Below are 257,442 nucleotides of genomic sequence, written 5' to 3' on the forward strand. Positions count from 1 at the left end.
AGCGCTCAAAAAGAAAAATTATTATTGTGGAAGGGCCATTTCACCACCTCCATCAACTCCAACTCTTTGTATCCTTCAATAGATGCTGCTCCAATGATTCTAGCCCACACCGATTCCGAGCAATCATTTCTGTTAGCTCAGCATAATTAGGGTGCATTTACAGGGAGGAAAATGGTGAGGAATTTGGTGTGAAATTTCAGCGCTGAAAAAAAGCCTCCCATTGACTTCAATGGGCTTTTTATCTACTAGCAGAAAATGGAACCCAATGAATTCAATAGGAGGCTTTTTTTTCAGCGCTGAAATTTCACACCAAATTTCTCATTTTTTTCCTCTGTGTGAATGCACTCTTAGGCTCTCTGCTATCAGATGGGTGGTCTTTGTGTATCTGTTATAGCCAGTGACTCCCCATCTGACAGTAGAGAGTAAGATTGTGCTGAAAGTAACACAAATTAATACCCAGTAATAGTAAGGGCTAGAGAAGAAATTCCATCTTTGCCAGAATCAGGAGAGCCTATTGAAGGATGCAAGAGTGTTGGTGGAAGCGGTGAAAGATTCTCTTTAATGATATGCACTTTGTATATCATTTAGAAATTCCACAAACAAATCTACTGCATGTTTTCTTAAAGGGGTTGTTCAAGAAATGGACAAACCATGGAGGAAGTGTAAAATGAAAAAAAAAAAAGCCTACCTGTCCCTGGTATTCCAATGTCTCTGGAGATGACGTCACTCACGTATGCAGGACTTCCAGCGATGATGACGTGGCACAAGACCAAATTGAAAGTGGCAGTAGACAAAGGAGAGTTGTGGGGAGGAAAGTATGATTTTTTTTTTTTAATTTATATTACAACTTCCCCGTTGTAAAATCTCACTGGTACTACCTCTCAACTACCTTTATTATGCAGGTTTTGTCATATAACAATGATTGCTTTTGTTTTTACCCCACATAATTTTCTTGATGGGTCACTGTGAAATGGAGTAAGCCAATAGCATTCATATTTTAATACACATAAGCCACTCCTTCGAATAAATGACTGAACTCATTATGCATCCATGCACATCGATGGGTATAAAAGTATTTAGGTCACACCACGGCACATAAAAATATTGTAAATCACCGTCAAAAAGCCAAAGGCCCATGAATTTTACATCTATGATTTCTATTTTATTATACACCTCCTATTGTATTATACACATGTTCAGAAGGAGATGCATTTTTGCCATTTAACATTCTATTTCTGTCAAGCCGCAAATTTAACCTTATCAGTTTCAATGGGGTTTATGTATTTTCAAACCATCATACCTTGTGCATGATGACAAACAACGGTTCCACTTCTTGTGTATATACACATTCATGGTCGTAAGTGTTAACACCCCTGAACTTTTTTCCATAAAATGAAGTATTTCTCCCAGAAAATTTGTGTAATTACACGTTTGGTTATACACGTTTAATTCCTTTTTTGTGTGTATTGGAACAACACAAACAAACTGAGTAAAAAAAATTCAAATTGAACATAATTTCACATAAAACTCCAAAATATAGCAAATTAAATTGTAGCCACCTTTTCTAAATTGTGGGTAAATAACTTTGTTCCAAGAATGTAATGCTTGTTCAAACTCATCTATGGCAAGTAACAGGTGTGGGCAATATAACAATTATACCTAGAACCAGATTTAAAAAAAAAAGGAGAGAATCTGACTCAAGCTTTGCATTGTGTGTCTTTGTGTGCAAGCATGGTGAACAGAAAGGAGAAGAGAACTGTTTGAGGACTTGAGAACCAAAAAAAATATCAGCAATCTCAAGGTTACAAGTCCATCTCCAGAGATCTTGATGTTCCTATGTCCATGATGAGCAACATAATCAAGAAGTTTACTACTCTTGGCGCTGTATCTAATCTCCTTGGACGTGTACGAAAGAGAAAAGGTTGCAACACAGGATAGTCCAGAGGGTGGATAAGAGGCCCCAATCAAGTTCCAAAGAAATTCAAGCTGTCCTGCAAGCTAAGGGCTCGTTCACACGGCTGAAAACTTTTCCACCGTGTGGTCTTTTGGCGTGGCCAGCTGCGATGGGATGCCGATTCAGAGCATCGGCATTTCATTGCGGCATCCTGCTCTTGATTAGACCTGAATGGGCCTAAACAGGAGCGTGTCTCAAGCTGCAGATGCCGTGGCTAACGCAACCGTGGAATCCCCAGCAAGATAGGTCATGGCACTTCTTTTTTCCGCTACTAGGTAGCAGAAAAAAAAAAGTTCTTGAAGTTAATGAGAGCCATTTTTGCAGGTGGATTTTGAGGCGGATTCTGCGTCAAATAACTCTATGTGAACATACCATTAGGGAGCATAAGTGTCATCACAAACTATCTGTTTGAATGAAATGTAGCGCTATGGTAGAAGACCCTGGGGGTCCCCACTGCTGACACAGGAAAGACATAGAAAAGCTAGACTTCAGTTGGCCAAAATGTGAGTCAAAATCCTTTTGTGAAAATGTCTTGTGGAAAGATGAGACCAAAATGGAGCTTTTTGGTTAATCACGTCAGTCTACTGTTTACCGAAAACTGAATGAGACCTACAAAGTAAAGAACAAAGAACAGTCAAATATGATGTAGGTTCAAAAATGTTTTGAGGTTGTTTTGCTGTCTCTGGCACTAGTGTCATGACTGTGTTCAAGGCATCATGAAATCTGAAGATTACCAAAGGATTTTGGGTCACAATGTAGTTTCAGAAAGCTGGGCTTGCATCCTAGGCCATGGGTCTTCCAGAAGGACAATGACCCCAAACATACTTTAAAATGCATGCAGAAATGGATGGAAACAAAGCCCTGAAGATTTCTGAAATAGCCAGCAATGAGTCCGGATCTAAATCCCATTGAATACATATGGAGAGCTCTTAAAATTGCTGTTGGGAGAAGGGGCCTTCAAATATGAGCATTTGTAAAAGAAGAGTGATCCAAAATCCCAGTTGAGAGGCATGAGAAGCTTGTTGATGGTTATAGAAAGTGGTTTCATTTTTTTTTAGGGTGTCCAACCAAATATTAATTTGTGGGTGCAAGTAATTTTGTCCGGCCCCTTTTTGAAATCTTGTGTGAAATTATTAAATTTTGGCTTTTTTTTCTTTTTTTGTGTTGTTCCAATACACACACAGGAAATAAACATGTATAACAAAACATGCGTAATTGCAATAATTTTCTCTGAGAGATATTTACATTTCTGAAAAAATGTCAGGGGTGCCAATACTTACGACCATGACCGTCTAATAATAATGTTTAGATATAGTATTAGATAAAGACTTTCCAATTCAAGTCAGTGTTGGATTTATTAGTATTTCCGTTACAAAAAGAACAGTTCTAAAGTTTCACAAAAACTAGACTACAGAAATCTACAGAAATTGATTGTTTCAAATACAGAGTGAAGTGTGACATCATTTTTAAGGACAGCGGAGTAGCAGGGTTATGGTAGTGTTTGTATTCACAACCTCTGTCACATTTTCTACCATGACATTCCCATATGACAAGTATCCAGAAGATTTTTATGTAGAAAAAGTTTGACCTGTCAAGATATTAGAGATTATCTGCTGGTGGGAAAGTAAAAGCAAATGTTTTGACCTAACTAATGTTCTGGTCTACATGCTATGATGTACATATCCTGGTAGAATGCTCTCTATAGTGTAATCACCCTAGTAGTCTGCATGCCAAACTTTAAATGTAGTGTCTGCACTATGTAGCACCCTGTACCACTCCAGGCCTGGACCCGGTTGCCCTGCGACTGCAATTGTTACACCCCTGTGACTAGAGATTTGGAATCAAATTCTAAAAGAATTTACAAAAAAATGCAAACACGTCTTGAGCTATGCTAACTAAGCGGTCATCATTTCTTCCTGATGACCCTTTTTAAAGGAATAGTCTGGGATTTAAAGTTAAAATATCTAATATTGCAGCCTGGTCACTTGAAAGGGGAGGAACTATATCAGACATAGTCCATGGACAATAGTGGCAATGTTTCTGGAAGATTACTTTGCCCAAAATTCAGTTTTGTTATCATATTTTTTTTCTTATATACTGTAGAATCATTGAGCCCTACATCCTGCTTATTTACATTGTATACCACATTTTTTTATAGGTTCCTCTCTTTGTTCTAGCTTGCTAACAATGCCATGTGTTTAACTTCCTGCAATGACATGATTTCTGGTAGTGCAGGTGCTTGCATAGTTCTATAAATCTACAATTCGTCATTACTTCTTCTAGGGGGGTGTTGCCTAATTTTTTCTGTCTTCTTGTATTGTTGTTTTTTTTTTTTTTTTACATCCTACTCACTTGTCCACTTTGATTAAAAATACAACTACCATAATGACGAAAAGCTAAAAGTATACTCAATAATACACTGTGTACCAATAAGTATTTGGACACCCATGGAAATGAAGATACAGTATCTGCGGTCGTGATGTACGTCACGCCTTCTGCTGTTAAATAGGAAACAGCATTGGCATTAGTCGCATTCAAGATGCCACGAAGTGCAGAGTTGTCCAATTTTGAGAAAGGGGTAATTGTTGGGTACCACAGAAATGGTCGATCTTTAAGGGACATAGCAAGTGAACTGAATTACTCAAAATCTACAGTGGCCTATTATGAAGTGATTACGAAGTGAAAGGTGAACAGTGATTGTCGGAATGTTCCCCCAGTCCCTGAACCCAAATCCATCTTTCCCAAATTTTTCAGACTCGGGGAACCCCTGGAAAAAAATGTTCTGAAGTGGCCCCCAGACACCTAAAAATGGTCCAATGTGGCCCCCAGACACCTATTAATTCAATATCCCCTAATGACCTCCAGGCAAATGGTAGTGCCCTCCCAATGGTCGCCATCAAGAAAACAGTAATATCCCCCAGTGACCCCCACACCATTGTGATATATAATAATAAAAAAAAACACCCATCCTTATTACCCTGAGAACTCTGCTGCTTTCGTCCACAGCTCGATGCATTGGGTCTTCCCCCATCATCGCTAGGAGGTATCTCAACTACATCAGCATCTATGAATGGCAGTGTAGTTGAGAGACATGCTTCTATTTCCCCTCTGGATTGCTGGAGGTGTCATGGGCATTCAAAATCAGCTGTCACACAACCCCTTTTCTCATAAATGTGAATAAGCCTTAAGATAGTCCCTTTAGGCTGGAGCTATACAGTGGTTTTTGCACACAGTCAGCTTTTTAGCAGTATATAATACTGCTGGTGCCAGAGGACCAGTGGCGTAACTAAGGGGTAGCACCAGGGTACCGGGGTATAATAATTGGAGGTCCAGGTGAGGTAAGGTAACATAAAAAAAACTGTTACTTACCTCTCTGGGCAGGTTCGGGCCTTCTTCTGTGACTCTCCCTGATGTCACATGACCGAGGCCTGCGTCTCGGGTCACGTGACGTCCTGGACATCATTGAAGATGGCCGACACCACCAAGGACAGCAGCAGAGCTGGGGATAGCTAAGTAACATTGTTTTTTATGTTGGTATCCCCCTTCGGTCTCCGATTATTATACTCTGGGGTCTGAAAAGACTCCAAAGTATAATAATTGTTCGTGAGTGTCCACAGTGGGGCATAATAGTGTGTGTAGGGGCCACTATGGGGCATAATACTGTGTGTATGGATCACTATGGGCATAATACTGTGTGGAGTGGCCACCATGGGACATAATAGTGTGCGCAGGGGCCACTATGGGGCATAATAGAGAACACAGGAATGCAGGGGAGAGGGGGGTTGTTGGTCAGGGTCTTCGGAGGGTGTCGGTCAGGGGGGTGGGGGCCATGTCAAAAGTTCACCATGGGGCCCCGCCGTTCCTAGTTATGCCACTGCAGAGGACGTGAAAGTACTGTATTATACCCATCTTGTACTGGATGTCTGTATCTGCCAGTTGCCCACTTTTGTCAAACTCTTTTGTCATACTTGGCAAACATACTGTAAACTAAACTGCTAGAATGGTTTATTTTAAAGCCACCAAAAAAACAAAACAATCATGAAAACTGGACTGCTAAAAAACAATAATTGGTTAAAAAAGGAAGCTGAAATGTACCACTTCCATAGTATACACCTATACTTTAAATAGTAGCAGGAGGACAATATTTATGTCTACAGCAACTTTGGAGCAGACTTCTGTATAATGTTTACTTGTGCAGTATAAATGTAGCTAAGCCTTCTGGAAATTGCTAACTTTGTGCTTTCAAGGCAGTATTTTTACTTAGTAAATAGCAAGTACACACCCAGGAAGACAGGAAAGCAAAGATAAATCTTTTGTGGTTACCGTAGTACATTGCAGGAATATACTGTATATTTAAAACCACTTCAGAATTTGATGTAAACCTGTGACCAGTTCTGTGGGTCCTAGCAGCTACCTGTCACTTTGCACTGGAAGTGCTGGTGTAGTGTTTTGATGTATATTTCTAATCTATGTGAACAGGGACCTAACTACCAGTAGTGGATGTAGCGCAGGTTATCAACTACTGCCATAAGATATTTCTATACATGTACTATGAGTGTCAGACTGTCGCCAAAGTGAAATTTTTCTTCATTAGTAGTTTGTTGCCTAGCTCTTGCCTGATTCTTACCTTACTTTTATCTCTGTGAGCCAGGATATTTAGACCCCAGGCAGCAGAAAGATGCTGCAAGATGACTAGTGAATGGGGCTTCTAAAGTGTGATTGAGAAGATGGGGCCCAGGAAGAAAGGATACTGGTTGGTCTGATTCTGCACTTACATGTCATCTCATCCACCCTGTGCGTCTACAGTATATAAACATGATCTGGATAGCTTCTTAAATAATCTATACAATATATTATAGTGAAGCATAACCTGGTTGAGATTCTCTGTGGTTAGTATTTATATAAGTGTAGTGTCATGGTGAGCTGGGGGCCCACCTGGCACCTGTCATACAGTTATTAGATAGAAATTGGAGAAAGATCTGAGACAGATAGATGTGGGATAGATAAATAGATTTTACCTTCCAACTCTCTTGGATTCAAAGAACAGTCCTGGATTTCAGGTGCTGCCCCAGTTGGTAGGAGGTATGTCCAGGTATCAATAATATAATAGATAATGATAGATAGATAGATAGATAGATAGATATGATAGAAAGATAGATAGAAAGATAGATAGATAGATAGATAGATAGATAGATAGATAGATAGATAGATATGGGATAAAGATAGATAGATAGATAGATAGATAGATATGATAGATAGATAGATAAGATAGATAGATATGATAGATAGATAGATTAGATAGATATGATAGATAAGATAGATAAGATAGATATGATAGATAGATATGATAGAAAGATAGATATGGGATAATGATAGATAGATATGGGATAATGATAGATAGATAGATAGATAGATAGATAGATAGATAGATAGATAGATAGGATAGAAAGATAGATAGATATGGGATAATGATAGATAGAGATAGATAGATAGATAGATAGATAGATAGATAGATAGATAGATAGATAGCTATGGGATAGGTAAGTAGCTAATGGATACATAAGATAGATATGAGCTATTTGGACAGCTAGAGATCCATAATGTCATAAGAATATACACAACACAGAGAACAGCAGACAGAAGTTATATTCCTGAAGTCACAATGAAAAGCAGAAGCCATTGTAAATCACGTGATAAGATAGAAGGCTCTGGTTAACACTTTCTTTGCCAATAGGTGTAACAACCTGTAGGCTGAGTGCTACACCCACAGAATGGAGTGCAATGAGGCCAGCAGATACGGCAGCTTCCCATTGTACATAGCAGAACCCCGTGCACAGTCTGTATGAAGCAGCCGTGTGCGGATATGTGTAATATCGCTGCTCCTCACACTCGGAAATAAGTTCTGGCCGTCTGTGAATGGCGCTCATCCTGTTGACAGCCGTGGGCGCACAATGAAGTGACAGCAGCGGCAGGCTGGAGCTGATAGTGGCAGCTGACCGTCCTGATAGCTGTCTGTCTCCCTCCCCCAGCACCGGGCAGGGTGGCAGCGAGCGGAATACGGAAGTGTGGAGTGACAGCTCGCAGGGAATGAAGAAACACGCCGCGCCAATAGTGCGACAATTACTGGACGGATAGCATGGCGTCGCTGTCCAGCGCAGAACGGAGAGCCTTCGCTAACAAGCTCAACAGGTCAGTACATTGTATACAGTCAGTACATTGTTATACGGTCAGTACATTGCTATACGGTCAGTCCATTGCTATACGGTCAGTACATTGCTATACGGTCAGTCCATTGTTATACGGTTCTTATGCAGTCCACATGCCGAAGTTGAGGAATAGTTGTGAGGTGTTGCAGCTTGTACACACATGTACTCCATACATCACTGTGCGTCTATAGCTGCCGGCAAGGTTTTTCTGACTAGTCCAGAGTCGCATCGCACAGCTGTAGCTACTGCAGTGTATGCCACATCTGTACACAGGGGCCATGTCCTGGGATCACTGCTTCCACTTCATGTATGAGGCAGAGAAGGTTCACTACTTATTTCTGCCATCATTCTCCATTAGACCTTCATTGTAAGCCAGCCAGAGATACACAAGTTGTCAGGAGGGCAGATGTAGCTCATAGGATTGTCCCATCATGGCTACATGGCTACATGTCCTACCGTATTACTGCATAGGGAAGAAATATGGGGGATCATTGGCTGTATAAAGCAACCCCCATCTCAGACACGTGGCCAAGATCACTGCAAACAAAAGAAAGAAATCTTCTGATCTGCCATCCATGGTAACATTCTTTCCATGATCAATTGTAGCCGGATTATTGACAGATAAATCTACACGGTTTAATGCACATTTACGGCTATTACGTGTACAATTTTGGCTACATTTCAATAGGAATGAATCAGTGGTAATATTGATCACTGAATAAAATGACTGGTTCATCCAGAGGTTATATGAATATAACAAGACTGTCAGGACTATAGAAATGCCAGAACTAGTGTGGAAATTGTGCATTCAGATGGTAAGAGTCTGTTCACATGGATAGTAGATCTCACATATATTCACAAGAGGATCAGCCACTATGCTGAAGACCAAAATAACCAGGAAATGACTATAAGAATATTAAAGAAATTCAATGAAGGGAACAAGTCTACATGTTTCTAATACTTGTATATGACAGTGACAGTAAATGTTTAGGATATGACTTTGTACGCCTTCTACTTAAGACATTTACGGCAAACAACATAAAAACGATTTTACCATTTTGGTGTGTTTCTCAATTTTCCTCTGAGGTAATGCGTTGTGGTAAAAAAACACAAGAAGATTGTGAAAGTTCTTATATGTTGTAATACCCACATTTACTTCTACACTGTATTTCCTGGCGTTACTTTTCAGATATCATGTCTGACTTTTTCTTATACTGTAGTTTTAGTTTAATTCGTCATTCGAGCTTTTGCTACATTACGGGTAGATCTGGAATTGATGTGGGTGGCAGGTGCGAAATCCACTGTTAATCTGCAGCAAAATCTTCATGTCACACATGCAGATTTTGCAAAATGATTTAATTTCCAGGACTCTAATATATTAAAAATGTGTATTTAACATTGTATCATTATGTTTGCTTGGTACTCCTATCTTAGGTAGGGTTCACACTACCGGTGATGTCCGCACAGAAGGTGTCCGTTTAAAAAAAACAAAAAAAAAAAAAAAACGACTCCTATCATAATGGACACAAATGGACAGTAACTGATGGCTATCAGTTACTGTCCGTTGTCCTTAGACCTCAAAGTTAAAAAAAAACGGACATGGTTGTAAACGGACTCCTAAGGACACAAACGGACACTAAAGCACAACAGATAAAATCCCATTGAAATTAATGGAAATTGTAACACACACAGCTAGTGTCCGTTGCTAAAATCTTGAACGGACAGTAGCTATGGACACTGCTATCAGACACCAATGGTAGTGTGAACGCCCCCATAGGCCGGGGCCCCACATTGCGAAAACGCTGCGTTTTACAGTACCTGCAAAGTGGATGGGATTCTGGCTAATAAATATCTGCAGTAGAAAAATATCTGCAGTAGAAAAGACTCGTTTTAAAAAAAACATTGCATTTTTGAAATTGCAGCATGTCAATTATACCTGTGGAAACACTGGTGTTTCCCGTATAGGTATAGTAGTCTTGTGAAAAATGGTACGGAAAAAAACTTGATACATTTCTTCCGTTTTTTGTTTTTTTTCTTTTCTTTGCTGCGGCTCGCTATTAGATATGTTTGTTATACTCACAGGATATCTCATAAATGTCTGATAGGAGATGTGGGCCCAACCTCTAGACATCCGCCTACCATAAATGTCTAAGATGAAGCTATCCATTTGACAGAACTATGACTTCCAACACTGTACTATACACAAGGCAGGGCTGGAAGCAGATAAGGCTGAGTTCAGACAGAGTATTTTGGATTGGAATTTGACGCAGAGGCCGTCTCAGGTTCGGGGGGGGGGGGGGGGGTTCGCGCGACTGGATGCTGTGCAATGCACCGTCATCCAGTCGCGGCACTTCGGTCCGGATTAGGCCCAAATGAATGGGCCTAGTCGGGAGTGTCTTCAGGCGGATTTGCAAGTCACAATGCGCCTGAAGAATGAGCATGTCCATTATTTTTTCTTGGAGCCTAAACAATCGGCTCCCAGAAAAAAGAAACGACCGGCTCCCGTTGAATTCAATGGGAGCCATCTTTTCGGTCAGGATTTTGAGGCGGATACGGTCTCAAAATCCTGACCAAAATAACCCGTGTGAACTCAGCCTAACAGTAGTCAGTCCCTGTATAGTAGCCGCTACTGCAGTTCTGCTTCTATTGATGGCAGTGGGCGCTGAGCTGCAGTACAAGCGGCCATACACTATAAAGGGTATGAATCCAACTACTACTTATGTATAGTATGGGCATTGGAAGAGGCCCCCTACATTTGATTGGCGCACAAGTTGACCGTCGGTTATTCACCAATTAGGTATTTATGGCCTTTCCAAAGGATAGACGTTAAAATCCTACAACCCAGACAACCCCTTTAAAACTAAATACATTTACATCTTGTCCGTAAGTGTTGGCACCCCTGAAATTTTTACGGAAAATTAAGTATTTCTGCCAGAAAAAGATTGCAACTACATGTTTTGTTATACACATGTTAATTTCCTTTGTGTATATTGCAACAACACAAAAAAACTGAGAAAAAAGCCAAAAATTATATAATTAAATGGGCTGCACAAAATTACTGGCAACCTCAGCTTAAAGGGGTTGTCCAGGATAAAATCAGAATTCACCCCTAAACTAAACCCCCTGCCTAATTTCTAACTCACTTTTATTAAAAAAAAAAAAAAAAAATCTATAATTGCCCATATATCTGGGGCAATCATGTGACCACCCCAAGGACACTTTCTCATAATCTGGTGAAGTTCCGTTTCACTGCTTCCAAAATGGAACAACATCAGTACTCCCCTGCCCCCCTCAACCCCATCAATACTTACGTGTTTTCCTGTCCGGGAACGGCTTCCCCCCTCTTCCTTTCTGCAAGCACGTTGTTGCAGTCTGCAGGTGCCTGCAACACGTGCACATCTCTACTGCGCAGGCGTCACAGAAACTTCCGGTCTGTGCATACACTAGTGGCCAAAATTGTGGACACGTTTGTGAATTGAGATATTTCTATGGTTTTGCTATGTCTTTAATGTTTTTTAGTCTATGCTTGTTTACTGTTATGTTTACTGTGTGGAGGGTTATAAACTTTAAAGATATCGGAAGAATTTCTTGAGTTTCGTGTCTTTTTGGACAGGTATGTGAATTTCTTCATTTTAGCCATACATTAATGATTAGATATTGCTAAATATTTAGTTTGTTATGCTGTTTTAAATAAAGTTTTATATCCATATTGATTAATTGTTACAACAGCTGAGCTCCCAGCGTGTTCTTGACGTCTAAAATTCAATGAAAACAATGCACCGTGTCCACAATTTTGGGCACTAGTGTAGGATAGGAGAATGGAAGGAAAGCGTCTCCAGCCTGTGCACAGTGAAGGAGAATGGAGTAGCCATTTCCCAGAGAGGAAGATAGGTACGTATGATGCGATGAGGGGCTGAGTTAGTGAGTTAGTTAGTAGTGGATTGTGTGGCTTATATAGGGAGACGGGGGGGGGGGGGGAGGAGTGAGAGAGGAGGTAGTGTGGAAGATACACAGGAAGCCACACCTGGTAAACAAATGCAGAGAATGCCAGGAGCTCCCACAGACACCCAGAAATCACCATGGGTGTACTTATAAATCCATTACTAGCACTAACCGAACTTTTTTTTTTAAAAAAAGATTTTTTTGCCCAGATATTTGGTTTCTTTCAATAACTGAAATCAGTTGCTTCCTATAACCATCAACAAGCTTCTTACACCTCTCAACTGAAATTTTAGACCACTCTTCTTTTGCAAACTGCTTCAGGTGTCTCATATTTGAAGGTGCCTTCTCCCAAGAGATATTTTAAGATGTCTCCGCGGGTGTTTAATGGGATTTATATCCAGACTCATTACTGACCACTTCAGAATTCTCCAGGGCTTTCCCATCCATTTCTGGGTGCTTTTTGAAGTATGTTTGGGGTCATTGTCATTGCGACGGTAAATCCTTTGGTGATCTTCAGATTTCATGATGTCTTGTACATAGTCAAGGCCCCCAGTACAACCTCAAGACATCTTTGAACCTCCACCATATTTGTCTGTTGGCACTGTTCTTTTCTTTGTAGGCCTCATTCTATTTTTGGTAAACAGTAGAATGATGTGCTTTATTAAAAAGCTCTATCTTGGTCTCATCTATCCACAGGACATTTTCCCAGAAGGATTTTGGCTAAGGGTCTATGGGGTCCGTGTGCTTTTATTGCACTTGCATTTGTATTTGGTATTCCGTTCGGGGGAAGGGTGGGGGGGTCCCCATGCGGACTCCCCCAGACGGAATCCAAACGCTGATGTGAACGAGGCCTTACTCGCATACATTTTGGCAAACTACATTCTAGATTTTTTATGTCTGTGTGTCAACAGTGGGCAGTGGCGTAACTAGGAATGGCAGGGCCTTGTGGTGAACTTTTGACATGCCCCCCCCCCCTTCCTGACCACTCTATTATGCCCCATAGTGGCCCCTGCACACAGTATTATGTCCCACAGCGGCCCCTGCACACAGTATTATGTCCCACAGCGGCCCCTTTATACAGTATTATTCCCCATTACCACTGCCAGCATAGGTAAGCAAATAGGGCCCGTTACTGGCTGGAGTAACTCCCGGAATAAAGACCTGAGCGGCTCCCATTGATTTCAATGGGAGCTGTCTTTTTGGTCAGGATTTTGAGGCGGATATGGCCTCAAAATTCTGACCAAAAAACTCTGTGTAAACTTACCCTTAGACAGCTCTCTTCTCCTGTTTCTTTCTTCCATGCTTAGTGTAGCACACACAGTCACACAACGCAAAGATTGAGTCAATTTCTCTCCGTTTCAGGTGTGATTTTTATATTGCCCACACACACATGTGACTTGTCACAGATGAGTATGAATGAGCATTACATGCTTGAAACAAAGTTATATTCCTACAATTTTGAAAAGGTGTAAACAATTTTGTCCAGCCCATTTTTGAAGTTTAGTGTGAAATTATATTCAACTAGCTGGTACCCGCGACTTCGTCTGCGGTGATTGTAGAAGTGGGTATATACAGGCGGGGGTAAGGTTTTCGTACTGTGTATATGGTATGGGATATGAAATGTAAGTTTGTATCTTGTTTTTGCTGTAATTCTGAGAATACGTGAGACTTTTGTGTTGAAGCTAATTTGTATTTGAGCTGCTATACGGTGTTGTGAGAAACTTTACATAGTGACTTTGGGACAGAAGTATTTGAAGTTAACCCTTTCCCGCCGATGGCATTTTTTGATTTTCGTTTTTGACTCCCCTCCTTCTAAACCCCATAACTTTTTTATTTCTCCGCTCCCAGAGCCATATGAGGTCTTAATTTTTCCTGGGACAAATTTTTCTTCATGATGCCACCATTATTTATTCTATATAAAGTACTGGGAAGCAGGGAAAAAATTCAGAATGGGGTGGATTTGAAGAAAAAATGCATTTCTGCGACTTTCTTACGGGCTTTGGTTTTACGGCGTTCACTGTGCAAGCAAAATGACATGTCCCTTGTATTCTGTGCTTCGTTACGATTCCGGGGATACCAAATTTATATGGTTTTATTTACATTTTGACCCCTTAAAAAAAATCCAAAACTGTGTTAAAAAATTATTTGTTGAAAAGTCGCCATATTCCAACAGCCGTAACTTTTTTATACTTGCGTGTACGGGGATGTATAGGGCGTCTTTTTTTGCGGGAACGGGTGTACTTAGTAGTTCTACCATTTTTGGGAAATGTTATTGCTTTGATCACTTTTTATTCAAATTTTTAGCAGAATCAAAACAGTGAAAAAATGGCAGTTTGGCACTTTTGACCATTTTTCCCGCTACGGCGTTTACTGAACAGGAAAAATATTTGTATAACTTTGTATAGCGGGCGATTTAGGACGCGCGGATACCTAACATGTATGTATTTCACAGTTTTTAACTACTTTTATATGTGTTCTAGGGAAAGGGGGGTGATTTGAATTTTTAATCCTTTTTATTTATTTTTTTTATATTTTTTTTTACTTTTTTTAAACTTTTTTTTTTGCATTTATTAGACCGCCTAGGGGTATTGACATGGGTGGGCGGTGTCGCGGATTGTCAGAGTGGAGGGGGCAAACATGGCTGCTTCGGAGCGTTAAAGAGCGCCTCCTAGAGAATCGTTAAGGTGAGGGGCAAAGTGGTAAAGTATATGTATATGAGATTGTGTGGGGTTAGGGGCTAGGCTGTAGAGGGCAATATAAATTTTGTGGCTTGCTATGGTCCAAAGTGTGTGAGATTGCAGAGATGGTGGTGTGAGTTTGGGTTTTGTGGGGGTCCTGGCACAAACGTATGTGCGCTATTGTGACGAAAAGTAGCCTATTGTTTAATCGAGTGTAATAACTATGTTTGGGGAAAATTTCAGCCAAATCGGTGGAGCGGTTTTTGCGTGATTGACCGCCAAACATCCGAACATCCAAAGGGTCCTGGGAAAAACGCATGTGCGCTATTGTGACGAAAAGTAGCCTATTGCGCAATCGAGTGTAGGGACTATGTTTGTGGAAAATTTCAGCCAAATCGGTGGAGCGGTTTTTGCGTGATTGACCGCCAAACATCCGAACATCCAAAGGGTCCTGGGAAAAACGTATGTGCGCTATTGTGACGAAAAGTAGCCTATTGCGCAATCGAGTGTAGGGACTATGTTTGTGGAAAATTTCAGCCAAATCGGGGTCCAAAGTGTGTGAGATTGCAGAGATAGTGGTGTGAGTTTGGGTTTTGTGGGGGTCCTGGGAAAAACGTATGTGCGCTATTGTGACAAAAAGTAGCCTATTGTTTAATCGGGTGTATTAACTATGTTTGTGGAAAATTTCAGCCAAATCGGTGGAGCGGTTTTTCCGTGATTGAGGAACAAACATCCGAACATGCAAACATCCAAACACACAAACCCACATTCCCCCTACGCCAAACAGCAGCACAAGATGGGGTATTCCTGCCCATGTGTGCTGTTAGGACAGGTGGAACTTTTAATTAGCTAACAGTTTTTCCCCCTATAAGAGGCCAGAGCGACCTCCTCCCCCCTGTGTTTTTTTCTGTCCTGTGCGACTGGACAGGTGGAGGAGGCTGTGGCCTCCTCTATGGTTTAGAATAAGGTGTCTTAGATCCTTTCTTCTCTTTCCCTTCTTTCTGAGTGAAAGATCTAGGTTTATACTGCAGTCTTTTGTCTTACCTGCCTTGTGCAGGTTACTGACTTTTTCAGCTGCAGTTCATTTACTGCCCTGCAGTAAGGTAAGCCGTGTCCTCTTTCAGCTTTCCCTCTGTGTTCACTGCAGAGACTAAAAGCACTAATTTCTATTTGCTATGGGCACTCTGTCAACTTCACAATATCGAAGTCGATTCACCGCCATTATGGTAAGATCCAACCAAATTTTTGTATTTCTTGCGGTTTTTCAATGTGCATTTAATTCCTAAGCGGGGACTATATGCTGTGAACCTAAAAGAAGGGTTCATATACCTATGTACTATCATTACTTATTAGGTGCATATTTGCTTATTGCTCACTTGATGGTGGATGCTCTAAGGCAATTTGTTGTAAGGTTATGCATGTCTGCACTGCTGTCAGTACGGGGTCCTCCAGCTAGGAGCTGTTGTCATCTCCTGGGTGAAGGAGTACATGCAGATTTCTGGTAAGGTTCCCTCTCCCAGTTTTCATAAGAGGTCTTACTTAGAAATAGAAGCCCTAGTGGCTCAAGCTGTAGGGTTACAGACTTGTATGCCTGAATCCACAGTATCCTGGGTTCAATCCCAGTTGCACTTTGCATTTGTGGGTACTATTCCGTTATCGGGCCAGCAGCAGCGCATTTCAGCACCAGCTTTCGGGACAGCAGTTCAGTTCAGCAGCGGGAATTACAATGACATCCGAGGACTGCTGGCCCGATGCTTGTGCCCAGTAGCCAGTACATCAATGACCCCCCCTCCATCTCCTCCTCCTTCCAGTGCTGCCCCCCAGCTCTCCTTACATCTACCCCGTACCCTCTCCCCGCCACATGACTAAGCCGATGCTGGCCCGATGATAGAGGCCGTGCTTGTGTGTAGTAGGCAGTACATCGATCGATGCCCTCATCCTCCTCTTCCTTCCAGTGCTGCCCCCCAGCTCTTCTTACATCTGCCCCGTACCCTCTCCCTGTAATAGGCCTCACCGTAAATCTTGAGCAATGAATGCTACTAGATAGCCGCCGGACGCTGCAGAAAGTTTGTCCCTCCGGCTCGCTGTAGCTCACCGTTCCTATAGTCGGCGTGTTTCTTGTCAGGGCCTGGATTGAGCCCCGGTGTCTTTCCTTTCGGTCTCGGTACTAGCGCTGAGGTGAGGCCTAGTCGTGTGGCGGGGAGAGGGTACGGGGAAGATGTAAGGAGAGCTGGGGGGCAGCACTGGCAGGAGGAGAAGGATGGGGGAGGGGGGTCATCGATGTACTGGTTACTGGGCACAAGCATCGGGCCAGCAGTCCTCGGATGTCATTGTAATTCCCGCTGCTGAACTGCTGTCCCGAAAGCTGCTGCTGAACTGCGCTGCTGCTGGCCCGATAACGGAATAGTACCCATTTGTGATATAAAAAAAAAAAAAAAAAAAAAAAAAAGTTAATAAGGTACTTGTGGTTCTCATGGTCCATTCACATGGAGAAAGTCTCTAAACTTCATGCTGGACTCTGTCTGCTTGAAAATCTCCCTCCTCTAGGTGGGAAAAGATCATATCAGCAGTGCATTATTTATAGGTAATACAGCGGGTTTCCATCCTAACTGCCAAAGGTTACTGGATCTTATGTCAGGGTCTGCAGTTGCAGTCCCTTGGGCCATATAGCGCATGCGGCCTGCAGAAGGTAAGTCTGAGGCCTGGAATCACAACCCGTGGGGCCTGGAGGGGCTTCATTTTAAGGGCTGGATGTCCATGTCCAGATAGTCTGGACCCTGTTGACCACAGAGACAGCCCTCTCCGGTAGAGAGCGCATCTACAGGAGATTCCCATACGGGCAATGAGGAATTGGATGGAGGAGGCTGTGTCATCCAGCTGACAAAAAACTCAGCAGTCTGGGTCAAGCCAATTTAGTTATTCCTCAAAATTTGTCTTTCATCCAGGTGGTGTTCCATCTTAAGGACGGGATGTCCATGGTCCAGCTAGCGCTGGACCCTGTTGACTATAAACGCCCCTCTCTCACTAGTGGGGCGAATCTAGAGAAAAGTTCCATAGGAATAAAGTGGAATTGGATGAAGAGTTCATGGTCCAGTTTACCTGGACCCTGTTGCCCACTGATGCATCCCTCTCTGGTGGAGAGTGTCCACGGTCCAGCTAAGGCTGGAACCTGTTGACTACCTATGTCTCCCTCTCTGGTGGAGAGCACATCCAGATAAGCGTTCCATAGGAGGAACATGAAATTGAATGTAGAGTCCACGGTCCAATTTACCTGGACCCTGTTGCCCACTGATGCATCCCTCTCTGGTGGAGAGTGTCCACGGTCCAGCTAAGGCCGGACCCTGTTGACTACCTATGTCTCCCTCTCTGGTGGAGAGCACATCTAGAGAAGCATTCCATAGGAGGAACATGAAATTGAATGTAGAGTCCACGGTCCAGTTTACCTGGACCCTGTTGACCACTGATGCATCCCTCTCTGGTGGAGAGTGGCCATGGTCCATCTAACGCCAGACCCTGTTGACTACCTATGCCTCCCTCTCTGAGGAGAGCACATCTAGATCGGCTGGGTAGGCTATTTGGTCTCATCATATGTCCGCCTGATCACGGCTTATCCAAGATCCATCGGTCCTTCAACTTGTTCAAGCCAGACAAATACGTAAGGACCCTCCCTCTCCAGGGCATCAAGCAACTTTATCTAGACAGCTCTCCCATTCGGCAAATCCTTGGCCCCCCACACCTTCACAAAGGTAGTGGCCCCGGTCGTAGCCGCCCTGCGCCTCCAAGGGATCTTATTGTCCCATAACTAGACGAATGGCTCCTAAAAGCCCGGTCAAAGGAGGTGCTTGCCACACAGTTGGAATCCACTGTGGCTTTCCTAAATGAGCTGGGCTGGCTAATAAACTGGCAGAAGTCGGTAGTGGTTCCATCTACCCCGATTCAATTTCTGGGTTTATCTTGGATTCTCTCAGCATGATGATCTCCCTGCCTCCTCCTTGGAAGGAGAAGATTGGTCAAGCGGCTCATCACCTATCCACAACCCGGAAGGTTACTATCAGGACCGCCATGAAGGTCCTAGGTCTCATGTCCGCAGCCATCAAGGCAGTTCTGTGGGCCCTATGGCACATGCGCCCCTTACAGTGCGAGATCCTGAGAGTCGGGAACCACAGTCCTTCGGGGCTACAGAAGCCTATCCAGTTATCCATCAGAACCCGTCGATCACTGGCTTGGTGGTCCCAGCTCAGAGACGGGAAATCCACGGTCCAGACATCCTGGACCCTGTTGACCACAGATGCCTCCCTCACAAGATGGGGAGTGCTTCTGGGGGAGACCCCAGTACATGGGACCTGGAACCAGCTTAGAGAAGGCTCATTTGTCCAACTGGCGAGAGCTCACTGCGGTGCACCGTGTGCTTCTAATGTTTGCACCCCACCTGCAAGGGAAAGCTGTGAGAGTGAAACAGACAACTTAACAGCAGTCCGATATATCAGCAAACAAGGGGGGAACCAGATCCCCCTCGCTTCTGCAGGTGACAAATCTAATATTCTCCTGGTGGAGAGGAATCTTTCACAACTATCAGCGGTTCATATTCAAGGTGGGCTGAACATCCTTGCGGATCAGCTAAGCAGAGGCCTGGTGATGACAGGCGAATGGTCCCTAAATCCGGACATCTTTCATCATCTCACTGAGATGTGGGGTCTCCCCGAGGTGGACCTGATGGCCACCCAGTACAACGCCAAAGTGACAAGGTTTTGCTCCCTCTACCGGGAAGACAATCCTTTGACAATCCTGTCAATACCTTGGAGGTTCAAACTGGCATACGTTTTTCCTCCTATTCTGATGATTCCGAAGGTATTGGCGAAACTCAGGCAGGACCAGACTTCGGCAATAGTGATCATGCCGTTCTGGCCAAAAAAGGGCATGGTTTACCCACCTCATCCTAATGAGTCAAGGGACCTACTGGAGGCTTCCACAAGTCCAAAACCTGGTAATTCTGAACTGACAGCTCTGCCAGGACCTGGACAGGTTCAACCTCATGGCCTGGAGGTTGACCGCATCGTATACGGAGATAGACGATTATCCCAGGCCGTTCTAAGAACGTTGGCCCATTCAAGAGCGGATTCAACTAACAGGAGTTACCAAAGGATCTCGGATAGGCAGCTTAATAACTCTGCTATCGAATCGGTCTTGGAGTTCCTACAGAGTGACCTGGATAAGGGGCTAACTCCAGCTACCCTGAAGGTTCATGTTTCAGCACTTTCCGCTCTTCTAGGGACCTGGTTATAACAAGATCCTCTATTAAAGTAATTCCTTAAAGGGGCCTCTAGGCTCCGCCCTCAGATGCGGCCCCCTGTCCCGCAATGGGACTTGGCTGCGGTTCTTCAGGGGCTTTGTTCTCCCCCGTTTGAACTCTTAACAGAAGTGGACTGGAGATATCTCTCCTACAAGGTAACCTTCTTGTTGGCAATTACCTCTGCCAAAAGGATTGGAGAATTACAAGCTTTGGCTGCCTCGGAGCCATTCATTACCTTTTTCCCTGATAGGGTTCAACTTGGGTTCATCCAGGGATTTTGTCCTAGGGTCGCATATATCTGCGCATATATTTGGATTGTACAGCTTCCTTTCGAAGAACCTGCTCATCAATACCTACGGCCGTAACAAAGGTGTTAAAGCCACCCTGTCAAGATTGATCAGGGAGGCCATCGCTTGCTCTCTTCGCGCTCAAGACCTACCAGTACCGGAATTGGACCAACTTCCCGGTCAGAGAGACGCTCGCTCTCCTTAGAGCAGATATGTTCCGCTGCTTCCTGGAGTTTTCATCTGATGTTCGCCAGACACTGCAGATTGGACTGGCGCAGCTCAGAGGCCACAGCCTTCGGACATTCTGTCTTGGCATCTGCTTGCCAAGATCTCCCACCCTAGTTGGGATTTTACTTGCTAGATCCCCATCTTGTGCTGCTGTTTGGCGTAGGGGGAATGGAAGATTATAAAGATAATCTGTTTTCCCTTAGCCCAAACAGCAGCACAAGGCTCCCTCCCATTGTTTATGGTAATGTTTGTATTGTTATATTGCCTTTTATACTTTTTGACTAACACAGGGGGGAGGAGGTCGCTCTGGCCTCTTATAGGAGGAAAAACTGTTAGCTAATTAAAAGTTCCACCTGTCCTAACAGCACACAGGGGCAGGAATACCCCATCTTGTGCTGCTGTTTGGGCTAAGGGAAAACAGATTATCTTTATAATCTTCCAAACTCACAAACTTTCACATTTATAATATTAATAGGATTTACCACTTTTTCTCTGCTTTTTTTTTGGGTTGTACCAATTGACACAAAATAAATAAACGTGTATAATAAATCATGTAATTGCAATACTTTTCTAGGAGAAATAATTTATTTTCTTGAAAATTTTCAGGTTAGCCACAGTTAAAGGGTACGTGAATTTTCATAAAAAGTTTTTTTAGGCAGAAAGCATCAACATTTTTAATTAAAGTTCATTACTAGAGATGAGCGAACAGTGTTCTATCGAACACATGTTCGATCGGATATCAGGGTGTTCGCCATGTTCGAATCGAATCGAACACCACGTGGTAAAGTGCGCCAAAATTCGATTCCCCTCCCACCTTCCCTGGCGCCTTTTTTGCACCAATAACAGCGCAGGGGAGGTGGGACAGGAACTACGACACCGGGGGCATTGAAAAAAATTGGAAAAAGTCATTGGCTGCCGAAATCAGGTGACCTCCATTTTAGACGAATAGTGGATTTCAAATCCGGGTCATATGAGAATGTGAACTTTGTGACTATGAGACAGGGATAGCTGTACAGGCAGGGATAGCTAGGGATAACCTTTATTTAGGGGGGAATGTTATTAAAAATAACTTTTTGGGGCTCTATCGGGTGTGTAATTGTGATTTTTGTGAGATAAACTTTTTCCCATAGGGATGCATTGGCCAGCGCTGATTGGCCGAATTCCGTACTCTGGCCAATCAGTGCTGGCCAATGCATTCTATTAGCTTGATGAAGCAGAGTGTGCACAAGGGTTCAAGCGCACCCTCGGCTCTGATGTAGGAGAGCCGAGGGTGCACTTGAACCCTTGTGCACCCTCAGCTCTGCTACATCAGAGCCGAGGGTGCGCTTGAACCCTTGTGCACACTCTGCTTCATCAAGCTAATAGAATGCATTGGCCAGCGCTGATTGGCCAATGTATTCTATTAGCCTGATGAAGTAGAGCTGAATGTGTGTGCTAAGCACACACATTCAGCTCTACTTCATCGGGCTAATAGAATGCATTGGCCAGCGCTGATTGGCCAGAGTACGGAACTCGACCAATCAGCGCTGGCTCTGCTGGAGGAGGCGGAGTCTAAGATCGCTCCACACCAGTCTCCATTCAGGTCCGACCTTAGACTCCGCCTCCTCCGGCAGAGCCAGCGCTGATTGGCCGAAGGCTGGCCAATGCATTCCTATGCGAATGCAGACTTAGCAGTGCTGAGTCAGTTTTGCTCAACTACACATCTGATGCACACTCGGCACTGCTACATCAGATGTAGCAATCTGATGTAGCAGAGCCGAGGGTGCACTAGAACCCCTGTGCAAACTCAGTTCACGCTAATAGAATGCATTGGCCAGCGCTGATTGGCCAATGCATTCTATTAGCCCGATGAAGTAGAGCTGAATGTGTGTGCTAAGCACACACATTCAGCACTGCTTCATCACGCCAATACAATGCATTAGCCAGTGCTGATTGGCCAGAGTACGGAATTCGGCCAATCAGCGCTGGCTCTGCTGGAGGAGGCGGAGTCTAATGTCGGACCTGAATGGAGACTGGTGTGGAGCGATCTTAGACTCCGCCTCCTCCAGCAGAGCCAGCGCTGATTGGTCGAGTTCCGTACTCTGGCCAATCAGCGCTGGCCAATGCATTCTATTAGCCCGATGAAGTAGAGCTGAATGTGTGTGCTTAGCACACACATTCAGCTCTACTTCATCAGGCTAATAGAATACATTGGCCAATCAGCGCTGGCCAATGCATTCTATTAGCTTGATGAAGCAGAGTGTGCACAAGGGTTCAAGCGCACCCTCGGCTCTGATGTAGCAGAGCTGAGGGTGCACAAGGGTTCAAGTGCACCCTCGGCTCTCCTACATCAGAGCCGAGGGTGCGCTTAAAACCCTTGTGCAGCCTCAGCTCTGCTACATCAGAGCCGAGGGTGCGCTTGAACCCTTGTGCACACTCTGCTTCATCAAGCTAATAGAATGCATTGGCCAGCGCTGATTGGCCGAATTCCGTACTCTGGCCAATCAGCGCTGGCTCTGCTGGAGGAGGCGGAGTCTAAGATCGCTCCACACCAGTCTCCATTCAGGTCCGACCTTAGACTCCGCCTCCTCCAGCAGAGCCAGCGCTGATTGGCCGAATTCCGTACTCTGGCCAATCAGCACTGGCTAATGCATTGTATTGGCGTGATGAAGCAGTGCTGAATGTGTGTGCTTAGCACACACATTCAGCTCTACTTCATCGGGCTAATAGAATGCATTGGCCAATCAGCGCTGGCCAATGCATTCTATTAGCGTGAACTGAGTTTGCACAGGGGTTCTAGTGCACCCTCGGCTCTGCTACATCAGATTGCTACATCTGATGTAGCAGTGCCGAGTGTGCATCAGATGTGTAGTTGAGCAAAACTGACTCAGCACTGCTAAGTCTGCATTCGCATAGGAATGCATTGGCCAGCCTTCGGCCAATCAGCGCTGGCTCTGCCGGAGGAGGCGGAGTCTAAGGTCGGACCTGAATGGAGACTGGTGTGGAGCGATCTTAGACTCCGCCTCCTCCAGCAGAGCCAGCGCTGATTGGCCGAATTCCGTACTCTGGCCAATCAGCACTGGCTAATGCATTGTATTGGCGTGATGAAGCAGTGCTGAATGTGTGTGCTTAGCACACACATTCAGCTCTACTTCATCGGGCTAATAGAATGCATTGGCCAGCGCTGATTGGCCAGAGTACGGAATTCGGCCAATCAGCACTGGCTAATGCATTGTATTGGCGTGATGAAGCAGTGCTGAATGAGTGTGCTTAGCACACACATTCAGCTCTACTTCATCGGGCTAATAGAATGCATTGGCCAATCAGCGCTGGCCAATGCATTCTATTAGCGTGAACTGAGTTTGCACAGGGGTTCTAGTGCACCCTCGGCTCTGCTACATCAGATTGCTACATCTGATGTAGCAGTGCCGAGTGTGCATCAGATGTGTAGTTGAGCAAAACTGACTCAGCACTGCTAAGTCTGCATTCGCATAGGAATGCATTGGCCAGCCTTCGGCCAATCAGCGCTGGCTCTGCCGGAGGAGGCGGAGTCTAAGGTCGGACCTGAATGGAGACTGGTGTGGAGCTATCTTAGACTCCGCCTCCTCCAGCAGAGCCAGCGCTGATTGGTCGAGTTCCGTACTCTGGCCAATCAGCACTGGCCAATGCATTTCTATGGGGAAAAGTTAGCTTGCGAAAATCGCAAACTGACAGGGATTTCCATGAAATAAAGTGACTTTTATGCCCCCAGACATGCTTCCCCTGCTGTCCCAGTGTCATTCCAGGGTGTTGGTATCATTTCCTGGGGTGTCATAGTGGACTTGGTGACCCTCCAGACACGAATTTGGGTTTCCCCCTTAACGAGTTTATGTTCCCCATAGACTATAATGGGGTTCGAAACCCATTCGAACACTCGAACAGTGAGCGGCTGTTCGAATCGAATTTCGAACCTCGAACATTTAGTGTTCGCTCATCTCTATTCATTACATTTTGGTCCAGAATCACATGCTCTATTAAATGAGACTAAGTGATCAGGAAAGTTAGTTTAAGTTTCAGGTGGTTATCCCACTGTGTTCTCTACCCTGTCTTCCAAGCCTAAGGCTAAGGCCCCACGTTGCGGAAACACAGTTTTTTTTGTTGTTGCAGATTTTGCTGCATTTTTATGAGCAAAAACCAATAATGGCTGTAATAGGAATGGGAAATGTATAGGAAGCTCTTATACTTCTCCCATTTGCTCAATCCACTCCTGGGTTTGGCTCAAAAAACGCAGCAAAATCTTCAAGAAAAAAAGGTGCATTTCCGCAACGTGGGGCTTCAGCCTAAATGTCCATTTACATAACATTTTTTTATATTCCAGATCTTTCTCTGCATTGTACCTTCCATTATGAAGCCACAATACAGATGTGAACGTAACCATACCCAGACTAATAATAATATTACAATGACAGTAGTCAAAATGGGATGCTCTTTCCTGACCTTTCTATCCGTGTATACTGAACATCTGCCTGCTGATCCTGATCCATCAGATTTTCATAGGCCTTTTTCAGCATATTCTCCTGTTTTAGTTAATGTTTACCTGTGAATGTTCATTTGTACTGTAAACACCACAATGTAAATGTATTCAAAGTGCCATCAATGTGAATCATATGAGGGCTTCTTCCAGCACTGATTTACTATTACCTACTGCATAAGATGCAGTAAACTAATGGTCTAAAACATAACTTTTATATACATATTAAAATACAATCAATCTAATACCAACAATGAGAGAATATGAACACCATAGAAATATGTCAAACAGTACACTTAAAGAGGACCTTTCAATTCCTTGGGCACATGCAGTGTAATACACTTTTCTGTGCCCCCGCTGAAGAGCTATCGGTGCCATTACTGTAGCTCTTCAGTGTAAGAAGGGCGTTTCTGACAGTCTGTGAGGAATACCCCTCCTGACAGTAGCATCTATTGCGCTGTACTGTGAGAGGGAGTTTTCCTTACCGCCCAGCCATGACGCTGAGCCGTGAGGAACGCCTCTCCTACTCCTGATAGTACTCGTCCATAGACGAGGACTGGGTGGCGTTCCTCTCCATTCAGCGTCATCGCTGGATCTAAGACTAAATTAAAAATTGTAAAGTTAAATCTAAGGGCTCGTTCACATCTGCGCCCGGTCTCCGTTCTGCAGGTTTCCGTTTCCTGCACAAAACAGAGTCAGGAGACGGAAACCTGCAGGACTCTTTCATACCCATTCATTTGAATGGGTTTGAAAGATGTCCGGCTGTGAGCGGCAGTGAGCATTTTATGCTCTCCGCCGCGAAACTGTTTTTTTTAATGCAGTACTCTGTGTCCGGTTTAAAAAAACTGGTTTCGCGGCAGAGAGCATAAAACGCTCACCACCGCTCACGGCCGGACCCGCTCTGACAGGTTTCTGTCTTCTGGCATGCAGAAGACAGAAACCACAGAACGGAGACCCAAACGCTAGTGTGAACCTAGTGTAAGTCTGAGTTGAAGATACTAATCTTTGATGTAAGTATTGCCACTTTTTTGTTGTTTTCAAATACATTTTTATTGAAATTTCAAAAAGAAAACATGAATAAAAAGTTCAATGAAAAAACAGGCAGAGCAAAACAAAGTACATGTCAATACAGCCAGTGAATCAAACGTGTAAGTAGAGACGTATCGTATGACGCCTCAATAACAGCATAAATTACATAATAACAAAGGGGGATAGGAAGGAAGGGACCAACCAATAAAAAAACGTGAGATGTGTAATGATACAGTAAAAATAGACACTTTACTATGGAGAGAGTGTGAGTGGTTGTGTGACATGAGTTCAGAGGATCATAGTGATTTTATTAGGGGTAAGGAAGTGGGTTATGAGACAGCCAAGAGGACCATTGGGAATTAAAAGAATCAAGTTTCCTTCGCTGACAAGCAATCAGATGCTCTTGAATACAATTAGAAGAGATAACAGATATGAGTTCTGCAATGGATGAAATAGTAGAGGACTTCCAATGGCAAGCTATGAGTAACTGGGCTGCATGGAGAAAGCGACAGGTAAGTCCCTAAAGGGATGAGAGATCTCATAGATCCCGAGTAATAGGAGAGCGAAGGGGGCGCTGCTCCAATCCGATACACCAAAGCATCTCGTGAAGTCAGACTCCCACTTCAAGAGAGGAGGGTCAATTGATAGTCATCAGCTGCTAAGGCAATTGGGCTTTGTAGGAAATCTAGAATGGCTGGGATAGAGGAGGTGATAGCAGATTTAGTTAACAGAAAGTCTCTGATTTGGATATAGTTGAAAGCCTCCCGCAAAGGAAGTAGAGCAAAGGATAAAATTGAATTATATTGAAATAAGTCAGAAATGCAAAGCGTTACTCCATCTATCCATGTTGTTAAAGAGGTATTGGGAATGTGATGCAACAAAGCCTAAATTGAAATGGCCATGTATACCCTGCGTAGAGAAGAGTGATGGGAGAAGCACCCCACACATGAGGCTACATGAGAGATCTGAACCGATGGGGATACTATTGGTGAAGACAGAGCTGAGTCAGGAGGATATAGCAAAAGAGCTCTCATGTTGGGGGTGAAGGGTTACACGAGCCTCCAGTACTGGTCAGGGTTTATCATGGGAGTAATTCCACCAGTGTTTCAAATGATATAGATTGAAAACTAAATGGCAATGGTAAAGGTTAGGAAGGCCCATACCACCATGACAAGGAAGCCTTGTCATTGTAGAGAAAGATACGTGGTTTCATCTGTTTCCAAAATTAGACATTAGCAGAGATAATGTATTAGATATGTCCTTGATGTACTGTATGCTGGGACATCCACATTTTACAGCAAATTGTGTTAAAGTGCAAAAAGTGAAAAAAAAAATATTGACTTGCTCTTTTGCAGAAGTGCATATCATTGGCCAGCAGTGCTGTTCTATTTCTGCCACTCTACGTTGCAGCTGATCAGCTGTCAAGAGTGCAGTGTTGCAGTTTATATACTGCAAGTATTTATTTCTTTATGTAGATTGTGAGCCGCATATAGGGCTCACAATGTACATTTTTTTTCCTATCAGTATGTTATCCAATGTCATCCATTTGATAATGCGCAAGTATATTATCCTTGGGGGAATGTGCCTTAAATAATCAGGGGTATGTGGTGATTGGTGTGTAAAGATGCAGGATGCTCGCTGACCCTTGGTTCACATCTCCGTTTGGTAATTAGTTCAGGGAGTCCGCATGGGGACCTCCCGAACGGACTACCGAACGCATTGACAAATGGTGTGCAGTGAAAGCACATGGACCCCATACACTATAATGGGGTCCGTGTGCTTGCCACGAGACCTCCACACGAGTAATGCGGACAAGAAAGTAGATTGTGAAGTAATTTCCTGGCTACATGTTCCCTGCGGAGATCTCGCGGCAAGCACACAGACCCCATTATAGTCTATGGGGATCCGTGTTCTTTTACTGCACATCGCTTGCAAATGCGTTCGGTAGTCCATTCGGGGGGTTCCCCATGCGGATTACCCTGAATGGATTATCAATGCAGATGTGAACAAGGCCTGAGGGTCATGCAGTGTGAGCAGGAAGCTGACAGCCGGGGTTCCCGCTGGAGGGGCACATCTGTAATGCGACTGTTGCATGCTATTGTATAATTCGTTTCAGACTGGATTGTATCACACGTGCAGTTTTAAGTAACATTTGCATTGTGACTTTATTAGTATATTTCTTGACTAATAGTAAAATAGTAATAATAATCTGGGTTCTTTATGTGCATGTTTTGACCTATGTAAAATCGACGAAGATATTTGAGAATCAATAAATATCTAAATAGCTTGAATTGACGCTTCCTTGAAACATGAATCTTCTGTTAGAAAATAGTTCTATTATGTTCAGTTCATGTCTGCCTGTAAGTTATTTCCTATTGACTTAGTTACATAGTTGTCATGACAGCACAGGCACAGACACGAGTGTAAAAGCTTCACACCCTCTGACCACATTAGCAGAGTTATATTTCACATGATAGATTTAGGAAGAAATTAGCTTTACGTGTTCCTTATAATATCATACTAGCTGCATTGGTGTAAACCAACTTATTTTACCATCAAGCATCTATTGTGGTTGTGTGCTTTAGTGTATTAACTACCGTATTTTACGGACTATAAGGCGCACTGGACTATAAGCCGCATTGCCCATGAGCGCCTTATAGTCCGTCTCGGCTCATATATAAGGCGCACCGGACTATAAGCCGCAGTCCGGTGCGCATTATATGTTATTGAAAGCGGCGGCAGGCAGACTTTGCCAGCGGCCGCTTAACTCCCCGCGTGCCAGCCGCTTCTATTGGAAGCGCTCGGCAGGCGAGGAGGGGCTCTATCAGCATGTTAGATTAAACTACCCCCCCCCCCCCCCCCCCCGTTTTAAAATAAAAGCCTGAAACAGAATGTGAAACTTACCGAGCGGTGCAGGGTGGGCGGGCATTCAGGCCTCCTCTTCCTCCGATGTTCCGTCCTCCTCCGGCGCTCGCAAGCTGATAATGGCCAGGGCACATGCGCAGTAGGAAGCATTATGATATTGCGCATGCACCCCGGCCATTATCAGCGAGCGCCGGAGGAGAAGGACGGAACATCGGAGGAAGAGGAGGCCTGAATGCCCGCCCTGCACCGCTGGGTAAGTTTCACGTTCTGTTTCAGGCCGGCGTGACAGCAGGGCTGCCGGACACTTCCCATTCATTTCTATGGGAGCCGGCATGCGAGCGATCCCCATAGAAATGAATGGACTGCTTTTTTCCATTCATTTCTATAGGGAGCGCTCGCATGCCGGCTCCCATAGAAATGAATAGGAAGTGTCCGGCAGCCCTGCTGTAACACCGGCGTGTACGGCTGTGATACACGCCGGCGTTCCATAGTGTGAATGCACCCTTACGGTGCCTTTTATGTATGTATGGAAGCGGCACGCAGTCTTTGCCGCCGCTTCCATCCATATATAAGCCGCACCGGACTATAAGCCGCACTTACGATTTCTGAGGAAATCGTAGGTTTTTATGTGCGCCTTATAGTCCGGAAAATACGGTAGCATTGCCTAGAACTCCAGCTAGTTAAGAGGTAGTTTTTAGTTCTTAAGCAGGGTTCACACTAGCGTCGGTGTCTGACAGCTAGTGTCCGATGCTAATGTCCGCAGAAGATTTTAGCATCAGACACTAGCTGCGTCCGTTACAATTTGCATGATTTTAAATCGGACGTCATGTAGTGTCCTTTAGTGTCCGTGGTTGTCAAGTGTCCATTTACAAAGATGTCCGATTTTTCAAGCGGACAGCTAAATCCTAAATCCTACATGTAGGATTTAGCTGTCTGCTTGAAAAATCGGACATCTTTGTAAACGGACACTTAAAGGGGTATTCCCACCTCACATACTCATCAGTCTTTACTGCTGTAAAATCTTCATTCTTCCTGGTTTCTTGCATCATTTGGTGGGCGGGGTTTCACATGCAACCTGCCGTTTAGCTCCGCCCCCAAATACGTGTATAGCTCCGCCCACCCATATTGGACTATGAAGTACAGGCAGCAGCAACTCCATTCTGTGTTACATACAGAGGCTGCCTGTCTCTGCCATAATGAACCCAATTGAATTAGCTAGCCTGATAACTGGGAGAACAGAAGAAATGAAAGCAGATCCTCTCCCCTATCTCATAGCAGGAAGCTAGGTCACGTGGTGTAGACACAGGAATAGCTAGATACACAGGCTGGCTCCCGTGCACTTAGCCCCTCCTCCCTCCCCCCTCAGAGCAGCAGATACATCACTTGACTCATGAGCAGCTAAGTCACAGCTGTGGTCACAAAGAATTGAATAAAGTAAGATAGTGGACAAACAAAGCAGTTTTGCTGAAGCAATGTATTTAGGAAAAGTCTTACATCCACATTAACAAGCAGTATAGATAGGATCCTTGTGATGGGACAACCCCTTTAAGGACACCCACGGACACTAAAGGACACTACATGATGTCCCATTTAAAATCATGCAAATTGTAACGGACGCAGCTAGTGTCTGATGCTAAAATCTTGGGCGGACATTAGCATCGGACTCTAGCTGTCGGACACCGATGCTAGTGTGAACGCTCCCTTAGTATTTGGAACATTCTTTCTTCATCTGATTTGGGATACCTATTTCATGTACTCATACCGTCTTTAAAAAGATTTCATGCTTTACTGAGAATTTTTCATCTATGGGATTAACTTTGATGGAAGATTGTAGCATAAATGCCGTGGCACGGTGTTTTACAGTACTTGCAAAGTGGTTGGGATTCTGTCTAATCCCATCCACACAGTGCAGAAAAAATTTGCAGCAGAAATGTAGTGATTTCAAAAACGTTCCTGATTTTGTAAATCGCAGTATGTCAATTACACCTACGGAAATGCTGGTAGGTATAATAAAAGCAGAAGATCTGCAAAGGAAAACTCTACGGACTTTCTGTAAATAGGGCTGAGGGAAAAACTGTAATGTGCTCCTGCCATGTTTTTTCCAGCAGCCAAAATGCTACGCAGGGTCTTAGCCTTAAAGGGGATTTCCAGGGCTAAAATGAATTTTCATATCACTGACCTGCGGATCCATCATCAGTATATGAACTGTCGAGATCTGACACTCGGACCATGCACATATTATCTGTTCTATCAGCTGGGCAGCATGTGTAACACTGCTCCTTTTCAAGGGAATGGGGTTGCTGTGTCACTCCTATTACTTGAGTAGGAACGGTGCTGCACATAGATCACATACTGATGACCTATCTTATCATCAGTATGAGAATTCGATTTGGGCTGCAATCTCTTCATAAATATCCCATTCCCTATGCCAGTCAGGCCGTTTATTAAGATTGGCATATAATACGCCAGGCTTAATAAATTTGTCCCAGTATGTTTATCTCTTTAAGAACCACTTGTAGGTTTGCCTAAAAAGTGGATCAGACACTGCACCAGACTCACCCAATCACAACATACACCAAATGACATAATCATAGCTTGTCGGAACAGAGCATTGAAAGTTTTTGGTTGCAGGGGAATTCCATTTCATGAATTTGGTACATCATTAGCGTAAGCCATCACATCACAGAGTTGATTTTTTTTTTTCCCAGTACGATGTTCACCATATGGGAAGAATAATTTTATAAGTTGGTAGACTATATGTTTTTGGACACAGAGATACCCAATGTGTATGTGTTTCACTTTAATTAAGTACTTTTATATGTGGTGTAGGTAAAAAAGAGTGATTTGAATGTTTTTTTTCTGTAACCGTAATTTGTAGACCTCCTGCGGGGGTCGTGAATCCCAGAGGGCCTGATCTCTAATACAATGCATTGCAAAATCAAAGCAGTTACTTTACAGGCTCCATAGAGCAGCCTGTATTAGATCTTACATAATTACAAGCCTGGGAGCTTTCAATAGGCTCCTGCCTGTCACATGAGTAAATCAACACTCTCAGGTCGCCGGGAGTTGGTGAGAAACGAGAGAATGGCGGTGCCCATGCTCCGCTGGGAAAATAGTGCCTCGGTCAGCTTTGACCAAGGCTCCGTTGGGGGCGGGGAGGGGGGGTAATGCCCACAATCAGTCATTTCTATTGGCAGTATATATTGGCGTGCATTAGTTTTTCTATGAAGTGCTAAGCTACAGTATATATATTAAAGTAATGCTCGTAGACAAGGGAGAGCTATACATGAAGTGGAGGTACTTCAGACATAGAACTGCACAAGTGAAGTATTTAAAAACTCTTCCTTCATGTCTTTAAGGTATTCTTCAGCAGAAGTGCGGAAAAATGTCACACTTCACAGCACTGGGTTTTTGCATCAGAGAAGCCTCAGTACACCCAACACATCTACTCTCCAGCTAGTAAGTATTGTGATTTACATTTCCTCACTATTTAGATACCGGTACTTAAAGGGATCCAAATCATTAGAATCCCTTTTTTTTCTAACTAACACATAGGAATAGCCTTAAGAAAGGCTATTATTCTCCTACCTTTAGATGTCTTCTCCGTGCCGCCGTTCGGTAGATATTTCGTTTTCCATCTTTATGCAAATAAGTTCTCTCGCAGCACTGGTGGCAGACCCCAGTGCTCAAACAGCTCAAGAGCTCGCGTAAGTGGCCACAAAAAACTGGCCGCACGCAGGTTCAGTCGGCTCTGCCCTAGCCTACTGGCAGAGCTGACTGCGCATGCGTAGAAGATTGAAAGCCAGGTCGAACATGACGTGTAGAGGCCGGTTCCTGAAGAAGATGGAGACAGCACTGGAGAGTTCTCTCGTAGCATTGGGGACTGCCCCCAGTGCTGCGAGAGAACTCAGTTGCATAAAGACGGAAAACGGAATATCTACCGAACGGTGGTGCGGAGACATATAAAGGTAGGAGAAGAATCCTTTCTTAAGGTTTTTCCTACGTGTTAGTTAGAAAAAAAGGGATTCTAATGATAGGATCCCTTTAAGTTTGATATTCTATTTACATGTTGTACTCAACAGGTAATATAATGAAACAAAATAAATATTATATTGCGTATTATATTAATTACATACTGCTGGCATAATGGGGTAGACTATGGTCCTATGCACAAGATGGATCCACAATTGTGTATGAAAGTATTGACCCATACATTTCACATCTGTAGTTGAGTGTCCAGGCTGCAGTGAAGAGCAGGTCCTATACCTGTCTATGCTTGCAGTTCTGTCAATCCATCTTCAATGTATGGGTCAGTGAAAATCATAGATATGTGTGCATGAGGCCTAATACTGTCTGATTTAGACAGTGCAAACTTAGACTAGACATCAAGCATCAAAAATGTTTTACATGCCTAGACTACTGTAGCTTCTTCCTCTGCGGCTTCAACACTCCTTCACTCCTCCTATATCCTCAGTCTACCTTTCAACATCTACATTTCCACTACCTTGACTAACATGTTTTTTTCTCTGCTAATATTTTTATTTTTTAGCTATAGTCAAAGTTATTCCAAAAGAGTGACAATGACATACAAGACCGTCCACAACCTGTCTGTTATGTCAGTGATTGGATTAATATCTCTATAGCTCTCCCCACATGTTAATTTCCCAAGGTCTCCTGTCCGCATCTTTGCTGCTCCCTATATCATTTCTAAGATTTCTACCATGTATCTCCTATATCCTTGCTGCCGCAATACATCAGATTATCTACCACAATCCAGACTTTTGAAAATAGCCTGACAAGCTAGCACCCTACAACAACACTATTTCTACAACTCAGCTATATAAGCAGTTTCTAACTTGTCGATTGTAATTCCTCAATAGGCTCAACTTTTTCCTTTTGTACCTGTCTGTCACCCAGTAACATTATGTTACTTGGTTGTTTGTATTGTTTGTTTATGTTAGTTATTTATTGCTCCTCGATTTTCCCGGTGACACATGGGCGCTGCCATTTTGAGGATGAAACGAGATCTACGAACGGGAGTGCTTTGTTCCTATGAAATTTTTTTTTTTCAAAGTTTGGGATTATTTTTGAGGCGTTAAAACATACAAAAACTATACAGATGACCTATCATTTTGGCTACAGAGTGAATTATGTAAAAACGAAGCCCATGAGAAAGTCACACAAATGCAAATTTTATCTATTTTTTTTTTTCAGCTTCCTAGTACATTGTACGAAATATTAAATAGTATCCTTACGAAGTACATTTTGACGGTTTGATGGGATCTAACTCTGCATACATGGACAGCAAGCCTTTTTTGTTATGCACTGTAGGCAGGGCCGCCATCAGGAATTTTGGAGCCCCATACAGCCTAAGTGTCTGGGCCCCCCCCCCCCACGACCGCCATTTTAAAACTACTTTATTTTGCGACATACCAACTCTGTATTACATTTCCCTTTATTTAGCAGCATTACAAGGCTTAATCAGATTCTATTTGCAGTTACAATCTGCTACGTGTGACAGCGCCTATAGAGAGCCAACACCATCTATAAGAGCCCTCTTAATAAATCCTCAGGGCTTGTTCATGTTGCGTTTTTGGCCTCCCTTGCCGGGCTATGTTGGTAACCAGTCAGAATCAGCTGTCAACTTATCCCTGCATGAAGAACTGGCCATTAAAAAAAAGGGGGGCCTGCAGTTCTCCGTGCAGGGATAAGTGGGTAGCTGATTGTGACCAGTTACCAACGTATCCCGGCAAGGGAGGCCAAAAACGCAATGTGAACACTCCTTTAAAGTGAAAGTCCCACTCCCAAACAGGCTGCTATGCTAGTAGCATAGCAGCCTACATCATTATTAATACAAAGCACACATACCTTTGGAGGTATTGTGTGCCTTGTAGTTCTCCAGCTAAAAACTTATATATTATATATTATTGCCCCAGTTCCCTCTCCGCAGTACCGCACACCTGATGCCCCAACAATCCCCCCCCCCCCCCCCCGTCCACCTTCTAACATCTTTCCACTGCCCCCTGTACCCATACCTCCCAACTTTTGAAGAACCAAAAGAGGGACGAAATGTGCGGCGCGCTCTGCGTGCCGCAGCAATTTAGCCCCGCCCACTTTTATGTTGACTCCGCCCATTCTCATTAATTTTTCATGTGCCCGCACACAGTATATTCCTCCTACAGTCACCCGTAAATTACATGTCCCCCCTCTATCTCTCCCCCAGCTTCATATAGACCCTTCATCTGCCCCCAGTTTCATGTCCCCCCTCCATCTCTGCCCCCAGTTTCATGTCCCCTCCATGTCTGTCTCCAGATTCATGTCCCCCCCATCTCTGCCCCCAAATTCATGTCTCCCCCATCTCTGCCCCAGATTCATGTCCTCTCCATCTCTGCCCCCAGATTCATGTCCTCTCCATCTCTGCCCCCAGATTCATGTCTCCACATCTCTGTCCCCAGATTCATGTCCTCTCCATCTCTGCCCCCAGATTCATGTCCCCCCACCTCTGCCCCCAGATTCATGTCCCCCATCTCTGCCCCCAGATTCATGTCTCCACATCTCTGCCTCCAGTGTCATGCCATCCTCTCCATCTCTGCCCCCAGTGTCATGCCGTCCTCTCCATCTCTGCCCCCAGTGTCATGCCGTCCTCTCCATCTCTGCCCCCAGTGTCATGCCGTCCTCTCCATCTCTGCCCCCAGTGTCATGCCGTCCTCTCCATCTCTGCCCCCAGTGTCATGCCGTCCTCTCCATCTCTGCCCCCAGTGTCATGCCGTCCTCTCCATCTCTGCCCCCAGTGTCATGCCGTCCTCTCCATCTCTGCCCCCAGTGTCATGCCGTCCTCTCCATCTCTGCCCCCAGTGTCATGCCGTCCTCTCCATCTCTGCCCCCAGTGTCATGCCGTCCTCTCCATCTCTGCCCCCAGTGTCATGCCGTCCTCTCCATCTCTGCCCCCAGTGTCATGCCGTCCTCTCCATCTCTGCCCCCAGTGTCATGCCGTCCTCTCCATCTCTGCCCCCAGTGTCATGCCGTCCTCTCCATCTCTGCCCCCAGTGTCATGCCGTCCTCTCCTTCATCTGCCCCCAGTTTCACGTTCCACCTCAGTATGCATTACACGTACCTTCTTCCATGTTCTCACGCTGCTCTCCGCGCGCCTCTCTCCCTCACTGGCGCACAGTTGTAGACACGATGTGACGTCATCACATCGCGTCTACACAGCCAGTAGGCGGCGTTCAGCGGCGAAGAAAGGAGCTGACACAGGTCAGCTCCTCGCTTCGCTGCTGCGCGCCTCTCTCGCTGACACATATGCAGCTGAAGCGAGGAGCTGACACAGGTCAGCTCCTCGCTTCGCCACTGCGCGCCTCTCTCGCTTCAGCCGCGTATGTGTTCAACTCAGATCTGCGTCCTCTGGACGCAGATCTGAGTTGAAATCGGACATACCGTATAATGACTGCTGCAGGCGCCAGGGGTCGCACATGGTGGCGGTCCAAAACTGGGCCCCCCCCCCCCATTTTTCAATTTGGCCGGGCCCCTGACGCCAGTAGCAGTAATACTGGCCTATCGGCGGCCCTGACTGTAGGAGACATTGCCCATACCAGTAATAGCTGGACGATTATGACCTAAATTTACTTGGATTACAATTAATGGAGATTATTTAGGTCATGCCCCTTTTACAGTACGAGTATGTGTTGAGTGGTTTCGTTCGGACCAAACATGGCCAAATCAGAAGTGCTATTATACTGCTATTCCTTTTCGGAGGCCATGGGAAGGTGATAAAACATAAAATCCAGTGTTACTCGCAACTCCTGGGCCCTGGTGTGATGCCCTGCTGTCTTCGGTGATTTTGACTGGGTATCAGGGAGAAGCCCAATCACAGGCCTCCGCAGTCACATTGGTCATGCAGTGTTGTTATGCTTGCTTCTTTGTGTTACAATGCCACGTGACCAGCTGAGGCCCTGAAATAGTTAAAATGCGCTGAAGACATCAGAAAGTCACACCGGTGCCCAGGATAGGTGAGTAACACTGTTTTTTTTAATGTTTGATCACCTTCCTAAAGCCTCAATTTATTATGTTTTGGGTTCTGAATAAACCCCAGAGTATAATAGCAGTTTCAATTTGGACGTGTTTGGTGTGAATGAAACTGCAAATGGAACCTTGCAAACATTGTAACGACGGTCCCGAAATAACCGTGGATAGCATACATCGTACTAGAGACTGCCTCATTCACAGTGGCTCATAATAAATGAACATCACTCCAGTTAGCATCTACTAGGCAGTTACTACACTGAACAGCAGGTGGCGGCAGAGGAGAGTGGTCTGGAGAATGGATGTGCTGCATGCAGGTGGTTGTACAGGTGTAGTATATACAGTCCTATGAAAAAGTTTGGGCACCCCTATTAATCTTAATCATTTTTAGTTCTAAATATTTTGGTATTTGCAACAGCCATTTCAGTTTGATATATCTAATAACTGATGGACACCGTAATATTTCAGGATTGAAATGAGGTTTATTGTACTAACAGAAAATGTGCAATATGCATTAAACCAAAATTTGACCGGTGCAAAAGTATGGGCACCTCAACAGAAAAGTGACATTAATATTTAGTAGATCCTCCTTTTGCAAAGATAACAGCCTCTAGTCGCTTCCTGTAGCTTTTAATCAGTTCCTGGATCCTGGATAAAGGTATTTTGGACAAACAATTCAAGTTCAGTTAAGTTAGATGGTCGCCGAGCATGGACAGCCCGCTTCAAATCATCCCACAGATGTTCAATGATATTCAGGTCTGGGGACTGGGATGGCCATTCCAGAACATTGTAATTGTTCCTCTGCATGAATGCCTGAGGATTTGGAGCGGTGTTTTGGATCATTGTCTTGCTGAAATATCCATCCCCGGCGTAACTTCAACTTTGTCACTGATTCTTGAACATTATTCTCAAGAATCTGCTGATACTGAGTGGAATCCATGCGACCCTCAACTTTAACAAGATTCCCGGTGCCGGCATTGGCCACACAGCCCCAAAGCATGATGGAACCTCCACCAAATTTTACAGTGGGTAGCATGTGTTTTTCTTGGAATGCTGTTTCTTTTTGGACGCCATGCATAACGCCTTTTTTTATAACCAAACAACTCAATTTTTGTTTCCAAAATGAAGCTGCCTTGTCCAAATGTGCTTTTTCATACCTCAGGCAACTCTATTTGTGGCGTACGTGCAGAAACGGCTTCTTTCTCATCACTCTCCCATACAGCTTCTCCTTGTGCAAAGTGCGCTGTATAGTTGACCGATGCACAGTGACACCATCTGCAGCAAGATGATGCTGCAGCTCTTTGGAGGTGGTCTGTGGATTGTCCTTGACTGTTCTCACCATTCTTCTTCTCTGCCTTTCTGATATTTTTCTTGGCCTGCCACTTCTGGGCTTAACAAGAACTGTCCCTGTGGTCTTCCATTTCCTTACTATGTTCCTCACAGTGGAAACTGACAGGTTAAATCTCTGAGACAACGTTTTGTATCCTTCCCCTGAACAACTATGTTGAACAATCTTTGTTTTCAGATCATTTGAGAGCGGGCTGTCCATGTTCGGCGACCATCAAACTTAACTGAACTTGAATTGTTTTGTAGAAAGAAATGGTCCAAAATACCTTCATCCAGGATCCAGGAACTGATTAAAAGCTACAGGAAGCGACTAGAGGCTGTTATCTTTGCAAAAGGAGGATGTACTAAATATTAATGTCACTTTTCTGTTGAGGTGCCCATATTTTTGCACCGGTCAAATTTTGGTTTAATGCATATTGCGCATTTTCAATCCTGAAATATTACAGTGTCCATCAGTTATTAGATATATCAAACTGAAATGGCTGCTGCAAACACCAAAATATTTAGAACTAAAAATGATTAAGATTAATAGGGGTGCCCAAACTTTTTCATAGGACTGTATGAATGTATTGCTGATAAAGAAATGTTGAGTGTGTTTCTAGGGGTAGTGGAGAATATTCTGCTGTGGTGAGAAGGCAGAATATTTGCTCAGATGGCAATGAAAGAGCACATAGGGCAGTGGAAGACTTTGTGTTACTAGGAATGTTCTAGGGAGAGAAGGTAGAAATATTAGTTATTGTGGTATAAGATGGTACAGAGTGTGATTTCACAGGGGTCAGAGACATCATAAAAGAGATATTGTCTTTGTGGGCAATATCAATGACTTATTCCCTTCAAGGCCCAAGAATGAGTGGAGATATCACCAATAGGGAATTGGTGGGTTGGTGACATCCCAATATAATTTGAACATGAGAACCTGCAGCTGCCAGGGGTGATGGGTTCCCAAAGCTGGCGAGTATTAAAATAAATAAATAAATAAAATAATAATGTTTATTATGTTAAAGAAATATAAAAAGTGTATGTAATTGGTATTTCTCAACTGTAACTACCAGCACTATAAAAGTAATGCATAATTTAGCCCTCACTAAAAAAACAAATATATGGTTTTATTCCCTCCTCTACTATAGAATAAAAGGTTTTCAATACATTATATGTACCACTGAATGGTTTGACTAACACAAATAATCTTGAAATAATCTTGCCTCATCCTCAAATAACTGTAGTACATCAACACATCAACATAAAAACTAAAGGTTATGACTGCAGAGATGCAGCGAAGAAATAACTAACAGCCTAAAAATATCTACATCCTAATGGCTGAAAATACTTGTTGAGGAAATTAAAAGAATATAAACTGTATGACAACAAAACAACACTACAAAAAATAATGACGATAAAAACATATAATAGACTATTCGTGAAGACAGTCCACTCTAGAGTCCATTCAGTTTCCCCAGGGCATCCACAACCTCTGTTTCGAAAGGGTTCTGCATAGCATATAAGCTATGCAAAAAAAAGAGGTACATGGTCTATTGGCATAGTATAAATAACATATAGATGTCATATATCGTCATAGAGCATACATGGACCAAAAGTCAGCAAGGACACAAGATAAGTCTCCGGAACAGCATACAGAGACCTTCAATAATAAGTATAACTGAGGTTTTGGGCAGTTAATATGGCTCGTAGGCACTGCCTGTACTAATTACAGTCTCAGAAGAACTCTGGATGGCATTTCCGGGGTACTTACCCAAGAAACCTAAACCCTCTCAAATTTAGAAGAGGCATTACACTTTGTATATACCACTTGTTCTAATCTAGTGATGGAGTTAATCTTGTTGCATAGCATAGGGAGTTGCTATGAAATTCCATGCATGACATAGTATATTGGATATGCTAGTGAATTCGGGAGTATGCTCTATTTTATCATCTAAAAAGCCAAGAATTCTAGGACCTAGGTATAATGAAATATTGTAAACTTTACTAATTATCCTTTGAACAATCAGCCAATAAGTTCCCAAACTTGTACATTCCCATAGCATATGCATAAGGTGGGCTATTGCATGTCCACAATGTGGGCAGTTGGAGTCTGACCTAGGACCCCATTTATGCAACAGGGCTGGGGCCTTGTATATTCTTGTATTAGGAGTGGCTGGGAGTATACACTGTCTAGCAATAAGTATTTGGACACCTGTGGTAGAATAGAAAACAACATTTATTCATATTCAATAGTTGGTAGAGCCTCCACGAGCGGCAATTACAGCCTCAACCCTCCGGGGCATGCTTTCCACAAGTCCTTGTATGATGGCTAGTGCTATTGTATTCCATTCGGCTTGGAGAAGACAGGTAAGTTCATTCACTGATGGCTGCTGCACCCCTCGATAGGGTTCAAGTCGGGGCTCTGGGCAGGCCAGTCCAGTCAGTTAACCTGATTGTCACTGTACCAAGTGTCAGGGTCTGGGGTTGCTAGGTGGGGTGGCATAGACACACAAGTCCAGTTTCTTTAGTCCAAAACAAAGGTAGAGTTTTATTTTGACTCAAAAATATAGTGCAGCAACAAAAAGAAACAATACAAAAATAAATACCTGCCCGGCTAGGCTCTAACTAAACATAGAATAGGTTACCTCACCTAGAATAACAGAAATCAAAAGCCAGTAGAATCATTCAGGACACAGCTCCAAAAATATGACCTCTTTCTTTGGCTCTCCAGCCAAGCTCTGCCCCAAAGTCTGCTGCTGGAGATGACTTCTTAAGCCTCCCTTGATGAGCAGACTCTCTGCAGCTGAGTCGCTGCCAGAACATCCCCAAAGTGTGGACTGGAGGAGGGTGGAATGACAGGTCCCACTACCAACCTACCTGCCATTCCTAAAAATCCAGCCCAGTAACCGGAACTCTGAAATAACCCTCAGCAGACAATAGTTATCTGCTGAGAAACATTCTTTCTGGAGTTTTCTCATCTCACCCACCTTAGTAGTCTGAGTGAGATGTATACCCCCTCCATTATCTGACCAGCCATCGGCTTACACAAGCTATGGTAGACCTCGCTATATGACAGCTGGCGTTGTCATCCTGGAGGTAACATTGGTCCGACCCATAGAACCGCCATAATGTAGGAAGCACACTGTTATCTAAAATAGTGCAATAGGCGTCATTGTTGAGTTTACCATGCACTGGGACTAAGGCGTGACATACATGACGACCGCAGATATCTTCATTTGCATGGGTGTCCAAATACTTATCGGTAGTGTATTTGCGCCTTACTAAGTGACAGCATAAGGGTCAGGTCGAAAATTTCACTCCACTGATCATCTGTCAGGGTTCCAACATCTGCCTCCCATTTGGATTTTACATGCAGGGGGAATTTGCAATGCTGGTTCCTAAGGCATCTCTACTATAAAGGCCATTGTACGGATTCTCTCACTGTCCCAAAGGCTAACGTTTACTAAGTTAAACTAGGGTCATGCTAGATGTAGATAGTGAGGCCCTCTATATTCATCAGTGCTTTCCCTCTATACTACATTTTTTTAGGAGCTGCAGTGTGGGGCAATGGCGACAATCACTCACCGTTCTATGACCCTCCAATGACAAGAACGGGATCCTCCAGTGGGTTCCCTCCACAACCAAGCCACGCAACTTCCCCATATCCACTTCCTGATTCCAGTCCTTAAATTGTAATGTAATACAGTCACAGGTTGGGTATGCCAACGCCCTGCCGCCCCATTCAGTATTTACATCGTGTGGCCACTATGTGCAATGTAAACTGGCAGGGGTTCATGGCACTTGCACAAGAACTCTGATTCCTTCAAACAAATGATCAGTAGGGGTCCTAGCTGTTGGACTATCTATGATAGACCTATACGTAGGTAATTAAAGGCAAGAAATTGCCTATAAAGGGGTTATCCACCAAATTGATGGCCTATCATTAACATTAGATGACCCACAAGATAGGTTATCAGTAGTTGATCGATCTGTGGGGTTCCAACACCTAGACCCCTCACAGATCAGGTGTTTCAGCAGAGTTTCAGCTGTGATTCACAATGTTTGGCCATAGCCAAAGAGGTTTTTCATGTTCAGTTTTTTGATGTAGGCTTTGCTGTTTTTTTTCTTTTCAAAAGTTTTATTCATTTTTGAATGACAAAAGCAAACAAGCATAGACTTGCAAAAGAAACAATAAAAACAATTATATGTAAACAATACAAACCACTGGCCACCTGTAGAAATGTCCAAGGCAGCAAAATAGAATTCACTGCAATTTTTTGACCCAAACCTAGGAGTGAATTTAGCAGAAGGAAGAAGTATAAGGAAATCCTATATATATTTCCCATTCCTGTTGAAGCTTAGCTTTGGTTTAAAAAAACATCAAAAGCAGCTTTTCTGCAACATGGGGCCTCAGCCTAGAAAAGGAACCCATTGAAGTCATGGGGCATGATCTGAAATAGAGTGGGAGAGATAAGACACTTTGGAAACATAGGGTAGTAGAGATCTTCCCAGCAACCCCAAGTGAATACAGGACATAGAATTGTAAGAAAAGGAAAAGCAAGAGTAACCCCTAGCCCCAGGTTGCACAAACCTCCAGGCATCCATTAGACCCAACCCCTCCGCAAACTGCTGAAGGGAAGAAGGACACCGGAACTCCGGACGGGCCACCATAAAATCTACCAGAGGCTGCAGAAAGCCACACCGAAAGGGTGGTGGAACATAGACACCACCCACTATAAGCGGTGCTCCATACATCATTGCATGTAAAATTCCATTTCCCCCAGCCCCGTCTATGCTAATTCCCAGCAACTTAAAAATTAAATGTGCATCAAATGAAGATGGAAACCCCCCCTGGCATTGGAGGAGAAAGTGGAGTGATAGGCCCGGCGTACGCAGAACTTACGTAACCAGTGGAGCCTCCCGCCCTCCAGGTGCATCTCCTGCAAACAGACCACGTCAAATTGATCAGATCTCAAATAACACAGAACTAGGGACCTCTTCACACTGTCATTCAGGGACAGCCATATTTGATGGGTATATATACCTAGTGCAACAATATGAGTGTGCCTGATGTATTCAATTTCTCTGTTTCATGAATTAAATGATTATTGAATCTTAAAGGTGATGGGGTAACAATAAGAAATGATGTCTGGAATGAGTGAGCTTTGTTTCACACTACTTCCCAGAGCGGTATATATCAAGTGCATATGAAGGCAACGTGAATGTGCTTAAAATTCAGCCTTCCATCATCTGTATCACAGGGAGCTGTGCAAAAATGTACGTGTGAAGAAGTATGTCAGTGTAGTCACTTCCTTATACTGGTATACTGCGGCGACAAGCTTGTTTCCTTTCTCTGCTAGCTTGCGGTATTTTTTCAATATGAGTCAAACATCACTGTTTTCATCACTGTACTCTGATCAGTTTCCTCCAGCAGCCATTTTGAAGGACACCTGGAGTAAGTTTGTTTCCACATGAATTGCTTCGCAGAGCAGTATGTTGTCATGTCGGGCACTTAGTAAGGGCTGCTTTATGCAATTGTCTTTCTGGTAAATTGTGTTTGTGTATATTACTGATACTGACACATATTTGAGACTCATTTCTTCAAGTGTGTGTTTTCTGTGAGCTATTTCTCATGTGTTTGTTGCATCATCAGTTTAAGATCATTTTCACATTTGTGTTACTTTATGCATAAGTACAGGCTTAAATAGAGGTAAAAGGGCGCACACAGAAATTGGGCAACTGTAACATTATATTGTATTATTCCCAGAGAGAAAGCAAATATAAATACTGTGGGGTCAGGTTCTTTTTGAAGTTTTTGCAAGACCTACTAAGAATCCAGTTAACCTCAAGTTAGCCATACACATTAGATTTTTGACAACCAGCTGTAAATATACCTTGTACGTTTGCGATGGCCAATGGATGAAGATTGAATTGTAATTTAATGTGAGTGAACACTTGTCATAATGAGTAAAGCACAGGAGCAGAGTGAATAGAAATCTTATATCCCTACCTATAATAATGTGAGTTATCCAACTGTTGTGACAACATAAAATACATTTCTGCTACGCTATTTCAGACCTCTAAGCTATATCCAATATTTGGGGGGATGGAAGAAAATGTCTCTGAGGCTGAAGCCCCACGTTGCAAAAACGCAGCATTCGTGCCACAGCAGAAACGCGTGGCAAAAATTACTGCATTTTACAGTACCAAAGTGGCTAATCTCATCCACACATTTGAGAAAAAAATCTGCAGCAGAAAAGCTGTGTTTTCCAAAAACATCTGTGTTTTTGAAAATCACAGCATGTCAATTACACCTGCGGCAATGCTGATGTTTTCCCTATAGGTATAATAAGGACAGAAAGTCCGCAAAGGAAAACTCAACAAAAAGGCAATGAAAAACACTGCGGAAGAAAGTAATGCGTTTCTACTGCATATTTTTCCACAGCATTTATTTGCTGTGTTTCGCTACGTAAGACCTGAAAAGACATTATTCAAACTATTATAGGCAGTGTTCACTTGGTGCATAAATGAAACATGCAGTATTCATACGCCTCCATTTACCTGTTACCTGTAATTTTGTGCGCGTGATTTTGCAGCCACAAAATTATGCGCGTTATACGACCGTAACGACCCATTGTAATGAATGGGATCTGTTTTGAGCCCTCACATTCTGACACGTGTATACGTGCCAGAATGCTCGCCTGTAAACTCCGTGTAAACTGGCCCTTATTCATGTTATGGTGAATAATTTCTTGGTCTCTCTTTTATTTCTACAGCCTCCATTTTACGACGCAGTGGATCCAGTAGATTTTGAAAACTACCTAATGACACACATTACCAGTCAAAATCATGAGCTTCTTCAAGAGCTTGGTGATTTTCCCGAAGATGATCTGGACCTTGTATATAAACCCAAAGACTGTAGAACACTTCAGCCTTCTGTACCTGAAGAAGGGTATGTACTCATCTGGTGGGACCGCTCGTGGAAAAAGGAAATGATCAGCTCCCATTGATTTCAGTGGGAGGTGGTTTTTTGAGCCGGATTTTGATGCAGATTCCGCATCAAAATCCTGACCAAAAAACTCCTGTGTGAACCCGGCCTTAAGTGTGAGTTGACCATTTTTCTCCCAGGTCAGTTGATTTCACAAGTCTTTTTAATATTTATTTTTCTAGGGCTGAGCTGGATCAACATGTCAGAGATTGCATTCAGATATATCTACGAGACTGGTTGATTGTGAACAGAAAGTAAGTACAGTATATACAGTGAAATTATACTCTAGTCATAATTTTCTCCTTGCCTATATCGAAATGGCTGCTAACTGAGAATTTTAGACTTGTGCGAACTACTAACCGATGTTTTTGTTTAAGGAATTCCACCTCCAATAAGGAATTCCACCTCCAATTCAGCTTCCAATTCAGCATAATAAATCTTCCTCCCATTGTTTTCAACAGGAGGTGGCAGTGGAAGCTGTAAAAAATAGTGTCCTGCTCTGATATAGTCACAAAACGAAAGCTGATCTGTTCCATTTTATCTGTGGCTAATCTGCTTCGGCTTTCGACCAAGGGATACATAGGACAAAATTTGGCGAGGAAGTGGGCACCTCAAATTCCTCTTATCTTTCTGCCATATGGATAACCCCTTAATGGGCCCTCTTTCTATTAGCCAGAGCGAAGAGATGTTGCTAGGAAATATTATCCTTACTTCATTGGGGCAAAGCAGCAATAACAGACACAGCCCATCCACAAGAATGGCACTATTTCTTTAAAAAACACACACATCGCTTTTACATCTGTATATTGTTCAGTGTGTATGAAAATAGTGTATATTAATCGACCAAAAAAAGTAACATACTCAGATAGAAATCGAATTGCTACAAACCACTGCATGCAGGTATGTCTTAGACTTGGTTCACACATCAGTATGCCATCCGTCCGTTTGAATTCAGTTTGAGACTTTAAAACGGATTGATGCACATACTGATTGTATACTGACACCTTTTTATACTGATAGCAAACGCTGTCCATCCCCTAGAGGACAGATAAGGGAGCGTTCACACTACCATCGGTGTCCGACAGCTAGTGTCTGCTGCTAATGTCCGTCCCAAATCTTTTGCATTCATTTAAATGGACATCGGGTGCGTTCTTTTACACTCCGTGCCTGTCCTTAACTGTCCATTCCCAAAGGTGTCCGACTTTTCAAGCGGACAGCAAAAACCTACATGTCGGGTTTTGCTGTCCGCTTGAAAAGTCGGACATCTTTGGGAACGGACTGTTAAGGACAGGCACGGACTGTAAAAGAACGCACCCGATGTCCATTAAAATCAATACAAAATGTCACGGACACAGCTAGTGTCCGCTTCTAATATCCGCACAAGATTTTGAATGAACATTAGGATCAGACACTAGCTGTTGGACACCGATGGTAGTGTGAACGTCCCCTAAGGGGATTAAAAGTAGAAAATTGTAAACAGAGTAGAGATAAGGACACTTATTATATGAGATAAGGACACTTATTGTATGTCCTTATCTCTACTCTGTTTACAATGCTACTTTTAATTCCCTTATCTGTCCTCTAGGGGATGGACATTGTTTGCTATCAGCATAAAAAGGTGTCAGTATACAATCAGTATGTGTATCAGTCCGTTTTTGGTCTCAAACTGAATTCAAACAGACGGATGACATACTGATGTGTGAACCAAGCATTAGACAGATATGTACGGTAAATGATTAGAGATGTAGTCTGATTAGACATTGGTTATATAACACAACTTCCACTTGAATCGATCAATTCACGAACTTTGTTCTCCAAAAAAGGCATAAAATGTAACTTTTATTAATATATTATTAAAATATTAACCCCGGGTATAAAAATGACATAATGAACTCACTATAAACCCTATACCCTATTGAGTTAGAATTACTGGATATTAATCCTAAGAGGTGAAAATTATTGTCCTATTCATTTTCCCGCTTGTTCACCCAGAAAATTTTTTTTTTCCATAATTTGAATTGTATCCAACTCCTTATATCAAAGGTAATAGGGTATATATTTTACCAAACTGGGAAAGATGGTGTGTTCCCAAATTTAGCAAACAATAGACTAGTGTCTTTACTAATATCTAAAAGAAAGACAATTTAGATGCAATGCTGCCCATATATGGTAGAAATGGATTTTAGTATGGCTAAATTAATAGCCCCTACTCCTTTGTAAACCCATTCCTCCAAATAAGTATTTTGTCAATATAATAGCTGATAACAGCTGCTAGCAGAGGTCCTATAAAGAGATAACTCCCTAGGTCCCTATTCACATGTAACAGTCTTGTCTCAACGCGTTTCTCTCCTATACTGAGGAGTTCATCAGGAGACTAAATAACTACTAGAGTCCACAGACCCACTATTTCGTCTACAGACATACAGGTATACCGCGCCTCCCAATATGCTCTCACAAGACACGGCACCCTCGTATATTTTTTAAGAGCATAATAGTTCACTTCCTCAATGTTAAAGATGGGCAGTTAAAACCGCCGTTCCCCGTGCCTTGATGGTAGGCACAGGTACAGAGATGAAAGCTGAAGGCAAATCAACATTGTACATCCCTTTATACCCGGGACGTAAGGGTCTACTCACCCAGCCTTTCGCGCGCATCGCTCCAGAGTGGGGGCGTGTCTCCCGGAATTCCCGCGAGAGCCGCTCCCACCCTCCGATTGGACTGTAAGCGCGAGGCTCGGTTGTTATGGTGACGGTGACGCTACTAGCTCACCGTTCATGGTCGGAGAGTGTTATTCTTTCAGGACATCCAAAGTCAGGTAAGTATCGATATGGTATTTCCCTTATCGCATCCTCTGCACTCAAAATCGATAGTTTGCAGCAATTCACAGCTAACCCGATTAAAGTATATACATATTTCGCAGAAATGCGTTTTTTTCTCCAAAAACCGCACCATGTGAATCCATACTAAGATATTAATAATAAAGGTGCGTTTTTCACACAAAATGTGATACAACAGCATGCAGCATGGTTCTATAATTATAGATATCCTTTTAATTAGAGCCATAACCTATAGATGTATAAATATGTAGAGAAAAATATATTTTTTATTCATTAGGACCTGTTGACTGTCCAAACTAACCATCAATATATATAAAAATGCCATCCCTAAGGTACCTAGCCCAGAAATACCATTCCCTGACTATCCATATACACAATGATCTACCTTCTAGAAGTCCCTCTCAAACCCAATCATATTTGAATCCAAACCGTCAATTTAAGTCATGTTTCACAAAACTCCTATCTCTAACCCCTAATGGTTTGGTATGGTGGTCAAAAACTTTTTAGCGCAATATCGGTAAACGATCTGATTGCACGTATCATAGAGACCCACCCCCAAACTCACACAGTCACATTCTCAAAAGTAAGGAATTAACATCAAAAATTCCCCTATATAGGAATTTCCTTAGATGAAAGATGTAAAAGAGATAATTTCATTCAAACCATCCAGTTTCATACTTTTTAACTTGTAAGTCCACTTCGCCTCTTGTTGTAACAATTTTCTATCCAAATCACCTCTACGTATAGAGGGTCTAGCTATCTCTATTCCTTGAAATGTCAGAAATTTTAAATCGCCATTGTGTTCCTCCCAGAGGTGTCTACTTATGGGTTGATCCTCTTTCCGATTCACATACCCCACATGTTCCAAGATCCTACGTCTTAGTTCTCTTATGGTCTTTCCTACATAGTTCTTTCCACACCGACATGTAGCCAGGTAAATTACCCCACTGCTTCTGCAGTTAATGTAATCCCTTATCTTATATGAGATACCAGTTTTGGCACTCTGGAAAGAATCACCTTTTTTTACATATTGGCATGCTTTACACCCCCCACATTTAAACATCCCTCTGGGAGTTGACTTATCTAACCAAGTGTTGTTCCCCTTAACTGGCTCAAGGTGACTATGTACTAGGTGGTCTTTCAAATTCCTACCCCTCCTAAACGTTATGGAGGGATTTGGGGTGATTTCATTAATGATGTCAATATCCAATTGTAAAATTTTCCAATAGTTGTTAATGATGTCCCTAACGTTCTTATGTCTGTTGTCATATGTTCCAATCAACCTTATAGATCTTCCTTCCTCCTGTCTCCTTCTGGGAACTAATAGCTCCTTGCGGTCACATTTCTCGGCATGATCAAAGGCCGTTTTAATTGTTTCCTCAGGGTATCCCCTATGTCTAAAACGTTCGCATAGATCTAATGCCTTTACGTTAAATTCTCCCATCTCAGAGCAGTTCCTACGCATCCTGAGAAACTGCCCTTTTGGGATACCTTTTTTCAAAGGCATTGGGTGGAAACTTTCCCACCTCAATAAGCTGTTAGTCGAGGTGGGTTTACGAAAGACCGTTGAACTCACTGTTCCATCATTCTCAATATTGATACATAAATCAAGAAAGTTTATCCTGAAAGGGTGTATCTCTGCAGTAAACCTCAAATTGAGATCATTATGGTTCAAGGTATCTACAAAGGATTTAAATTGATCTGATGTTCCATTCCAAAAAATTAGAACGTCATCAATGTATCGGAGCCATAACAATATGTACTCCGACCATTGATCCATTGTCTCTGAAAAAACGAGGCGCTCCTCCCACCAGCCCAAAAACAAGTTGGCATACGTGGGCGCAGCCGGACTGCCCATCGCTGTTCCTTTGAGCTGGTGGAAGAAGCGCCCGTTAAAAGTAAAATAATTTCTTTCCAAAATAAACTCCAGGAGACGAAGGACAAACTCATTATGAGATGATAATTGATTCCTCCTTTGTTCCAAAAAATAGCGTACAGCCCCACAACCAAGATTATGCAAGATGGAACCATAGAGACATTCTACATCAAGGCTAGCCACCATAGTATCGGGGGGTAGGACCAGATTTTCTAACTGTCTGAGGACGTCCATGGAGTCCCGGACATAGGAAGGCAACGCAGTAACAAAGGATCTTAAAATGGTGTCTACATACGTACTAATATTCTGCGCTACACTTCCTATGCCCGAGACTATCGGACGCCCCCTCAGCGGGTCCACCCCCTTATGTATTTTCGGAAGTGCGTAAAATGTGGCTACCTGTGGCTTATTAGGAAGCATAAATTGATATTCTTGTTTTGTAATCAGCTCCAACTCATATGCCTCCAACAAAATGGTTTTCAATTCTCTTACAAATACATCAGTGGGATCATTTTCAAGGACCCTATATGAGTCTTCAGACATTAATATGTCCTCACACATCTTAACATAGGCAGGCCTATCCATTAGGACAACATTGCCCCCTTTATCTGATGACTTAATGATCAAATCTGCATCTGATTCCAGAGATTTCAATGCTGCCAGCTCTGATCTAGTCAAATTTAATCTGTCTGATTTCATAGGGGGCAAGTTTTTAATTTCCTCAATGACTAGAGCCTCAAATGCATCAATATGCCCTGTGTCAAAAACTGGAGGTGATTTGGTACTCTTAGGTCTGAGGTTAGTATTAGGCTTAGGGATCGATATTCCTTGTCCCTCCTTAAACAGATCTTCCAAAGTTTCCAAACCTGGTAGATCCTCCATTTCTATCCCCCAGTCATCACATTTTCTTTGTTTCACCAGGCTCATATATTTGGCCCACCTAAGTTTTCTACAAAAGAGACTCACATCTTTGACCTATTCAAATTCACTAAATTTATTTGTTGGAACAAAAGACAATCCTCTAGATAACAACAGTTGTTCTTCCTGCGTTAGAGTTCTAGTGGATAGGTTAATAATTTGTGTTTCATCCATGGGTTCTTTAGAAGAATATGTATCGGGACTTTTAGATATTTGAGTCCCTAATTCCTTATCTGGGTATGGATTGGGACCACTAGATGTTTGTGCCCCTATTCTCTTATCCCAGACATCACAATTTAGTCCGTTCCCTTTCTTGAGGTATCTCCCCTTCCCCTTAGCAGGTAGTGGGAAATGGGGGGTCCCTGGCCTAAAAAACCGGATCTCTCACCCCCAGTTGCCATCTCAGAGTTCTTTACTTTACCTCTATCACCTCTAGAGGCTAGCCCGTTACCTCTTCCCCTACCTCTTGTTTTTATATTTCTATTAGGGGGTCTTTTGGGTCTTTCACTGTCCGATGTCTCATATTCTGACGAGGAGACGTCTATTTTTTCTCGTTCCTTAAGTAGATGATCATATGCTTTGTTGTCTCTAAATTCACCCAAGTCCCGCTGAAACTGAAAGTGTTTCCTGGATTTAATAAGACCTACATATTGCTCAATGTTATTCTCAAGAGCTTTCTCTTTCTTATCAAATTCAGGATCTTGGGCAAATCTCTTAACTCCCTCTATCATCTCTTTCAAATCTGTCGTTGATTTATCTAGATTTTTCTGTTCCTCCTCAATGAGAAAACCCATTAGCCGTATGGAACTTTCAGTTAATTCTTTCTCCCATTTCTTCATTAACTCCAAATTCCTAAGTCTTTTATTGGGTAGGACAGTACTCCTTAGACCTCTGGGAACAATTCCACTCTCTACATATTTCTTCAGACCCTGAACTTCCCACCATGATCTAACATGACTACGATACAGCTTAGTAAGATCTTTAAAAGCTGTTTTGATTGATGAGGTATGCAAATTGGGTGTAAACTCATTTTCTGAAAACACTGAGTTAACATCATCCAACCATGTTTCTCCACTCAATGTGTTTGATAGAAAGCCTGCCATAATGGCTTCTACTGATTCAAAACTGATTATATAACACAACTTCCACTTGAATCGATCAATTCACGAACTTTGTTCTCCAAAAAAGGGGAACGGCGGTTTTAACTGCCCATCTTTAACATTGAGGAAGTGAACTATTATGCTCTTAAAAAATATACGAGGGTGCCGTGTCTTGTGAGAGCATATTGGGAGGCGCGGTATACCTGTATGTCTGTAGACGAAATAGTGGGTCTGTGGACTCTAGTAGTTATTTAGTCTCCTGATGAACTCCTCAGTATAGGAGAGAAACGCGTTGAGACAAGACTGTTACATGTGAATAGGGACCTAGGGAGTTATCTCTTTATAGGACCTCTGCTAGCAGCTGTTATCAGCTATTATATTGACAAAATACTTATTTGGAGGAATGGGTTTACAAAGGAGTAGGGGCTATTAATTTAGCCATACTAAAATCCATTTCTACCATATATGGGCAGCATTGCATCTAAATTGTCTTTCTTTTAGATATTAGTAAAGACACTAGTCTATTGTTTGCTAAATTTGGGAACACACCATCTTTCCCAGTTTGGTAAAATATATACCCTATTACCTTTGATATAAGGAGTTGGATACAATTCGAATTATGGAAAAAAAAATTTTTCTGGGTGAACAAGCGGGAAAATGAATAGGACAATAATTTTCACCTCTTAGGATTAATATCCAGTAATTCTAACTCAATAGGGTATAGGGTTTATAGTGAGTTCATTATGTCATTTTTATACCCGGGGTTAATATTTTAATAATATATTGATTAGACATTGGCTCTTGCCACAAGAGGACCTAAAATCTTCTGCTGCAATGTGAGGGTCCATTAACACAGAGTTTTCTGGTGCGGATTCTGGCATCAGAATCAGCGTGGAAAAGAGGCCTCCCATTGACTACAGTGGGTTCCTTTTTCCGCTCAACTCTGAGTGAATGGACCCTGAAAAGGTTCCCAGGGGCTACTTTTGGGTAGTATACCTCTTGATCAGAGACTGTTGTTGGCTAAACATTCCACTGCTGTTCACTTGTCCAGCTGACAGGTGTTGAGAGGGTGTGCATCATTGGAATGAAAAAAACTGTGCTGGAAGTAATGCCACAGGCACAGCTCTTGTGTCCGCAACATTACAGAGCTGTACTATTACGTAGTAGTACGGTGCATTGTGGGAAGAGGTTAAAACCCATGAATATCTAGAGTCTGTTCATGTGGTTATACTTATGTCTAGAACCGCAGATATTCATTGGCATGACAGCCTTTTAGAAAACAGCCATCACACGGCTGTTATTTTTCTGTTGTGTGAATAAGGTCTAATGCCAGATTCATAAGACTATGTAATTTCTGATGGATCGAATGTCTAAAGTTATCCTTTATGGCCAGAAAAGTGATTTAAAATAGTCACAAAAAGTCGGTTCTTGTTTGCCTTTTTACACCACTTTTTTCACTTTTTTGGTAAAATTGTGGCATTTTCTTAAGAAAATCATTGTAATTTGCACAGAATAAGGACTGGCGATTTTAATGCCAGTCTTGATGAATTCCTTTTTTTAAAATTACTAATGGCCCACATTTTGGAAACACTGCTTTTTTTTTATTTTGCTGTGTTTTGTTGAGCCAAAGACAAGATTTTTGTACGAATTTGCCTAAAATAGTAGTACAGCAAAATGTGGTGTTTAAATGCCCTTAACCATTTTCTTTTTCACTTTTAGGACACAAGAAAACTCAGGTACAAGTAACTTTACTAGAAGTGGCTCTAGAAAAGACTTCCAAAAAACTCTTCAAAAACAGATCTTTGAAACTGATGAGTTAGAATCCAGACTAAATGAAGAGGTAATTTTCTATGTACTGAATATTCCGATATTTACAATATTATAAAAGTAAAGCACTGAAGTGTATTCTACATTATTGTGTAATTATAAATACACTATATATACAATGACCAATTATAATACTAGTGCTATCTTATATGGTAGACAGTCTTGTGGACTACTTCAGGCACCAGGACCTTGGGATCAGCTGCATCCTCTGGACCCCTTGTTCACTGTACTTTAGCATATATTTAGCATCAGTTGTGTATGCACTTATACACTTCACAATAAAATAAAAAAAAGAAAGTACATTATACTAATATCAGTAATATGACAGCAATCTGATACAGTATGTGTGGGGGCCTCCCTGATTCTTTCTATGCGCTGGAAAAAAAACTGTAGACAGACACTTTATGTTTGGCTCCCTCTCCCCATTAAAATAAACGTGCATGGCTTGTTAATGGAGGAAAAGAAAAGGGGCAGTGAGAAAACTCAGCTGAATGAGTGTTCGGACAACAGCTACAGTATCTTGTGTATGGCTTTGCAGTAAACCTAATGTGATTCAGGGGCATAACTTGAGGGGGTGCAGAGAGTACAGTCACACCAGGAGCCTTAGGGGACCTATAAGCACTGGCATCCGTATTGAGATTGCAGCTTCCATCTGGCCCATAAGCCAAGTAGACCCACGCTACACTATACACACTAAGGGTATGTTCACACGGTGTCCTGCTCAATCTTGCCACGGATTCAGCAACTAGAGACTCCCTACTGATTCGGCCCATTCATCTGGGCCTAATCAGCAGTGGAAAGCCACGTCAGAATGCCGATGCCCTTCATACGCCTGTTGAAAATGAAGTAGAATTCTCTTTATTTTTTGCCATGTTTATATACAATTACTTCTAACCCTGTTCAGCATTTCCACCATTAGAGTATGTTCACATGGAGGAATTTGGAGCTGATTTTGAAGTGGATTTATTTCAATAGGAGACAGTGATGGATACTTCTTTTTGTCAGCAAGCTAAAAAGAGAGACACCCTGCTTGATCTTGGAGCGTCCTGCTCGATCTGCTGAATCACCAGAGAAACTGCAGCATGAGACCTTACGCCTGATTAACCCCATTATACATGAGACTAATCAACATGCAAAGCCATGGTGGAAAGACAAGCCTCAGCTTCTCATTCAGCTCTGGGTTCCACAGAGCCAGATTTTGCCACAAACTCCTCCATGTAAATGGGCCTTAAAGTAGTAATCCCACTAACATGTTATCTTCTGGCCAATTAGAAAGCTAAGTGATGTATGTAAGTGATGTAGTGAAGGTAATCTTTTTACTGGTGTCTGTGTTTGTGAGTTATTTGCTATCTTCTGGGCCTCAGCCGTGTCATGTGATCAGAAATAAGCTCATTCAGCTGATTCAGCACCTTATGTGTGGACAGGAAGTCAGTTTCTCTATATCAATGAGATCGCAAATGCGAGAAACTGACTTCCTTTCTACATAGCTGCTATGTCAATTGCAGAATCAGATTGTCAGTCATATGACACAGCTGAGGACCAGAAGAGAGTATGTAACTCACAAATACAACCCTTGGTAAAAAGATGAGCTTCACTACAATTGAGACCAGAGAATATTTTTTTTTGTGGGAGTGCAACTTTAAAGGGGTTACCTGGGCTTAAGTTTTTTTAAACAATGCGAGGCCAGAAGCAGAAAGCTTCCTCCAGTGTATAGTGGCTTCAGTGGGAGCTGAGATGCAGTGAAGGTGTCGAGCCGCTAGACAACAGACAGAGCTTTCTGCTTCCTGCCTGAAGCTGCTCTATACAGCGGATTGGTCCGGGGGGCTGAGTGTCAGTCCCCTATCGAGCATATATTTATGACCTACCTATCCTGAGGATAGGTCATAGAAAAAAAATAAGCCCAGACAAACCCTTTAAGCTATATCACCAGTAATTTCATGGGATGGAAGTATCACTAGGATACTGGTTATTTCTTTATAATGTTTGATCCTCTTACATTTTGCTTCAGTCTCTAGAGACTATTGTTCTGTGTATTTTTGTAGACTGACGCAGGTCTTGTAATGAGGTTGCCTGGTGAATCTGAAAAAACTACCATTACTTCTTGTGAATTTGATCTACGTGGCTTAAATCCAGAAAGTCGTCTGAAGAATCTTCTCCATCTCACAAATGTGGACGACCTAGAGAAGCAAACTGAGGATGCTCGTAAAGCTAACAGACATGCTGAGGTTTTTGCCCTCAGTCCACCAATGGATGAGGTATTTCCCTGCTAATGTTACTGCCTCACCTTATTCTATTTCTTTCATTTGTTATCTTTTATAATTTTGTTCCTATTTTCCTTATATTTAAACCTATACATCCTCATCTGAAGGTGATGTTTTTTATGAACTGTAAAGAAGGACTTTGGAAGCCTAGAAGCCCTGTCACCAAGTAAAAAATGCTAAAGAAAATATAGAATTTGATTCTTGACTAGAGATGAGCGAGTAGTATTCGATCGAGTAGGTATTCGATCGAATACTACGGTATTCGAAATACTCGTACTCGGTGTAATACCACGCGGTAAACACAGTAAAAATTCAATTCCCCTCCCACCTTCCCTGGGGCTTGTTTTACACCAATAACTATGCAGGGGAGGTGGGACAGGAACTACGACAACGTAGGCATTGAAAAAAAAAATGTATACAGTCATTGGATGATTCAATCAGGTGACCTCCACTTTATAAGAATAGTGGGTGTCAGTTTCGGTTTAGATGCGACTGTGAAATAGAGAGGGATAGACGTTCTGCTAGGGTTAGCTAGCGATTAGAATTATTTAGGCAGGAATCTTACACTAACAGCTCTTATAAGAGCTAAACTTACATCTACAACTACGTGAAGATTATATATACACCATCTGTATATACAATCTTTTTGCAACTTATTTTCCCAAAATCCCTTGTTAGGGCTCCAATTCCGTACCACTTTTTCCCCCAATCTACCTTTCCCATCTCCTGTCCTATACCTGTTGTAAGCTAGGTGTATACTTGCTATACAGTACGCTTGTATACATCAAACATACATAGGTTTGTGCGCCCAATCTACCTTTCCCATCTCCTGTTTCCCATCTCCATCTCAGCTTAAGGGCCTCTAACTTAATTTGGAAGGGCTCACCTCAAGGGCCACAAAAGTAATTTTTGGAGGTCTCACCACATCTCACACACATACACAATGACAGTTAAGGGTGGGGGCTGTTTGATTTCCCCCTTGCGTATGCCATCTGCGGTTGTCTTGGGCAACGTGATTTAAAGGGGTGCATGCTAATATTTCTTTAGCTTAAAATGTGACTTTCTGTCCATACTAATGTAGAGGAAAGAAGGTTTCTAAGTATTTTTTCACTTTCCATAGGAGGTTATATTGAGTTTGGAGTGTCAAAGTAGTTGATAGGCTGTGATAGTGGCGTAATACTGGGACTTGGGCTTGTTAGATGCCCCCAGGCATGCTTCCCCTGCTCTCCCAGTTGCATTCTAGAGGTGTTGTCATCATTTCCTGAGGTGTCATTGTGGACTTAGTGACTCCAATTGGTCAAATTTTGTTTTCCTTGAAATGAGCATTTTTTTCCCATAGACTATGATGGGATTTGATATTTGATCGAATAGTCGAATATTGAGGTCTACTTGAATCGAATTTCGAATTTTCAAATATTTCACTACTCGCTCATCTCTATTCTTGACGTTTCCCATCATTTTGTGTTTTGTTTTTTTTTCTAAAATCTGTCTACTCATTCAAAAGATATGGCCCCTGGAAAATTATATGTAAGGTAACCAAGTGATTCCTGCCCAAATGGAGAATCAGAACTAGCTTATATGTAATCTTTCAGGGGCCATATCTTTTGAATGGGTGGATGGGTTTTAAAAAGAAAAGCGCCAAAGTGATCCGGAAAAAGACAAGAATCAAATGTTATATTTCAGTTAGCATTATCTACTTGGTGACAGATCCTCTTTAGAGGAGAATAGTGTCTGAAGGTGCAGAGCATGATATTAAAAAACAGCTAGGCAGGAGTCTGGCATTGTACCCAAAGGCCCAACGCTGAACATAACTAAGCAGATAAGTTTTGTGTGGAGTATTCTATTAATAGTAGATTTTATTTTATTTTTTTTAATAAAACCATTCCTATGTTAAAATAATAATTAATAATGCTAAAGTACAGTAAGTATACTGTGTGTCCAGCACATTTTTATCCTAATACTCAATATACATCTTTCAGGAGGATACTGTTGAAATACGCCCTGTACCAGAATGTCCAAAGGAGCATATGGGATACAGAATAATGGTCAAGCTTCATACTCTAAAGTACAGTATATTAACAGTTTTTCTGGTTCATGCTTATTTCATAATGTTTAGTTTTGAATATTGTGCAGCATTATGAGATTTAATAAGTGTATGATATTGATACAGAGTATAAAAGAAAGTTACAGAACTTTTTGTCATACACTGAAGCTTAATTAATATAAAGGCAGCATACCCCTTTAAAAAAACATTGGTGTGACATCTAGTGGCCAAAGTGAATTTTATACTTGTAGGAACAATCACATCAGTCTGTTTTTGTATAGGCTGGTCTGCCCTATTCTGATAATCACATTTAGAAACATACAGCACTGGCAAGAATGAAGAGACCACTGCAAAATTTTCAGTTTCTCTGATTTTTCTCTTCATTGGTATATTTTTGAGTAAAATGTACTTCGTTCTTTTATTATATAAACTACTGACAACTTGTTTCTGAAATTCAAAGTAAAATAATTTGTATTTATTTGCAGCAAATGAGAAATCATCAAAATACAGTAATAAAAAAGAAGCCGTGCTGTCAGACCTCAAATTTCATATTCATTTAGAAACAACAATACTAATGTTTTATCTCAGGAAGAGTTCAGAAATCAATATTTGGTGGAATAACCCTGATTTTTAATCACATCTTTCATGTGTCTTGACGTGCTTTCCACCAGTCTTTCACACTGTTTTTGAGTGACCTTATGCCACTCCTGGCACAAAAATGTGAGCAGTTCTTTGTTTGATGGCTTGTGACTATCCATCTTCCTCTTGATTACATTCCAGAGGTTTTCAATGGGGTTCAGGTCTGGAGATTGGGCCATGACAGGGTCTTGATGTGGTGCTCCTTCATCCACACATTGATTGACCTAGCTGTGTGGCATGGCGCATTGTCCACCTGGAAAAAACAGTTTTCAGAGTAGGGGAACATTGTCTGAGCAGAAGGAAGCAAGTGTTTTTCCAGGATAACCTTGTATGTGGCTTGATTCATATGTCCTTCACAAAGATTAACCTGCCCAATTTCAGCCTTGCTGAAACATCCCCAGATCATCACAGATCCTCCTCCAAATTTCACAGTGGGTTCAAGATGCTGTGGCTTGTACGCCTCTCCATCAGCAAAGCTGAAAATTAGGCTCATCAGAGAAGATTACTCCAGTTACTCTAGGTTCCAATACTTATGATCTTTGGTAAACTTCAGCTTGGCTCTCTTTAGGCTTCTCATTGATGAAAGACTTTTTTCTAGCTTTACATGACTTGAGCCCTGCCTCTAGGAGCCTGTTCTTGCTTTGCACTTCACCCCAGCTGCCATTTGCCATTCCTTTTGTAGGTCACTTGATGTCATCCTGCAGTTGCTGAGTGACATTCGAATAAGATGATGTCATCCCAGTCATTGGAGAGTCGCTTTCACCCTCTGCCAGTCTGTAGCTTTGTTGTCCCCAATGCCTACTGCTTGACCTTGTTGTAATGGACTGCAGTCTTCGAAATTTTAAGGATGGAGGCAGCATGACGCTCACTGTATCCCTCTGCTAGTAAAGACAGAATTGCGCCCTTCTTTTCCTCACTCAAACTTTTCTTTTCAACTCCTTTGACATGGTTAAAAGTTATTTTTCATTCAAATTACTTTTGGGCTATTCCTAGCACTTGTTTTGTCATCCAGCTTGTCCTATTGCAAGAGGATTGTGAAGACCACAGCAGTGTTTTTTATATACTTTCCATTGTTAAATAAGATTTGGCTCAGGTGATTACCTATCAGAAGCACATTAATTAGGGTCCATTCACACAGAGGAAAATGGCAATGAATTTGGTGCTGAATTTCAGCGCTAAAAAAAAAAGCCTCCCATTGACTTTAATGGGTTCCTTTTTCTACTAGCAGAATTTCGCTTCTGCTAGCAGAGAAAGGAACCCATTGAAGTCAATAGGAGGCTTTTTTTTCAGCGCTGAAATTCAGCACCAAATTCAGCGCTATTTTCCTCTGTGTGAATGGACCCTAAATAGAATGAAACGTAGCTTTTATTTGTGAAAGAACATATAACGTTCCATAAAATGTAATAAACCATAATCGATGGCAGAATAAAGGTACAAAGAAACGTCTGGCGACGCGTTTCGGGGCGTTAACGCTGCCCCTTCCTCAGGCTATGAGGAAGGGGCAGCGTTAACGCCCCGAAAAGCGTCGCCAGACGTTTCTTTGTACCTTTATTCTGCCATCGATTATGGTTTATTAAATTTTATGGAACGTTATATGTTCTTTCACAAATAAAAGCTACGTTTTATTGGAGAAATTCTGATGCTGGAGCATTCAATTTTGGATGGTTGCGTTTTATACCTCGGGCTGAGAGGCTGGATATCCGTGCATCTTTCTGATTACAAAGGCATCCCGTTAAGGTTACTTACCTTAAGACCATTTGGACACATTCATTGAGAGACACGTGAGTGAGCTGACACAATTATATTCATCTATGTTTAGCCCTAAATAGAATGAGGTGGACTTTGGTTGGAATTCAACTGACACTGGAATGGAATGGCTGTCAGACATGTAGAGATGCTGATTTTTAGAAAACTGTCTAGTCGTCTCTCAATTTTTGCCAGAGCTGTGTATGTGTCCTATCTTACTCCTTATCTTGGCTGGACATATTCAGATATGTGTATCACAAGATAAGCAGCTTTTCTAAACACATATGTGATATCCTTAGTATCTTATATGTGTCTAAGTGTGACCAACCTATGGCAGGAATCTGGCTCAAAATTACCTCTCCCCCAAAAAACCCTTCCATTCATTTCAGTGGGAGTCAGGAACACTTTTTTACCTCTAGCTATTTTTTTGTCAGCTAGAGGAAAAATAAAGTGACATGACCTATATTCAGATGGATTCTGCTTTGAAACGCCCATTGAAATCACTGGAAAGCGGAAAAACGCAACACTTTTTTTGATGTGGTTTTTTATATGTTTTTTATGCGTTTTTTATATGTTTTTTACAGCGTAAAAAAAAGTCTCTTTATTCCTGAAGCAGATTTTTTTCAGCCTGCAGAAACTACCCTGTGAGGGAAGGAGGAATTGCAATTGCGCATGTATCACATTAAAAGCCTCCCAATGGGTAGCGCACATATGCCAGCACCCATAAAAATCAATGGGATCTGGTTTTTACGTGCTCATTCTGAACGAATTTTACGTTCAGAATGAGCGGAGCGTTACTCCATGTGCAAGCTCCCTTAGACTGCACATTCAACATACCAGGCTCATTTTAAATAGATATATACTTGTAATACATTTATATACATCGTAATCCTTAACTTTTTCTTCCTCTTTGTCTAAACAGATTTGACATTGATATTGAGCCACTGTTTGCAACTCTTGCACTTTATGACTGTAAAGAAAGAAAAAAGGTAATAAAATGTCATCCCTTGTGACATACCATATATTTTAAAGCAAATATGAAAAGTAACATATTTAAAAAATCTATTTCAAGCTTATTCCAGTGAATACAGTCCACCTTCATTAATCTGAGGCTTAGAAGAAATTAAAAACATATAGAGAAACTATACATAGTATAAGTGTACAGCACTGAATTTTACACATACAGTACAATGTGCTTCCTTTAAAGGAATAGGCATTTATGGCATATCCACTGGATATCCTAGAGTTTGGAGCCAAACAAATTATAAAGTAATGGCATTTCTTATCAATGCCATATTTTAATGGAAATACCCCTTTTAGGCTGGGGCCTCACATGGCACAGACGCCATGGTTTGGCCGCAGCGGGAATGCCATGAAAAAATACATGGCGTTTTACAGTTCCTGCAAAGTGAATCCCATCCACACATTGTGGAAAAATATGCGCAGCAGACAAAACTGTTGTAGTTTTGGAAATTGCAGCATGTCAATTATACATACCAAAACGCCAGCAGTTTCCCTATAAGTATAACTGAAGCAGAAGGTCCGCAGAGGAAACATCTACAGACCTTTTTTTGAAAAGCTCTGCGGGAAAAAACACGATTCGTTGCCGACACAGTTTTTCCCAGAGTGCTTTTTTTGCTGCGACATGGGACCTTTGAGTGTTCTTCTCTGCAACAGTCTGTTTACTGTGGCCATGGCCCTTCAAGGTTTCTATATGTGCCACTGTTATCATCTGTTACATGTATGTTTATTGCAACATTTGCTAATCGCATTTCAATGTAACTATACAAATATCATGAAATGACAGACATTGTACCTTTTGTTTTCTAGATTTCAGAGAATTTTCATTGTGATTTGAATTCAGAAGTGTTCAAACAATATCTACGGACTCATACACCCAGTGTGGCTGCTTCAAGCCAAGCAAGGACTGCATTGTTCTCCATTACTTATCCCTCCCCTGATATCTTCCTAGTTGTAAAGGTGAGTATGAGGAATACAGAGGCAGCACAAATCTTAGGGAATACAAACTTCACCTGAAAGATACTGACTACATTGTCAGTAGTCATCATTATATTTTTGGTGAAAAATACATGGATCTTGAGAAAGGCTAGAGCTAGGTGCAACGTACATTTTTCACTGCTGTCTTGCACCCGAAGGACACCCGTTTTCACAGGTTCCCCATATATTTAAGTTTTTGACTGTTAAAGCAGCCTATATTTTGATGGTCCTTAACAACTGACCATCAAATTAACGGCCATATAAATAGCCCTCATTCACTGAAATGTAGTTGTGTGACATCACATGGCCATTATTCACTCTCATATTAATGTAGTCTTAGGGTAAACATAAACAATGTGGTACCAGCTGCGTGTTTTCACTTGGGCTTCCTTCACACGACCGTACTTTTGATTTGCAATTGCATATCCACAATAGCAGATCAAATTCCAGACACATGCATTTCTTTGGATCCAAACTAGTGCATTTTTTGCATCCGTGTGTCCATGCCATATAAGAGGATTGCAAATTATCAAGCATGCCCAACATTTGCCCACATTTGCGACACAGACAAGTGTAGACCATCATACAAGTTTTCTTCGGATCCGTGATTCACATGCGGACCTGTTTTTTATGCATTGCAAATCAGTGTTTGTGGACACCAATAACCACTACGGTCGTGGGAAGAAGTTCTATATATTAATCATACAGGGCGTGAGTCTTCTAGGTTTTGTCCCAGTCAATTTAGAACCAGTTTTATTTTCTACACAAGAGTTAAAAGAAGTTCTAATAAACCTTTTCTTATATACTTTCTGTTTTGATTGCTACAGTTTTCAGGATTTCTTCTCACAGCTATTCAGTAGAAACCTTTTATTCCAGCACATGAAAATGTGTCCCTATCATGTGATGAAGAAATAGCTGATTATTACTCTGTCTTGTAACAAGCGATGAACATGTACATACATAACATAACCGGGGCAGATTTTTATCCCCTGCAAGTAAATAATGTTCATATTCAATTTAATTCAATTCAATATTTTTTTTTATTATAAAATATCCATCTATCTATCTATCTATCTATCTATCTATCTATCTACAGTTATACAGTGGTGTATATATAGGAAGAGAGATCAATTAGTGCAGAATAAGTAAAGCAAACTTCTTGCAGTTTGATAATTATTGATATCAGCAAAACTGGTTCACCTCCAAGCAAAGATAACAAACTGTAAAGATATGACGCATACAAGTAACTTTCGGGAAATTTGTTCTGATATGTCTTACAGATTGAAAAGGTTCTTCAACAGGGAGAAATCTCTGACTGTGCAGAGCCATACATGGTGTTGAAAGATTCTGATGGTGGAAAGGTATGAACTTATTTCAAGGTAACCAGTCACCAAGAAAATGCAGTGTAATCTGCAGACATCAAGTTATAGAGCAGGATGGCTGAGAAGATTGAGATATAGTTTAGATTCAGTATAAGATCAGGGCCTGATACTTACAGTATCCCATCCATACATAGGAGAAAGATACACACATTGGAAATGCTGCAATTTCCAAAGCCATCATGGAAACCTTCAAGTATGGTTTCCTATCAGTGTCCTTTTACAGTCCTTAAGTGTCCGTTCACAAAGATGTCCGATTTTTAAAGCGGACAGCAAAACCCTACTTGTAGGTTTATGCTGTCCGCTTGAAAAATCGGACTATAAAAGAACGCACCCGATGTCCCAGTAAATCAATGCAAAATGTAACGGACACAACTAGTGTCCGATCCTAATGTCCGCGCAAGATTTTGCGCGGACTTTAGCATCGGACACTAGCTGTCGGACACTGACGGTAGTGTGAGCGCCCCCTAACATGTAATACAGTAGCAAAGAAATAGCTGAGAAAAGTCCAAGAGAACATAATATAGGTAATTCAAGGACGCTGGACTGCAAATACAGTGCATGATGTCTCCAAATATATCCCTGACGCATCCCTGAAAAACAGCTCCTCCTCTCTGCATTCATTTTGTGAAGACAGAACAGTCCCTCCTATTTCTGCTTACTGTGAAGCTGTTTTAAAGCCTACTGTATCTATAGACGGACCTTTGCTAGTAACTGGGAGTGAACAACAAATTAGCTAGAAGGGAGACACTTAGTTGCAGGAACTTTACAGAGGTTTCTTCAGGCATAAAACAGCAACATTTTTAAATAAAGTGAATTACATTTTGGTCCAGAATTCTGTCATCTACTGGAGCTACTTGACACACAGAGTGACAAAATGTATCAGCAGCTTCCTCCTCCCCTTCCCTCTTCATAGACTAATATGTAGAAAGTAACTCAACCTGTGAAAAGGAGAAGGAAATATATTTCTTTAATAAGAATATTCATATGTACTATTCATTTTTGCAAAGCTGTTTATAAAAGGACAGTGCTTCTCAGGGTGCGGTACGTGCACCCATATGGATACTCTCTACTTTGGGTGTACTTGGGAAGTTTTCTCACTAGGGGATACATCACTTGAGAAGTGATTGACAGAACCATTGTAATAGGAGGTATGCTTTAAATTTTGTCTGGCTTAGCTGCTAAGTAAGCCAGACTGCTGTATTCTACTTTAAACAACAGTTTCGTACATTTCCCACATTCCAACTTGAAATATTCCCTCTTTTTTCTGTACACATTCATTATTTGCTTTGGTGATTGACTTGATGGATGTGGCACTCTGCATGAATGCCATCCTTTTCAATGTAATATTGAGAAAAAATATAGCATTATTGCATTAATATTTGTGCCAAAACACAAGTGTACGCCAGGTTTTGGTAGTACTAGCCTGGTATGGTAGATAGTTGTATAGGAGAGTCTGATAAGAGACTGATATTTAATTGTTATTTTTATTGCTTACACATATGACAGATCTACTACTGTAAATGCTATATGCGATAAGATAAGATAATCTTTTAATAGTCCCAGAGTGGGGAAATTTCAGCATGTTACAGCAGCATAGTAATACAGATACAGGATAAAACACAGTAATATATTACGGAAGTAGACACACATAAGCTGAGAAGAGAAGATAAACTAGGAGTCCATAACAGCTAAGAACAGAAGAAGAAAGAAGGAAGACTTCACAATCATAATCATTAGTTCTCTGTGCGGAGTGATCTTCGCTTGGTCTGATGTAGATTATACAGCCTGATCGCGGTTGGAAGGAAGGATTTGCGATAGCGCTCCTTCTCACACTTGGGGTGAAGCAGACGGTCACTTACAGTGCTGCCAAGTCCCATCAGGGTCCCATACATGGGGTGGGAGTTGTTCACCCGCATGGAGGTCACCACTGACAGTATCCTTCTGTCACCCACCACTTGTACTGGGTCCAGGGGGCTCCTCAGGACAGAGCTGGCCCTCCTGATCAGCCTGTCAAGTCTATTTCTGTCCCTGGTTGATATACTGCTCCCCCAGCAGGCCACACCGAAAAAGATGGCTGAAGCAACCACAATGTTGAAAAAGTGGCCCCTGGACACCGAAGGCCCTCAGCCTCCTGAGCAGGTAGAGCCTGCTGTGACCCTTTCTGTGCAGCGCCATCAGGTGATCAGTCCAGTCCAGTTTATTATTGAGGAGCACACCCAGGTACTTATAGGTCCTGACTATCTCGATGTATGTCCCTTGGATCTCCACCGGGGTCGGAGCACTTCTCTGTTTACTAAAGTCCACCACCATCTACTTGGTCTTCCCAGCATTAATCCTGAGCTGGTTCTGCTGGCAACATTCAACAAAATCCCGGTTTAAGTCTCTGTATTCCCTATCGTCACCATCAGTGATAAGGCCTACTATTGCAGAGTAGTATATACTGCTTTTAGTGTGCATATTTATTTATATATTTATTTACATTTATTGCAGACCAAAGAAAAAATAGAAAAGCTTAAGTCTCAAGCAGAAAACTTTTGTCAGCGTCTAGGAAAATATCGTATGCCATTTGCTTGGATACCAATAAGCCTCCAAAGCTGTATTAATGTTATGACGCTGGAAAGAGAAGTACCGGAAGCAGAAAATGGGAATGGTATGCCAAGTTGCATTTTATTAAAATAAAAATTGCTATTATTCGTGTTCCCATTAAAAGAAAATGTTATTGTCTCCTTATCATTCAGGATTTTTAGAAAAAAAAAGCTTCACTCATCTGATCACTGGCATATATAGACCTGAAAGTGCTACCAAGTTCTGTGAAAATTGTCTAAAACTAACCTATAACAGATGTTATATTCCTTGAGAGCACACTTGCATTGTGGTCCTGTGATGTGCTAATGATTCCTAGCATTTAGTATGTAAAAGGAAGCTGACACTGGAGGGGGGCACTTTACACAGCACCCTCCAGTATACAGTAGGTTAGCTGACCAACAATTCAGTTAGTGCGATACCGGCACAAAAGTCATGTCAAGAATTGTAACTACTGTTACTTTTGTGCTTGCTACTTCTGTGTGTAACTTTTTCACTTGCTTCATACATACATTATGTCTTTCTGTCTATATAGGTAAGACCGCAGCTGGTGACAGGAGGTCTTCCCTGGGACCACCAAGGAGATGTTCTGATAGAGCGAGCTCAATAGATGAAGGCTCAGCATCACCATTCAAGCCCACCACAATTACACAAACCACTTTCTTTAAGCAGGTGAATGATATTATGGGTTTTCTGTATATCACTCAACATATATATAGAATTTGTCTAGTAGAGATCAACATACACACTGAGGGCAGATCATGTCAAATCTTATTGATTTCTTTACCTATGTCACAAAAGTGTTGGATGAAGGTGGCGCAGTGGATATCACCTACCTTTGACACAGTGTGACATGAAGAGCTGGTAGATAAATTATTGAAGATTGGACTTAATCCCTGGATAGTTCAGTGGATTCACAATTGAATATATATCAGATTGTTGTTGTTGTTGTTGTTGTTGTTGATGTTGTGCATTCTCAGAACAAGTGCTGCACCTCAGGGGTCTGTCCAAGGTTCTATTCTTTTTAAAACTTTTGTAGGTGACATAGCAAAAAGTTTGCCTGTTTGTTGATGACACAAAAGTGTGTAATAGTGCAACTCCTGGTTGGGTTTGTAACATGAAACAGATCTGACTTTAATGGATGAATAGTCCAAACAATGAAAACTGCAGTTCATTGTTTCCAAATATAAAGTAATGCACTTGGGTTGAAGAAACTGCCTATCTGAGTATTGCATTGGCAGTTTGTAAGCTAGGACTTCAGCAGGGAATGATCTAGGGCTCTTAATATGAGACAGCCTCAAAATAAGTGCCAGGGAGCAAGGAAAACAAGTAGGATGTAGAGCACATCCACATCCACAGGACCACGTGCTCTACAGCTGTATAGCTAAACGTATAGTATAACCAGTAGGAAGAGAGAAATTGTGATCCCGATCTACAGTGCGCTGGTGAGACCACATCTGTGTTCAGTTCTGAAGAGACCCAGAGTATAATAATAGCACCAGCTCTTGGAAGAAGCGGAGCACTGTGAGCACATAATACCTTGTGGGGGCCACTGCTAAGCACATAATATCCTGTGGGACCCACTGTGAGCACATAATACCTTGTGGTTGCTACTGTGAGCACATAGTACTGTTTGGGGCCACTATGAGCATATAATACTGTGTGGAGGCCACTGTGAACATATAATACTGTGTGGGGGCCACTGTGGAGCATGTAATACTGTATGGGGGCCACAGTGAAGCACGTAATACAGTGTGGGGACCAAAATGGAGCACTTAATACTGTCTGGAGGCCACTGTGGCACACATAACACTGTTTGGGTCCACTCTGGGGCATATAATACTGTGTGGGGTCCATTGTGGAGCACGTAATACTTTTTAGGGTCCATTGTGGAGCACGTAATACTGTGTGGGGTCCACCTTTTTTTTTTTTTTTGGTGTACTGCTTTTTCCAATAAAAGGACATTTTCCATCCATACAAGTTGCTGACAGACCGGATTGTTTTTTTCTATTGCAAACCCTTTTGCCTGGAGAGGGGTTTCTGCCATGCAATTTGTGGGATACTCCCCAGATTTGCTGGTGCTGCTGCAACTATTTTTCTTTGAAATATATATATATATATATATATATATATATATATATATATATATATATACTTTTGATAGCATACGGTATACTTATTTGTGTATTGTTTTCCAACAAAAATTCTGGTCAATTCTCCATGCTTACTGTATTATTCAGAACCCAATCAGAGCAGATTAATAATAGACTATACAAAGTTCATCACACACCAACGTTTTCCTCGCATATCAATACCAATAGGCCACAAAAGCAGCACTCAAACACCACACCAGCCAAAGATGTGTGGCCATGAAAATTAGACAGTAATAAGTAAAATACAATATTTATTTAGTCAGATATAATAAAATAACAGCAGATGGTAAAGAACATGATTCAGACAACACAACACTAGACGAACATGTAAGGCAGGTGAAAATATAAATAAATATCATGCATATAATATCATGGAATGTATCTTTTTTGCAGACAAAATGTGCATAACAGGTACAAAAATTCATACACACTCCAAATCTACCAGTTAAATACTGGACAGGTGGGTGTAGAATGGGTAATTAGTAGATGAATATATAACTAACTCCAGAGACAAGCACATAGACATATATCTAACTCCTTCAAATAACAGGGAATTCAAATCCACAATAAGTAGAGCCAAATAGCAGGAAGTAAATACATGTACACACTATATCTCTATAAATGCCATGCCCATAATGGTGTGAAAGTATATATGCCTAATCAGAGAGAGCCAGCATAACAAACATAGATCCAAAATACTAAGGAGTTAAGTACCTGTAGCCATATCTGCAACACCTGCCCTAAAAGAGATGCACCACAAATGCGGGTACCCGGAGGGTCGCCTCAACGCGTTTCGCCAAACGGCTGCCTCCTGAGGAAGCCGTTTGGCGAAACGCGTTGAGGCGACCCTCCGGGTACCCGCATTTGTGGTGCATCTCTTTTAGGGCAGGTGTTGCAGATATGGCTACAGGTACTTAACTCCTTAGTATTTTGGATCTATGTTTGTTATGCTGGCTCTCTCTGATTAGGCATATATACTTTCACACCATTATGGGCATGGCATTTATAGAGATATAGTGTGTACATGTATTTACTTCCTGCTATTTGGCTCTACTTATTGTGGATTTGAATTCCCTGTTATTTGAAGGAGTTAGATATATGTCTATGTGCTTGTCTCTGGAGTTAGTTATATATTCATCTACTAATTACCCATTCTACACCCACCTGTCCAGTATTTAACTGGTAGATTTGGAGTGTGTATGAATTTTTGTACCTGTTATGCACATTTTGTCTGCAAAAAAGATACATTCCATGATATTATATGCATGATATTTATTTATATTTTCACCTGCCTTACATGTTCGTCTAGTGTTGTGTTGTCTGAATCATGTTCTTTACCATCTGCTGTTATTTTATTATATCTGACTAAATAAATATTGTATTTTACTTATTACTGTCTAATTTTCATGGCCACACATCTTTGGCTGGTGTGGTATACAAAGTTCATCAGCATATTTATCAATGACCAAATATATATATATGTACATGTTATACTTAATCTAATGTTTGTATGTTTTTATCACTAGGAGGGAGACAAACTAAGTGACGAAGATTTATTCAAGTATCTGGCAGATTATAAAAGATCATTGCAGAAACGTGCAAAATGTATACCAGGTGAGGGCAGTAGTGCCTTGCATGACTTAGTGAACTTTGTACAAATTAAGGAACAATATTCCTATTGTCTTTGTGGTTTATGTATAATGAGTGAACACAAGCTTTTGTTACTGATAACTACAGCATGGTGAAAGAACGAAATGTAAGCTTAACTTCATATGTAGGTTTGTCTGCATTGCTTGAATAGGTGTACTTCACAATATAATATAGTACAACATTGTAATATAGTGAATTGTCGTATATCATTGTCTGTTGAAGACAGTCTTACCACCAAAATTGCTTCTGAACTTGTCACGAGAACGGTGGTGTCTTGCTCCCCAATCTGAATGGATCTGTGGTTGGAAAAGTGTTTTAATTGTATCTTGTTGTGCACTAAACTTCAGCTACCTCCCATAGTCCCATTAAAATGAATGGAGCAGGGGCGTGCTTTTCCAACCCTTGCTCCATTTAGACTACAGAGTAAAACACCCATGTTCGCGTGATCAGTGTTGTCCCACTAATCTGCAACTTGCCCCCTATCCTTTGTATAAGGGATACATTGCTGTGATAAGAAAACTTCTTTTATAACTTAGAGGTTTTTTACCACTCCCCAGTTGATTTTCATTGTGATGACCTTTCCACGGGATATCCTGTTAGGTGGGTGTCCACCACACAGACTCTTCACTGATCAGCTGATCTGGCTGCTTCCAGGACTTAGAAGCTACTCTGATGGATGGAGCCAAGTTATAGGACCAGAAGGGCAGGCTACGTCCACTATATAGTCGTAGCACAAGGGTTCTTCATCTCTGCTGATACGGTGGATGTTGCCAGAAACTACTACTACATGAATAGGAGCAGAGCTGTTTCTGCCTCCTTTCATCACAGTAGCTTTCAACGCCTGGTAGGAACTAGATCAGTGGATTAGTGAGGGGTCTAGGTGTTAAAACCCCACTGATCAGAAACGTTGTGGATAGGTCATCAGTATAAAAAATAACTGGATAAAAAATAACTGGACTGCTGGAAATATATGAATATATATTTGATTCATTCATGCATACAAAAACTTTAAAAGTAGTTGGATGTCATGCTAAAAAAAGATTTGCGCTGTTCCAATGTCTTGATAATCGTCAACCAGCTATTGTGTGACTGTCTGAGACACATGTAGTTAAGGATACTATCTGCAGTCTGCAGTGCAATTAGTTAGGCCACCAATATCACTTTGCTTACTCCACACATGCAAGAAGGGTTAGCTTACTAGTACACAAATGAGTTCTATAAAAAGTTTGATGAGACCGTACTCCCTCAATTATTAGACATATTGAAGGATCCCCTCGAAGTAGGATTGCTATCTCTGTCCATGAGGGAGGCTACTGTGATGGTCCTGAACAAATTGGGCAAGGCTCCCTTGATTCTCGACTCATATAGACCTATATTACTGTTACAAGCTGATACTAAAATGTATGCCTAGCGACCAGAATATCCACATTGATCTCAGAAGTATTGCACCCCTATCAGATGGGCTTTATGCCCAATAAATCCGCTACCCATAATTTGCTCAGATATTACTATTATCTGAGAAGGGAGATGGAACCCAGGCCATTCTATCTCTAAATGCTGCCAAGGCAGCTTTGAGTGTAATTATTTGAAGAAGTTCCTCAAGAGGATTGGGTTCAAACGATGATTCTTGACCTATGTGTAACTTCTCTGTTCGGTCCCATTGGCCTTTTAGAGGCAAACGGTGACCTGTGCTATAACTTTGCGATTAAGAAGGGCACCCGACAGGGTTGCCCTCTTTTGTCCCTGCATTTTGCAATTGTGATTGAGCCACTAACCTCTTCGTTAAGGACCTCCCTAGACGTAGAGGGATTTAGATGTGGTTCCTTGGAGGAGCGAGTCTCAAAGTATGTTGCCGATACACTACTAAATCTAGGAAATTTGGAGACATCCTTGGATCCCTCTATGGCCGTGATCAGATTGTTCAGTAAATGATCAAATCTTCAGGTTAAATTGGATAAGCCACTTCCCATAGACCAAACCCCACCATCTTTTTCATTGGCACATACCCATTTGCAAGTAGTGTGGGGTTTTAAGTACCTTAGTATTCACGTTACTGCTATTTCACAGAACTTCATCTCACTTAATTTACTCCCACTGTTGGATTGGTTTCAAGCTAAAACAATAACTTGGTGTTGTCTACCAAAGTCCATAGTGGGAAAAGGTAACATGATCAAAACGGTGCTAAAGCCCCAACTTTTATATGTCATACATATGTTCCCTATGCTACTTTTATAGAATTGATGGAATATTCCTGTCTCTTATTTGGAAACTTAAACACTCACCAATTAAACTGATGGAGGGTTGGCAATATCCAGTCTATGTTTGTATTTTATAGCTGCTCAACTGCATCAATTAAAGAGTAGTAGTCAGGAAGTCGGGTCTATTGGCTTTGGAAGGAACCCCCTGAAGGATAGCACTGTTCCTGCCGCTCATTGAATGTTATGTTATGGCAGTATCGCGGTCACTTCAGACAGTTATATCTTTAACATTATAAACTGTGTTTTAAACCAACACTACCTCTGGAAATTATTTAGAGAATCTCCTCTTTCACCAAAAAAAAGTTTATACGTTTAGACGTACTTGAATATGTTCTTGTTTTTTGTTTCATTTTCTTCTACAATGATTATTTAAGTTACTGCACCTTGTCGATGAAGGGATTGGATGCCTTAGCGGAACAGTATGGACTTTGGAGTGGGCTCCCTACACCTATAATTTAGGCTGTTTACACGGAGTAAACGCTGGCGTTTTTTGTGTGTTTTTTGCACATAGCGCCGCGTTTACGCCGCGTAGCGTCGCGTTAACGCCGCGTATACGCCGCGTTAACGCCGGGCAACGCCACCGCTAAATAGCGCGGCGTTTACGCGGCGTTAACGCGACGCTACGCGGCGTAAACGCGGCGCTATGTGCAAAAAACACACAAAAAACGCCAGCGTTTACTCCGTGTGAATGCAGCCTTAATGTTATCAATTTTTCTTGTCTGATTTCTTGTTGTACAGATTGTTCTATTTTTATTATATGATAATAGAAAGCTGGTTTTGGAGCCAATAAAAATGATCTGACAAAAAAAACTAGATGTTTAGTTAGGCTAGGTTCACATCATGTGCTTGCTGTACTGCTCATAAGTCTGTTTAACAAATAATATAAAACATATGGCCAAAATATGGATGCAAATAAAACACATACGTCTATTTTTTATTTATTTATTCCTTCAAAACAAGAGAGCATAGACTGCCATATTTTCCTTCTCTGCAAAAACACAGACAGAGATGTATATGGGTTATATATATATATATAATATATATATATTGAAGTCAATGTAAAGCAGATATTGATACCATGGCATCCGTTTGCATCCATTTTTTTCATATATATATATATATATATATATATGTACAGTATATATATAATTTTTTTTTATTTTTTTTTAAACAGACACATGAACAGTATAACAGAAAAGTGAACTGAACCTAGCCTTACAATCTTTTTTATTTAAACATTTCTTAAACAATTCCTATATAAATATTACCTTAATCTTAATGATTTCTTAAGGTATGCTGAAGCTTGAAATCTCCCCAGCATATGATGGGTTGAGTGGGTGCCTTACTCCTGAGCTGCTTCCCGTTAAGCCATTCCCTGAAGGCCGTGCACGTCTGAATAAGGAGATCCTTGAGTTTCCTATAAAAGAAGTTTATGTTCCCCACACTATTTACAGGTAAGATTTAGAACATGGTCATGTGGTAGAAAGATTTTTTTTGTTGCAGTTTTACAGTGTTCTTTTTGTCTTAAACAGATGGAAAAATCATTTGTGATCTATGTAACACTTGTACATTGAGATTCTTAATCCTTTTGGGAAGTAAGGTCTTTCCTGTGCACACAGGTATCTTTACTAAACAAGAGAATTAACATGTTTTAAAAAGGGCCTATATATTCTCCATATTTTGCATGCTTTCCTATGAAATAATATACAAATAAGTTTTCATTTGTGGAAAAAGTAAAATAGTGCCTCTAGCGCCACCCATTGGAAAGTGGCTCTCTATAAGTCAAGTCTATAAGTCAAGAAGCCATGTGACTTGACTTGGGATATACCGTATATACTCAAGTATAAGCCGACCCGAGTATAAACCGACCCCCCTAATTTTACCACAAAAAACTGGGAAAACTTATTGACTCAAGTATAAGCCTAGGGGGGAAATGCAGCAGCTACTGGAAAAATTCAAAAATTAAAATGGTTTTTGGGTGCAGTAGATGCTGGGTGATGGGGAAGAGGAGGGGGTGTTTTGGTTGTCTGTCTGCCCCTTCCCTGAGCTTGAGGACTGGGTTTTTTTATTCCCCCACTTGGAATTCAGCCTGGCTGAATATAGGGGATCTGCAATGCTCCTATTAACCCCTTCCTGACGGAACAGGAGCACTGCAGATCCTATATTCAGTAGACTGGGCACTTTCAGACACAGGGATACCTAATGTGTATGTGTTTCACAGTAATTTTCTACTTTTATATGTATTCTAGGGAAAGGAGGGATTTAAAACTTTTATTTAGTTTAATATTTTATTATATTTTTTTCAAAGACTCTTTCTTTTCACTATTTTATGGGAGATTCTATACATTACTATTGCGGCTGGTCATAGACCCCCCCGCTTCCCCCCCCAAAAAAAAAAAAATAAATAAAATAAACATATTTTTTTTTTTTTTGCTTGACTCTGGTATAAGCCAAGGGGAGCTTTTTCAGCACAGAAACTATGCTTAAAAGTTCGGCTTATACTCGAGTATATACAGTAAGCCAAAGCAGAAAATCACTTCCGAAAAGCCATCCATCCACTGATAAATACTTCGGCATTAACGTGTAGGGAACTACTTTCGAATAGTTGGGACAAGAGGCAAAGTTTCCATTTTTCTATCATATTTTTTCCTGAATTCCTAACGGAGCCTTTAAGACCCTGTACACTGTATACTGCAATGGTTTGCAAATGCAGTCTCATCGAGGAAATATAATACCTTCCTATGTCAGAAACAGTACATTGTAAGATGTACAATTTCCCCCATATGAAACCCTTCCTATTCTGTAGAATGACAGATAACTTCCAAAAGGTCCTTTATACCCATTTATGAAGTAATTTATAATAATTTATGATAATTATATACATACTGATAAATTAACCATTCTTCTATCTTATATCATGTAAGAATCAAATGACTAATTCTATTTTTTACAAGATAAAAAACTTTTTAAAACGTTATTTTATCTAATAGCAATATTTCTGTATATACAAAGCTGCTGGTATGTGTACCTATATAACACATATGTATGTATTTCTTGCCCTTCTATACCATGTCAGGGTGAATGATGGATCACCACAGAAATTAAAATCCATCTATCTAACCCATTGGACATGTTCTTTGTTGCTTACTAAGGGTGCATTCACACTACGTATACTGAAGCTTATTCTGAACGTAAAACACGTTCAGAATAAGCGGCGTATACAGCAGCTCCATTCATTTCTATGGGAGCTGGCATAAGAGCGCTCCCCATAGAAATGAATGGGCTGCTTCTTTCAGTACGAGCAGTCCCATTGAAGTAAATGGGAAGCGTTGCATGTACGGCTCGGCATGAGCAGAGCTTGCCGTACACGCCGGCACTTCCCATTCACTTCAGTGGGACTGCTCGGAGTGAAAGAAGCAGCCCATTCATTTCTATGGGGAGCGCTCTTATGCCGGCTCCCATAGAAATGAATGGAGCTGCTGTATACGCCGCTTATTCTGAACGTGTTTTACGTTCAGAATAAGCTTCAGTATACGTAGTGTGAATGCACCCTAAGGCTTAAATGATGTTGCTTATCAGCCTTGCTGATAAAGTGATTCACAAGAAGCTACTAGAAAAGGGGTAGGGAACGTACGGCTCTCCAGCTGTTGCAAAACTACAACTCCCAGCATGCATACTTGCTCTGCTGTTCTTGGAACTCCCATGGAAGTGAATGGAGCATGATGGGAGTTGTAGTTTCACAGCAGCTGGAGAGCCGAAGGTTCCCTACTCCTGCACTAGAATGTCAGTTACTTTACTAAGGGGGCGTTCACACTACCGTTGGTGTCCACTCAGCAGTGTCCATGGCTATTTTCCGTACAAGATTTTAGCAATGGACACTAGCTGGCCCGTTTGCAATTTCCATTCATTTCAATGGGATTTTATCTTGTGTCCTTTACTGTCCGTTTGTGTCCTTTAGTGTCCATTTACAACCATGTACGTTTTTTCAAGCGGACAAAAAAATCCTACATGCAGGACTTTTCTGTCCTTTTGAAAAAACGGACAGTAGGTGTCTGTTTTTTTTAACATGGAGGTCTACGCGCAACAGAGATATAACGGACAGTAACTGTCTATGATAGGTGTCCGTTTTTTTTTTTTTGTTTTTTTTTTAAACAGACACCTTCTGAGCGGACACCAACGGTAGTGTGAACCCTACCTAACAATTACTTTTGTTCAATGGTACATGCATATACATCTTATTTTACTAAAAGGGAAACAGACTCTTAGAAGGACAATCCCCTCTAAAATGAAGCTGGCGTAACAATTAGCTTTTTGCCGCCGGTCTGCCATTGCCTACCACTGGTGATCAGTTTTTACCCATGTCTAGCGGCCACTGCATAGAATATGTAGTATTATGTGATGGTTATTCATCTGTTCTTTCTACCAAATAAAAGCAGCTCCTGAGCCGGGAACCCCCTCTATGACTTCATATGTCCTATTAGGTTATATGGTTATATGTCAACCCAGAACATTTTATTAAAGGCTGTCAACCCAATAGAGCAAATTAGGGAAACCATTGATATTTACCATTGTTCAGACATGAATCCAGCTTGGATTCTGCCACTTTCATTACAGTTTTGTCAGTGAAAACAGCATTATATTGATGGAGCCTTACTACAGCACTGCAGCATTATATTAATGGCATAACTAAAGTCTTGTGGGCCCGGGTGCAATCTTTTATCCAGATTCTCCTACCTCATCCCTATAGCGAATTCTTGATCGTGATGGTTACGGTACTCAGGCATTTAATCAACCTTAGGGTAAGTTCAGACGGAGTTTTTTGGTCAGGATTTTGAGGCATCTTCGCCTCAAAATCCTGACCAAAAAGACGGCTCCCATATAACAAAAGAAGTGAGATTCTTCAGGCCATTTCGCCTTGTGATTCGGCCTGAAGACACTCCCTCCTCCGGACTAGGCCCATTCATTGAGCCTAATCCAGAGCAGAGTGCACGGCTGGATGCTACCCATATTTTGCTCCGGAACCTGAGTTGGCCTTCACCTCAGGTTCTGGACCAAAAAACTCTGTCTGAATTTACGCTTAGTGTCATTAGGGTAATCTGTGGGTGTCCTTGGCTTATGGGCAAGATGGAAGCTGCAATCTCAATACTGATGCCAGTGTTTATGGGCCCCCTAAGGCTCCTGGGCCCCGGTGCGACTGCACCCCCTCAAGTTATGCCCCTACTTCTAGAATAGCTAACTCTAAAAGATCAAATTGTTTTGGAATTTGAATGAAATAGAGCAGAACAATATAAAAAACCTGGTCACATGTTTTTATTTATGTCCATATAAGAACAAAAGGAAAAATAAGAAATGCTGCATATAAAAACTGCTAGCAAAAAGTTTTACTGTACAAATTGTAACAAAGAAGCAAAATAGCATTAAATAAAGTATAAAGACATTAAATAGGAATTGTAAAATGCAAATGTGCAAATGCCATAAAGCATGTTACCAGATAGCAAAATGGCAGTTAGATGCTGCACTTGTTAGGCTGTGTTCACACGATGCAACACCGTTGAAAAACTTATCAGAATAAACACATTTGCATGTGTTTTGTAATGGGAAATGTGTTTGGACAAGCATATGCTTTGTTTCTGATGTGTTTTTCAACTGTGTTGCCAAAATGCATCAAAACGCAATTGTGTGATTGACGCCTCAGGGCACCCAAGACAAATTCCTTATAAATGGAAGAGTTACATTCTACCTTGCTAAAACGAGTTGCAGTGAGATTATTTGAATGTACTTTTGTAGCCAGCACCTTCAGGTTGTGATATGTAGAAGATTTTAGCACCCTGTAGTAGTATCTCTGCTGCTTTATTACTACTAAATGTCTCTTTTACTACATTAAAATTTACCCTGTAGAATTTCGATGTAATATAATGCATATTTAGATCCTATCCAACTACAGCTGCTGTTAGTAGTTTAGCACTAGCACTATGGGTTGAAATGTGGTCAAGAATCATGAGGTCATCTGTATATACTTTGCATGGTCTCCTCATTGTTCTATGGAGATTAATTGTCCTTTTGTTACACTGGCCTTAGTATGTCAAATCACATAAGGAACTTAGATTACCGTAGATTGTTAGCTCTACGGTGACAAGAGCTGATGTAAGGGATGCCAATTTATATGCTAAGAAAGTAGTGGGAAGGAAACCGTTGGTAGAAGTGTGTCCGATACTAGAAGTTATTGATGGTATGAAATACATTTCAGTAGACTTTTAGCTTCACAAGGGTAACTTCTGTGAGAGTATGGATCTTTGTGTGATAGCTACAACAAATGCACTATATGCAAATATATATTTCTGAGATATTAGATTTTTTTCTTGATATGTGAATGAGCCGTTTGGTGCAACTAGGATGTCAACCAAAGATCTCTGCTTTCCATCCATCAGTCCCTCTATCCCACTGTCCCCCAATCCCCCTGGCATTGTCAATCACAGCATGTAGGTGACTCTTAGGTGCCATGACATCTTTCTAGGTATAGAGAGACTTAAAGGCCAAGTGTGCGTCTCTGAAATTCTGAAATAAGAAGTGCAAACTAGTTCTCTTCCAGTGCTACCTTTTGAGGGTACATGTCTAACTTACACTAGGTTCACACCTGCGCCTGGGTTTCCACTCTTCAGGACTGCTTGGGTCCCCGTAAAACAGAAACCTAACTTGCTTAAAAAGTGGTAATCCACACACCCCATAGACTATAATGGGGTCTGATGCGTTTCCACCCGAAAAATGAGGGTTCGGTGACAGAAACCCCAAACGGAATGCAGGCGCAGGTGTGAACCTAGCCTTACAAAGAAGTCCTTGAGTATGATGTGGTATATGAGCCAAACCAGTAACTCTTTACTAAAGGAAAAGGCACTCATCTGCAGACCCCGGTTTCAGGGTTTTTGCCCCTCACCAGTACAAAGCAGTATTGGCTAGGTGAGAGGCCATTGACGTAGCATACTATGGCGCTAGAGGAGGTCTAATCTGTGTTTCCTCTCCAAGTCTTTTCAGCGGAAACCAGATTGTTTCCATTCACTGACAAAATGCAGAGATCTTAAAAACTATAGGAAACTGATACAGAAAGAATATTAAAAGTCAGTCCGAAAATCGTCATTTCATGGAGTATACAATGTATAATACAATGTATTAAAAATAAACCTTAGCTGGCAATGTTCATTGTCTGTATGAATTATCTCTATAAAATAATATGAATGTAGTCGGCATAGTAAATAATAATAACAGCTCTAGAATGACCATTGACTTTCATATTTTAGCTGGACAAGTCTCATTATATTTAATTATATCTTTTTCAAGGAAGAGAGGGCGATATGAAATGTGTTCTCCAGACTGAGGTCACAGTACAGTAAATATTTCCTGGCTGGAAAGCTATTAATCTATGTATACCAAAAGCCTCCCTTTTTAGTATTGTTTATTGTTACTCAATACTGTGCTTTGTCTGCACGGCAGTGATCTGGTGAATGGGAACGAACTGTATTGAGCAGGAAGATGAAAAGTGCACTCAGCTCGCTGAACTTCGCCCTACTTGGCAGCTACACTATTATTCCACATCTCTACACACGATTTGCTTGGTTCTTAAAGGGGATTTATGTTGAAATAGTAGTAAGGGATTACATTCACTGGACCAAAAACCAGTGACATAAGAGCAAAGTAAAATACATGTTTAAACGTGGCACAATAAATATGCATTGATCCAATATTACCCTTATTTTGCCTTTATGTATTCCTGGATTTAAGTTACTTAGTGCAGAATTAAACAGCTTAAATGTTCTATACAATTACACCAAATGGAAAGAGAATGAATATTGTTGTCTGATATAATAGATTGAAAGACATTTTTCTCATTTATACAAATTACTACACTGTAAATTTGGTCTTGTACAGAACTATTCCAGTAATACCCATGAATCAGATAGATTTCCTTTTATCTGTTAATTCTCCGATTATAGATTTTTCATGATATCTATATAACTGTTAATTTTATCAGCCATCTGATTTCATCTTCCTTCCTTAAAGGGGTTGCCCAGGTCCTAACAGATTTGCTTGTTGATGACCGTTGTTCAGGATCAGACACTTGAACCCGACTCCGATCAGTTGTTTCTCCTGCAAGAAGCCGCATACCAGGTATACTGCCAGAACCAGTGCTGCTCCTATTCAAGTGAATGGAAGCAGAGCTACAGTTCCCAATGCCATTGCTCTACTATATAGAGTCCATACACTACATACAGTTTCCTGTTCGTACAATGTAGCAATGGGAACTGCAGATCTGCTTTCATTCACCTGAATAGGAGAAGAACTGGTTATAGCCATATACCTGATTCTTAAGGGCAAAACAGCTGATCAGCACAGGGTTCGGTGTCAGACCCGACCAAACTAATACTGATGGCCCATCCTGATGGCCATTTAGGGCCCATTTAGGATGCTGTTTTTGGTTTGAGAAACACGGTTCATGTAAACAGACGCTTTTCCTGAACTCACCGCTGCTTGTCTGAACTGAACTAAAAGCGTCAGTGCTGTCCTTTATGCAAATCATTTGCGTATGGGACTGTACAACAGTGATAGTTTTATAACCCACTTCATCATAGATGGTCATGCTTTAAGATCAGGCTCAGTAGAGCCATGAAGGAGTCCAGGTCCCAGATACTATAAATATGAGTGCAAAGACCTAGACATTAAATATTAACATACTCGTATCTTTATACATTTAACATCTCTGTATATATTTCCAACAAAAGGAACAAAAAAGGTCACATACAAGCATTTTGTGGTTTGTTTAAGTGACCACACGTTGCTTCTGACCAAAAGATTAAGGGGCATTTCTACAGGTTCAGAGTGACCATTTATCTGTATGGCCTTTTCATTTGACTAAGCACCAGGTACTAGATCCCTCCATTAAACTTTTAAGTAAAAGCTTGGAGACGCCTCTACATTTAAAATTATGTAATTTTCTTGTTCTGCTTAAGAGGTTCCAAAAACATGACTGCTTTCTTCCAAAAATAGTGCCACACTTGCTTGTGGGTTGTGGATTGCAGCTCAGCTCCATTGATGTTAATGAATTTGGGATCCATGGCAATAATAACCAGTGGACATATCTGTTGCAGTTTTTGGAAGATTGTTGCCATGTTTTCTAATCCTGGATAACCGTTTTAAGCTAGAAATGTACTTTTTAATGTAATGCAGTATCTGCCGTATAGATATCCTCCATTATCTAGCGTCAAGATTGTACACCGCCATCATAGTGCTTGTTGGCCAATAAATAGTTAAGAAACACTACCATAAATGGTCAGCAAAATTCCTTATTGCTTCCTTTAATAAGGTTTTATGGGAATTATCATCATTACTATATACTTTGCAGTCTAAAAACTGCATTAGTAACAATTTTTGGTATCATTTTAGCAATCCAGTGCAGTTCCCACTATTTTTTACCAACCTGGCAGTTAGCATGGGGACAAGAATAGCACCATGCTTCCTTACACAGATGATGGGAATGGAGTTTCTCTGATTAGAAAACTGTCACTAGTCATTCACGGTCTAATGAATCCCACTACTGAGGTATAGTAAAGCATGCAGAGAGGAGAACAATGATGGGCTATCTAGATAGAATACCACAACAGAATTGGGCTGCTTTGTAAATCCAGAGTTATAAATTAGAGCTCAGTTCTTCAAGAAGTTAAGTTACTAGTAGTGTGACCAAGAGGGGCAGCGCTTCCTCTTCATGTCAATGCAGCTCTTCTGTACTTTAATTCTGTAAAAGGAAACAAAATAGGAATACATTTATACATTCTTATACAAAGGAATTACTGATTTCTGTACTAAAATGAGGTACTGAAGGGCACTTACTCAGGCACGTCCATCTGATACCAGTCACTCAAACGTGACCATTTTCCTGAGCTCCAAGATTGCGTCTCTTTTTAGACTTGGTCTTTCTTGAGTTTGCCTGTGTGATAATGTTAAAGCCTCAGTTGCTTAACTGTTTCATGACTTTAATGATATTCAATAGACAATTGGTACTGATAACGTAGGTTGGGGCTAATAGCCTTGACTACCATTGCATGACCAAAGATCACTGTGTTGCCTTGTGATTCTTAACCAGTGTAAGTGGATGGCGTTGTATTGTGACCCAAAGGATACTGAGACTGTAGCTTCTTTCAAAAGGGTGGAGCATACTGGATTTCTTTTACAAGATGTCACAGTTGCAGAACCCTTGGGACAACAATGTGAATAAATGTAGAGCAATAGGGCTTCTTTTGGTCATTGCAAAAGGGCTAGTTCACACGTGGGCAAAGGGGAGGTTTTTGACAGCGGAATTCGCTTCAAAAACCTCTCCTTTAACATGGTGGTCTATGTAGACCACTAGCTTTTTTTTTCCTCCTAGCGTTTTCCGCCTGAAGAAGCGACATGACCTTTCTTCAGGCGGAAAACGCCTGAAGAATTGCATAGAAGTGAATGGGAGGCGAAAACCGCGCGGTAAAAAACCGCGCGGTTTTTTGCACACAAAACTGCGCGGTTTTTTGCAAAAAACCGCGCGGTTTTCGCCTGCAGTTTCTATAGCACATATAGGAAAAAAAAAACCTAGCGAAAACCGCTAGCGAAAACCGCGTCAAAAACCTCGTCAAAAACCGCGTGGAATGCAAAAAACAGCGTCAAAAAAACTCCTCGAGGTTTTTTACCTCGCACAAATAAGCTAGGCGGTTTTCACGTGTGAACTGACCCTAGTCTTTATGTTGCTCTATCCTTATACTATGAATGTGCCAAACTTGAAAAACGGGATCCTTCTAGTAAACCAACAGGTCATGTGTTTGCATTTTGCCAACCACTAAGCCTATGTGACTCTGCAAGAGCAGCTGCGAGAATAAATCTAAAGGCCAGGATTTTTCAAACTATGTCTGAGCTCAGAACCCTACATTGTATTTTAGTAATGTGATTTATTGTCAATAGTTTGTTATTGGGCTAAAGATTCACATAGGTTAGCACCCAAAATGTGTTCTTTGGACCAGCCAAAAACACATTAATTCCTACAAAATAGTGAAGGGTAAGTGCCACATGACTGGCAATTCCTTATTTCAAGGTAAAAAAAGAGAACAGATTGGAAAAACACAGATTATCCTCAAGAGGTATTACTGAAGGGGTGTATGACAACCTTTTTAGATGTCATTTTATTGCCCTATCCCTCTAAAAAGACAATTTATGTCGGCAAATAGCTCATGGACATATCTCATTTTTGTGATCTGTCAACTATACAAAAGAATGGTTAATGAGGACACAGCCATGATTTCCCACCAATGCCAAGAATGAGGAGCTCCAAGCCCTCACTGCTGAATGTGGTTTGTGCATCCAGTCTTCAAAGAGATGAATGGGAACAACATAAAGACCAGCATCCCATTTGACAGATCATAAAAGTGATATATGTTTAGGCTCTAGATAAACCCTTTCAATAGTTATTCTCCATGTACTCGCGTCTGAGCACCAAAATCTTCAAGTGCAACAACACTAAGTACTCTTTTCCTGCCAATGAACAGATTTGGTCAATATAGAGTAGATGCTGATGATGCCCTGATAGAGATCATTGAGTCCTTCTCAAAATTGTTCCCAAAGATAGCCTGTATGCATAATATATGGTGTAACTGACAGCCTGTCATAGAAAAACTGGTGTGGATAAGTAGGTGATCTTCTCAAACATGTGGTGTAATGAAGAGAGTTCATGGTATCTTGTATTACTATATCATGATCTGCTAATATAATGTGTGATTTCTATATCTAATAGTAAAGAAAATTCCACATTTCAGAGAAAGGTTAATATTACCAAATTCAACATTCCTCTTCCCCAAGATGCTATCTACAGACCCTTTGAGTAACCAGTTACAGAAAATCAAGAAGTTCTGTTAAACATAAATATTTCTGTGAAGATAACAGACCGTTACAAAACACTACAAAGACATTGCCAGTAAGAGCTAAGGAAACACTGCATGTTTTCACCAGTAAATAGCAAGAATTATTTCCACATTTCGGGCATTACCTTCTTCTGTAACCTTTGAATTTTAGCTTCCTGGGAATTGATTTTGTCTTGGTGCCTGTCCACTATTGCTTGAAGAGAAAGAATCTGCATATTTTGCCTTTCAATAGATGCCTGTGAAAAAGAAAAGTCAAGATGATAATTCTGTAGAGACAAAGGCACTGACGTACTGTATCAGTGTGATTGTGCGGCCATAGTCTTGCTTACAAACATGCCTATTATTTCTATTCGAAATTAATGTGAAGTCTAGTCAAGCACTATTATAGCATGTAATGCGTTCTTAATCTCTGCAGGTGGCAATTTTTTATTTTTTTTTTGCTGTCTGTACAATGCTTCTTTACCAAGAGGAAATTCATATAACATATACAATATAAATGATTTTTACAGGGAGCTGGTCCTCAGTATAGGAGTATTCTTATCTCAGGCATTTATAGCATATCCACAGGATATGCCATAAATCTCCAATTGATGTGGGACTCTCCTCTGGGACATGCACCAGCTCCCATCTTGTGGATGATGTAAGTAGAGAGATGACTTGCACGGCTCTTTCTTTTCACTTTTATGGGAGTTCCATGAAAAGCTGAGCAAACAGACAATCCCTGTGATAACTAAATAGTTTAATTTCCCCCCGATTTTACCATTCTAATAACCATAATAAGCATCCTAATAGCATCTTCATTCATTATGTTAAATAGGTTAAAGTCTGATGATCATAAATCTATGACAGACGTTTTAGCAATAAGAAGGTCTTTGGCAGTACCTGAATAATTGTCTTTTATCATAGCTACCTACCAGAATATCCGATGTATTGAGAGCAGATTCCCTCTCATTCCTTTTATCCAAAGCAGTTTGGATCTTGCTTTCTAAAGGCTTGATCTTATTGTCCAGAGAGGCTTCTTCTTCCTTCAGCTTGGCTAGTTCTTCTGAAATATCTGCAAGCATCTCATACATCTTAGCATTATCTTCAAAGTTTCTTGTTTTGTGATCTAGTTCTTCTCCAAGTTTAGTCGCTTGATTGACTTGTCCAGATAGTTTTGTCAGAGATGTGTTGAAGTGATTTAGTTGCTGGAAAATGCTTTTGATTTGATGCTTTGTATAGTTGAATTCCCTTTTTAATCCTGATCCAATTTGGAGAAGACCTTCAGAGAGTAGTCTGATTTCATCTTGAGGGTATAAGCCCAATTCTGAGCGAGCGCCCTGAATTGGTGGCGCTAAAATACACAATGAGAAAAGTAAAGAGATTGTGCAAGTGCCTCTCATCTTGTACATCTGCAAAGTTTCAGATCACAAAAGAAGAAACGTGTGTTATCGTTCTGGTCCTTCTACTCCTCAGGCAGGAGATCTTATTCTAGGAGCAGACAGCAAGACAGGCAGAATCAGTGTTCTCTAAATTCCACAGGTTAACTCTTTGCTAGCTGATGGCAGCTGTCCTGACTGTAGCTAAAAAACCATCTGTCAACGTGACATGCGGTAAGAATGAAAGTACCATGCACGCTGTACTTGAAGTCAAGAGGAGGGGACAAGAAGCACAGTAACACTTTCCATTTCAGGCTACGGGAGCTGTTTGCTAACATCCAGAACCCAAGAACTTATTTTAAACATTTTTTTCCCCACAAACATATCCACATTTAAATTTGTAGACATTTCAATATTAAATAAAATATGAATTGAAGCAATTTATGGTTTGGTAATTTTCAGAAACCTAGCAATGATTTCCTACTCTGGCCGGGTTATCTTCTTGTGCATTTAGTGTCCTGGCCTGACAACCTGTCCACAATAAGAAAATCACGGTTGGGTTTCTGGCAAGTTGCCGGTCCTAAGTTGTTTGCTGTATTGTGGCAGACAGGGAGTTAAACGTCTAGCAGAATTCAGGCATACCCTCATTAAATTCATGACCTCACTTCCTAGAGGACATGATGCATTTAGAATTTACCACATGAGCAATTTCCTTAAGCCTCAGTGTGTGTCATTCTCTATTACCTTATTGTGAGCGTTCATAGCAAACAATACATTTGTACAGTATGTCATTTCTCAGACATTGAACAATTCGTGGACATACAATAGCACATTTACTTTTCCAGGAATCTCCTCGGCATCTGGAAACTGCTAATAGAAAATAGAGCTATTCCCAATAAAAATCAGCTCTTAATGGAATTGAGGGTTTCTATTTGCCAATTGTTGAATGTGATCTGCATGTGCAAAAGTTAAAATTTTATGTGAAATAACTCTACAGAAATTCACTATAACAAAACAACATAGCATGTATAGTAGACACCTTAAGGGCTGCATGAAGATCATGGTGTATCAACATTTTGTTATATAGTTGCTCTGTCCAAGGTTAAGGTACCAGAGCACAAAAACTTCCATTGCTGGTCACCTTTTCCTATTGGATAAACTTTCTTTGCTAAATATATAGTATACATAATAAACTTTCTAAATTTCCATTATTTGGAGAGTGCTGTAAATTACTTTACTAGATAGGAGTTCATTCACTGTTCACAAGCACCTTGTCTTTTCAAGGACTCAGAGTGCAGATCACGTATGTTACTTCTTGATAGTGACTGACGATACATCATCATTGCCTGGAAAGAAGTCAGCAATGTTAGAAATTTGTGACTGTTGTTGGGGCGATAGATTTTTCATTTTTATTTCTATGAAAGATCTTTTGTCCACAAACAATCTTTCCAATATGTGTATAACTGCAACTGCAGCGCAATTTTACACCAGATGATTGTTCGCTCAACATACATCCATACACCTACTTCTAGCATTTGGGAATGACAACCTTTACACCTCAACAAAATGAAAGTATAATATTATTAATAATATATTATTGTTAGGGAAGTGCCAGACAGCAGTTCCCCAGTGCTCTAGATGAACCCTGGAGGAAGGGGCACAAGAGATAGTGAGCCCTGGTCTGAAACCCCCCACTGTCCCTTCCTGCTTGCCGGTCCAATCCTAGGTAATAGGCAACAACTGGACGACAAAACCCTTCCTAAATACGTGACACACAAAACGCAGACAAGACAAACAACAACAAGAGAAGTCAGCTAGCCAGTGGTCAGTAACAGTCGAGCAATGCAGTGTCAAAATCGATATCCAAAAGAGTAGTCTATAGGGAAAGCGATAGGTCAAAATCAGAATACAAGAATAAACAGCAAGAGAAAAAAGCCAGCACGCACAAGGCAATAGCAAGCACCAATGTGAATCTGAGCCAAGAATAAATAGGGAGGATGAACCCGCTCTGGAGTTGATAGGTGGATAGGCTGTCAATCACAGGGCAAGGCTAAAATTAACCACTTAAAGAACAGAGGCAAACAAGCGCAGAAGACGGGTGTGGTGGAAATTCAATTACAGAACAAGAGCCGTGTTCACACAGTGCAACCAAAAACTCTAAGCAAGGAATTAAACTGCACACACCTCCTGCAGCGCAGCATGCGAGCAGAGGGTGGCGTAGTGACCCGAACAGGCAGAGACGTTACAATTATTAGCCTTAATCATGTTGAGATTTGTGTTGAGCAGTGCAACTCATTTATATATTGACCTGAAAAAAATAATTTGCTAACCCTTATCTAACATAATATCCTTATCTTTTTTTACTCCGTTGATTTGTTGGATTTTGGTGTTTATATTTGTACTTGGGTTTATTCATGACCTCACTTAGTCTATTATTTGTTTTTTCAACCATTTACCTTTCACCATTTACTTGATGTAAGTAAAACCCATAACCTAAACCGGTCCAATGATTTTACTTCTACATGGATGGCTATACAGTATATAAAATTTGAAACTATTGTAGATTAACTACATTTAAATTTTTAAAATGATATTGAAGAGGTTGTCCAGGAATTTCATTTTTATTGACTGTGCTTAGGATAGGTCGTAAATATCTTATAGGTGGGGGGCCAAAAGGTGGGCCATCGAGAAGTAGGCCACCGAGAAGCTGTGCGGGACTGCTTCCAATGTCGTACCATACACAGTACAGTGATAGTGATAGCTGTTGATTTTGTGTAGTGGCTGAGCATTGATTCTGCAGCTCAGCTCCCATTGAAGTACTGCTGCCTGGCCCGTGTTGTGTACTGTACAAGCATCAGAAGCAGCTCTGTACAACTGGTTGCTGCAGGAGTTGCCTAAGAATAGGACAAAAAAGCTATCAAGATTTTTTACTTCTCCATTTATCAAACTTAGTTTTTACATATTAATCTAGGAAGGGAAGAGGGGAAGGACGAGACTGCTGAGTAAGCGGAGAAGTGCTCCAATTCCGGTGAAGATTCAAGGGTCAGGCATTGAGATAATCAAGACCTATAGGTACCTGGGTGTGCTCTTTAATAATAAACTCGACTGAGATGATCACCTGGAGGCGCTGCACAGAAAGGGTCACAGCAGGCTGTACCTGCTCAGGAGGCTGAGGGCCTTCGGAGTCCAGGGGGCACTTGTTAGGTCCTTTTTCAACTCTGTGGTTGCTTCAGCCATCTTTTTCGGTGTGGCCTGCTGGGGGAGCAGTATATCAACCAGGGACAGAAATAGACTCGACTGGCTGATCAGAAGGACCAGCTCTGTCCTGGGTAGCCCCCTGGCTACAGGGGGTAGGTGACAGAAGTACACTGTCTGTGGTGAGTTCCATGCTGGAGAATAAATCTCATCCTATGTATGAGACCTTGACAGCACTTGGCAGCACTGTCAGTGACTGACTGCTTCACCCCAAGTGTGAGAAGGAGCGCTATCGGAGATCCTTCATCGCAACCACGGTCAGGCTACATAATTTACATCAGGCCAAGCGAAGATCATTCCGCACAGAGAACTACATGATCCTGAAGTCCTCTTTCTTTTTTTTTTCTTTAGCTGCTATGACTCTTAGTATTTTATCTCCTATCTGCTATTCTGAGCTTATGTGTGTTTCATTCTGTAAGATTACTTGTTATCCTGTATCTGTCTTATCCATACTGTTGTAACACACTAAAATTTCCCCATGGTGGGAATATTAAAGAATTATCTTATCTTAAACAGCCTTTCCACCCCCTGTATAGAGATCTGTGTGTTAGGCCGGTTGCAGATGACTGTGGCCGTGGTCAGTGTGCTATCTGTGTATTTCACGGTTAGCACACTGACACATTCATATCAATAGGCCATACACACGACCATGAATTTCACGGTCCCGTGTGGGGGCTGACAGTTCAGACAGCAAAATATAGAACAGTTCTTATTCCTGTCCTATTTTGCGGCCCTTGCTTCCGTGGCTCCTATTCATTTAATGATAGGAGCTGCGGAAGCACCACCTGTGCACTGGTGGCACACGAAGGACATACCCATGCCGGCTAGTTGCAGCACAGTGTCCGACAGCTAGTGTCTGATGCTAATGTCCGCGCAAGATTTTGCGCGGACATTAGCACTGGACACTAGCTGTGTCCATTACATTTTTCATTGATTTAAATGGGTGCGTTCTTTTACTGTCCGTGGGTGTCCTTAACTGTCCGTTCACAAAGATGTCCGATTTTTCAAGCAGACAGCAAAAACCTGCAAGATTTTGCGAGGACATTAGCATCGGACACTAGCTGTCGGACACCGACGGTAGCGTGAACTCTCCCTTAGTTGGATAAGGAGCCAGACTCTATAGAAACAAGCAGATTGAATTAAGTTAAGTATAACACCAGCGGTCTTCCGCACCACTGCTGTATCTTTCCAACCAGATTACCTCTGTTTCATACTGTGCAAGGCCTAACATGCACACCTGTGGGCTTTTCTCAGCCAGTCCCAGACAAACACTGACTGTTTATATTTGCTTTGCCCTCAGCATAGCGCCTAAGCAATTACAGATCAATAGCTTTGATACTGCCTGTGAGATTGCGACTGGTTGTGTTGCATATTTACAGTTTACATGTATATAAACCTTTGACTTTGTTCCTGACTCTGCAGCTGTCTGCTCATGATAATCTAACTGACTTTTACGTGTCCTGACTTTGCATGTGTGTTCATCCAGTTCTGTGTGAAATCTGTTACTGGCCCTTACTACATTCTGTCTATCCCTTCGGTGCTGCGCATCTGAGCTTATCTGATCCCTGGTTAGCTGCCACCTATACTGGGATCACAATGAGAGGTATCAGACTGGTAGTCTTCCCGAAGAAAAGTCAACATTCCTTTATGGGGTTCAAATGGTGAAATCCAGGTAGGCTACTTAGATAAAGCCCTTGGAGGTAGCCTAATGCCAGATCAGTTGGGTGGCACAGTTGTTCCTTAATCAGCTGTCTGAAAGGTGAAGGAGAGCTTCTTAATAATTGCAGAAGGCAAGAGATTGATAAAATATATTACAAAGTATCTTATATTCACCTGTACTGTTCATTTATGAAAAGTGATTTTATAATGGGAGGTATACTTTAAAACTCTCCTACTGTTTTGTAAATACAGCTTTTATGCAGAATTGTATTCAAGATCCAGCTCACCCTTGTTCTAAATGTGCCAGGTTACCAATTACTGTAGCTATCCTATCCTATCCTATTTCCTATCCTATCCTACTAATATTATCCTACTAATTTTATAAATGTGAAAGTTTGGATGTTTGTGTGTTTGTTCCTCAATCACGCAAAATCGGCTGAACGGATTTGCATTAAATTTGGCACACAGATAGATTGTAACCTCGATTAAAATATAGGCTACTTTTTATCCCGGTAAATGACATGGTTTCATGACAGTTATGAATTTAGGTTCATATACTATATTAAACAGATCTTAGCAGCAGCTTAACCCTCAGTGTGTAGATACCTTCGCATATTACAAACATGGGCAAACACCTAAAACCCAAATTGGTAGTTTGCCAATTTTTAACATGCCTGGGAAAGGAGAATCTAATTTGTCGCAAAGAACAACAGCTATGAAGGTAGCCAGAAGTCTCAGAGTTCTTCTCAACCACAGCTGAGGTGGATCATCAACGTCAACAACATGCTCATTATATGGCTTCCCAGCGAGCTGCTGAGATGCCAGAACAATCCCAGGCACAGTGCAAGAACCAAGTTCAGTGGCAGGCCAGCTTGAGAGCTGCCGAAATGCCGGAGCATGCGCATCATCAACACCAACAACACGCTCATTATATGGCGTCCCAGTGAGCTGCTGAGATGCCGGAACAATCATGGGCACAGTGCGAGGAATGAGTTCAGCGGCAGGACAGCTTAACAGCTGCCGAAATGCCGGAGCATGCGCATCATCAACGCCAACAACACGCTCATTATATGGCGTCCCAGTGAGCTGCTGAGATGCCGGAACAATCATGGGCACAGTGCGAGGAATGAGTTTAGCGGCAGGACAGCTTAACAGCTGCCAAAATGCCGGAGCAAGCAAACTATCGACGCCAGCAATTTGCTAAATATAGCCGGATCATCGACGCCAACAAACGGCAGAAGAAGTCGTGGGCAGAGGCTAGTGGTTAATAAAGTAGAAAAATACATCTGCCTATCAAGTTCACGTTTTCATAATTTTTTTGTTTGTTTGTTTTAAGCATGCTAAGCCTGTTTCAAAGTCTTCCACTGTTGTCAGGTTGATTGGTGATTGTGGACCTGCAGGGTGATGGAAAAGATGGGCCCCCTAGGATGAAGGATAATGACTGGCCTGACTTTGCACCTAGATATCATTTTAGCCATCCATAGTGTGGACAGTATATACACATAAACTGGGTAGTTTCTTAAATAGAATACTCAGTATATTATACTCACATATAGCCTGGTTGAGGTGGTGTACAATAAGTATTTTTATAAAGTACAATACATGTACTGTGCCACTTAAGTGTGAGCTGGGCTCCTATCTAGTCTAGGGGTCAATCGGGAACTCACCTGTGGTCCAGTCCAAGCCTGAGCATATGAGAGGGTAAAAAGAATGGAAAGGAAGTAAAAGTTTTTCTTATGGTTCCCTGATGTATGTAAACAAGGTATTTTCTCCCACAGAAAAGACTTTGATTTAAACATATCCGGCATTATATTCATGTATTCATCAGGCTGAAGAAACTAAAGAAGATAGAAGAAACTAAAGTGTATCCTTATGTAGAAAGACATTTCCTGTTGGCCTACAGCAAATGTCCTCAACCTTCTTTAGGGTTCAGGCACAGCTACACACGGGGACTAGGGGCTGTTTGCACTGATGTACGGTGATTCTACATGGCACCATAATATATTCTCCCTGAAAATGAACGCCACATGTTTCCTATAACTGAATCTAACAGGCAAAAACAAACCTCTTTGCTGCATGCCTCTGTTTGCAATTGAAACCAGATTGTAGCACAGAATGACCCTTTCCACTTCTACAGGTTATGCTGTTTGTAGGTGTTATAGAGACCTAAAATGCTAGGGTACAGGATGTCACAAAAGTTAGTACATCCCTCACATTTAATAATTTCAGTATATATTTTCATTGGACAACTCTGAAGATATGACACTTTGACACAATGTAAAGTAGTCAGTGTACAGCTTGGATAAGTGTAAATCACTCAACATGCAGCCATTAATGTCTAAACTCCGGGTAACAAAAGTGAGTACACCCCTAAGTGAAACTGGACAAATTGTGCCCCAATATTTTGTCTGGCGACTATTGATTTCCAGAACTGTCTTAAGCCTCTAGGGCATGGAATTCACTGGAGCATCACAGGTTGCCACAGGAATCCTCTTCCATTCCTCCATGACAACATTACGGATCTGGTGGATTTTCGAGATCTTGCTTTCCTCCACCTTTTGTTTGAGGATGCCCCTCAGATGCTCAATTGAGTTTAGATCCAGAGACATGCTTGGCCAGTCCAGCACTTTTACCCTCAGTTTATTTAGCAAGGCAGTGATCGTCTTGGATGTGTGTTTTGGGTTGTTATCATGTTGGAATACTGCTTTGCGGTGCAGTTTCCCAGAGGCAGGGGATCATGCTCTGCCTCAGTGTGTCACAGTAAATGTTGGCATTCTTGGTTCCCTCAATGAACTGTAGCTCCCCATACCCAGCAGCACCCCTCACCCATGCAGCACCAAACCACGACACTTACACCACTATACTTGACTGTATGCAAGACTTTGCACGCCTCACCTAGTTGCCACCATACACAATTGACACAATCTGAATCAAATACCTTTATCTTAGTCTCATCATACCAACTTCTTTGGTCGATCATGACAAGTCTTGTTCAGAGTGGAACCTGTCTTGTTAATCTGTTTTAAAGTCTTGGCCACAGTGCTACAGCCCAGTTTCAGGGTGTTGGCAATCTTCTTATAGCCTAGGCCATCCCTATGTGGAGCAACATGCAATGCATTTCCACAGCAGTTTTTTGGCTGTGGCCCAATGTGTCCTTAGCCTTAAAGGGATTCTATCATTAGAATCCCATGTTCCACAAACATTATGTCAGAATAGCCTTTAGAAAGGCTATTCTTCTCCTACCTTTCTTTTCTTCTCCACGCTACCGTTTCTGAGAATTTTCGTTTTCCTTCTTTATGCAAATGCAAATGTATATTCGGCCATTTTCCTGTGGTCTGTTACACAAGCATCAGTTCGGCTACAGGATAATGGCCGAATGGACATCTGCAACACAACATGGCAGAGCTTACTGAGCATGCGCAGGATTTGGATCCTGAACAGAGACTTGGCAGCTGATGATGCAGCAGAAAGGCGTCTGCAGAAGAAGAGAGAGGCGGTGCTGGTTCTTCAGGCAGAGCGTCTTCTTTGAGTACAAGGGACACCCCCTGTCCTTTCTGAAGACTCATTTCCATAATGGAGAAAAATAAAAATTCTCAGAAATGGCAGCGCGGAGAAACAGAAGAACGGTGGGAGAAGAATAACCTTTCTAAAGGCTATTCCGACGTGGTGTTTGACGAAAATGGGATTCTAATGATAGAATCCCTTTAAGTAGCTCTTTTCTCTTTCTATAACTCCAATAGACTTCAATAAAAAGCCATGTGCAAGTGAGTCCACTTCTTTATTGGACTATTGAGCAGTCGTTGGAAGGTGCCCCTCCAGGTAATATGTGATGATACGTTCTCTGTAATATTACTAACACAGAAGAAAGCAGGATACAATTGTATCCAGTTCTTCTGAATCCTTTCAAACAGCTGTCAACCTTAGACGTATAAGAATAAGAACATGCAGTCTGTCATGACTAGCTACATTGCAGTTTTCCTCTTCGAGTTAAGTTAAATATTTCATTTTATAGATGTGATTTTTCTGTTTCATAAATGTGGCATAAAAGTGGGAGCCTGAACCAGATAGAGGATGAAATGATAGCATTGTGTTCCTGACACGGACAGCTTTGTGTGGGAGTGGAAGTCTCAGCGTGTAGATGTTCGGATTCTGATTAGAGGGGATTACCAGAGTTCTAGCAAGCCTTGAACTTTGCCTTGCTTGGCAAGAAACTAAGGCTTCACCCCATGCCTAAAAATGCTACGCAGCAGAAAGCTGTGCTTCTATTGTGGATAAAGTCTATGAAAATAAAACATGCTGATATTACATCACTGGATATCCTGAGATTATATTGTAATATAATATGTCTACATTCTCAGCAATCATTCCAACATATTTTTTTAATATATTCATTTTATTTTGCCATTTCTACATTGTGAAATACTGTACTTTTATACTGTATGTTTATAGTCAAGGATGTACTGGAAATAGAGGAGTAATAACCATTAGTCAAAATGGGGCCAAACACCTGGGATTGGTTCACATCACCACCAGCTCCTGCCCCTCCCCATGTTGGAGAATAATACCTGTGCCAGTTGGGCCATTTCTTTCCAATCTTGTATAGGTTCAAAGAGGCCATGAATAATAGGGCTGAACTGATTTAGCACCCCTAACCAGGGTCCTCAGAACAGCTGAAAGAGCTGTCTATATGTAATATAATCCATTATCTCTGTCAGTAAATGGAAAATAGCAGTGAATGGGTATCGAATTTTGGCTTCTAGACTATGTTTTTGGTACCTGCACTTTTAGAGTATTACGGTAGTTTTCAGGTTGAAGTGAAGCTGCTATGTACTGTAAATAAATTAATCTACCATCTCCCCCAAGCATATTCAACTGCTGCCACCATGTTACAGAGCACGTTACAATGATAAACATCATACATTTGTAATGTATGTCACTTTTGTAGATTTAGAGAGAAATAATATTGAAGTCTTGCAAATTAGGCAGGTGCACTGGGGATAAGCCTTCAGCTCACTGGAGCACTACTCTTGGCACTCAGACCCCTACCGTCTTCTGCCTGCACCATTCCCTGCAGTGAAAGCTGATAATCCCACTGCTATGACATCACCCATCCTACTTCAGCAATAAGAGCAGTGCTCCCAGGGCTTAAGGCCAAACCTCAGATGCTTCATTTGCATAACACTCTAGAGTTGTTCTCCATCTTTACAAATGTGACAAAAAGAACAAAATGTATGTTATATATCACTGTATTGTGCTTTCTAACATAGTGGCAATATACTTGGCGGTATGTCTTTCTAATAGTTTGCGGTTTTGTTTTCTTGTATAATATATTTACTCAGGGGTTTAACCAATGTAAAACATTAACCAGTGATTATCAAGTCCATCATGTTATTATTACAACCCCAAGATATCATCAGTAAGGCTGAATACGTTATTTTTGAATCACCCCCTAAGGCCCCGTTCAAATGGGGCACCGGACCGCGTATTTTGGTCCTGATTTTGACGCAGGAAGCCGCGTCAGAATAGGACCAAAATGTGCCTGCCATGACTGTCACGGCTTCTGACAGTCGTGGCTTCCCGTTCCGGAGTAGGCCAAAATGAATGGGCCTAGTCCGGAGGGTGCTGCCGTGAGGCAGACGCTGCGGCTGAATCAGTCGCGGAATCCGCCTGAAAAAGGGGCAGCTTGCTTCTTTTCTCCGCTAGCAGGAACAAACCACTAGCAGAAAAAAGAACGCTAGCGGTCTGCATAGACCTCTATTTTGAGGGGGCGGATTTTGAGGCGGATTTTCAGCACCAAAATCCGCCCCTCTTGCGCCGTGTGAACGTGGCCTAAGATATAAACCCAAGTGGCAAGCTGACTCCAATGTCAGCTCTAACAAGGTATGCAAAAAGTACACTGCTTGAGCATAAATCAAGTCAAGAGGGCCCTACGGATATGTTCTGTATGTGTTGTGGAAACTGTCATGGTGTATACCATAAGCATACAGTGCATTTATTTTTCTGTTCTGAGTGGAGTCAGATTGTGTGATCCCCAAACTTGCACCTACAGTTTGCAACCTTCACAACTAGAGAACCATTTACATGTCATCATTTGCTCAGATTTTTATTTGATTTTGTCTTCTAGGAACCTGCTCTATGTGTATCCACAGAGGCTGAATTTTGCAAATCGGCTTTCATCTGCAAGAAATATCACAATCAAAATACAGTTTATGTGTGGAGAAGATGCTAAGAATGCTTTGCCGGTAAACCTTGTTCATATACATAAAGACAGAAAGGAAGCACATAATTTTTTTTTACTTAAGGCTTTCCCATATACACCCATTGGGGAGATGTACGAAAACAAATCCAAAGAAAAGTGGAACAGTTGCCTATATCAACTGGCTAGGCTGCTGCTTTCATTCATGGGCCTGAACATTGAAATAATGGGTGTTTTAGGCTAAGGCCCCACGTTGCATAAACGCAGAGGTGTTTTTTTTCCAGATTTTGAACACGTGAACAAAGGGGCGGATTTTGACAGCGGATTTCGCTTCAAAATCCGCCCCTTTACAATGGTGGTCTATGTAGACCACCGGGCTTTTCTTTTCAGTGTCCTTTCTTTTCAGCGGAGAAAAGAAAGGACATGCCCTTTCTTCAGGCGGAAGCCGCGCGGGCTCAGCCGCGCGGCTTCCGCCCCCGGCAGCTCCCTCCTATGTCGGCTCATTCATTTGAGCCGACAGCGGAGGGGAAAGCCTTGACCGCGATGGTCGCGGCAGGCGGGTTTTGACAAGAGAGAGACGTGGCTCACCGCGTCTCTCTCGGTGTCAAAACCCGCGCGGGCAGTTCACGTGTGAACTGACCCTTCAATATTCAATAGAAAAACTGTACCATTCCATTTCTACTAGCTTTTCATCAATCACTTTTAATAATATATAATAATAACTCATCCTATGGTCTCAGTCATAATAATAAGTTGACAATCTCCCTATATGAGTCTCAATTCTCATATACTTGCAGTGTTCTTTATGAAAGTATGTTCTCTGCTATTTGTTATATTTCCATTGCCTAAGGCATTGGAACAAGAACTCACTTGTAGTGTTCAGGAGGCTATTATTAGATGTCCTGTTTGCACTGCTGTGATGGTTAAAGTCAATAATTTACCAAATCAGAACATTTACTTGAAAAGATAGAAACTCTGCTACCAGTTACTACAAAGGGATCAGTTTGGCAACCCACAATATCATTGTGTTATCTTTAATTTCTTATGAAACTGTCATTGCTAAAATAGTTTACTAACAAGGGGACTTTACAATTTTGGAAGAGTTACCGTATTGTAATTTTTTTGTTACAGTACATAGTACCTCCAGTTTGCCATAGTGGTATGTCAGAAGTTTTATTTGGTGAGGTGTGGATTAATAGAAATTATATAAATTTGTACACCTCTCTGCTCTACCAAACATATCTGAGGCTGAAGCCCCATGTATTGAAAATGCAGTGTTTTGGTCACGGTTAGAGATGAGCGAACACTGTTCGGATCAGCCGATCCGAACAGCGCGCTCCCATAGAAATGAATGGAAGCACCTGTGACGCTGACTTTGCCGGCGGCCAGCGTCACAGGTGCTTCCATTCATTTCTATGGGAGCGTGCTGTTCGGATCGGCTGATCCGAACAGTGTTCGCTCATCTCTAGTCACGGTGGAAATGCTGCGTCATAAAAAACGCTGCATCTCACAGTACCTGCAAAGTGGATGGGATTCTGCCTAATCCCATCCACACATTGCAGAAAAAAATCTGCAGCAGAAAAGCTGTGTTTTCAAAACCGCCTGCCTTTTTGAAAATCTCAGTATGTCAATTATAACTGCGGAAACAATTTAAGTATTTGCCATGGTTTTTTCTGCTATGTTTCAATTTGTGGGGCCTTACCCTAAAGGGGCACTTCTGTCCTTTTAATATTAGTGAGCAATGAAACAATGTAATAATACAATTCATAAATATATAAGTTTTCCATTAAATGCTTTATGTTCTTGCTTTGATCCTGTTGAACTGGGAAGATATAGAAGAAGAATCCGCATGACATGTTCATTCTGTAAATAAGACCTACTGTGTTCCTTCTGATGACCAGGAGAGGATATTGATCTATGACCATTTATTCCCTTTAACCATCTTTTTACAATCTAGGTAATTTTCGGGAAGTCCAATGGTCCAGAATTCCTGAACGAGGTGTGCACATCCGTCACATATCACAATAAGTAAGTGGAAGTTGTATAGTTGCACACGTTGGTTGGTTCACGTATGTGGTCTGTGCTATATAAAAAGGGCTGGGTAAAGGATATAATTAGAGGAAAGCTTGTCCGTCTCCAAAACACATGTCAAAACACTGAAGTCACCATGTGGAATGAAGGAAAAAGAAACTGTGTGGGCCCACCAGCCATGGAATGCCTTACAAATGCTCATTCTGCCACATGAAAGTGATATTTTTGCTTTTTACCACAATATACAGTCCTTGCGTGTACCTAGACTGGTAATAGCATCGACATGTCAATTTACTCAGCTTAAGTTTCACCCATGGTATTTGTGATAGAGCTTTTCAGATAAGATCCTTAAATTACCATCACACAGAATAATATTTGCAGGTGTATTGTAGGGGTTCTCAAGGAAAAGCCTAGACCTGTTGGAACACATGATGTTTTTACTAGATACTGTGAAAATATTTATGCATCTAACTGGGTCAACAAAGTTATAGAACATTCTGTGTAACTGAGGTGTGGCTGTCAGCGAGGGATAGGTTTAAGGCAAAAAACAAGAAGGAGAGCCAGTATAGACAGATAATATCCACACTACGACTTCACTGCAGTAAGTCCTCATATACATAATATGGTAGTTCTACAAATGGCAGAATACTTATAATAATACAGCAGGCACTGGAGGATTCTACAATGTCTGCTTAACATGAAAACTGATTATTAGAGGTGAGCGAACAGTGAAATTCGAGATTCGCTTTGAATAGCCCCTCAATATTTGACTATTTGAACGAATATCGAACCCCATTATAGTCTGTAGGGGAAAATGCTTTGTTTCAGGGGAAGCCACACTTCGACTCAGGAGAGTCACCAAGTTCACTATGACACCCCAGGAAATGATGCCAACACCTTGGAATGCAACTGGGACAGCAGGGGAAGCATGTCTGGGGGAATCTAACATGCCCAAGTACCTATATTACGCCACTATCTCATCTGGATCCCTGTCAGCTTGCGATATGCAGGAGCTGACTTTTTCCATAGGAATGCATTGACCAGCGTTGATTGGCCAAATGCCATACAGAGTACAGCATTCGGCCAATCAACGCTGGCTCTGGCAGAGGAGGCGGAGTCTAAGATCTGTCCACAGCAATCTCTATTCTGGTCGGATCTCAGATGTAGCAGTGTTGAGCGCACAGCTCTGCTATTCCAGAGATGTAGCAGAGCTGGCTGTGCGCTGAGCTCTGCTACACCCGAGATGTAGCAGGGCTGAGTGTGCACTGAGCTCTGCTACACCCGAGATGTAGCTGAGCTGAGTGTGCGCTGAGCTCTGCTACATCCAGAGATGTAGCAGAGCTGAGTGTGTGCTGAGCTCTGCTACACCAGAGATGCATCTCTGGTGTAGTAGAGCTTAGCGCACGGCCAGCTATGCTACATCTTGGGTGTAGCAGAGCTCAGCGCGCGGCCAGCTCTGCTACATCTCCGGTGTAGCAGAGCTGTGCACTCAACACTCCTACATCTGAGATTGGACCACAATGGAGACTGCTGTGGACTGATCTTAGACTCCGCCTCCTCTGGCAGAACCACCATTGATTGGCCGAATGCTGTACTCTGTATGGCATTTGGCCAATCAACGCTGGTCAATGCATTCCTATGGGAAAAACTCAGCTCCCACATATCGCAAGCTGACAGGGATCCCGACGAGATAGAGCCCCAAAGAGCTGTTTGAATAACATTCCTACCTAAATAAAGGTAATCCCTAGCTAACCCTGCCAGTACATCTATCCCTGTCTCACAGTCACAAAGTTCACAGTCTCATATGACCCGGATCTTAAATCTACTATTCGTATAAATTGGAGGTCACCTGATTTAGCCAGCCAATTACTTTTTCTGATTTTTTTTTCGATGCCTCCGTTGCCGTAGTTCCTGTGCCACCTCCCCTGTACAGTTATTGGTGCAAAAAAAGCGCCAGGGAAGGTGAGAGGGGATACAAATTTTTAGTGCGTTTGCCTGGTATTCGATTGTACCTTGAATGGTCTGATATTCGATCAAATATCAATTCGATCGAACGCCATTCGCTCATCTCTACTGATTATCAAATAAGAGTAACATAACAAGGTCAAGACCCAAATCCTAAATCAACACACAGGAAAGGTAGGGTAAATCTTATTGTCTATGTTAGTATATCTGCAATTAAATAAAGTAAGTCATATATTCATTGTGGAGGAGTGTTGGCCCTCAAACTTGTTTGACTCAAACCTCACCCATATATTGTTATGCCCGGGTCTCACCAAAAAGTACTACCACCATGGAGTACCAACCAAATGCCACAGAGTTGTACATATAATATCTTTGCCAGTGACATCAAAATACCACAGTGCAACACAATACCCATAGTAATACCAAATACCATTGTGCAGCATCAAATACCTCACTAGTAGTAGCAAATTCTATTGTTCAGCATAAAATGCCTCCCATAAAAGCCAGACACCACACTGTGTAGGACATCTCACCAAAGTAGTGTCACCAGATACCAACATGCAGGACAAAATATATCCACAGAGGCACCAAACACCAAAGCACAGCACCACTGGTAGCAACACCAAACCCCCAAACCTTCTTCATATAGCAGGAACAGTTCCTTTCCATCTCTAGCCCATTGATTATAGCATTCTCCACTTCTCTCCTTCCAAACTTGCAACAAATCATTCCCCCATTCCAGACCTACTACTTTCAAGAGCTCCCCACAGTAGAGAGAGGAGATAAGAGATGATCCTTCTCCCTCTAGTACCAGTTTATGAGGCCGCTGTTGTGAGATTAGAGCATTCAACCAACAGACTGCAGCTGAACTGCTCCCAGGTGAAAGATCCATGACCTCTTGATGATGTCCTCACAGATGCTTCAGCTTTACTTGATAGAGAGACTGGACTGATAATGCAATATAGACATTATTATTGCAGATTCTGCATCCCTACTGTAAAGGAATTGGTGGAAAAGCAACTCCCCAGTAGCTGCTGGTGAACACTGGAGGGAGGGGCAAGATAGTGAGCCCTAAACTGAGCCTTCCACCCACCCTTTGCCCCTGCCTACTTGCCTCACTGCCCTAGGCGGCAGAGGACAACTGGACAAAGCCCTTCCTAGATATACATGATGACACAGAACGCAAACAAGACAAAATAGTACAAAGGGAGGTCAGCTAGCCAAGGGGTCCGTAACAATCGAGCAGTGCAGTAGAGAATCAGAATCCAACAGAATTGTCAAAGGTAAAGCCACAGATCAGAAATACAGGTGAGTAAATAGCCAGCATGCACAAGGCAATAGCAAGCACCGATGTGATGTGAACAAACAATAAATAGGAAGGAAGAACCCGCCCCAGACCTGAAGATAGGCTGTCTATCACACAGGTAAGGCTATCATTAACTATTAGAGTGGCATGTCAATTACCAAGGTGAGGGAATAGGACAGTGTTCAGACAATTCAAGAACCCTAAGCAAGGAATCAAAACTGAACACACCTCCTGCACCACAGCATGCAAGCAGATGGCGCAAAAGTTCGAAAGGGTGTGGACGTAACATATGCTTTGTGCTAAAGCCTCATCAGCAAGTGAGCTGTGCCTCAGCAGTGAATCCTGCCTCACAGTTTGAGAAGTACTGTTTTATATCATAAAATATAGTTAGCTTCTTTTGAGATTACTTTTAGAGGGCATTTCCATGCTCAAGATAGGTAACTTAGGTGGTGACCCACCACTGTTGGGGCTCATGATATATTATAATGTCTGTTGCATGCTGATACTTGTTTATTAATGTCAATATTATTTAATATCTAATTCCAGAGCCCCAGATTTCTATGAAGAAGTTAAAATTAATCTACCTGCAAAGTTAACAGAGAAGCATCACCTCCTATTCACATTTTACCATATTAGCTGCCAGCAGAAAATTGGCAGTCCAGTAGAAACTGTCCTTGGATATTCTGTGAGTAAGCAAAAAGCTCCATTTACACTCAGTTTCTTACATTTCTATTTCTTACTATCCCGATATTAGTAGTGCCGCTTGTCTTGTTCTTCTTTTTTGTAGCTTTCTTACATTTTAGTGTTACATGTTACATGTATTCTTCTGTCTTTTCCGTAGTGGTTGCCAATCTTGATGAATGATCGACTTCAAACTGGACATTACTGCCTCCCAGTGGCATCTGAAAAGCTGCCGCCAAACTACTCCATGCATTCTCCAGAGGTAATCAATAGATCTTTCACAGAACAAATGTCAGATTTTCAGTTTTCAGCTATTTTTACATGTATATGTAACTTTTGAAGTTTTTGAGCACAAGCCAGGAATGGTCATGAAAGAGAAGACTAAAGTAAAGTAAAGATTGACTCTTCTCATCTCTTTTGTGTCCACTTCTGGCTTTAGCTTAAAAATCTATGACAAAAGTAGGTCTGTGAATTGAGCCTTACACAAACTGATGATTTGTCGGAACGTGAAGTTCAGAATGGGGCTGTCCTGAAGTGCAGTGGCTCCTTGTGGTGGATAAATAAACTGTTATTGTCTTTATAGGCAAATGAGATTACTTTAATATCCACTAGAAAATAAAATCCTGTAATTTATGTGGTTGTGCTTTGCAAATTTTTGGTTTCACATGATGTTTGGGACTGAAAAAAACTGTGTTGGACAAATGTGCCATCCTCACCGCTGCTCAGCTGAGCTGAAAAGATGTGCAGAATTTAGTTTATTTAAGCATCGGTTGAGCTGGTAAATGCATCCAACACTCAGAAACCAGCTTAAAGCTAGGGCCCCCATAGTAGGCATCACCAAAAAGCGCTGCAGGAAAAACCGCTGTGGCAACCCATCGCAGCTTTTCCCACAGCGCTTTTCTCAGAAAGTCCGTAGAGGATTCCTCTGCTGACTTTCTGCTTCCATTATTCAGCACCAATGGTGCTGAACTTAAATGTAAGGCTTAGTTCACATGGAGTTTTTTGGATCGGAACCTGAGGTGGAGGCTGCCTCAGGTTCCGATCCATAAAACGTGTTGCGGAACTGAAAGCCTGTGCACGGCACCACTTCCAGTCGCGCACCCTCCTTCGGATCAGGCTCAATGAATGGGCCTAGTCCAGAAGAGGGTGTGTCTTCAGGCCGAATCGCGAGGTGACTCGGCCTGAAGAATGAACACCTCGCTTCTTTTTTCCGAGAGCCGGAAGAAACGTCTCCCGGAAAAAGCTCCTGCGTTTGCGGCCTCAAAACCCTCACCAAAAAACTCTGTGTGAACTAAGCCTAATGCTCCATGTTGTGGAAATGCAGCATTTTTTGTTGCAGATTTTGCAGTTTTTTTACTCAAATTCTGGAGTTGCTTGAAAAGGAGCAGAAAATATAAAGTAAGCGCTTAGATATTTCCCTTCTGTTAAATCCATTCTTGACTTTGTCTAAATAAAAAATGTAGCAAAATTTGTACCAGAAAAACGCTAATTTTCCACAATGTGGGGCCATAGCCTAAAACAAGGTTTTGTCATGCTCAGATGGCACCCTTGTACATGGCATTTTTTTAATGTTGTCACACCAGTGGTGTAACCAGGAATGGCGGGCCCCAATGAGGAATTTCTCTTCATTTTCGACCTCCGTTTTTCATTCTGTTAGAAAACAATGGGAGGCAGAATCTTGGCGGAATCTGCCACGGACTTGGTGGTGGAATTCACCCGCAAACCTGAGGCAAATTCTTATGTGTGAACGCACCCTAACAGTTTCCACGCGTATTGCAGCTGTAATACGTTGTTTTTTTTATAGCAATTACTTTACCTCCTATCTATTCATACTGTAACTCTGATCAAATAGTTTTTACTGGAAGACATCTTTAGGCTAAAGCTACACAAATGCAGCTAAAAGCACAGTGGAAAAAAAACAGCAAAGGAGTTTGTGTTTTTCCCTTTTTCATTTTTGATTTCCCTACCACATGTAAGTCTATGGAGACTGCATTTCCCAGGTAAAATGAACATACATATTTTTGCATTGTTTTTTTACCCACAAAATCCAACACAAAATCTCATTCACTTTGTGTTTTTTTCTGCTGTATTTTCACAGCAAGTGGCTCAAATCCGCTTGAAAAAAAAGAAGAAAAGTCCTGCAAGAAGGACTTTTCTCTCTGCATTTTTCGGCGGAAAACTGGCGGACCCCATTCCAGTCTATGGGTATAGTCAATCCGCGGGTAACTGCTTTTTAAGCAGATTGGGTTTCTGTTTTTCAGGTCCCCAGCTGACCTGAAGAATGGAAAACGGACACAGTTGTGAACCTGGAATTAAGTCAATACATTGCTAGTATTCAAAAGGTGCTTTCCCAATTTGCAGTAATAAATTGAGGGTTTCTGCAGTGGTTTTATTCTAAATTAAGGTATGATTTGACTGCAACATGTGAGGACACACTGAATGCTAGATTCATTCTGATTCATACAGCCCTGCGCTATACGACACCCCCATTCTGTCTTCACAGCCACATCCAGTCTGTATACAGTGGGAAGATAGGCAAAGGAGAAGGGAACCTAGGAGCCACTTTGCAATGAAGTCCAATGGCTGCAAACTAACAACTGCAAATGTTCCACTATGCTCCATTCTTTATGGCTGTGTAGTTCCTTGTTGTGTTCAGGTGAGCAGCACTGTTTACTTCCAATCAATAAAGATCAGTCCATGGTCATATGATGACATACAGGGGCACAGTCCTTTACAAGACAGAGATTACTGTGCTGTGATGTGTGTCTGTCCATCACATGACCATGGACTGATATTTATCCAGCGGAAGTAAATGAAGAGTTAGAGCAAGCTGAGATCTAGAAAACTGAAGGAAGTATATTGGAAAATTGTATAACTTTTCATTATACAAACAATAACATTTATATGCTGAAACTCTGCTCATGCCTTTATGTAAATTCACAGTCTTAAGGCCAGGTTCACACAGGGTTCTTTGGACTGGAATTTGATTCGGAGGCCACCTCATATTCCGGTCCGAAAAACGGCTAGCCATGACTGGATGCCGATGCACTGCACCGGCATCCAGTCGCGGCATTCTGCTCCAGATTAGGCCCAAATGAATGGGCCTAGTCGGGAGGGAGGTGTCATGAGGCGAACGTCTGTGGCTGAATGAGCTGCAGAATCCGCCTGAAGAAAGGGCATGTCGCTTCTTTTTTCTGCTAGCGGGAACAAACCGCTTGTGAAAAAAGGAAATGACTGGTTCCCATTGATTGCAATGGGAGGTGTTTTTTTGAGTCGGATTCTAACGTGGATTCCACGTCAAAATCCGGCCCAAAAATTCCCGTGTGAACCTGGCCTTACAATGCTTTGTTCACTAATGCAGTGCGGTTCATGGGAATAAGACCTGTTTAGGGATGCTGTACTGCTGAATGTGGGAGTCTTAGAGACAGAGCAAGTGGCTTGCTTCATACTAAAATGTTTTATTACAAAGTATGAGGTTCACCAATGTACAACACCATAGACCATGCTGTGAAACCTTAAATTTATGAAATTGGTGTTTTTCACGCGCCCCAACAAACTTCCAAAAAACAATTGTTATACTTTGTGGTCCAATAAAAATATGATATGTTTCTCAACCAAGGTATTTTTATGGTTGTCATAAAGGCTTTGGTTCAGGAGATACGGACCGGATGTCAGCCATGTTTTCCAATTCAAATACTGAGCTGGGACCTGAGTTGTGACCAAACATGGCCATGTTGCCCTGTGACTTCTTCACTAACCAGAACATGATGCAGTTTTAAGGAAAACATCAGGGCGGCAAACCCTATTGACCAACATATAACCTCCAGACCAGGGCTTCTCAAACTTTTTTGACTTCTTCACATCCACACTTCCCCACAACACAGCGAGGAGATAGAAGAAGACCCTTTACCTCCATTACCAGTCTTTGAGGCACCTGCCTAAGATTAAAGTAGAGTATACACCCTACAGACTCCGGCTGAACTGCTACCTGGTGAGGAATGTATGTACTCTTGGTGATGTCATCACAGGTCCTGCAGCCTTTCTAGCCATAGAGACTGCACTGGAAATACGAGGCTGGCGTGATCAGTGCAGTTTCAGCTTCACATTCCCTGCTTTGTGCTAAAGTTGATACTGGCAAGACCCTGCGCCCACCAGCCATTGAGCTAGACCTCACCAGTGCTAAGCTCAGTGTTGAGAAGCATTGATATAGACGGTATGTTTTTGAAAGGGGAAAAACACCACTAGAAATTCTGAAAACCTGTTTGTACAACTACACATATGCATTGCAATATTACATTAGTGTTACAGGTAGCCGTTATTCTTATATGTCATGCGATATGCCAGATTTGTCACATTTAGACCACCAGTAACTGTCCTGAAGCTGACAGAGAAAAGTCCAGAGGTAAACCAATATATACACTAATAGGAGAAAAGTCCAGAGAAAAATAAACCTACGCTAATAGGACTTATGAGAAGAAAGCCCGTTTAAGCAAAGTCTGGCATCAGTCCTATTGTTCAAAGCACAACGTAATCACGCAATTATACACGGGCTCAAGATAAGTGTCACACCGTTCATAGGCTCTGAAGAGTTGTGCTGTTCACATATACTCAATAATCATCAGGGCCCATGAAAGATTTGATCATATCACTAAAAAATAGATATATTAGAGCACAGGTTTGTAAATTGTTAAGTTTCTCTTTTTCCAACTAATTTCTGTTACACATACTGCTGAACTGCCTGAAAACCTCTTAACTAGAATTAGCCTATATTCACACAATAGAAGTGAAAAACATCAATTTTTCACAGCCGTTTTGCACCCGAGGAGCAGCAGTTTTCATAGACCCATCATTCATTACAGTGTATAGTGATCCGTGAAAATGGACAAAAATAGTACATAACCTATATTATTACAGTCCATGATAATATCAGTCATGTGAATAGCCCCCATTCACAGACATTGAAAGTAATACGGCCGTTTGACATCCGTCACACACTCATTTCCAAGATTTGTGTGAATGTAGGCTTATTCTTTAATTCCACAAATGGGTGAAAATGTATTAAAAAGTATAGCAATGTAAATGTATTTTGTGTTGCTCATAGCGTTTGTATTCTTTACAGAAATTACCAGCACAACCTACACCTATTAAATGGGTTGAAGGGCACAAGGGGGTGTTTAATGTGGAAGTGCAGGCCGTATCGTCGGTGCATACTCAGGTATTACGTCTTTGTAAAAGGGGCAGTGTTTGCTTAGATAGATCTCTCTTATATTGGCAGTTCTGTGGATGTATTACATGCATATAACCTAAGTAAGGTTTGGATGTACATAAGTATTGATATCTCTGCCTGATTATTTAGCCGTGCCTAAAAAATGATCAATTTGTTGTATGTATTAGGCTGGTCTTACACGACAGTAAGTATAGTCCACAAATGGTCCGCAATTGTGGGTTCTCAATTGCGGACCATTTGTGGACACATTGTATTCAGTGCGGCCTCTTACGTCACCGGATATTTTATCTGTGGTGTGCCATGCCGTGACTGAGGTCTGCACTGAATACCGCAGGTCCGCAAAGGCCGTGAGTTCACGGCACTGCACAGACTGTCCCATAGAACTCTATGGGCGCGTGCAGCTGGACACGGATGTCTACGGAATGACTATTTGAAGTGAAATTTAGTGTTGCCGATCAGCAACCTGCGGACCGCAAAATCACTACGGTCGTATAAGACCATCCTTATAGTAGTGTAACTGCAAGGTACTCAAATATATAGACTACAGAGCAACTACAACAGTAATATATGTAGAGTCGCATGACAGTCATCCAGTAGTGTCTTATTACGCATCAAATTTCTTTGTACACAGATAGGCAAACCTATATTGAGCTAGCACGCTCACTACTGTTAAGCGCACATGTATACAGTGTCCATATTAGGACATCCTCAGATATCAGAGTCAAACATCAGATTAATGCTAGTTTCAGCTCCTCAGATATCAGAGTCAAACATCAGATTAATGCTAGTTTCAGCTCTGATACCTGACTTCTGATTTGTCTGACACCTGACTCTGACACCTGACTCTGACTAGTGACATCTAATACCTGACTCTGATACCTGACCCTGACACCTGACCCTGATACCTGACCCTGATACCTGACCCTGACACCTGACTCTTACACCTGACTCTGACACCTGACTCTGACACCTGACCCTGATACCTGACCCTGACACCTGACTCTGATACCTGACTCTGACACCTGACTCTGACAATGACACCTGACTCTGATACCTGACTCTGACAACTGACACCTGACTCTGATACCTGACAACTGACACCTGACTCTGACAACTGACACCTGACTTTGATACCTGACTCTGACACCTGACTCTGACAACTGACACCTGACTCTGACACCTGACTACTGACTCCGTCAGAGATCAGACTCAGACATCACATACAAGCCAGCACATACAATGGTGGAAACTTATCAAGTGAAATGCTCCAGAATTCTAGTATCATTTTCACCAAATACACCCTGTAACATGTTGGGCACCACATTTATCAAGTGTTTTAAATACTTTTAAAACTTGTGAAAAAAAGGGGCGTAGACTCACAGTAAAGTTACCTCCCTCAGAAGCTCTGATTGGTGGAGATGCTGTCAATGACAATTACTGCAAGAGTCTCATCCAATCAGCTCTACTCCTCCTCTACTTTGTGCAGGACTTTTCTCTCTGATGATTTTTTGGTAAAATCTGCAGCAGGGTCTCCTATGGAAGATTAGTTGAGGTTCTTTGGAGCTTATTGGTGAATTTTTGTAGCACAATGTTGTAGGTCCCGCCCCTTTACTGTGAGTCTACGCCCCTTTTTTCACAAGTTTTAAAAGTATTTAAAACACTTGATAAATGTGGTGCCCAACATGTTACAGGGTGTATTTGGTGAAAATGATACTAGAATTCTGGAGCATTTCACTTGATAAGTTTCCACCATTGTATGTGCTGGCTTGTATGTGATGTCTGAGTCTGATCTCTGAAAGAGTCACAAGTCAGGTATCAAGTCTCATCTGAGCTTCTCAGCCTGCAGCTCCTATATACACTGTATCTTCTACTCCTGCAGGGGGCTCTGTAATCCTGGCCAATCATTAGCAGGTATAGTGTATGTGCTGGCTTGTATGTGATGTCTGAGTCTGATCTATGAAGGAGTCACAAGTCAGGTATCAGGTCTCATCTGAGATTCTCAGCCTGCAGCTGCTATATACACTGTATCTTCTACTCCTGAGTGTCAGCAGGGGGCTCTGTAATCCTGGCCAATCATTGGGAGGCATAGTGTATGTGCTGGCTTGTATATGATGCCTGAGTCTGATCTCTGACGGAGTCAGAAGTCAGGTGTCAGAGTCAGGTATCAGAGTCAGGTGTCAGGTGTCAGAGTCAGGTATCAGAGTCAGGTGTCAGTTGTCAGAGTCAGGTGTCAGAGTCAGGTGTCAGAGTCAGGTATCAGGGTCAGGGGTCAGAGTCAGGTGTCAAAGTCAGGTATCAGGGTCAGGTATCAGGGTCAGGTATCAGGGTCAGGTGTCAGGGTCAGGTATCAGAGTCAGGTATTAGATGTCACTAGTCAGAGTCAGGTGTCAGAGTCAGGTGTCAGACAAATCAGAAGTCAGGTATCAGAGCTGAAACTAGCATTAATCTGATGTTTGACTCTGATATCTGAGGATGTCCTAATATGGACACTGTACATGTAGCCTCTTATTACTCATTCACATGGGGTCGTTTTCTTCTCCTTGCTGATTTGATGTAGTTTTTTAATTTTACAGGTGAAATATGTTAAAGAAATTTATTTAACTAGTTAAATTATAAAATGGCACCAAAACCTTCATGAAAATTGCATGCAGTTTTTCCTGAGCCACTGTGTGAATGCAACCTTATAGTAACAGCAATTCAAAGAAGTTATTATTATTATTATTATTATTATTATTATTATTATTATTATGTTTAGTGGCTTCTAAATATTTTTTAGTAAGTCCAAAAAATAGAAAGAAAGCAGCCTGTCAGTAGCATAACAAAAAATTTGACTGACACGCTTGTGACTTATATGAACTTTATTCATAGCATTGAAGGTTTTTTAGGATCTATGGTACCAGCCTGTCCCTTTCTTTTAAATAGGCAGAACCATGCTATTATGAGGTTACTTATGTTTTGTTACTAGACACTGAGAATTATTCTTTTCACATTTTCAGGATAATCACTTGGAGAAATTCCTTACCCTCTGCCATGCACTGGAAGGTCCTGTGAGTTTCCCCATCCGAGTCTTGGATCAGAAGATCACAGAGAACTCCTTAGAACATGAGCTTAAACTGAGTATAATTCAGTTAAGTTCCTCCAGACTCGAACCACTGGTGCTTTTCCTCCATCTTGTTTTGGACAAACTTTTTCATCTTACTGTACAACCTATGGTGATTGGAGGGCAAACTGGTAAGTTGTTCTAATAACTTATAATAAGTTCTTAAAAAATACACCTGTGGAACTTTTTGAATACTGAAAATTATTGGACACCTCTTTCTAAGACGGGGGTTACCCTGCTGCATTTCATGTCTCTATGGCCGCCGGGTATTAACCACTAAGGTGGGGAAAAAACTGCTGTGGCTAATTCAAGGAAAAATGTAGTATTACGGAGAGTCCATACAAATGGCACACAGTTAGGGAGCCTGCACACGGAGTTTACGCTCACTCATTCTGAACGTAAAACTCGTTCAGAGTGAGCGGCGTAAAAAATAGATCCCATTGACTTGAATGGATGCAGGCATACGCGCACTCCCCATTGAAATCAATGGGAGGCTTTTTTACCTATTGCTTTCAATGTGATACGCGTGTATGCCGGCACTCATTCAAGTCAATGGGATCTGGTTTTTTTACGCTGCTCACTCTGAACGAGTTTACGTTCAGAATGAGCGAGCGTAAACTCCATGTGAAGCCTCCCTGAACGAGTTTTACGTTCAGAATGAGCGAGCGTAAAAACTCCGTGTACAGGCTCCCTTAAAATGCACTAGCATATAGAATCTTCTAGAGGAGAGGATTCCACCTCTACAAAGGAACACTCCGGTGATTTTCTTTTTTTGCGGATACTATTAAGAGCTACCATGTGATCTCAGATTCATTAAAGTTCCTTTCTCTGTTTTTTGGGAAAATGCCCCGTCTACCTCTCACATCTGTTCCCTATAGCATATAGGTACAATATATACAATCTAGTATGCATGTAAAATATCTCATTGATCAGTTTGAAATCATTACTCATAGTAGAAAGATTCAACAAGCAGATCACGAGCTTCAAAATGATCCTTCTAACTTTTATTTATCCCTAAAGGGTCCTCCCACAGTAGACATTTGTGACATATCCACCGGATATGCCATAAGTGTCTTATAGATGCAGGTTCTACCTCTGAGACAAATACCTGTCTCTAAAATGTGCCCCCCAGCCTCTGCCCCACTACTTACCCGGCAGCGACCAAACTATAACTGACAATAGCAGCTATCCTCAGCACTTTCTGTAACACATTTTAAAGATGGGTCCACGTCCAAGAGGGCTTTATAAGTTATTGCCCTGTTGCCAAAAGTTCAGCATGTACATTAAAGAGGACCTTTCACCACCTCCAATAAACTGCAGTTCTTCTCATCTGTTAATGGGTCCTGCTCCAGTGATTCCAGCACAGTTGGAATTTTTTCTCTAGCCCCCACCATTCCCGAGCACCCACATGAGCAAAACATCTCTCTGTTGGGTTTGTAATATTAATGAAATCTATCCCCAACCAATTTCAGATTTCTCTTATGAAAATCAATATGTATTTCATCCTTGTGCCAGCAGATGGCAGTACTGATCTGTATATGTCATTTCTCATCTCTTTGCAGCCACCTTTTCCCAATTTACCTTTGAATCGGTGGTTTCCATAGTGAGTAGCCTTCATAACAGTAAAGACCTCAGCAAGGACCAGCATGGAAGAAATTGTTTACTGGCATCATATGTATATTACGTATTCCGTCTTCCTGATGTCCAGAAAGACACGTATATAGCAGGTAATGTTTCTTCACCTCTTCTGTCAGTTTTCATATTGTTCTGTTGAAGGTTATTTCCTGTTTCTACATTTCTAAAACCTTCTGTGACTGGATGATCACATTGAATTTATCGACAGATTCTGATATAACCCAGATAGTGCTAATGTGCTAGATACACATACGATGTCTACAAATGTAATATCATTATAATCTCCATATTAGACATCATTCTGTTTTCCAATATTCTAGTGATTTCTTATACAAGTCTGTCTATCTATCTATCTATCTATCTATCTATCTATCTATCTGTCTGTCCATTTATACTTGTAAATACCGTACTGCATTTTAATTCTGTAGGTGGAAATCTGGCAGATGTGCGTTACAACACAGTTGGCCGCATCTCTGCTGCTGCTGCTGTTGGCTCCAAACTGGCAAAGACAAGGACAATGAGCTCCAGTAATCCAGATATTGCAGGGATGCAGAGTGCAGATGAAGAGGTCAAAAGTATCATGTCGTCCAAGGTGAGATCGGCATGACATGAAATCATCATTTGTGGGTTTACTAGTTTAAAGACATGGCCTACATAAAAATAGCTTCATGGTCACATATTAGGCAACTGCATTCTATGCCCTCTCTTTGTTTGGGTGACTCACAAAGCAATTAGATACAGAGTTTTATTAGGGAACTGCATATAACTTCTCTTAACCTGAACAAAGAGAAGGACAGTCAGAAAATAAATTCTTGTAAAGCATATCTAACTGTTAAATATACTTTTAAACATACTCCATAATACAGTACATGAGGAATAACATTACTGCTGGCCATTATGTATCTTTTACAAAATGTTTTATATATAAAATAGTTTTTTCCTCTGCAGGCTGTAGTGTAGTTTGCAGTCCTCTCTGAGCTGCTGGGTGGAGATAAGCTGCCATGTACTGCACACAGTGTGTAGAAGAGAATCTGCTCTGTAACTCTCTCTCTCTCTTATTCAGAAACAGCCCCACTCATGACAGGTCTATTAAAGGGGTTATCTGAGGAGTATTTATTCACTTACCTGGTCCTGAAGAATTCTTTTCATGGAAACAGAGATTCCAGCGACATCTTGACTCCTGGTTCATTTGATCGGAGGCAAAGTTCAGCCACCTGAGTCACTCTGCCTAATCCTCTCCCGATCTCATACATATAATTAATTACCTGTGCTATGGGGGATGACTGACTATAGTAAAGCCATATTAATTACCTTTGAGATTGGAGAAGAAGGGGGAGGGTAGAGCCAAATCCTGCTTCTAATCACATGACCCAGGGGTTGTATTGTTGCCGTAACCCCCAGGTCCATCAAAAACAATTACCCATCATTGTTCTCTGAAGCTCTGCTGCTCTTGTCTGCAGCTCTGTGCATCAGGTCTTCACCAGATATTTCTAGCAGGTGTCTGAGTGTTAGAAAAAGAAGCTAAAGGCTTCCTGCTCCTCCATTCTATTCAATTATATCATCATCCTAAAGGATGCTGAGGTAGTCGAATAGGACATGTGGACATTTTATCTCTGGATTGTCATGGTACTCCGGGAGTGTTTCCATGTCACCCCTGTGTTGGTCTGGTTGAGAATCACTGACCTGCAATGTATAAAAATAAACCAGGCACCTTCTTAAATAATCTTCCCAGTACTATTGCAAAGCCTGGTTATGATGCATATGTTTATTTTAATAAAGAAGAACAAGTGTCCTGCGCGGGGGGCCAGAATAAGCTAGTGACCCTCATGACTCTGGACACCACTAGTGGATTCACTTGTATGTCAATCCAAGCCTGATAGTGACCAACTAAAGAATCTGTCAGTGAGTTATGTCCTAGTTATGATTAAATTCTGTGTATTTTTTTCACCCTCTCCCAAATCAGACTCCTACTTTCTCGCCACTAGAAACCATCTATCACTTCCATCCAGGTGGAATTGATCAACCAGGTTAACTATTCCTTTTTCTGGAAAAAGCTTCTGCAATTAGGTCTCTCAAGAAATTCTATGACCAATGGCATTTGTGGTCGATACATGCAGGAGTTCATTGACCCTATATAGGATATTTAACGTTAACCTTATTGCATTCCACTTTAGCCTGACCTCTTCTCCCCTTATGTACTATAGGAATGTAATGCAATGAGCATAACCATAATGTCTTCACTTGTATGTTGGATTTATCACATTTAATACAGTATTGTTTTAACTGTATCATTTTATAATTTTTAACCCTATTAATGCCCATCTGTTTACGGGTTGTTCACTGTATTTTCTATTCAAAATTTCAATAAAATTTTATTAACAAAATATATTCTGTGAAGTGTTAAAAGGATACACAGAAACCAACACAGCCTCCAAAAAAACTATAGGATGTGGACTTTGCCGGCGGCCAGCCGCTTAACCCCCTTCGTGTCGGCTACATCCATTCATTTCTATGGGAGCGTGCTATTCGAAACGGCTGTTTCGAATAGTGTTCGCTCATCTCTAAATTGTGTACAATACGTATAAGGAATACTAATATTGTTTTTTGCCTCAGGTTTCTGTCCGAGGAGGCAATCGTATGTCTTTCTTTATTGAATCCAGCAATGACCTACAGAACACCATGGCCAGCACCAGACCATCTGGCAAAAAGGTATATTAGACACCTAATAGCTCAGTATCGTATTGGAAAATGATGATAATTACATCCTTCATGATAGATAAAATCTACATCTTCTGTGTTACTGACGTGTAGTAATGATAGTATGCCTGCCAGTAATGTTACTTTGAGTCATACTTTTCTAATCTAATGTGTATATTTTGCAGCCACGTAATATAATTTAATGTATGGTTTTCTAAATGATCTAGTGATTCAGTTATTTCATAGTGGGGCTGATGTACTTTCAGTTACAAGAGCTTGATCCCTGATCATTCAGTGGTTATTAGAACCATGAATTTATCTAACAGCTTTTTCTGTAGTTCTAACATATAGCTCTTTAAATAAAGTGCCTTACTTCAGATACTTCTTACGTTTTCAGATGCATTTACTTCATTGGTTGGACACAATTTATGAAACCATCTCTTATACGTTAACAGTACAAGTTGCAAATGTGATTTAAAATGGGTCCAATATTTTCTGGAGCTTTTATTAATCACTAGCTATCTAATAATTGTTACAATATGAAGAAATCTGAACATGATCAAGTCGCTGAACACCACTGTCCAGTCTACAGATAGATGCCATAGAATGTATTTCCAGGGATACCTATAGACCTTCCTAAGTGCTTTCATGTATTTAATATTTATTTGCATCACATTTTTAATTGAGTATGATTTTTTTTTCTCTGTTTAGCACTTTCATGAGGAACTGGCGCTGCAGATGGTGGTCAGTACCAACATGGTGAGGGAGAATGTCTTCAAGTATGCCTGGTTCTTCTTTGAGTTATTGGTAAGTTCCATTTAATTACTTTCCAGTTCATTGACCGCTGCTTCAGCCTAAACGCTGGAACAAAAACCACGCCATTTTATGCTGTTTGGGACCCAAACCTGAAACGAATACTGAGAGGTTTACTCATCTCTAGTTACTATACTTATCTGGAGAAGAGATGGAATATAAATAAGCTGTTGTCATTTGCAATTATATGTCAAAGTATAAGTGTTTGTTATACCAGATAAAAATGTGTTTATTATACATTTATTATGTTATGACTGCACAGAAAGGCCCTCAGAATCACTGTACTTGTTCTTGGTACCAGGTGAAAAGCATGACTCAGTATGTTCACATCGTGGACAGACAGGAGGTACCCAGAAGAAGTCGCTTCTCCAACCGTTTCAAAGATGACATAAGTACCATTGTCAATGTGGTGACATCTGAAATAGGAGCACTTCTTAGTAAACCAGTAAAGGTAGGTAAGGATGTAGAAGAACAGGGAGTTTATCCTTAAACATGAATTAGTGGCATTTCATTTTCCTTATTACTTAATAGGGGATATTAACTAAAGTAAAAACATTTAATTATACTTAAATATATAAGTAAAACATCTGTCCATGGAAAATATTACATGGCAGATATGGGCCTGGACCCCTCCCACGACTACCTTTGCCTGTCTTTCCTATGTCTTGTTGATTTTTATCACGTGGTTGTATTGAAAAACCAATGAGAATTCTTTAATACAAAAAAAGTACAGATTATAGAAGCATAGTATGGATGTTTTTCATAGCAATGATACAAACGATTAAATCTGTAATTTCCCCTTTACTGTCATTGACTCGGCCTATTTTGTCAAAAAGTAAAGAACTATTTGTCATGATCTGCTTGGTTCTTATGGACTAATGTTCAATATTTGTATCATTGATTTATGTGTCAGACCTAGTGAGGCAGCTTTATTAAGACTGGCGCTCCATACACCAGGCTCCAGCCTCTTCATCAATCAGTCGCACAACCATGTGCCTCAGAAAGTTGATAAGATGTATAACAAATATAGCAAGCTGAAGCTATCCATACTGGCTCTCCCCACTTCCCACCCTGCTCTGCCCACATTCACATAATATGGTGACCGGGACACAGAACGGGGCATAGGAAACTGGCGTAGTGGGGTTTATTAATTTCCCCCAATGTTTTTGAGCCAGTGTACAACCTTAAGAGAGTTTAACATTAATATAAATGACTATACATAAGCAGAATATGCATTACTGTTGCAGAAATTGTCTGCTTCTGATAGCAACCCCTGTTTTTAAAAAGTTATTCATGTTATTCTATTAAGGTTCTTTTGGTCATATATAAATACTGCTGCCCATGTTAGGCTTTCTTTCCTGAGAAGCTAGGATCTCCAGCCTAAATGATATTGCTGGTTTTTCATAGAGAATGCAGCAGAATCTGTACTGTATTCTACTGGGCATAGAGATAATTGAGATATTTCATCAAGGAAACATTTTTTAATAACAAATATTTTACAAAGTTACACTAAAGAACATATTCAGTTTAGTTATTACATCTTGTATTGGGGGCACATCACCTTTACATGTCTTCACACTGTCCCTACCTACACTCATGAGAGTATGTACCGTAAGTGCCCAGTGTTCCTGGATGTAACTAAGAGCCTACTAAATACCTAAAGTAATTGATTAACTTATTATTTCAGGAAGCTGAACATGCAGAAAAAATGAATATAAGCCTGGCATTCTTTTTGTACGATTTACTTTCCCTGATGGATCGGGGCTTTGTATTCAGTCTCATCAAACATTACTGCAACCAGGTACAAAGCTATTACCTTTTATTCGGTGCTAACAGATCCTTACACATTGAAAAATACATATTTTGGAAAATAATGGGTGTACACAGCCTGCACTTGTAATGTGATGTAAAATATTCAGTGATGTCATCATGATTCATAAATCTGGTCTTCCTTGTTTCTGAGCTATTGGTTAATCCAATAAAAATGCTATTATTTCTAGTAATTGTATATACTGATTCATCTACATGAAAGTTAATATCTAGAGCAACACAAACCATTGAAATGCTCTCTTTACAGTATATGAAAGATTCCATAATATACTAAAAATACATTTGCTAAAAAAAAATTCTATTAATAAAAGTAGGGCTACTTGTTAGAGTTTCTTGACAATATGCTGTTCAGGAAGTATTCCCCTGCTGGGATTCACAACATCTGCAATCTGAGAGGAAATCCAGATTCCCTGCAGCGCCACTACAAGGGGAATTAAAGAGAACCGGTCAGCAGATGTTTGTTATTAAAGGGGTTGGCCAGTATTTTTTTATTGGCCTATACAAAGAGATATCTGATCATTGGGATGGTAGGAGGGGTGCAATAGCTGGCCCTTCATGGATCAGCTGTTCAGAGCCAATTCTGACACCCATACTATAGTCAGAATGGAGCTGGAGGCAGGTAGCTCATTGCCCTGTAAAGTGACCTGGCGCCGATACTGCACCTGGGCTCCTATCGACCTAAGGATAGGCTATAGAAAAGTACCTAGCCACCCCTTTAGCTAATGGTACTTCTTGTAGAAGGCATGTAGAACCTTTTTACTCATAGTTAAATTATAACTCATGTCATTTTGCATATGTCACCAGGTTGCTGCTGCAGTGGTGACTAGTCATAGTTGTAAGCACAGTCTTGGCTGTAATCGCGCACACCCCTCCTTGGTTGATATCAGAACAGGACAGGTCCCCCAGAGTGAGAGCGTCTTAGTAATTATCAAGAAATGATAATCCTGTTAAGTTGTCCTTTTGTTAACTCAGAATTCTCTAAGGGTATGTCCACACAGAGGAAAAGGTCACAGAAACCTTCTGTGCCGCTCACCGCAACGGAATGCCGATGCAACATCGGCATTCCTTTGCGGCATCCCACTCCTGTGTAGGCCCGAAAGAATGGGCCCACACTGTAGGGTGTCTCACACCACAGACACCGAGGCTGATTCAGCTATGGAATACGCTGCAAGATAGGGCATGTCGCTTCTTTTTTTCCAGTACTAGTTAGCGGAAAAAAGAAGTGAGCGACTCCCATTGAAGTCAAAGGGAGTCATTTTTGGCAGCGGATTTTGAGGCGGATTTTGCCTCAAAATCCGCTGCCAAAAAACTCCATGTGAATATAGCCTAAAAGGGAATATAAAATGGCTTTTCTAAATAGGATAACAACTTTATTAAAATGTATGAGTTCCATTCTTTTCAATGCAGTTTTACCAGAAAGTGTATTTACAAATCCCCCCTAAAGTAGTTTTGTGAAACCATACTGTACTCTACTGAAACTAGACCCATAAGCAACACTTTTTAAGATAAAATATAAAAACCATATCTTGGTGAATATGGCTTTACTATGATATGTAGAAGTCACATAGGTTATACATTTGGCATAGTGTAAATATATTTATGTAAATTATTGACTTTTTTTCAGTTGTCAAGCAAGTTGAATTCTCTACCAACCCTTATCTCTATGAGACTAGAATTCCTAAGGATTCTGTGCAGTCATGAGCATTATCTTAACCTGAACCTCTTCTTTGTGGCATCCTCATCTACACCAGCTTCTCCATGTCCTTCAATTTCATCTGAGGTATCAAATCAATTAAAAAATAAGTCGTTGAACATATTTAAAAAAATCCAATGCCTGTTTTTTAAATGCACAGGTGGATATACTGCTAAGTCTCACAACTCTACTCTTCAACACATCCCACAAACTGGTTATTCACAGAGAAATTAATTTACACAGAAATCGGTGGTGAAGAATCGGCAGTGATGTATTGCCAATATATCCTCACCACCACCTCCATTCCCAGCAATGTAAAATGGCAATCCCAATATTTGTCCACTGCCTTATCAGAGAACAATACAATTTATATTAGAGTCTGAAAGATAGTTGTGGTGTTTTTTGATTGGCCACAATTTTCTATGAGAATTGTCCTCATAGTATCTTGATAGTTTTAAATACTTAAGAATCTAGAACTAAGGCTATATTTTGACTGACTTGGATCTATTTTCTATGTACAGAATTCCAGTTCCTGCTCCAGCTTCCAGGATCACAGGATAGCAAGCATGTTTGACCTCTCTCCAGAGTTTCGTCAAAAACATTTTCTAACTGGACTCCTCTTCACAGAACTGGATGCGGCCCTGGACTCTGAAGCTGAAGGGTTTGTTCATTATCCACATACAGAATACAATCACTACTTATTCCAGTGACAAACTCCACTTGTGTCAGACATTGGTTCTAAATATTGTATACAAAACAATGTCAGGACTGCATAACACATCAAGAGTCATAACTGATATCTATTTTGCTTTCCCAGAATCAGTAGGGTGCAGAGAAAGGCCATCAATGCTATACACAATCTTCTGAGTTCACATGATCTGGATCCACGCTGTCAGAAAATAGAGATCAAAAACAAAATTGCTGCTCTGTATTTGCCTTTGGTTAGCACTATTTTAGATGCTATTCCTCAGCTACATGACTTCTCAGGTAAATATATTTTAGGTAAAAAAAAAACCTCAAGGGTGTGAATGTAGACCTACATCGCATCAATATTATACTAGCAGAAATGTTTCACAAATGTTCACATTCACAAATTTTCACATTTACATTAAAAATTAATTTCTGCAGACAGTATGGATTATATAAGCATCTACAACTCACACACACACACACACACACACACACACACATATATATATCTCTGTTTCAGCACTCCTTGTGTATGGTGTCATATATAATAATGCTGTTATTTATTTCTAACGTATATAGATTAACTTTATATCATTTGTTGATTTATAGTTTTAGACACAAAGGCTGGAAAATATCGCAGTTCAGAGGAAGAGCCAGACACCCCAAGCATGATAAACCCAAATGTCGCAATGGCAGTTGCAGGAAACCAGTTTGGTCTTAAGACTTCTCCACTAACCCTGTCTTCAGTTGTAAGTTTAATTTATCTATGATTCAACAAGTCACCATTTTTTTTCCATTTTGCATATGTCTACCAATTACAAATTCCAGTATTGGTGACTTCCTTTGCACAATAACTCTTCCCCAAGTAACTTGTATAGCAAAGTCTATTTCTAAATAAGACCATGGACTGGTGGTTGTCCATGCTGCAGGGTCCTTATAGTATAGTCCTATACAATAGGAGATAGGTCTTCTTGCTCCTAGATTCCCATCTCCAGTATGAGAGCCAGCATTATAGAATCCCATTACGTTTTACAGTGCTGGCTCCCTACTGGATAAGGCAACCTAAGAGACAGAGATATGAACAGCCTACTGTGTCCAGACCATACAGATCAACCCACTACATATTTAATTCAATGGATAGAACGGAATAAGTCACCACAGTTTATCTGTTGCTGAAAGAAAGGATTTTGTTAAAAGCCAACTCCCCAATACTTCTTTCCCCAACATAGGCTATTGTTGTCCACTGTACACATTTGGCTCTGTTTACATCACATTTACACTCTACTTTCTTAGAATTTTATTGGACGGATAGGATGGAAGAAAATGGATTTGCAGAATACATTTGACTGATACTTGTCGGAATACTTGTTTTTAACCTACTGTATGTTGGAAAGACAACAAAACAACTGGGTGCCAAAATAACGTGTACATTATATATTTTTTTACAATAGACATCAGTATTTAATGTATACAAGTGTATGGGTATGTAGTTGCAGATGTCTAGGGCATGCTTTCACTGGCAACATTAAAATATATATTCTATGCATAAAGCTGAAACATAATATGAACACAGCCATAGATCATTCAGAGATCAGGAAGTTTTGTTTTATGTGTCAATATGCCTGTTGTCATGCTCATACAGACTAGGTCAGTTCAGTTGGAATAAGTCGAAATCTGCAATTGACCTGTGACCTCCCTTTCTGCAGGTAATCGTTGGCTAGTCTAGTGTCACCCTGTACACAGGTGGAAAAGGTTTAGTAAATATACTAAAATTAAATAAAGGGCATAATACATTTATTCTTTCTTCCAGCCTCTAAAAATGTACACCACTCTGAGTCCAGAATCTACCCGAAATCTACTCACCTGCTTCTTGTGGATCATGAAAAACACAGAACAGAATGTCATCCAAAAGTGGCTGGCCTACCTACCCACTCTGCAGTTAAACAAAATACTTGATTTACTCTATATGTGCGTCTCCTGCTTTGAATACAAGGTAATGTTTTATCATGTTATATGTATCACAGAAGTAAACAACAAAGTTTTTATTTTTTTAAGTAAAAAAAATTGTCATTAAAAACAGATGAATACATATATTTTCTATCAGTGTGCCAGTTAATTTCTATCGATTTTCTATCAGTATCTCCATTTTTAATGGAGATACATTATGCATCAGTTTGTCATCCACAGTCAAAAAAAAAAAACGGATGAAGTTTGTTTATTATTTTAGTCATCAGACCATTCATCAGTTTTAACAGCTGCCAATTGGATGCAAATCCATTTTGAGAGACGTTAAAAGTGGACCAATTGATGTATTCATCAATCAATGAAAACGGCCAAAAATAGAACATACTCTATTTTTTAACTATTCATTAAAGGGATTATTCCATTAAAACTTTTTTTTTTCTCATTCACACGTCGGAATAGCCTTAAGCAAGGCTATTCTTCTCCTACCTTTAGAAGTCGTCTCTGCCCGCCGTTCTGTTAAAATCCTGTTTTTTGTCAGTATGCAAATGAGTTCTCTCGCAGCACTGGGGGTGGACGTCAGCGCTCAAACAGCACTGGGGGCATCACCAATGCTCCAAGAGAACTCTCCAGCGCCGCCTCCATCTTCTTCTGCAACTGCCTCTTCACTTGTCTTCTTCGGGCTGGGGGTCACACTTCGACGCTTGCAAAGTCGGCTCTGCCATCGGGCCGCTGGCAGAGCCAAGTGCTCTAAAAGAGTTTTAATGGTAGAATCCCTTTAAATTGGTTAAAAAATGGATATGTGTACGCCCTTCCTCGTTCTTAAAATGGACATGTATCGGATTGTTTGATCTTTATTTTGATAGCTTCATATAGAGTTTTAGGACACAGTGGGAGATTTAGTAATTCTGTCCTAAACTTGGGAATAAAGTGGACCAGACTGGGAGAACTTGTGCCTTGTTATTCACATTTGTACACAATAGCCCAGACTTACTAATAGTATAAACTTAGACAGGCAGTATAAACTTCGATAGCCTGAAATGACACCAGATTTATCACAGTGTCCGATGCTGGATGATAAATCTGGTGTCTCTTCAGACTGTCCAGTTTAAGTTCATACCTCCTTTTACTTACTTTGAGCAAGAATTTTACAACACAAGTTTGGCGCATTTTCAGTTTCAATGTACACAGCCCCTTTTCTGAGTATCCACTTCTACAGGTCTAGCAAGTTGAAAAATTATAGCCTAGACAAAATGCGTCAAAATGTGCCATATTTACACCAATGTCTAGTCTTAACCTTAATAGTAAATCCGGGCCATTGTTTGATAAATTTGGTATATACAATTTTCACTAATAGGAAAAACAATTTTATCTTCCTACTATTATTATGTGATTTTTTACAAAAGTGTGGAGCTTGCCTGGATGCTACAGTCTTTCATGTTATAGAACAGGAACACAAACTGTTACATAATGTGACAGTTTCTATGATATAGCTTATGGTGTTTAAAGGGGCTCTATCATTGGGAAAAGTCATTTTTAACTAAGCACATCCTTGCATAACCTTTAGAAAGTCTATTCCACACCTACCTTTTGTATGTTAATCGCTTCAGTCGTTTTTTGAATGAGCCCGCATTTATTCATATGCTAATTAGCCTCTTGGTGCACCCCGGAAGTCTCATCGTGCACCCTCTGCCTATTCTTTCCTATGAGTGTATACAGCACAGGCTGCTGCTGCTGCTGATGATGATGATGACTTCCTACTTGCAAACACAAATAGGAGAGAATACCAGAGAGCAGTGCTGCTGGGAACTTCCTGTGCTGGCTGGAATTAGCATATGAATAAAAATGGACTTATTCAAAAACCACTGGGGCAATTTACATACAAAAGGTAGGTGTGGAATAGCCTTTCTAAAGGCTGTGCAAGGATGTGATTAGTTAAAAATGACTTTTCCCAATGATAAAGCCCCTTTAAAGGTGTTCTTTTTAAAGAGCCCCTTTAAAGCTGGGTGGATATGAGTAAGTGTCCATGGAGCGGCAACTCATCCCATTCAGCATTCAGCCACTGTACTTATTTAACTAATGAATTGGCTGTAGTGTTCACAGAAACATTGTTGCCCAGAAACATTGATGGCTAATCCTAAGAATAGTCCATCAATATTAACGTCTCAAAGAAGAATGGTGCGCATGCTATTTAAAGATGGAGTAATTTCAGTCATTACAACTAATGTCAGCCTAGAGAGTTACAACACAGGATAACCACAAGATCCACCTTCCTTCATAATGAAATGTTCTTATGGCCTTATGGACTGGATCTTAAGCAAGAACCCCTGAATTTTGCACCTCCTCTGTTCTTTCTAGTACTATGTGACAATAGTTACAATTGTGATCCTGCTACTCCCTCAGGGTAAACAGTCACCAGACAAAGTGAGTACTTTGGTGCTTCAGAAGTCCAGAGATGTCAAGGCACGATTGGAAGAAGCTTTGTTACGTGGAGAAGGAGCCCGAGGAGAAATGATGAGGCGCTGGAAAACTGGTACATAGTAGTACATGCAAAATTTCTTGGTACTGGTAAATCCAGTGAAGAACTTCAGTTAAGCCATAGGACAATTCTGTGACTATATCATAGTTATTTTTTCCAGTCAGTTGGCTGTAATAAAATCTGGCATTGCGGACTAAACTGACCTTACGCACATCCTGACATCTGTCATTTTCCCTAATTCTCAGTAATGATATTTTCCACTTTCAGAAGATCATTATTAGGGATTATGTTTTTTTCATTTAACACATCCTATATTATCAGGCCAATGTCATAATAGCTGCAGCAGTGTTCACCCTTGTGTGATCTGAACAAGGCCATTGAGACTTTCTGTAATACAAGTCCTCTCCCAGATATTCAGCTAGGTGTTATTATTCTAGTTGTGATGTATTTGGTCAGCTTCTCATAATGTTGTTTGTAGCCTCCTAAGGTTCTGTTCGTTTTCCCACTCCATAATTACAATGTGTCTTTCAACAAGTCATGTCCAAGGAGTCATATATTGTGAACATGGGCTGTCATTAGTACCTGGAAATTACAGGTGACATTGTCTTCTTCTGTAGCTGGGAATGACAGATTTGCTGGACTTAATGAAAACCTGAGGTGGAGGAAGGAGCAGACGCAGTGGCGCCAAGCTAATGAACGGTTAAATATGTGAGCACCTTTTACGTTTTTTCATCATATTGTTACCCTGGCCCAGGAATAAGTGTAAATTGTTGTAACTGTAATATCATGTACAGTGCCATGTCCTGTTTTGCTGGTCTATAATTTAGGGTCACCTGTATTTCAACATTCTTACACAACAATATATTTTTTTCTATTCTTGCATAGACAATATATTTACAGTTTGTCGACAGATTAATGGCTTCTATATATTTTCACATAAATATATGCCTGAACGCTAACAGCTAGAGTCATCTTCTGTACAGATCACCTACATAATGTGCTCTACTCTAAAGGAACCTTATTGTCAGGAATCAGCTTATATTCACACTCAATGGATTTTTATAACAGGACTAAAGCAGAAATGGAGCAAGAAGCCATCATGTGTGGAAACCTGGCTACCGAAGCCAACTTGATCATTCTGGATGTGCTAGAAACGATAATACAGGTAGGATAGCAATAATTGTTCATATTGATGATTTTTTTTAGATATAGTAATACAAGAAAAGTAATGCGTGACTCCCTTCTTCATCATACCATTTCACTCTGGGGTGCCAATAGTCTTGACAAAAGGAATGATAAAAGGAATGTATCAGAAATTGTTGGGATCTGTTTATAAGGCGAAGGCCCCATATAGTGAGCCTCAGCCAAAAGACCGAGGTGGAAATGCATTGTGTTTTTTTCTGCATTGCTTTTCACAGAAAGTCACTTTCTATCCCTATTATACCTATATGAAAAATGCCAGCATTTCTGTAGGTATAATTGACATGCTGCAATTTACAAAAATGCAACAGTTTTTGTATATTTTTCTGCAGAGTGTGGATGGGATCAGCCAGAATCCCATCCACTTTGTAGATACTATAAAACGCCACTGCTTTTTCACAATGTGGGGTCCCGGCCTTAACATGGAAAAAAACCAGCTAGGGCTGTTTAGGGCTGCATTGTGAATCTGAAATATCTGTGGAGAGAAAGTCTAATTTGGAGATATAAGAATGATAATAATAAAAACGTAATAGTAAAAGGAAGAGTTAAATGCTGTTTTAATAATTTATTATTGCAGCATATTTCATATACAAAGTGCTAAGTCCTCTACCATATGGCAGCCATTGAACAATGACAGAGTTTCCTCTGGGTATTGTTTTTTTTATTTTTTGCATGAAATAGTTACTGATATTCTTGTTTACTTGGCTGTCAGTCATATGTTTGGGAGCTTACATTTACAAAATGACCTTACTAACATCTTCATGATGTTAATTCTGAGTCATGTATGTAAAGCTTCCCTATTAAATGACCCCTCTAAGACCTAGGACTTAAAATGATGTCTTTAATAGAGATGAGCGAACACTAAAATGTTCGAGGTTCGAAATTCGATTCGAACAGCCGCTCAATGTTCGTGTGTTCGAACGGGTTTCGAACCCCATTATAGTCTATGGGGAACATATACTCGTTAAGGGGGAAACCCAAATCCGTGTCTGGAGGGTCACCAAGTCCACTATGACAACCCAGGAAATGATGCCAACACCTCTGGAATGACACTGGGACAGCAGGGGAAGCATGTCTGGGGGCATCTAACACACCAAAGACCCTCTATTACCCCAACATCACTGCCTAACAACTACACACTTTACACACTCAATACCACATCTCTGACAGTAGGAAAACACCTTGAAACATGTGTATTTGGCACTTGCAGTGAGGAGAGCTTGTCACCAGCAGTGAATTTGGCCCTTGTAAGTTGAGGTTGGCACCAACATTTGTTTTGAAAATCAGGGTGGATTGAGCCTCTAACCAGCAGAGTTTGGGCAAATTCATGGTGGAGGGAGCCTCTAAACACCCCAGTTTGGGCAAATTCATGGTGGAGGGAGCCTCTAAACACCCCAGTTTGGGCAAATTCATGGTGGAGGGAGCCTCTAAAAACCCCAGTTTGGACCAATTCATGGTGGAGGGAGCCTCTAACCAGCCCAGTGTGGGCAAATTCATGGTGGAGGGAGCCTCTAAAAAACCCAGTTTGGACCAATTCATGGTGGAGGGAGCCTCTAACCAGCCCAGTTTGGGCAAATTCATGGTGGAGGGAGCCTCTAACCAGCCCAGTTTGGACCAATTAATGGTGGAGGGAGCCTCTAAAAACCCCAGTTTGGACCAATTCATGGTGGAGGGAGCCTCTAAACAGCCCAGTTTGGGCAAATTCATGGTGGAGGGAGCCTCTAAACAGCCCAGTTTGGGCAAATTCATGGTGGAGGGAGCCTCTAAAAACCCCAGTTTGGACCAATTCATGGTGGAGGGAGCCTCTAAAAACCCCAGTTTGGACCAATTCATGGTGGAGGGAGCCTCTAAAAACCCCAGTTTGGACCAATTCATGATGGAGGGAGCCTCTAAACAGCCCAGTTTGGGCAAATTCATGGTGGAGGGAGCCTCTAAAAACCCCCAGTTTGGACCAATTCATGGTGGAGGGAGCCTCTAAAAACCCCAGTTTGGACCAATTCATGGTGGAGGGAGCCTCTAAACAGCCCAGTTTGGGCAAATTCATGGTGGAGGGAGCCTCTAAACAGCCCAGTTTGGACCAATTCATGGTGGAGGGAGCCTCTAAAAACCCCAGTTTGGACCAATTCATGGTGGAGGGAGCCTCTAAAAACCCCAGTTTGGACCAATTCATGATGGAGGGAGCCTCTAAACAGCCCAGTTTGGGCAAATTCATGGTGGAGGGAGCCTCTAAAAACCCCCAGTTTGGACCAATTCATGGTGGAGGGAGCCTCTAAAAACCCCAGTTTGGACCAATTCATGGTGGAGGGAGCCTCTAAACAGCCCAGTTTGGGCAAATTCATGGTGGAGGGAGCCTCTAAACAGCCCAGTTTGGGCAAATTCATGGTGGAGGGAGCCTCTAAAAACCCCAGTTTGGACCAATTCATGGTGGAGGGAGCCTCTAAAAACCCCAGTTTGGACCAATTCATGGTGGAGGGAGCCTCTAAAAAACCCAGTTTGGACCAATTCATGATGGAGGGAGCCTCTAAACAGCCCAGTTTGGGCAAATTCATGGTGGAGGGAGCCTCTAAAACCCCCAGTTTGGACCAATTCATGGTGGAGAGAGCCTCTAAACAGCCCAGTTTGGGCAAATTCATGGTGGAGGGAGCCTCTAAAAACCCCAGTTTGGACCAATTCATGGTGGAGGGAGCCTCTAAAAACCCCAGTTTGGACCAATTCATGGTGGAGGGAGCCTCTAAAAACCCCAGTTTGGACCAATTCATGATGGAGGGAGCCTCTAAACAGCCCAGTTTGGGCAAATTCATGGTGGAGGGAGCCTCTAAAAACCCCCAGTTTGGACCAATTCATGGTGGAGGGAGCCTCTAAAAACCCCAGTTTGGACCAATTCATGGTGGAGGGAGCCTCTAAACAGCTCAGTTTGGGCAAATTCATGGTGGAGGGAGCCTCTAAACAGCCCAGTTTGGGCAAATTCATGGTGGAGGGAGCCTCTAAAAACCCCCAGTTTGGACCAATTCATGGTGGAGGGAGCCTCTAAACAGCCCAGTTTGGGCAAATTCATGGTGGAGGGAGCCTCTAAAACCCCCCAGTTTGGACCAATTCATGGTGGAGGGAGCCTCTAAAAACCCCAGTTTGGACCAATTCATGGTGGAGGGAGCCTCTAAACAGCCCAGTTTGGGCAAATTCATGGTGGAGGGAGCCTCTAAACAGCCCAGTTTGGGCAAATTCATGGTGGAGGGAGCCTCTAAAAACCCCAGTTTGGACCAATTCATGGTGGAGGGAGCCTCTAAAAACCCCAGTTTGGACCAATTCATGGTGGAGGGAGCCTCTAAAAAACCCAGTTTGGACCAATTCATGATGGAGGGAGCCTCTAAACAGCCCAGTTTGGGCAAATTCATGGTGGAGGGAGCCTCTAAAAACCCCCAGTTTGGACCAATTCATGGTGGAGGGAGCCTCTAAAAACCCCAGTTTGGACCAATTCATGGTGGAGGGAGCCTCTAAACAGCTCAGTTTGGGCAAATTCATGGTGGAGGGAGCCTCTAAACAGCCCAGTTTGGGCAAATTCATGGTGGAGGGAGCCTCTAAAAACCCCAGTTTGGACCAATTCATGGTGGAGGGAGCCTCTAAAAACCCCCAGTTTGGACCAATTCATGGTGGAGGGAGCCTCTAAAAACCCCAGTTTGGACCAATTCATGGTGGAGGGAGCCTCTAAACAGCTCAGTTTGGGCAAATTCATGGTGGAGGGAGCCTCTAAACAGCCCAGTTTGGGCAAATTCATGGTGGAGGGAGCCTCTAAAAACCCCCAGTTTGGACCAATTCATGGTGGAGGGAGCCTCTAAACAGCCCAGTTTGGGCAAATTCATGGTGGAGGGAGCCTCTAAACAGCCCAGTTTGGACCAATTCATGGTGGAGGGAGCCTCTAAAAACCCCAGTTTGGACCAATTCATGGTGGAGGGAGCCTCTAAAAACCCCAGTTTGGACCAATTCATGGTGGAGGGAGCCTCTAAAAAACCCAGTTTGGACCAATTCATGATGGAGGGAGCCTCTAAACAGCCCAGTTTGGGCAAATTCATGGTGGAGGGAGCCTCTAAAAAACCCCAGTTTGGACCAATTCATGGTGGAGAGAGCCTCTAAACATCTCAGTTTGGGCAAATTCATGGTGGAGGGAGCCTCTAAACAGCCCAGTTTGGGCAAATTCATGGTGGAGGGAGCCTCTAAAAACCCCAGTTTGGACCAATTCATGGTGGAGGGAGCCTCTAAAAACCCCAGTTTGGACCAATTCATGGTGGAGGGAGCCTCTAAACAGCCCAGTTTGGACCAATTCATGGTGGAGGGAGCCTCTAAAAACCCCAGTTTGGACCAATTCATGGTGGAGGGAGCCTCTAAACAGCCCAGTTTGGGCAAATTCATGGTGGAGGGAGCCTCTAAAAACCCCCAGTTTGGACCAATTCATGGTGGAGGGAGCCTCTAAAAACCCCAGTTTGGACCAATTCATGGTGGAGGGAGCCTCTAAACAGCCCAGTTTGGGCAAATTCATGGTGGAGGGAGCCTCTAAACAGCCCAGTTTGGGCAAATTCATGGTGGAGGGAGCCTCTAAAAACCCCAGTTTGGACCAATTCATGGTGGAGGGAGCCTCTAAAAACCCCAGTTTGGACCAATTCATGGTGGAGGGAGCCTCTAAAAACCCCAGTTTGGACCAATTCATGATGGAGGGAGCCTCTAAACAGCCCAGTTTGGGCAAATTCATGGTGGAGGGAGCCTCTAAACAGCTCAGTTTGGGCAAATTCATGGTGGAGGGAGCCTCTAAAAACCCCAGTTTGGACCAATTCATGGTGGAGGGAGCCTCTAAAAACCCCAGTTTGGACCAATTCATGGTGGAGGGAGCCTCTAAAAAACCCCAGTTTGGACCAATTCATGGCGGAGGGAGCCTCTAAAAACCCCAGTTTGGACCAATTCATGGTGGAGGGAGCCTCTAAACAGCTCAGTTTGGGCAAATTCATGGTGGAGGGAGCCTCTAAACATCCCAGTTTGGGCAAATTCATGGTGGAGGGAGCCTCTAAAAACCCCAGTTTGGACCAATTCATGGTGGAGGGAGCCTCTAAACAGCCCAGTTTGGGCAAATTCATGGTGGAGGGAGCCTCTAAAAACCCCCAGTTTGGACCAATTCATGGTGGAGGGAGCCTCTAAAAACCCCAGTTTGGACCAATTCATGGTGGAGGGAGCCTCTAAACAGCCCAGTTTGGGCAAATTCATGGTGGAGGGAGCCTCTAAACAGCCCAGTTTGGGCAAATTCATGGTGGAGGGAGCCTCTAAAAACCCCAGTTTGGACCAATTCATGGTGGAGGGAGCCTCTAAAAACCCCAGTTTGGACCAATTCATGGTGGAGGGAGCCTCTAAAAACCCCAGTTTGGACCAATTCATGATGGAGGGAGCCTCTAAACAGCCCAGTTTGGGCAAATTCATGGTGGAGGGAGCCTCTAAAAACCCCCAGTTTGGGCAAATTCATGGTGGAGGGAGCCTCTAAAAACCCCAGTTTGGACCAATTCATGGTGGAGGGAGCCTCTAAACAGCTCAGTTTGGGCAAATTCATGGTGGAGGGAGCCTCTAAAAACCCCAGTTTGGACCAATTCATGGTGGAGGGAGCCTCTAAAAACCCCAGTTTGGACCAATTCATGGTGGAGGGAGCCTCTAAAAAACCCAGTTTAGACCAATTCATGATGGAGGGAGCCTCTAAACAGCCCAGTTTGGGCAAATTCATGGTGGAGGGAGCCTCTAAAAACCCCCAGTTTGGACCAATTCATGGTGGAGGGAGCCTCTAAAAACCCCAGTTTGGACCAATTCATGGTGGAGGGAGCCTCTAAACAGCCCAGTTTGGGCAAATTCATGGTGGAGGGAGCCTCTAAACAGCCCAGTTTGGGCAAATTCATGGTGGAGGGAGCCTCTAAAAACCCCAGTTTGGACCAATTCATGGTGGAGGGAGCCTCTAAAAACCCCAGTTTGGACTAATTCATGGTGGAGGGAGCCTCTAAAAACCCCAGTTTGGACCAATTCATGATGGAGGGAGCCTCTAAACAGCCCAGTTTAGGCAAATTCATGGTGGAGGGAGCCTCTAAAAACCCCCAGTTTGGGCAAATTCATGGTGGAGGGAGCCTCTAAAAACCCCAGTTTGGACCAATTCATGGTGGAGGTAGCCTCTAAACAGCTCAGTTTGGGCAAATTCATGGTGGAGGGAGCCTCTAAACAGCCCAGTTTGGGCAAATTCATGGTGGAGGGAGCCTCTAAAAACCCCAGTTTGGACCAATTCATGGTGGAGGGAGCCTCTAAAAACCCCAGTTTGGACCAATTCATGGTGGAGGGAGCCTCTAAACAGCCCAGTTTGGACCAATTCATGGTGGAGGGAGCCTCTAAAAACCCCAGTTTGGACCAATTCATGGTGGAGGGAGCCTCTAAACAGCCCAGTTTGGGCAAATTCATGGTGGAGGGAGCCTCTAACCAGCCCAGTTTGGACCAATTCATGGTGGAGGGAGCCTCTAAAAACCCCAGTTTGGACCAATTCATGATGGAGGGAGCCTCTAAACAGCCCAGTTTGGACCAATTCATGGTGGAGAGAGCCTCTAAAAACCCCAGTTTGGACCAATTCATGGTGGAGGGAGCCTCTAAACAGGCCAGTTTGGGCAAATTCATGGTGGAGGGAGCCTCTAAACAGCCCAGTTTGGGTAAATTCATGGTGGAGGGAGCCTCTAACCAGCCCAGTTTGGACCAATTCATGGTGGAGGGAGCCTCTAAAAACCCCAGTTTGGACCAATTCATGGTGGAGGGAGCCTCTAAACAGCCCAGTTTGGACCAATTCATGGTGGAGGGAGCCTCTAAAAACCCCAGTTTGGACCAATTCATGGTGGAGGGAGCCGCTAAACAGCCCAGTTTGGACCAATTCATGGTGGAGGGAGCCTCTAACCAGCAGAGTTGGTGGAAATCAGGGTGGAGGGAGCCTCTAACCAGCAGAGTTGTGGGAAAGCAGGGTGGAGGGAGCCTCTAACCAGCAGAGTTGGTGGAAATCAGGGTGGAGGGAGCCTCTAACCAGCAGAGTTGGGGGAAATCAGGGTGGAGGGAGCCTAGTATTAGCAGAATTGTGCAACGCTTATGGTGGATGAGTATGAGGATGCGGAGGAATTGGAGAGGTTGAGTACAGACATGGAGTTTCATGTTGGGGTGCTTTACACAGGTGGGCACAAAAATGAAGGCTCTATCCAGTGGTGGTTCATTTTTATCAAAGTGAGCCGGTCGGCACTCTCAGCTGACAGACGGGTGCGCTTGTCAGTGATGATGCCACCGGCTGCACTGAACACCCTCTCAGATAGGACGCTGGCGGCAGGACAGGACAGCACCTCCAAGGCATATAGGGCAAGTTCAAGCCACAGGTCCAACTTCGACACCCAATACGTGTAGGGCGCAGAGGGGTCGGAGAGGACAGGGCTGTGGTCGGAAAGGTATTCCCGCAACATGCGCCTATACTTCTCACGCCTGGTGACACTAGGACCCTCCGTGGCGGCACTTTGGCGAGGGGGTGCCATCAAGGTGTCCCAGACCTTAGACAGTGTGCCCCTCGTTTGTGTGGACCGGTGAGAACTTGGTTGCCTACTGGAGGAACTGCCCTCCCTGCCGCCAACGTCACATGCTGGAAACATCTCCATCATATTCTGCACCAATTGCCTGTGGCAAGCATTGATGCGATTGGCCCTCCCCTCTACCGGAATAAAAGACGAGATGTTGTTTTTATACCGGGGGTCAAGGATAGCAAAGATCCAGTACTGGTTGTCCTCCATGATTTTGACAATACGCTTGTCGGTTGTAAAGCACCCCAACATGAACTCAGCCATGTCTGCCACAGTGTTAGTTGGCATGACTCCTCTGGCCCCACCGGAAAGTTCAATCTCCATTTCCTCCTCATCCTCCATGTCTACCCATCCGCGCTGCAACAATGGGACGATTCGAAGTTGCCCGGAAGCCTCCTGTATCACCATCACATAATCGGACAACTCTTCTTCCTCCTCCTCCTCCTCCTCCTCCTCCATTAAACGCAGTGAAGCGGACAGATGTGTGGACCTACTCTCCAGCTGTGACGGATCGGATGCTATCCCTAACTCCTCTGTGTGATCTGAGTTATCCCTGATGTCAATCAGGGGTTCTCTCAGAACACACAAGAGCGGGATTGTAAGGCTCACCATCGCATCCTCAGAGCTCACCCTCCTTGTGGACTCCTCAAAGACCCGTAGGATGTCACAAAGGTCTCTCATCCATGGCCACTCATGGATGTGAAACTGAGGCAGCTGACTTTGTGGCACCCTAGGGTTTTGTAGCTGGTATTCCATCAAAGGTCTCTGCTGCTCAACCACTCTATTCAACATCTGAAACGTTGAGTTCCAGCGTGTGGGGACGTCGCACAAAAGCCGGTGTTGTGGCACATGCAGGCGTTGCTGGAGAGATTTTAAGCTAGCAGCGGCTACTGTCGACTTGCGAAAGTGGGCGCACATGCGCCGCACTTTCACCAGTAGCTCTGGAACATTGGGGTAGCTCTTTAGGAAATGTTGCACCACTAGGTTGAAGGCGTGGGCCAGGCATGGAACATGTTGGAGTCCGGCAAGCTCCAGAGCTGCTACCAGGTTCCGGCCGTTATCACAAACGACCATGCCTGGGCCCAGGTGCAGCGGCTCAAACCATATTGCCGTCTCATCGAGGAGGGCATCCCTCACCTCGGAGGCAGTGTGCTGTCTGTCCCCCAAGCTGATCAGCTTCAGCACAGCCTGCTGACGTCTACCAACGCCAGTGCTGCAACGTTTCCAACTCGTAGCTGGGGTCAATCTAACAGCGGAGGAGGAGGCGGTGGCGGAGGAGGAGGCGGTGGCGGAGGAGGAGGCGGTAGAGGAGGAGGGGGGTGTTCTTCTCGTGTCCCTGCCAGGAATGTTAGGCGGGGAGACGAGGTACACCGGGCCAGTTTGGGAAGCAGTCCCAGCCTCAACTACATTCACCCAGTGTGCCGTCAGTGAAATGTAGCGTCCCTGTCCGCATGCACTTGTCCACGCGTCGGTGGTCAAGTGGACCTTTGTGCAAAGCGCGGAACTAAGGGCCCGCCTGATGTTGAGTGACACGTGCTGGTGCAAGGCGGGGACAGCACACCGGGAGAAGTAGTGACGGCTAGGGACGGCATAGCGAGGTGCCGCAGTTGCCATCAGGTCCAGGAAGGCGGGAGTTTCAACAAGCCGGAACGCCAACATCTCCTGGGCCAGCAGTTTAGCGATGTTGGCGTTCAAGGCTTGCGCGTGTGGGTGGTTAGCAGTGTATTTCTGCCGCCGCTCCAATGTCTGAGAGATGGTGGGTTGTTGTAAAGAAGCGCCTGATGGTGCCTTTGATGGTGCAGGAGAAGGAGATAAGACAGGAACAGGGGAGGATGAGGGAGAAGTCAACAAAGTGGCGGAGGCAGATGAAGTGGTGTCCTGGCTCGTCCTCTGGAGTGCATCGCCAGCACAGTCAGCAGTGGCAGTGGCAGAGGCAGTGGCAGTGGCGTGAGCGGCAGGCGGCCTTTGTCCTGCCGTTGCTGCCTGCCACTGATTCCAGTGCTTGGATTCCAAATGACGGCGCATTGAAGTGGTGGACAGGTTGCTCTTCTCAGAGCCCCTAATCAATTTCGAGAGGCAAATTGTGCAGACAACACTATATCTGTCCTCGGCGCATTCCTTGAAAAAACTCCACACCTTCGAGAAACGTGCCCTCGAGGTGGGAGTTTTTCGGGGCTGGGTACGAACTGGAACATCTTGGGAGATTCCGGGTGTGGCCTGGCTTCGCCTAAGCTGCTGACCTCTGCCTCTAGCTACCCTTTTTGGTGCTGCACCTGCCTCAACATCCACACTACTTTCCCCGCTTGACATCCCCCCTGTCCAGGTCGAGTCAGTGTCCTCATCATCCACCACTTCCTCTTCCAACTCCTGTCTCATCTCCTCCTCCCACACAATGCGCCGGTCAACTGGATGCCCTGACGGCAACTGCGTCACATCATCGTCGATGAGGGTGGGTTGCTGGTCATCCACCACCAAATCGAACGGAGATGGAGGAGACTCTAGTGTTTGAGCATCTGGACACAGATGCTCCTCTGTTAGGTTCGTGGAATCGTGACGTGGAGAGGCAGGTTGAGGGACAATGAAAGGAGCGGAGAACAGCTCTGGGGAGCAGGGACAGTTGGGGTTATTGCTCTGTGAAGCTTGGGAATTTTGGGAGGAAGGAGGACAAGACTGTTGGGTAATAGGAGGAGAGGAGGCAGAGTCTGACTGGCTGCTGGACAATGTGCTGTAAGCGTTCTCTGACAGCCATTGCAAGACCTGTTCCTGGTTCTCGGGCCTACTAAGGTTTGTACCCTGCAGTTTAGTTAATGTGGCAAGCAACCCTGGCACTGTGGAGTGGCGCAATGCTTGCTGCCCCACAGGAGTAGGCACGGGACGCCCTGTGGCTTCACTGCTACCTTGCTCCCCAGAACCATTCCCCCGACCTCGCCCACGGCCTCGTCCACGTCCCTTTCTGGGAGCCTTGCACATTTTGAATTCCCAGTTAGAAATTGGCACTATATACCAGTAGCAAAAATTGTGGGTGCACGTAACCCCAATATATGCTTTGAATTCCCAGTCAGACAATGGCACTATATACCAGTAGCAAGAAATGAGGGTATTTATAACCCCAATATATTCTTTGAATTACCAGTCAGAAACTGGCACTATATGGCAGTAGCAAGAAATGAGGGTATTTATAACCCCAATATATTCTTTGAATTCCCAGTCAGACAATGGCACTATATACCAGTAGCAAGAAATGAGGGTATTTGTAACCCCAATATATTCTTTGAATTCCCAGTCAGACAATGGCACTATATACCAGTAGCAAGAAATTAGGGTATTTGTAACCCCAATATATTCTTTGAATTCCCAGTCAGACAATGGCACTATATACCAGTAGCAAAAATTGTGGGTGCACGTAACCCCAATATATTCTTTGAATTACCAGTCAGAAACTGGCACTATATGGCAGTAGCAAGAAATGAGGGTATTTATAACCCCAATATATTCTTTGAATTCCCAGTCAGACAATGGCACTATATACCAGTAGCAAGAAATGAGGGTATTTGTAACCCCAATATATTCTTTGAATTACCAGTCAGAAACTGGCACTATATGGCAGTAGCAAGAAATGAGGGTATTTGTAACCCCAATATATTCTTTGAATTCCCAGTCAGACAATGGCACTATATACCAGTAGCAAGAAATGAGGGTATTTATAACCCCAATATATTCTTTGAATTCCCAGTCAGACAATGGCACTATATACCAGTAGCAAGAAATGAGGGTATTTATAACCCCAATATATTCTTTGAATTCCCAGTCAGACAATGGCACTATATACCAGTAGCAAGAAATGAGGGTATTTGTAACCCCAATATATTCTTTGAATTCCCAGTCAGACAATGGCACTATATACCAGTAGCAAGAAATGAGGGTATTTGTAACCCCAATATATTCTTTGAATTCCCAGTCAGACAATGGCACTATATACCAGTAGCAAGAAATGAGGGTATTTATAACCCCAATATATTCTTTGAATTACCAGTCAGAAACTGGCACTATATGGCAGTAGCAAGAAATGAGGGTATTTGTAACCCCAATATATTCTTTGAATTCCCAGTCAGACAATGGCACTATATACCAGTAGCAAGAAATGAGGGTATTTGTAACCCCAATATATTCTTTGAATTCCCAGTCAGACAATGGCACTATATACCAGTAGCAAAAATTGTGGGTGCACGTAACCCCAATATATTCTTTGAATTACCAGTCAGAAACTGGCACTATATGGCAGTAGCAAGAAATGAGGGTATTTGTAACCCCAATATATTCTTTGAATTCCCAGTCAGACAATGGCACTATATACCAGTAGCAAGAAATGAGGGTATTTATAACCCCAATATATTCTTTGAATTCCCAGTCAGACAATGGCACTATATACCAGTAGCAAGAAATGAGGGTATTTATAACCCCAATATATTCTTTGAATTCCCAGTCAGACAATGGCACTATATACCAGTAGCAAGAAATGAGGGTATTTATAACCCCAATATATTCTTTGAATTCCCAGTCAGACAATGGCACTATATACCAGTAGCAAGAAATGAGGGTATTTGTAACCCCAATATATTCTTTGAATTCCCAGTCAGACAATGGCACTATATACCAGTAGCAAAAATTGTGGGTGCACGTAACCCCAATATATTCTTTGAATTACCAGTCAGAAACTGGCACTATATGGCAGTAGCAAGAAATGAGGGTATTTGTAACCCCAATATATTCTTTGAATTCCCAGTCAGACAATGGCACTATATACCAGTAGCAAGAAATGAGGGTATTTATAACCCCAATATATTCTTTGAATTCCCAGTCAGACAATGGCACTATATACCAGTAGCAAGAAATGAGGGTATTTATAACCCCAATATATTCTTTGAATTCCCAGTCAGACAATGGCACTATATACCAGTAGCAAGAAATGAGGGTATTTGTAACCCCAATATATTCTTTGAATTCCCAGTCAGACAATGGCACTATATACCAGTAGCAAGAAATGAGGGTATTTGTAACCCCAATATATTCTTTGAATTCCCAGTCAGACAATGGCACTATATACCAGTAGCAAGAAATGAGGGTATTTGTAACCCCAATATATTCTTTGAATTCCCAGTCAGACAATGGCACTATATACCAGTAGCAAGAAATGAGGGTATTTATAACCCCAATATATTCTTTGAATTCCCAGTCAGACAATGGCACTATATACCAGTAGCAAAAATTGTGGTTGCACGTAACCCCAATATATTCTTTGAATTCCCAGTCAGACAATGGCACTATATGGCAGTAGCAAAAATAGTGGGTGTATATAGCCCCAATTCTATTGCTAGGGGACTTGCAGTGTATTTCTGGGGTGAAGGTGGGGGGGCACACCGTTGGAACGGGTATCGGGGGTATATATCGGGTATACGGGAATACACTGTTAGTGTATTCCATTCAGGATCCTGGGAAAGCTGGGTTGCGGCGATTGAGCCCGTCAGTGCCACGTTACACTGACAAGCTTCTCCCTGGAATTGAAGTTATATGTAAGCCCAATATATTCTTTGAATTCCCAGTGAGACAATGGCACTATATGGCAGTAGCAAAAATAGTGGGTGTATATAGCCCCAATTCTATTGCTAGGGGACTTGCAGGGTATTTCTGGGGTGAAGGTGGGGGGGCACACCGTTGGAACGGGTATCGGGGGTATATATCGGGTATACGGGAATACACTGACAGTGTATTCCATTCAGGATCCTGGGAAAGCTGGGTTGCGGCGATTGAGCCCGTCAGTGCCACGTTACACTGACAAGCTTCTCCCTGGAATTTAGCTCTTATAAGAGCTGTTGGTTGTCTTCTCCTTCCTATCCTAGCCTGTCCCTGCCTACCCAGAATCTAAGCCCTAGCTAACTGGACGGAAACCTCCGTCCCCGGTGAATTGCAAGCTCAGAATGACGCGAAGCTGGGCGTCGCTGTTCTTTTAAATTAGAGGTCACATGTTTTCGGCAGCCAATGGGTTTTGCCTACTTTTTTCAACGTCACCGGTGTCGTAGTTCCTGTCCCACCTACCCTGCGCTGTTATTGGAGCAAAAAAGGCGCCAGGGAAGGTGGGAGGGGAATCGAGTAATGGCGCACTTTACCACGCGGTGTTCGATTCAATTCGAACATGCCGAACAGCCTAATATCCGATCGAACATGAGTTCGATAGAACACTGTTCGCTCATCTCTAGTCTTTAACATAATGTGACACCTATTCCACTTTGGGTCAATCTTAGTGAAAAAGCACTGTAATCCTGACTATAGTGTTGCTAGTGGTCTCTCATTTAATAATGCTGTAGTATTTGGTCAGCTTGTCACAATAATATACGGTTCTGAAGTCAGAAATGGTATGTGATGTATAAACCCAATGGAGCATATTTCTTTCGCATAAGACAGTATCTATCCATATTGAAATAATAAGCTGTAATATGTATAGTGCAAAAACAATTTTTTTACAAGTCAGTAATATTTGGGCTTTCTGGTTTTTTTAGGTCAATCTATCAGTGGACTGCAAAGACAACCTTCTTGGAGGAATCCTTAAAGTACTTGTGCACTCTCTTAGCACTAATCAGAGCAACACCTATTTGTGTCACTGCTTCTCCTCTATCCGTCTGATCATTATCAAGGTAGCATATTTCTCTATTTAATAAATGTAGTATTAGAAGCTGGTGCAAGGACTTTTAAGGGCTAGTTCACACGTGAACTGCCCGTGCGGGTTTTGACACAGAGAGAGACGCGGCAAGCCGCGTCTCTCTCTTGTCAAAACCTGCCCGCCGCGACCATCGCGGTCGCGGCTTTCACCTCCGCTGTCGGCTCAAATGAATGAGCCAACATGGAGGGTGCTGCAGCCGGGCGGAAGCCGTGCAGCGCAGCCCGCGCGGCTTCCGCCTGAAGAAAGAGCATGTCGCTTCTTTTCTCCGCTAGCAGCAGCCCGCCGCTAGCGGAGAAAAGAAGCCCGGCGGTCTCCATAGACCACCATTATAAGGGGAGGTTTTGGACGCGAAATCCGCTGTCAAAAACCTCCCCTTATACTCACGTGTGAACTAGCCCTAAATGTACAATAATAATCTGCATGGAGTTACTACACTATACAAAAAATATTTTTAAAAATATCAATAACATGTTGAGATGAAAATAAAGCCAAAATTCTGAATAAAATTCTTGTGATGTATGGCCTGGATCACATCTGCATTGGGCATGCTGCTTGGGGACCCCAAATGGAATACCAAATGCATTATTATTATTATTATTATTATTATTAATAATAATAACAATAATAATTTATATTAATATGATTTATATTGACATATTGTATACATTTATTTTTTTTTTTCATTTTTTCCCATAGTTTGGAGACTTCCTGTTTGAAGAGGAAGTGGAGCAATGCTCTGATCTGTGCCAGAAGGTCTTACATCATTGTAGTAGTGCCCTGGAAAGCACAAGGAGCCAAGCGTGTGCAACCCTGTACCTGATAATGAGATACAGCTTCAGCAGTACAAGTGTATGTGACTCCATTCCTCTACCACACTACACAGTCTTACATAATAGGGTACTTCTCTGTTGCATAGATGGATATTGTTCGGTTTCATATATAGTATTTGCTTATTTTAAGTATAAATTTATTTTAGTAATACAATTACCTTAAAGAATTTTTTATTATGTCTTATCTTATAAAATATGGTTTTGATGAATTTAGAATTTTGCCAGAGTGAAAATGCAGGTAACAATGTCATTGGCTTCACTGGTGGGGAAATCCCAAGATTTTAATGAGGCATACCTGCGCAAGTCACTAAGGAGCCTACTGGCGTATGCAGAGGAAGATGAAGCTATGCAGTCCACTATGTTTCCAATGCAGGTAATATATACTCAAAGCTATAAACTTATATGTACTTATAGAGAACCTACACCACTACATGTTATTTACATACGTATATTGACCAGTTTGCATAGTTTGAGTTTTACATACAATTTACAACCATTAGTTTCCCTTAGTTTGATGAAACTACGCCTGCAATGTAGTTTCACACACAGTGAGTTTAATGTATGTGAACCTTTATATTACTTTAAAGAGGACCTTTCATCAGATTGGGCACAGGCAGTTCTATATACTTCTGGAAAGCCGACAGTGCGCTGAATTCAGAGCACTGTCGGCTTTCCTGATCTGTGCCCCAGGTGAAGAGCTATTGGTCCCGGTACCGTAGCTCTTTACAGTCAGAAGGGCGTTCCTGACAGTCAGTCAGGTACGTCCTTCTCCACAGCAGCGCCTATCGCTCTGTACTGTGTGAGCGGGGAGGAACGCCCCCTCCCTCTGCTCACAGTGCTCGTCCATAGATGAGTATTATCAGGAGGGGAGGGGGGCGTTCCTCCCCACTCACACTGTACAGCGCGATAGGCTCTGCTGTGAAGAATGGCGTACCTGACTGACTGTCAGGAACGCCCTTCTGACTGTAAAGATCTATGGTACCGGCACCAGGGCACCCGGGGCACAGATCGGGAAAGCCGACAGTGTGCTGAATTCCAGCAGTACATAGAACTGCCTGTGCCCAAATCAGTGAAAGGTCCTCTTTAAATGACTTTTATGCATGGACACGTCAGCATCTGGTTGGTTCTGGTCTGTGTGATTTAGGTAATATTGGTAGTATAAACCAGTCTTAAGTAAATGCTATTGTACATATTGATATAACAGAAGAGCGTATTTTCTATTCTAATATTTCTCTATCCATTTTAAGGTAAATGAACTTTTAAACAACCTGAACAGTATTCTATCTGATACAGTCAAAATGAGAGCTTTCCAGAAGGACCCAGAGATGTTAATGGATCTGATGTACAGGTACGTGTCAGCTCATCTTTATGGCCACTTATTTGCCATAAATTTCTTAATCAGAAGTCTTCAAACAACTGTCTTACTACTGTAGGTGGGACTTGATGTTCACAATCAAGGTAATATGGCTAAATGACACAATATGTCTTGCGGATTTTAAAATGTCAGTTTTTGTATTTATTTATTTTTTTAAAGCACAGATTGTGAAAAGGTCACCTCTCTGTGGTCAGTTGTCTTACAGTAGAACCATACAGAACAGTGATCTGACAGTATCTGATAGAATGAGACATTTAAAGGGGTTTTCAAGGCAGATTATATAGATGATTGATCCTTAGGGGCAGGGTCTGACACCCCGCTGATCAGCTGCTATACAGAGAACAGAGCCAGCAGCAGTGAATATGCTGAGTTACTATATCTCAGCTCTCCTTTTCTTATTTATGTATTTACTTCACTTGCTTATATAGCGCCAACATATTCTGCAGTGATTTACAGTCATCGACATAACTCACTGTCTCCAGTAGGGCTCACAATCGAAATCAGTATGTATGGATAGTGTAGGAGGAAACACAGATGGAACATACAAACTCCTTACAGATGTTGTCTATGGTTTGTTCAGTACTAACCACTGAGCCAGCTTAGCACAGCTGCTACATAGCGAACAGAGCTATTGACTGGCTACTGAGAACAGCTGAATGGCAGGGGGCCACTTACCATAGTGGCAATAGATTTCAGATTGACAATCTGTTCAGGGTATAATCTGATATACTACAACCCATTAGCACTACTAGCAGGAATTCAGGAGCTCAATAAATCTTCCCAAATCCTCACATCATCCCCCCACCTCATCAATGCATAACTGACGTTGCTTCTTCTATCAGGTTTCCTTATACACAGATTAAAGAGAATTTAATGAACAAAAAGTTATTTTTTTAATAAAAATGCTAGATGATGTTACGGTACATACATTAAAATGTGTTTTAATTGTGGTTATTTTGTTGTCATTTTGATTAGAATTGCCAAGGGCTATCAGACTTCTCCAGATCTGAGACTAACCTGGCTACAGAATATGGCAGAGAAACATGTAAAAGTCAAGTGTTATACAGAGGCAGCCATGTGCCTGGTACATGCAGCTGCCCTTGTTGCAGAATACTTGAGCTTGCTGGAAGACTGCAGCTACCTACCAGTTGGCAGTGTCAGCTTTCAAGTAAGTCATATAATATAGTATATGTTTATCTTTTTCTTACATTGCTTAGGGTTAGAATTTAATAGAATAGCAGCCGTTATGTGGCTCTAGTTAATATTAATATCATGAGTCCATATGTTACCTTATGTACATAAAATCTTACCTATATTTTTATATGTATGTATTGCTATTGTAAACTGATAATATTCCTAATGACCATTCCAGAACATTGCCTATAATGTTATAGAAGAATCAGCAGTATCTGATGATATCTTGACCCCAGATGAAGATGGTGTGTGTTCAGGAAGATACTTCTCAGAAACTGGGCTAGTTGGACTTCTGGAACAAGCTGCAGAGCTCTTCAGTCAAGTGAGTGTTCTGCAGCCTGTAAAATGTAACGTAAAACTACTTTTTCCTAGCCCCTGCCATTCCAGGCAATCAGCTCTGTACCGTCAGGTGGGCAGTGACAGGCAGGAGCAGGCAAGGGGGCGTGACTAGGAGCTCCAGTCAGAGGTGGGCAGTGTCAGAGCTCAGAATCACACCTCTGTCTGAGAATACAGAGCCTAAAAAGCATACCAGGCACCAAAACTAACAGCTCCTACAACAATGGTGAAGGCTAGAGGAAAAATCCCACCAGTGCCGGAATCAGTGGAGCTGCTCCTATTAAATGATGCATAGAACTGGGTTTGGTGGTGAAAGATATATAGATACCACTGAATATGCCTTTATGGACATCATGGAGATACTCTTGTTTATAGTGTCAAATTCCATTGATTCTTTAAAGAGGTGTATCAAGTAATTTTATTTTCCCATATGCATATTGTCCTCTGTTCTCCTGGGAACCTAGCGGAGAGTCTCTTTTCAATCCCCAGTTTATTGATCTTTTGCCTACATGTGAGCACATCACCCGATCAGATGGAGCATCACTGCTCAAACACTGATTGAGATTGACTGCATAGCTGACATGCTGGCCAAAGGTTCGGGGAGACCACAGACCCAAATGAAGACTCTCTGCTGTATTCCCGGCAGAATGGAGAGGTGAGTATGCATGTTTTTTATTTTATGCCTCTGTAGGGAAAAAATCCTTGTCATAAAATTGTATATATATATATATATATATATATATATATATATATATATATATATAATTATGTCTACTAAAATATAATGCTCCTGGACTCAAGAGACAGACACAGGTAACTGCCACAGGTGTGACCTATAAGTGGCCAGAAACATTTTTTTCACATATTGAACTGTTTGATGGTGTCTTTGCTTAGTAATGTTCCTTTCAATGCGTCATTTTCTACAGGCAGGATTCTATGAGACAGTGAATGAAGTTTACAAAATTGTCATCCCTGTTCTTGAGGCCCATCGAGACTTCCGAAAGCTCTCTTCCACCCATGAGAAACTCAGGAAAGCATATGATCGCATAATAACCAAGGTACCTAACCCTAATTTATTTTCATTATCTGTATGAGCAAATTTTGGAAGCATCATCTTGTCACATAAAATTTATAGAACAGTGTAAGGCTTTGTCCACATCTGTGAACAACAAAATAGCAAAAATTGTGGCAGTGCTGGATCAGTCACATGACAGACACTAGCTGTATATGATGGATGCCACTGACTATAATGGGTGTCCATCAGTTCAGTGGGCAAAATAGCATGTTGTGCTATATTTATAGCATTTTGGTGGAATTTGCAACGGGATACAAAGCAGAGGTGGACATAGCCTAACAGTGATGATGGATCTTGAATGGAACTGTACTGCACTTGATATTTTCACTGCTGGAGGTCTCACTGTGGAGAACAAGAACGGTGGTCCCATGTCTACCATTTCAATACAGTTATGCTTGAGGGCTGTCTTTCCAGGCAGAGTCTTTGGGACTAATGAAGATAGAACCCAGTGCTTGAACATCTTCATCAATTCCATAGACCAGCGGGACCGCCATTTTATTTTAAAGGACACATGGCTCCCATTCTTAGAGGAGGTCCCAGTGGTGAGACCCTCAGCGATCAGGCAAGCAGGTCTTGTGAATAGGTCACATGTTATAATTCTTTGAATCTTTATGTAAATGATGTAATTAATATTATTTGACTGCAACAGGGGCAGAAGAGAATGTTTGGCACATACTTCCGTGTAGGATTTTATGGAGCAAAGTTTGGTGACCTAGATGAACAGGAATTTATTTACAAAGAACCAACAATCACTAAACTTCCTGAGATTTCTCACCGACTAGAGGTAAATTGTTTTTTTTTTGTTTTAGAACAGCAGTATATAGTATAATATCTTTCTATCTGGAGCCTTGGACTGATTTATAAGGCCAGTGCAGTACATTGCCAGTTTATAGGTTCTCCTCCCCAACTACTTGACAGAATTGTTACACTATACTTCCCCATACCTAAGTATGTGTTGAGGTTGACTGTAAATCATAACACCTACTCCACAAACTGCATAGTCTAGTTATCTACATGTATGACCACTGTATTACAATACACTGTACAGTATCATTATTTTCATTAATACAAGATTAACAAAGTATGTGAAGAGTTTCGTTATTTTCCTTGTAATGGCAGTCGTCTTGTAAAAGTCTGATGCTCTTACTGTAGTGTAGCCTTCATAACCTTTTACAATTTATATAAAGTGAAAAGAAACAGGTGCTGCTTAGTCTATCCAGAATCTACCATGGATATAGCCTCAGTAATAAAAGAGGAGTTTATCCAAGATGGTAACTTTTTCTGGACTACCCTGAGTTTTAGTGTGTTGTTCTGCTCAACATATCATATACTTAATTGTCTGTTAATTGACTAGTAACATGTTAGCCTTGCCTTTCCAGAACAGATGACATACCCAGAAATCATACCCCGTACCTTTATGTCATGTAATGAAAGTCACTTTTAATAAAACAAAATTTGACCTGATTGACACATAAATATACTGTATATAGAGATATACATAATATTTTATTAATATAGTAATATATTATAAATTAGCGTCATTTATACTAAGTATTATTTACAAATTAAATTACCTATTATCCTTATTTCCTCTGCAGGGATTTTATGGTAATTGCTTTGGAGAACATATGGTGGAAGTGATTAAAGACTCAGCTCCTGTGGATAAGTCAAAACTGGATCCCAACAAGGTACACCACATATCTGAATTGATTTAGCTGTGTTTGTGGTACCAGGGCAATGTAAGGTCCATTTTTTCATATAGGTTTCATTGTAGGTCCATAATTCTGTGCTGAGAAGTTCCACGAATGTCTTTATGCTGCTGGGGTTTAGGGCCTAAATCCTGGTGGACTCAGTCCCAAGTTTAAAGGGAAAGTGCCACCAGGAAATGTCCAATACCCACTCTTGCCACTAAGCCAAAAATAGTTTGGGACTTCCTGTCTCCTGGAGATGGATCATGGGCCATAGGCACAATGGTCTGGAGCAGACGCTGTTGACTTCTAGTGGAGAGTTTTTTAGGCATACTCTCTGACCCTTTCACATGTTATTTTGTAGGGGAGTAGATAAGCTGCAAAATATTTTGTGGTGAATTCTTTGTGTTATCTACATGTACATGATAGCTGTGATCATCAATGTGATGATAAATGAGCTGGCTATTCCAAAACAAAAAGAAGTGCCATCACAGTATTTGTTTAGTGGGATAGAGCCAGCATTGTAGGATTTTTAGGTCGTCTTTAAAATTAAAAACTCACCAAAAATTCTTTAAAAATATATTTAACATTAGACTTGATTAAAGATATGTAATTTTCTGAGAACACAACCCATTTAATAGTCAAAATGAACGAAACAAAATAAGATATTGAATTAAACTAGTGAGCAAAAGTAGCCATCCGGCTAGTGTGGCTGGTCACACTGAGGAAGTAGTTAATATATTAATAGATCTTGTAAAAAGACTATAAACCTCTACCAGCGTGGATCAATCAGAAAATGTAGGGAGAAAGTTACCGCAGAGTGGACAATCGCAAAATAGTAAAGGATTCACAATGCCATCCTCTGAAAAGAAATTACCGTATATACTCGAGTATAAGCCGAGGCCCCTAATTTTACCACAAAAAACTGGGAAAATTTATTGACTCGAGTATAAGCTGGGGGGGGGGGAATGCAGCAGCTACTGGAAAATTTAAAAAATTAAAATGGTCTGAGTTTTTGGGTAGATGCTGGGGAAGGGGAGGGGGTGTTTTGGTTGTCTGTCTGCCCCTTCCCTGAGCTTGAGGACTGAGTTTTTTTTTTCCCCCACTTGGAATTCAGCCTGGCTGAATATAGGGTATCTGCAGTGCTCCTATTAACCCCTTCCCGATGGAACAGGAGCACTGCAGATCCCCTATATTCAGTAGACCGGGCACTTTCAGACACAGGGATGCCTAATGTGTATGTGTTTCACAGTCATTTTCTACTTTTATATGTATTCTAGGAAAAGGAGGGATTTAGAACTTATTTACTTTATTTTTTATTATATTTTTTTTAAAGCTTCTTTTTTCTTCACTATTTTATGGGAGATTCTATACATTACTATTGCGGCTGGTCATAGACCCCCCCCCCCCCAAAGAAAAAAAATATTTTTTTTTTTTGCTTGACTCGAGTATAATCGAGGGGGGCTTTTTCAGCACAAAAACTGTGCTGAAAAATTCGGCTTATACTCGAGTATATACGATATGTAATGAGGAACTCAGGACAAAATAGACCCCGGGTTCAAGCAATTGGTCAGGTTGTTAAATCGAGAAAAGGAGCAAAATAAACTACCAGGTCCAGCTGGGACAGACCAAGTCCCTGTATTTTCTGGCACATGGAGTGTTCACATTAACCTGAAGCTCTCAATGTGTTTCTCCCTGGTGGTATATTAGCTGGGGTTCCTCAGGAGATAGCTTAGTAGATAGGATAAATAAGAGGAAAGCAGTAAAAACTGCAGTTCCCGGTATTCTACTGGTGAACATCAGTACATAGAATAGACTAGTTTAGTTTACACCATTTTAAGCTACTAGTAAAGAATTTGATTGGACAACCCCTTTAACTCTGGGACTCTATTGCTGTGTTACAGACCTCTAAATCTTCTGAACTGTATAGTTTGTGGGGAAGTTAGCTCGGTAGAAGCAATGGTATGGACCCAAACAGTCAAGACAGGGACACAAAACATGCAGCAAACTGGTTTATTTAGAAAAGAAAACAGGGAAATAAACAAACCTTGACTTCAAAAATAACAAAATAAGCAAAACAAAATACAGCCTTGACTTCAGGCAAAAACAAAATAAAATCATGCTCGTCTGAGCAACTAACTAAACGGAACTGATAACCTAACTATACATGTGGCTTACTACCAGCCACACAAACAAAACACGCGCAATATATACTCACCGGACTCAGGGTTACAGGACAGAACCATACACCTCCTCCACCTCATGGAACTGCACTTGAATGCAGAATTTGCCTCCTTTTTTCGGTATAGCAATAAGCCAAGGATCTACACCTGGGCTGATGCCTACTCCATATCCATCCTGGACCACACATATGTCAGAAACCTGGGGCTCATATATCTGGACTCCAGCACTCTGCCTGTCACCTTCTCACAAGTTATAGAAATATACTGTATTACTGTAACATCTCTGCCTGTTTGGGTCTCTGCGCCACCCTCTGCTCGCGTGCTGCGGTGCAGGAGGCGTGTGCAGTTTGGTTCATGGCTTAAAGTTTTTGGTCACACTGTGTGAACACGGCTCTAGTTCTGAGATTGTAGTTGCACCACACCCGTCTTCTGCCCTTGTTTGACTCTGCTCCTCTAATGGTTAATCTGGCCTTGCCCTGTGATTGACAGCTGCCTTCCTGTCAACTCCATGGGCGGGTTCTTCCTCCCTATTTAACCTTGGCATTCACACCAGAGCTTGCTATTGTCTTGTGCATACTCGCTCCGTACTGTCACTATTTTGCTTGCTTTCTTATCCTTGACCTTTGGCTTTCCTCACTGACTATTCTCTGGACTCCGATTTGGCACTGCATCGCTCGACTGTTACTGACCCTTGGCTAGCTGACCTCTCTTCTTTGTTGTCCATCTTGTCTGCGTTTTGTGTCTCACCTATACAGGAAGGGACTGTCTTCGTGGTTGCCGCCTATTATGTAGGATAGGGCCTGGCAATAGGAAGGGGAAGTTGGGGGCTTCAGCTTAGGGCTCACTGTCTCTTGTGTCCCGTCCGAGGGTTCAAACAGTTACTGGGGAATTGCTGTCCAAGCAATTCCCTTACAGTTACTATAATAATCTGCACAGAATTTTGGACCTAAACAGATTAAAAAATCTTAATATTGAAAGGATTGTGCTGAAATGTAATGTTTATAAAAGTTTGATTTTCCACAAATCCAATAACATTATTACTATAATCCACAAAACTCACACTTTACGTTATACCCTGTTACTTCTCAGGCCTACATCCAGATTACATTTGTGGAGCCATACTTTGAGGAGTACGAAATGAAATACAGGCTTACTTATTTTGAGAAAAACTACAATCTCCGGCGATTTATGTATACCACCCCATTTACTCTCGATGGCCGTCCTCGAGGTGACCTCAGTGAACAGTACAAGAGGAAGACTATCCTGACCACAATGCATGCGTTTCCTTACATCAAGACCCGCATCAACGTCATTCAGAAGGAAGAGGTAGAGTACCGTGTCCACAAGTACTATTTGGCAAGTGAAACATAGAATGGTAGTGTAATAAACATTCAATGGAGGTATACAATCTGTTGTGAGCCGATGGCTAGTCAGGTAATGGAGGGGGTGTACATGTCACCCAGACTACTCAGGTGGGTGAGATGAGAAAACTCCAGAAGGAATGCTTGTTGTCAGCAGACAACATTCGTCTGCTGAGCATTTTGGTAAATGCTCAGTATTGGGCTGGATTTTTAGGAATGACAGGTAGGTTAGTAGAGGGGACCTGTCATTCCACCCCACTCCAATCTACACTTTGGGGATGATCCGGCAGCGACTCAGCTGCAGAGTCTCCTCGTCAAGGAGGCTTAAGAAGTTATTCCAGCACCAACACTTAGGCAGAGCTTGGCTGGAGAGCAAACAGAGAGGTCATATTCAGCTGTGTCCTGAATGATTCTACTGGCTTTTGGATTTCTGCTATTCTAGGTTAGGTAACCTATTCTATGTTTAGATAGAGCCTAGCCGGGCAGGGATTTATTTTTGTATTGTTTCCTTTTGTTGCTGCACTACCTTTTTGAGTGAAAATAAAACTCTACTATTGTTTTGGACTAAAGAAACTGGACTTGTGTGTCTATGCCACCCCACCTAGCAACCCCAGACCCTGACACCATGTTCACAAAAATTCCCAGGAGATTCCGTGTTATGGAGAGGAATATTTCAGGACTTCTTTTGAACTAGTGAGACAGAACAAGCTTGATCCTGACAATGTCACAGTGTGCTCCATAGTGTATACATTGGCAGCCATAGACTGCCAACAGACAATAGTCTTATGTTGACTAATAGGCGCAGTATGATGGCAGGAGTATGATGACAAACATTTTGTAAACAATAGCAAGCAATTATAATGGAACAGATGACATATTAATTTAGCTGTGGCAGTCTGAATTAAATGGCTAAAATATGAACAATAGCACATTCACAATATACCTGTCATATCTATTAATCACCTTTATTGTATCCATATATATATATATATATATATATATATATATATATATATATATATATATATCTGTTATCACGTTAACTTCAGTATCAAGTCCGTGTAGAAACTACTAGTAAACAACAGTACAAGTACTGTGTTGCTGCACACAAAGATATTGCAGGATGAGCTTGTCGATGAAATCCAAATTACAGTCATAGGATTATAGCTTGGATTTTTATGATTGACATATGACATGTGGGGTGTATATTTAATGAGACAAAGCTAGATTTTATACATGGCACAACTTATGGCATCACCATGGTTCTGTAGTTTTACAGACAATTGAAGACACTCACTAATAGCAACCTCAGCTCTGCTATGTCTGTACATGCCACAAATTACTTAAAAAATGTTTTTCTAAAAATATTGATGTGTATAGTGATGCATTTTGGAGTAAAAGTCCATTGTCTTGGCTAAATGTAATGTAACTTGAGTAGGCATACATAGCCCCTTCCACTATATTCACACGCTTGGGAAAAGACATAATAAGAAAATAAAAGCAAATGAGTCACAAACAAATCCAAGATGAACTAGCACAAATATTAAAGTGCCAAAGCAGTGGAGTTAAAGGAACGAGACCAGAAACATGGCTAATACAATTACATGAGAGACTGGCGATAGTTATGGCCACAAAAAGAGACCCTCTTATTTAGGTTAGTGTGTGATACTGAACCCTGACATAGCACAGTAAGATATTTCCTAATAATGCTAACAATCTGAGAATTAGAATTTGTGCTATAATATCAACTAAATGTGAGTTCTATATTTTCAACACAATTCCTTGGACTGTAGCAAAAAGCTGATCCTCCCTAAACCTTGAACTGGCAATATGGCAATATTTTTAGCTCTATGTTGCATCCTCTAGCTTGTAATCTGTTACCAATGCAATTGCACTCAGAACCATAGTCATACACGGAAGAACACGCTCAGTGGCGTAACTACCGTGGTAGCAGCAGTAGCAGCTGCCACAGGGCCCGGGCCATTAGGGGGCCCGGTGACAGCCGCTACCGCTGCGGTTTTTTTTCAATAGGCAGTTACGGGCCCTATTCACTTGCCGATCCTGGCTGGGCCAGGATCGGCAAGTGACACCGCGGGCCCCACAAGGGCTATCATTATACTCGGGGGTCTTTGCAGACCCCCGAGTATAATGATCGGCGGACCGGAGAGGTAAGGGAACATAAAAAACTGTTACTTACCTCTCCGCGATCCTGCCAGGCCTCCGTCCTACTGCTGTCTGACGTCTCTGACGTCACATGAACCCGGCATGCTTCCCGGGTCATGTGACGTCCGACGTCATTAACGAAGGACGCGAGAGGAGGACAGCACAGCACAGGAGCCGGGGAACAGGTAAGAAGCAACAGTGTTTTTTTGTTTTTTTTTATGTTTTTATTTCCCGGGTCTCCGATTATTATACTCTGGGGTCTGAAAAGACCCCAGAGTATAATAATTGTTTATGGGTGTCCACAGAGGAACGTAATACTGTGTACAGGGGACACTATTGGGGTTAATACTGTGTGTGCAGGGGCCACTATTGGGGTTAATACTGTGTGCAAGGGACACTATTGGGGTTAATACTGTGTGCAAGGGACACTATTGGGGTTAATACTGTGTGCAAGGGACACTATTGGGGTTAATACTGTGTGCAAGGGACACTATTGGGGTTAATACTGTGTGTGCAGGGGACACTATTGGGGTTAATACTGTGTGTGCAGGGGACACTATTGGGGTTAATACTGTGTGTGCAGGGGACACTATTGGGGTTAATACTGTGTGTGCAGGGGACACTATTGGGGTTAATACTGTGTGTGCAGGGGACACTATTGGGGTTAATACTGTGTGCAGGGGCAAGTAAGGGACATAATAGAGTGAGGAGGAGGGGGTCGGTCGAGGTCTTCGGCGTCAGTTGGGATGGGGGGGGGCCCATGTCAAAAGTTCGCCACGGGGCCCCGCCATTCCTAGTTACGCCACTGAACACGCTTGTGGAGCTTTGATATATTTCCCAACTGGAAGATCTTTAATCGTATGGGCAGAGTGACAACCGTCCATAGTACATTCCTCTGTTTTGGGACTCAGCAAGTTGGAGGTCCTGACAGTACACCTGATGCAGAATGCATATATAGGAAATGTGGTTATGCTGTGTATGGCCAATACCAGAGAGTGTTGGCCATATACACTATATTCTTTTGTGCACCCTGGTGAGTTTATAAGATTAGCGTTGCAATCCCCTGTAGAATCCTAATATTTTATGGCTAGACACTTAGCTCTGCTACATTTCTGTGTAGAAGCCATCTTTAGTAAAGCAATGTTTATGACATAACATATCTATCAATACACACAAGATGTACGACCCTCTCATCAATATATATTCTCAGATCCAACATGCCCAATTTTGCTTTTCCCAAAAGCAGATTTTAGGTACTTTTAGGCTTCTTCAACTTATTAGATCACTAGATGACAATTTTTTAATGTGTATGGTCAGCTTAACTGTAACTGCTGTAGCTGTGTGTATGTACGTACTGTAGATATACATTTGCTTTGTATGTTAAACAGTAAATTTGTGTCTTTAGTTTATTCTGACACCCATTGAAGTAGCCATAGAAGACATGCAGAAGAAAACACTTGAGCTAGCTGTTGCCACCAGCCAGGAACCTCCAGATGCAAAAATGCTCCAGATGGTGCTGCAGGGATCTGTAGGAGCCACAGTAAATCAGGTTTGTGGGAACAATTTATGTTAATAACTATCTGAAAATTAATTAAATATAAATATTTTTTGTAAGGGGGTATTCACACTACCAACTCCTTCTCTTTTGTCTGGTTCACTGCTCATTTCACTAAGAGAAATCTGCATTCACTAATGACAAGATCGAGAACCAACATTTATATGCATGTCTTTTCAGCCAATCCTTGGTCCACATACTGTATGTATATGAATGTCTTTTCAGCCAATCCTCGGTCCACGTAATAGGGCTTTTATACATATCCACATACTGTATGTATATGAATGTCTTTGGTGGTTCTCTTAACTAGAGATATGTGAAATAAAGAAGTGATGGAGTCCAAGATCTCTATGCTATTCTTCAAACTTAGACATGCCCAACTTTTTCCTTTTTGTGTTACCATTTCTTATTGTCATGTGTGTTTATCAGGGACCACTAGAGGTAGCTCAAGTTTTTCTGGCTGAGATCCCTGCAGACCCTAAGCTGTATCGGCATCACAACAAGCTGAGACTGTGCTTCAAGGAATTCATTATGCGGTATGTGTCTCCTTGTTTCTGAGCTCTACTGGCTTTCCTGCTGTGTTATATTGCCTGTTATTTATGCATGCCATACTTTATTGAGACTTGTGACGTCAGAGAAGTAAACTTGCCCTGGTCTACTGTCTTGTTTATGTTATATTCATTAAATTTCTTTGAAAAGCAAATTATAAGTTTCCAGCAAAGACCAGGATACGTACGTCCCTGTGTTTAGAAGAGGTGATTGTCTTCTTTAAATCACCTATATTGATAGGAAAGTGGTTTCAGAGGTCTCCAGTATGTCAGCTATTTACAGTCTGCTAACAGACCAAAAATGCCTCAGGAGCTTGTGCCATTAATGAGCATGTGGCTTTAGGACAGAACATAGAAAGGGTACGGCTGTTGGTCAGGGAACGAGAACTGCATCTACTACCACCATAAAGTGTTCCTGTAAACAAGTTTGACACCAACCATCAACTTTAGTCCTTAGTATTTGTAACATTCGCTGCTTCACTAATTCCAGTTAGAATTTTTTTTCTAACCTCCATCATGCCTGGGACGCATCCTACATGCCTTGTATTCACACTATAGATCAGTTCAGATGAAGGTCTACACGACCGAAACGTCAACTATTGTGTTCTATTAGTCTTTTTCATATTACTGCGACCCCTATGTCCAAAGGCACAACAAATGATGTACACGGTGTTGTAAATAAATTTATTTCCCTTTTTGGCAACAAAACCTGTGTGTGCGACAACATTTTTTGATTAATCTGATTGTGGGGTCGAAGGACCCTTTGTCGTCTGCACCACACTTTCTAAATTTGTGAGTGTGCGGCACCATTGCCTTTTTTTCATAAATAGCATATCAGGCATCAAAACGTACAGCATAATGTCCCGGGCCCTGTGGCAGCTACTACCACTGCTACCCCGGTATTTATGCCACTGCTCATTCCACTATGCCCCTAACAGGAAAACCTTAAGTTGTATATTAGAAGGTAAAAGAAATTCCATTCCTTTTCTTGTATGAGATACTGTACCCTATGCTGTATGCCATCAAAATTCTTTGCTGTTTTACTGTTTGCTCTGAAGGTGTAATCCTCACTGCCTGTCACTACTTTCCATCAATAGCTTCTACTTAAAGTACCATGTCCCTTCTGTAGGTGTGGAGAGGCAGTAGAGAAGAACAAGAGATTGATTACTTCTGAGCAGAAGGAATATCAGTATGAGCTGAAGAAAAATTATAATAGACTGAAGGAAAATCTCCGACCCATGATCGAGCGCAAGATTCCTGACCTGTACAAACCAGTTCTAAAGCCTTCAAGTGATGCAAGGTGAATATTAGTGGTTAATGATACATGCACCAAATAGCAATGTGGCAGGAGGCAGGAGTTTTATTAAATACTCAATGTTGGACTGGAGTGCTGGGACCAAGAGGAGTAGGATACTGGGTCGCCTGACTCTTAGATGTCATTTCAGTCGCCCAATATGTCAACCGTATCTAAAAGTAAACTGGGTAGTTTCTTAAATAATCTATCCAATATATTATATCAACACTTAGCCTGTCTAAGATGCTATATGATGAGTATCTATATGAAATACAATCAGGAAACTGTGCCATGCCAGGGTATGCTGGGGGCCCACCTGACTCAGGGGCCCAGTGGGGAATTCTACTGTTCACTTGTGGGCCATTCTGACTCAGTACTTAATAGCCAATTCTCATAAACAACCTGTATGCTCTGGTAAGACCTGGGTTTATTCTTAAAGAAAAATCTTTAAGAAAAAGTGGTGTATCAATATAGAAATTGTACTGAAAAAGGAGAAACTGTATTAATAACCATTTCCAAACCCCTGATCTAGTGATGCTGTCAAAGTTAAATGTTCTATGGAAATTAAAGGAAACTGATAAGTTGAGGAGAAATGTCAAATCAATATGGAGTAAATTGTTTTTTTTCTAACCCTTTTTCTGTCCCTTATTATTGCATACTTGTCACAATGAACTGCTTAAACAATAGACAGCTTCCCAATGTAGCATAATTGCCAATTTTCCAGGATCTCCATTTCCTTTGGGGCCACTGGAGATAGATTTTCTAAGATCATTTAAAAAATGTAAATTTTCACTGCTTTTGTTTTATGTACATTGTGAGCCCCATATAGGGGCTCACAATCTACATTTTTCCCTATCAGTATGTCTTTGGCATATGGGAGGAAACCCACACAAACACAGGAAGAACATACAAACTCCTTGCAGACGTTGTCCTTGGCAGGATTCGAGCCCAGGACTCCAGCACTGCAAGGCCACAGTGCTAACCACTGAGCCACTGTGTTTCCCCAATTTTCACTGCTCCTAAAGGGGTTGTGCAGGAATTGGTTCAACCCCTGTAGAGTTGTCAAATAAAAAAAATAATGCTTATGTCACTAGTCCTTCACCAACGACTGCTGAAACCACTGATGGTCCAACGGTCATGTGAGGCTGAGGACTTCTAGCACTGATGCACCGGAACAAGATCGAATGGACACCAGTGGCAGACAACATAGTGCCAGGGACAAGTGAGATTGCTTTAGTTCTCAACTCCCCCAGCCTCTACACTGGTTGTTCCAATTCCTGGACAACCTCTTTAAGATGACTGCTTATAGGCATTGGTTGGCAATATTATTTAGACACTGAACGGTAGTTTTCTTTGGGCATGGAGTGGAAGTATTGTGTGGGAAATATATAGTATTATCTGGATAATGAATGGAGTTATTATTTGGTATTGCGTGGTGGTATTCAGATATAAACATTTGGGCACAAACTGCATATATATCCATGTTTAATAAGGATATACTGAAATTATGTGTCAATTGGCATGTTCCTTTAAAGAGTTAGTGATTGCCAATAACAGTGAATATATCGTATTGTTATCTGATATAATGTAGTATGCAAGCTGTGGGCAGACCCATTAATCCAGGTACAGAGCTTGAGCTTTCTATATTCCTACTGGCCACAACCAACTCACTTAAGGCCAGAGGTATGTATCTGGCAGCTGGATTGTATAAAAAGCTCCACATTTTTATCTCCCCACTACAAATACTTGAAATACCTTGCTCTTGCCATCTCTATGCCTGATAAAGCGGCTATATAAATCACAGGCAAATGTCAAAGACGCATTTCTAGATGATACTTCGTGTGTGTCCTGTAACACTTGTGTGACTGCAGGTCCATTATCAATGTCATTGCCAGTGTGTCACATGCTGTTTGTTCAGTGGGGAACTTGTTGATGCTTTGAGTTTGTTTGTGGCTAACAAATGGTTTGGTGACAATAGAGCCATTATTTCTGAGGACTGTAAACAGACGGAGGATTCTCAGAGCTGTGGGCTGGACCCATCCTTCACTTCACAGATGGCTGGAGCTAGGTGAAAGTATTTCAGGCATGCAGGGAATTGCAAGTGAGCTTGTTCTGCGCTTTTACTCCTGCCGTGGAAAGGGGATTCTAGTTAGCAGAAAATCCCTTTATTGACCACAAAGTCAAAGAAAATCATCCTCACTGCTAAGTGGTAGAGTCACAATGACATAGAAAGAGCGGACCCCACTGAGCATATACCGATCATGTTACGTTACAATTTTATATCATTACGTAAAGTATTTGTTCAGTATTTAAAAAAACATTGTTAAAGAGCAGGGAATATGAAAATCCTAAATTAATCTGTTCAATCCCCTGCAGTGCTATCGACACTGCTCCAGTGGCCCCTGCTAGTCTCTGTCAACAGGTCCTGTAGTAATAACATGCTGAACATGTTCCCCACTGTAGCTGAAAACCAAAGTGTGGTGCTATAATACATTGCATGTGACCTCATGTAGTAATGTACAGCATATATATATTCTCAGAAAGTACTGACCCAACTAGGGGAGATCCAGCTGGTAGGCACCAGATCCATATTAAAGCCTATTAATTTAGAATCAGATGCATTAAAAACTCCTGCACATGCATTGTGTAGGTGTTCTAATACTTTTGGATATAATAAGTATAACCATGGAGATTGTGTGCCTTACAGTACATATTACAGCAGATGTAAAGAGGTCCTTTCATGTCCTCTAGGATCGTACATGTTGTATATCTGTTGTATACCATTACAGAATTGACAGTGCACTGTTTAGCACACTTTTCAGTTTTGCAGGTATCTTCTCCATTTGCAGAGATATCAGTATTGGTCATTTAATACTGATATCACTGCACTCAGAGGGGCTGGCCTTACAGTTCAGTGTCATTGCTGGAGAGTGAGGAATACCTCGTTTACCTTATAGTCTTGTACTGTGAAGGAGGAAGCTTCTCAACACCCAGCAATGACACTGAGCTAGGAGGCCGGCCCCTTTGACAGTGTAGGGTCTCCTGGTAGATCTACACAAGAGTACATAATACATAATATACATAATAATGTATTGTGAATAAATCTCAAGGCCTTAAAGGGGTATTCCCACGTCACATACTCACCAGTCTTCGTTGCTGTGAAATCTTCTGTCTTCTGGCTTTGTTGCGTCATTGGTGGGCGGGGTCACATATGCAAAGCCAAGCGGCGAGATGCCGCTGGCCCTGCGTGCGCGCTCATAGACCAGTCTAGCTTTCACAATGCGAATACAGACCCGACATCCGCCTCTCTCTATTACAGCGGATGCCGGGTCTGTATTCGCATTGTGAAGGCTAGACTGGTCTATGAGCGCGCACACAGGGCCAGCGGCATCTCGCCGCTTGGCTTTGTATATGTGAATACAGACCCGGCATCCGCTGTAATAGAGAGGCGGATGCCGGGGAGTGTAGACGCTGGCACAGATGCCTGCAACATCGCTATGCTTCTGCCCTTCATGAAGCCAGCAGCGGCAGAAGCGATGCTGTATTGGCGGCCCCTTCCCCCCAAATGGTAAACTACCCCCCCCCCCCCTCCAGGCTCACTCCCGTGCTCTTAGCCCCTCCTCCCTCCCCCCTGAGAGCAGGCTGATACATCACTTGACTTATGACCAGATAAGTCAAGGGATGTGACCCAAAAAAATGAATAAAGTAAGATAGTGGACAAACAAAGCAGTTTTGCTGAAGCAGTGTATTTAGGAAAAGTCTTACATTCACATTAACAAGCAGTATAGATAGGATCCTTGTGATGGCACAACCCCTTTAATCCAGACGCTTGTAGGTAAGAGTGATACATTGACTTGCTGGGTAGTCCCCAACTGGCACTAAAGATACAAGTGTCCTCCTTTATATATGAATATTGATGAATTGTTTATTTAGATAAGATGCCTAAAATATCATTTACTGTATGATACATATAAGACATTTGTTTCTCTTGTAGGGGACTCCTCCATCGATCCAGCTTTAGAAAATATGATTCCCAGGTCTCTCAAAGCAGCGGATGAATTTATGTAGTGACAAAAGATGACAGTCAGAGGCGCTAGAAGTGGCCTTTACGATTTTTCATTCAGTGTATTGTTCTGATCTCATCAAGGTTAAATTGTATCACATTGGAAATTCATCTATGGAAATTGGTGTCCACACAACCCTCATATAGATTGTCATGTGCAAAAAAATGGTATATTTTTCAGTTATTAACTTAGGATTGACTGGCCTGCCAATATTAAAAGGATCCTATCACTCAGACATGATTTTTTCTAAGTACTTAAGAAAGGCTATTCGTGTCCTACCTTTCGTCGTCTTCTCCTCGTCACCGTTTGCCTACAATCCTGGTTCTTGTCAGTATGCTAATGAGCTCTCTCGCAGCACTGGGGGCGGGCTCCAGCACTCAGACAGCACTGTGGGCATCCCCAATGCTGCGAGAGAACTATCTCCAGCACCGCCTCCTCTTCTTCAGCAGCGTCATCTTCAGCCTCTTTTTTTGGCAGTGGCTTGTAACTTCTAAGGCCTCGGGCCTTGGGCAGAGCAGTCTGCGCATGCCCACAGGCCACGAGAAAGTGGCCACTTCCAATACTGTGTTAGCGGTTGTTTTCTCATGGCATGTGGGCATGCGCAGTCTGCTCTGCCCGAGGCCTTAGAAGTTACAAGCCACCGCCGGAAGAAGAGGCTGAAGAGGACGCTGCTGAAGAGGAGGCGGTGGCGCTGGAGAGAGTTCTCTCGCAGCATTGGGGACACCCCCAGTGCTGCGAGAGCTCATTTACATACCGACAAAAACTAGGATTGAATGCGAACGGCGGTGTGGAGAAGACGACGAAAGGTAGGAGACGAATAGCCTTTCTTAAGGCTATTCCGACGTGGTACATAGAAAAAATCATGTCTGAGTGATAGGATCCCTTTAAACTAAAGTCAGTGTGATAGTAGACTTGTTCACACCTTATACCCACCAAAACATGCACATTTACAATTGTCTTCATTAAGATGTCTCTTAGTTACTAGTCACACTAGTAGTTCCCTTTATTAGCAATCAAAAAACCTTCAACACTGTAGAACATAAGGTGATAAGATAAATGGTGGACATGCAAGTGAACAGTGCAGCTGAGACCCCCACTGATCTCTGGATACATGGGGTAGGTGGTACTCTACTGGCTATCATAACAGCCTAAAATCCAGGTAATCTGAGCTCTAAAGATGAGCGGAGGTACACTTTAACTGCCTTAATTTGTCATTGTGTCTTGTACTGTATATATTAGAACATGTTAAAACAAAAGAGTACTAATCTGTAAGGTACTGAGCCTGCCGTGTACTATAATGAGTAATACGTTATAGTCCCTGCAGCAATCGGGCTACATTAAGTTATATTAAGCATCTTAGGCAAAATCGTAAGACTGGGTAATGTCTGCAAAGTAGACTCTTGTAAATACTATAAGAATAACTTGACTTCACATTGTGCTGATGTGAGAAACCAACCTTGACTATGAAAGGATAGCAGTAGTAAAGCTACAATGTATTTTATTGAGGTTTTTTTTTTTACTATTCCTATATAGTACATGGTTGTATAGATTCATATGTGGTACTATATTTTACCCTGTTGCTGCTGCTGTAGGGTTGTCAAGCTTAACAATCATACTTATATCTGTATATATTTGAATTGCTGCAGTATTATGTATGTAGTTTTCCAATGCCATCAATGAATACAAATACAGTATATTTTTTGTATTATGTAAACCAGCAATTTCATGTGACCTACAGTTTTATGTTTTTGTGTCTTTAATAAATTGTAGTATTGTGAAACCTGTGAGACTATAAACTATTGTGAAAAAATAAAGCAAAGTAATTTCTACCTTATTGGACAGTGTCTTCTGTACTCAACCTGCAACAAGAAGGACAAGCCATAAGGTTATTTAAATGGAGGAAGTGTTGCTAAGATCTGCAGATGATTACATTTTCAAACACCTAGCTCCAATCTGTGGCATGTGGGAGGGGCATAAAAGACAGATTGAAAGCAAAGTTTTTTTTAGCCACGTAACACCTCAAAACTCGGATCAAGTGGTGTGGAATGACTGTGCGATGACTTATGTTTATTGATATGCTAGATATTGCTAATTGCTGAAAATTGAGAGGGAATAAATCTATGAACTGAGAGACATTGGTAACAATATGTGGATAGTTTTAGTCCACAATGGGGTAAATTTATTAAGCCTGGCATTAATAAATAGCCCAAATGTTGCAGGGAATGGGAGATTTATGAAGAAAACGAGGAGTCTTCATAAATCTGCCATATATCCCTGCAGGCTATGGCAGCCCTGCCTCTCCCCCTGCACCACTCTATCCACATACAGCAAATGTGGTGGGCAAGGCAGAGATCGTGGTTTGTGGTACACTTTTGGTGCAAGAAAAAGCCTTGCACCAAACATGTAGCTTAATATCACCCCCTATGCCAGAAAAATAAATGTCCTGATGAAGAGATTGTTAACCAACAGGTCTGGCGCAAGCCAGAGGAGGCTGCAGAAAGGATCTGTAGATCCACAAACAATGCCAGTGAAGCTGTTATAACAGTCTTGTTTCCAGTCTCTTGGAAAAAGGGCCATCAAAACACTATTTGATGTGACCACTGTTTGCCTTTAACACAACATCAGTTCTTCTAGATAAACTTGTAGATAGTTTTTAGTTTCAAAGGTATTTATTAAAAAAAAAAAGAAAAGAAGGTAAACCAGAATAATAATCTTATGGTAGCAAACAAAATACAACAGGATAATTATACAGACAATAAATGATATAATATTACATAAAACATGAATTGTGAATTCAATCTTAGTAAAATTGGCCAAAACATCATAGAGTGTAGAAGTACAAAGGGAGATCAACTAAGACTAGGTTCACATCAGCGTCAGAGTCTCTGTAGGATTCCACTTAAAATCGGCGGAGAGAAAAGTCCTGCCATGGCACATTCTACTGGATGGAGGGGCCTCTATAGGACATTATACTATATGGGGGCTAGTATGCCCTGTGAGGGTTCTTATTTTACAAGTGGAGGCCATTATATTACATTTGGGGCACTGAAGTTTGAGGGCCATTATACTACATGTGGAAGCATTGTTGGTACCATTATATTGAGTGTGGGGCACTGATGGTGTTTTTACATAACTGTTAATGAAAGCTAAAAAAAAAACCCTTATTTTGTTAACTTTTAAAAGTGATTACTACTTTGGGAGTATTCGGTTTGGACATTTTCTTGCCAGGGGTACTTTGATTGAAGAGGTTGAGAACCACTGCCCTAGAAAAAAAAGTGTAAAAAAAATACAAATCTCCCCCATTTCAATAGATTTGTAATAAAATTAAAAAAAAAATAAATAAACCAAAAGTGAAGTGGAATGAAAATGATGAATGGTTTTCAAAATTTTAAATAAAAATCTAAAAAGTGTGACGTACAAAAGTAGTCAACCCCCTTACTCTGATACCCTTAAATAAAATCCAGTACAATCAATTGCCTTCAGTTAGTTAAGAGTCCTGCTGTGTGTAATTTAGCCTCAGTATAATTACATCTGTTCTATGAAGGCCTCAGTGGTTTGTTAGAACATTAGTGAACAAACAGCATCATGAAGACCAAGGAACTCACCAGACAAGTCAGAGATAAAGTTTGGGAGAAGTTTAAAGCAGGGTTAGGTTATAAAAACATATTCCAAGTTTTGAGCATCCAAAGGATCACTATAGAATCCATCATCCAAAAATGGAAAAAGTATTCTACAACTGCAGACCTACGAAGACATGGCCGTGTACCTAAACTGACACATCGAGCAAGGAGAGCACTGGTCAGATAGGCAGCCAAGAGGCCCATGGTTACTCTGGAGGAGCTGCAGAAATCCAGCTCAGGTGGGAGAATCTGCTCTCCATGAATCTGGCCTTTATGGAAGAGTGGCAAGAAGAAAACCATTGTGGAAAGAAAGACATAAGAAGAGCTGTTTGCAGTCTGCCACAAGCCATATAGGAGACACAGCAAACGTGATATTAGTTGCTCTGGTCAGATGAGAACACTGGTTATCACCCTGAATACAGCATCCCCCACTGTGAAACATGGTGGTCTTCAGCAGGGACACGAAAGCTGGTCATAGTTCATGGGAAGATGGATGTTGGAGGCTGCAAAAGACTTGAGACTGGAAAGGAGGTTCACCATCCAGCAAGACAATGACCCGAAACATACATCCAGAGATACAGTGGGATGGTTTATCTCAAAGAATATTCATGTGTTAGAATGGCCCAGTCAGTCCTGACCTAAATCCCATTTAGCATGTGTGGTAAGACATAGAAATTGCTGTCCATATACGCTCTCCATCCAATATGGCTGAGCTTGAGCTATTTTACAAAGAAGAATGACCAACAATCTCAGTCTGTAGATGTGCAAAGCTGGTAGAGACATAACCTGAAAGACTGGCAGCTGTAATTGCAGCGAAAGATGGCTCTACAAAGTTTTGATATAGGGGGATGAATACTTTTGCACATCAGACTTTTGATATTTTTATTTGATTAAAGTTTTGAAGCCATGTATCATATTCCTTCCACTTCACAAGTATCTGCTACTTTGTGTTGGTCTATCACTTAAACTCGGAATAAAATACCTTTAAGTTTGTGGTTGTAAGGTGACAAAATGTGGAAAAGCTCAAGTGGTATAAATACTTTTGTAAGTCACTGTATATCATCACTTCATTTGGTCACACCAAATATTGATGTGATTCAGATCTCTCATTCATTCACTTAATTTTGTTAATTGACAACTAAGCTATTTATTACAATTTTTTTAATGTCTAAATCTTTTGCACAGTACTGAACATGAGTGTTCAGGCCTACAGATGCGTACTGTAGATTTGTATCCCTTTTTATATTTTAAAACAATACATTCTATACAAAGTGATATCTTTAATTTCTATCTTTAGAATACTTTCCGGATAATACTGTGATAGTTGTGCATTGTTTATACCCTATATTTGCCAATGTTGACCCCATTATATCCGCTACCTCTGGTATTTGCTTTCGTTTATCTTCTAGGGACTTCCTTTCTGGACTTTAGTTAGCTTACATGTATTATTGTGTGTTGTTGGCATCCACAGTGTAAATACTGACAGTGTACACAGTCCCTATGAGTGGTGACCTCTGTCTACTCTGCACAATAGCAGATTGTTCTTCTCCCTCCCCCTGTCAGGGTTCAAATTAAGCTGAATGGTAGAACGGTCTCCTGAAGTTAAGATATTTTAATCCAGCTTCAGAAAAGGTCAGATGTATCCCTGAAATCTGTAGCCAACCATTATTAAAATGGATTTTTTTTTTTTACAAAGACCTAAGCAAACAGTTGACTGCATAAAGGTTAGAGAACATGTAGGTGATGTGAGTAAATCTTTCAGCATAACATTTTTAGAGAACTCTTTCATTAACTGCTCCAAGAAGTATTGAAAGCTAAGGTATTATGTCCAATAAGTCAGTCTTTTCTGTAAAAATGTGTGGAAGATAAAAGCTACCCTCCATTCAGTTATACTTAGTGTAAGTTTACAGCAAGAAATGAGTCTTCAGTGTCATATTGCATGTTCTGCTTGCTGTTGCCTACCTCTTCCTGCACAACAATGCTGATTTCACAGCTGTCAGGGTTTGAGATACTCAACCTAAAGCTGGCCAAAAACTTTGGCGGTGTATCAGCCGAACCCATCATTTACAATGGGTTCTGCTGACTATCTAATGGATTTGGGGGTTTCTTGACATTTCCCTCATGGCAAATGTTGAAGGAGATAAATTTCACGCAGTTGGATGTGAGATGCCCAATCCTTTTGTTCTTGAGATATAAGCTCGGACAGAGGAGTCTAAAACCAGAGAGTTCGCATGCATTGCTTAGCCAACCAAGCATAGGCTCTAGCATTTGCTCTACGGAATGTCGCACTGATTTTGGAAAATTATTCTGCCTTAAAATCAATGCCAAATTCCACCTCTGATTCTGTCTCTCATTGTTTTCAAAGCCAGGCAGAGATCAAAGGAAGGCAGTGAAAAAATAAGCATCTTGCTCAATCTGCCACTCCGCTGGTAAAGCACATTCTTCTGAGCCTAATAATCAGGTGAAAGCCATGGCAAAAAGCCAAAGCTCTGCTTCAGCTATCCACCCTTGCATTCTAACTCGGCAGAAAGGAAGTCCGCCTCAAATTCCTCTTCCATTTCTGCCAAGTGAACACACCACAACTTGTCATATAGCCTATTTGGAAGATACTAACAATTTTCATAAAAAAATATAACCTGCCATAAACTGCATGTCAGGTTTATAAACTCTTGGTATCTTGTCTTTGACCACAGTGATGTCTATTCGATCCAAAATAATTTGTGGCAAATCGCGTTAACCCCTTCCCGACATCCGCCCTAATAGTACAGCGCTGTCGGGAAAGACTTCCTACAAACCACGGTGGAAGCATGGTGCGCAAACAGAAACTGTGTGCGCACCCTGCTTTGTGGGTGTCATCCATATGTATCACCTTGCACTGTCCTCTAACACCCCCCGTCTCCTCAGAACCCAGAGTATAACAATAAGAGGCCCCGGGGAAGTGATTAAAAATGACAAACACTTTTACTCACCTTGCCTCACCTCTCCTGTGTATTCTCGCTCCCCTTCTGCCTTTTGGCCAGCTGTTCAGGCTGGAGTCTGAGGTCCTGCTCCCCAGACGTCACTGTTGGGGCCTGTGATTGGGCCTCAGCAATACATCATTATGCCGATGTGCTCCACGTGAACGCTGAGGCCCAATCACAGGCCCCAGCAGTGAGGTCTGGGGAGCAGGACCTCAGTCACCGGCTAGAAAAGCTCTGGAGTAGATGCTGAGCCTAGGACCTTATTTTTATTCACCTGCCCAGACCTGGTATCTAATGAAAAGGGGCCCGGCGATTGCTAGGCCCCTCTATATTAGCAGTATGTATAGCGGTCGGGGAACCAGGCTTTCCTTGACCACTATTATGGTGGCACTTGCCCGGGTATGTTGGGTGCTGACGCCAGCCCTGTTGGCATCCCTGATCTCGCTGCAGGGGGTGTCGAGGGGGACATGTAGCATGGTGGAACCCCCTTGGATGCTGCAGTCATTTTTGACCGCAATATCCAAGGGGTTAAATCCCCCAATTGGAGCTGTGTGATTTGTTATCACAAAGTGTGAGGAAATCCAGATTCGATGCGAATCGAATACTTCCTGAAATTCGTATTGAATTCCATTTCGTCAGCTTTGATTCACTCTTCTCTAATTGAGATAATTAACTCAAAATTTTGGGGGTTCATGACCCCAAAACTATTATACTCAGGGGTCTGAAAAGACCCCTGAGAATAATGATTGGAGGCCAAGGAGAGGTACAAATATTAAAAAACACGTTACTTACCTCTCCTGGGCTCCGGCAGCACTCCCTGTTCAGTCTTCAGCCCTTTTCAATTACATCAAAGACATGGCTTACACCAGCATCATTATGCATCACAACGCTGGTCTTGCTCATGTAAGGTAATTGAAGAAGGACGGAGATAGTACAGAGCAGCATCAAGACAGTTAAAGAACACTGTGTATTATGTTCACTTACCTCCCATGGCCCTCTGATTGTAACACTCAGGGGTCTGCAGAGACCTCAGAGTATGATAATAGCAGTTTCAGTTCGGACCTATTTTGTCTGAACCAAACCGCTTGGTGATCCCAGCCTTACTTACTGATCTCTGCTCCTGCAGCAGGGGTCAGTAAGTAAATAGGGCCACAGTCAGCACAGAGGACACGCTGCAATTTCAAAACCCATCGCGGTATTGGAAATCACAGCATGTCAATTTTACTTACAGACTTGCCAGCAGTTTCCCTATAGGTATAACGAAAGCAGAAAGTCCGCAGCGGAAACTTCTGCAGACATTCTGTGAAAAGTGCAACGGGAAACACCACAATGCATTTCCAGCACGTTTTTCCCACAGTGCTTTTTTGCTGTGGCCCGCTATGTGGGGACATTGCCAAAAAGAATTTTTTGATGAGGTTTTCAAAAAATTAAAGGGGCTCTATCAGCAAAATCATGCTGATAGAGCCTCACATATGCGTGCATAGCCTTTAAAAAGGCTATTCAGGCACCGTAAATGTTAAATTAAACTACCCCCCCCGTTTTAAAATAATAACTTAAAAAAGAATGTTCTCTACTTACGGAACGTGCACGCTGGGCGGGCATTCAGGGTGTGTCTTCATCTTCTTCCACGCCTCTTCTTCATCTGACGTCCTCCGGTTCCGTCCTCCTCTGGCGCTCGCTCGCGGACACTGATAAAAAAAAAATAGCCCGGGCGCATGCGCAGTAGCCGTAGTAGAAGCCGCGTGCTACTGCGCATGCACCCGGGCTATTTTTTTTTATCAGTGTCCGCGAGCAAGCGCCGGAGGAGGACGGGACCCGAAGACATCGGAGGAAGAAGAGGCGGAGAAGAAGAAGACGGCGCACCCTGAATGCCCGCCCAGGGTGCACGTTCCGTAAGTAGATAACATTCTTTTTTAAGTTATTATTTTAAAACGGGGGGGGGGGGGGGGGTAATTTAATTTAACTTTTACAGTGCCTGAATAGCCTTTTTAAAGGCTATGCACGCATATGTGGGGCTCTATCAGCATGATTTTGCTGATAGATCCCCTTTAATGTTATCTATATTTCAAAAAATTCTGAAAAATCCTTAAAGTTCTAACTCTGGCCATTAAGCCTTATAATATGATGACATTTACTGTTTTATGTAGTAGTGTTTGCAGCCCCTTCACTGCAGTACTCCAGTATAGTACATTAGTGATCACAGCTATCATGTCTATGTAGATAAGAATCCATCACAAAAGATTTCACAGCTTATCTACTCCCCTTCTCTACACATATACTCTGTGATCTGTTCAGATGTCAGCCTAAAAAACTCTCCCATAGAAGTCAAAAGGGTCTGCTACAGACCTTTATGCCTATGCCTCATGGTCCATCTCCCAGGAGACATGAAGTCACAAATTATTTTTGGCTTAGTGGCAACAGTTGGAATTGCAAGATTTTTAGGACTTTTTTTTAAAAAAAAAAAAATATATATATATATATATATATATATATATATATATATATATATATATATTAACATGGAGAATTAAAAATAACATCAAACATTCTTTAAAAATATATTTGATATAAAACACGATATAAACAATCAGCAATTTCTTGGCGACACTTTCCTTTATAGAAATGCATTATAACTACAGTGGCTATAAGGGGGCTGTAACCACTGCTTTCCAGGGCCCAGGGACCTGGTTGCCGTATTGCAGTTTTTAGCTGTAAATGTGCTGAATTTAAGTGTCAATGTCTATATTTTTATTACAGTCAATTACATACCTGTGACTACTTATTGTACACATACAGGTTCCAGCAAGCAAGATATCTGCAGCACGATCTAACCTTTCCCTATAAATGGCGTTAGGCCTTTACATTGACGATAAACATGGGAGGATGTCAGCTCTTTATAGAGATACTTTTACATTCCAAAATAAAATCCATTTTACAGCTTTCTAGCAAGTAATTGAATTTTCTGTTGTCGCTAGGGAAACTGTACATTCATAAATTGCTATGTGAGCAGATCAGGAAACGACCTGACAAGCACATGACGTGGTTAATTATTAATTCCTAATAAAAATGCAAGCACGGCTCCAGAAGATGAATAATACAGTGCCACCTGTATGGCGGTGTCATTTTCCTGATGTGTTTATTATGCTCCTAGAAGCATTGTTGCACTTTGGAGTTTCATAGTTAATTTATATTAGACATTAACAGGTACTTTCATTCATCACAGCTTTGCAGTTTGCTTTATGGCAATGCATTAAAACTATATGGTCTGATCTAAGCAAAGCAAACTTTTGCTAACAGTGATGGATGACAAAATAAAAATGATGACAATATTACTGGATGATGCACGAAGTTAACATGAGCTAAGCAATAAAGCACTTAAATAAGGAAAGATGCACTATTTATATTGGTTATTTTCAATTACATAGGCAATACAAGAGGCAGGCTAGTTTACTATGGGTTCTCAGCTATTCCGCATGTAAGCTTATATACATATATTTATTAGCTAATGAAAAAACAAACTAAAAGTGATCTATGAAATTCCAAAGCAAACGGGAATCTAGTATAAGTCATTCACAGTAACTTATTTCCTCAGCTAAACTGAATTCTACAACCATTGAAACACACATTCATCTACCAACCACTTTGTACATTCTATCTAAGGGTGCTGCCACATGGGTCAGTGCTGTAGCCGCCATTGCTTTTTGGTTCAGTAACTAATTACTTGTTTTATCTTATTACTCGCAGATACATTTTTCAGGATACCACATAGCTAGTAATAAGGGAAACCCGCTAGTCACTTAGCGCCTTCACGGTGTCTCTGCCACAGCTAGAACCCATTGTGGCTGAATCAGTTGAGTCGGACCAGGTGTGCACTGCTAATGAGGCGAGGTGAGGCGGCCGCCTCAGGCGGTACTTTTGGAGGAGTGGCAATTTTACCATTTTTTTTTCTAAACTAGCCGAAGACAGGCTGCTCTGAAAACAAAACTGACTGGCCCTGTACTGTGTTGGCTTAGACCTCTGCATCTCAGCACAGACTGTGATGATAAGATGTCAGCACGCCTCTTGCGCTGAGATGCAGGTGAAGAAGTGGAGGTGGAAATAACAGCGGCAGCTCCATCAAGGGATCACAGGTAGGTGAGTGAGGATAACTTTTTTTTGTTTTTATTAATAGGCCACTACCTGCTGGAGTATCCCCAGCAGGTAGTGGCCTATTTCTCTACCTATCCCCAGTTGTGCTCATGGCCGTCCCCCACTTCCCCTTCTGCTATAGGACGCCAAAGAGTGGAGCAGAAGCTGCTATTATACTCGGGGATCTTTTCAGACCCCGGAGTATAATAATTGAAGACTCAGGGGAGGAGAAGAAACATAAAAACCATTGTTACTAACCTCTCCTGGATCCAATGTTAATCCTAGCAAGCTTCGGGCCTTTATGGTAATGTCTGAGATGTCACGTGGACGGTCCATGTGACATCTGGGACATTATCATAAAGGCCCAAAGCCTGTGCTAGGGGTAACACCGGATCCAGGAGAGATGAGTTAGTAACAGTGTTTTTTATGTTTCTTCAGCTCCCCTGATTCTTTATTATACTCCCTGGTCTGAATAGACCCCAGAGTATAATAATAGTTCATGGGTGGGCTACTATGGGGCATAATAGAGGTTGGGGAGCCACTGTGGGGCATAATAGAGGTTGCGGGGGCCACTTTGGTTTTTCATGGGGAAATGTGAAATGCTCTGCTTTTCACGCAGATAGTCATACCACCAAAATATGTTAATATTATCTACCATATCACTGCTTTATATTGGCAACATCTTTTAATTTCCCTTCAATTTATTTTGGATGTTAGAAGACTTAGAAGTCTAGCTGCGAATTTCCAAATTCCAAGAAAAGTTTCCAAACCCATTTGTTAGGTACCACTTCAGTATATATTAGAAAATCCATATAAATCACCACATTTTCAAAACTGCACCCCTCAAATAACTCAAAACAGCATTTGGGAACTTTGTTAACCCTTTATGCGTTTAATTTAATTTTAAGCAATTAAAATAATATGGAGGTGAAATTTAGACTTATACTATTGTTTCAATAATACACTCATTTAGCCCTAAAACTTACACATACACACAGGGTTAAGATAGAAAATGCACCCCACAATTTGTTATGCAGTTTCTTCCGAGCATGGAAATATTCAACCTGCTGTATGGACAGATGGCAGCCAACCAAAGAGAAGGAGCGCCACTGGGCGTTTGAAAAGCAGATTTTGCTGGAATAGTTTTTAGGAGTCATGTCTCATTTGCAGATCCCCTAAAGTACCAGTATAATGGAAACCTCAAAAAAGTGACTTCATTTTGGAAACTACACCCCTCACAGAATTTATCAAGGGGTGTAGTGAGAACTTTGACCCCACAATTGGTTCACAGATTTTATTAACATTAGGACCTGTAAATGAAAATTTTTTTTTTTTTCCCAATAAATCATCAATTTAGCCACAAATTTTTCATTTTCACAAGGTGTTAAAAGAGAAAAAGCTCCCCACAGTTTGTAAAACAATTTCTTGTGAACACGACAATACCCTTTATGTGGTCATAAAATGTTGTATTGGTAGTTTTCACAATGGAAAGAGTGCTATTTGGCTTTTGGAGGGCAGATTTTGCTGGAATAGTTTTTAAAAGTAATGTCTCATTTTCAGACCAGTATAATGAAAAAAAACCAAAAGTGACCCCATTTTGAAAACTACCCTCTCACAGAATTCATCAAGGGGTATAATGAGCATTTTTACCCAAGATACTGTTTCCAAAAAGAAATGTTCAGTGGACTACGCACATTTCTCAAATATCTGCTACTTCAGTGCCCTTTATGTCATACTCATCTCCCATGTCATACTCATCTCCCATTCACTTCAATGGGAGCGCTCGTAAAGCCGGCTTTACGCGTGCTCCCATTGAAGTGAATGGGAAGTGTTTAGAAGCGATCGCGTGTACGGCTCGGAATGAGCCGAGCGCTTATGCCATGTGAAGGGGCTCTAAGGCCTGATTTCAACATTTAAACTGCATTGGCGGACATTTGCAAAGGTTTTGAGATCAAATAAATAATTTACCCCCAAAATATTACCCTGTTTTAGAAACTACACCCTACAAGGAATTTTTCAAATGCTATTATCATTTTCAGTGCTTCCCAAAATGAACATGCAAAGTGACAATTGAAATTTTAAAGAAATATGTAATTTTAGTGCTCAATACGTTGTGCCCTCTTTGTGTCAACAAAGAAGACGGAAACCTGTCAGGCTGGTGAGTGTTTTATGCTCGCGAACTGCCATTGATAAAAAATGGTGTGGGTGCATGCGCAGTAGCAGCAGTAGTAGTAGTAGCAGCATGCTACTGCGCATGCACCCGTGCCATTTTTTATCAATGGCAGTTCTCAAGCGCTGGAGGAAGATGGGACCTGAGGACATCGCTGGAAGAAGAGACGTGGCTGAAGATGACGTCGGACCCTGAATGCCCACCCACCGTGCACAATAGATAAGATTAACATATTATTTTTTAGGGTTTTATTTTAAAACGGGGGGGGGGGAGTAGTTTAATGTAACTTTAGCGGTGCCTGAATAGCCTTTTTAATGGCTATTCACTCATATGTGGGGTTCTATCAGCATAATTTTGCTGATAGAGCCCCTTTAAAGTATATGCGTATAGTTGACTGAAAAAGGAGGATTTTAAAACATTAAAACAAGTGCGTCCTGCTTTCCAGGTATGGAATGGTATCCTTAACCTTTTGGTGACACAGCCTGAAAGTACCTTAAGGACCAGGCCTTATTTGCCAGGGATAACACAGATTCGGCAGAAATACACTTCCATTACTCCTCCTCTCGTACCACTCCCAGCATCAGTAGATAGGGGCAAAGGGCCCTGATAGGGACCTGGGTACCTGGAAACTAAGCCCGGACGAGTTACTACTGTCAGGGTCCTCTGTTGATCCTACTGGCACAGATGGCAGATGTCTCTCAGAGACGCAACAAATTATCTCCCTGTCTCAGGGGCTATCTCTGAATGAACCTGGGACAAGAAGAAATCCTCCTAGGGACTGAACTGGTGTCTGATGGACTCCTGTCTGAGTTCTCCCTCTGCACAGAACAGTATGACTTGTGTAGGATGGCTGCTCACACTACACTAGACTGCAGACACTAGACTGAGATTTTGTAACTGCCACAGGAGACTAGAGTCTCTTTACAACCCCACCCAGTGGCCTGTAATTGGCCAGGACTGAACCAAGGCACAAATTTGAACTGCAGAGGGGGAAAATTACAGAGAAAGTTGCAAAACAATTTACATTTAACACAGAACATATAAGATGGGACATACCAAGACAACCTGCAGGTATAAAGGACAAACACAAAAAATAGCAGCTCACCACGGGATGCTGCAATAGGCTTATTTAAAAAAATATATAGCCAATGATAGACTCCACATTAAATGTGGTTATTGCAGAGCCTGTCAATTTATAATCAGCAGAGTAAGGCCTATTATAACCGCAAATTTATCAACCGTCGGTATACAGTTTTGGTATACATGGCCAAGTGTCCTTGTCCACAAAATTATGCCGGCAAGACAATACGCAAATTTAGACATCAAGTGATGGATCATATAGGTCATGGAGGAGATCATATAGGACAGGAGGATCGCCCACTTTCCAAACACATGTGGGAATTTCATAGAGACAATGTGTATGAAATATACTTTTCAGGGTGTAGAAAAAGCCTGTCTGACCATCAGAGGGTTGACCATAAAATACTTAGAAAAAAGGCACAATAGACATTCAGGTTGCAGAGCGTTAAGCTTCATGGACTTAAAGGGGATCTATCAGCAAAAACATGCTGATAGAACCCCACATATGCGTGAATAGCCTTTAAAAAGGCTATTCTGACACCGTAAATGTTATATTAAACTACCCCCCGTTTTAAAATAAAACCCTAAAACAGAATGTAATAAACTTACCGAACGTGCACGCTGGGCGGGCATTCAGGGTCCGCCGTCTTCTCCATCCACGCCTCCTCTTCCTGCGGTGTCCTCGGGTCCCGTCCTCCTCCGGCGCTCGCGAACTGACATTGCTTAAAAAAAATGGCCTGGGCGCATGCGCAGTAGCCGTAGTAGAAGCAGCATGCTACTGCGCGTGTGCTCAGGCCATTTTTTTTCTGTTTTAGGGTTTTGTTTGAAAACGGGGGGGGGGGTAGTTTAATATAACATTTACGGTGCCTGAATAGCCTTTTTAAAGGCTATTCACGCATATGTGGGGCTCTATGAGCATGATTTTGCTGATAGAGCCCCTTTAAGTCCATGAAGCTTAACGCTCTGCAACCTGAATGTCTACTGTGCCTTTTTTCTAAGTATTCTAAGTATTTTAGGGTCAACCCCTCTGATGGTCGGACAGGCTTTTTCTGTTTTAGGGTTTTATTTTAAAACGGGGTGTGTGTGTGTGTGTGTGTAGTTTAATATAACTTTTACGGTGCCTGAATAGCCTTTAATTATGGCATATCTTTTGCTGCATACGGACATTGGTGGTTTGCTTTAAAAACGCATTGAAATGGATGGTTTTTTAAACTATACAGTTTTTCCGAGGATTTAGGCGGAAACACAAAGGGTGGACAGCAGCGCTACTGTGAACGCCGCAATACATGTAGATAGTACAGCTTATTCTTATGCACTGAAATTGCTACTTGTGAGGGCTAGCACAGCTGATGCAGTCAGCGTATTTTGTCAGAAAAACTACTATATAGGGAAGGTTGATTTACCTTCATGGTATTCTAAGGATCTGTGACTTATATTTACAGGCACATTTACACCATCAAAGGTGTTACTGAATCCTTTGGTTTATCTTAACCCCTTAGAGACACAGCCCAAAAGAGCGTTAAGGACCAGGCCTCTTTTTTCAAAACTGACACGTGTCACTTTAAATGGCAATAACTTTGAGACGCTTTAACTTACACATGTGATTTTGGGATTGTTTTCTCGTAACACATTATACTTCATGTTAGGGGTAAATACTAATCAATGTTTTTGTATTTATTTATTTAAAAAAATAGGAAATTTGATGGAAATTTGGAAAAAATTGCAATTTTCAAAATGTGAAATTCTCTGCTTTTCAGGCAGATAGTCATACCATCCAAATACATGAATAAATATTATCTACCATATCTCTGCTTTATATTGGCTTCATCTTTTGATTGTCTTTTAATTTATTTTGGACGTTACAAGGCTTACAAGTGTAACAGTGATTTTCCAGATTTACAAGAAAATTCCCCACAGTTTGTTAAACAATTTCTCCTGAACACGGCAATACCCCATATGTGGCCATAATCTGCTGTATGGGAACATGGTGGGGCTTGGAATAGAAATAGCGCCATTTGGCTTTTGGAGGGTGGATTTTGCTGCAATATTTTTCAGGTGCCATTTTGAATTTGCAGAGCCCCTAGAGAACCAATACAGCGGAAACCCCCTAAAATGACCCCATTTTGGAAACTACAACCCTCATAGAATTTATCTAGGGGTAGAGTGAGCATTTTGACCTCACAGCTGTTTCACAGATTTTATTAACATTGGGACGTAAAAATGAAAAATTACTTTTTTTTTTTCCAATAAGTCGTTCATTTAGTGCACACAGCAGGGCTCAGAAGGGAAGGCGCACTTTTTAGCTTTTGGGGTGCAGAGTTAGAGGGATTTTTTGGGCGCCATGTTGTTTTTGCAGAGCCCTGGAGGTGCCAGTAAACTGGAATTCCCCAAGAAGTGACCCCATTTTGTAAGGGCAATTTTAGGGTCTCTGCAAAAGTGTCATGGCATCCAAAAACCAAACCATCTAAGTCTGTGCTCCAAAAACCAAATAAGGGCCCCTTCACACGACGTAAGCATGCTGCTCATTTAGACACGTATACACGTGTCCGAGCACGGCGCTTCAAAACAGAGCCCATGGATCAGCATATACGTGCGCTTCATATTGAAGCTGCGACTGAATGCCATTGCACTGCGCCGGCATCCAGTCGCGCACTCCACTCCAGATTACGCCCAATGAATGGGCCTAGTTGGGAGTGTCTTCAGGTCAAATCGCGAGGTGAATCGGCCTGAAGAATGAGCCCCTCGCTTCTTTTTTCTGGGAGCCAGAAGAAACGACTCCCAGAAAAAAGACCTGAGTCTTTTTGGTCAGGATTTTGAGGAAGATACGGCCTCAAAATCTTGACCAAAAAACCCTGTGTGAACTTACCCTTAGTATTATCTATCTATACGTCCTGTATATACATTAATGTACTATCTGCAGACATTGGTTATATATGTTTTTTGCCCATACCAAACATCAATTGTGTGTGAACTATTTATCTGATATACATTTTCTGCATGTGTATTTGGGCATTTAGTGTATTATAATTGTCCTACATCACTGCCACCATTTTATACTTATGGAAGAACAAAAGGACGGCGCTCTCAGGTCCAAAGGAATTTATTCAAAAAGAAGATTGCACAACGCAAAAACAGTTGCCGCGTTTCGGGTCGGAACCCTTTATCAAGTGCGTAACTAGTTAAAAACAATAAATATAGTATATGTATAAAAAACATGAATATACAAAGACATAATTTAAAAAACAGATTAGCTTGTCAAAGAAAAAAACAACAGACCACGACGTTATTAGGCAAGAAAATCATTTACCTATAAACCCAGAACCTATAAACAAATCCAAGGTATATTATATGAATTCTGAATTAAACTCAGGTGATGTATTACACATCATTAGTCATAGACAAACTATTATATATTGATCATATTATTCATACTCGAGATAACTATAGATCCTTAACATCCCATATGTTCAGTCACTGAACATATGGGATGTTAAGGATCTATAGTTATCTTGAGTATGAATAATATGATCAATATACCCCCGGGTAATAGTGATAGACTGAGTAAGCTAAATAAAAAAGAGATGTTCTGGATGTTTAAATTTAATACATTACATCCAGCGGGCCTAAATATCGCAACTGAGGATGTAAACAGATGAGTTACCTTGTATAATCCTTTTGGTCATTCTAAATGTATACTGTTAACTAAAAGGTGTATTTTTAGGGAAGGGCCTATATAATTGGTTGAAATGCATGTTTTAAACTATTTAAATTATTCAATTTATTTTTCATTTTTAATTTGTATAATAGTCAGATAGAAATTTAATGTACCAATATCGAGTATATCATGAACATGGTGGGCTATATTTTTATATATATATTTTTAGGAATGTAATCATATAGATTTTTATGTTTTCTAATTCTAGAATCATTTTCTAAACTTTTATGTTACGTCCTAGGCAAATATCATCACTATGAATTCTTTTAGATGACTCGTATAGCAGATTGTCCTTTTACGCATGCGCAGAAGTTCATGTGTTCCAGGTTGAACCGCATGACTTCCTTTTATTTTATTTTTTATTCACATTTGCATACTTAGCTATACGACTCTTGATAATTATAGGTCGTACCACCGTTTTTTCTTAGCCCGTACTGTTGGTTTCTCTGGTGCGGGCGGAGTGCCCGTGCGCTTGTGGTGATAGAATATTCTGCCGAAAAAATTTGCACAGAGGCTCGTAACATCTAGCTAATGAGCATGCGTTCCAGCTTGGACCGCATCTTTTTCCTCCGGAAGTGTGAATTTAACCCGGAAGTGGCACATGGAGCGGTACGGTTAAATAGGCCGAGTAGCGCTCCGGATAGAGTTTATTTCTTCCTAGCTTGAGTGAAGCTCGATTAGTGAAGGTAAGACAATATTATTGCTGGAATCTTGTTCTAATGAAATATAATAATAGTCACTGAACATATGGGATGTTAAGGATCTATAGTTATCTCGAGTATGAATAATATGATCAATATATAATAGTTTGTCTATGACTAATGATGTGTAATATATCACCTGAGTTTAATTCAGAATTCATATAATATACCTTGGATTTGTCTATAGGTTCTGGGTTTATAGGTAAATGATTTTCTTGCCTAATAACGTCGTGGTCTGTTGTTTTTTTCTTTGACAAGCTAATCTGTTTTTTAAATTATGTCTTTGTATATTCATGTTTTTTATACATATACTATATTTATTGTTTTTAACTAGTTACGCACTTGATAAAGGGTTCCGACCCGAAACGCGGCAACTGTTTTTGCGTTGTGCAATCTTCTTTTTGAATAAATTCCTTTGGACCTGAGAGCGCCGTCCTTTTGTTCTTCCATTGGTGCATCCTCCTGGTTTTTGACCAGTGTTATAGAGACGTGCTGCCACTCTCACTCTGACGAAGCCTAATATTGCTGAAAACGGAGTCACAACCCGATCAGGTGAGAGGCCACCAGGTCCTGAGTTCTTTTCATAAACACCAGATAATTCATCTATATATTTATAATAGACCATCTACACTATAAGTGTGCTCGGTGTCTCTCTATTCACCATTTTATACTTGGATGCCAATAAAGCTCTTATTAGTGACTAGGACCAAAGAATATTATGACTGTGTAATGGCACTAGTCATTATTGTCTTATTTTAGGCTTATTCATTTTGGGTTCCCTAATAATAATAATAATCTTAAATAGAGGTTAAGTTTTACTGTCTTGTCACGTCCTCCTTTTTCAGTGTGTGACCAGATTCACCTCAGAGCAGGGCTCCTTACGTTAGACTAGACATACCTCAGTGCTCAGTTTGCACTGTCCAGGCTGACCCTCCCATAGTCTCCCCCACACAGCCTGTGAAGGTCCGGCCAGGAGGGAGTCTTGTTTGAGTCTCCAGTGCGCATGTGCGGTGCGTGTCTCATGTTACAAAGACAGATAACAGGGGAGAGGTGCACGCTGTGTGCTGAGGAGGATGCGGCACTTACTACTCGGCTTCGTATAACTTTTTACCTCGCTGACTGGATTTCTTGTCACACTGAGGAGCTTTCCATAATAGGAGTGTGTCTGTACTTGCTGAGGACTAGTAGCTTCTGAGGTGAGTAGTGACCAGTCTATATACAGGGGTGTACTATGTGCTAGGACTCTTACCTGATAATTCCTGTAATGGAGGAGTTACCCCGGCACAGGCAGCTGGAGAGGCGGGATATGAGCTGTGTGCCCCCGGCACCTGTGGAGGATGATGGCAGCAGGTGACACATGGACTGGCCGGGGTGGAAGCTGGTTAGGGACTGCTCAGTGCTCACCCACTATCTGCCAGACTTGGCTCATAGCTGTTCTATCTAGTGGTATTAAATAAAGTATTAGTATATATCCATAGCAGAAGCAATAATCCAGACACTACTAGTAGTCACCTGTGACTTGCCACGATCACTTAGTAAATGGCTTGCATTGCCTGCTCCATCCATTCCCTGTGTGATGTTTAGACCCCTGTGCGGTATACATGTGTATATATATCATGTGATTATCATTTACTTTGTGTCCTTTTATGACCCTTACACTTGTCTGGGATGGACTCTTATTTTCATGCCTTTGGCAGCGCTTAAGATTCCTGAGATCTATTGATTCTCTGTTAACCACATTCTGCTTGAGAGGAAAAAATTTCTAGTAAATGTGAATACACCCAGTTATTGTACTAAAGTGTTGCTTCTCTGTGGTAGAGTCTGATTCTACATTTATCTGTGTGTGGGGGTGACATTATAGGTTTGCCTGCCTTACACTGTGTAATGTAGTTCCAGCAGCCAGCCACTGGCTTCTATGAGCCCTGCTGCTCCAGTGGTGACATCACGTGACTGAGCTGTGAGTCTAAGTATTACAACCACTTTGGCAATTGATAAACTTTATACCATTTTGACTAAAATACTTGCCATTTCCATCTCACCTAAACTGGGTCTAGGCATAGATAAAATGCCCAAACCCAACAGTACCGTATATGCCATACAATCTTATCAACCTTATCAGTCATAGCCTTTAACTAGCAGTACTTCCAATGTTACCCATGTTGGTTTATTTCAGTTAGAATCAATATCTAGTTAGACATCTAAAATCTTTTAAAGGGATCCTATCATTAAAACTCAATTTTTTTTTTTTTCTGACTAACACATCGGAATAGACTTTAAGAGGACCTTTCATGGTTCGGGGCACAGGCAGTTCGGTACTATTCCGTTATCGGGCCAGCAGCAGCGCAGTTCAGCAGCAGCTTTCGGGACAGCAGTTCAGCAGCGGGAATTACAATGACATCCGAGGACTGCTGGCCCGATGCTTGTGCCCAGTAACCAGTACATCGATGACCCCCCTCCCCCATCCTTCTCCTCCTGCCAGTGCTGCCCCCCAGCTCTCCTTACATCTTCCCCGTACCCTCTCCCCGCCACACGACTAGGCCTCACCTCAGCGCTAGTACCGAGACCGAAAGGAAAGACACCGGGGCTCAATCCAGGCCCTGACAAGAAACACGCCGACTATAGGAACGGTGAGCTACAGCGAGCCGGAGGGACAAACTTTCTGCAGCGTCCGGCGGCTATCTAGTAGCATTCATTGCTCAAGATTTACGGTGAGGCCTATTACAGGGAGAGGGTACGGGGCAGATGTAAGAAGAGCTGGGGGGCAGCACTGGAAGGAAGAGGAGGATGAGGGCATCGATCGATGTACTGCCTACTACACACAAGCACGGCCTCTATCATCGGGCCAGCATCGGCTTAGTCATGTGGCGGGGAGAGGGTACGGGGTAGATGTAAGGAGAGCTGGGGGGCAGCACTGGAAGGAGGAGGAGATGGAGGGGGGGTCATTGATGTACTGGCTACTGGGCACAAGCATCGGGCCAGCAGTCCTCGGATGTCATTGTAATTCCCGCTGCTGAACTGAACTGCTGTCCCGAAAGCTGGTGCTGAAATGCGCTGCTGCTGGCCCGATAACGGAATAGTACCGGCAGTTCTATATACTGCTGGAAAGCCGACAGTGCGCTGAATTCAGCACACTGTCGGCTTTCCCGATCTGTGCCCCGAGTAAAGAGCTTTCGGTCCCGATACCGTAGCTCTTTCCAGTCAGAAGGGCGCTCCCTCCTTCTGCTCACACAGCTTGTCCATAGACGGTATTATCAGGAGGGGAGGGGGCGTTCCTCCCCGCTCACACTGTACAGAGCGATAGGCGCTGCTGTGCAGAAGGACGTTCTTGACAGACTGTCAGGAACGCCCTTCTGACTGTAAAGAGCTACGGTACCGGGACCGATAGCTCTTTACCCCGGGGCACAGATTGGGAAAGCAGACAGTGCGCTGAATTCAGTATATAAAACTGCCTGTGCCTCAAACCATGAAAGGTCCTCTTTAAGGGTGCCTTCACACGGAGTTATGCTCTGTGCAGTTTGTCCATTTTACATGTGTAAAAATACACGTGTAAAATGTAGTAAGCCATTGAGTTCAATGCTTTGTTTTTTTTTTTTTAACGCGCGTATTTTTGCGCAAGCAAAAATACACGCGTTAAAAAAAAACAAAACAAAGCATTGAACTCAATGGCTTACTGCATTTTACACGTGTAAAATGGACAAAATGCACGGAGCGTAACTCTGTGTGAAGGCACCCTGAGAAAGGCTATTCTTCTCCTACCTTTTAGATGTCTTCTCTGCGCCCCCGTTCCGTAGAAATCCCAGTTTTTGTCGGTATGCAAATGAGTTCAAATTTCTAGGTCTCGGGCCGAACAGACTGCGCATACCCGTGACAGTATTGTAAGCGGCCATTTTCTTGTGGCCGGCGAGCACAGTCAGCTTTGCCCAAGGCTTAGAAGTTTGAAATACAAAAATATATAAAAACCTCCAGCATGCCAAATAAGTTGAATAAAATTAAACTTTTATTGAATCAACATTAAAAAGTGATACAGAATGGATCCAAAATGTAAAACAAACAGTTAGCTTATGCGTTTCGGGACCGTATACTCTGTCCCTTACTCATAGCAATTGTTGATTCAGTAAAAGTTAAGTTTTATTCAACTTCTTTGGCATGCTGGAGGTTTTTATATATTTTTGTATTGAAGATTGACTCCTTCCAGTCGGGAGTGTTTCCGGGCAGCCGTATTACATATGCATCTACTCTGTGTCGAATTTGGGTTGAGCGATTTTGATTATGTTTTGCATCTAGAAGTTTGAAGCCTGCGCCGAAGAAGATGCGTGAAAAGGACGTTCCTGAAGAAGGTGGAGGCGGCGCTGGAGAGTTCTCTCACAGCATTGGGGATGCCCCCAGTGTTGCGACAGAACTCATTTGCATAACAACGAAAACTGGGATTTATACCAAATGGCGGCATGGAGAAGACCTCTAAAGGTAGAAGAATAATATCCTTTTTTAATGCTATTCCTACATGTTAGCGAGAAAACATTTAGTTTTATTGATAGGATCCCTTTAAAGCCCCATATTGCAGAAACTCTGGGGGTTTTTTTGTTTTGTTTCAGATTTTGATGCAGTTTTTTGAGCTAAAGCCGGGAATGGGTAGAAGCAGAAGGTAGAAGTATAAGAACTTCCTAGATATTGTCCATTACTTTTTGTAGTCATTCTTGTTTTTTATTCAAAGAAGCAGCAAAAAATAGCTGCACTGTCTGCTCTGTGTATGTACAGCAGAGGCTGCTGTGCTGTTGACTCATCTCTGCTGTACATACACATAGAGCAGACAGTGCACAGAGACACTTCTGGTGCACAGAGAAGCCTAATTAGCATATGAATAAAAACTGACTTATTCAAAATCTACTGAGGCAATTTACATACAAAACGTATGTGTGAAATAGCCTTTGATATAGCCCCTTTAATGTAAAAAAAAAAGATGTGAAGGAAATGGACAACAGATCAAATCTTATTGAAATCAGTGAAAGCAAAAAAAACTGACAGCATTGCGCTGTATATGATGTAGTATATTTGTACAGTGAAGCACAATCCAAATGTTGATTGCTCTCACCTGGTTGGGTTGTGAAGATTCACAACTACCATTAAGGTTTTGGAACAGTTTACCAGGGGGTTCCTCCCTGGATGAGTTTCAAGCTGCAGTGCCCAATCACCAATGGTGTAGAGAATATGCCAAGGACCATAAAATAGGACCGCACTTCACCCGTTTAAGTTACATTAACTTCATGAAATTTTATTGAGGTTCACAACACAACGAATTTCGGGTCTCCTGACCCTTTTTCAAGTGTACAAGAACTCTTTCTGCTGGCTGAGCAAAAAGGGTCATGAAATACATTGTGTTGCGAACCTCAATAAAATTGCATGATGTTACTGTAACTTAAACGGGTGAAGCGCGGTCCTATTTTATGGTCCTTGGCATATTGAAATCAGTGGAATTTATGATGGATTTATGACAAATCTGTTAGTGTCCATTTTGTAATAGATGCTAGAAACGGACAGTAACAATGGTAGGTTGACAAATGAAACATGGATTCCAGCTATCACAGACTGCCAGTGTCATGAACAACATACATAGAAAGCTTTGGCTGTAGTGATGGGCACTGTATGGGATGACGCAGTTAGCAAAGCACAGGTTGCCGTATCTCATCTCTTGATGATTTTTTTATTTATTTTTTTGATAACCCTTCTAGTATTTAGTGGGCTACAGAGCTGAGACTCCTATTAGTTATTAACTGGAAAATGGTTTACCCTGGAAATACTCTTTACAAATACTGACATGTCACAGTTTGTGTACAGATGCAACAGAGCTTAGTTTATCACCTGACATCTTGCTATTACAATGTAGTAAACTTTCTAGCTCCTTTTAGTACAATGATAAATCAAACAGATTCATGCATGTTCACCTCTGCTATATGCTTCTAAGGCTAGGTTCACCACCACAGATTTTGCTTAAAATGTGTGGAGAGAAAAGCCCTGCTGTGAAATTCTATCTTATGAATGTTGTCTTAAGTACTTGACAGACTTCATTGATTTATAATATAGGCAGTCTGGGTAATGAGATTATAGTCTGTCCAATCCTCAAAGACAAATGTGAACACGAATTTATTTAGAAAAAAAATACAAACCTTGGTTGAGCACAAATTAGTTTATAATATGTTTGTTCACATGGACAATAATACATGTCAGGAAAATCCAATCTGTATTTTTGACTTGGAGCTTTTAGCAGAAAACTGAGGTTCAGCTTTTCAAGGTTTCTACCACGGTTACAACCACATGAGGATTTGCTACCCCATTCTAGTCATCAAGCAAATGAGGTTTTGTCAATAACACTCAGGATATGAGATTGTTGGCAGCTGGGATCCTATCATTTACTTGCTTAATCTACCCCCCACCACACACACACACACACACACACACACACACACACACACACACACACACACACACACACACACACACACACACACACACACACACACACACACACACACACACACACACACACACACACACACACACACACACTCACACTCTGAAACCTTGTTAAGAAGACCTCTAAGCTTCTCTTATACCTTTGCACAGCTGCTAAAACAATTGTGGCCTTCCACTGGAAAAGTGTACAACCTCCCACAGGCTCAGAGGTTAGTTGGTTGGTCAGACAAGTTAATTTTGGTGGGTTTGTTTGATGTTAATATGTATGGGCATCTTAAGATTAGACTACACAGGTTATGAGTTGTCTACTGCCCTGTGTGTCCATAGTAATAGAAGAACAGTATGCACATTTTAGAAATGTACAAGAGAGGAACGGAACACAAAATAGACTTCAATGTCCATGAGACAAAACTCCAAACAAATTCTTCAGATATTCATTAGTTTCAACAATTGTATAATATTCAATTTTTTTTTTTAATGAAATCGTAGTAGGTAGTATGGATTATGTAACTATACGGTTTTATTTGGAATACATGGTAGGGTTGGTGTACAATATAAGGTATACTGTGGTTAGTAATTTAGGAATATGTTTTTGGTATGCCTATAGTTAAAGGGGACCTATTCCATTGATTGCACAGTTAATTTTGTGTAACGTATGTTATACAGCAAGAGGAGCCAAGCAGATTGAAGTATATAGTTTGGTGTGAGAAGATTAGGACACATTTAGTAACAATTTATGCCACTTTTGTGGCATAAACTGGTGGTTTGTGACTTTTTAAATGGTACTTGTGACGAAAATGAACACAGTTGGTATTTTTATGCTTCACTTCCTGGTAAGTTCAGATGGCGTTTTTGGTCCGGATCCTGAGGCGGAGGCCGCCTCAGGTTCCGGACCAAAATATGGGTAGCCGCGACTGAATGCCGGTGCACTGCACTGGCATCCAGTGGCGCACTCCGCTCTGGATTAGGCCCAATGAATGGGCCTAGTCAGGAGGAGGGAGTGTCTTCAGGCCTCATGAATTGACCTGAAGAATGAGCATGTCCATTCTTTTTTCTGGGAGCTGGAACAAACTGCTCCCATTGATTGTAATGGGAGCCATCTTTTTGGTCAGGATTTTGAGGCAGATACGGCTTCAAAATCCTGACCAAAAAAGCCTGTGTGAACTTACTCTTAGGCTTAGTTCACACTGATATTTTTGGATCGGAACCTGAGGCGGCCTTCGCCTCAGGTTCCGATCCATAAAGCGTGTCGCGGAACTCAAAGCCGGTGCACCAGCATCCAGCCGCTCGCCCTCCTCCAGATTAGGCTCAATGAATGGGCCTGGTCCGGAAGAGGGTGTGTCTTCAGGCCAAATTGCTAGGCGACTCGGCCTGAAGAATGAGTACTTCGCTTCTTTTTTTCCGGGAGTCGGAAGAAACGGCTCCCGGAAAAAGCTCCGGGAGCCGTTTTGAGGCGGATACGGCCTCAAAGTCCTGACCAAAAAACTCAGTGTGAACTAAGCCTCATGATCACTTACCAGCGTAATTAATGCCTGAAATCTATGCAGGCACCCAGTCCGTGCAGATGGTACATCTGTTTTATGAGGAGTACCTTGTCCGCCAGGGCAGGAGAAATGAAAAGCGGCAATTTCAATCGCCAGTCTTCATAGATCTCCCCCATTCAGCACAACTAGTATTTTGTTCATTTAAATCTGTTCTGTCCACTTGGGAGTCTTGCGGGCAGTTCCAATCCCTGATTGATGGTTATCTGCTTTCAGGATGAGGGCAGTGAACTTGTAAACACTCAGAAGGGAGGGGTACACAGAAAGTGAGAGCAAACAGGTGAATCATTGGAAATATAGTTTGTCCACATATTCACTGCATTTAAATAACAGTGATACAAGGAGCAGCAAGTAAATTAAACCCAAGCGAAGGGTGCACAAGGGAACAGTGAGTATTTTGCACTAATGTGGATATATTTGCAGATAATTTTTGGAATCTGGGTAACTTCTTTGAACAGGTCAGTCTGCTCAGCTGGTCCCTTGTCCCGCTCTGAGACATGCGGCCTGAAGGTTGGAATGCATCTAAATGTGACAGGTATGCTGTAAAAGTGTTTTTTTTTTTTTTTTTTTTTTTTTTTTTATTTCTGTTGTGTACAACCCACAGTGAGCCATGTGACACTTTAATCAATGTGTCACAGGCAACGCTTCAACGACAATTTTCCCATAATTCTAAAACTTGTACGTTTAATACTTCATAGACACAGAATGGTCATACAGCTGGTAGCCCGTTTCGCTGACATCGCATGAAATTAGAATTTTATAGTGAATATTTTCCTGATAGTTTAGAGAAGAGTGCTTATGGTGTCAACAAAAGACAATTATGGCAGACTTGCATGGAAGAAATTTCTCCAATGATTCATAATTACGGTACATAGTAGAATGGTTGATGAGTCTGGAAAAAAAAAAGGATCCCTGTCCTATTTCTGTCTGTTTTGTGGAATGGGCTCAATGAAGAAAATGAATGGGTACATGGAGGCACTAGCGGCACACTGATATCATTATGTGACCTCTACGCTGTTCCACCATGTACATGTATATATTTTCTCCTAGTCTGTTACTGTAAGTTCATTCACCTCATCTTGAAAAAGTAGTGTACCATCACTGTACTCTAATAAGTCATACTCATTTCAGTGTGGTGTTTTTTTTGTTTTTTTCTTCTCCATTATAAATTATACCCCATTGACTTATATTTAGCCCCTCAGCTGCATTTCTATTCTTGCCATTTAAAAGGAATTCAAACAGTCTTACTTTTTGAATGGGACATAGCCAAAATGCATTTGCTCTGTTTCTAGCAGACTGAAGCAATGTAGAATTTACTAGGTAGTTCTGTAATGCTGCTTGTTGTATTAGACACTTGTGACATAAGCAAAATGACACTTAAGGAGCCAGGACTCTTGCAGCAGGGCAGAAGAGATAAGGTAGGTCATAGAGATAGAGGCCCTACATGGGGTACTCAAAGTAAGAGATGTGTGAGTCTTTCTTTTTTCTTAAAGACTTGACTTGTTCAGTGCTGTGTGCATTAAAACAAATAAGGGGATATCATCACTCCTTAGGGAGAGACCACCATGTAGGAGTGTGGAGTCTTATTAAGCCATAGACGCTCCACTGTGAGGGATCATGGGAAGAATATGCAAATCTGTCTTCCTATTTACGTCATGGGAGACAGATTTGTATATTCTTCCCTTAAAACAAATAGTAAATCACGTAGCATGTTACTGTTTATCATGTTATGTTACTGTGGATCACTAATGCTCTAACTATGAGGAGTCTTTGGTCCAGTGGAATAGCGCTCAAGGTATTGCAGTAAAGTATAGGTAATTATCCTTTTATCTTAGGCTCCTATGTGCAAAGTTAGACTTGACAGTCTTAAAATATGGCAGATTTATCTCAGAGATTTATTGTTTGACTCCAGCACAGATGTGAACCTAGCCTTAGTTGGTCACTGTCATAGACATTGACAATGCGGTTAGTTGCTCTGTTTTGACTGGGACCAGGAAGGAGGAGCAGTGCGAGGGTATTCTGTGTGTGTGCGTGTAAAAATAGAGGAATCTGACTACGGCTTACTAACAAGTCTACATTTAATTCTGTAGAACTCTTCTTTTTCAGATGGGTGCCCAATTTATGTCAACTAAGAGCAAAAAAAATGTCTTATGTTGGTCGGGGACAGAGGGTCAATATTGAAAAATTTTTTGGCAGATGTGAGATTTTTTTTTTTTAATCTTTTTTTTTTTTTTTTTTTTTTTTTGTTTCCCTTCAGAAATTAATCATGTTGATGGCCTTGGCTGACTGGGTTTCATTGCTGTTGGCCAAGTGCTTGTCCCGATGATAGCCACTGCCTTTTATGCATCTGTTCCAGATGAGTCATGAGAACAGACCTGCTTGTTGGCTTCAATTTAGTAACTTGTTTGTAAACTGCATCCAAACTATAATGAATTTTAACGCTGATAAACTATACCACAACAGCTGTATGCAAGCAAAGATGTGGAAGAAATGACACATGGTAGAGACTTATGTACGTACTCTTTGTACAGGATGTGTACAGGCTTTGCAATTGTCTTTGCAATGGTCACATTTGGGGACATTGTCAAAAGACTACCAATCTAATGCTTCAAATATAATGTATACAATCTAAATTAAGAAAAATGAAGGAGACGGGAGTATTTTTAATTGCCACATCTGAGGTGTTACTTTGTTATTTGAAGTTGCTATTGTTAATGTATTAATGGTGCTCTTTGTATTTTCGAGTTTTGGGGGCTATCAAGAAGACTGCACACTTTCCTTATATCTAGTGGTGTAATCTGTATTTTATACTGATTTCTCTTCATCACACCACTGCTTCTTTATGGGATACAATATGATCTTATCACTCATCCACAAAGCTCTTCATGAAGCTGCACATCCTTCCCCTCTGTCTACCACTCATCCCATGCCCTTCATTCTGCCAATGACTAACATCCTCTATTATCGAAACCTCCAAGATTTCTTTTTGGTTGCACAACTTCTCTGGTATGTACTACCCCAGACTGTCAGATGAGCTCTCAACTTCTAAAGATTCAAGTATGTCCTTAAGAGACATCTCTTTTAGGCAGGCCTTTCACATTTTCTAATCTAACACTTCTGCAGTTATGCTCCCTAAAACTAGCCCCCTCTTTTAATGCCTATACCTTACACACACATTTTCCCACAGGACATGATGCCTTTGATGTGACTTTAACTCTGTACATCCAAGCACTTTGGATCTGCAAATATATGGACACCGGATAGTGACAAGCTCATACAATTTTATTAAGTTGTATAAATAAAGTAACCTTTTATGTAAAAATGGCTGGTCCACTCTATAAGCGCTTCTGTCCTCCTACCACATAAATTGCAAGTTCTTGTGAACAACACTATGAATTGATTTACTACACTGTAATATCTAATACTTTTATTATTAACCCCTAGGTGACACACACTGTAATAGTACCGCCCAGCTGCGTGTGTCTAGAAGACAGTGGCTGTACAATTTAGGCGGAAGCCTCACGACCGTTGAGAGTTGGAGGAGGCGTATACTGGAGCAGGTGTTAGCTGTACGTTGCAGCTACAGCCTCGTTCACATCTGCGATGGTGTTCCACCCGGGGAGTCTGCATGATTCATGTGGGCAGTGTGCAGCAAGCACAGGGACCCCATTATAGTTTATGGGGTCCGTGTGCTTTTACTGCACAGTGCTTGCAATTGCGTTTGGTATTCTGTTCGGGGTGTTCTCGTGCGGACTCCCCCAGATGAAATACCAAAGCAGATGTGAACGAGGGGTAACACCCAGCTCTAGCACCCTGCTTTGCTTTTTAACCCCTTAGATGATGGGATCAAACATGACTGCAGCATCTAAGGGGTTTTCGTTAATTTACTGCCCCAACCCCCTCTGCCTCAAAATGCTCTGTGGTCACACAAAAAAAAAAAATTAAATCAAAAATCTTGGGCAATTAAAGCGTCTCAAAGTTGTTGTCCTATAAAGGGACACATTATCATTTTTGAAAAAAAACTATAAGGTACTTTTAGGGAGCCTTCACACGATGTAACGCTGCGCTCATTCTGATCGTAAAAAAACGTTCAGAATGAGCGCGTAAAAAGCAGCTCCCATCGACTTGAATGGGAGCCGACATACGTGCGCTCCCCATTGAAATCAATGGGAGGCTTTTTTCCCTATGCTTTCAATGTATTACCCGTATTTTTCGGACTATAAGACGCACTTTTTTTCCACCAAATTTGGGGGGAAAAGAAGGGTGTGTCTTATAGTCCGAATGTGGCGCCTGGCATCCGCTGTACTAGAGAGACGGATGCCGGCAAGGGATAGATGCAGGTGTCGGGGCCTGAGACATCGCTGCGCTCCTCTGCCCTGCATGAAGCCAGCAGCGGGAGGAGTGATTCTATTCCGCTCCTCCGTCCCCCCGCCGCTGGCTTCATGCAGGGCAGAGGAGCGCAGCGATGTCTCAGGCCCCGGCACCTGTGCTGGCGTCTATCCCTCGCCGGCATCCGCCGCCTCTCTAGTACAGCGGATGCCGGGTCTGTAGTCTGTATTGGCGGCCCCTTCTCCCCCGGGGCCGGTCCCCACCGGCCCCGTACCTGTGAAGTTGCAGGCCGGCACCTGCGCGGCGATATCGCAGTAGCCGACCTGTTCGGGTGACAGACGGGAGGCTAACAGGCCTGTCACTGCTATATTAGTATTGCGGCTGGGTCTGTGATAGTAAAAAAAAAAAAAAAAAAAAGCTTTAAAATATGAAATAAAAGTTCTAAATCACCTCCTTTCCCTAGAATATATATAACAGTAGAAAATCATATATCATAAACCGCCGGGTTTTTTTTTTTGATACAAGGTGATCTAAGCAATAGATATTCCCCAAAATGGTAAACTAAAAAGTACATCTGGCCCCGCAAAAAAAAAACAACACTCTATGCGTCCCCGTACAGCTGCAGGGTCACCTGTCAATGTGGCCTTGCAGCTGTTGCAAAACTACAACTCCCATATATTAAATATTTTACCATTTTTTGCTTCAAAATTTTTTTTCCCTATTTTCCTCCTCTAAAACCTAGGTACGTCTTATAGTCCAGTGCGTCTTATAGTCCGAAAAATACAGTACATGCGTAATACATTGAAGGCATAGGGAAAAAAGCCTCTCATTGATTTCAATGGGGAGCGCACGTATGCCGGCTCCCATTCAAGTCAATGGGAGCTGCTTTTTACGCGCTCATTCTGAATGTGTTTTTACGATCAGAATGAGCGCAATGTTACATTGTGTGAAGGCTCCCTTAGGCTGTGTTACCAAAGGATTAAAGTATATCTCCCAGTTATAAAAAAAAAAACCACTTTTTATAAATGAATCGTACAGGTGAATATAAGAAACTTTGTAATAAATCTCATTGTACCAAACAAGCCTTCTATCTCCTCATAGATTGTGAGCAGGGCGCTCACTCCTACTGTTTGATATGTTTATTTCTTGGTCACATTGTAATGTCTCATATTGTCCATTGATGTGTCCTCAGTGAAGAAGTACTTGTGCTTTTCATTTGTGTAAAGTTGTTTATATCTGGAAGTATGCTTAAATAGGTAAGTATTTAGGGCCCGTTATAGTATTGTCAGGGTTCTTCATGGCCTTTTGGCTTAACTAATCTGACCATAGCAATTTCCATCATGATGCTTCTGAGAAAGTGAAAGGACAGAGAGACTTGAAATGTTTCATTGTTGTAGTAGAGAGGACCCTTGCATAAAGATGGGTGCAGGGAAGCATGTTTTGAAAAGACACAATATTACAAATCCCAACTACTCTTACTCACTCTTATATAATTTGCTTATATTTTACCACTTAGATCTTCTTTAGACTCTTATCATATTCCACTTTGTATTGCATTAAAGTCTTCTGGTCTATGCAATGAAAGTATAAAATGTGTGGATTATATCTCCAGCAGGGCATTATTGATCTTTTAATGGTCCAGGATGAGCTGGTTTGGTTATTATTTGATTTAACATGGTGATAGCACAGGATGTTTAGGATGTGGCGCACTAACAATAGATTCACTATGTGAGGCTGAATTGAATTGTCAGATGTGTAAATGTTACTGGCGGTATAAATTATGCCACTGCAGGGTGTAATGAATTCATCAGAACTGAATGAGCCCAGGTTTTTCATCTTTGAGCGACCAGGGATTGCGAGCTGATGTAGAATCACTAATGGGACTAGTTTATGTAATCTCCATGCTCTGCCCACCACTCTAAATAAAAAGAGTGGAGGGCACTTTAGGAAGCTTAGATCATACTTGAGGTCTGCTTTGCTATTGTAATTATGGGAACCTCTTTTACTCCCTGTGTAATTGAGCCATCCTATGAATTTTTGTTGGCACGGCTGCTGAGGTTTTGCACTTTTATTGAGTAGGGTAACTTGCGCCCCCCCAAAATAAATAAATAAATAAATAAAATAAATTAAAATAAATACAATCTTCTAGACTAGCCATATTTTTGGCCTTCTTTTTTTGTCATTGAGTTTTATTAGATCAGCATTTTCTTCTCCAAATACAAACAGTTGGTGTATTTCTGTCACAGTTAAGCTTATTTTAACAGGTTGAAAGTAACTGCACCCAAATTTGGTTGTCTCTGAGCGGATTATATTGTGATGTTATGTGTTCATTGTCATGTGGGGTTCCAGTCTCAGGCAGCTACTGCTCTGTGTGCATATACCCTTATTAGCAAACTGTGTGCAGCTATGTTAGTTTGACCCATGTAATGACTTAAACGGCAACATAAAAACCGCCTGCTACTACCTACAACTACACTGCCATGTGAACAGCTTGTATCCACACTTACTACCTCCTTAGGGTGGGTTTACATTTCCATTAATTGTCTGTGGTTCTCATCCTCACAGAATGACAGCAACAGACATCAAATGACAGAGCCTCTTCCACTGCGTATGTCTGCATTCACAGTGATATAAAAAGCAATGAAGCTTTCTTCCTTAGTGCATGCAGAACTTTTTTTTTTCTTCCATTACAAAAGTTAATAAACTTCTGTGAAAGAATGGCTTTTTCTGAAGCTCTCACAGAATTCTAGTGTGGTACTGTAAAATGGGATGGTACCGCAGCAACAAGTCAAATTGTATAACTTCTCCCTAATGACCTCCAGATATTCCATACTCAGTTGTGAGTGGTGTTGAAAAGTGGGAGCCTTTAGGAACTCCAGCAACTTGGCCATGATGTGGCAGACCATGAAAGGTTACAGAGCAGGGTCAGTGAATGATGAGACACAGTCCATAACAGTAACCAATGTTCTGCTTCCTAATAACTGAAGTGTTCTATTTCTTTTTTGGCATTAATATCTGCACACAAAATAACAAAAATGTGCCTGGAGACTCATCTGTCGGTAGAAACTGCCCACCGGTTTTGCTCCATGTTCTGAATGGAGCTCTATTCACCGAAGTGGGACCCCTGGAGTACAGTACAGTGTAGTACAGAACTCTTATCTATGTAGGTCCCATTGAAATGGATTGCTAAGATGGGAAAACCCCTATATAGAGTACCTTCTGTGTCCTCTATGATGTGCCATGCTGCGTACTGCCATACAGGTTACACTAGGTACACAGTAGTGTTCAGCTTTCCGTTCTTAGAGTCTGCTTTTGGCTACCGATAGCACTACACTGTTAGAGAGGTCATCCTCACAGCTCGGTGTCACTGCTCACCGGAAAGGTTCAATTTTTAAAAAATTTTTTATATAGTAACGCAAACTATTTTTGTTATTTATACTTGACCTATTTAACTGTTTTTCGTTAAGTATTATTGTACACATTTTTTTAAGGCTTTTTGAATACAAAGCTAATCTTATGCTTCAGGAACGCTTTGAAATTCACGAAGGACAGCCAAAGGTCATAAAGTGTATAACATGTTACTAGAGCTAATATACAAAGGCGCTCCATCCAGTATTTACCTAAAAGCAAGGCCTGGGTGCTGGCCAGATATCCATTCACCTTAGTCGTGCTTTGATCTCCTGACTAATCATTTCCTCATACAAATTAGGACACCAGAGAAGGACTTTGACCACTAGCCAGCTGTCACAGCCCCGTGCACATTCCTCCTATCACTTTGCTGTGATTTTTCTTTCTTTCTTTTCTGTGGTGTACAGAAACTACATTTGTTCATTCTGACATAGTCTACTCCTAGTTATACTGGCGTGGATGATTCAGGATCCTGTACGATGTGTACAAAACTACTGAAAGTATCTATACATAAGTGGACAGTTCTCCAGACTCTTCTGTGTTCTACTGGCAGATAATTTCAGTCCTAATGTTTTGTTCTCACAAGAGATTAACCACTGCAAGAGGTGTCAGGCAGCTGTTCTTCCCATTGAAAACACATGCACACTTTGCTGCACCTAGCATGCATTTTATATGGGGGAGCTGGGAGGAATAGCTGCTTGCTAAAGGTGTATGACAAGTAGAGATTACATGTACTATGGGGGCTGGCAGACTAGATTATTGTAATAGTAAAGTAGTCGTAAAAACAGGAAGGAGGGTGCTAGCTGCTGGTACCATCACATGACATGGTCGAACCAACCTGGAAACCTGAGGGGGTTTTTTTTTGTTTTTTTTTTTTCCTACAAAAAAAATTCTTGGGCCCAGAAGTGAATAATAATGATTATAAAAAAACAAACACAAAAACCATGAATAATGTTTTTTAATAATTGGTGATGGCCAAATGGAAGACCTATTAGGATCCGCATTACCTTTATTGCCCCTGTATAATGGTACCCTGATCTCTCTGTCCATATGAGTGTTTTGTTTTTTGTTTTTTTTTGTTTTTTTTGCATTTAGGGTTTTCCCCACTAAGAACAGCATGGCAGATGACCACAGTCTTTGGTTGTTTATCTAACCTTCTAGGAGTCCTTTTACATTTTATAAATTCTGTTACTTTGGGTGCTCTTTGTACAACCTTACATTTCTGAGTTTAATTCCAAGTTTCATGGGATCTTTCAATCCTACTAAAATACCAAATTTGAACATTTCTTAGTAGTTTGGCAATGGTGTAGTCACTATTGCACCTGCTCTATGGCTTTTTGCATTCCCTGCCAGGGGACCTATTGTGCATCTCTCTTCCCTAACTGTATTGCCCAAGAATGTGGATTATGTGTTGAGACTTTAATCCATGCAACAAATCCCTTCCTGTCAAAAAAAAAAAAAAAATCCAGAACCAGTCCCAATCAGTGCCTGTACTTGGCACATTTTTTAAATTCTTTACTAGGAAAAGGGCAGGCAAGATAAGTAGAGCGCTAAATTGGGTTATAGCTGCTAGAAGTGCAGAGCTCTGGTGTATAACTGGTATTTGTACAAACTGTACACACACCTTGTTCTTTTATTACACGCTCACAGGGATTCGGATGGCTTTTATTTTGGTACTTTGTTCTAATTGATATTTTTGATATTTAAATCTGGCCATGGCCGTCCATATCTGTAACTTACACTTAATGTCATGTTCCTATGGATAGGGCATCAAAACGGTAATCTTTGTTTTCAAAATAGACCCCATCAATCTAAAATTGGGCCCCTACACATCAGCTTACCATTCAATATTTAAAAAAAATAAAATAAAAATGTCTTTTACCAGACACAAAAAAGAAATGGCAATGCATGCCCATGCTTAAAGGATGCAAAATGCATAGTGTGAATGCAGCTTTCTTGTTATGCTGCTGTTTTTGATTGTTTTAGAAACGGCTTGATTTCAGTATGTTTATGGAACTACCAAAAAGTTTTGTTGGACACATAGACAAATGCAAGAACATAAATGGAAATATATACAGTTATGAGGAAAACAAAGTGCACGCTTTGAATTCTATGGTTTTGCCTATTGAGACGTAACAAAAATGTCCTGGTCTTTAGACAGTATTAACCCAATTTTAAAGACCATCTCATTCCTCAAATGAACACACATACTTGCTTATTTAAAGGGATCCTATCTTTTAAACGCATTTTTTTTTTTTCTCCCTAACATGTTGGAATAGCTTTAAGAAAGGCTATTAGTCTCCTACCTTTCCTTGTCTTCTCCATGCCGCCGGTTGCCTGCAATCCCGGTTTTTGTCGGTATGCAAATGAGCTCTCTCGCAGCACTGGGGATGTCCCTAATGCTGCCAGAGAGCTCTCCAGCGCCGCCTCTATCTTCTGCAACAAGGTCTTCACCGCGTCTTCTTCTGCTGGGGTCTTCTAACTTCTAGGCCTAGGGCAAAGCCGACTGTGCATGTCCACAGCCACAAGAAAAATGTCCGTTTCCACAGTATTGTAAGCGGCCATTTTCTCGTGGCCGGCAGGCATGCACCCTAGGCTCAGAAGTGAGAAGACACCACCGGAAGAAGACTCAGTATAGACCTCGTTGCAGAATAAGATGGAGGCAGTGCTGGAGAGCTCTCTGACAGCATTGGGCCCGCCCCCAGTGCTGCGAGAGAGCTCCGTTGCATACCAAGTAAAACCGGGATTGTAAGGAAAGGAAGGGTTTTTGCCTGGAAGAGACGCACACTCGCTGGCACTCCGGAGTGTTTCTGGACATGGATGAGTTTACACGGCTGGTCAAGTCATTTGGTCTATATCTCTACCTTTCACTATCCATTTACACTGTGTATGGATGTAGGTTAATGAGCAATACATATACATGTGGATGAGTGAAGGCACGATCTCTACTGTAAGCGTATATGCTTTGATAGGGCAAAAAACATGTTATTGCTATTTACTCCTGATGAGTGGGTGCATTTATATACATTGCATACCATGAAACGTGCATGTCGGGTCATGCTATTTTGTTTGAATGCTATTGTGTGTTTTACTAGCCCTTTTTACTTTGGCATATATAAATTGTTGGAAAGGGTTAATTAGGGACGGACCCTGAATTAGGGTGAGGTTCCAGTCAGGGCACTGGCTATGTAGGGCGGTGACCCTGTATTGAGCTTTAGGGTGAATTTAGTCCCTTCCCAAGACTATCTTATAGGGACTGTCTTTATATTTCACTCTATTTTCACATGAAATGGCCTCTTTTGGAATTTTCCCTTTCGGTCCTTTTTGGAACTTTCCTATCACGGATTGAAGTCTGGTAAGTGTGATTGGTTACCTTACTTGGGACCGCCGTGTCCACTGTAAACTATTCCGTGGTTGTGGAGTTGTTCCATTGTTTTCTGTGATGTGACTTAAGTCTTATATCTTGATTGCTCTTTTTGGATTATAATGAGAAAAAAATGTGTTTTAAAAGATAGGATCCCTTTAACAAAAGCTAGGGCAAACTGCAAAAGCATTGTGTGAAAAATTAAAGTACACCCTTAATACTCCCATAGGAATTAAGATAGTAATTTCAAGTTCATGACCGTACAAGTGGGGAAAAAAATAAAATAAACAGGTATGGCTTGTTTGGCAGGGTAAAAAGAACATGGCAGTGCGCAGAGGTCACAATTGTGCTTAAAAAAAAAAAAAAAAGTGATGTTACATATTTAAAAATCTCTCATGCATATTAATATACATGAGACTTTACCAGGCATTCTAAGCACCTGGTTTAACCTAGAGGTACAACTGCAGTGGAGAAGTCAGCTTTGCTGTCGTGGTGCCTCAGTTTTCCAGTTTATTTTAAGACAATTTTTCCATGTCCCAGCAGGGGGTGGGGTTTTAGGCTGCAGGGCCCTATGGTAGTGGTGTGTAATAGACTCCATGATAGTACTTAAGGGTTAAATAATGCAGTTACCTGTGGGAGGGAAGGGCGGGCACTATTACTATAATATTGCCCTAATGGCAAACCCACAGGTAATAGTTCCCTCTACTATATAGTAAATGCTGTTACCTATAGGGGTCAGTATTACAATGGCCTAAAAATGTCTTCCCCACGGTAATATACCCTTCACATAAGTAATGCTATTATGTGCTTGTGTGAAGAAGGGGGGGGGGGGAGGAGGAGTCACTATTTCTGTTATAATGCCCTAATAGCACCTCTCCACAGGTAATAGTTCCCTCCCCCACATAGGGTACTAGTGGGGGTTCTATTGCAGTAATAGTACCCCACACAGGTAATGTTCCCCCTTCCCCAGGTACCATTCAGTACTCTGTTGTACTATATAACTTATATTAGGGGTTGTTCATACCTAGGAATTTGCTGATTTTGTGGCAGATTCTGAATGATATATTGTGATGTGTGTGTGTGCATTTTTATAAATAAATAAAAAATAAATAAAAAAAGTGTTGCACTACCCTAGTCCCAAACCCAATTCCATCCTGGATAACCCCTTTAAGAGAGACGTGCATAAATGAATGCTTGCAAATCTCATTAAACTGAAGCAATATGGTGAAGAGGAATGGACCAAAATTCCTTCAGAACAATGTGAGACTGGTGAAGTCCTACAGAAAATGATTATTTCAGGTTATTTCTGCTAATGGTGGCTTTACAAACTATTGACTCAGGGTCTAGTTTTTCATACATGGCTTCATTTCTGTTGCATAAATGATGAAATGGTAGAATCTGTTGTGTGTGGTTGTTCATCTGAGGTTGTAGTTACCTAATTTTAAGACCTTCTAAGGAGCAGATGTTTTACCATTCTGAACTGATACATAAAACCATAAAATTCAAAGAGGGTGGATTTCACCCCCCCCCTCTCACCGCCTGCCTACATCTATACATGCAAAGACACATACAGTAGGTATTTGCCTTCCTTGTTAGAGATTCCAGTTTCATGCAGGGTGGGTTGTGGGCTTCGTTCAGACTTCCTATGCTCCTTACTCCTCCTTAACGTATAGGAGCTGAGATACCCTTACTTGAAGAAAAGGAAACTTGTTAATGGTTTGAAAGAAAGGCAGGATTAGTGGTGTCCCCTTCTCCTTAACATCTTTTCCTTTTGAATGGTTATATGAACCATATTATGTCCACAATTATGACATCCAGACTATAGGTCTTGTAACCCAAAGTAGTAATAATAATAAATTTTATTTATATAGTGCCAACATATTCCACAGCGCTGTACAATTTGTAGGGTTCAAATACAGACAGAAAGATACATTACAAAGAGAGTCATTTCACACAATGGGACTGAGGACCTTGCTCTCAAGAGCTTACAATCTATGAGGTAGAGGGGGTGACACAAGAGGTAGCAGGGGCAGCATTGCTTATGCAGAGGTCAGATACTTTTGTAATAGAGGTGACTGTCATTGCATAAACATAAGACTTTATGAGCCGTCAACAGTCGTGTCCTTTAACATGTGGATGGAGCTTGGACCTATAAAGTTAGCATGAGATGACATCATATCATGTGGGAGCGGGGACAGAGGAGGGTTAAGGGTTTACGTTAGAAATTGTGATAGGCTTGTCTGAAAAGATGTGTCTTTAGTTTGCGTTTGAAACTGTAGAAATTGGGAGTTAATCTGATTGTCCAGGGTAGAGCATTCCAGAGAAGTGGTGTAGCTCGGGAGAAGTCTTGTATACGAGCGTGGGAGGTTCTGAAAGTACCTGCACAATCCCTATAACATGGATGCAATATTGATTCGCCCCGGCTCGGCCTCTGTGGATTCACGGTGCGAGCAGGCCCGACACCAGGGGCGGCAGCGCCTTCAAAAAGGGGAGTTTTAAGCAAAAATGGATTAAAGAAAATTAATAAGTTTGTTGTGATGCCAGTTGGGGTTTCGGCTTGGGGGGGTAAGCCGGGCACTGTAGACAGGGCCTCTGGGAGGTGGTGACGCAGTGCCAGATGTTATGCCCTCCCCAACCAGGGCAGGTCCCAGGGCCAGATGATGTAGGTGAGGAAGGGATGATTTCCAGGAGGAGTAACAGAGGAGCGATGATCAATGAAGGAATACAGTCCAGACAGGGGTTAACCAAACACTTAGTTTACTTCTGTAGTCAGCACTATAGTGAGATGCCAGTCTTCCCTTTTACCACTAGTATGATTCAGCCTTTCTCTGCTGCTCAAACTCTCTAATAGATTTACTCAAAGGTTAAGTACAACTGGGTAGATCCCCCTTCTGGACAGCAGGTACCTCGAGTTCTTTGGGATGCTGGATGCACACACTCACCCCAACTCTATATGTTATTGAGCCTCCAGGAAACTTGTATTCACTCTGGCTCGGTCCAGTGAGTTTCTCAATATTCTCAGTGTTTCATACACTAGTTAGGAATTGATGGTCCTATGACTGCAGCTCCATGCCTGCTTAGGTCTAACCTCTGCTGGGCCCCGGGCTCCTGTGCTGCGCTATCACACACCATGCGGCTGCAGCACACCCTGCACCTCCAAACACCTCAGCTCTCTCCTTCAGCCTCCTGCACTCTGATCTGGAACTCCAGGAAAGACCCTCTTCCAGTCTGTAGCTCCACCCTTCTTCCTAAAGAGGCAATGTCTATGGAACTTTGTGTATGCTGACAGGTTGTCTGGATCTCACTATACCTTCATAGTACACAGTGTAGATCACATAAGATGACATTTGTAGTGACCCACTCTGTGGGGCGCTACAATATGACCATCTGAATTTGGTTTAAGGATTTAGAACACATAGGGGAAACTGGGTCAGAAGGCTATTCTGGCTTATCCACACCTAAAAATTGGGACTCCTTGCATCATAGTGATTTATGATGATAGTTTCGGCCTTCACGGTTCATGACCTGTAGAGCTGAAAGAAGGCAAGCACTTCTAGCATCATAGATCACTTTGATGCTAGGGTTCTCCTGACTAGGTCCAGTCAATGTAGGGACCAGATTTTTTGGTCTGGATTCTCTGTGGGCATGGGCCCCAAGGCGTTCTGCCTAAGGGAATGTTCACATGGAGTTTTTTTGCAGGCAGATTTTGAAGCGGAATCTGCCTCAAAACCCACCTGCAAAAATGTCTCCCATACTAGCTTCTTTTTTTTTTCCCCTCCAGCTAACGGAAAAAAAGAAGTGACATATAACATTCTGTGGCTTGAGAACGGGCCTAATCAGGAGGTTTCCGCTGTGTGAACTTACCCTTATTGAAAAGAAGGTCCGCTTTAAATGCTCTGTATGTGCATGCCTTGCCTATAATTTGTTTTCTAGCTATGCCTCCACACAGGACAAATAGTCTTGGTTCACTTATTGTGTATCTGATGAAAAGGAATGCGTTTTGTAAGCAGCCTAAGAACTTCATTGACCCAGCGATGCCCTCTGGAAGTGACCCTCTTGCTAAAGCTAATATTGACATATATGACGTTGGCTTTTAATGTTGCTGATATCCTAGACTATTGTAGCACATTCTGTTAAAAACTTGAGTTATTCAAGGGGCTTTTCGCATTGCTATTTTTCACAGAAAGTGTGTAGAGTTCTCCTCTGATGTTTTCCATATAGGTATAATAGGCGCAGAAAGTCCACAGAGTTTCCCTATGTATCATTGACAGATACAGATTTTTTTTCTTTCAATGTATGGATGTGAGTAGCCAGAATCCCATCCACTTTGCAGGTACTGTTGTTGTTTTTGCCGAGTCGTTTTTGGCATGGCCAGAGCGCTGCCTTTTCACAACCTGCGTCTCCAGCCTAAGGGTGAATTCACACTGAGTAAACGCTAGCTTATTCTGAACGTAAAACACGTTCAGAATAAGCGGCGTCTAAAGCAGCTCCATTCATTTCTATGGGAGCGGGGATACGAGCGCTCCCCATAGAAATGAATGGGCTGCTTCTTTCACTCCGTGCAGTCCCATTGAAGTGAATGGGGAGTGCCGGCGTGTACGCTCCGGCATGAGCAGAGCTTGCCGTATACGCCGGTACTCCCCATTCACTTCAATGGGACTGCACGGAGTGAAAGAAGCAGCCCATTCATTTCTATGGGGAGCGCTTGTATCCCCGCTCCCATAGAAATGAATGGAGCTGCTTTAGACGCCGCTTATTCTGAACGTGTTTTACGTTCAGAATAAGCTAGCGTTTACTCAGTGTGAATGCACCCTAAAGCAGTTTTCTGGGACTAAAACATTAGATTTATGACAGATTAATTGATCAAATCGGTGTATGACAGGTAGTGTCCGCTGTTAATGTCCGTTCAAAATCTTGTGCAGACATTAGCAGTGGACACTAGCTGTGTCCGTGACATTTTGCATTGATTTAAATGGACATCAGGTGCGTTCTTTTACAATCCGTGTCTGTCCTTAAGTGTACTTTCCCAAAGATGTCTGACTTTTCAAGGGGACAGCAAAAACCTACATGTCTGGTTTTGCTGTCCGCTTGAAAATTCAGACATCTTTGGGAACGGACAGTTAAAGAGGACCTTTCATCAGATTGGGCATAGGCAGTTCTATATACTGCTGAAAAAGCTGACAGTTCGCTGAATTCAGCACACTGTCGGTTTTCCCGTTCTATGCTCCGGATAAAGAGCTATTGGTCCCAGTACCGTAGTTCTTTACAGTCAGAGGGGCGTTTCTGACAGTCAGTCAGGTATGTCCTTCTCCACAGCAGCGCCTATTGAGCTGTACAGTGTGAGCGGGGAGGAACACCTCCTCCCTCTGTTCACACAGCTCGCCCATAGACGAGTATTATCAGGAGGGGAGGGGGGCGTTCCTTCCCGCTCACACTGTACAGCGCGATAGGTGCTGCTGCGGAGAAGGACGTACCTGACAGACTGTCAGGAACGCCCTTCTGACTGTAAAGCGCTACGGTATCGGGACTGATAGCTCTTTACCCGGGGCACAGATCGGGAAAGCCGACAGCGTGCTGAATTCAGCGCACTGTCTGCTTTCCAGCAGTATATAGAACTGCCTGTGCCCAATCTGAGGAAAGGTCCTCTATAAGGACAGACACGGACTGTAAAAGAACGCACCTGATGTCCATTTAAATCAATGCAAAATGTCACGGACACAGCTAGTGTCCGCTGCTAATGTCCGCACAAGATTTTGAACGGACATTAGCAGCGGACACGGACGGTAGTGTGAACGCCCCCTAAGCTGTGTTTCTCCATTGAGTGTTAGATGTGCTTCGCAGACAGTGTCGTCTTAGGGTCAGTGCACACAGTCTTTTTTTTTTTTTTTTTCTTTTTGGCGTTGATTTTGATGCTGAATCCGCCTCAAAATCAGCCTCCAAAAAAAGCCTCCCAATAGAACTCAAAATCCTTAGGCCGGGGCCCCATGTGGCATAAACGGTGTCTAACGAATCCCATTCACACATCGCAGAAAAATACACGCAGCAGCCATGATGAGGTTTCCAAAACAGACAGGTGATCTGTTGGTGTCCCACACGCGGCCCCTGGATAGATCAGCTGTTGTAGCAGCCTCCAGTTGCTGGAAGGGAGGACATTCAGGTATGAGCAGTGCTGCAATTTCCAGGTATCGCCACTATACGATGGATGAAGGTTGTTGCGTTGCTCCTATTACTTGAATAGAAGTGGTACTGCATGTATTCCTTGTCCACTAGTAGATTTCAGCAGCACGAGGATACTAGAATAGCTGATCTGTGTGGGCTCCAGGTGTCACAGGACAGATCACATACTGTTTACCTATCCCGTGGATAGGTCATCGGTATCAAAAGTAAAAGTTTTTTTGGTGTGGAAAACCCCCTACATGATATTATTTACCCTTTCATATAGGACCACCTTTCATGAGTGAGTGTGTGGGCACAACTACCACAGCTATTCTTGTTACCAAGAATGCTTGAGGATCAACACAGCTACACTTACATTTGTTGCGACAGACCAGTGGTAGATGACGCATCTGCTGAGACCATATGATTCCAGTAAGATGGATTCCACTGGTTGGGTTACCCTACAAGCATGACATTTTTATGTATTCTTACAATGTGCCTTAGGTTCTATTAGTGGACAGTCTTTTAAATAAGAAAAACCCAAACACTAAGTGCATTGAGAATTTTACACCCCTGCAAGATAAAGCTGTAAGGGGCTTTAAATAGAAGGATTTGCATATGCATGCTGAAAATGAATGTGTTCCGCATACATGTGAACAGGGACATTCCAAGTACTTGAACTGAGTCGTCTTTACGAAGATTGTTGCTTGTCTGCTTCCGAGTACTTTTGTGCCAACTTCCTAGCATCCTGTGCATGATCTGTATTGTTCAGAGAGTTGGTGAATAGGATTCACGAAGACCTGTCACACACAGTCTTCAATGAGGCCATTCATCAGACTGGGGGCTGGGCACTGTATTGCATTTCATCATCTCTGATGTAACTGTTCTCTCCTCCGTAGTTCAGATACTTCGGCCTGTGCAGCTCCAAGTTTTCACAGACCCTTCTTTATCACAATACGGTCATAAGCTTGTTATAGGAGGAGCAGGTTGATATACTTTTGTGCAAAAAGATTCAGTGTAACTTGTCCATTTTTTTTTTTTTGAAAACTCTGTTCCTTCTATGATATGTCAGGGGATGCTGTCAGTCACTCATAGGACCGCCCCCTTGACGTATAGCAAAGATCATACATTTAGCTGAGTAAATGACAAGTTATCCTGACTCCATTCCCCCAAACCTATGTATCAATATTTTCTTCTCCTCCATCTCTGTAATATGCTGCCCTCAGACTAAACAGCATTTTCCATGTGATAGGTTCCCTTTCTAAGCTAAAACGTTAGTGTGTAAGTCCCACTCATCACGCCAACAAGAATTTGGCCAGTCTGTGCATGAATACCCCTTTGACCTATAATATCTGGCACATAGACAGTAGTAGCTGTAAATTGCTAGGTAGAAGCTGCAAGTTTCTTTTTTTTTCTTTTTTTTTTTTTTTGGTCAAATTTTAACTCTTTGAACCCTTTTTTTGCAATGTGGCTGAGCCCATAATTTTGCTGAAAAGGGCCTCTGTCATTATAGAAAACCATTGTCATCAAGGGGTGTAGTTGGCCTGCAACAATTCTAAGAGTGCATTCATACAAAGGAAAATGGCGTGGAATCCGTGTTAGATTCCACGCGGAAAAAACCTCCCCATAGAGTTCATAGTGTACTGCACAGAATGTCAAAATCGGCGTGGAATCCGCGCCTTTTTCCTCTGTTTGAATGCACCTGAAGGACTAATTCACACGGGGGCAATGAGGCAGATTTCGCCACCAAATCTGCCTCCATACAATGGTGATCTATGAAGACTGCTAGCTTTTTTTTTTTTTTTTTTTCTTCCTGCTAGCAATAAAAAGAAATAAAAAGCTACATGACCTTTCTTCAGGCAGATTCTGCCTGAGGAAAGCAATAGAAGTGAATGGGAGGTGAAAAACGCCTAACGTTTTTTTTGTTTTTTGTGTGTGTGCAAAAACCGCGTCCGAAGACGCAATAAATTCAGTGCCATTTTTGTCCATGTGAATGCACCCTAATGCTTACATACCCATCATAGGTGCTATTGGCAGTCAACAGGGGGTCAAAGGGAGAAGTCTGACAAGCCCCATATACCACAAGCTGTGATGTACTGTATGTTCTGGCAACTTTGTTATAGCCAGCATTAATTTATTCAACAATTTGTGCTATAGTAGGTGGTCTGAGGGGTCAAAGCTAGTTCCCTAGTTCTTTTGTAGCACACTTTATAGGTACGGACCACTGCTTACCAGGAGCACCCCATGAGACTTGCTGTTTAGAGTTTCACCCTTTGGTTTGTTTCCCATTGAATTGTCAGCAGTGTCCATGAATGTAGGTCAAGGCGTACCTATTGCTCTGATATGTGGGTATACTGTAAATGGATCTCATAGGATTTTTGCATATGATTGGACATCTAATTCAAAGTTTTGCTCACTTCTAACCTGGTCATCTAAAGGCTTGTTAAATTATGGGAATTTTACTGTAATTTAGAGGATGCTTTGTGTCTCCTCTCAGTGCTTGAATGTTTCCCTTTGTGTCTCATGTATTCAGTTTCCTTTCACTAAAGACACAATATTGTCATGGTTACAGCTGCCGGTAACTCCGTATCGCATCTCTGCATTGTATTAGGTTACTGTCACTGTGAATGATAGAAATGCACTCTATATCAGCAGGTACTTCCTGCCCCAGACCAAACATGTTCATTCTTTAAATGTCTTGGATGAGTTTGAGATTTTTATTTTTAGTCTTTTGAACAGCCGAACACAGTTCTGTAATATGGAAATAGTGGAAGGAGTATGTGGGTAAAAAAAAGAAACTTATAACTGCAGAGGGTGGCGGCACATGTATGGAAGGTGCCAACCCTGGAACTTATTAAAGTATGGCAGCAATTATAGCGAACAATATCATTTTTTTTTTTTTTTTTTGTATAGCATTATGGTAATGGTTGGTTACATGGGTTTAGAGCACTTTCTCAAGCAGGTTCAGTGCAGTAAATAGGCTACTCTTTATACCAAACCAGCCTGAGAAAGGGCTCTGAAATGTTCCTTTAGTACTGTATTGAAATAGGGGCATTTTGGTGATAATGTTAAATAAATCTACACTAAATTGTACTGGATTGAGTGCTATCAGACGGCAGAGGTATCTACCCTTAGGACTCAATTCGCCAGCCTCTGTGGATAGTGGTGTATAGAACTTCTGGGAACTTGACACCAAAGTTACCAAAAAAATGTACACATGCAAATAATTTATGCACCTGTATTCAAGGAATGCAATGTTTCAGCTGCCTCATTTTTACATTATTACTAGAGAAGAGGGAACAGTAAAATATTCGATATTTGTTTCGAATAGCCCCTCAATATTCAAACGAATATCGAATCCCATTATAGTCTATGGGGAAAAAAAATGCTCGTTTCAAGGGAAACCACTATTCGACTCAAGAGGGTCACCAAGTCCACTATCACACCTCGGCAAATTATGCCAACACTTCTGGAATGCAACTGAGACAGCAGGGGAAGCATGCCTGGGGGCATCTAACAAGCCCAAGTCACAGTTTTACCCCACTATCACAGCCTATCAACTAGACACTTTCCAAACTCAATAGAACCTCTATGAAAGTGGAAAAATACCTGGAAACCTTCTTTCCTCCCCAATTGTATGGAAAGAAACCCAAATTTTAAGCTAAAGAAACATTACCAAGCGCCCCTTTAAATCACGTTGCCCATGACAACCACAGATGGAATAGGCAATGGAAAATCCAACAGTACCCACCCTGAACTGTCATTGTGGATGTGTGTGTGTGAGGAATTCATCACAAGGCTGACAGACCCAATTCCAAATGCTGCAGCACAAGCAACCAGCAGACAGACTAAGATTGTCTCTTCTTCAAGTAAGACACAAGATTCTTTGGAACCAGAACAGAAAAACCCAGTGATTGCCATTGCAGCAGTGCCTAGGCCATCTGTCACAGCAGTTCATTCAGAGATTGAATTGGAGAAAAATAAGAACATTTACTGTGATCGAGTCTTCATGCACATTAGTGGGCATGGACAACCTAACGTACAAGTTCCTCATGCTGAGCTGGCCTCATTACTGAACAAGATCAACCAGGATAATCAAGGCTGGAAACAACCATCAGATCTTACCGAAAGGAATCACCCTTGGTTTGGAAAGACGCCATCTAAACGTTGCACCTTTAATTGAGTTGAGCATTGCATCAGCAGAATGTTAGGCCCTTGGGGTGAGTTGAGCCTTTAACCAGCAGAGATTTCGTTTTTGGCCCTTTGGGTGAGTTGAGCCTTGTACCAGCAGTGTTTTTGGCCCTTGGGGTGAGTTGAGCCATGCACCAGCAGTGTTTTTAGCCCTTGGGGTGAGTGGAACCTCTAACCTGCAGAGTTTGGGGGAATCAGGGTGGATTGAGCCTAGTAGGAGCAGAATTGTGCAACACTTAGGCTGTATTCACACTGAGTAACGCTGGCGTTTTTTGTACTTATTTTTGCACATAACACCGCGCTATTTTGTGGTGGCGTTGCCCGGCGTTAACGCGGCGCTACGCGGCGCTATGTGGAAAAATAAGCACAAAAAACGCCAGCGTTACTCAGTGTGAATACAGCCTTATGGTGGAGGAGGAGGAATTGTAGAGGTTGAGCACACACATTAAACTTCATGTCGGGGTGCTTGACACTGGTGGACATGAAAATGATGGGTCTATCCAGTGGCTGTTCATTATGATCAGCGTCAGCCGGTCAGCACTGTCAGCAGACAGCCGGCTGCGCTTATCTGTAGTTATGCCACCAGCTGCGCTGAAGACCCTTTCCGATAGCATGCTGGCGACAGGGCAGGAAAGGACCTACAACATGTACAGCGCAAGTTCCAGCCGCAAATCCAACTTGGAGACCCAATAAGTGTAGGGCGCAGAGGGATCGGAGAGGATAGGGCTGTGATCGGCCAGGTACTCTCGCAACATGCGCCTATACTTGTCCCTCCTGGTGACACTAGGCCCCTCAGTGGCAGTAGTTTGGCGAGGGGGTGCCATTAATGTGTCCCAGACCTTGGAGAGTGTGCCCCTGGTGGGTGTGGACCGGATGGCAGTTGTTAGCTTCTTGGAGGAACGCTCCTCTCTGCCGCTAACAAGAGTTGATGGAAACTTCTCCATCATATTCTGCACCACTTGCTTGTGGCAATCATTAATGTGATTGGGCCTCCCCTGTACCGGAATAAAAGTAGAGATATTATTTTTATACCGGGGGTCGAGGATTGCAAAAATCCAGTATTAGTTACTCTCCAGGATTTTGACAATGCGTTTGTCACTTGAAAAGCACCCCAACATGAATTCAGCCATGTGTGCCAGAGTGTTACTTGGCATGAGTTCGCTGCCCCCACCGGAATGGTCACTCCTCTTCCTCCTCCTCCATTTCGCCCCATCCGTGCTGCAGCAATGGGACGCACTGAACTTCCCAGCTAGCCTCCTGTGTGACAGAGATCATCTGCCACTTCGTCTTCCTCCGTCAGTATATGCTGTGAAGCGGACAGGAGTGTGCACTGACTATCCTGCTGGGATGGTTCTGCTCCTATGCCCGACTCCTCAGCGTACAATGAGTTATCCCTGATGGCAATGAGGGATTCTCGCATCACACACAGGAGCGGCATTGTTACACTTACTAGTGTGTCGTCACAGCTGACCCTCTTGGTTGACTCCTCAAAGACACGCAAGATCTCGCATAAGTCTGCCATCCATGGACTCTCATGGAGCAGAAACTGCGGGAGCTGACTGAAGAACCCTTGGGTTTTGGAGATGGTACTCCATCAAGGGTCTCTGCTGCTCTCACACTCTACTCAACATGTGGTACGTCGAGTTCCAGCGTGTGGGGATGTCGCACAACAGCCGGTATTCTGGCAGATGGAGGCGTTGCTGGAGTGTTTTGAGGCTAGCAGCGGCTACTGTAGACTTGCGAAAGTGGGCGCACAAGTGCCGCACTTTCACCAGTAGCTCGGGTATGTTTTTAAAAACCGTTGCATCACTAAATTGAAACCGTAGGCCAGGCATGGAACGTGTTGGAGGTTGGCAAGCTCCAGAGTCGTTACCAGGTTCCGGCCGTTATTAGACACAACCATGCCTGGGCCCAGGTGCAGCGGTGGAGGAGGAGTATGGTGGTTCAGAGCCCCTGCCAGGAATGTTGGGAGTAGAGACTAGGTAGATCGTCCTAGTTTGTGACCCGGTCCCAGCCTCAACTACATTCATCCAGTGTGCCGTCAGTGAAATGTAGCATCCCTGTCCACATGCACTTGTCCACACATCGGTGGTCAAGTGGACCTTTGTGCAAAACACGGAACTTAGGGCCCGCCTGATGTTGCGTGACACGTGCTGGTGTAAGGTGGAGACTGCACATCGGTAGAATAGAGACGGCATTGCGAGGTGCCACACTTGCCATCAGGTCGCGGAAGGCCTGAGTTTCAACAAGCCGGAACGGCAACATCTCCTGGGCCAGGAGTTTGGAGATGTGCCCGTTTAAGACATTTGCATGAGAGTGGGTAGCGCTGTACTTTTGCCTGCACTCAAACGTCTGGGAGATGGTGGGTTGCTGGGAAGAGGTGCATGATGGTGCAGGAGAAGAAGCTGAGGCAGGAAAAGGGGAGGATGAGGGAGAAGTCCCCAAAGTGGTGGAGGCAGATGTGGAGGTGTCCTGACTGGTGGTCTGGATTGCAGCGCCAGCACCGACAACAGTGGGAGAGGCAGTGTCGGCAACGCCGGACGCCGATTGTCCTGCATTTGCTCTCTCCCACTGAGCCCAGTGCTTGTATTCCAAATGATGGCGCATGGCAGTGGTCGTAAGGTTGCTCTTTTCAGAGCCCCTACTCAGTCTTGAGTTGCAGAGTGTGCAAACCGCACTATATTTGTCATCCGCGCATACATTGAAAAATCACCACACCACTGAAGACTGTGGCCTTGATGGGGGAGTTTTTCTAGGCTGGCTAAAATAGGGAACATCTTGGGCCTTTTTGGCTGTGGCCTGGCTTCGGTGAAGCAGCTGTCCTCTGCCTCTGGACATGCCTCTGCCTCTATTCACCCTCTTTGGTGCTGCACTTCCCTCCACATCTACACTACTTTCCCTGCTTGACACCTCCCGTGTCCAGGTCGGGTCAGTGTCCTCGTCGTCCACCACCTCCTCTTCAATTCCTCTTTCGGCTCCTCCTCCTGCACCCCGCCCATGGCAACAGGCTGCCCTGATGGCAACTGTGCCTCGTCATCGTCACTGAAGGCGGGCTGTTTATCAACAGGAGATGGCGGATGCTCCAGTGTTTGGGCATCAGGACACAGAAACTCATTTGTTAGCTCCCAGGATTCGGGAAGTGGAGGGACAGTGAAAGGACCTGAAAACAGCTCCTGGGAGGTGGGAAAGGTGGGATTACTCTGCTGGGAAGACTGTGCATGTTGTGAGGAAGGAGGACCAGACTGTTGGGTAGGAGGAATAGTTGAGGGTAGAGGCTGACTGGCTGGTGGAGAATGTACTGGAAGCATTATCCGCTAGCCATTGTAACACCTGTTCCTGGTGCTTGGGCCTGGTTAGTGTTGTGGCCATCAAGCCGGGGACTGTGGGGAAGCGCAATGCTTGCTGCCGCAGAGGAGTAGGCACGGGATGCGCTGTAGGTTGACCGCAACCTTGCTCCCCAGCTGCATTTCCACGCCCCCGTCCTCATCCACATCTCTCTGCGCTAGCCTTATGAAGTTTTTAGAGGTATATAAATGCGAATTTTATGGTATATACACTGGCGAAAAGCTGAATTGAGTGTATATAGCCTGACTGAATTGCTGTGTATCCCACTTAAGTGTTGCTCTGAAAAGAGTTGTTGTTCTTCTTCAGATTTCCTGCCTAGCAGAAACTAATCCCTCCGTAGCCCTCAGCAGATCTCTGTCCCTATCTCCAAGCCACAAATGACACGACCATGGCGGCCACTATTTTTATAAATCGGAGGTCACCTGATTTCAGCAGCCAATGGCTTTTTCACTTTTTTTTTCAATGCCTACTTTGTCGTAGTTCCTGTCCCACCTCCCCTGCACAGTTATTGGTGCAAAAAAAGCGCCAGGGAAGGTGGGAGGGGATACGAATTTCTACTGCGTTTGCCGCGTGGTATTCGGTTGGAATCGAATATCTCGAACAGCCTGATATTCAATCGAACGCTGTTCGCTCATCTCTAATTATTACATTTTAGACTATTTTGGATAACTGCTTTTTCTCTTATGTAGGAGATGATTTCTGGAAATGTGTAAGTAAACGCTTATTTATTTTTTCTTCAATAATATAGGTGTTGTGAACAAACCATGAAATATACTTCACTAAAGAAGATGTAAAGTATCTGCGGTCGTGATGTACGTCACGCCTTCCACTGTTAAATAGGAAACCGCATTGGCATTAGTCACATTCAAGATGCCACGAAGTGCAGAGTTGTCTGATTTCAAGAAAGGGGTAATTGTCAGGTATCACATAAAAGGTCGATCCTTAAGAGACCTAGCAAGTGAACTGAATTACCCAAATTCGGCAGTGGCCTATGTGATTACAAAGTGGAAGGTGAACGGTGATTGTCAGAATGTGCCCCGAGTCAGCAGATCCCCAAAACTGGGAGATAGAAACCGACGAGTGCTGGCCAGAAAAATTTGCACCCAACCAATGGCTCGCATACAATAGAAATTGCTCAGATATTTAATAGAGGGAAAAAGCCTTCTATTTTAGTGGAATTTATTTTACAGCCCTAAAGTTGGCCATAGGCTAATAGGGCTTTGTGGAGGATAGAGAAAGACCCCAATGTTTTGTTTGGGTCAGCAGGATATCACCTGCAAATAGAGATTTTATACACCTTATCCCAAATTACAATCGCTATTATACATGGTCTGCTGTAACACACAGCTAAAGGTTCTAGGAGTAGAGCAGATTAATAGTAGAGATGAGTGAGTATATTCGATCGAATACCTCCCTGCATAGGTTATTGCTGTAAAAAAAAAAAAAAAAAAAAAAAAAAGCACCAGGGAAGGTGGGAGGGGATTCGAATTTTTCCGGCGTGGTATTCGACAGAGTACACCAATAACTATGCAAAGGGAGGTATTCGATCGAATACTATTCACTCATCTCTAATCTGGGAAAATATTCAGTAAAATCCATATGAAGGAAAAAATTATGTAACTTGTCCTGTAGGGGAAATAGACTAGAACTTGTATAGGAGCTGTGATGGCCTTACTTTTGTGTTATATTTTGGAAGAAAAATTTGAGAACTCCTTATTAAGGGAGCGTTCACACTACCGTCTGTGTCCGACATGTAGTGTCCGCTCAAAATCTGTCGCGGACATTAGGAGCGGACACGACCTGTGTCCGTGACACCTGTCATTCATCTCAATGGGCATCGGGTGCGTTCTTTTGCACTCCGTGCCCGTCCTTCCCTGTCCGCAAGTGAAGATGTCCGACTTCTCAAGAAAAAACCCTGCATGCACGGACACAGCTAGTGTCCGCTCCTAATGTCCGTGACAGATTTTGAGCGGACGCTAGGAGCGGACACTACATGTCGGACACCGACGGTAGTGTGAACGCCCCCTAACAGTTAGTGACTTATTTTGATTCTTTGTAGAAATCCCTTTTCACTGGGTTGTCCCGGGACCTTAATTTAACTTAATTCATTTGGGCATGTCCATTGGAACCAAGTTATTTCCATTTTGTTTTATTTATAGGGATATGCTCTGCTTTCTCTTTGCAAGTAAATCTTGCTCTTCGCATTCACTCAACATAGACTTCTCTCACATTCTCTAAATAAGCATCAAGGCCTTTCCTGTGCATTTTTTTTCCCCAGCATTTGGCACTTAGCCTAGTGCTGTACTACAAGGAGATGCCACCGTAGTCCTCCTGGCAATTAATGAGTCCTAGTGTATTGTCTTTGTTTGTGTGATCACAAAGAAGACAACATAAATCAGTAGGGAAAGAAAGGAATATGTAGTCTGAATTTCCTGTCCCTTGAAAGCGTAATCCCTTACACCATGAAAAGAGCCTTTTTCTTTTACTTTCAGTGTTAAACCTTAGGGGAAAGTATAGGAGCAGTTTAGCACTGTTCTGGATTGTGTTCATTCTTCTCTTTGGACTTTGCTTGTTTAAGTCCTTGCCCTTTTAGAGGTCACTGATCCATCATTATGTTATATACTTTATGGTTAATACTAGCTATGGTCTCCTAATAAACATGTGTTAAATGCACAGTGATTCAGTTGCTGGCAGGGCCACAGGAGCAAACCTGTATACTATAGATAAAACTTATAAGTAAGGGCCTTTTTTATATAAACAGACTTCTGGTTCTCATTTAAATATACTTTTTACTTGGCCCAATGAAAATTGTATGGGCAAGAGCAGTTGTTAATACCAACCTTTGGCCCTCATACAGTTGGCATCCCATTTGCTTTTCCATGGGGTTATGTCTTGCCCTCAAAGATAATCCTTGTTTGTTTGTTTTTTATTTCTTTGCCTATCATAGAGCTTTTTAAACGTGGCAATGATGTGCTCGTACAAATGCTTGTTTGGTCAATTATCGACTTGACTCGAAAAGAAAAAAAAAAAAATCATGGCTGAATCCCCAGCTTGTTGCAGGTTTTGCTGTTTTTGTTTTGTTGAGCCAAAGCCAATAATTTTTCTCTCTTCTCCGAAATTCATTCCCAGCTTTGGCTCGAAACGCATCAAAATGCATTTTTATTTAGAATTGTGTAGTTGAATGTATTTTAAGCTATTTTTTTCAATATACTTATAAAGATTAGGCTCTAAAGCTTCTCATTAGCAAAACTGAGTGTTGAAAATCCATAGTCAGCATTTACTGTACATACTCACCATTCTCTGCTTGTATAAATCTTAAAGGGATCCTATCATTAAAACTCAATTTCTTATTTTTCTCTCTAACACGTCGGAATAGCCTTAAGAAAGACTATTCTTCTCCGCGCCGCCGTTTGGTAGAAATCCCAGTTTTCGTCGGTATGCAAATGAGTTCTCTTGCAGCACTGGGGGCGGGCCTCAGCGCTCAAACAGCACTGAGGGTGTCCCCAATGCTGCGAGAGAACTCTCCAGCGCCGCCTCCATCTTCTTCAGGAACGTCCTCTTCCGGCTCCGGCGGTCAAACTTGTAAGCCTCGGGCAGAGCTGACTGCGCTTGCCCACAGCATGCGCATGCTGAGGCCCGCCCCCAGTGCTGCAAGAGAAATCATTTACATACCAACGAAAACTGTGATTTTTACCAAATGGCAGCACGGAGAAGACATCTAAAGATAGAAGAATAGTCTTTCTTAAGGCTATTCCGACGTGTTAGTGAGAAAACATTGAGTTTTAAAGGGGTATTCCCACGTCGCATATTCACCAGACTAAGCTGCTGTAAATTTTTCTTTCTTCCGACTTTGTTGCGTCATTGGTGGGCGGGGTTACATATGCAAAGCCAGCGGCGAGAAGTTGTCGCTTTTATGCCGCTGGCCCTGCGTGTGCGCTCCCGATGCAGTTAGGCATCGGATGTACAGCCTTCACAATGCAATACAGACCCAGCATCCACTGTAATAGAGGGGCGGATGCCGGGGAGTGTAGACGCCGGCACAGGTGCCTGCAACATCGCTATGCTCCTGCCCTGCATGAAGCCAGCCCCTCCCCTTCGGAATAGCAGCATCGCTCCTGCCGCGGCTGGCTTCATGCAGGGCAGGAGCGTAGCGATGTTGTAGGCACCTGTGCCGTCGTCTACACTCCCCGGCATCCGCCCCTCTATTACAGCGGATGCCGGGTCTGTATTGCATTGTGAAGGCTGTACGTCCGAGGCCTAACTGCATCGGGAGCGCACACGCCCCCCCCCCCTCCCGACTCGCTCCCGTGCACTTAGCCCCTCCTCCCTCCCCCCTGAGAGCAGCAGATACATCACTTGACTTTTGACTAGATAAGTCAAGGGATGTGTTAACAGTGAAATTAATAAAGTAAGATAGTGGACAAACAAAGCAGTTTTGCTGAAGCAGTGTATTTAGGAAAAATCTTACATTCACATTAACAAGCAATATAGATAGGATCCTCGTGATGGGACAGCCCCTTTTATGATAGGATCCCTTTAAAAATACCAAAAAAAGACACAAATTCCATAGTAAAAATTCAGATCTTTACTTGAACATTAGTCATAAAATGTATGGCTAAAAAGAAGCAAAATGATGGTAGGTCACATGACAAAATATGTTGAGGCTGTAGTGTATGAAAGCAATTACATATTATAGCAAACAATATTAAATAAATGCATACAATATTAAGTGCAAGCATGGAATAAATGTATATCATATACTGACACATGCAGGCCACAACTGCTTGTTTCTACTATCTATCTATCTATCTATCTATCTATCTATCTATCTATCTATCTATCATCGCTATTGTGGGGTTAATCTTTGTTAGAAGACCAGACCCCCCCCCCCCACCACCCACAATGGAGGACCACTAAAATAGACGTTATATACGGAGTCTGCCGAATGTCCATTATTTTAAAACTGAAAGTGGTGGACGAAAAAGTCATTCCCACACAGCTTTGTCTGCTGCTTTCCATTTAAAAACAGCGAACACACCTCATTATAGTCAGTGGGGTCTGTATGTATCCACTAATTTAGTATTCCAACTGTCCATTGTTCTGGTCCTCCTAATGGCCACAACACCAGACAGCCAATACTAGTGTGAACCTCATGGAGCGTCTTTCTTCATCGATGTCTTTAGCGATGTACAGTACAATGTATTTTGCTTGCCAATGAATCATGACTACATTTTACTTTCATATTAGCATGAATACTGCACAAGAGGTGATGTTGTGTTGCCTCATTTTGCCATCTTCCATTGGTGTCTGAGACTGCCAGTGGTCAGCACTTGGGAAACTTTCCTTTGAGGGATTAGAGGTTGGTCCGCACCATTTCTACAACAGTTTGTGCATAAAACCCCTTTGAGATTGCTGTTAGTGTTCTACAGTCTTTGGAATGTGCATTCCTTGAGCAACAAAATATCTTTATTGTGTAGTTTGCTTTAAACGTGTGAAATCTTATGTGTCTGTATATGCGATCACTCAGTCATCGCTTACATTCTAAGCAAGAGTTAACATGTAAAACCAGCAGCTTAGATGTTCTTGACCTCTAAAATCATGTTACAGCATGTAATGCCGTAGTCATGCCTTTCAGCTGACCCAGACCTGGTTTCACCAAGGGACTCCTTTCTAAAATGTATTTATTTTATTTTTTTTTAAATGTAGATTGTGAGCCCCCTGTTTGTCCACTATCTTACTTTATTCATTTTTTTTTTTTTTTTTTTACACATCCCTTGACTTATCTGGTCATAAGTCAATTGATGTATCTGCTGCTCTGAGGGAGGAGGGGCTAAGTGCACGGGAGCAAGCCTGGAGGGGGGTAGTTTACACTTTGGGGGGAGGGAAGGGGCCACCAATACAGTCCCGGCATCCGCTGTAATAGAGAGGAGGATGCCGGGGAGTGTAGACGCTGGCACAGGTGAAGCCAGCGGGGGGGGAATAGCAGCGTCGGTCCTGCCGCTGCTGGCTTCACCTGTGCCGGCGTCTACACTCCCCGGCATCCGCCTCTCTATTACAGCGGATGCCGGGTCTCTATTACATTGTGCAGTCTGTACGTCCGATGCCTAGTGCATCGGCAGCACACACGCAGGGCCAGCGGTATAGAAGCGATGACTTCTCGCCGCTGGCTTTGCATATGTAACCCCGCCCACCAATGACGCAACAAAGCCGGAAGACAGAAGAATTTGCTGCAGCGAAGACTAGCGAGTATGCGACGTGGGACAACCCCTTTAAACTTTATGGCAGCATTTGTGTAATTTATAAAGAAATGTTGGCTCCTTTCTGTGAAATCCTAAATTTTATTTATCCCCCCCATACATCTCCATACAAGATCTTAAAATTAGGTAAATACAACCTCAGATAAAACCACATGACAACTGATTCTTTGTTTAAAGGGATCCTATCATTAAAAAGTTTTTTTTTTTTTCTAACACATAAGGCTATTCTTCTCCTACCCTTACATGTCTTCTCCGCGCCGCCATTCGGTAGAAATCCCGGTTTTCTTCGGTTTGCAAATGAGTTCTCTCGCAGCACTGGGGGCAGTCACCAACGCTCAAACAGCACTGGGGGCGTCCCCAATGCTGCGAGAGAAATCTCCAGCGCCGTCTCCATCTTCTTCGCCTGGAATGGCCTCTCCTGCTTCTTCCGGTGCTGGCTTCAAACTTCTAGGCATGCGCAGTCAGCTCTGCCGTCGAGCCTCAGGCAGAGCCAACTGCACACGCACGTGGCCATCTTATTTTGGCCGCTTACCCCAGTTTACTGTGTAAGCAGCTACAGCTTACACCAGGCGGGCATACACAGTCGGCTCTGCCCAAGGCCTGACGGCAGAGCCGACTGCGCATGCCTAGAATTCATGATCGTGTTCGTGTCTCCATAAATGAATGCGTTGGTGTGCTATTCAAGAAAAAAACACAACACTGGCGTCTGCAAGAGGCCCAAGAATGCTTTCACAAATAGCAGAGTTAATACTTTTGTCAATGAAGAAAATGCTAAGTGAATGAATGAAACTGACAATCAAATTGACATCACCCTCTACCTTCAAAATAGCATCAATTCTTCTTGGTATAGTTGCACAACATTTTTGAAGGAATTTGGAAGGGTGGTTATTCCAACATCTTGGAGAACTACCGTATATTCTTGAGTATAAGCCGAGGCCCCTAATTTTACCTAATTTTTTTTAATTTAGAGTATCTGCAGTGCTCCTATTAACCCCTTCCTGACAACAGGAGCACTGCAAATACCTTATTTGAATAGAGTATAAGCCTGGGGAGGGAGGGGGAATCCACCATTGCAGTTAAAAAGTCTGGTCATGTGCATTACAACTTAGTAACTTCATGTGCCTCATAGTAATAGCATTTAACCCCATCATGTCCGTCACATTAACCCCCTGTGTGCCTCAAATAAGAGTTACTGATATGTGGGACATATGACGTTAATAATTAGGTATCTTCGTAAGTAAGGTCCTTTTATTAGTACCCTCATGTGTCTCACATATTAGTAGCCCTTATATGGGGCACACAGGGGTTAATATGAGGGACATGATGGGGTTAATGTGAGGCACATGGAGTTACTGAAACCAAATTAATAACCCCAAATGCCTGACATTAATAGGAATAGTAACCCCAGCAGGTAACTGTGTTTTACTTTCACTTTATTCTAGCTTTCTCTCCTCCATGCAGGGCAGCAGCAGGGGCCTCCCGGGCTTTCATCTCTCTTGCTAGAGAAGGGTAATGTCCTATATCATTACTGTAGCACTAAAGGGCCTCCCCCTTCGTTTAATTTATGCAGGTCCTTGCCAGTGCAACCCTGAGTTGGACCCTGACTCGAGTATAAGCTGAGGGAGGGCTTTTTCAGCATAAAAACTGTGCTGAAAAAGTTGGCTTATATTTGAGTGTATATACGGTAACCACATATATTCTGTGGATGTAGGCACGCTCAAATCCTTCAGTTTTTTTTTTTTTCATGTAATCCTAGCCAGACCTGATATTAAGATCAGGGCTTTGTGAGGGCCATATTATCATTAAGGGGTCGTTCACATCTGCGTTGTGCTCTCCGTACTGCAGGTTTCTGTTTCCTGCATAAAACAGAGCAGGAGACGGAAACCTGCAGGAGTCTTTCTCACCCATTCATTTGAATGGGTGAGAAAGCTGTCCGGCCGTGAGCGGCGGTGAGCGTTTTGCACTCTCCGCCGCGAAACCGGGTTTTTTAATCCGGACACAGAGTCGGACATGCAGTACTCTGTGTCCGGGTTAAAAAATCCGGTTTCGCGGCGGAGAGCATAAAACGCTCACCACTGCTCACGGCCGGACCCGGTCTGTGCTTTCCGTCTTCTGGCATGCAGAAGATGGAAAGCACAGAACGGAGAGTAGAACGCAGGTGTGAACCTAGCGTTACAACGCTTTTTAATTATTTTTTTTTTTAATGCATTCCCCCCCCCCCCTCACCTGCCTAAAACCTTTGCACGGTACTGTAGCTCTTGGGGGGGGGGGGGGAGGAGTTTCTCAGAACCTTGTACAGTCTGACCTTGGAGTGAATTTGCTGGGACGTCGACTCTTGAACGTTTTCCACTTTATCACTGTAAAAGCACGGACTACAAATTGTTTGTAGTCTTTTATAACCTTTCGGAGATTTGATGGGCAACAAACATTGCTCGTCAACTATGTCTTTTCTCTCTGTGTTAAGATTTGTTTAACTAGCAAGCTGCCAAAACTTCTGCTTTCCTAGAGGTGATTACATTTGTTGATGATCAAGAGCATTTGAGGAGCAGCACCTGGCTGCTACTTACCCTATCATCTTTTATGGAAGCAGTAAGGGGGTACTTTTTCACGTGTGCTTTTGGACTTTTTTTTTTTTTTTTTTGTTACTAATGACAGGGTATCATATGTCACATGCTATTGTTCATCTGATGTTGGATTTATCTAATTTTAGACCTCTTGACGATCCGTTTTTGTTTAACAGGTGTTTTTCTTATGACTGGGAAGGTTACAGTGCTATCTAAATTATTTCCAGAAATATCTTTGGTTGAAAACAGGATTGTGGTGTGTGTGTGTGGTTTTTTTTTTTTTTTTATTTTTTTTTAATTTTTAAATCATGTAGTATAAAATTGCATATAAGTATCCTAATACCGACTGTTCTTAACCAATGACTTCTCTGGAAATAATTTTATAGTGTCTGCGAACTGTTTGAAGTGACCGTCCCCTACCCTCATTTTCTCTACATGTTACACTGCCCCTTACTCCCGTACACTGTACCTTTCAGTAAGTGGCAGACATGGTTATGAATACAGAAACAAGGAGAAGAGTGTAGGCTTTCACATAAAAGAATCCAAAATTTGTCAATAAAGTATACCGTATATACTCGAGTATAAGCCGAGGCCCCTAATTTTACCACAAAAAACTGACAAAACTAATTGACTTGAGTATAAGCCTAGGAGGGGAAATGCAGCAGCTACTGGAAAATTTCAAAAATTAAAATGGTCAGTTTTTTTGGGTGCAGTAGATTCTGGGAAAGGGGAGGGGGTGTTTTGGTTGTCTGTCTGGTTGCCCCTTCGCTGAGCTTGAGTATGCAGCCATTTTTGGAACCCATTATGGGAAATTTATCAATCCCTCTACGACCGTTTTCTGCACCTCCCTCTCCACACGTCTCTACCCCTGTCCTATACCTCACTTTTCAATTTGTGGGCAGAGCAGTTTGATCAATTTATTATGAATTGGGCCAATTTTCTGGCGAGAGTTATATAATGGAAATCTATGACCGTTCCTACCTTGTGTAGATCTCTATAGAGGTGCACGATTGAAGAGGGAGGAGCCTTTTCATAAATCAGTCGTGCCTTGCCAGTCATCCCTGTGTTGGCGATGCTTCCGCCGCCCCTTTCATTCAATGAATAGGAGCCATGGAAGCTGCAAAATCGGACAGCAAAGGGACCTGTTCCATATTTTGTGCCCCAGACTGTCAGCCCACACATGGGATAGCACACTGACCTTTCACATGGATGTCTGCAAGAGGCTTTAGTTTTTACCGCAGTAATGTGCCATCTTGGCACAATAGTGCGTCTCTGTATTGCTCTCTATACTGCAAGTGGGAACAGAAGGATGCAACCGTAGTCAACCATCTTGGAAGCTATGGTGAGTACACAAGCACTGAGACTTTGTTCAAATGGGATGTGCATATGGTATAAGCAAATCCACAGTAAATTATAATTTTTTTTTTTTTGTCAAATCTTTATTTAACAAAAGGCAAAAACAGCATTACAGAAAAAATAGCAAACAAAAATAGACTGTCATTTGGCGATGACACTGAGAATCATGCCAACAACTGTTATACATTTTTATACGGTCAGGTGGGATGAAGGGGGGGGGGGGGGGGGGGGCTGAAGGAAGGAAAGGAAAAGATGGACTAGGAGTGTCCTACACAAAGGGCACATCAAACTGTGCAGGGTATAAGGGAAGAGGTGTGTTTAAACTTCTCCTAGAGACTCTTGCAGGCTCAGAAGTTGATAGGATCATTTGAGTTTAGCAAACTTGATCCAAGGAGGCTAAATCTTAAGATAATTAGAATGCTTACTTGCCTGAGGCCGAGCTAGGAAGCTCCTCAAACCGACAAATTTGGTTGACTCTAGCAACCCACTCTGAGTGGGTGGGCGCAGTGGTCTGCAGCCATTTTTTTTTTTTTCAGAAATTTAGCTGCAGCAAGAAAGTGTATCGTCAGGTGACGTTTAGATGAAGCCAGATGGGCGTCCGGCAGAGCCAATGTTAAGTGGGGCAAGGAGATCCGGAAGTCCTACCAGAGAATGACCTGGGTGGAGGCTTCAACCGTTTTTCAGTATGAACTCGGGGCAGAACAGGACCACCAAATATGTGAGAGAGAACCTACTCCTTGGTTACAACGCTATTATCTAAGCTAATATCTGCTAGATTATATACACATAGCCATTCTGTTGTCTTGTACCAATGTGTCAATAGCTTGTAATGGTTTTCCTGCAGTCTCACACAGGTGGAGAACCCTTGAGACGGTGACAGGACACGTTTAACTTGGTCATCTGTCAAAGACAGTCCAAGTTCTCGCTCCACACAGTGATTTTTACAGAAAGTGTGCATCATAAATGAAGGTGAAGCTCTTGATTTCTGCCACAAAATTTTCAGCAGTAATGGAAATGCTGTCAAACTAAAAAGAAATCTCATCTTGTTCTATATTGTGTGATTCGTCACATGGCCTTATTCTCTCGAGTACTCCCTTCATCTGTCTATTAATTTTGTATGTGTTATTTCAGGATTCTGTACGTCTTGTCCCTCCTAACATTACATGAGGCCAGAGAAGCATTTATCCTTTAATCTGGGGCACAGACTTAGTTTCTTGCATACTATATGCATTGCTTTTATCATCAGTACTTCTCTGAAGTCCTGGAAGTTTTGGGAAGTGAAGAGTAATTACAGGTTATCTCCTGTCTACATGTTGGGAATCTGACTGATAGAACCTGTTGTAGAATTGAATGGAGCAACAACATGTACATGAGATCCCTCCTTCTCTTGATTGATGGGGTTCATAGTGTGTGGGCCCCCACCAATAAGACCATTAATCCTCTAGCCTTTGGATGAGGAAAAGTTCATAGTAATTACCGGAATACCCTTTAATAGTTTAGAGCATTAATATATGTTCAGTGGAGACCTCAGACCAAATGGCTGCAAATGCTCTTCAAATGAATATTCACATGGCTTGACTCTAGCTGTGTTTCCCACTCTTATTAATGTGTACATTGGTTGGCGGGTAGAAAGTAGAACAATTGGACAAAGTTAACCTGTGTGTTTGCTCTGTGGTTATGGTGACTTTGCTGCTGCTGTGAGGTTAAAACAATGTCACACAAAGAACTTGGGAGTTAACAATTGGAGGCAAGCGCTTGAGGGCTGCACTTAGTGACTCCATCCATCAAGCTTCACAATCTTTTGTCCGCATGCACAATCTGTTATTTCCTTATGCTCTAACACGACCAGTGGAAAAAGCTTGGCTGTGCTTGGGGTTTTTCATTCGTGTTTGGTTGAGTATTCTTTTATTCCACTTTGTGTGACAAATGTTACCAAAGTCATAGGAACGATTGAAGAGGTAGAAATAGGATGATCCAGTCTGAGGCCATGGTGAGTACTAAGATAACTACTGCAGGCTCCACAGTACTATTCATGGCTTTGTATGTAATGGTTCTCATAGTGTATATTCTTTACAGGAGTAACCTGGATTCATGAATTGCAGAAATCTGTTCATATAAATCAGGTGAATGTATAAAGATGCTTCAGTCTATATTTTAGTGTTTAGAAAAGAATCGAATTATAGGATTTGTTTGCCACTTTACACCACATTACCACATATTATACGATATGAAGGCAGAGTATATAGCTCCTCTGTCTTTGTGTCCTGACAAAACATTTGTCCATTAGTAGCACTGTAGTTTCTTTACGTTCAATACAAATCTAACAGTGATGAAGTATAATCCAGCATATGGAGAAGGATCAAAGATAAAAATTTATAATCCACTAGATTAAAATAAACGTGCCAGTATAGCGTCCTCCTTGTTACTTGATCTGTCAAGAATCCATGCATGGTGAATATGATATAGAGTATTTACAACTAACAATCTGATGGTGAGCTGTGGTGGTGTTTTTGTTTTGTTTTTGTGTGTGTGTTTTTTTTTTTTTGTTTTTTTTTCTTCCCTAAAAGAAATATATATCTATTACAAGCAAGGATATTTAGGTGAGGAGAATAGCATGAGCAAGGAGGAGGGGGATTGACAATGAGGAACAGTGGTCGGGATAGATGCACCTTGCCATAGTACTGTTGACTAATATGCACGGAGTTGGAGTTACTAAAATTGTATTAAAAACTCCTGATTAAAATTTTCTTTTGGGTGTTTAGAATAAATATCCTATAAATGAACCTGTAAACATCTGTGCAGTACTCGTAGTTTCTAGAAAAAGAACTCAATATATATGTAAGTATATTGTAGCAGCTCTGAACTATATGCATGACTCTCCAGGCTGAGTTAGCCGCGGATTCCGCGGCAAGATAGGTCACTTCGCTTCTTTGGGTGCGCGACTCCCATTGAAGTCATTTTTAGCAGCGAAATCCGCTGCCAAAAAACTGTGTGAACACACCCTAAGGCTAAGGCCCCACGGGTCGTAATCGCATTGCTAAAGCGCTGCGGAAAGAACCGCTGCGTGAACGTTCTGCGTTTCTTTCCACAGCGCTTTTAAGAGAAAGGTCACGGAGTTTTCCTCTGCGGACTTTCTCTTAACATTATATCTACGGGAAAGCCGCCGGCGTTTCCGTAGATATAATGAACAGGTTGCGATTTGCAAAGCCACAACGGCTTTGCGGAAGAAATCTCAGTACGGACATGCTGCGATTTGCAAAGTGGGCATGGGGTTCTCATGAATCCCATCCCCTTTGCTTGCACTGTAAAATGCCACGATTTTTCCCGCAGTGTCTCCGCTGCGGGCAAATCGCGGCGTTTATGTCCCGTGGGGCCCCGGCCTAAAGGGGTTTTCCCATGTCAGTGTCTCAGCAGTCTGGCTGCTGTATCTGCTTCTCCCTTCCTGTATTTCTCTTCCTTCCTCCTCCCTCTTATACAGGTCAGATAATATGCAGATGCTTGTATAGAATAGACTCAGTGTTATCTGTGTGTTTACATAGAGAGAGAACAGACTTTATCAGCAAACTGCAATTATATCCTGCAAGAGCAGTGAGCGACTTGACTTCAATTCTCCTATAGGTCCGTAGTTATAGCAACTCTGTGAATACAATGAGAGGAATAAGGTCACCTAGGAGAACAAAGCAGAATTTCTAAAGCAATATATTTAGGAAAAGTCTTCAATTTACATAAGCTATCGGTATAGTTAGGATCCTTGAGATGGGACAACCCCTTTAATGGTCACTCCTTAGGGTAGCTCATTAATTGGAGATAGTTGGCAGTTCAACACCTGATCCCTCATGTATTAGCAGACATTAGCAGGGTTGTATGGAGCTGAAAGCAGGTAGTTTCAATGGAATGGAGTGCAGTGGGCCACTACACAGTGTAAGGAACTGTCTGTATCGGGCTCCATACCCTGTGTTGTAAGCACTTGATCCATGTGTGGCCTGATTTTCAAACCCCATTGATCTCCAATTAATAGGCCATTAATTATGAGTCTTGGGGAGTCCCTTTAATATATTCTGTACTTTATTACAATTGTATTCTTGCTGTAATGGAAATCCATTAACTGACTTTCTGGTAATCTATTAAATGGTGGTCTCCACAGCAGTCATTCTGCGTAGGAAGAGTTGCATGGGGAAAGATAAAATCCGCAGCCTGCACCAATAATGAGATGTTAGTACTGTGCAAGAGCTGCCTGTGCGTTTCCAGCCCTTGCAAGTACTTTTTGATGCTCCATGTTTTTGGGTTATTAAATGAGTTTAACTCTCCTGTGTATCATGACTTTTTGGATTTTAATTCTTCCTTCTTCATCTTACAATATATGTATGTATGTATGTATTACATGATCACTTTAATATATAGCTTGTTTTCAGTTATCTAGTATGCCTAGGAATTATAATAGTGCACAAGTTTATAAATTGATCTTTTTATAGGTAAAGGACTTGCTGAGCTGGCTGTTGCCTTTTGGACTGCACTTACTGTAGATGGTATAAATGGTACAGATAGAAAGGCATTCCTCCAACATTGCTATTTACAGACAACCCTGCCTAGTCATATTATAGACCTGATATAGTCATTCCAAGGGAGTCTGTCAAAGACAACATGATTTGGTAACAGGTGCCAAATCCTATAGACCTTTCTAGTGCTATAAAGTTTTAAAGAAGACTTTTTGCTTTTATACTATGTATTTCCTTTTTATGCATTTCCACTGGGTACACAGTGTAGTCTCCAAAGTTGATACCTTTCTGTTTATAAGATTATATTTTTAGGCGTTTCATATTTTAAAGGATTTAATCTACATCCTTTTAGTAGGTTTGTTACACAGTCCTTCCGCTTTAACTATACAAATAATAGAATGGAGAAAGACTTGGACTGCATATCCCAATCTTATACATTGATCTAATGCGTCTCAGAAAAATGAATACGAGATTCTTGATATACATATTATTCAAGCTGCATAAGCCCACTAGCCACTTCACAGCAACCTCTGTATAGTGGGTCTCTACTTTCCTGGGTGCAGCACTGTACAGTGACCGCCACCACCGCAATGCAACACCCACAGGGAGAGCGACCCAGCCTTCCAGCAACACCCTTGCCACCAGACCAAGCCCCCAGGCTCTGGGCCACAGCACCACAAGAGCGGCAAAGACCTTGCAGCTCCGCACCATGTGAACAGATCTCAAAAAATTCACCTTACCATGTTGATTCAGTCAGAGGACTGAGCGCTTGTAGGTGGGTTCATTTTGCAGTCTCCTGCTAATTAAAATCACATGTGCCAAAAGATTTTCCATAATACAATGAAGAAAAAAGACATAACACATCCCAATCTTCTACATTGATCTTTGCTTCTCGGCAAAATCTACAAAACACGAGGTTCTTAGTATACATATTGATAAAGGTGCATAAGCCCACTAGCCACTTCACGGCAATATGGTAAGGTGAATTTGTTTGAGATCTGTTATACAGTGTGGTACTGTATGGTGTCTGCTGCTCCTGTAGTACTGCGCCTATGAGCAGCGCCGCAAGGGCTGCCCTCTTAAAACTATCGTAGGAGAGCTGCCGGTCTCCTGCGCTGGTTCAGACGTCTGCGTCTTTTTTTTGCTTGACTCACATATAAGCCGAAAAATTTGGCTTATACTCGAGCATATACGGTAATGTGTCCCAAGTGTTGACCACTCATAAGATAAGATAATCCTTTAATAGTCCCACAATGGGGAAATTTCAGTGATCCAGTTTCATAGATGGTACAGTAGTATATAACGAGAGAAAAACACATACAGGCTCATGGCAGATAGAGAAATCGTAGGAATCATAGCAACTAAAAAGAAACACAGACACACTGCAGGATCATTTAGTTCTCTGTGTGAAGTGATGTTAATAATACAGCCCGACCGAGGTTGGAGGACATGAGGAGGGGGGGTCACAGCATGTAGATATAACAGGCAAAAAATGTTTTTTTTTGCAGAGGTGGGGGACATATGCAGCTATCACGATAACATGTGGCAGTTCCTTTGGTAGGTGGTGAGATCTCATGCTCACAGCTGATAGTTCGGTATCTTGCATCAGCGCTATTGTCCATTAACCACAAAAAAAATGCCCCAAATATCCTTCATCACAGCCCTCCTACTTTCTTCTTACCACTGTGTTCTACTGCCCAAAAACGTCTAAAACCATCCAGGTAGACAGGGTGCTGCTCTCTTGCGAAGCTTCCATAAACTCATGGGATAGGTGGGTGATGGTAGGTTCCCAGGCTGTAACAGAGTCGCACGTGTCCACAGTAAAAGAAACAAATACCAGTCAGCTGTAGGCATCTTCACACATCAGCAACAGACTCCAAAAATCATCTCCTTGAAAAGAAGAATGGACTTCCATGTAGGTTTCTCCTCCATGCCACATGGTGTCCATGCTGTCCTTAGCTCCTGGGAGGATGGTAACAGGCACATGTGCACAGGAAAAACTCCAGGTCTTGAGTCATTGTCCATGCTTAACAATAGAAACAAAAGGAACAAAATACTCCACAGGATCTTCCATTCGATTTATAGTTGCTAATTCATAGTGCTAGTTTGCTTGGTTACAGGATTCTTGAAGATACAGAGAAAAAGAGTGAAAAAGGAAAGATAAAGGTTGCTCCCAGCTTGGAGCACTATATCAGGCAGCCACACACAAGGCAGCGCCAGGAAGCATCATGCTTGACCTTCTAAGAGGCCTTTGTTTTGCAATGACGCTGGGATTATTACCAGGTATAGTCTCTCAATCGAGGACGGCCATTTCGATGTACTTGCATCTCATCAGCTCGATGTAGAGAGGACTAGGTTTCAGGCCACCCCTATTAATGGTCTGGCTAATGCCGTCAGTTCCCTATTCCTGACCACCTCTTCTCAGTGACTTGACTGCTTATGGAGCAGTTTGCCTGCTCTTCAATGTGCACTTAGCTGCTGAGTCCTGGTAATGTCTCGACCATTGCTTGACCAGTGACCCTGTTATCTCTATCGCTAGAGCACTCTGCTAGCTTGACTTGTACATCACCCAGGCCAGGCCAACCTGTTACTGAAACCAGGACTGTTTTAACACCTTGGTGACCCTGTGCAAAGATTTCATAAGTTCCGCGCCCCCCCCCCCCCCCCCATCACAAGCACCTACAAATACCTGACCAGCACAAATTTATAATTCTCCCTCAATGGCCCCCACATAGTATAATGCCCCTTAGTGGCTCCCTAGTATCCCCATACAATGTGAACCTTGTTATGTCCCCCTCCAAGTTGTCCCCACCATGTCATGCCCCCCCTCAGGCTTCCCCCAAAGTATCATGTCCTCACCTTAGGTTGCCCCCACAGTATCCTGTCCCTCCACCCCAATCAGGTTGCCCCTATAGTGTCATGCCCAGTGGGACAGCAAATGTAGGATTTTCCTGCTGTCCACAGGGAGCTTCTGCTACCATAGGGCCCGATGAAAACACACACATACATATATATATATACACACACACATCTTTGCAATACTTTTACAATGTTCAGTGTGACTGTTTTCCTGGCAGTATATTTTCCATATATTATAATTGAAAGAAAAAAAGTTGACTTAAAATGTAGTAGGAGATGGCGAATCTAGGAAGGGCTGGTTTTCTGTTTTATGCTTCGGTAACTGAAATGACCTTGAGTTCAGTAGGCAGACATTTCTCTAGGCTGTGCTGGTCAGTCATTTACTACATTAACTTTACATAGGATTCATTGAAGCCTGATGTAACTTGTTGATAGTGGACTCCTTATCTTGTGAGGAGAAATTTGAAGGTAAGCTTTTGTGGTCTTGACAGTATTCAGCTAACTAAAGTTGGTAAGGTACCTTATAGTATTATGTGTGGGAGTAGGGTAAAGCATAATAATGCTGCTCACCTGAACTTGTACAGGCAGAGACTGTCTATAACATTACTGCAAATCTAAATCTAGTTCTTATTTTTGTCATTGACGTGCCTAAATGTGACTTGTCTATTAACCTACATACTGTATACTCAGTCTGATTTGATGTTCAGTACATTACATTTTGTAATGTTTGCACAGATTTATTGATCTATTAACCCCTATAGCCAGCTGCATCCTTTAGCTTGATTGCTAATTAGCTTTATTAGCTGCATTCTTTAACCTTTATTGATCACATATTGAGTCACTCAGTAGAGCAGTGGAGAACATTATCTGGTAAGATTAATCCAAATTTCTGCTGCACCATATTGATAGGGGTGGAGGTCATAATTTGGTCTAAGCATTATGAACAATGGACCACTCCTGTCGATTATCAACAGTCTAGACTGGTGGAGATGGATTTATGATGTTTGGAATGTTTTCTTGGTACACCCTGGGTCCTTTCATATCTGTGTATGCAGGTACTAATTCGAAGGTCCAGGTAAGGCCATCTGGCTACTAACAGTTGACAACTATAGCCATTAGAGATGAGCGAACAGCACGCACCCATAGAAATGAATGGAAGCACCTGTGACACTGATTTTGCCGGCGTCACAGGTGCTTCCATTCATTTCTATGGGTGCATGCTGTTCGGATCGGCTGATCCAAACAGTGTTTGCTCATCTCTAATAGCCATAATATGCTGTCATCTGTAATGCTATATAGTAAACTGACGTATCCACATTAAGCTCTACCCACTTGGCCTCCCTTCTCATACTGCTCTGGGCTTGAGCCTATAAGCACAGATGTGTAGTAATAATGTTACACATTAAAACCGCAAAAACTTGTTATAATACACCGGTTAAGAATAGCTCTTTCCCAAGCCTTATAGTACTTTTCTGAAACCTTGAAAATAATGTAAGAACCTATGTGCACAATGGTAATCTTCCATGAACTGTTGTATACAGGAGCGTTCCCTGAACCTGACACCATTTGTGCTCTTTAGACGGAGCTATTGTAAGGTATCATGTTGTCTGCGTCACTGTTGTGACTCCCTTTCAATTGTCTTCAGTCTGACACAGCATGTCTGATTTTCATAACCTATACACAACATCAATGAGTTGTTTTTCTTTTGTTGGCTAATGGTGACAAACGTCCACATGTACAGTTTTCTCAACTAGTATTAGGAATAAATTTGGGGGGAAATAGAAATGGATTTATGCAAGTGGAATACATGTAGTGTAAACTGGCATGCACTAATGTAAAATCTTGAATATGTTATTGTCTCATTTTCTTAAACAACATTAAAAAGAATCTGTTCCTTGTGCTGTGTTGGGTTATATAGCTCTAAGAGGGATCACCACTATTAGCAACAGTGAAGAGCCAAACTGAGTCATTTTAAACAGCTAGACCTTCACTAATGTGATATTTATTACCTGACGCCCAGCAGCCATATTTTTTGTTAGTGCCGGCAGAGGGGGGGGGGAGCTATGGATCACTAAATTCTGCTGCAACAATAATGCAGAACTTGCTTGCTGTTGTTACATGCTCCTGATGGAACGCATTTATTCCTTAGTGTGTAAACGTGTCAGCCCAGCAATGTCAATCTTGGGCTAAGTTCACATTTGTCCTGGGCACTCCGTCATTCAGGTCTGTGGGGAGAGCTTGACCGCCAAAACAGAGGTTACCCACAGACACCCATAGACTTTAATGGAGTTCGTCGGTTGTCTGCCATTTATATTCTGAAATTGGTGGAGAGAAAAGTCCTCCTTGGAGTGCATTTCTCTCTGCCAGTTTCTGGCAGTTTCATCACTTTTGATTTATTGTTTTTAATAAGGTATTAATAAGTCTATAATCTCATTGATAATGGTTAATCGTTGTATTTTTACTCAGATTTCATCCAAAATTAGTCCCGATTCCACCAATCCAACTTTGATACCTCAGCCCTGCTAAAGGCATTTGTTTGGTAGACATAGCAGGAGATACTATGTATTCCTTACCAAGCAAGAGAAACCATTTCAGGTTTAGTATTGAGTTAAGAGTAGACTCTTACAAAAAATGCATATGCATTAGACCTAAAACTTATATCCCTCATTTCTCAGGGTGTTTCACCCATCTTTCCAATGACCTGAAATGGTTGACATCTCCCTCCAAAAACCATCAGGTTTGGACAACTTTTGTCTGGTGTATGTAGCCAGCTTAAAGTTTGTTATAGGAATTGGTTATACGTTATAACATCAACAGGATCCATTAAATGTGTGGATAGAGGTATGTAGTCAGGAAGAAGGAAAGGTTATAAAGCTTTAAAATATTCATTGCATACATTTCAGTATACTCATACATGGCAGATTTTTTTTTTCTTTTACAGAAATGTTTTATAATTTGTTCTATACACTTGAATGGGATTGGTTCAATGTATAGTATTCGAGTTCCTAGCTGCCTTTTGAGGTCATTTATAGGTCTGCTGGTGACTTTTTCTGTTACACAAGTTTGGTTGTGTGTTTTATTCTTTAAATGAAATCTTCTCTCATGCTTGAATGACTACTATTAAGAAATGACATTGCATTAGTCATTGACAGGTCTTTATACTGACCTGTTCTCTCTCACTTTCATGTCCAAAACAGGCCTATTCCAGTAGTATGTTTACTAGACCTTTGCCTATCTTGATATATTTGCAGTTAACCATGTGAATCCTTGTAGCTGTTCATACTGTATTACAATATATACTATAATGGCACTTGCCACATGTAAATGACACCCTTCCATAAAATTGACAAAGCTCGGGGCAACACGGTGGCTCAGTGGTTAGCACTGCAGCTTTGCAGCGCTGGAGTCCTGGGTTCCAATCCCGCCAGGAACAACATCTGCAAGGAGTTTGTATGTTCTCCCCGTGTTTGCATGGATTTCCTCTCATTCTATAAAAACGTACTGATAGGGGAAAATGTACATTGTGATCCCTATATGGGGCTCACAATCTACATAAAAAAAATAAATAAAAAAAAAGACAAAGCTCTTTGATAGCCGCATGCTTAGTAATAAAGTGCGCTTTGAACAGAAGGAAATCACAGAAGATATGAATCCATTACAACCTCTGAATTTGAGCTCTCCTGATTTGTATTGTATTTGTATATACAAAGAAAACGCCTGTGTCTTGTAGCGTATATACAAGCTACATTTAGTTCCTTCATAACTCATGCTGGAGTCTAACCTTCTGGTGGCTGGTGCTGAACTAATAGATGTGTGTTACTTCACTTTGGGCTCTTGTACTTTATCTGTTAGCAGCGGCTGCAAGTCCCCTTCTTATCTGTTGTGATTAAGTCCAGCCATAAGTTCTTACCTCCTTCAGTCAAGTATCAGCTATTAGAGGTTGGCTCCAGCTAGATCCTCCTGGAGAGGGGATATGTAGATAACAAGGTTACTTCTGAGGAATTTCATTGTGTAACACCAATGAACACTTTGTGTTATGAGGTGTGCTATACAATTTTGCATTTCTGCATGAAGCAAAACCAAAGTTAACCCCTTTTGATCGCTTTTTAATACATTTTTTATTTTTTTTTGTACTGTAAGATGAACAAAAATGTGTGTGTGTGTGTGTGTGTTTAATTTATTTAAATATAACATACTAACTTACAGCAACCAGTGTATTCTGTTTCAGTATATGGTCAATCGAACTGGTGAACCTTGGCTCCGTGTTGCCCAAGCAAAGTATCACCCACAGCGTGGCACAGGGAAAGGGGGGGGGCGTGGAGAGTTGTACTAAAAAAAACAAAAAAAACCCCCCAAACCCTTGTAATGTACTTTTCTTACATATACTCAAAGCACAGATTACCTTCTTTCCCTGCCCAATTGAATTTATCTGTCAACACGGCCACGTGTCAGCTTTAAGTTACCTCCGAGAAACACTGCCCATGGCGCCATATACACTGCCCAGTGTGCTTGTACACTTACACATGGTATAGGATTCACTAGGCTTTTGTAGATATCGTGCCGAGTTCTTATGTTTCTCATTAAAGCTGCAGCAGAAGGTAATGTTTGGTTGATGTATTAGGTCTGGTAATGTAACTGAAGCCACATTCAGTTATTGTCTTTCAGGATATTCATATTGGCCTATCCTTAGAGCCTTAGCTATCTTATATTGGTGACCTATACTGGCCCCCAGCACCCCTCCTGATCAGCAGTTTGAAGAGGCTATGGTACTCAGACCAACACTGTGGCCTAACTAACAAAGAAATGGATGCTTATAGTCACAGTTAGGCAAAATATAGACAATGGCAATTTTGCCAAAACATATGTCAGAAGTCATCCAGTGGCCCTGACATATTGTGGGTAGTGGAAGTCATATTTGTATTGCACTTTTTTGGTATAATCCCACACATTTCACTAACATTTATATAAAACGCTCTTCAACATCAAGGCAACACCAAGGAGAAGCAGTAAGGTTATGCAAATGGACAAAGTCACTAAGATCTTCAAATTTTCAAGCATCTAGCTCTAGTGTGTGGCATACCTCAAAAATGAGATAAGTGGTTAATCCTTGAACTGAGACCTTGATCTGTCACTGCCAGATCAGTACATGCCCAGGCTGAGACCTCAGAAGTGTTCAAGGTTACATGTCCCAGTGGTTAGGAGAACAATGACCAACTAGAATGACACCAAGAGGTATGTAGAGGTGAAATCTCTTCAGATGTACAGAATGGATCACTAAGCGCTGTTCTTCCAATCAAAAGATACAAGTAAAATTGCTGCCTTGGGCATGGGATGTGTCATCCAAGCGATGTGGAAACAAACCATCACAAGTCATTTGCACAACACTGGGCTAAAAGCCAGACATTCAGCTACAGGTGTTTCATTGACCTCATGCTACTCAAATGCCATCATGGTGCACAGCAAGATGGCAGTTATAGGTCTGTCCTCATCAGCAATAACTCACGTTTTTTTTTGTCATGGACACAGAGATAGCCAGAAATTGGTCATGAGACCATGTGGGCAAGGGAACGTCAAACAAGTCCTACTCCCAGAATTATGCTGCGGGGTGACATAATATATGGTAGGTGGACCAATCCTAACCTTCATTTCAGGTACACTAATAGTTCAGTGTTACATTGATTTGGTTATGGAAACAGTGGTTTGGCTGCTTCTCCAACATATGCAAAGAGCCAGGGTAATACCAGGATGCTTGATGCTCATATGCTGCTATTGAATGGTGGGTGTGGCCTAAATATGCTACCATGGCCCGTAATTTCTCTGGACTTTTTTCTCATTGACTATATCTGGGATGTCATTAGTTGCCAATTGCGAAAAGGCAGTTGCCAGTGGTCAATCTTGATGATTTGTGTGCCCAAGTGTATTCAGTGTGGTGTAACATTTCTCACACAACCATTAATGACCTCACTGATGCATGCACTGAGACACCTTGGCATGCAATTTCTAAATAAATCAAGAGGTTTTGAATATTGTGGTGTCCTTTTTTTTTTTTTTTTGTCATTTGCATATCATTAACGTCTGGTTCCGTGGCTTTTATAATTCTAAGACTTTTCTTTCAATATGCAGGAGCTATATTTGCTGTTCTACTTGTTACTGTTAACAGTGGCTGGGTCTGTATTTAGTTTGGTCATGGTTAATGTATCAATAAAGGTCACCTACACTCACCGGTCACTTTAGTAGGTACACCATGCAAGTAACGGGTTGGACTCCCTTTTGCCTTCAGAACTGCCTCAATTCTTCGTGGCATAGATTCAACAAGGTGCTGGAAGCATTCCTCAGAGATTTTGGTCCATATTGACATGATGGCATCACACAGTTGCCGCAGATTTGTCGGGGCTGCACATCCATGATGCGAATCTCCCGTTCCACCACATCCCAAAGATGCTCTATTGGATTGAGATCTGGTGACTGTGGAGGCCATTGGAGTACAGTGAACTCATTGTCATGTTCAAGAAACCAGTCTGAGATGATTCCAGCTTTATGACATGGCGCATTATCCTGCTGAAAGTAGCCATCAGATGTTGGGTACATTGTGGTCATAAAGGGATGGACATGGTCAGCAACAATACTCAGGTAGGCTTTGGCGTTGCAACGATGCTCAATTGGTACCAAGGGGCCCAAAGAGTGCCAAGAAAATATTCCCCACACCATGACACCACCACCACCAGCCTGAACCGTTGATACAAGGCAGGATGGATCCATGCTTTCATGTTGTTGACGCCAAATTCTGACCCTACCATCCGAATGTCGCAGCAGAAATCGAGACTCATCAGACCAGGCAACGTTTTTCCAATCTTCAATTGTCCAATTTCGATGAGCTTGTGCAAATTGTAGCCTCAGTTTCCTGTTCTTAGCTGAAAGGAGTGGCACCCGGTGTGGTCTTCTGCTGCTGTAGCCCATCTGCCTCAAAGTTCGACGTACTATGCGTTCAGAGATGCTCTTCTGGCTACCTTGGTTGTAACGGGTGGCTATTTGAGTCACTGTTGCCTTTCTATCAGCTCGAACCAGTCTGACCATTCTCCTCTGGCATCAACAAGGCATTTCCGCCCACAGAACTGCCGCTCACTGGATGTTTTTTCTTTTTCGGACCATTCTCTGTAAACCCTAGAGATGGTTGTGCGTGAAAATCCCAGTAGATCAGCAGTTTCTGAAATACTCAGACCAGCCCTTCTGGCACCAACAACCATGCCACGTTCAAAGGCACTCAAATCACCTTTCTTCCCCATACTGATGCTCGGTTTGAACTGCAGGAGATTGTCTTGACCATGTCTACATGCCTAAATGCACTGAGTTGCCGCCATGTGATTGGCTGATTAGAAATTAAGTGTTAACGAGCAGTTGGACAGGTGTACCTAATAAAGTGGCCGGTGAGTGTATATTTGTGCATATTTCTAACTGTAAGCACTCCTCTTGTTTGGTGTGCATTGCTTATTAAGTGCAGTTTTTGCACTTTTATTATAACGCTCCCTTATTTGCTTTTTGTTGTATTGTTTCAAACAATGGGGCTTATTTATTTAATACCAAGCACAGTGCCGCACGTTGTGCAGCGGCTTTTTATGGTATTGCTGCAAATTGGCCATGTGACTCATTAACATGACATGACAGGCCTGTAACAGGAACAACCCTCGTCTGATAAATGAGGGGTTCCAGTTATAGGATCGCTATTGATCTGACATTGATGAACTATCCTAAGGACATCTATATTCAATAAGCTGAGCTGCATGTGTGGCACATCCTTAGGGTATGTTCACATGGTGGAAAATGTATTCCGCGTGTGAACAAACCGAGTGGTTAGCCACGACGGAATGCCAATGCAGTGCACCAGCATTCCGCTCTGGATTAGGCCTGAATGAATGGGCCTAATCGGAAGGGAGTCTCATGTTGCAGCTGTGTCAGCTGCGGGAAGAAGGGGCATGTTGCTTCTATTTTCAACTACTAGCTAGTAACTTGCGTCTCCCATTGAAGTCAATGGGAGCAGTTGTGGGCAGCGGATTCCGCCTCAAAATCCGCTGCCAAAAAACTCTGGGGGAACTAGCCCAAGTGACCATGTCTGGGGAAAAATAAGTTGTGGGTTTTTTGTTTTTTTTTTAATTATTGGTATGTTATAAATTGGTACAGATCTATAAACTGTGTCCGTTCCGTCTGCACTGGGAGCTGGCTGTATATATGTAGTATATAGCTGGGCTTTTGCTGCACCTGCTAGGACCAAGACTAGCTCTTTTCCCAACTGTTTTAACCTCACAAGTGTAGCAGTCATTCCCTACCATAGCACCCAAGCAATCATACAAAAAGAAGCCACCCGACACATCCTTCGATGCTCAACAAAGAAAACAAACCCTCACTACACAAGTATTGCAGTTTATTATGTATTGTTCAAAGGAATGCAATTGAAAGTCCTCTTGTTGGAATAATAAATATAGTAGAATATAATAATAGTAGAAAAAAATTTTAAGTTATCGTATCCATTTGTGTATTAGAAAGCAAAGTTACACACTTGGTATTGTTGCTATTTTAGGTAGAACTGCAGTTGGCGCTGATACTACCCCCTTTATTCTTGATGAATGTCCTCAAGGTGACCTGAGTGAACAGTGGAACACCACCCTTACTAAAATGCATGCGTTTCCAAACACTAAGACCCGTAGAAATGGGTTTAGGTCGTTGTCCTTAAATGCTCTGATATTGTCCAGTCAGTGCTGACGGTATCAGACTGTTGACATAGTGAATATTTGACAATCCATCCTTTATTTCACAGGGATTTCAAGTATTTTCTATGACTGCATGTCAGTACCTCCAGCTTCACTGCACAAGTGCCATAGGTATGGGGCATGCACACTGAAGCAGAGGTGTACTCCTTTGGTTTCAGTGAAGAACTGCTCTGGTGAGGAATACAGTGGCCGGGTATGTATAAAGCTTTTGACTTTATTTTGGGCACAGATGGCTTTATTACAGGCAGACTAGGGACACTAAACCACTCACAGGCCTTATAGACTCTGGATCAGTGTCCCATATCATCCTGTAATAAAGCAATCCATGCTCGAAATAAAAATAAAAAAAAAATTACCCAAACTTTGGGATGTAAAACTCCAGGTCGGTATGGACCTGTTTGCGGTTCCATATGGTTTCCTTTAAAAGTTGTATTTATCATGGATTATTTTGTGCATAGAAGTAACACCTGATACCACGTCACATCATGCCAACTGACATGCATGTAAAGGTCACATGGCCATAACTTATCTACAGAGCATTATTCCACTTGTGTATAAACATGCGTATAATACTGACATACATGTGTTTCATACAAGTGGAATAATGCTCGCTATATAATTTTAAGGTCATGTGACACACATTTGTGAACAGAACTCCAAGAACATGTATATGGAAGTCCATGCTGTCCTTTTCCCATGTACAATTTATTTGGCTGTGTCTGTGATGGATGGATGAATGGATGGTTAATAACACCCTGGGTGTATCCACACTTGAGGATAGATGTGTAGGTGTGGCTGTAAAAGTGTCAGAATATAAAATCTCCAGGGTGTGAGAAATGTAAGAGAACGTGAGGCAAACCAGTTCATTTTATTTATCAGTGTGTACACCTAGGCCAAGTGTTCTACTTTCTATTTTAGGGACATAATCCCAAAATTTAAAGTTTTATTGATGGTGTATAGGGGTTATCCTAAAAGGAAAAGGGTTTTAATAATGCCTAACATTGTAAAGACTTCTTAGTCGCTTTGAAATCTAACGCTAGGAAGCCATTTATTATTATGCTGGTTTTAATACTCTTGTATACTGACCCTTATTATAACAATTAGACTTGTGTGACCTGTGTTTATAGCATGTGCGGTTTATCATGCCACAATGGTTTGGTTCTTCAAAGCAATCTTATTGTGACACTGATCGTTCAGTCCTATTGGTCAGGTGGTAATCCTAATCTATTACTGCATTGACTTTATGTATGAATGATCACATCCCTAAATGAATAGCAATCATTTTCCCATTCTCCTTGTTTACATTAGACTTTTCTAATCTGTAACAATGAAAGCCTATGGATATATTAAACTACACGTCTAGAAACACAGTTTTGGATTATAAACCAACATATATGTCTCCTCCTTTCTAAAATCTGTCAACTACTACCATCACTACCTTCAGCTTATTTACCTTTTCCACCTTTACACCTTCAAGAAAAAAAAAACTGCAGCCAAGAAACCGCAGTAAATTGTTGACTTTGGCATTAATCCATATTGAGTAAACAATGGTCTAAAATAATACAAAGCAAACCATAAGCTGAATTTCAAGTGACAATACATAATGGAAAGAGGGCACTGGTCTTAGTTCTGGTGCATCTATGAGCTACCAGTGCTCACAATACTAATACATGCCAACCAGCATATCAAGAGGTCTTGTGTGCCAAAACTGAAATGAAATCTACACCAGTAAGGGACTGGCATTTACTTCAGGTATAACTCATGCCAGTTTATAATGGCTAGGTTGGCTATCCATTGTGTTATTCTCCATTTTCCTGGAAGCAAAGTCCTGCATGTAGGATTTTTTTTTTTTTTCTCCCCACACGTGATTTATGAACGAATCAACAGAACCTCTTACACAGATGTGAACATACATAGAGGTTCTGTTGATATTAATAATACAGTTTGCAAGTGCATAACATTTCTGGAGTTGGGGATGGTACAGAAAGGTCAGCACTCTGCCCATGTCTGTGACTCATTTAGAGCAAACCTCCAAAAGAGGCGGTTATTCAGGGAATAATCATAAACTATCCCCTGTCAAAAAGAGGCCTTAAATAGCTAGCCTCCTAATAGCTCCCTGTCACGGGATGGTTAGAGTCTATACTATAGGCCATGTGTAATATATATTTCATGTGGAATGTATTCTCTAACCTGTTGTAAACATCAGTGTGTAGTTGGCTGATTAGGGTCTAGTGTGTTAGCACATTGTATACAAATACCTCTAACTAGTGAGGACCAGTGAGGACAATGGGTGGAGATAATCTGATCAGTGTCTCCAAGAAGATGTTGGATGGTGCATTGTCCATAGTAGACAGGGAGTCTGCTCTCCTTGGTATAGGTGAGGGGGGAAGGATCTGTGACTCAGCCCTCCCCACCCACAGATATAGGTGTAACAGTCTTAGTATATAGTTGTAGCTGGAGTTAGTATGTGTTAGCCGGCCTGTGCACAGCTCTGCAGAGAGCCAGGATATAGTTACAGGACCAAGGAACCAAAGTTATCATTGGATTGTGACTTCTGTGGACTTATTGTTATTACGGTTGATGTGACCGCCGCCGGCTACTAACTTTGTGGATTACAATAAATTGCTGTTGTCTCCCGACCTCTTGCGTCCCTGTTGATTCAAGATATTTTCCGGAGGAAGGACGTATACCTTTGTTCCGTGACAACTGGTTGGCAGCGGTGGGATCAACAGCGGACAGCGAGATGGACTACAGCAGCTCAGCGATTAATGGAGCCACAACCTCAGAATACAGGAACTGGACTATGGCAAGTCTACAAGTAAGGGCCCGGGAACTAAACCTGAGTTACCAGGGAAGAACGAAAGAGCAACTGATCGAGGCACTGGAGGAGATGACCCTGCAAAGCGACCATGAGGAGGGCTGCCCCCAGGAGACAGTAGAGATACGGGAGTGGCAGGTACAGACCCAAAAGAGCAGATGGGTTGTTTTGTATGAGGAGGAATTGGCAGTGCTGGGGCTAGGAGCAACTGCAGAGCAAAGGAGTAGAGCGTTACAGAGGGCTCAGGAAACGGAGAAGGAGGAACAGAGAATGGCGCATGAAAAGGAAAGAATGGCGCATGAAATGCGAATGGCTGAGATAACTGCGCGGAATTATAATCAAACGTCGACCCCCAGCCCAACAGTGAGAGAACCACCATATGTCTCCCATAAACACTTCAAGACCTTTGATGAAGCGGCTGGGGATGTTGATGGATATTTTCAGGACTTCGAACACCAGTGCCACCTGATGGAAGTCCCAGAGAAGGATTGGGTCCGGTATCTGGTGGGGCACCTACGAGATGGGGCTGCGGAAGCTCTCAGAGCCATGGACCCTAGTGATCAGCGGGACTATGAGGCCATTAAAAGAGCGGTGCAGAAGTATTATGCAGTCACTCCAGAGTCCTACCGAGTTCAGTTCCGCTCTTTGTCTTACAATGGGGGAAGCTCCTTCCACATGTTCGCCCACAAGTTGAAGCAAGCATGCAAGCGCTGGCTAGAAGGAGAGGAGGCTGTCACAGTCGATAAGATCCTCCAAGTCATACTTAAGGAACAGTTCTTTTCCCAGTGCCCCGCTGAGATCCGTGAGTGGGTGCTGGAACGGAACCCAGCCACAGTTGAGCAAGCTGCTTCTCTTGCAGATGAGGGCCTGACCATCAAGCCGCAGTGGAAGAGGTTGTTTGCAGAGGAGCGGAAAACTACCACAGTCCGCCAGACACCCTTCAGCCAGCCACCCACCTTTCGTGCCCGGCCTCAGGATTACAATTTCCCCTCTACCCTTGCCCCAGCCCATCGGCCTCCAGCTATGAACAACCCTGTCCCTAGACAACGACCTACTGGAAGAATGCTAGAGCGCAGATGTTTTGGTTGCGGGCGGCCTGGACATTTGCAAGCTAGTTGCCCTGTTAACATGGGGGCACGGGCCACCGTGGCATCTCGGCCTATTCACTACCTGGGAACCACCCCTAGGACAGAAAGTTTGGCCCCATGTCCAGATGACTCCATGAATGACCCATCTGTTCCACCTCCAGGGGTCTATGGGATTCAGCCTTCCGCCACACATCCCGCAAACCTTCAGCGGAAGCACTTGCAGGAGGTCCTACTGGATGGCCGAACAGTTGTTGGATTCCGGGACTCGGGAGCTTTCCTAACGGTAGCGGACCCCCGAGTGGTTCGACCCGAGGCCCTAGAGGAGGGCCCTGGCCTTTCTATCGAGTTGGCAGGAGGTACTCGGAAACGTATTCCTAAAGCTACCGTGGAACTCGACTATGGTTATGGACCAAAACGATGCACAATTGGTGTGATGAGCGGGCTGCCGACTGATGTTCTGTTAGGCAACGATGTTGGAAATCTACAGTGCCACTTTGTGGGAGCAGTGACCGAAGCCAAGCTCAGGGAGAAGCCAACATGGATCCACCGGATTTTCTGCCAGATGCCAGCCCTTCAACCCTACAACTTTACCATTCAGTACCGCCGAGGGAACCAACACCAGAACGCGGATGGGTTATCCCGGCAGGAGGACATATGAGCTATAGAGACTGATGTGCATTCCCCAATTTACCTGTGTAGGCCAATTGTGTCATGCACATGTTTTGAGAGGGGGAGGGGTTGTCACGGGATGGTTAGAGTCTATACTATAGGCCATGTGTAATATATATTTCATGTGGAATGTATTCTCTAACCTGTTGTAAACATCAGTGTGTAGTTGGCTGATTAGGGTCTAGTGTGTTAGCACATTGTATACAAATACCTCTAACTAGTGAGGACCAGTGAGGACAATGGGTGGAGATAATCTGATCAGTGTCTCCAAGAAGATGTTGGATGGTGCATTGTCCATAGTAGACAGGGAGTCTGCTCTCCTTGGTATAGGTGAGGGGGGAAGGATCTGTGACTCAGCCCTCCCCACCCACAGATATAGGTGTAACAGTCTTAGTATATAGTTGTAGCTGGAGTTAGTATGTGTTAGCCGGCCTGTGCACAGCTCTGCAGAGAGCCAGGATATAGTTACAGGACCAAGGAACCAAAGTTATCATTGGATTGTGACTTCTGTGGACTTATTGTTATTACGGTTGATGTGACCGCCGCCGGCTACTAACTTTGTGGATTACAATAAATTGCTGTTGTCTCCCGACCTCTTGCGTCCCTGTTGATTCAAGATATTTTCCGGAGGAAGGACGTATACCTTTGTTCCGTGACACTCCCATTTAGACCAGGTTACACCACTAGCTGCATTTGAACCTGTTTTGATAGTGGGCAGGGTTATTGTAGATGGTAATGGCTTGTGTAGAGATGCTAGGGATAATCTATCGACTCCTATAAATCTGTTTTTTTTTTTTTTTTTTTGTGTAAGTGGGTGAAAATATGTTGCATCTTTGGCACAAGCCCTCAATCTTGCGAAATATTTCCCATTCAGTGCCTCACTTGGCACTTACTATGAAAGTGGGTGGAACTTTTGGCCCAACATATTTTATTATAACTTGCTCCGGTTTTCCGGCATGAGTTATACTGGAAATCTACACCAGTCTGTTCCTAACTGACACAGTTCTCCGCTCTAGCGCACGAGTGTGCCACTGATTTATTATTATTCCCATAACCCTTGTTCACCAACCTGCAGGCTCTGTGCTCTGTTCACTTCCTGGTTTTCTCAGCACATTGGTGGGCAGGGTTTCACTTGCTCTGCTATGTTTGCAGTCAGTAATGAGGGATTGGTTGTAAATGCATTACCACAGTATAAAGCTGATGTAGCAGAGCTGGATTTGAGTCAGCTTGCATTACATGCAGAGGTAACGAACTCCTTATCTTATCCCTTATCAGCCAAATTCTATTAAACCAGAATCAGAAATCCCGGAGCTCTCACCTCCCCCCTCCCCTATCTGAGGAGCTCCGTTGCTTCAGACATAAACCGCTCAGAGCTGCTGCTGAGCACTCAGCCCCTCCCTCCCCCCTGAGAGCAGGCAGCTACATCACTTGGGAACTGAGCAGATAAGCCCAGTGGCCATAGAAACGCAGTGTAAACAATGAAGTGAATAAATTTAAGATGGCCAAACAAAGCAGTTTTGATAAAACAATGTATTTGGGAAAAGTCTTAAATCCACATAAACTAGCAGTAAAGATAGGATGCTTTTCATGGGACAACCCCTTTTAAGAGTCTGGAGCTATGTCTTGGGCTTGTCAGAGCCTTCACTAAGAAGCCTCTCCTAAATGCTTGCTTCTAATGGTCCTTACCTCTGCACATATCAAGTGCAATGGTGCATGCCCATTTCTTTTGCTCTCTGTTTTGTATGGCATTCGAAAACACACAAAATCCAAAAGAATCCATATTGAGCAGAAAATATACAATAGTTTATTAGAGGGCACTTGCGTTTCCATTGTTTGACTGTGTAAAACGAAGCTCTTTTATAGGCTTGTGCACAGTCCTGCTTATATTAATGTTGGCTGGACCTGGGACTGACAACTGTCATATATGTGTGGGGCCTCCTGATGTCTGATCTTTGTCAGTGGGCTTCCTGATGTCTGATTTTTGTCAGTGGTGTCTGAGAGTTTCTTGTTCCCTTCTCCTTATTGAGAGCACATGCACTCTCGGCCAAGCATGGCATGATTGTGAATAGAGGGAATAGCTGTCGGGTGAACCAACTTCTGTAGAACAGCTGACTAATGTATATGGTCATGTTTAGTCTGTGACCTAGAGTATAATGGTGCAGTCACAAACTACTACCAGTATTCTTTGTGACATCTGAACGTGTTTGAGACTGGCTTTGTAGCGCAGCCACTGACCTTCATTTTCATTACTGTAGTGATGTTAAGAAATGCTCCATTTCTGTTGGAGTAAGGGAATGAGCATATAATGGTGAGGTAATATTTTGTCCTTCAGAGATGAAGATTGCTTTTCTCTCCATATTATTTGTATACTGAATTTGTCTAATCTTTTGATACAATATTTGCTAAATCTCAACAAAAATGTCTGTGTAGTTATTAAATTACTTTAATAACTTAAAATGACATTTATAGATGTACAAGTAGTCACCTATGACGTAGCTCTCCCAATAACATATGTTTGTGATTTCTAAGATTTATAATGGAACCAGTTAGGTTTTAGATTATTCCTAAAATAGTTCTACACTCCTGGTAAAGTTAGGTCCCCAAGCATAGATAAAGATGCTGTTTATTATGAGTGAACTTGTGTTTTCCTACATGTTTGTAAGGACTTTTCTCTAGATCTGATAGGACTTGACAGCACGGCTGCTCTTTGGACTACACCACCTAAGTAAACTAGCAGTTGCCCATGCACTGTTTTTATTCTACTGATTGTTTCCACAATGTATCCACTATAATGCCTGTACAAAGGGTTGCTCATTATATAGGTCGACTATTATCAAGAGGACTTCAGACCTGCTCCTCAACTCATCTGTAATATCATAATATGTGATCAACTGTAGGGTAGTCTGCTCCAACAACACTTGTTTTAAGAGTTTTTCAGTCTGAAAAAAATAAAAATAAAAGTTTATAGCGGTGGGCTCAAAATAAGTTAAATAAAGTTAATTAACTTTAAATAAAATTACCAGTATCCCTAACACCCAAGTTCGGATACAGCCCAGGTCCTTACTAGTCACCACCTCACACCGCAGCGGTGGCCGGGCAGTGGTTGAGTGGACATTCCCAGCCTTTTCTTGCTGTGTCAACAGGGAAGCAGGAGTTGGAGACCAGCTGGGTCCCAGGTAGTGAGAACTGGAGATATGAGGGTTTGGTGCATATAGGTGGGTTTTTCTTTTTTGTTTTTACCCAATTTTCAATCGAACATGTTGTGGGCTTTTTGAACACTAAACCATCCACATGTCATTCTGCACTGGAGGTTTAGTGTCCCAAATAACCCTATTCAAACACGGTCCACGACCACAAATAAGGTTGAAAACCTTTTATATTTTCCCAGAGATGAATCCGTCTCATCCACGCCGCTGTTCCGTAGATATCCCGGTTTTCATCGGTATGCAAATTAGTTTTCTCGCAGCACTGTAGCGACCCTAGTGCTGCGAAAAAACTCTCCAGCAATGGCCTCTTCTTTCTATGGAACACCTTCTCTGCGTCGTGTTCTTCAAATGGCTACTTCTGGCTTTAAATGGGACGCGTGCGCAGTCGGCTCTGCCATGCCTGCGGCCATTTTCTTGTGGCCGCTTACACAATATGCTCGTGTAAGCGGCCACAAGAAAATGGCCGCAGGCATGCCCAGTTGGCTCTGCCTGATGGCAGAGCTGACTGCGCATGCGTCCCATTTAAAGCCAGAAGAAGCCATTTGAAGAACACGTCACGGAGAGGGTGCTCCAGAGGAAGAGGAAGCGTCGCTGGAGAGTCTTCTTGCAGCACTGGTGACGCCCCAGTGCTGTGCAAAAATTTATTTGCATACTGATGAAAACCGGGATATTTACCGAACAGCGGCGCGGAGAAGACTTCAAAAGGTTTTTTAAGGCTATTCCTACGTTTTAGCGAGAAAAAATGCAATTTTAATGATTGAATTCCTTTAAGTAATGATATATGCAGATGCTGGAAATAGCATTAGCTGCACAAGCACGGTGTTTGTTTTTTAATTTGAGCTATATATTTTTGTCCATTTTTAATTGCTACCATGTACAGTGATTTGATAGGGCCATTTTATAGGCAACCGACACACATGCACCTGTGGGCGGTTTAGTTTCCCAAAAGTCTGTGACGGGGTCCCTTTAAACCCACTGCAACACATTTTTGTCTGACTGGAAAATAGATTTAGATCAAGTGAATAAAATTCTGAAGAATATTGTGACTGCTGCCCAAAGCTCTTTATGAAGAATTGTTCCACATTGTTTTATTGATGACAGGTTTCCATATTTAGAGTATACAATGGTATTGCACAGCACGCTAGAAAACCTGGATAGAAATCTTTAATTTTATTTATTCATAATTCATATGGTTAGCTGATCTCTTAAAAATACTTTTTAGATAACCTGCTGTTGTTTCTTTACTTTGTACTACAGTGCAGTGGCATGAAGTATTTTTGCCTCTGGCTACAAGTCCAAGAAACACAAATGTATAAAAGAACTCTTCTACAAGGTGCCTAGCTCAGCAGTGCTCATAAAAAGAAAAAAATCTCTTATCGTATCAATCTTTTCATGTACTGCAAAATATTTTGTAAACGCTAAAGCTGGTAATCTGAGAAAAATGTGGACTTGGAAGAAAAGCAAATTGAATTGCATTTATCATGTTCACAGAAAAGGTCAGTCCCCAGTGGGCTTAAAGAAACATGAAAAATTATTAAAAGTAATTTTACACACGGTGTTTTTTTTTTTGTTTGTTTTTTTTATTCCTTATTTTTTATTCCTCCAGATACTGTATGGTATTCATAGAAACAAACTGGTGAAGCTCCACCACTAGACCTGATACACATATGGATGTGAACGAGCATGAACTGTGTATTGCACGGAGAGAGCTCCGGACCCGGACTGTGGCATGGAGTTAATATTAACAAGACTTGAGAAAAAGCAATTCTCCAGCAAAAAATATAAAATTTTACTTGAAATGATTAAAAAGAGACATACAAAAAAGTGGATCCATACATAAAAACAAACAAGCTTATGCGTTTCGGGACGTAGAGTTCATTCCCTTAGTCAAAGCTATGACTAAGGGAATGAAATCTACGTCCCGAAACGCGTAAGCTTGTTGTTTTTTATGTATGGATCCACTTTTTTGTATGTCTCTTTTTAATCATTTCAAGTAAAAGTTAAATTTTATATTTTTTTGCTGGAGAATTGCTTTTTCTCAAGTACTGTATTGTAATTTTACCTACACAGAAAGCTGGTGTAAATTGGGGCAATGCGTCACTTCTACACCAAAGATGTCCCTCTTTGTCCATTTTCTGCACTGCTTGATACTTTTTAAGACAGTAGGCAGAGTGGTGTTGACATCAAGGCAATGTCTATGCCTGAAAGATTTAATATAACTCAGGCTAAAAACTGCTGTACCTGAAATCTACATCAGAATTAAGAGACCTGATTTTGGCGCGTTTTGTGCCAGTAGGGGAACTGACTGGTGTTGTAAAAACACTGTGGGGAATTTACTAAGAATGGCTTATACAAGTAAAAAAAGACACAAAAGAGTGTGCGTGTGTGAAGGAAACCTTACTCTTACTATAGCATTCTGCTCCTTGTCATGCTTCTGTACTATATCTTGAATACACAGGGTAAAGAACAAATACAAAGTCTAAAATCTATGTATGGTATAGTAGAGAACCACGGCACTGCTATTGTATGGGCATGAAAATGAATGTGTATTGTCTGCATGGATTTGTAGTTCTGCAACAAATCTGTAGTAAAATCTTTACTAATGGGTTAATTTTTCCTCAATTTGTTCAGATTTTGAAAGTGTCACCTACTTAGCATGTACTGTATTACGCTGCCAACTTTCAACATGCAAATCATCTATGCCGAAATTCTACAAGGAATACGCAGCCATTCCATTGTTAGCCCAACTGAAGCAAAAAGGAGGGAGGGGGGGGGAATCCGTTAAATCTAAAAATGGCCATACACATTAGACAGTAGGTTTGAGGTTGGAAAGTCATTCAATGGATGGTCTAGTGATTTGATTTGTTAGTCTATCGTATGTCTTCATTGATGCTGGATAAAGAGAGAACAGTCTTTCTGGGATTGTTTTTTTATGGAAAGATGGTTTATAGACTAGAAACTACCAATTTAGAACTTTTCTCCAGACTGAAAGTTTGTCATTGGCAGCTAAAACAATGGCCAAAACGGTTTCAACCAAAGCAATAGTTTGTTTTTTTTTTTTCTGTTGAAATTTAATAGCGGACAAAAGTTGGACTGATGTGTTAGGCCATATATACCCTTATGGGTAACGGTCTGCTACAGTGCTCTACCTGTGAGAGGAAACACAGCTTTTCTCTTCTGTTACCCTGTTCATACAGAGACTTCTCCCTGATCTGTATCTAGATGAATAAGGGCTGCCAGTCAGGCTTCATTGCCCATATACCCAGAATGTATATATGGTGTCCAAGGGCCTGGAAATATGCTTTAGGCTCTACATGCTGTCAAAATGCTGCTTGGCTTTTTTCAGTGCCATAAAAGTGAATAAAGTGTCATTTAATCTCCTCATACACATATAGTGGGCGAAAAAAACAGATCACAGCTGTGGAATTGAAAATGGTTTTCCTATAGATTTAACAGCGGAACAAACAAATGCAACACTTTTTTTCTGCAATGTTTGTGGCTCTTTAGCTTTAAATGTTGAAGTTGAATCTCTTTTTACACACACAGCAGGAATTTGTGGCTTTTTTTAAATTCAATTATTTTTAAGTATTTTTTTTTTTTTAAACTCTGCACCGCTCTCTCCAATTCAATAGTGGGCTCATTATTTCTCAACTGCAACTCTTTCAATGTGACACTAATTGCCATAAACTCACTACTGTTAGTGTATAGCATAAAAAGTGGAGCAATGTTTGAGGACTGAATGTGTCGGATAACTTTCGATGCATCTATCAAACATTATAGAACAAATGAAGCCAATATAGGTTGTAGTAAAATTGAATTTCCCGCAATGACTTTTTGCTGTAAATTATATATATATATATTCTTCATGTGTCTCTTCTTAATGGAAGTAACTAAATGCTATCAGCAGGTGTTTTTAGCTCAGGTAGGGGTGTGTAGTCACAGGATCCACATAATCCATCCATAGCTGTCAATCTTATTCTCATATTTAATCTGCATTGTATGAACATGATATAAACTCTGACAACATTCAGCTTCTGTTGTCAGCAGATTTAGAAAGCCAAATGTCAATGACAAGTGATCTGAGGAACAGGAAGGTGTATGTGCTTAGTGTCAGGCTTAGGGTTCAGTGTCTGCCTGTGGCTCACATACTGCACAGTTAATGAACAGCTAGGGAGTGTGAAGGATTGTGACACTGTAATGGCATGTACTCCGCCAAAGGTGAGGAGCTGTTGTACAGGAATGTCCTGCATTTCCACCAGCTGTTTTCTTACATGTACTACTGAGCCAAAAAGGAAGTCACCTGTACACTGACCACTCGGTGACATTTGACAGGTTATCCTGGAGGTATAAGGATTTCTTCCCTGCCTTCTACTTTACTCTGGCTGTCATCATCTGTGCATAGACCAGCGACGTTTTGGATGTGGGATGCCTCTCAGCTAAACTTAGTAGCAAGCTGGAACTGCTGCTGTGTATTTAAGATCTTCATTCGTGGTGTTACTTGGAGTCATGTTGCACCTTACTGGTAATGCTCTATTTCTTACCCATATCAAGTGAACACGTCCTTTCCAGGTAAGAGTCCGGACTGCATGTAGAACAGTTCGTCTTGAATTGCCTAAATTGTCACTATATCTGGTCTGTATGCAGTTTTAAATGTGTTCATGTCAGTATTACAGTAAATATCAGGGAATGGCGTCTTCACAATCCCTACAGATATCTTCTGTAGATAATATGCAGAAAATTCCTTGTCCAAGCATTGCTTAGAAACTGCTTATAACACTGCAGACTATGCCATTTATGATTTGTGGGCTACATACATTAAGAGAAATCAAGATGGATTAGGTATACTGTACCTGTAGTCCGTATAAAACTGTATATAACGTGTGGATAAGATCTGTTCCAAATAACAAGTGTGTTAGTGATCCTCAGCTCTGCTAAATATGTAGATTTCATTTTGGATTCTTACTGTTTTTACCACTGAAGAGCATTGAAAGAAAGTATAAGGAAACGTGTTACTCTGGTGACTGATCAGTTGTTTCATAGGTGACATGATGCACGTTTATATACACTGTTTTGTGTGGTAGTGAAGGAGCTTCTCTTGGATCTCTGGAAACCCAGAAGGGGCCAAGAATGGGGTAAACAAAAACAAACCAAAGAAAGTGATACTTACCATTGTTGTAGAGTCAAGCTGCTGTATATGCTTATTTTAATTATATTATACAATTATTAGCATTATATTATTAGATTCATAGTTTGTTACATATATACGTTTATAGGAAATGGAATCGCTGGCTTCTCTTTTGTGACTATCTGGGGGGGGGGGGGGCAAATGTTCCTCACTGCTCAGTGTCATTGCTTGGCGGTAAGGAACACCCCCTCTGACAGTACAGCTCTATGGACTCTGTCAGGAGGGGCGTTCCTCACAGACTGTCAAAACCTGAAAGGTCCTCTTTAATTGTAAACTAGGAAAAATATTCAATTGATTGTGATTTTGATTTGAATCAACACTGAGAAAAGAGAGTGGTAAAAGCTGAGAGGGACACTACAGAGCAGAGGGTGTCGCAGCTAGAGGCATTATGCTGTCAGATAAATGTCAGAAGCAGCAGCACTTTCAGCTATGTTAAGGAGTTACACAGATTATACAAACAATACAGTTATTTATAATATAATTGGTTTTGGTAGTTTTCATCTTGATGGAAGTAGCATTATGTACAGCTGACCAAATGTTTTGGTGATGCAACTATAGCTCATAGCAGGTTGGCAATCGTCTGTCTTTACAAATATTGCACCCAACTAGAAAAGGTGATTTTTAATATTTTGAACTTTAATCTGTTACAGTAAACATTTTGTCAAAAGTTTTGGAATAGGCTCGCAAGCTTGGCAAAGCCACATCACAATATATTCATAGTGCTGTGTCTCCTGATTGATATTCCATTTTCACAATGACCAATTCTAACTATAGGTAATAACTACAATTAACACTTAATTATCTAATTTTATAATTGAGTATGTGCATAATAAGTTCATTGAACTGTCAGATTGCTGCATTATAGTAATACTTTTTAACTATATAGTGCATTGTATTTGCTAGATTAAAGTACAGTGTTCACATCTTTGTCTCTCTACAGTAGTTGCATGCATATAGTGAATTAGAGTGGAAAAACTGCTTATTAATGTCAATTGTCCCCTCTGTGTCCGTTGCCATTGACTGTATAATGTAAACAATGTGATGGACTGCATTATGTCTTCTGTTGGGTATGTATACTCTTGTAATGGAAGAACAGTTCTGCATACACTACGTCTTTCTTCCATCAGTGAAGTAAAGAAAAAAATGACTGAAGAAAGCTTCCGTCATCCATGCTGTGATGGATGAGAGCAATGGACATTTGAAGAATGGTAGTGTGAATCTATATAAAACCCATTATATCAAAAAGTAGCACATACACAAATGGGCATAAACCCAATGAAGGGAAAAAGAATTACTAATATATAGAAATCCCACTGAGTGAAATAAACCCTAAATCTGTCCCAAAGAATTCTCACACCCACATTACTCACTTTAACATAGGAAAACATGTGTTTTAGTGGTCGCCTCTCTGTTGTTTGGGTGTGAACCAACTTCAGAGAAATAAGTAAAATACTACTGCTAAATGGTGTGGGATTGGCCCTTGAGAAACAAAGATAACTGAGTATACTCCACAGGTATCTCCAACAATGACACTGAATGGAGCAATAGTGTGCATGAGTGACATCCATGCATGAGTGACAGTGGACAAGCTTTGATACAGATTTACTGTATGGGCTTACTTGTAATTATTTCATGACAGGTACATATCATTAACCTAGCTCCATGTTTATCATGTCACATGTAAAGGCATTACAAGTATACAAAGTATGCACGAGGCTACAAACAAGGCTTAGTGACAAGGGTGATTGGACAGGTTGTTAAATAACATTCTCTCATATTATGTTAAGAGAAAACATCTCAGACCATCATAAATATCATTAGTCCAAGATACACCTAAACAGAGGGAGGGAGAGAGGAGAAAGAATTCCGAAACTGCACTGACTAGACTAATACAATTCTGTGTTTGTCTTCATTCAATTCACCTGCTTTTGTGATAAAATCATGTTAGCCCAGAGGTCCAGTTCTGCTGCAATTCTGTGCTAAATATCTTCGGTGTATCATAGTGGGTGCTGCTGTATTCAGCCATATACTACTGTAATGCATCTCAATAAATTAGAAATTTTTTTTATTTTTTTAGTAATTCAATTCAAATATTATATTGAGTTATTACAGAGTGAACTTTTTCCAGGGTTTCTTTCTATTAATGTTGATTATTATGGCTTACAGCCAAGGAAAACCCAAAAATAATTCAGAAAATTAGATTATATAAAACCAACTGTAAAAAAAATTAACACAGAAATGTTGTCCAAATGAAAAGTCTGTACAGTAAATGTCCTCAATACTTGGCCGAGGCTCCATTTGCATGAATGACTGCATCAATGCGGCAATGTAGCATGGAGGCGATCAGCCTGTGGCACTGCAAAAGGGTTATGGGAGCCCAGGTTGTATGATAGCAGCTGTCAGCTCGTCTGCATTGTTGGGTCTGGGGTCTCTCATCTTCCTCATGACAATACCCTATAGAGTCCCTCAGGGTCAAAACCCAACCCAGGTATATAAACATAGTATCTCTATCTGCTCCGGGATCCCGGTGGAGGAGACAGAATTTTCTGTCAGAAAATCCACCGGGATCCCGGAGCAGATAGAGATACTATGTTTATATACCTGAGTAAGAAGTTTTAATTGCACCTGAAGAAGGGCGGATAGCCCGAAACGCGTTGTGCTTGTATTTTAAAGAATAAACCTATTGGAGGTTTGTGGGCTGATCGTTGGTTTTGTGCGCACTTTCCCTTGTGCCTCCACGCCCGGTTGGGTTTTGACCCTGAGGGACTCTATCCTTTACTACAGCTGTGTACCTTGGTTCACAAGAAGGGGGACAGGTGCTGCCACCACGGTCAATACTATTGGTCTAATTTGATGTTGTGACGTTTCACAACATGAGAAGGTAAGAGGCCAATTGGTCTTCTACACGAAAAATATCCACGTGTGAAAATACTACACCATATTTGGCGCTCGGTGTTTCTCTTTTTGTCTTTGTCAATACCCTATAGAGTCTCTATGGGGTTAAGGTCAGACGAGTTTGCTGGACTATCAAGCACAGTGATATTGTGGATATTCTACCAGGTCTTGGTACTTTTGGCAGTGTGGACAGGTGCCAAGTCCTGTTGGAAAATGACAATTCCATCTCCAAAAAGCTTGTGGGCAGAGGGAAGCATGAAGTGCTCTAGAATTTCCTGGTAGATGGCTGCACTGACTTTGGTCTTTATAAAACACAGTGGACCTGCACCAGCAGATGACATGGCTCACCAAACCATCAGTGATTGTGGAAACTTCACACTAGACCTCAAGCAGCTTGGATTGTGTACAGCAGCCTCTCCACTCTGCCTCCAGACTCTGGGACCGTCCAAATGAAGCGCAAAATTTACTTTCATCTGAAAACACCTTTGACCACTGAGCAAGAGTCCATAACTTTTTGATGATATTCTAAGTTTTTTAGATGCACTATTACTTCTGATTTTCATGATTTGTTTTTCTACAGGACTACTTTCATTTAGTTCAGTCGCACTCACCTGTCCCTGTTGCTTCAGTGTCCATTACTGCTATTAAGTCCAGCGCATACCAGGGCTTGTTCTAACGGAAGTCTATGACGCAAGGGACCGCTACGGCCAATCAGCAACTTCAGCGGTCGCAGAATAGGGTTCAGTGACATCACTCACATACATCACAGGTCCTTTCCATTAGTCTGCTGACACACTGGAATGCTGGGGACACGTGAATATAATTTTTCTTTTCCCTTTTATAGATTTCACCTTCCTCAGCCTCCTACCCAAGTACGGAGATTCCTGGACAACCCCTTTTAAAGGGATCCTATCATTCAGACGACATTTTTTCTAAGTACCACATCGGAATAGCCATAAAAAAGGTTATTCCTCTCCTACCTTTCGTCGTCTTCTCTGCGCCGCCATTCGCCTACAATTCCGGTTTCTCTTTGTATGCAAATTAGCTCTCTCGCAGCACTGGGGGCGGGCCCCAGCGCTCAAACAGCACTGCGGGCGTCCCCAATGCTGCGAGAAAACTCTCTCCACTGCTGTCTCCATCTTCGTCAAGAACGGCCTCTTCATTCTCTTCTTCCGGCAGTGTCTTCTTACTTCTAGGCCTCTGGCCTTGGGCAGAGCAGACTGCGCATGCCCACAGGCCCCGAGAAAGTGGCCGCTTACAATACTATGCAAGCGGCCATTTTCTCGTGGCCTATGGGCATGCGCAGTCTGCTCTGTCCAAGGCTGGAGACCTTAGAAGTTACAGGCCACCAATGGAAGAAGAGGCTGAAGATGACAGTGCTGTAGAAGAAGAAGTGGTGTTGGAGAGAGTTCTCTCGCTGCATTGGCGACACCCCCAGTGCTGTTTGAGTGCTGGGGCCTACCACTAGTGCTGCAAGAGAACTAATTTACATACCGACAAGAACCAGGACACATGACTTTATTTGGATTGGTAATTTAATAGTGCTGTAAACTCCAGAGCAAGCACAGGCCTATTGTCCTGTATTCACAGCATTATTTCATCACAGGACAGTAGCCTTATAAAGCTCTGTAAACAAAAAAAAAATTATGGTGTTTGTAAGAGGGTTGTAAAAAAGCAAAAATGAGCAACAAAAAAAGGTGCGGCAAGGTTAAGCAGTGCATTTTATTTTTATTACGGACACTGTTGTAAGGTATCTGGACTGAGGGGACAGCAGTTGGGAAATGAACTGCATGGGAAGACATCAGTTGTTCATTATAACATGTGGAGGCCATGAATGGGACATTACATAGAGAATAATACCCTATTAGTGCTCCCTTACACTGTATAATACTTGTTAATGCCCCCCACAGTATAAAGCTCCTTAGTACTCCCCCACTGTATAATGTTCCTACCTACAGTATAATGCCATGTTAGTTCACCCAAAATCTCTAATTCTCCCTGGTGCCCTACATACCGTAGTATAATAGTACAAACTATAAAGCACCTTGGTTCACCCCCACTCTGCGTAATGCCATGTTAGCCCTCCTGCAGAGTATAATGACCCAACAGAGTATAAATCAGTAGTCACATTGGCCCTGCTACTTCATTTCACTACTGGGGAAAGGGAAATTAATATAAAATATTTTTTTTTTCTATTTTTTTTTTTTTTTTTTTTGTCTAAACCTAGGGTGCATCATATAGTCAGACGTGTCTTACCGTCTGAAAAATAAGGTAAATATTGGACGTGTACGCCCACTGTTAAGCTTGGACCTTTATCTAATGGTAAATCCTAGTCGGTACCCTGTTATACATCATGCATATGTATGACTGGGTCTGTCTGATAGGGCTGTATTTTATGTATTCTAGTACAAAACTGGCATACCTCAGTTACCTGTTTATTCAAGAGCATCCAGACAAACCGTGGGTACAATCTCATATGTTTGATCTGTAGACAAAACAATTGCTAGCATCAGTGTAAGGTACAATTTACAAGTCCTAAGTTGCCATTGTGGACAGGTACATTTACACAATCTAGGGTGTGTGCACTAGTCTACCAGCATTTTACTTTATCCATGAATGCGTTATCCACCCACGTGAGCGTTTGTGTTGATGTAGTCCTGCCTAGACAGACCCTATGACATCAGATGAAGTAACCTATTAGTCTGGAATTGTATGATCACCCTCATTGTTATTTAGGATGGTGTTCTGCATCACAGATGCTTTTTGCTGCAGGGGGGAGATTAGAATTATATAACAATTACATTTAACCTTTACATCTTTAATTAAAACTGCAAATAGTTTTTGGTGTTACAGTACCTCTTAGTTTTAGTTATTTTTTTAAAAAGTCTGTTCTGCCCTCTACTGGCAGGAAAAAAAAGTTACATCCTGTATACAGCATTTACACTGCATTTGCAAGATATGACACACAAGATTCTTATTGAATTAATGCAAGTGAAATACTTTTAAGTGAATTTACTTTTCAAGTAAATATTTTGCTTTCTGTTCCCTGTATTTTACATGCAGTATTCCTGTTATTTGCATCTGTAATTTGATATCTTTTTTTATAGTATTTTATTGGTATGGCACACACATACTCCACTGCACTTTAGAGTTCATGAATAGACCTTACCAATCTAATCAATTATCAAGTTGCACAATAGGAGTGAGGGCCCTGATCACAAGAGCTTACAATTTATGGGGTGACGCAAGAGATTATGTACATATATCACACCTTCCTTCATGTAACATGGCTCTCTATCCATAGCCATATCTAGAAAAAAAAAAACTATTTGATTTATCCTAATTTAGGGGCAGAGGATTGAGATGGGTCTTTTTGTTCTGAGGCTAGTTTCACATCAGTATTTAGTGGGTCCGCTTGGGGACTGTCAATGTCTGAAAAGCGCTGTGGAATAAGATGGTGCTATACAAGTAAGCATTAAATAAATAAATAAATAATATAGACTATAACGGGGTCTGCTCAGTTTCTGCCCGAAATGAGTGAAAAGCAGCACTTTAGTCTCCGCATGGAATGGAGAGCCAACGCTGGTGTGAACTGAGCCTGAGATGCTATTCTGTCCTCTTGTCCACGCTGCTACAATGTTTCTGTTTAGGTAAAATGCATTAATCTAAAGTTCTGGCTATAATTTCCATTTCAGAAAACTTCTGACATGGCATAATAAGCCTGCCTTCAGCTGCCAAGACAGGCCAACAAAAAAAAAAACCTTGATCCAAGGCAACATCACTTTTGCCCTTCCATTTCGATAGCTGGAAAAAGTTGGCAGGCCAAACCGACGACTCCATTATAAA

At 42.0% G+C, this 257,442-nt stretch overlaps 3 protein-coding genes across 4 annotated transcripts in view; 2 read left to right on the forward strand and 1 right to left on the reverse strand.

Moving 5' to 3' along the window:
- The first annotated feature begins 7,698 nt into the window (after positions 1–7,698).
- On the forward strand, positions 7,699–160,571 carry DOCK8 (dedicator of cytokinesis 8). Its single transcript, XM_075278396.1, has 48 exons — positions 7,699–8,143; positions 32,328–32,427; positions 45,090–45,265; positions 45,484–45,555; positions 53,752–53,872; positions 55,902–56,114; positions 58,100–58,185; positions 61,472–61,538; positions 62,380–62,529; positions 63,828–63,908; positions 66,420–66,579; positions 67,048–67,184; positions 70,192–70,279; positions 73,865–74,027; positions 96,897–97,014; positions 98,926–98,996; positions 102,817–102,955; positions 103,112–103,213; positions 108,071–108,166; positions 111,175–111,409; positions 112,841–113,005; positions 113,342–113,505; positions 115,527–115,622; positions 116,322–116,417; positions 116,725–116,874; positions 118,111–118,224; positions 119,878–120,033; positions 120,468–120,607; positions 120,764–120,933; positions 121,246–121,385; positions 122,447–122,629; positions 125,002–125,131; positions 125,695–125,785; positions 126,146–126,242; positions 140,439–140,573; positions 141,296–141,448; positions 141,644–141,802; positions 142,677–142,777; positions 143,780–143,972; positions 144,177–144,320; positions 145,261–145,392; positions 146,059–146,193; positions 147,008–147,097; positions 150,370–150,606; positions 154,210–154,353; positions 154,789–154,895; positions 156,037–156,207; positions 160,196–160,571. Exons 1-48 carry the CDS (start codon positions 8,091–8,093, stop codon positions 160,257–160,259), a joined length of 6,285 nt encoding a protein of 2,094 aa, XP_075134497.1. The 5' UTR covers positions 7,699–8,090; the 3' UTR covers positions 160,260–160,571.
- Positions 80,999–86,227, reverse strand: LOC142210166 (uncharacterized). Of its 2 annotated transcripts, none has more exons than XM_075279202.1 (4): positions 85,415–86,227; positions 84,626–84,736; positions 82,450–82,546; positions 80,999–82,354 (listed from the first exon to the last, which is right to left on the reverse strand). In XM_075279202.1, the coding sequence occupies exons 1-3, from the start codon at positions 85,889–85,891 to the stop codon at positions 82,478–82,480; spliced, it is 657 nt and encodes a 218-aa protein (XP_075135303.1). In that variant the 5' UTR covers positions 85,892–86,227; the 3' UTR covers positions 80,999–82,354; positions 82,450–82,477. The 2 variants fall into 2 exon arrangements, with proteins under 2 accessions (XP_075135303.1, XP_075135295.1); XM_075279194.1 differs by having other exon boundaries at positions 82,446–82,546.
- Positions 160,572–179,676: 19,105 nt separating the features above from the next.
- Positions 179,677–257,442, forward strand: part of KANK1 (KN motif and ankyrin repeat domains 1) — a 151,858-nt gene continuing 74,092 nt past the window's right edge. Inside the window, exon 1 of the mRNA XM_075278819.1 lies at positions 179,677–179,835. The gene's annotated coding sequence lies outside the window, so the exon portion shown is untranslated. The remainder of the gene's footprint in view (positions 179,836–257,442) is intronic.

The sequence above is a fragment of the Leptodactylus fuscus genome, chromosome 1, assembly GCF_031893055.1.
Source record: "Leptodactylus fuscus isolate aLepFus1 chromosome 1, aLepFus1.hap2, whole genome shotgun sequence".
NCBI classification, from domain to species: domain Eukaryota; kingdom Metazoa; phylum Chordata; class Amphibia; order Anura; family Leptodactylidae; genus Leptodactylus; species Leptodactylus fuscus.

Bases quoted from the DNA above. Each gene is read 5' to 3' on its own strand.
- DOCK8 (XM_075278396.1), top strand. From the start codon at position 8,091: ATGGCGTCGCTGTCCAGCGCAGAACGGAGAGCCTTCGCTAACAAGCTC. The intron at 56,115-58,099 runs GTATTTCCCTGC...TACATCTTTCAG, and splicing joins TCAGTCCACCAATGGATGAG to GAGGATACTGTTGAAATACG. The intron at 141,803-142,676 runs GTAATATATACT...ATCCATTTTAAG, and splicing joins CCACTATGTTTCCAATGCAG to GTAAATGAACTTTTAAACAA.
- LOC142210166 (XM_075279202.1), bottom strand. From the start codon at position 85,891: ATGTACAAGATGAGAGGCACTTGCACAATCTCTTTACTTTTCTCATTG. The intron at 84,737-85,414 runs GTAGGTAGCTAT...TCTTTTTCACAG, and splicing joins TCAATACATCGGATATTCTG to GCATCTATTGAAAGGCAAAA. The intron at 82,547-84,625 runs GTAATGCCCGAA...ATTATCACACAG, and splicing joins TTCAAAGGTTACAGAAGAAG to GCAAACTCAAGAAAGACCAA.